The sequence below is a fragment of the Arctopsyche grandis genome, chromosome 11, assembly GCF_051622035.1.
Source record: "Arctopsyche grandis isolate Sample6627 chromosome 11, ASM5162203v2, whole genome shotgun sequence".
NCBI classification, from domain to species: Eukaryota; Metazoa; Arthropoda; class Insecta; order Trichoptera; family Hydropsychidae; genus Arctopsyche; species Arctopsyche grandis.
This window is the reverse complement of record NC_135365.1, coordinates 29,105,498-29,352,261: the sequence shown is the minus strand read 5'-3', so window position 1 is coordinate 29,352,261 and position 246,764 is coordinate 29,105,498. Positions and strand designations below refer to the sequence as shown.

Here is a 246,764-nt window from a genome sequence, read left to right as displayed (position 1 = left end):
TCCATCCACCCCACAGCGCCAAAATCAATACTGCCTGTGTCAGGCCCTTTCAACGTTTCCGATTTCAATATTTTCTACCACTAATCAAAAGAACACTCTTCATCCATCGACTTTAGGAAGTCGCCACCCCACACGAATTATTGAATCCTACTCCACTAGTAGTTCTCCAATTCGGTTATTAAATATAAGCATATTGTTACGTACGCCGCGGATTGAGCGAATTGCACTTAGACCAACGGATATCTGTTATCGGTTAACTAAGTGCATGCACTTACTTCCAAGGATTATATCTGGACTATAAGTGCATTTAGGCTAAACAATGACCGTTATTAGTTATTTCTCAGAATCGGTACGGGGAGACCCAATGTCGTGGAAATACATATCCGAATACGTGACTATACAACAGGTAAACAGATTAGGCGTCCTGAGAGATCTACCCTTTATAAGGCGGTACGTAGGCGATATCATGTCATTCTGGGCTGAGCAGGGACAGTGCGTGTAACTCCTTAATCATCAATAAATGCTGTGAGACGACTTTTGTCCTTTTATTTGGATCCTCCACCCACCCGTACGCAACAATATCTATCAATTTCACTGATTGTGAATGCATTTATTTGCAAATGTGATAAACAAATGATTTATATGTACTACTTGTACAGTAAGGTTGTGTGTAAATTATGTGTATTTATTTATTTTTGGAAAATTTACAGTTTAATTTTAATAAAAACAAATTTTATGTTAAAAAATAACAACAAAAAAAGAAGAGATAATAATAATATTGACAAATATAGTACTGTTGCGTAGGGGTGGGTGGAGGATCCAAGTAAAAGGCCAACAGTCGTTTCACAGCATTTATTGATGATTAAGGAGATACACGCACTGGCAGTGCTCAGTCCAGAATGACATGATATCGCCTACGTACCGCCTTATAAGGGGTAGATCTCTCAGGACGTCTAATCTGTTTACCTACTGTATAGTCACGTATTCGGATATGTATTCCCACGGTATGAGATGTGCAATCATTGTTTAGCTTACTTGCACTTAGCCTGTCGCTAATCCTTGAAACCACTTATACCGGTCGCAAGGTATGCACTTAGTTAATCCGTTAACAGATAATCCTTGAACGGTCACACCGTCTCTGGGATTCTATTCGCTTAATCCGCGGCGTACGTAACAGTACCAATGATAGTAGTAAAAAATAATAATAACCTAGATTACAATTAGAATAATAAACTAATAATAATAATTATAATTCAAATTAAGTAAATTAATAGTAAATTAAGTAAAATAATTAGAAAAAAACACCATGAATTTCAATGTTTTTTTATTCTCAATAATTGTATTATGTACTTATAATTGTATAATTGTAAATGTACTTACATACAGAGGTGTCATCCCAATTTTGGAAAAACGGGTTTCCAAATTTTTTTATAATAAAATTAGTTTGAAAATATTTTATATACGGGTCTACCTCACGGCACCGAAAGTGAAAAGGTCGAAAAAGCAAATATCGGAAGGCAAAGATCGAAAATCGAAAGATCTTAAGTCGAAACAGTATATAAAATTGTATATATAATATATATGAGTGGCATGCGGTGAAATTATCTCTATTTTTGTCATACAGCCTTGTTTAATGTGCGCGTGGAGGATACGGGAGGAAAAGCCTGTTCCCTTTGTTCCTGTTGTATCATGCTCGCGCAAATTAAGTGAGGATGTACATACGACGGGGGGAGATAGACTTTTACCGCACGCCACTGATATATATCCTAACCGTTTTTCATATGTATGCATGGTAAACGAACATTTTCGACTTTTTCACTGTCAACTTTTATACATTTTTTTTCGTCCAAGGCACTTTTATATGAAAGTTCATTAAATTTAATCTAAAAATTCATGTAGACAAAAACTACATGAATTTTTAGATTAAATAACGGGTTTCGGGAAACCATTAGGGTGACACCACTGCATACATGTATAATGTTTGTATGTTTATGGATGTATGTAATGTATGTGTATGTGTATATGTATGTGTATGTGTGTATGTATGTATATGTGAATATATATATATATATATATATATATATATATATATATATATATATATATATATATGTATATATATATATATATATATATATATATATATATATATATATATATATATATATATATATATATATATATATATATATATGTGTAGGTGTGTATGTATGTATATGTATATATGTGTATTTTTATATTTATGAATGTATGTATGTGTATTTGTGTATACGTGTAAGAATTTGTGTATATATGGATGATGTACATATATGTTTATATAATTGTCTTTGGCCAGGAAGGTGCATTGGGTTTACCTGTTAGGCCTTCTTGGTGTAAATTAAATAAAAAAATAAAAAAAATAAAAAAATAAAATGTAATTTGCAAGGAACCATGTTAGTTAACTCATAAAAAAACTTGCTGGAATCTCCCTTGCGATTTTGCAAAATGATATTATCGTAAACAAATATTTCAGCCGTTATTTCCTCGTCTAATGAAACTACATAGTTCCATACACATCGTACATATGTAGTTCCACACAAACACAACCTCCATGGCTTTGACCTTAGAAAACTATAATGTGTAAACTTCAACCTGAAGCATTTTCGATTTCTTTGAATAAATTGGAGTGAGTTTAAATTAGAATTCAAATTACATATACACAAGTGGATAGTTTAGCTAGTAAGTAAAGAAAGGAGACGTGGATTGGAGATCCCTGGTGGGCCAATAGCCGCGGCGGTCTCCTAACCTCCATAGCGCAAAAGGAACTGTTACGTGTATTTCGGAGCGAGACGCGATCATGCTGTGTCTCGCTCCCTCACACACATTTCCCATATCTGACAGACAGAGACAGAAACATACTGTATATTCGGTAACTATTATATACTTCATAACTAATTAAGTAACACTCTTTCTCCGCCTAAACTAGCATCATTCCAAATTCCATCATCGCTATGACTGAACCACGATGTGATCAACATTTATTTTGGATTGATCTCCATTCGAGTGGAAAGTATAATAGTAAAGAAAAGCCCGCGCAATTTTCACACTTCCGTCGCCATTTTCGGTTACGGATGTCGTAATACCACAATTTGTGTCCAACAACTCAAACGCCCTTAAATTCAATTCTTTCTATTAATTGATTTTAAAATCATTTTATTTATGCACTAGTATTATGTAGACATCACCATATCTTTAAAAGTAGTGTTTTTCGTTATACATGCATAAATTTATATGAACATAATGCAGTTATAACAAAGAAAAAAGGTTTGTTCCAATTTTTGATTTGAAGAATAATAAAAACACGCATGTCAATAAAACTTTTTTATTAATATATTCATATAATATATAAGGAAAGTACAAATATTTTAAACCAAACATGTCAATCATATAATAATATACAAGAACAGTACTACAAAAGAATAAATAAAAATATACACAGATAGTTATATAAGTATACAATAATTAGAAAGGTATTACATGGAAAAGTTGGCATTTTGGAGACGTTAAAAATGTATTAAATTGATAAAGTTTGTATAAAAAAGTCAAGATATTTGGTCATTGCAATTATTATACAAACGTTAATTTTTAGTTCATATACATATGTATATATTTATTTAGTGGAAATATTATATATGATTGAATTATAATAATATTTTGCCAATGTTTTTTTTTTAAATATTGTATATAATCAAATACAGCAAAGCATAGTAATTCATGCATTCGTAACAATCATAATATTAATACGGACTTTGTAAACAATATTTATTATTTTATATATTTATTATTTTCTTATTTGAATTATTTAATATTTTAACGAGTTTTTTTTTTAATAAAATTTCACTAATTAAAGATTTTTTTAGAAATTGCAATCAAATTCTTGGAAGGAATATAAATAAGGATAATCATTTTTGATTTTTCCATATTTGTGTAGGAAGACAACATAAAAAAATGCCGCAAAAATAATACATATAATTAGATTACGTTTTAGATTAAAACATTTCAATATGAATTTAAGAGAGAGACACGATAAATATTAAATACACACATGTTCGTTTAAATTTAGAAAACAAAAATAGTACAGTTTTATGTCTGTTTATAATTGATGGTGGTGTAGAATTAATATATGATACATATATGTATGTATTCCATACGAAAAAAAATACATATATTGTGGTTACATTATTAAAGGAAGAAGTATAAATGAAATCAGGATTATTGTATTTTAATACTAGATTTTGTGATGAATTTAATTTGTGCTTGAAAATGAATAATCATTCAACAAATATTAGACAAAACCAAGTCTCAAAATCATCTCAATTACACATTTTTCAATAATTCTGTATGAATTGAACGATGCACATGCTAAGTGTTTTCTTCTTCTAAATTTATAATAAGGATTTTTATTACATAAAGCCACAATTATAAAATTACCCTGATTTTGTTTTATTATATTTAGGATTTTTTAATAAGAAATATTTGAAAGTTCATGTAGATAAATTTATCGGTATGTTAGAATTATTTTACTATATGTATGTATGTATGTATGTATGTAGGTATATTTGAATGCATTTTAGAATCAAATTCATTGTCAAAATTGCTCTGAGGAAACCTTCAAAAATTGTATTACATAATATGTACAACGTAACAAAATTAATTGATTTTTCGTAATTCATCATATAATATATATATATAGATCAAATTAGGTAAATTAATTTTCGACACAAGTGTGTGTAAGTTTTTACAAGTGATCTACTTGTTTTAATGTAATACAGTGGTTTTTTAATTAATTTATCCGTGAATACAAGAAATGAAGGCACCTAAATTTTACACCACGTTTAATAATTTTATAATACACACTTACTAACTATAAAAGGCGGAATTTAAAACTGAAGGTATGAATCGTCATCCAATTTACAACGTGAACATTCAAATTATTTCATGAAAAATATTGAAATATGAATCAGGTAGATCATTTTAGACAATACTGATTAAATTTTAATACGCATTCAAATGCATTGTTGTGCCCTATCAGAATCATACAATGTAGTATACATATATTAATGAAATGTTAAGATTTTTCTATTTGATTTTATTCTAGGCGTGCATTTTAAAAGTCTAAGTTTATATAAATTATTTTCTTGTACGATGATTTTGTTTGAAATTCAATTGAATACTTAGCATGGATGTTGTGGAAACCTAAAATTAACTTTTATTTTATGCTGAAACCACGATTTTAGAATAATTTCATATAAAACAGTTCAGTTCAGTCTCAATAAAAAAAATTTGGCAGGTTTTAAAAAATCTCAATTAGATTTACTACATATTTACTACAATGAGAAATTTAGAAATGTGTGGCATTAATTTCAGTGTGATTATTGTTCGTCTTTATTAAATTCATATTTGCACTAAAAATCAATTAATCCGTTTAACATAAAAACGATAATGCGAATATGTAATACACTCTACATATACAAATAATATATCATTTTGCAATATAATAGATGTTTTGACTTTAAGACAGCTGGCAATATTGCGACAGAATAAATACAAAAAAAAATGAGATGTGTCCCATATAATGGTTATGTAAAATATACAAATTCTACAAATGCATTATTTTCATTATTTAGTCTTGTTTGTGAACATTGGTCAAAACAACTATAATATCACATTGATTAATCATAACAATTAAACAATTTCAATATAATATATCAATTACTATAAAAAAAATACATTTTCTCACAATGCTCGGCTCACCTTCCCCGTATAATACGATCACTAAAATGTTCAAATACATTTTCCAAACAACACCAATTTCATGGACGAAAAGTAGTAAAAACGTTATTTTATACACCTTAAATTGCAAATTACAATTGATTTATACATATCATATTATTTTTAAATTATCCAAATGTACAAAGAATTAATTACTTATATATTAATAATAACTTTTTTTTAAAACAAAACGTATAAAATAAATTGTAATAACGAGAGTCACTGTTTTTTTTTCCTTTTTTTTGTGAAAATGAGCAGACATATATTATTCGTATAATATATCGAATTATGCTTCACACATTGAATGGATTTTTGAAAACAAGAAATTAAAAACCTGAAATAATCATAAATCGTTTTGATTGTCTCGAAGTAAATAGATTGGATCTTTGCGGGGCCCGCTATAAATCTCCTCTGGGAGCTCCCGGAGACCACGTTGGACTTCCAGTGTATTGAGATTGTAAATCTTGCTGTCCATAACCCTGAAACATTCGTTGCAACTCATTTGAATATGTATATATATATATGTACTTGTGCAAAATTAAAAAAAAATTGGCTGGTTGGAATCGGGTACAATTGATTACAAGATTTAACCTAGACAAATAAAAATATCAACCTGAAACCACCGCATGAAAATCAATTGAATATAATGTACAAACCGCATTCATATGCTGTGAAACCATGTTTTGTTGTATTTGTTGTAGTTGGTTTTGCTTTCTCTGTCTCTCTTGTAATAAAAGTTGATGGGCTGCCCTGTAATATTATTATATTACATACAATTAGCACACATTTGTCAACGTTTATTGCAAGTATGTAAATATATTTGAAAGTCGACATACTTATCCATCTCTTCTTGCGTCATATCTAACGCTTCTTGCATTTCCCTCGAAGTAGTTTTGATGAATTCTGGATCGCAATATTTACCAAGGCCTTGCTCAACTAAAACCTGTGAAAAATCATTTTCGTGTAAATAATATAATTTAATAATATGTTACATAATCTAAAGAACATCATATACTTACTCTACCGACTAAACTCTCCGCAGAACCCACCACACCGAGAGAATTGATCCTTTTATCAGCTGGGCTGCCGGGTAGGGATTGAGCCAATCTGGCCCCCTGTCCAGCTCCAGCTAAATTCAAAGTCAAAATAAAGCGATGACATATCGATTCGATGAAATGTGCATATATTGCCAAATTTGTAAAATTATAAATATGTATACGTATACAGTATTATGTATATTATTATTATTAAATTTAAATTATTATCAGTTATTTATTAAAATAAAATAAGCGAAAGTAATAAGATTTTAATTCTAGGAAACATGCACTCAATTACTTAAGTGAAATTCATAATAAGAATAACTATTAAAAATATAATATGTACTTATTTGCATACTGTGTACTGTAATGTCTAAGAAGGAAATAAATAAAATTATTATCAAATGAAATACTATTTCACTATAAATTGACTTTGTTCCGAGTAAAAAGATATTTTTAGAATGGGAGTTCTTAATCTCAAATTCTTTGAGAATTATAAAAATTCCAATGGAGATGAGAAACAATACTTTTTATAGAAACTAAAATTTCGATTGTACTTAAAATTGAAAATATGATATTTTGATGGTAAAATTTCGCTTCATTAAAATATTTTACCATTAAGCATACATGCTTTTCACCTTATATGAATGTTTTGTTTCTTTTAAAGAAAACATTTTTTGTGTTATATATTATATATATGTAATATATCATTATATGTATATTTAAGTTTAACCAGCAGCACAACAGAAATACTGGGAAAAATATTGTTACGTACACTCGGATTAGGCCGAGTAGCAAAGAATGTGTGACCGTTATAATTGGTTTCGAGGATTATCTCCCCCGAATGCACTTAGCGGTGATAGCGGTACTCGGTCGCATTCCCGTGGAGTTCTTAGAACTAACGGCGGTAGCGTGGGACCCACTTCCATAACAATAGCTAAACCAACCGGACGTTAAAGATGCCCTGAGAGACCTGCCCCTTATAAGGCGGTACTTAGGCGATATCAAGACATTCTGGACGGAGCACTGGCGGTGTGTGTATCTCCTTAATCACCAATAAATGCTGTGACACGACTTTGGCCTTTTAAAAAGTTCTAGTCTACAGTTTTCTGCTGATTTTAACAGAGTTCCGTGAATTAAAAAAGGGTTAGAAATCACTGTTCTACTTCTAAACGATAGGATTTACAATAGATTTAGAATGTTATGAAATACTTAAAATACATTTTTACTCGGAACAACGTAACATTTTTAGTTAGCTATAGCCTATAATAAAAGGTACAAGATGCAAGACTAATAAAAATATTTTTGTCACTTTTTACGAATCGTTTATCCTAATCACCATTTTAAAGTTGATGATAATGTGTATATTTGTGCTGCACCTCCTGGAGGTGGAAAATCACAGCTAGACATTTAAATGACATATTTTTATTGAATGTGAGGATTAAAAAACAATTGATTTATGTGTTTAAAAATTGAAAACACTCCTTGGAGAAAAGGTAAGTGAAAAAGTTTTGGTGAAATGTTTAATAAAAAGCAATTGTGAAAAGCATGCAGGGGTGAGATGGCGCGCACCTGTGGATGGGCCAGGGTCAGAGAGACCAGCATTATTGGTGCAAGCGACCTCGCCACCTGCGCCCCGGCAGCCGCTAAACGCATGCGAAAAACTACAAGATTGGCACTCGCACACCAACCACTCCCTGGATTCATCGCCATCATCATCATCATCATCATCATCATCAGCTAAAGCTAGGTGCTTCATGCAAATCGCACTACGCCTGTCGCACTTGTCGGATACGCTCTTAGGGATTCCCCGAGACTGACCTTTCATCCTCCACGACGACTTTCTCAAATTATCGGCACTCAGAAGTTCAATAGCATCTTTCACTTTCACCCTCAAATTACAAGACGGTGGACTAGGTGATTGTTGTTGTCTCAAGACAAAATTCTTGTTGTGTTGTTGTTGAAACTGAGCTCTCTTTCTCATACTGCTAGTATTCACTTCGTGCTGCAACCCAGACAGGTTCCTATCAGCACTGGTCGATTTTCTAGGTCTGCACATGGACCCTAATGAGGGTTTTCTTTGTTGATTGGGCGAGATCTGGTGCGAGAATGCGTAAGGTATGTTCGCTGCAGCATTGTATCCGTACGAATTGAATTTGGTTTCGTTCTGAATTTCAAACTTCACATTGAGCAACGGTGAAATTTTGTGAAGGTGATGACTCGGAGTCAAAGAGTCGCCGTTCGGTATCGGTGATTTATTCGGCGATCTGGCTGTGATGACTATTTTTTCATTGGATGAAGTGAGACTCTCGCCTCCTTCGGGATGGATCTGTTTCCGGGATCCGCCGGAGACGGGAGTCGGAGGAAGGTACAAGGTGAAGTCTGTCGTTTGATTTTGCTCTGGCTGCTTGGCCATGTTTTGTTGTTGTTGTGAACCTGTTAAGTAATTCATGCAGCCGAATGCCAGACCTATCTGTCCTAGCATTTCGGGATAGTTTGACTTTTGAGAACTATATGTTGTGGGAAATTAATAAATTTGGATTTTCAAACCAAACGTTTCATGCAGTGTGCGCCAAACAAATCCAATCCACACAGGTCAAGTGACAGCATCAAAGAACAAAAACAAGGTTAAATTAGTAAATTTTGATAGGATATTTATCTATTATGGATCTTTGCATGAGGACGAGTCAGTTTGTATGTAATATTCTATTGAAATAAGTTTTTCATCATTTCGCACTCACTAAATTTTTAAAGTTGGTCAGGCAACTACAAATACAATTATGAAAAAGTATATATAATGTGCTTTTTTTTCTATATATTAAAATTTACTGGAAAAATCAACCCAATACTTTTGATGATTCGTTTTACAAAAGGATGTCTAAAAGAATATTTATGTATGTATAGTCATATGAGTTAAGGGTGAAATATTACAATTGACTCATCCTCGTTAGGGTACATGATAATAATAACACTCTTAAAGGTTTTTGGGGATACCTATTACATTTACGTATAGTAAAACACACATATCAACTAAAATAATGTAATGCGTGTGTTAATTTGGGGTAAATCGGAATGGGCATAGACACACACACACACCATTGATGTAATTTGCACACTTACTATTATTAGAGTAAACATTGAGAAAATCTGCTGTTGTTTTTCTGAAAAGCAACCACATAAATAATACGTAAAAAGCGTGACACATTTCATATCACTGCATTTTGGAAACCTACTCATTATACACAACACTCATTCCTAAATGCCTATGTAAATTTGTATTAGAAAATTTTCGGACATCAGTAATACCAGTTCAAAATAATATGGTTGTATTAATTTTATATGTATTGTATTTATATTCACCCTATTTTGAACTTGTAGTACTCATTTCAGTTATTTAATGTTGACTATTGACTAAACTGAATATTCACTCACTCTAGAACTTGATATATTTTCTCTGAGTCTCCGTTGAGGATAAGCGGCCTCATAGGTATTTGTTCTTGGTTATTCTGGGTGAAATGTTGGTTGTTGGCGTTTTGGTTATTGGGAGCTATTGCTCCGTAGAATCCATCCACATTTTGTCCTGGATATCTATACAGCAAATTAAATTAAAGTTATTAATTATTTAAAGTGGGTCTTTGATATTGAAAATTAGTTGCCATTGATAAGTATTTGAATGTATATAAGTGTGTTTTTGAAATAATGTACATGTTATTTGGTGTGGTAGGTAAATGTCCTATTCCCAACTCCCTTTGCATCATACTGCTCAAGTGATTGCGAGCTCCATCTGAAATAAAAAAGCACGTTTAAACAAAATTGAACTGGATTTCACATTTTTCAATAAATTAACCATCTTGATAACCTCCCAGGGGACTTTGTCCTGGACCTCCTCTCTTTTGACGATTGCCTCCACGTGTAGCTGCGCCTCGTTTCCTCATAGAAGACCAGACACCACCAAAGAGCGAATGATTCCTCTAGAATACACAAGTATTTTTGTTATAATTGAACTACAGCCATGTTCGATCTCAATGTACATACATACATAGGTAATATATAAAATCAACTTAAAAACATTAAAACATTCCCAATACTAATTGGACTTTATTTATAAACATCGTGAATTATCTATGAATTGTCACTGTAAAGCCGTATTTGAATATTTTAGCATTTTGAATAAAAAATAATGTTAAAAATGGAATGGTATCTATGAAATATGAGAATTGGAGAGATATTGATAGATGATGGAAATGATGATGATAGACATACCCTATGCATGGGTTCTGGACAATCGTCAACTGTGTCGTCCAGAGTTCCGGATATGGCTCTCTTGAGCTCCGGTCCGGCCTCGTGCAGGGTGCGGAGACCAGCCTGAAGAGTGACCGCTGCAGCGGCAACTCCCATCTCACCTTCTCTTGCCTCCTGCTCTTTCCGCTTCTTGAACCTGCGCCACACCGATACCACATGCCACCGTACAACATCATCATCGCCACATTGGAATAATAATCGAGTGTTGAGCTCGCTCCCGGACACCGTCACCGAGCGAGCACAGCACCGATATAAGCAAACAACACATCTCACAAGCGAACAATACATTTCTTTCTTATAAGAATATCATTGGCAAGCAACACAGGGACAACACGTCAACCTTATCGTCTTTCTACACACACTAATCCACGTGTGTACAAATGTGGCCATCTTCATATAAATAAACTTTCATCTTTTTACATTCATTACTTACCTATTTACTGTTCCTGTTTTTTTTTTTTATCTACTGCATTAATAATTTCTACGTTCAAAATCAATTGAGCGTGTATTATGTAAATAATTTTTAAAACAAGATTTGAGTAAAAAATAATATAAAAAGATGAAAGCTCTGATATTTTTTTAGGCCAATAATTAAATCAAAAAATCTTCGAAAAAATGAAAATGATGAAATAATGGCAACTTTTTATGATTATATACTTTTTTTCTTGGAAATTGGCAAATAAACTGAAAAATTATATTTGACAATGAAAATTGAAAAAAATTAAACAAAAGCAAATTTATATACACATTAGTCGGTATATAAATTTGTAGAAATTGACAAAATCACATGAGCATTATCATAATTACTGTAAATAGATATATAAATTTATATTGTAAGAAATATATATTTTGTGAATTCTCACAGAAATATTATTTTTATATAATATTTTGTCAGTTTCTAGCTATGTATTCTAGCGATATTAAAAGATTGATATTGTTAAAATAACATCACTGTGAAATATATATATATGTATATACAATAATTGTGTGTATTCACATTTTGTAAACAACACAGTAAAACTGATATTTCACCCATTATTGAAAAATATCCAATAATGTCGGTGTAGATGTATTTTTTTGACATTTATGTTTATTTCTTAGTATTATACATAAGCACAAACCAATAAAATGCACTTCCATTCAAAGAATGCAAACACCGTATGAGATGGGTATGTAATTCAAATAGAATTAAATTCGGAATATTAATTATGCGAGAAGACACAATTTAATAAAGTCTTATTTAAATTTGATGAAAGTATGTGTGTTTGAATGAAGCTGGACAAGTTTGAACACGTTTAGTGTGAATCAAAAATTCAAATAAATCAAATGTGCAATGTTATTGGTTGATATATGTGTGTGTGTGTGTGTGTGTGTGTGTGTGGTTGTAAAACAAATCAAAGTTGAAAATAAAGCACGTGTTATTTGTGTATTGTATAAATTTAGACAAATTTACAATTGCAGCAAACAAATCGAATCGTTTCAAAACTCTCAAACTCTCAAAAGGAAAACATGTAGTAAAAAATAAGTTGGCTATGATGAGCTTTTCCACACTCACACGTGCACGATGATCGTGCCCGTGTGAACGTATGCTTTGGATGTGGGTGGAAGTAAAATTAACAATGATAATTTACAGAAAATTTCAATGGTTTCAGCTATTGTAATATTACCAAGTGATTAGGGGTATAATAGACACATCGGGCATAGACTAAGCGACGTGGCACTTCTACTTACGCGTGATTCCTATGAAAAGAAAACAGACAGAAACGAAAAAAGAAGCAACGCAAAATAATAATAATATTTTCAATGAAAAATGTGCAAAAATAGTATTAAGTATAATTCGCATACAGATACTTGTGTGTAGAGCAAAAGGTTTTATTTTTATTTGAGCTTTCAAGATACCTATCAATATATGTATTTTATTATTAAAAGCTAATCCTCCCATAGTGAATAATAATATTAAATGTATATGTGATGTTAAAATTTAGCTACACGAATACCTGTATATTAAATAAAATACAATAATTGCTACAAAACAACACCAAAACTACGAATACTTTAAAATACTCCGATTTGTTAGATACAAAATTGTTTTCAATAAAAGACTCGAAAGAATCAAATAAAAATATAACAGCAAAAATATCTCTACCTTCAATGACGCTTCTTTTAAATTTATTAACAACACTTACAGAAAGCTATAGTAAAATTCGGTCATTTGTTTCAGAAATATAATCAAAACGGATCACAAATGGCAAAATTTTACTTTTATATGTATGTACCTACTTGTCAAATATGTATTATTATAAAATTCACAACTACAAACAAATTTACGAAATGTCTATTTAGGATGTACATACATATATAATGTATTAAAAATATGTGATGTAAAATGATTTCTGTGTTAAAATCGTTATACATCAATTTCAGACGAATAGAATCAATTTTCAACTTTCTAATTACTTATTTTTAATGTAAACAATTAATACAATCTATTTCTACACACCAATTTCAAAAAAGTGCATACACAAATATCAATTACAAATAACTATTACATTTAAAAATAAATGTGGTGGTAATACAATTCTAAAAATAAATATTTAAAAAGGTAAATTAAATATTTTCAACATACAAATTGTTTGTATGTATGATATGCATATGCATATAATATAATTTAGAAAGTATATGTAAAGTATTATAACGGTCTTCATTTTGTCGAAAAATTTGTGCTATTTACTTTTTATTTTCTAAGTAAAAGTCTCTTGACAAATGTCTCACTGTCTAATTTTTCTCCTTTGAGGATGTACAGTAAGTTTTGTTTCAATTCTACATAAATCAGCTCAATTATTTATGACAAAATTTTACAGTTATTTCTGTTTATTCTACATCCTTAAAATAAAACGTGATCAGTGAATTAGTCAAAATCTCGAGTTCGAATTTTCGGATGATCACAAAACTTCATATATTGTTACGACGTACATAGATAAATTAAAAATATATATATACTAGACGATTACCAAGAAGCTGAATGGAAAAAAAAATCAAAACTTTTCGACAAAGTGAGAATACAACCACTCTAATCAGGGCTCGAAATGGATGGAAGCGCTGCTCCCTTTCGTGAAATCGAAAAACGTAGCGCTCCCTTGTGAAAAATCCCATATTTCCATACCCTTTCGTAAATTTAAAAATCACCCAGTCTTACATGTCTCTCTGATGAAAAAACTTGAATGTAGCGGACGGATCAAATAAATCAGTAGTGATTAATTAAAAAAACCCTGACTCATCACTCACCAAGATCTATTATGAATACATATTATATATGTATGTATATACATATGAAAACTTTTGAAGATGCTCTTCTTCGAACAGTGGCCCATTAAGCTCATATTCCACACCAGGCATTCTCAAACATTGGAAAAAAAATTTCAAGATTTTTTTTTAATTCAACATATGTGTGTATTGCATAAGGATAATTATTTATTTCTGATTAAGATTTAAATTTATTGGAAATAAAAAATCTAAATCATGTTTTGAAAATTATCGAGCACTCCCATTCGTGAAAATTTCCATTTCGAGCCCCGACTCTAATGTAAAATAGAATTGCATACCGTTTAATACTGACATTTTATTAAAAAGAGATACTTTAAAATTGAATTGATTGATCACTAGGACTATAATAAAGGAAAATGAATTTATACCTCCTGAAGTAGTCTTGGATGAGGAAAGTCGCATAAAACTTTCCAACGGTGACCTCGTCGTCGATCCCCGGCGGCGGAACAACTTGATCGAGTAATTTTGGAGACGTTCTTTTCCATATCTTTCTTATCACAGCTCTAAGCTGCGTGTTACAGTCGTCAATATTACCTAGTTAATTGAATATTATATTTTAAAACTTTGAAATGACCTTCATGCTATTATTTTGTAGTATACCTTCGGTTTTTATTTTCAACGAAGTACGAACTACAGCAAAAAGAGTAGCATTGAATAGCACAGTTCCATCACTATTCAACGGCATATTCATCGATACGAGACGTTTACATGCAACTCTATGTGGACACAATTTACCGAACCCTAAAAAACAATTATTTATATAAAAAATTATAGTGTTTGTAATGAAATTATAATAATAAGTAGGCATTTTTTACCTAAGGGTGGACTAATTTTACGTAGGAGTGTTACTACATCCAAATGCTTGATTCTTCCTTTTGCGTCTGGATCATATTCGCTCCAAAGTCTGAGCAAAGAAGATAAATACAATGTGTATTGAAGCAACAGAGACTATATTCAAAAATATATACATAAATGGTATACCTTATAAATTCGTCTAAATGATGAGGTCCCAGTATAGACCAATCTCTAGTTAGATAGTCAAAATTGTCCATAATAACAGCCACGAACAAATTTATAATCTATTGGACACAGAAGTTGATGACTGAATAAAAGCTAGTCAAAAATATACATATACATATACATATATTACCAAAATGAAATTTACCAAAAATGAACATAGTACGTAGAATGAGATGAAATATGGAAATGCTATACTGCTTCCACAGCCTTCTGTTGAATTCTTATCATCAGAATTCGGATCGCACAGCACTTCACCAGGACGAGACGTACAATCAAGCATAATATCTTGCCATGCCTCACCTATTTATGATCGTTATAATTAGCTAGAGATATCAGTTATGTGATAGGATAGATATACATAGAAAATCTTTTACCTGTAGCTGATCTAAACAAAACTAGTACAGCTTGTGGGAATGTTTGGAAATTGTTATTTCTAGTAATTGCCGTATCTGGGTTCAAATCAATCCTTCCAAATACCTGAGGTAAATGAATAATGTTGATCAAAGTGAGCATTTATTAATAGAACTGACTGACACATTGTAACGCTCTCTACATTTTTTATTTTATTATTATAACAAAGATATGTTCGTATAAAGTCTCAGTGGGTATCTACCGTCAAATTCCATTGAAGATTCTATTATTTTACACTATCATATAATTAGAATCATAAATGGAGATCATTTATAAAGGCTTACAAGCCCGATCATAAGCTACACTATTAATTATCTAAGTATTAGAGTGTATTACGTTTGAAGTGGAGAGCGTTCTGTAGCTTGTCAGTCGGTTTTGCTCTGCATAAAAATTGGTTAGCTAAGTTACCTGCATTCCGATAACTGCATATATGAAGAACAACATAACAATCAGAAGGGCTACATAAGGAAGAGCCTGAAATGATTTGATGAACGTCCACAGCAGTGTTCGAATACCCTCACCTTTGGAAAGAAGTTTCACAAGTCGCATAACACGAAACAGTCGGAAAAAATTGATAGATATTATCGATGAACCTGGCTGAAAAATACAACGTCAAACTCAATACAAATGGATTTCAAAATATGAAGTTTCACTTGATTATTTCAACTTTTCATGCAGTTTTAGATCAATTATCTTTTGTGTTGAATGTATGAATTTAATAATCTGAAGGATTATTTGTATTCTAAGTAATAAATATAATATATTTCATTTTATACAAATACAATTAGAAACAAAAAACAAAACATTCTTATGGCGACAACAGCAATCAGTTAAATATGTAATTCCGTAGTGGAATCAGCTGTAAACAGTGTGAATGTTGAAAGCATGGACACTACAATAAAGAAAATTAATTTTGCATAGGTTAGTAGGATTATAGTATTAGTTGGTTAGGTAGCTGTACAAAAATCATAAATAATAATATGTATATATATATATTTATATATTTATATATATAGGTATAATCAGTGGAATGATATTTGTTAGGCATATCTTTAGGATTTATTCGTTAGTTATATGAAGACATAAAAAAATATCAAGCTTAAACATACAAACATGTACCACTTTGGCAAATGCTTTCATGTACTCTTTGTGATGTTAGTTTTGCATGCACTTTATACTGAGTACCTTATTTCCCTATATATTATGAACAATAAAGCTTACTATTTGCATCAGACGTATGGATATGTAATGTGAGTATACAGATATATATGTACATATATATAGATAATAGAATTGATGTAATGAGAGAATAAAATCAAGAAGAAACATTTCAAAGCACATGCTAATTAGTTCGAAAATAATACAACATGTTCAGTTTTAATTTACATTGTATAGTTTATGAATGTATGTATGTAGTATATGTCTTACATTGAAGCGCAAACATTCACTATTACATATTTCTTTATATACAATATACAAGAAATAGCAAAATAAAGTATACACAACAAATATATGTATAAATGTAATCAAATAAGCAAATATCGTATGTGTATTTGTTGAAATTTTGATTTTGATGAATGTACAGCCAATTTTATGAAGTCATTGATTTTTTTTTTATTATTTTTTTTTTTTATTAACATGTGTCAGTTAGTAGGTATACAAAATAATAGTAGAGTTATAAAACATACAGTTAATTAGCAACACCGTACATATATCACACCACGTGCTTTTTGCAACATAACCAACTCTCAATGAGACTATAATCCGATACCGACCTTTATGCCTTTGCTTACGTTCAAATCAGAGTAAACAATATCGATGAAACTTCCCAAAACTATTATAAAATCGAATACATTCCATGCATCTCCAAAATAGTTCTGAAATCAATGAAAGTTATCTTTAAATATTTTACAATGAGTATTTTCAATTTCACATACATATTTGTTTGTTTTAATTCACCTTAAATCTGAAAGCTGCCAGTTTGAATACAAATTCTAAGGCGAACACAGCCGTGAATACCATATTCAGAACATCCAAAGTATCTGTGTACAGTTCAGGTTGTCTGTAAAACTTCATAGCCAAAGTTATTGTGTTTATCATGATCAGTATAAATATAGTGTATTCAAATGGCTGTGACGTGACAAACCACCACATTTTGTACTGTATTCTATGTTTGGGTATATATCTGAAACGATTTTACTGTTTTAGTTTTGAATAATGAATTTTTATCAGTCGTAAATCATATCTCATAGTATATAACTTACCTTCTAACGGGTTTAGCTTTTAGAGCAAACTCTATACAGTTTCTTTGATTCTTATCGAGTTCACAATTTTTGTATTCCTGTTCACCTTCGTTTTGAAATGTCACGATGACAAAACCTACGAATATATTTACCTTAAAATGAAGACGATTTGATTAGAATGTTGTTCAGTTTCAAGTAACACATCTCGAATTATTGCAAATATTCAGAAACCATAAAGAAAGCAATGATGATGATGTAAACTATGTAATAGGCAGCTACAATTGGACGGAAATTGTGTATTGGACCATTATCTTCATTATTTGAATCAATCGATACGTGCAGGAGGCTGAAATAAATCAATAATCAATCGATGCCACTTCAAAAACAACTCACACGTTTGATATGTTTGAAAATAAATACTTGGGCCATCCTTCAAAAGTAGATACGGTAAAAAGCGTCAACATTCCTTTCAATACATCGTCGAAATGAAATCTGTTCCTCAACCATTTTCTATCTTCTATTCCTGGCTTTGAGAGATCACCTTTTTCAAATACTATATAGTTTCCTCTGAAAATATTGTTGCGTCATTTTAATTATTAATTACTTTATTGTGATTATTCGAATTGATAAAATAAACTTACTGGCATTCTAATTTTGTCATTTTCGAGCCGTCTGAACAGGAGAAAAATTTCCCCTAAAATATGAAAGCACTTTTCTGATAAGCCGTATTTTTTATTATTTATTTTAAGTAAATATAATGCGACTGCTAAATCGAAAAAAAAAAGTTATTGAAATTCTTAGAACAATTAAAAATTTGTTGTTATTTGAATGCATATGGTTGTACACTGTTTAGAAATACATACAACAAGAAGTCGTATCATAAATGCACCATGAGCGTGATTTGGTGACTTTTGATTTTATAAATAAAGTTATTTGGTGGATCAGTATGTTCTTTCCAAAGTTTTGCGTCTGTGATTTTTGTTAGGAATGATAAGAAGTTTCAAACATCATGTAAGACATGCAAACTATGAACTTGTTGTGAACCAAAACCCTAAATTTATTTCTATCAATATAATAACAAAACTGAAAATGTAAAGCATCATTTAAATTGTGAAAGTTTGGTTTGCATCTCTGATCTGTTTATCATGTACTGATGATGAGTGTGTAATTTTATAAACTGCTGATGATTTATGTATGTATGTAGTTATTTTATTTGTTCTAAGATAGGGTAAAACTCACAAATGAATAAAACAATAAAGCAAACATACATATGTATGCGTATAAATACCTTAAAGAGTTGAACGCCAATGACGGCAAACATGAACTGAAGAAGGTAAGTCACTAGCATAATGTTACCAATGGTTTTGATAGCGACAATCACACATTTTACTACATACTATTTAAGTCAAAAATAAAAATATCACAAACACATGATTTTTTTTTTTGTAGGTATAGGTAATAAAAATGAAAAATACAAGACAACCATTGTATTCGATTAAAATGGTAAGGGCGTGATAATAAATACAAACCAAACGATGGAAGGCCACATGTTATAATTGAAAGTCACACACAGTGGTTATGAATTGGATTGAATTGAATGGCACACTCGGAGGACAACATAATACACAAGCCGGAAAGCGGTGAAGTAGTCAGAGTCAGAGTCACACAGGGGAAGGGATTGGTGTCGCACAGATCCAATAATCCAATGGTAATGTCCGGCAAAAACAGAACAAGAAAAACAAAGCACCAATACGTTATTTTGTTCAAAAACTAATAACAAATTACAGTCTTCTGAAAATTATCTTAATTTTTTTTACATAGAACTAATCAAAAGTGCAAGTAATATCCAAAACAATAAGTTAATATATGTATGATTTAAAAATATACTCAATAATAGAAATATGTAATAATATATAGCATTTTTTAGTTAGATATTACTCGCTTGATATATGTACATACTTTGTATATTTATATCAACCTATGTATATTTTTGAAAGCATTTATTTATTGAAACAACCATAAATCTATGGAAACAACTCTTCACAGTACTTATTATACATATATAATCGCAAGTTGGTTTTGCATTCAATACTGTTTTCAAAGTAACGCGTATTATTTCACAGAAAAGAGATTAATCAATTGAGTACATTAGTGTTCTATGTATGTTATACATATGTACAAGGTCTAAAAATACATATATGTATGTGTATATTAATGTATTGTTAATATGTTCAATAAGATAAGGGGCACACTGCTAATATAATAAAGAAAAATTTATGCATTGAAACCAAAAAAAAAAAAACAACTCGAAAAATTATATTATAGTAAGAAACAAAAACAAAACAAATTACCACACAAATTGTTGAAAAATAATTTTGGATACCCTGATGTGTAAAAATTGCATATTTTTTATTCACTTACATAGTAATGGAGTCTTATGGCACCTTTGGGTAATAAGACATAGATTAATTACAATTTTGTTAGTCACTTTACACATATTCATAAATAGTATGTAGATATCATATACATACATATAGATATGCATGTAAGTATGTATATTAAATGTATTATTTTTGAAGTGAAATATAGTTCCAAAATTTTTTTTCAAATTCACTTTAAATACTAAAAAGTAAAGTTTAGCTCGTAAACTTTCTACATTTGGACTTCAAGATAATAAAAATCTACAAATTAAATATCAATACAGATGATTTCATGCATGGAGATTTTTTTTGAAAAAAAAAGAAAATTATAGTACCTCCTTGGTGTAACTCAAATTATTTCAAAACTTTTTTGTTGTTAAAAAACTCTATTTTATTAAGGTACTATAATTTCACAATGAATTGAGTTTATGATGAATTGCGAAACCATAATAATGAATTTTACATACCTTGAACACAACAATATCTCAGTAAGATGATTTAATATGTAATAAATACATAGTCAGAATACAGGGCATAGTATGTAATTATCGGTAAATAAAAAAAATGAAAAAATCAAAACAAAACAAACAAAAAAAAAGCACAGTTTTTAAAATTTTACTACATATGTATGTATGTATTTTGGGATTTGAGAAAGTGTCTGTTATAATAAATGTCGATAAACATGATATGAATATATGTATATATATGTATGTAATTGTGAAATAAACAATACAGCGCGTGCTCAAAACCCAAAGGTGCATTTATGATAAAAATCGAAACGAAAACATGGTGATGTAAAGTAGAAATTTTGTAAACAAGAGATTTTTAGATGAGAGATGATGGTAAAGGAAAGATAAAATAAAAAATTCGAATGTGGGTGCCCCCCTTACCTTGAACATTTGCACGCCCATTACGGCAAACATAAACTGGAGTAAGCATGTGACCAAGACTATGTTGCCAATGGTTTTAACAGCAACTATCACACATTGTACTACATGCTATACCAACAAACATAAATTTAAATCATAGTAAATAACTTGACTACCATAAAATCTTCCAATGCATATTCCCCTATACACACATACATACATATGCATGTACCTATATATATGTATGTATAGGTACGTATGTACTATTCGGCTAATTTCAAACATATTGTATTTTCCCATAATAGTTTATAATATTTAAAAAAATATATTAAAATTTAAACACAATTATAATATAATATAACATAGCTGCCAGATATTAACTTTTCTATAGTAGACGTATGATATATACGGTTCGGTGATTACTGGTCACAAAGCACTGGTCACAAAGTCAATAACGGAACATCTGGCAGCCGAAAAGTGCATCATACTAACGAGAAATTGAGTGCCAAATATTGCGTATTCGCGATTTTAATGGCAAAAATTGTATTTGTGACCACTGCAATGTGACTAATAATCCAATTACCGATATATACATGTAAAAAGACTATCAAAAGAAACGTAATATATGTACATATATATATATATCATATATCATGTATTGAGAAAAATTGTTCATTTATAGAATTAATTGTTTTAAATAATTAAAAAAAAACACAGACCTTAAGACCTTTTGCTCTGTTTATTGCTCTCAATGGCCTGAGAACTCTCAATACTCTTAAAATTTTAACAACTGAAATGGCACCAGAGCTAAAATGACATAAATATAATTAAACATAAATGTTAGTAAGACTATGGATTTCATTATAAAAATATGAATCATGTACCTCCAAAACATTGATATCAATGACACACAGACGACTAGTAAATCTAGCAAATTGAACGCCGATCTGCAAAATGCGCCGTTGTGAAATATAAAACCGTACGATATCAACTTTAGCATCAGTTCAACGGTGAAAATGGTTGTGAAAAAATAATCGAAATAGTTGAGTATCTGAAAAACAACAGCAATATGATTGTAAAAATCTGCATAGGCTACAATAATGTACGATTATGAAGTACCCACCCCATTTCTATATGATGTTGAATTAAGTGGATCTTCTGCAGCTAACATAGCTGATGAAAACATAATGCAAACCAAAATAATGTTTCCAAACACTGAATGGTTGCATAGCCAGTGACAGAAAACGCGAAATCTGAAAATCATTAGTAATTTAGTCGGTATTGCAAATTCACACTCGAAAATCACGATTCAATTTTATTCGTATATGTAATAATATTGTAAACGTAAAAGAAAATAGACATGACAGTTTTTACAAAAAAATACACATACATTTGATTCATGTTAGGTGTTAAATAAAGCGATATATTCAATAAAAGTTCATCAACAATTCAATAAGGACAATGTTTGTAGTACAAATTTGGTTTTTTCCACTAATGATATTACGATAATAACTGTATGTTTGCAAAAATTGTTTTTGTAGTGATTATTTGATGACTCTTCTTCATAGTCGTGTTGCATAAACTCTATATAGTCTTAATAGAACAGAAAATGTGATTTTTTTTTATTTGCTATAAATAATCGAATTATAAAATAGTTCTGTTTTATGTGTGGAAATGTGTTATTGATAAAATAGATTGAGTAACGGGTTTCACCTGTTTGTATTCGAAAATATGAAGAAACTACTCGCCGGAGGTATAGGTTGCTTCTGATTGGTCATATTGACCTCCGATACTCTTCTCGGTCGAGCCGATACAGCTTCCCCACCCCCAGCATCTTCAGTTTCTGTTTCCATCGTCGAATATAGGGGTTAGATGAAAACAACATTTATAGAATGACAATAAGCGGTTGTTAATGCAAATCAATGTTAAAAACATCTTCATACACTTTTAATTATGTTTGTGTATGGATTTTAAAATAATAATAAATTGTATTGCATATGAGTAGAAAAATAGCATAATAAATTCTTTCATAATTTGATTATAAAATCTTTATCGACGTTATCAAAAATACACGACACATTCTGCAATAGAAAAAAAACAACATTCATATTTAAAAAACTTCTTGGACGATAGTTATACAATACATATATTGAGAAACACTGTTAAAACATAAAAAAAAATGTTATTTTCATTGACGATTTCGAGGCACATGTTAGATCTTTGCTTAACTGTCCGCTTTTATAACCATTGTACCTGTTAGTATTTGAGAAGATAAAGAATGCACTTCCATCGGGAATTGGCTTTTTCTGATTTGCAATATCTACGTCCGATAGCCTTCTAGGTCTTGCCGAAGATTTAGGTAAGTTTTCTTTAAAAAATTTACATATGTAGGCACAAAAACAAAAATAACACCTTTCAATTAACTATATAAATAATAATGCCAACATATGTACATATGTAGTTGTTTAAAAATGTGTTTAATGTAATGTAATGTAAATGTCTCACTTTGTAAATATTCGAAATATGTCAACAATTGTTTATACCTTCGTCGTTTTGTTCTTGATCTTCCATATCTTCTTCCAAAGGCTCCTCATCTTCGTCGAGACGAACCATCGTTTCGGATCCTGTCTCATCATAATCTTCACGCTCCGAACTAATAAATAAAACAACACATTAAAAGAAGCACAGCGTATTAAAAGTATTTTCAATAAAACTTTTCCTCACTTTTCTGTATCATACATATCTTCATTGGCATATTCTTCGTCGGTATCACCTCTTATTGTATCACCAGCATCTCCACCGGCTCCGATAGGCGTCGGACTGTGAGATTTCTTTTCTTCATCCTTATAAAAGACAATAAATGTCGTGCACAATTTATAATTTATACTTTTTAGCGATAAAGGTTACATATACTTACTCCATTATCCTCCTCTGCTTCTTTTTCAATAGCTGTTAATGATTCAGCGTCAGCTAAATTGTCTACGGCAATAGCCAAGAAGACGTTCAATAGAATATCTAATACACTTTTTGTCAAGGGAAATGTGATTATTTTATTTTTATCAGCTGCCTACTTACACAAACATTTATTAAAATTATTACAAAAAGGATACAGTTACCACATATGAAAAGTATAATGAAATAAATGCTGGCTAATATTCCCAATGAAGCGACTCCTCCGTAGGCTTGAATTCCTTCATACATCACGGCGTTCCAATCTTCACCTGTCAATATCTGAAATTGGGCAGGTTTTGGTATTTTTAGTTTGAATTTCATTTTTGTATCAATAATAATTAATCCATTGTAATTAAATAGCATTAATATACCTGAAATACTGTAAGTAGAGCTTGCCAAAAGCTGTCAAAGTTAGATCGAGATTTATCTTTCGAATTATCAAAGTTGAACTTCCCTCCGAAAACTTGCATTCCAAGCAGTGCAAAAATAACAATGAAAAGAAACAGCAGTAGCAAAAGTGATGCAATAGATTGTATCGAGTTTAAAAGAGATGCTACCAAATTCGAGAGTGATCTCCAATATCTAGAAGAAAGAAATGCCAGTGATAAGATATTGCACGAATAGTGTATGAAATAAAAATAAAAACGACTAACTTTGTGACTTTGAACACTCTGAGCAATCTGACACAACGAAGCACGGAGACACCGAGTGGAGGCATGACTTCGGTTTTAGTGAGCACCATTTCAGCGATGGATCCGATTACAACAAAACAATCGAAACGGTTAAAGAGCGACACAAAATACCCCTGAAACATTAAACATGTTTGTGAAATTGATAATCAAAGACTTTATAATATAATATTTGAAAAGATACATACTTGAAAACCTAAACTATACATTTTCAATAACATTTCCAATGTGAAGAGTGCTACAAAAAATGTGTTTGTATATTCTTGAAAATCATCCAGCCATGGCGGTTGCCTGTAATTAATTAATGTTGAAATTCCATAATTCAAGATTTGCATAGCAATAATACATACCAAATTTATTTGTTGTATTTGTACCTATAATGTTCACTGGCAAGTACGCCGGTGTTCAGAAACACCAAAAGGATAATCAACCAATAAAATGCTTGAGATTTAACAGCCTTGCGACAGGCTCGTCTCACCCTCCTGTTCATTTTATCCATGTCCTTCTTCCACATGTTGAAACAGGACTCTTGGATCACCTCTCCGTCAGGTCCAAGACCCTCAGTTGAGTCGCCCAAATTCGGTGTTTTGCCTTTATAGAAAAAACCCAGCCCATTATAAATATCCTAAAATTTTGTAATGGTCATGAAAATTTTAATTATTTTTGTTTATTACCATCTTGAGTATTTTGCCTGTCGTCTTTATCAGGCTCTATATCTTCAGCTTGCGTTATCCAGTCAAGATAGCCCCGAAGATCCTCTTCTATTTGTTGTTTTTCTCGCAGCTTTTGAAAATCACCGCGTGCTTTTGCTTTCTCTCTCTCTTTAGAAAATTCTCTAAAAATTGAATTCGAACATTAATAGATCGTTTTTAAGTCGAGTAATGTACAAATGTACCATGTATTGCAATAGAACGTATAAACACATATACTAACCCAGATAACACACCGAGAATTAGATTCATTACAAAAAAGGCACCAAGGATTACCATGGAGATAAAATATAACCATTGCCAACTGCTTCCCATTGCATCTTGAATCTAGTAAAATACATAAAGCTGTAAAAGAAAACATTTACCACAACAGATAGTTATGTTTTTAAAAGCTCTAACTTACTGAGTACAAAACATCTGTCCAACCCTCAAGAGTGATACATTGAAAGACAGTGAGCATACTGAGACCAAAGTTGTCGAAATTCGTTATTCCATAGTTAGGCCCTTGCCAGAATAGTCGACACTCCATATCGTCTTCACAAGCTAATCCGTTTTCTCCGCAAGGTCTGGGATCATCCATTATTGTATCTGATATACAACTTATACATTAGAATTTGTCTTGAAAAGTGTAGTACATAGATTGATTTGAAATTCGATGTATGTACCTGTTACGTTATTGAAACACGTTTTGTGTAATTTGCCGGAGAACAGTTCCAATCCGATAATGGCATATATAATGATGACAAATAGCACAAGCAAAGCGATGTGGAATAAAGGCACCATAGCTCGTAATATAGAATTAAGGACTACTTGCAAACCTGAAAAATAATTTAGTTCAAAATTAGCACCGTATTGAGATGGATATTCATGTGAGTTTTGAAATATGTATATATTGTTACTTGGCACTCCGGACACGAGTCGAAGAGGTCTCAATACCCTGAAAGCCCTCAGGGCTTTGACGTCGAACCCTTCCTTCATTATATTCGATAGTACTGTACTTATCATGCTGAAATAACGAAAGATATGTACATATTAGCATAGGTAAAGTATAGTACATAAGTAGTTTAAGCTGTAAATGAACTTACCCTATGACGACTATAGTGAAATCTAACATATTCCACCCGTTTCTTAAATAGGCACCTGCATGCATTACAAAACCATACGCTATAATTTTCATGACGCACTCTGCAGTGAATATTACTAAGAAAATGTATTCAATCTTTTCCTGCAAATTAAAATTACATGATTAATAAGTTTTGTAATTACTATTAATTATCACAGTAAAAATAAATCTCTTACTAAATACGAATTGGTAACGTTGGAATCACTGTTTGGGTACGGAGTGTAGACAGCAAGCGCCACACAATTTGCAAAAATTGTTGTCAAAATCATCCATTCGAAAGGTCTGTTACTTTTTGTAAGGAAATTATTTGAAATTTGCAAAAAAATTATACAAATCTAAATTCACCAATTTGAACTAAAAAGATTTCATCATCCAAGGTAGAATAGAACTCACCCATCTAACCGTACTTCGTTATCCCGACACTCTCTATTAGACATTCTAAGCATGCGTCTTTCTATACTTTCTTGTGTACACTTGACTATCTGTAGATGATAAGTCTAACGACTATTAATATAAGATAACAACAACTTCGAATCATCAGACAGTGAATGTATTACTAATTATTGAAATTTCTTTTGCATTTTGTATTTGTATTTTTTTTTTTTTTATATTTTGAATTTTTATTTGTATATATTCATTTTGTATTTATAAAATGCATTAAATCTAAAAATTAAAAATGACTTGTTTCATTTTCGAGAAAAACAAAGTATGCGTAAAGCATACTTTGCAGTCAACCAGTAGTTTCCAACATTATTTTATTAGTCGCTCTTTCGTTGAACGAACTCTATTCGATTATACTATGCGCTCCTTTAAGTAGAGTGGGAGTGAGCCTTGATAATTGGAACAACATAGCATATTTACGAAGGGCTTTTTTTCCGATGTAACGCGGTGGAACGGCGTTCCGGCATCTTTTTGTCTTGGATTTTTTTATGTTTTAAACGAATATAATATATAATTTCGAAAGAGACTTTGTATGTTTGTTTGGTTCGTAAAAAGAGCAAATGCATATTCAAATAAATTTAAATAAAATAAAAGTATTCAAATAAAAACAAAATGTTTACTATTAGAATGGCTATGTTTAAGCAGTTTATATTACAAATACCGAGCGAAGCTGGGTAAAAACTTTAGTATTCTATATTATATAATCTTATCCAATAAAAAACTTTCGTCTACCCATCTTCCCTGCGGTCTTCCTTTTACCCGTTCGAATTTTCTCGGGTACCGTTCAAGCACTTCTTTTGTCCACCTTTTGTCCACCTTTTGTCCATTCTCCTAGCCACGTGGCCCGCCCATTGCCATTTCAATCTCTTTACTCTATCCACTTGTCATACTTCTCACCCACGTGTTCCACTTCCTGTCTTTCCTCGTTATGCCGAGCATACAGCGTTCCACACTTCTTTGAGTGTTCAGTGTCCAAGTTTCACATCCACACGTCATCACTGGCAAAACGCATTGATCGAAGATCTTGTTCTTCAGACAAGGGGCATTTTTGATTTAAAAACAGCATTCATTCGTCCAATTGCACTCCATCCTAATTTCATACGTCTCTTTATTTCTTCATCTTTACTACCGGACATATCAATTATTTGACCTAAATATAAATAATGTTTTACTACTTCTACTGGTTTGTCATCTAATGAGATGCCAACAGGCATGCAATAACTATTAAACATTAATTTTGCCTTATCTACGTTAATTTTTAATCCTACTTTCATACTTTCTCTGTCCAGCTGTGTTAGTCTGTTAAGTAGATCAGCTAGGTCGCGAGCTATTAAAACTATATCGTCTGCGAACCGAAGATGATACAAGAAGCGACCGTTAACTTTTACTCCTGCTGTGTCCCATTCCAAATTCCTGAAAACACCCTCAAGTACCGCATTGAATAACTTGGGTGAGATGGTATCTCCTTGTCTTACTCCTTTTCCTATGCTAAATTTATCAGTACCTGAAAAAAGTTTAACTGAAGTTGTGGCGTTCTTATATTTCTTGTATATTGCAGCTAACAGCCCCACATAGGGTTCCGACACTCCCTGTGTTAGTTGTATGTTATTGTAAATACATATTACACTTTATAAAACATTGAAATATTATTGTACAGAGAAATGTTATATTAATAGAAGTGGCTTTAGGCGTCATATTGTTGTCAAGTGACGATTGTCCACAGACAATCCTAAATAATTTTAGCATCATCAGTTGTATTTGACGCTTGGTGCTCGACGTATGTCCTATAAAAACTTCTCTGTTTGTTTATACTACTCGCAATATGGGCAAGCATCGGTAAACATTGCACAATGCATTCAAAAATACAGAATAAACAACATGGGATACATTTTTATAAGTAAACTGATCCGATTGTATTCCGTGCGTTGTAGCGTATGTATAGAGAAGTACCGCGTAATATTGACAACAATTATTTATTCGTGAAGGCCCTTCTATTATTATTACATTTCTCTGGTATTGTATGTAGATACACTGTAGTTTAAAGTTTACAGTTAGAAAAAAAAGGATACTTCCATTCGACGATGTCTATGCAGAGTTTCCTGAGAGGGTTTTTGAGCCCTAGACAGAAGAGGGCTCGTTGGGGGCGCTCGGGCTGCGGCTTGCCCCCCCGACGGGCCGGCTTGCGAGCCGCGGGCGAAGGCTTGGCCGCAGCCGCAGCCCCTGGAGCCCCCCCCGCAGCCACCGTCCCCTCTCCCCCCACCGTCGACGCCGCCCCCACCTCGCCGCCCCCATCCGCCCCCTCACCCGCCACCGTACTCATCGCCTACACCTGTCATGAGAACACAAAACATCCGCATTCAAAAAATTAAAATCTTACAAAAGTACATAAATACACATATCTAATAATATATCATTTAAATGCTTCATTTTACTACTAAACACCTCCTAAATACTATACACTGAAATGTGCTACCATAATTCATGTGAATTTATTAACCCTCCCTCACCGAAGTGGGGTATGCAAGTGCCCCAATTTTTAAGTTTTTCGTAATAACTACATATGTGGTTTTCAAAGCTATACACCCTATATTTCTTGTATTCCTAGAATGAACTACAACAAATTTATTTAAATATATTTTGTATGATTTAGAAAAGGGGTACATGGTAAAAAAATACATTTATACATTTCTACGTTCCAAAGTACAAATACATTTCTACGTACATGGTAAAAAAATACATTTATACTTTGGAACGTAGAATGTTTAACTAAGTCATGTTTTTGACTGTTCGCTTGCATATTCTTTTTGATCGATGAATCAATGCGAGAAAAAGAGACAGCTATATATCTTCGTAAGCTATTGTTTTTGTCTCTTTTGGCACGTGGCTATTGAGCAATGCAGTCGCCTGTTGGCCTTACCGATGTTGCTTTTGCATGTCGATGGTTATTTTTTAATACAAAAATAGTCAAAAACATGCTATAGGACTAAAACTTTTTTTATTTTGATGTATAAAATGATTAATAAGATATATATTGAACCCATTTGTATTAAGAAAAGATGAATTTTGATTAAAAAATACTGGGGTCTTACTCGACCCCGGTTTTGGACACTCGTTTGATCTCGACGCTCCGTCCTTTAAAGGTTAATGAAAACATCTTCAAAATGGATTGAAATTATATGAAGCTTTTTTCCCCAGTTGTACTATATTTAATTTAGTTATTGTATCATTTGGTGGAGTTTTAACAGATGGCATTTGCCGTAACTGGCGTATTTTTAAATGCGAATGTTACTCACCTATTTCCAGAAATGTTATTTCTGTAAATTTCTGCACTGCGACTTGTATTTTCAACCTTGTTCACTTCCATGCGAATTGCATTCGTGTCAATTTCTCTTTTTTTACTATTTACTTTTAACTAAACGTATCAAATAGCTGTATAAATGTAATCAAACGTATTTTGGTCTCACAGTTGTAGGATGTGTGCTATTTTTCAAAATCAAATTTGCTATTTTATAAGTTATCTCGTCGTTTCGAGGGTCCACACTTTGTAGAAATTTACGTTATATTTGTATATTTCTTTTACTACATATATACGTGTAAATAATCCACTATATATAGACGAAATCGGTATTTGTTTCCACCGATTCTCTAATTTTCTACTGCGACTTATGTTTATATATATTTAATATATTGTTTTTTTTTTCAAATGTAAATATATGTATAAGTTTTAGGATTCGTAGACTGTATGAATAATTTTAAATATGTATCTCGTTACATCAGCTTTGGAAGTGGATAGCGTTTATCTATTCAGATAAATAATACATAAGATATTCCCTCGTATTGTATTGGCTCTTTTTTTCCTCTAAAAGTGGTCCCTGAAAAGAAAAAAAACAGATTTACTCACATATTGCGTAAATAAATAATTTGGGTTCAGTATAGATATAATGTATAATATGATGTTCGAGAGGGGTTTAAGATCGTAACTGACAACGACAACAACAACAACAATAACTATATAAATTAAACGATGGTCATGAATTATTCTGCACGCGATAGCATGGTACGTGAATTTTAACACATTCTGTGCGGGAAGCGCATATTGCAGTCTCAGCGTGTCACAAACTGAATGCGGGAGACTTAATTTTAAAATCCCGTTTTTCGTGCAATATATATATACAAAAAGTCATTAAATTTTATTTCATTATTAAATTTGAAATAAAATATACTACATATACTGCAGTGAGAAATAACTCTCAGCCATACACGAAATAAAACGCGTCAAAAATGGGCTATAAATTTTAACAGAATGTTAAAATACATTAGTAAAAAGGGCTAAATTAGTTTGTTTCACTTTAAATCAACTCTTCATTTCTCAGAAAATGTATTAATTGAAATATTCTTGGGCGCCTTTTACTTCAATAACGTTACGAGAGTGGTAACGAAAATTTTGCACTCATTGTACTCTACTAATAGTAAAATTGTTTCAAATTTCTGTTTGATTATAACAATAACATTGAAGCTGTCATCATATGAATTGACTTTTGTGAAACACATCAGTATGTATTGATTTTTAATTAGGGCGTATCATCGGAAAGCAAACAACTTATTATTACACGATAATTCCGATTAAGTGATTCGTTTATTTTTTCATTTTGTAATAGTTTCACTAATGCTGATTTTATTTACGTCCTTCTTGATGCGAAGAGAGATACTACAAATTAAGTACTTTCATCACAATGTACTTCGTGTCATGACACTTTATTTTCTAATGTTTTAGTCATGTCGTATTGTTATTGCGCAAATATGATTCTAGTTTAAGAATTAGGGACGAGTTCGTACTATTAATAATGGATACCTAGTATGTACAAATGTATATATTTCACAAAATATAAAAAAAAACGAAAATCTTTCTCATTAATTAAAAAATGAAGGTCTGAATCTTATGGTCTATTTACATATATGTGTGTAGGTATATACATATATATGTATATACATTCATCAAAAACCTCAAAACCAATTTATAGAAAAACCTGTTTATTTAATAAATATTATTTAAATATCGCAGTTATGTACTATAAGTGTATTATCGAGGCGTTTCAAATATATATTGTGCAAGTAGACAGGAGAATATTTAACGGTTATTTAGGTTTTTCATTCCAAATTGACCCTTTTTCATTTCAAATTAAACCTTTTTATTTAAAATAAATTTTTTTTAATTTCAATTTGACATTGAAAAGGGGTCAATTTGAAATTCGTTTTTTTTAAATGCTTTTTATTATTACTAAATTTTGTTCACAATACATCTTATATATATTTTAATAGCTACTGATCTATTGATTATTTTATATTTTTAATTTTAATTTAATTTTGTTAGTAATCATAGTATTATATTATTCTAATTTTAATGTACAGCATAATAGGAAAAAGAGCTCAAAAACCTATTTACAATTATTATAAATGCTCATAATACATCTAATACATAATATTAATTTAAGACTCTCTAAAGTCGACGATCTAAAGCAGATTGCGTTTAGGTAATCTTTGGTCAATTTGGAATGAAAAACCTGTATACTATGCACTTACCAAAAGCATTATCAAATATTTAATGGTTGGCTATTTGCAGGTACTATATCTGCGAATTATTGGCTATTTGCAGGTACTATATCGGCGACAGGCGCAAAGCCTTCTGCGCTTGCGCGTGAACTGTCACTGTTACGATAAAGTACCTGCAAATAGCCACAACCTTATTTAATATTATGATTATTACTAACAAAATTAAATTAAAATTGTAAAATAGAAAATGATCAATAGATCAGTAGCTATTAAAATAAATATAAGATGTATTGTGAACACAATTTAGTAATAATAAAAAGCATTTAAAAAATTATTACTATTAAAAGTAAATTTTGACATTACCTCGCATGCTTATGCAAGTAACTGGCATGCGTATTCGTAGCTTAAGTGAATCTTGATAAAAATTAAATAGGGTTCGGTTCGGGTTAGGGTTGTTTGAAATAATTTACTCGACGGTTATATATGCACAATGAGCTGTATTTGAGCACGAGGAATAATAGCAAACAAACATTTTACGGGGTGGAGAAAGTAGAGTTTGTGAAGCGAAAGTGGGGTTTGTGTCCCTAAGGAGATGGTCCATCAAACATGAAACCTGTGTAACCCACGACCCGGTTAAACAGTGCCTCTTTTTGCATCATTAATGAGGACCACACGTTTCAGAACGAAGGTCGCGCAACCATATTATACTTTCATTATTTTCATTATATTCTGTGCGTCATCGCATAAGATGCCTAATCATATTATTTTTCCTCGCGTATGCGTCATACTAATTCATCCGTGCGTGAGTTCAGTTTTCCCACACCGGAAAATGCAATATTTAATTAAAAAAGCCACGCCGTTCATAACCAAATACAAAATAAACAACAACGCATGAACACATAAAGCGCACATGCGATAGGAAGTGATACCTGAAATGTGCCGTGCAATGTACGCACACCTCAAGTAAACATATGCGTATTTTTTCTTGAGTAAACTCAAGTTACTCAAGTAAACATACACACACAAACGTATTGGGACTTTAAGCCGTCCCGAAAGGTTTGCTCGGGACAACGGGATACGAAACCTAAAAATGGTGACGATCCCGTTTAATCGGGACGTCTGACAAACCTATCATTGATATGTCATTTCAATTGTGAAGGCGCACCCCTACTTCAGAGAAGAAAAGTGCATACTGGGATTAACGTTTTTCTCTATTTATAAACTAAATCTATGAACTGTCACGGAGTGGCATCGATAACACTGTTCGACAAATGACGACTTTTTTTTTGGTTCAGAGATGAGATATGACTTTTCTTATAGATCTATGCCCAGTGAACACGAATCTGGTAATAAAAATGTTGATTGGCTTGAAATTCGGAGATATATGTGTTTTTTAAATCGGGGGATTTTTTTATATCTTGGTGTTGTTCGGTCGATGTCTCAAAATCTGTCAATTTCCTGTTCAAAATGAATATTGAAACCTATAATCGGGTATTTTATATTTCATTTGTAGTACTTTTCAGCTTTCAAATCTCTCTAAGTAGTCGTCCAGTTCAAATCAAAAGTCAAAAGTACGTATTTTCATTTGGGATTTTTTTCTCACTGTTAATACTATTTTATATTAAGTATTTTCTATTGAAACATATTTATTGGGATATTGTTCTGGCCACACTATTTTTTGTTTCCGTTTAAAAGGGTTAGTTGGAAGTGTGCTGAATTTTAAATCGGTAAAATTGCGAGCTAAAAACTCGTACTAGTGGAGCATGGTTTTGTGTTATGTGCGTTGTACGCAAGATGACTCACTACGCTTGCGTTCAAGCAGTTAGTACCTATAGTTAGTACTACTGTTGCCAAAATATAAAAAAAATCTAGTCAACCAGCCAGACAAAGCATTGAAGTTGTCTACTGATCCTAATTTGTCATGGAAAAACTTGGCTGTTTCCATACACATTTGACCGCTAGCACTGTTCGACACGAAAAATGGTTCAGAGACGAGATATGAGATATGAGATATGAGAATTAAATAAAATTCCACTTCGAACAGGTATATAAATCTGAGTTAATAGCAAAGGAAATAATTTCACACACAAAGTATTATAATTGAATATAATTAAACAAACATATGTTCGAAAAAATCTGCTCTGAATACGCGCACTTGTTACTTCTTCGATGATCAAAAGCGACTGAAAGAATTGACGCAATAGTAAAATACATTTAAAAAGGGAACGAAAAAAATTTCTGTGTGACATAATTTGTTTCAAATAACACGCATGTTTACGGTCGCAATCAATCGGTGCGTTTCATTATCATATATGTAAGAACAAAATTTAATTAATTTAAAAAAAATAATTAATATTTTTCAAGCACGGATAATCCGCACCCGGATAATCGAGAGTACAGTGTATTAAATATATTTGAATGTTAGCTATTACAGCCTGATTTAGATGGAAAATCCGTTAAGAATTTTGCGTGAACATTGGGGTGGTTTTACTGTGACGATATTTTATAGGTATATTGAAAAACAACGTAAATTTTTATAAACCAAAATACATACATATAATACAGTCCAGCTAAAATATGTATGTTTATGCATAATGAAACATTGATTTTTACCATTTTATACACATTTTAACCAAATCAAATTTACGTTTACTCATAATGACGCATTGGAGAAAACTGTTATATGAAAGATTGTATATATAATAGTAATAAAGCAGATGACAAGTAAGTGACAGTTATTATTTCATTTTCACATAAACATACATACGTATGTATGTATGCAATACTGAAGGTACAATTGAACATATGTTCGGGAATCAATCGAAGCTATGACGGATAATAACCTCTAAAATTCGGCCGTTTCACATAATATTGGAGCTAATGTATTATATCTTATAAGATTTATATCAATGGTTCATCAAACTGAATGAGAGATGTAAAGGAAATGTCGCTTTTAGAAGTGCAATTTTACAATATATGTATAAACGAACGCGCTGACGTATTTGCCAAGCATATTTCATGTACTACATATGAATTTTGACGTAAATTCAAAGGTGTCAGATTTATTGTAAAAATATTCAACTACGTGTTATGATATAGTGCATGGTTTGCAAATTGTACATATGTATATGTATTAAATTGACCCAGTTCTAGAAAAATCTGACTGGTATCCCGTCATAATACAATAATTATTATAATGCGTATGTGTATTTAAAGAAATAATTGTATTATACTAGAAATATAAGTGAAATGAAAGTTCTTACCGATTTTTGCGTATATTGTAGTGTGAAAAATAAGTACAAACGTCACTTTGTACAAGATGGTAGCACGTCCAGCTTCCCAGAAAGTGGAGATACAACAATGTAATGAAAAACAAACATTCAATCGGGTATAATTTTCCACGACGGTATAATGTCACACACGGTTAATTTATATGTAATATTCATATCACGATAGAGAGTATATTATTTAAGAGAGCGTTATTTAGAATAATAACTTTGGGTAGGTGCAGGGGACGAATATTTGAACGACACACTTTTTTTTTTATTATTATTTATATGTATGTATATAGTTCGAGTAAAAATCGCAATTAATAACTAAGCGTATTACAATATATCGCACGCGCGCGTGTGTGTGTGTGTATATAATTATATTAATAATTGAGAAATGGAGATTGTGTGTGTGAAATGTGTGAGATGTGGATGAAGGGCCAGTGAAGTGTCAGTGACGTGTCCGCTGGTGTTGGTGACGTGTGCGTCATGCGGGGGCTGCGCCCTCTCGTCGGGGCGCAGCGCCTCGTCGAGGGCCCCCCGTGTTTATCATCGCGACAGCCGCACCACTGACCCACACACACACACACACACACGATGTCAGAGCTTTCCGAAAGCTTCACACACAGAAGCTCTCCGGTCAGTGGTCGTCCATCTTGAATTTTCCGGAATTTTCTTTCAAATTCTTCATTTATTTATTTATTTATTTATTGTTTGCATATTTCATTTCTGATTTCATGTCTCATTTTTATTTTTTTGTATATGTATTTTGCAATGCTACAATAACGCATGCATTTCCCGTTCTCAATTCCATTTGTCGGAAAAACGCAGGCAGCAAACACATTTTAAATTATCCAATTATTTGTTTATTTTACCTTAACAACGCATGTCACGAGGCGAAAACAATGAAATTATTGCGTTGCAATGCCACTCATTCCCGTTTTTCCCGTTTCCGTTCCTGTTTTTGGCCGATCTTCCCGGACATGCATAAAATAAATCCTGAAAGTTTCATCGTACAAACAAACGCATGCAATTCCCGTTTCTCGATGCGTTTCGATAAGTGAATGTTTCAGTTTCAAATTAATACTTAATAATCAAATTTAATTATAAAGTATAGCATACGTGACAGACAGACAAACTTGATTTTTATATATTTAGATTATATTCATGTATATGTATGGATGCTTACTATTAGGGTTGCCACCTCAGTCCCATGTTTCACCTGGAGATAATGAGAAAAAAATATATTTATATTTTATTCATATTATATATTTGTATTATCAATATTTTTGTATATGTCTATGTCATGGTTTTGTCACATAAATTGTCCTGGTAAAAACATATAAAGTGATCACCTTAATCTAAAGTCTAGTGGAAATATAAGAAAACAACGTTTTTTTTATTTTTCTATCAATGCTCAGCTCAGCACATGTCCATTGATTTGGTACTAATTGAAATAATGTTCTCTACTTGTTTTAAAAACAAATTTAAAATTTATAAAATACTAGCTGAACCCGGCATGCGTTCCCGTTCCTGCTGTGTTCCCGTTCCCGTTCCCGTTTCAAGTTATGGTTGGAGCTCTACTGAGGTCTCTTGAACGCCGTGCCGTCATAAATCAACTGGTACATGGTTACCAACGAACACATTTCCTTGACTATACAATGGCGCTTCAAACTTTCGCGTCGGTAAAATCATAATTATGAATATTATTATTAGGAGGTTTTTTTCCCCGTTTGCTTTTCACAGTAAGCTTCCCGGATATGCATACAACAAATCCTGAAAGTTCCATCGTAGTCGTGGCTTAGGAGCCTATACGAGACAGATATACAGACAAATAGACATTCAATTTTATATACATACATATATAGATAGAAAATAATTCTTTGAAAAATTGAAAGTAAAATCCCATTTTTCTTTTGGTTTCTTTTTTGTGAACATTGCACCAATGGGTAGCTGACCTCTAGCCAATGTCAGTGTGGCGAAATAGTAATAAATATATAGCGGGAAATGAATTTAGATCGTACATAAAATGGTTAGAGATCGCTGAAAGTGAGGCCACGCCCCGTGGTGTTTGGTGGCGCGTCCGCTAGGTAGCGCTTTGCACGTGCGCGCGCACATGCTCGTCTGACGGCCGCTCATGGCCAAACGCCACCAACCTGGCGTTCACTTCATTCTTTTTTCGAACTTACAATTTTCCCATCGAGCATAGCCAACTTATCCAAAATATTATTTTAAATACAAAAATACGAACATTACATTTTTGTGTCTACATACAGTGCCCGACAGAATTAAGTGGACACTTTTTATGTGTACACAAGAACGCGGTTTTCTCAAAAAGTATTTAACATAGAGCATTCTAGTTTTCAAAAATTAAAAGGGTGTTATTTGATGATCCTAATTTGGACATTTCGTTTTTTTCGCTTTATAGCTGTTTCGTTGACATTGCCGCATTCGTCACAATTCAAAAATTGGGTCGTGCGTTCATGCGGAACGAATGTGTTTGGGACCCTGTATTTCAGTTATTACAAATACGATTTCTTCAATTTTTTTTGTGTTTTATCATTCTATCTTTTGAATTGGTAGGAGATAGTTGTTTCGTTAATATTGTTCCCGTCTAGTGTTGTAAAAATAAAATGTCGAAAAAAAATCTGAAATTCATGTTTAAGTTCGAAAATTTGTGGTAGAAGATGATAAAATTGGTGTGAGTTTTTGTGATTTTGCGAGTAAATATCGTATTTCAAAGTGCTGCCGAAAAGATTTGGAATAAATTCAAAAACCATGACACTGTTGAGAATTTACCGGGAAGAGGAAGAAAAAAATGAACAAATCGACGGGGTGATCGTCTGATTTTTAAGAAAGTAAAGCAAACACCGACGAAAACTTGTCGGGAAATTAAAGAAGGCCTGTCGTTGAATATCTTAGAGAAGACAGTGTCGCGTAGACACTTGAAAAAAAACGAGATGCAAATATGTCGAACAATGAGAGAGGTAGAGTATTTTGAGTGATTGAACGTGTCAAACCGTACGAGTACGGTCGTACTCTGGCGGGGCCATTTTACTTTGCACGTACCCGTACGGCCGTACTCCTCAAAGGGTTAACAGAAGCTGGCTTAAAAAAATATAGAATGCGGCGCAAACCTTTAACCAGCAAGGTGAACCAAGCGAAGAGATTAAAATTCGCCAAAAAATATATTGCAATGCCTTTATCGTTTTGGAAACGAATTGTGTGGAGTGACGAACGTAAATTTGAGCTGTTCGGCACAAAAAGTAAAAGAAAAGTATGGAAAAAATTCAGTGAAGCCCTCAAAAACAAGTGTGTTGAGAAAACGGTAAAATATGGTGGTGGCTCAATTATGATATGGGGCTGTTTTTCCTGGAAGGGCGTCGAAGTCCAGCCAAAATAGAAGGAATAATGGACTCCGATATATACATCGATATAATCAAAGACAATTTGGAAGAATCAGTCGAAAAAAATGGGTCTGGGGAGTACTTTAATCTTTCAACAGGACAACGACCTAAAATACAAATCGAAGAAAACAATGAAATTTTTCGAAGAAGATACAATTTAATTAATTGAGTGGCCTCCCCAATCATTTAACCCCATAGAAAATTAGTGGTCTATAATGGACCAAAAAATTTTAAAAATAAAATAAATAAATAAAAAATGTTTTTTGATGAATTTTCCACTATTTGAAAAAATTTAGATGCTGACACACCAAAAATTAGTTGAAAGCACACCCAATAGACTGCAGGCTGTAATTAATTCCAAATAATCTCATACAAGTTTTAAAAAAAATATATATCTCAATTTCTCTCTGTCCACTTAATTTTGTCTTTACTGCTCATTTTTCCGTATTTTGCTCATTTTTTTTTTTTTAATAAACGGTAATGTTTTTTCAAAATATTTTTGTATAATTTTTTAAACCTAAGTATCATGAATATTACTGATTTATTTCTCTTGTGTAAAATGTATCATAACAAAAATATTCTGTCTTAAAGTTTTTTTTCTGAAGTGTCCACTTAATTCTGTCGGGCACTGTATGTACATACATACATATATTTTAAGCTCTTATTAACTATCAATTTTAATTTTCATAAAATCAGTGAACTTATGTATGTATTTAGGGTATGGATTTAAAATAAAAACACTACTAATTTGTTAATGTGCAGAAAACAATGAATGGACATGTAAAGAAAGATATGCTTCTCTGGCGTTGAATACCATTTTGAATTGAATACCATTGATTTTCATTTGAATACCATTTGGAGTACTCAAAAGTATATTATTAAATACACAAACGTACATGTATATGTAGGCAGGGCCGCCGAGAGGAATCTTGGGCCCTGGATAAATTGTATTTTGTCATACCATATGACAAACCAAAAAAATAATCTTATAGATATATATATACATACATATATACATAAGGGCTTTTTTGAAAATAAGGGTGCAGGAACTCACTTCTTGTCAAGTTTTTTATTAGAAAAAATTATATTCAAATTATATATTACTAGTTGTTTTATCCGGCTTCGTTCAGTATTTGTACTACTAAGAAAAAATATGCCGGAACGCCGTTCCACCGCGTTACTTGGGAAAAAATTAGATATTGAACCGTACAAACACATTCACACACACCGGCAGCATTATGAAATACTACTAGCTATAGCTATGACAGCATTTTCGATACAAATTGAGCGCAAATTGTATGTAAACTTGCACAAGACAAAAGTTCTACTTCCGATTGTCGGATTTTGTCCAAATTTTTTTAATTAACTAAAATCACTATCAGTATTATACATAATAAATATCAAGAAGATTAAAATAATTTAAAAGGTCAAAGTAAAATAATGAAATATTGTTTTTAAAAAAAATACTACTTCCGGATTACAAATCCTCACCAAAACCTTATCAGCTCTAAGTTAGTACTTAAAAAAGATAAATATAAATTTTCAGCTTGATACTTTCAGGGGTGTGGACAGAGAAGTGGCGACAACATTTTTGACCTTTCTAAGGGGAAAAAGTCCCACTTCCGGCATATAAAATTTAATGATTTTTTTTTATTTTCATCAAATTGATACTAAAGTTATACTTAATTTTTTTCGTGACGAGCACAGATGTTTAAGGGGTCGAAAAAAATAATGGAAGAAAAATCGAAATAAAGCCCTGCATACATATATACCAAGAAGGCCTAACAGGTAAACCCCAATGCGCCTTCCTGGCCAATTACAAACAATGCAACATTTTTATTACACAAGTCGCCGAATTGGGAGGCACTGAAAAACTCGAAATTAACGAGACATCTATGAATTTAAAACCTGTATATAAATTTTATTGTACATAGATCATATGTACTTCAATTAGTGGTAACATAATAGGTAGGATGGTTTTTAGCCAATTTAAAAGGAGGAACCGTTGGAAAAATTGGCAAACTCTGGTAGGACTTGTAGTCACAAATAACTAAATCTGACCATTTAGATATTTGTGACTACAGCATTACAGATAATATATGTATACTCAGAATAAATTATTTTCAATCGATGTCAAGGGATCGAACCCGGATATCCATCAGTCGAACGTCTCAAAACGGGGCCCCTCAAATAGTCCGGGCCCTGGAACTTTACCACCGGTTTATAGTGGAAAACTCATATTTCTTTCTCTTTTTTTACTTCTTTAAATCCTTTTACCAAATATTTTATTTGCAGATTATATGTATTTGAATAATGTTTTGTAAAATAATTCGATTAATCAAAACAAAAATTGAGTTTTCCATTACCGAAAAAACATCAGGCTTTTAATATATGTAGGTACATACATACATACCTATGTACTTCTAATAAAATAATTGGAACTAAATTATTTAAAATTTTAATATTCTAAAAGAATGTGTTATTGAATCAATGAAAAATCGTATAATTATTCGTACATAAAATACAGAGACATGTTCGTTTATTTTTACATATACCAATATAATCAATACAAGTTGAATGACGTACAAAACAATTGTAATTTGACACTGGGGTAAAATTCACCACAAAACAATGTAACCCAAGAAATACACACTCTGCTTCCAAATTTTTGAACTTATTCATGCCAATAATTCACACGAAAAATAGCGTCACACACATACAAGTATACTAGAATAGATACATTTATAACATTGCAGCTCAAATAAAATACAAATGATAAAAAACATTTATTTATTCGTGAAAGAATCTTGACTTTACTTACTTCCTCTAATTACTTCCTCTAATTCTATCGTACGAGAAAACGTATATTTTATTTTCCATTAAGACATCCATGGATTATTAATCTTCTAATTAATGTCTAATTAATCCATTGAGACATCTATGGATTTAGATTTTGTACATAATTTTTACAAATTATCCACAAAATAAATACAGAAGATTTGTGACAACAGGAAAGATGATTTTTTGTCAATTTTGAGGAACCGTTTCAACAATGATCAGATAAATTTGGCAAACTCTGATAAGAAACTATCAATTTGGAATCACAAAAACACCCAAATCTAAAATGGCGGATCGAACCCACTGATCACTTGGTGCTAAACATACACGCAACCATTAAGCCATACTGCTGGCTTATATAGGGATCGGATGTAGATTAGGGCAATGACAATTCACAATACACGTTCCAACAGTGCTGAATGCAATAGAGTAGTGGAGAGGGTATGCAGGTAGTTTTTTTTTAATTTGTTTCAACAATGAAGTCAGATGAAGTCGGCAAATTTTGACAGGAGACGATCGATTTGGATTTGATAGAATATTCTTTTCAATTATGGACAGGTCTTAAAAATAAATTATGGAAAATCGTACAAAACTTATGTACAAAATCTAAATCTATAGATGTCTCAATGGATTAACTCTGTAATTATTTAATTAATTAATTGTTATTTCGTGTTCTTCAGCTTCTGGAAATACAGTGATTTATGTTATAATAAAATGTTGTATTGCTTTAATTGTCCAGGAAGACGCATTGGGGTCTTCCTGTCAAGTCTTCCTGGTATAAGTTGGTCAAGCCAGCAGCATAGCTCGGTCGTTAAGCTTCTGCTTAGTGTCGAGAGGCGCCGGGTTCGATCCCATGAGCTGACCCCGATTGTAAAGAAAAAGAGTATATATCTGTAGTGTTGCTGGTCAGACCTGGATATTTGTGACTCCTGGTCAATCGTTTCCTATCAGAGTTTGCCAATTTTCTCTGATTTCATTATTGAAACGGTAAAATTGGCTAAATATCCTTCCTACCTACTATGTCACCACTATTTGAGATTGATTAATGTACAATAAAATTTATGTAAAATTCATAGATGTCTCGTTAATTTGCGAGTTTTTCAGTGTCTCGTAATTCAGCGACTTGTATATATAATAAAAAAAATGCTGCAATGTTTATTATTGGCCAGGAAGGCGCATTGAGGTTACCTGTAAGGCCTTCCTGGTATATATGTAAAAAAATAAAATAAACAACTTATGCTTACTTCAAATAATGTAATCATGTATACCATTTGATAGCTTAACAAAGTATTTCAATTTGAGACTGTTTACATATGTGTATGTTTATGTATACCAAATATTATACACTTTGCATTAAAAGTATATCGTGTCCGAATAGCAACAAAGAAATACATACAATAAAATTCGAAGCACGGTTCGCGCGCAGACTTTGAACTATTTAAAATGTGAATTATTATGGTTTCGCTATTGTGATATATATTTTTAGAGTATAATTAGCACATTCTGATAACCCTGGTTCAGCTTAGCTGAGATGTTGTTGGCCTCGTCCAACAACCACAATATAATTGAGTCACGACGCTATCTATATCGGTCCGGTTGGCCACACCTGACATTTTCGTCATCTCACTTCAGGAAAACTCTAAAATATTATATCACATCCTCCAAATGTGCATTATTTCTTATTTCGGTCTCTAAGTCTTCTCCCGGTAAAATTAGTCACTGATATGGAATGCGGATTCGGTTGAATGCCGATTTTACGACCGTGGAAACGCAATTTTAAAATGCATTTTCGACTTATTTCGTTTATGTACAAGATGATCCAACGGAAGTTTATCGTGCTGTGCATATTTAAATGTTTGATTTATGCTGATTAAATAAAATGGCTTTAAATCACGTGATCTTGAAGATCAATAAACTTCGCCCGTTTCAGGAAATAGTACGATCGTAGAACTTGGAGCGCAGTAAAGTGAATACTTGAATACTGTGGCATATTATTGAAATGAGGCTGATTTACATCCATTTTTTTACAAAATTTATTTTTTACGAATACTTGGTAGAGGCGGCATAGCCGATAGACCATAGTTTATAAATGTATGAAAAAGTAGTGAAAGATTGAATGATTTCTTTGCAACATACTCAATGTTGGACGAGAGTCTTAAAACCGTATTTAATATATTAAATAGTATTAAAACCGTGCACCCTGGTCGCACACACGCTTACAACTTACATCCTGCTTTAGCATCATACTTTGCAGAGGATGTGTAAATGACATAATATACGAAAGTAATTTAAATACCCAGAGTTTACCCAAAGTCGACACCCATTCCATTAAGTGTTTTGGGCCAGAAATAGGGGAACACAAAGTTTCAGCATTATTTTTAGTGTAGTGTTTTTTTTACATACATATGTATATACATATGTATGTTTATAAATGTATACATACATACTAGCAGATAAAATAAATGTAAACATACTGAAGCAGACCAGAAAAAAAATATATATGGGCGACATAGACAAGGGGCGCTGTGAGGCGCCCTCATTTTTCTTTTTATTTTGATTATTAAATTTAAAAAATAAATAAATAATAATTTGGCTTTCTTTGAATTTATATTCAACTTAATTTTTCTACTCGAAGTAACAATACAGATTGAAAAAAATAATTTACGAGGAACGCAGGAAGTTGACTGTCAAATATCAACGACTCGAGGATAAAATTTGTAAAACAACAAACTGGAATTGTATTTTATATAAAATACCACTAAAACATATTATGTGTGTATATATATTAGGGTGGGATTTGCTTCACGAAATTAAATATCTTAACCAATCATATTCGAAAGAAGAATGTCACTCTATAAAATTCTTCAATTCATCGTTGAATATAAATTAATGTCTTCATTACCGAATTTATTCATAGTTATCCGTATTTTATTCATTTTTATGCATATTTATATATTTTGAATAAAAAATTTTAATTTAATTTTTTGTTTTTGTCTTAATATATTGTTATTTAAAAATTAAAGGGGGAGGGGTCGCTGAAACAAATCTGCCTAGGGGCGCCATATACCCTCGAGGCGGGCCTCCCTACGAGATTAGCTCGTTTAAAAGTGTAGGATTATATTCTATAAGTCAAACTCTCAATATTTTCAAAAATCATAAAATATATATGCAGTTATTTTATTTGAGAAATTTTATTTATAAAATAGTGAGCGATGGATTTAAACCACATCCGACGTTTGGATTCTTTCCGAAAATAATTAGACGAATTAGCTGTTGATCTTTTAATTTAACTCGGTGTGTTTACGCGACGTTGAAGTGTTTGTACAACGGTTTGAAACATTATTTAGAATGTGTGCATGTGCAAATCGCCATCAATTTAAAATCGTTATTTTTGGAGCGTGTTTCATGTTGTTCACGGAACGTTGCACTTTTGCACGTCAGCTTTTCGACGGTTTGTTTTGGTCGATTGGTTGACGAAAAATGCACAATTTTTCATCCAAGAATGTACTTTTTAACCGTTTCTACATTTCAAGTTGTGAAAATTTATTAATAAACAAGTTTAAAGAAATTATTTTTATACGTATACATGTAAATTGCACCAATCGAATAATACTTCAACAACTGATTTGTTTTGAATAATAGGCACTAATTTTTCATACGAGAAACTATGTAGCAGAGCTTTTCAAAATTTACAATAGCTTATGTGTGCTTTTTAACTCGTTTAATATTTTTTTATATTTGTATTTTACACATACTATGTAAGATTCCTCATTGACTGTCATTGATAATTTTTATGATAGTTTTGAATTGTATGTATTTTATAAACTGTATAAAAAAATTCGCTTAAATGAAATATAGAAATGCCAATATTGAAAAAAACACATGCTAAAAATATGGTTCTCTACTCTAAATCTAAATAAATCTTTTAGTTGAAATTGCATAAATTCAGATCAGACACATGGCCGTGCGTGATTCATTTACTAAAGTTTTTTCGATTTTTCTTATTTTTGGTGCCGTTTATTTCCTATCCGAAATACTAATTTTGATAGTCTCTTTACTTGATAGCTTTTTTTTCTCTGAGTGTGTTAATTTAACTCGACGAAATCAAAATACATATTTATATACAGGGCTTTCATTCCAAATTGTCCCTTTTTCATTTAAAATTGACCACTTTTTCAATGCCAATTTGTCAAACGACATAAACACGAATACGCATACCAGTTACTTGCATTACATACGAGGCAATTTCAAAAGCCCCATACACTCTCTTATGCTATAGTATTTGAAAATGCTTTCGGTAAGTACATTGTATACAGGTTTTTCATTTCAAAATGACCACTTTTTCAATGCCAATTTGTCAAACGACATAAGCGCGAATATGCATTCCAGTTACTTGCATTACATACGAGGTAATTTCAAAAGCCCCATACACTCTCTATTGCTATATTTGAATATGCTTTCGATAGGTGCATAGTATACATAGTATACATCCTTACAAATTGACCCCTCTTCATTTCAAATTGACCCATTTTCATTTCAAAATAAACCTTTTTCATTTCAAATTGACCACTTTTCAATGTCAATTTGAATTGGAAAAGGTTTAATTTGAAATGAAATCAATTCGGAATGAAAAACCTATATAGATATGTACATATGTATTTTCCAACTAAAAATTTCAAGATTTTCGCATACCATTTTCACCGTTACAAGATTTAAGGTTTCAGTTAAAAGGGTAGGATATGTTATTAAAATAAAATAAATGGACACCAAAATTACCTTTTATCGTTCGTTCGTTGGGTGTTTTGATGACGCTGAAGTATTTTCACACACACACACACACACATACGAAAACGAATGAACTTTTCACTGGAGTGATTCACAGCACATAGGGTATATTTTATACACAAATACCCAAACACTGGGCTAGAAAGTATTGAATTATACTATCGAGCAGGGGCCAAAGCGTGAGCCAAGTTGGAGGAAAGGGGTCATCGTTGAGAGGAAAACAGGTGTCGGTGAAAAGCGAGACGAGACGAGCACGCGTTCGGATAACCAAAAATATGGTTCGGCGATAAAAGTGGAAGCAACTCCACTTGGAAGCGTCCGACGGAAGGAGCCGACGGATGGGCCACTGATGATGGAGCAGGAAGTGCTTCCACCACCACCACCACAAACATCTTCGGCGCTTCGCGCGGAACTTGAGGATTCTCCTCAGAATGCGGGTTCCGTTTCAGAATCGCCGTCTTACGTGAACGTGCCCTAGTAATTATAGCATACTTATGCCGCACACTCGCACCTTCCCAAACTGTGGCTCGGGACTCTAATTTCGACACATTACCTCTACCTCTACCTGTCACGTTGTCTAGGTCAGTACATGTACATTTTACCCTCAAAGATTGGACGAATCTGTTTTGGCAACACTTTGTGACTTACTGGTACTGGTAATAAATAATCGGATTGGTTTTCTATCTCAATATATATTTTTTTTTATCTAGACGTACTAAAAAGACTCGTTCAGTTCCCGTGAGCGTACTCAAGATAGCGTTGGTGCAAGCGAGATGGTAAGCGAGAGTCCGCCACTTAAGCGGGTAAGTCGCGGACTTGCCATCTCGCTTGCACCAACGCTATGTGCTGTACGCTCACGGGAACTGAACGAAAGTCTTTCTAACGCAATTACCGCTTGACCCTTTGACTGCTACAACAACGATAAATCGTTGTTTTGAAATCGGAATGAAAAGCTCTTCAATTTCGGGTTCATCATCAAAGTCAATTTCGGGTTCATTATCAATGTCAATTTCGGGTTCGTTGTCAAAGTCATATAAGGAGTTATTACTTGGGAATTGATTATTGTCGATAAATTCATTTTCAGAATCAGTAGAGCTGCTGATTTGTCGAGTTCCTCGGCGAGGAGCTATTATTTCGCTTTCGTCACTTTCACTGTCCGTTATCATTTTGCAGAGTTAAAATAAATGGAATAGTAACAAAAAACAATAGAAATCCGCTTTCAATTATATAAGTCACGAGACGTCACGAATTCGTGCAATCAATCAAATACAACTGAAATGCATACAAAATGTTTATGATACATGTTGAAAAATTATTTGATTATTTGAAACTTCGCATCCTTGTGTGTCTCGCTCACACGTACACAATTAAAACCAAGAAAGAAAGAGAGAAAGACAGCTACCTGTTTCAAATGTATCGCATGTTGTAACAACGACAAATAAATCGATGTGTAAAAATAGATTATTGAAAAAAATAATGCGTCGGAAAACAATCGTCAAAACTTATTTAGTGTATATATGTAGGTATCTCTTTCGCACGCACGCATGTAAAAGCAAGACAGAAAGAGAGAGCGCGAGTCCACAACTGCTTCTTAAACATGTATATAAAGTATTACAAAAATTACGCGCGTTCGGCGAAGTAAGTATGTAAAAAAAAATATTATATTTATTTTTTTATAAAGTAATTACAAATGTTAGCATTTTTCGCTTGGACATTGAAAAACCTCGTAGCAGCCAAAGGGTTGAATTAGTACGTTTTGATAAAAAAAAAATATTGAGATAGAAAACTAATCCTTATAAACGTGGTGAAATAAAAAACTGGTCAAATAAACGAAAAATAGCACGTATAAAAAATTTGACTTTTTGACTTTTAAAAGTCGCTAGACAATTAATTATATGTAAGTATTTTAAATCAATAGAAAAAACATCTGGATAATCATTTTAATACTCACTGTGAGCACATCAATGCTATATTTTGAGTTAAAGACCACAAAAGCCAAAAAACTATAAAAATTGCGCGTTTTTTAAACGCTCATATCTCGTAAGCCATCACTAACCAACAAAAATCATTATCATATTCGAACTCAGTGGGTCAAAATTAGTAATGATTGGTTAGTAAATAGATGAATAAAATAAATAAAAATAATTTACTATCTTAAGACGTCACGGGCTTCATAAACAAACGTTTAACATTGAAATGAACAGTATAATATGAAATCGCTGCGCTGTTGAGAATGTTGAGAAGCAGTGCAGAGCAAGCATAATGGGGCACGATCGGTTCCCGGCCGCCAGTTAAAAATACACACGCGGACCCTGCTTCATACTCATCAACATCGCCATCACACACTATTGTCTCTTACACTCTTTTTTCTATTTTCATAAACGCAACCACAACCACAACCAATCAAACTGTACGTCAAATATTTATAAATATTATTCAATATTTCACCATCTTCATCGTCATCTACAGCCACTCACCGTCCACTGCTTCCACTCGTCTCTGTCTTAGGCAATTCTCATCCATCTCACTGCACACATTTTCCTAATTTAGTCTACCCATCTTCCCTGCGGTCTTCCTGTTACCCTTTTGCATTCTCTCGGGTACCATTTTGGCACTTATTTCGTCCACCTTTCGTCCATTCTTCTAGCCACGTGGCCCACCCATTGCTATTTCAATATCTTTACTCTATCCACTATGTCCACTATCCTTGACATACTTCTCACCCACATATTCCGCATCCTGTCTTTCCTCGTAATGCCAATCATACAGCGTTCCATACTTCTTTGAGTGCATTGGACTTTTTGTAGCATCTTCACGTTCAGTGTCCAAGTTCCACATCCATATGTCATCACTGGCAAAACGCATTGATCGAAGATCTTTTTCTTCAGACAAAGTGGCATTTATTTGATTTAAAAACAACATTCATCCGTCCAAATGCACTCCATTCTAATTTCAGACGTCTCTCTATCTCTTCATTTTGACTAGCGGACTTGTCTATTATTTGACCTAAATATAAATAATTATTTACTAATTCTACTATTTTAGCATCTAATGACCATAAGGTTCAATGCAACAACCATTAAACATTAAGTTGGTCTTATTTAAGTCATTTTTTATCCTATTTTTCCTGTCCAGCTGTATTGGTATGTTAAGTAGGTCAGCTGGATCGCGAGCTATTAAAACTTTATCGTCTGCGAACCAAAGATGACTCAAGAAGTGACTGTTGATGCTTACTCTTGCTGTTTCCCATTCCAGGTTCCTGAAAATGCCCTTAAGCACCGCATTTAATAGTTTAGGAGAGATGGTGTCACCTTGCCGTGCTCCTTTTCCCATGCAAAAACTATCTGTATCTGAAAAAGGTTTAACCGAAGCTGTGGCGTTCTTATATATAATATATTGCAGCCCCACATAGGGTTTCGGAATTCCCTATGTTTGTAGAGTATTAAATACTGCATTATATTACTAGCCCGCTGCATGAATGGGTGGTTGGGCTTTTGCCTAGCATCGAGAGGCGCCGGGTTCGATCCCGTGAGTTGACCCTGATTGAAAAGAATTTATTCCGAGTATATATGCAATGCTGCTGGCCAGATTTGGATATTTGTGACTCCAGGTCGATCGTTTCCTATCAGAGTTTGCCATTTTTGCTGATTTCATTGTTGAAACGGTTCCCCGGTTTCGGTTTAAAATCGAAACCAATGGATGGATGTTCACGATTCAGTATGAGGACATGTACATACATACATATGTACTTTCAGTTTTAAACATAATAAAATACGATCATAATTTTGCTAATTCACACTCACTTGCGAAACTTTCAAATGTACAATTATAAGTTTCTTGAATTTTTAAATCTGTGGAATCTCATACTTGATAAATATAATACGGTTTACATTGCACTTCAGCAGATAGAACGGGATATTTAGAGATCATCGTTATTAATGAAGGGGCTCGATAATGATTTTAGGAATTTTCGAGAAAATAGTTACTGAACATTGTCCTAAATTGAATTATAAAAAAACATCTAAGTATAATATTATAACAAATATATAAGAGAAATTGAATTAGCAAGTAATATCAATTTTGATAAACAGACATTGCTAACGCCAAATTCATGGAAAATTTGTCTTTAATTTTTTGTATCTGTAATAATTAATGGTTAAGTTGTTAAAAATGTTATTGGTTACCGGTCAAGACAGCTATGTGGTTTTAGATAAAGAAAAATTTATTTGAAACAACCATTTACAATAATTTTATTTTACTATCGCCATCTATGTTTAAAACTAAGAACTGGATAGACGTCAGGCACATTTCAAAAATCCAAATTTCAAACGCGTCTTATTTTTGCACCATCGTAATGGCGGAGGATCCATTTACTTATATTGATGACCAAAAAGGGCAATATAGCAAAGTATGAAAACGATCGGATAAGAGGCAAACTTTTTCCTGAATTGTAATCGTAAGTGAAACGTAAAGGAGGTATGTAAAAATTAAAATAAATGATAAACAAACGACAAAAAAATAAAAATCACGAAATTTTATTGTGTTTTAAGTGCACTGATTCCTTTTATAATATGATATTTATTGCGAAATTGTCATGTGGGACATTAATAATATAAATAATAATTGTTTTTTTTTTTGTAATTTTATTTTAAAATGTTTAATTTAAATATTTAAATAAATGTGTATTTTTTAAATTAAATAAATTATTTAAATGTAATGAAAAAATATTAAAGGGTCGCCAAATTTTATACTTGCCAAGGGCGCCAAAAACATCGCTACGGATCTGCACACCATACATAGTTCTACTAAGATTTCCGAGGACTATATACATATGTAGGTAAGATAAGACTTTTCATATTGATACACAGAATATTAAATTAACTGCGAGTTGACGTGAACTTAGGCATACGCATAAATTTGCCGACAAGCCATTGCCGAATTTTCGTAGGTGTGATTCTGCACAGAGTGTGATAGAATGCGTAACGCCATGGTTGATGAAGATACGAGGGATCGGGTTCTTGATCCAAAATGGCTGCCATCATCTTCTCCATGAGCACGTTGTCTTTCACCGAATCGGCAGGCTTTGAAAACGATAACGTGCTTAGGTGATTACTTATTTTTTCGAAATATTCGCCGTAGACTGACCAACGTTCACTGTTCATGCTCCCTTTCATTTCTTCAAAATGTTGCTTTTGCTTTTCAGCTATGGCAGTTGAAGCAACTAGAGATCCTGGAACATAAAGTGTCCAATGTACATACATATAAATATATGAATTAAAGCTGTAATATGTTGTTATGTGGTAGGATCTTACGACCTATGTATATACTTATGTATAATACCCTTTAACCTTAAGTTTGAACATCTGTTTCATTTTTAACTACTTATGATCAACTCTATCTACTTAACTTCTTATCTATTATAATTTATGCGAGTTTCTAACACGATTGCTATATAAGACGACACAGTTAATGACCTGTTGAAATACAAAGTATTACTTTTAATAATCTTTATTGCTATAGCTGCATTTTGTCCCACGATACGTGTAAACCCTAAAATATTATTATCACAATTATTATCTCTATGATAAACTGTGTTTCTACTCAATAATGTCTCGATACTCTCAAAGGATACATAAATCAAATATTAAAACTGTCTTACACACGGATGTTGCTCTGTATCTTAATCACTTTGTTATTTACCAAAATTCTGTGATTGGTTAAAGCTTATCATTCTTTTGTGTATAAATGCTCATGTTAGATCTATTGAACCTCACTTGCGATTAAACTGCCTTACTAGTAACTTGTGATTACTACATACATAGTCACTTGCGATTAAACTGCCTTACTAGTAACTTGTGATTACTACATACATACATAGTTACTTGCGATCGAACCGTCTCTTACTAATCACTGACTTACAATTGAACCGTCTAACTAGTGACTCGCGATTAGACGACTTAACTAGTAACCACTAACTAGTAACGTGTAATACAAACTTATCTCGTGTATACTTACTACTATTAAAGAAGATCTTATAAAAAAACTGTGACTATAATATTTCTACACCATCTCCTACTTGTCCCCGTAACATAAAAATTGGTGGCAGCGGGTGCGGATATAGCTGAACAACTGGACATCACTACTAAACGAAGGAACAACCGTTGTATAGACAACTTCGAAGTGGACCAGGTGGATTTTCATCCTTAAAATCTAGCGAAAAATCCAACTACCAGAATCTTCTAAGCGGAGACTTCTAACTTCTAACGGGACAACTGACAAGAAAGCAGACAGTGTGCAGAGCCAATTCACAGTATGCAGAGAAAGCAGATCTACCATATAATCTTCAAAGGAAACGGTGCAACCTCTGAGGACATCGCAAGTCCGTGACGCAGAACTAGCAGCACGTACGAGTACAACTCGAGATCCAAGCAGATCCAGCACTATGTGTATATCATCATCCAGTTTCATCAACAAAAATTCAGATAAGAGACTATTTCTTTTCTCCTAATCCTAAACCTTTTCTCCTTTACTATACCCTTATTGCATTATTTTAATGTGTTGATTTAAATATTTTATTTTGTAAAATGGCATACAACAATTATTATTCACGACAATATTCGGATCAATATTCGCGACGATGTTATAGAAAACCCAAATCAAATTTTAAAAAATCGACATATATCGATGAACCTGTTTATTCAAACTTATCATTTATAGAAAATCCAGAAAAAATTAACGAAGTAATAATTAATTCTAATTATGACTATTATATAGAAATAGACGCAGTAGAAGCAAATAATAAAAAACTTAAATTTTTATTTAACCCTTTTCATTCTTTTTCATTCATATCAATTGAAAATTTAAATATATCACAAAATAAATATTCCCGTGATATCGTTCATTTAATTTTAGAAAATAATAATATTTTACCATTCTCTTTCCAATTAATTAATAACAACTTTAACAAAGATTTTAACGGCGTTCTTGGCGCTGATTTCATTTTTCAAGGTAATGGCTTTGATATCGAGAAAAAAATATTAAGAATTCAAAATACGTTTATTTCATATGATCATGGAAGTCCGAAAAAAGAAAACCCCATTATTAAAAGTAGACGTCATGTCACATATTTACATAATGCTCATAAAGCGGTTATAGAAAAATTCAATTTACCTTTTGACGGAATATTACCTAACGAATTTTTAATAGCAAGTGGAGCAATACTTGATTATACCAAAAATACTCTTACCGTCTTCGATACAGTTTTTCCAATAGAAGATGATAATGTTGACGATATTTCAATCGAACATAAAACCGAATCGTCATCAGTTAATTTAAATTCGAATACGATATCTCATTTAAAAAAATTACATTCGCCTGCTATTGATTCATATTCAGAGTCTATCGAAAATGAATTATTACCCAATTTACCTATTTGTAACGATGATAAAAACATTATTGAAAATTTACGTGAATCTTTTCTTGATTCTAATGAATCAAAATCTTTTCCTGATTCTAACGAATCACAATCGTTAGTAAACGATAAGTTAATAGATGTTACTATGATAGCTGATACGATGATAGATGATACATATCGCCTAAATAAAAATGAAACAATTAATAAAGAATCTATTAATGAAAGAATATTGCCAGATGTGAATCTGTGCAATCATATAAATAAAAACGCGAAAATAAAAATAATTAATAATGAATCTATTGATGAATTAAAATTACTAAAAGATAAAAATAAAATAACTAATCATATTATTAATGAAGGATCCATTGAAGAAATTACATTGCCAGATGATAAAATCCTGTGCAATCGTTTAAATGAAAATAAAAAGGCGAAAATAAAAGGTAAAAATAAAATAATTAATCATATTATTAATGAAGGATCCATTGAAGAAATTACATTGCCAGATGATAAAATCCTGTGCAATCGTTTAAATGAAAATAAAAAGATGAAAATTAAAAAGAAAATTATTAATCGTAATATAAAAGAAGAATTCATTAAAGAAGTCAAATTGCCAGAAGATATGTTCCTGAGCAATGATAAAAATTTTAAACTGAAGATTAAAAATAAAATAAAAATAATTGAACGTTATGTTAAAAATGAATTCGTTAATTTGTCAGAAGATATGGTCTTCAACAAATTAATTATAAAAATGAATAAAACTATTAAAATGAAGATAAATAAGAAAATGAAAATAAGCGAACATAATAAACATAAATTTATAAATGAACTTCGATTCACTAACAAAACGTTATGCAAACCTACGGTAAAAATAAAAATAAAAATAAATTCACTTCGAAGAAGTATAAAAATTAAAAATCATGTCACTTTCGTTCAAGTACATCGCAATAATCGATATTGTAACGGAAATTTAAATAACATGAATGCGAACATGTTATCAAGAATAAAAAAATAAATAATTTTTATTGAATGCATTTAACTGACAATTTAACTATCTGTATGTATCGACAATATATCAAACCAACTCGTTTTAACTATTTCATAGAAAATGTGTTATTGAGTTCGGTAATTCCGAAATAAGAAATTGATAATCAAAGTAAAACCGTAAATCCCGTAGACGAATACTAATCTGGGAAGTATCTAAAAAAAAAAAAAAATAACAAAACTGATAATGGAAACACCCAAAGGAAGAATCGTAAATTAGATAATATCACGATTTATGACTAGTGTTCTCTTTTTAAAATCACTTATGACATATGTATGTACATTCTACATGTATGTATACTAAATTTTAAATCATCAACATAAATACATAGATTCAAATTAGTTTATTGTTTTGATCTATTATTTTATTTTTAATAAAAAAAAACATGTTGTTTTTTAAGAAACTCAAGCAGAAAGTTGTCAGATAAAGTTAAAAATTTCAATTATGAATTAAATTATATCACAGACAGTGATGTATGCTATTATTAACATTTCATAAGAGCAATTAATTAGTTATAAAAAAAAAAAGGATTTAAATATTATACTATGCTAAATATTATTTAAGCATACATATATCGAATCAATTAATAATAAACGAAGGATATATTATATATGTAATATCGATGCACATATCGACAAGCAACTTATTTGCATTTATCGACGATTATTTTGAAGCAATTAATAATTTATCGTATAAATAGGGTTATACGATCCCTCTCATCTATACAATACTATTAATATGTATATGTATACTAAATGCATATATGAAAAAAAAAAAAATTTGAAAATTGATTTGAAGTTATAAATAATAAATATACTATAAATAAAAATTATTTCTATTAGATACTTAAAATTATTATATTAGATAAGATAGAAGTATCAATTGACTTACTGATACTTAGGAATAAATATGTATCAACTTGATAATCATTTTTGGATTTCATTTTGAAAAATAAAATGAAAGGAATAAAATATAATTCGACCAATTCGAATTCTCCAAAATAAAATACAAATACGCGAAAGATGCTTATTATAATATCTCTAGGATTATTTACTTATTATTATTATCTTAAATCCAAAGTTTTGATGAGGAACATTTAAACCCTCACATCTCTATTAAATAAATAAAAATCTATTGAAGTGATCAGATCAACAAAATTAATACTAATTTCGTACTTTATAACTCCTTATTTTTCTGAACTCTTTTCTTTTCACTAACAAAGCTAGTAATATTAAATATTACAAAGTAAGATATCTAAATATCTACTTTTCACATAAATGTATACTTTCAAAAAAAAAAAAAAAAAATTAAATTAGAATGATGGAATTATTCAACTTTAGAACATACTTCATCTGTTGAAAGTTCACATTTGTTATAAATCACTTGTCAATAGCTATTTTAAATCAAAGATCTTGAATCTAGGTCCATCAAACAGAAATCATTATTAGAAGAATACGATTATAATATCGTTCATAAATCTGTTAAAATTAACTTCAACACTACTGTTTTGACTACGTACATATAACGTATGTCCATATAATGGAATTAGAATCAGATATAATATAATGGTATAATGGAATCAGAACTACATAGATTAAATTATTACGAATTTTAAAATTTCATTACCAAACTTATGAACTAATGAAATTATCTTATTAAGATTGACGAATCTCTTTGGATCATAAGGATCATATATTATGCAGCACATTGCATTATATTGTTGAAGAAATAAAATGTATTATTTCAAATTATAAATAATTAAAATTATCACTATCTATGAAAAAAAAAATTATATCAAATGAAAAGTCAAATATATTTTAAAATACTATAAAGGAATTATTATCGAATTATTATACTCGAATCATATATTATCGAATATAAAGAAATTATTATCGTCTTGAGATTAATAATGAAAGGTCAGTGTAAAATCTTTCATCATAAAAGAATAAAAGATTATGGAAAATCTTACTTATCAAATATATATATTTAAAAATCTTAAGTTTATAAAATTTATAAACAACCTATACATATTTAAAAATATAGAATTCAGTTTCACTATTACAACTTAGACGTGAGTTGAATAATTTGATTATGAATAATTAAAACTACTATTATAAATATTATTTAATTGAGAATTAAAAAATATATTACTAATTGCTTTTGAAATATTAAAAAAAAAAATAATAATAATAAAAAAAAATTCAATTACTTAAATCGAAAACGTAAACTATTCCAATTGATGATAGTTAATACTCATAAACTCATTCTTTTAAGAATCATTATAATCAATAATAAATTGTTGCAACAGACAATTTGAAATTTCTTTATTTTTACTAACCTCTTTTACGTTTCACTTATTAAAGTTATATAATAATTTATGTATTAGATTAATCGAAAAATAGATTTCACATCTAATTTTGACAGTAGTTGTAAAACTTTTCAATGTATTCAAACTACTTATTGTCAATTAAAAAATAAATTATTCTTTTGAACGAACATACATTTGCAGTCGAACTATTTCAAATGACTATATAACACCGTCGTAACACGGATTATAAACAAACTGATTAGAATAGAATTACATATACATATAAATTACGTAATTGATATGTTCTTATACACTACATACACATACATATGTATGTATACGCAAGTGTAAATCGTAAAATAAATTAATTTCTGATTTTAAATAATATAGAATAAAAAATAAATAAAATAAAAAACCATGTGAAATTTCGAGAAGAAGATTGTAAGTAATCGACAACCATTTACATTCGCAATCTACATACAACTAATATAAATCGTAAACCAACATAGTTATAAAAACCTAAATAAACCGAAATCTAAAGCTAAAAGTAAATTTCTTAGAAACAAATATAAATCTTATTATAACAGTGAATCCCATGAAATATTTTATATTTTATAAATAAATATGACTTGAAAATTAATTAAATTGTTTAAATTTAATTAAATCAGTTTATCCTGATACCCAAAAGTTTAATATCGACATGTTAGTTTCAACGTTAAAATTTATATTTTATTAATATTTTATAAATGTCGATAACCAGCAAAATACATAAAGAAATTTAAAAATAACAATTAATTTAGTTCTATTACAGAACTATGAACATAATATTTAAAAATAAATATGTATAACATTATTGAACTCTCATGTATACATCAATAATATAAAAATAAAGAAGACAAAGTTGTTGATAAATAAAAGATTTTTGAATTATTTTAATGCAATGACAATTTATTCATATACGTATATTGTCATCACATATTGACGATATCAAAAATAAAATATACCATACATCATAGAATAATGTAATGGAATATTATATTCGAAAAGTTAACGCTATATACAACACGTTAAATAAAAAAACTATTCGAATTCCTCTTCGAAAGTAGCAATTCTTTATCTACTTTATCTACTTAATTCAGCGATTTCCAACCATCGTATTAATTATTGTTGTTGTCATTATTTCTCAATTATCTTATTAATTATTGTTAATGTTTATAACTATTATTCTTGTATTTTTAATTTGTGTAATTTAAAAAAAAAAAAAAAAAAAAAAAAACTTAAAACAATTTAAGGTTATACTTAAAAAATTTATATTCTATAATTCAGAAACATTATTTTATCATTTTAATGAATTATTATTGTGCCTGTTGAAATTCAATGGATGTTTTAGAAAAAAAATTGATTGAACAATTATATTATAGACGTTGATTTGATTGAACAATTATATTATATTATAGACACATTTAAAATGAAATTATCATTTGAAACTAATTATAAAATTTGATTTCATATGTGGAAATCAATACTTTAACTTTTATCAATCCAATCTCTTATTGAAAGGTTACAAATACCTTACTAAGAAAAGTAAATAAACTTTTAATCTTAATAATTATAATGTTTTATATAACAAAATACTTTTACTGAAACTTTATATTTGAAAATTATATAATATAATTTAATCTTTAATTCTTAAACTTTTTAATTTTTATCTGTATTTCGCAGTTCAACAAACATATATTATTCTAATTTATAGTATAGTTATAGATTTCAAGTAAACCAATGTATTACTATTACTTGAAGAAAAATATTATTGAATTCTTACTAACTTAATACATTTATACCAATTGTAAAAGTCCTACACGATTATTATATTCTATTAATTCGTATATTATATTTTCATTTCATTAAGTTTTGTAAACAAATACAAAATCATTATTATTCTTTCAACTTTACTATTTCAATTGATTTATACAATTTTATTGTTATAGGTTTAAACATGTAATTACTTTTACTATTTCTGATATAGTATAGTTATTAATCTTGTGATTAATTTATATATTTTTGTGATTTTTCCTATAATCAATATTTTTATAATTTTTTGTATATTAAAAAAAAAAAAAGAGGTTTCAATAACATGTACATTTACAATTACTATTTTTGTAACATCTTATATTAGAGTCTTTTGAAAAACTTAACTTTTATAATAATTATAGTAAGTGATTATATAATACTTTATTACTTTACATGTTAGATCACATGGAATTCTTATAACGATGTTTGTAATTCTTAAAACTTTATACAAAATACTTTAATTTTATTGTTAAATCACATGGCACTCCCGCCATATGTTTAATCTAACGATGGGGATGTTATGTGGTAGGATCTTACGACCTATGTATATACTTATGTATAATACCCTTTAACCTTAAGTTTGAACATCTGTTTCATTTTTAACTACTTATGATCAACTCTATCTACTTAACTTCTTATCTATTATAATTTATGCGAGTTTCTAACACGATTGCTATATAAGACGACACAGTTAATGACCTGTTGAAATACAAAGTATTACTTTTAATAATCTTTATTGCTATAGCTGCATTTTGTCCCACGATACGTGTAAACCCTAAAATATTATTATCACAATTATTATCTCTATGATAAACTGTGTTTCTACTCAATAATGTCTCGATACTCTCAAAGGATACATAAATCAAATATTAAAACTGTCTTACACACGGATGTTGCTCTGTATCTTAATCACTTTGTTATTTACCAAAATTCTGTGATTGGTTAAAGCTTATCATTCTTTTGTGTATAAATGCTCATGTTAGATCTATTGAACCTCACTTGCGATTAAACTGCCTTACTAGTAACTTGTGATTACTACATACATAGTCACTTGCGATTAAACTGCCTTACTAGTAACTTGTGATTACTACATACATACATAGTTACTTGCGATCGAACCGTCTCTTACTAATCACTGACTTACAATTGAACCGTCTAACTAGTGACTCGCGATTAGACGACTTAACTAGTAACCACTAACTAGTAACGTGTAATACAAACTTATCTCGTGTATACTTACTACTATTAAAGAAGATCTTATAAAAAAACTGTGACTATAATATTTCTACACCATCTCCTACTTGTCCCCGTAACAATGTCTATTTTTTAAACCTAACCCATCATCTGGACAGATCGGTTGTATCTCGGCAAAATGACTTTTTGAGAGTAGGTAAACAAGTAACAAGAGAGAAACAGATGATCTCAAACTTTGGAAGGTGAAAGCTCAAGTACATATGAGTAGATTTCAATAGCAGCACTAGATATGTACCAATGTATGTATGTAGGCTTTCTTGAAATAACCTAACCTGGACATTTGGACCATACGTCCATAGGAATTGTTATATTGTTATATACCGGTCTCCGTGACGAGCCAGAATGTTAAATTACAGAAAACGCAAATATCGGAAGGCAAAGATCGAAAATCGAAAGATCTTAAGTCGAAAGATCAAAAAATAAAGGTGCATGGTAAACGGTACATACTCACTTAATTTGCGCGAGCAGGATACAACAGTTACAAGAAGAACAGGCTTTTCCTCCAGTATTAATGTGCGCGCGCGGAATATGTTTGAGATAATGTTTCAAATGTATGTATGTATGCTATGTATGTATATTATTTTTTTGATTATTATTACTAACTTTATTTTAATTTTTTTTCTTTCTCCTTTTCTTCATGTAAAATGGTCATGTTTTTTGACCGTATAAATAAAAAAATAAAAAAATACACCATTTTGCGTTGAAAGTACATAATTATTTTTTTTTACTCAGGTTTCGACAAAATGTGGCTAGTTCACATTCATAAAATGCTTTGTTATTGGTAATATATATGTACATATGTAATATAAGGTAGCTACATAATAATGTAATTTGTATTATTAATTGATTTAGTTGTTATTTATTTAAGAGATTCAATACCTTTTTGCTATGTCACATACTATGTCAAATATGCAATAGTAAGAATTTTATCAACTTTCAATGACTCTGCACATATCGAAAATACCTGATATGTACATACATATGTATGTGAGAGCATATATGAAAAACATAATATCAAATTTTACATGTTGCAATTATGCAAAATACATAGCTGAATAACGATTTTAAATAACAAAATAAATATGAAATTAAATGATGAGAGGATTTAATAAGTATGCATACATATATGCAGGGCTTTTTTTTTTAAAAAAAGGTGCCGGAACTCACTCATTGTCAAGTTTTTTTATTGGAAAAAATTATATTACATAGAATATTCGTTTGAAACATAAAAAATGCTCAAACAAAAAGGTGCCGGAACGCCGTTCCACCGCGTTACATGGGAAAAAAAGCCCTACATATATGTATACATGCTTATTATTTGAATGTATGTTTGAAGAAGATCTTCAAAAGTCAAGCTCAGAATAAGAAGAAGATATTATGTTTCGTTATGTTGCTTCTGGAGGAACCTGACCTGAACCAGGACCTAATTAATCTTTGACAATTAAGAAGAAGAAGAAGAAGATAATCCCTGTCCCTGAATGTGATATTTTCCACCTTGGGGAGCGTAGATTATCAGATGTTATTTTAACATATTTATCTGGTAACCTGCGCTCATAATTACTTAATTAATTTGAATGTGATGAATGAGTGGAATCTTAATCTACTCTCTTCCATTTGGGCCTCGCTGTGATTTTATTTTTTATTCATATTTTGTTTGATTTATTTTACTTTTTCTTTCTCCTTTGTACATTTTTATGTACTATTTTAATTGTATTATTATTTTCCTTTTGTTACTTTTTTATTATTATCTTATTTTACCATGTTTTCTGCTTTCTAATTTTTCTGTCTTTTACTTGTATTATCTTTGATAAATGTAGGCCATTGTGGCGCATTAGGTTCTTCCTGTAATGCCACAATGGTCCAAAACTATTAATAAATAAAATAATAAAATAAAAGATAATATATATTTTTTTAAGTTGTAATAGTGGAAGTAAATAATCACATGGAAGAGCATGATAAAGACTTTATAATCAAAACCCAATTTTGTATAAAGGAAAACAGAATATCTTATACGAAGTCCCCAACCACTGTATTCTCATTAGATAAAGTAGATTTTTAAAATTTAGAAATTTACCTGGTATGAAATTGACTACTTCTACTCCAAGAGGTTTCAGCTCCATCCTAATAGCTTCGCACCAGCCTTTGATAGCGCATTTGGTAGCTGCATAAACGGAGAGTGTGGGCAGTGGCTGAATTCCACAATGACTGCCCACAGTTATCAGTCTGGGCTTGATGTTTTTCTTCGCGTTTATCCTGGAGCTCCTTCTAAGCAGAGGCAGAGTTTCCCGAGATAGACGCAAAGTGCCCAAAAGATTTACACCCACTTGCGTGTCGATTTGTCGCTGAGTCTGCCATTCCAAGTTTCCAAACACCATCACTCCAGCATTGTTGATCACAGCGTGGAGATCTGAAAAGTCGTTACATGAACATTCTAAATTCAATACTTCACACTTGTGGGTGATTTTTGATTTAATTTAAATATTTTTGAATATTCATACATATGTATATATTCATTATTATTATTTATTTTTAATTTTTTATACCAGGGAGCCTAACAGGTAACATGCACCCTCCTAGACAGAAAAATTGTACATTTGATACAAATTATGGTCAAATTTGTAAATTAGCAGCATTTTATACAATTCAGTGAAATTCGAGATTGCTGAATACTCGAATTTTGCGAGAAAATGGGCAAGGTTGTCAATTTGTTGGAACCGTTTCAATGAAACTCAGATAAATTGGCCAACTCTGATAGGAAAAAATCTACCTTGAGTTACAAATTCAAGGTCTGGCCAGCAGAAACCAGTGGAATTTGAACTCGTGACCACTTTGTTCGAAGCATTATATGCTAACCACTAGTCTATTCTGCTGGTTTTATTTTACACACATACATAATATATGTGTGTAGAAGTGAATTATATTTGTATAATCAGTGACTTAGAACTTGACAATATGTAAGTATACAATTTTATATCTTCTATGTTTTATGAAGGGTGATTCTAAGGCCGTTACAATAAAGTGAATTATTTTCTTATTCTACTAATTATTAAAACTGAGTTAATATTCAATTGTAGATTTCAATACATTATTGTAGAACAGCTCTGAGATTGTCAATGTAAATTTACCCCGGCAGCCTATGTTACACACATATGTATATTGAGTTTGATTTCCAATCTGCCTATCATTGAGACAGCTTTTCGCTTTATTAAAATGTCTTACAATAATTTGAATTTGATTCGATGATGTCGGAGACGTATTTGACAGCGTTGGTGACGCTTGCATCATCGGTGATATCCAGGTGCAGCAGATGAGGCTGATGCTGGGAAGGGCAGAGTCTCTTGAGGTCTGCGGCTGCTTCGGTTGTTGGTCCCTCAAACATCCCAGCTACCACAGTGAGTCCTGCTTTGCTTGCAGTCAAAGCTGTTTGGAAGCCAAGACCACTGTCACATCCACTCACCAATACGACCATTTCTTTGGATGGAAATAAACTTTTGGGACGCAGCATCAGCCATTTCTGAAGCGTCCACCACATGCTGTGGATCATAAATGGGAGACGTTTTAAACTGGAGTTACATATGTACCATATCTTTTAAATTTATATTTCGTATGTACTAGTGATGTACCCGATGAAATATCATCGCATGGTTGTTGGTATATTAAGTTATTAAATAAAAAAAAATTAAAAGGAATGTGTCGGTCCTGTGTTCGATCCACACGCGGTCGAATTTTTTTAAAATATCTTTTAAATATATTTATATTTAATTGTTTAATATAAAACACCAATAGAAAAATTAATTAATTAAATAATTCGTTAAGTAAATTTTAAATGGAGCTAAATGCTCAGAGATTTATTTACCTACAGGACACATTGGTAGCAAAAAGTATATGTAGAAGTTTTTTTCTTTCGTTATTATATTCTTACATCACTTAGTCACTCATTTTGGAGCTATTTTATTTCACTCCTCATATAAAATTTATATTAATTAAAATAAATTTAATGTATAATGTATAAATTAATGATGACAATGTCATGTCATAAAAAATGTCATATCTTTGTATGTATTTTTTTTTTAAAATTGGTGGAATACAGTTTCAACCCACAATTTTTGATATGCACCATTTTATATTTTCATTTTATGTTTAATATATTAATGTTTTGATATGTTTTTGTTACTGAACTATTAACGATATGTCATTAAAGCAAATAAAAATAAAAAGTATTAAAAAAAGTACGTGTTTTGATTTATGGATTTGAACAAAGCTTAAAATTGATTTATCTCAGAACTACCAAAGTGAGGGTTGGCACTATCTTGCCCCGAGGCCTTCATTTTGTTGGCATATGTATGTATGTCGAATCGAAACAGCTGTTATAGTACGGCGAGCGTTATCGCAGATACACACAGAGACACACATTCAGAATAGTGATATTATTTATAAATATATATGATATGATGTCCTTTCTGAAAAGTTATATTTATTGAAAGCAACTTGCTTAGTTTGAAAATGTTACTGAAAACATTTTATAGAAACAAAAATGATAATACAAATATTTTTTAAATAAATTTATATAAAAAAATCATTATTTGAACAAGAAACGTGTCACTTTCCGTGAACTATTTTTCTTTTTTTAGTGCATAAAAGAATAGCAAAAATTTCTCACTAAGAACAAGTTAGATAATATTTTTTGAAACACTGATTTCATAACGTAGGTATATTTTATGTCATAAATAAATCATTCGATTAAAAAAATATATGTACATTTATCTTTATAATAAACGGGAAGCAGCTAATAACAAATAGTAAACTATGCAAAAACATGATGATGTGCAACTGAATATAAAATCTAAACCAGTAATTTGGATCTCAGTGAAACATCATACATATATACAATGTATTACCTTGCCTATGAGCTGATAACAAATAAAGTGTTGACTTGACGCTATACCACATGCAACTGAGATTGTGCTATTCGGAACGATACTTTTCACATCAAAACTAATGGGTGTTTCAAAGGTATATTTTGTTTATATCGTCAATATTGTACGTATTCAATATTATATGTGGATTTTATATACATAGCTATAGTATAGTGCATAATAGAAAACATGTAATATTTTGATATTGCCAATTTATCGGCTCACATTGGTTTCAAACAAATAAATATTTATAATATAGGATCAAATTTATCAAATTTATCATAAGAAGCCAGCAAAAAATTGTTTTGAGGAGCATATTAAATTTTTATTGGCAAATGTATCCAACAAATCGAATTGATGCATTTAAAAGTATCGCATACTTGTTAAACATCCTGTTACGAGTTGGAATGATTTGTATGCGCATATATTGCATTATATATTATAATCAAGTCCAGTGACTATTAAATACTTGTCTAGATCTTTTTATAGCATTTTGAATGTGGTGAACAAGGAGAAGTGTGCAGATAAGCTACTAAACCAGATTACTGTCAACTTTATATTGTTCAATATATTATACAAAATGCTGATTTGTTTTAGGGTTGATTGTTCAATTTGAAATTGTAAATGTGTTCTCACATTCATGGTATTGTTCATATTTTATTATATTTTTGTTCTTTACTTTCATGCTTTATTTTTGTATCTTTTAATTGTTTTTTCACGTACATATGTATGCTTAGCTATAGTGACGCCTTGGAGTATACCTGTAATGTCACTATGGCTTAACTGTAGTAAATAAATAAACAAAACGAGATGAGAAAATACTTTTGTGGTGTTTAAATAAATAACAAGGAAACTTTGTGTTTTGCTGCATGTACTCAATTTACTTACACAGTATGATAAATAAATTTATTTTATTCTCTTATTTAATGATCAATATTACTTAAATATTATAATATATTATATAAATCATTTTATTAATTCAACTTTACTTACAATACTTATATCTGAATAAAAAATTATAAGTTATTATGCGGAGCAATGTCTAAACACATGTATATAATATTAACTACAAGAATAAATGTCAAATTCAGATACACATTTCAATATTTAAATATTTGATTAATTAACCATCTATGTTCATTTTCTAATTTTTCTACATTTTTTTTTTTGTTTAAAACATGCAATAAAAAAAGTAAAATTAAATTGGACTGATTACATTGCTTATATATTAAATTCAATGTTGTTTGGTCAGTTAAATTTATTATACACGCATAGCATTGAATTGTATACGTATACACAAATATTCTTTAACAAAATAATATTGAAAAAAGATTAATAAGGTATTTATAGAGCGTCTTATGTGATCATGTGGCTGGTTGAGATCACATAAGCCACAATATAAATACTCGATTGAATCAATTATTAAATTTCTTCGTATATAACTTTTGTCGATAAACATTTTTAGATTGCAACGTGTGTGGACTTCAATATCCGATACTTTTTTTTTTTATACAAGACCACTCAACAACAAAAACATGCAGTAAAAATATAATTTTTGTAAGATATAAAAACGTATTTAAGTCCTTAAGCCAATTGATTTTTTGACTCACATACACATACTTTTATTTATTTATTTTTCATGATTAAGATAGAAATGTGCGAAGGTGTATCATCATAGTTGTCATCAAATGTCTCATGCATGAGCTCTACAAATGTGTGTACATCTAGACATATTTATGTAAAAGTATTATGTACTTGTAAAGTAGGAGCTTCCAACTTTATAACATAATTGTCATATTACACATATGTAAACTACATAATATACAGCAATAAAAAAATAATAAATATGATGTGACATTAAAAAATTGATTGTACGCTAAAAAAATCACAAAAACAATTGGAAACCCCTACCTTTGTTGGATACGTTAAGTTTTCTCTTGTCGAGGCTATGAAAGCAAGTACATCTTAGATAAAAATATATACATATATGTATATGTATATATATATTTTTTTAATACAAAGTTGAAGAAGCAAATCAACAGTCTTAGGCAGAATTTTATAAAAGCCTTATCGGTAACAACAAGGCTCTGCAATATCAATTTTACATAATCGCATTATCCCCATTTTAATTTCTTTAGCTTATAATTTTCAAGTATTAGATGCTATTAGATTTTTTTGTAGCATTTGTCAACAAATTCATATCACATTTCGTGCCGTTGTATTGAAATTGCCTAATGATAGACGAAAATAAAGCTTAAAATCTTTCAATAATTTCATCTACGTACATAAATACATACATACACAGATAAAAAAAATAACGATGCTATAGTATAGTACAATTATAACAAAAATGAAAGATTTATTTAATTAAAACATAACCAATGGTAGTTTGAATAAATACATACACATATGTATATGTATTTATAGTTAAAAACTTTGTTATTATATAAATATATAAATAAAATACTTTATATATAGCCTGTATATACAAATAAAATATAAAGATAGTTCTTAATAGATCATTATTTCTATTATACAAAAATCAAAATTTAATCAAGTATTCCGATAAATAATCTTATAAATTGCAACATTTTAAAGAAAAAATACGATTGTACAATTATTTAATCTTTATTTCTTGACAATAAGCATTAAATAAAATAAAAAAGAAAAATATTATATTATAATATTATAAATATAAATATTTTGATTGAATTAGATATTATTATCATTATTATAGCTGTTGAATTAAAATTTGTATCATCGGAAGTATTAAAGTGAGTCAATATTGGTGTTTGGTTTAGTAATATCATTAAAAACATGGTTCATTGATCAATATTTAATATGAAATTAATAAACTTTTTGGTCCATATTATTTCTTGCGTACGTTTGTAAAGTAAGCGTACGCTTTGATTTTGATATTCGTCGATATTTTTTATATAATGCAGAGTAAAATGCAATCCATATAAAAATGGAATTTAAACAGATTAAATTCAACACAAAAAAAATCAATAATTGCAATTTTAAAGACAACAGTAAGTCAAAAACAAAATCAAATAGATATGGAAGATTTTTCTATCTCTTAAAGGGAGGCTCGTTCTTCGTGTGCTTTCTTCACAATAGCTAGTTTTGAGTGCGGATCAGCTGCTCTCAAACCTTCGTAAGGCGCTTCTCGAGTCCCATGAAGTACCAAAGACCACTCCCGTAACCAACCGCGCTGTGGTGTTTTCGAATTAAAGCTCGCCTGAAAATTTCAATATCAGAATCAAGACATTGGAAACCAACAATTTCAGAATCAAAGATAACATTTAAATTAATAATACTTCTAATAGCCAAGTTCCTTGTGGATATTCGCCCCAGGTATGAGTAGTCATAAATGGCCATTTTGTGAATCCATCTCTGCTGTCGTCGTCGTTTGCCCGCCTACTTAAAATCATTGATCTGGAATAAATAATTAAATACAAATTTAATAAACATACAGACAGAGATTGTGTTATATATTGTTTCAGTGACAATAAGATACCTGGTTCCCATTGGACTGGTAAGGAATAGTTCGAGATCACCGCGTCGGGTAGCGTTAGCTGTTACGACTGCTTGCACATGTTCCAAATAACTAACAGCGGTATCCTTGCCGAAGCAAGCTTCAGTTTTGATTTTCAAAAGCAACGATCGTCCCGATGGTATTTCACTGAAATTAAATTTACAATCATTTCAATTGCACTATGAAATATAGTATGTTAAATTTTAGTCGGCGGACTCACTGTGATCCTAAGAGTACTCCTGCTTCACAGTGATATCTAGCCGGAACAGTTCTCCAAGGTTTTGCCAATGCAACCATGGCACCAGCATCCAAGACACCAAATCCAAACAAGTGATTGAACTCCAAACCCACACCGTTCATAGTCCAATGAAACCGACCCTAAAATGATCAAATACAAAAATAAAATATTTTACACTTAAAAGAAGTATTTTCAACATTGACTAAAGGTACTTTTGCATCAAATAGCGAATTTCTTTTCGAAGTCAGAACAGTCAGATGTTGAATATCCCTCCAGGTAAGACTTGGACTGTTGAAAAAATTTTGATAATATAAATAAATAAAAATTACCTATAGATAAAAATAAATAAAAATTATACTTTGCTTCAAGTGCCAGAGCAAAGACTCCAGCGGCCTCAGGAGCAGCAGCACTAGTTCCGGAATGAGTAGTCGTACATTTTCCGTACAGATCTGTCGTAGCTACACCAGTTGCAGGGTCTTTAGCACCGTTGCTGAAAGTGCTTGCCAGTGTACTTGAACAGGATTCATCATAATGAGCATTTTGACCATCATTTATTGCGCTGAAATTAATGAAACACATTAGTGATTAGTTATAAAAATTATTACTTTTTCAATAAAAAATTGTAAAAAGTACATATGTATGTAGTATCAGTTTTTGGTACATTTATTATATGTATGAACAAATATAGTATCATATTATTATGATGACGAAGTACCTGTTTATAGAGACCGTCCACATAGAAGCTGCATAACCGTCACAATTGCAATCATCATCTTCTCCGCCGTCGCCACTTGCCCAGACATAAATGTTTCCTAACCCGTTTCGACCCTGAAAAGTTTTAAATTTATATTGAATGTTGAAAAATGGCAATCCTGTCATTTCTCCACTAATTTTATTAAAAACTAAACGTTGCTCCGGTGTCTATATTCTAAATTACACATATAATATATGTAATACCGTGAGACAGTATACTAAGTTTGATACTAGGCTGATATGTACAACCATACATATTTATGTGTGACAGATACATAGTTCAATATTTAATTCTCAATAGCTTTAAAATAGTTTCAAACCCCACATGCACTGATTCTAGCGCGCACTCTCAAATCAACAAAAAAATTATACAAAAAATAAATATATCCATGGCAGCTTTAAGGTAAGGCCTATCCCCGATAACCGATAAGAAAGTCTTTTTTTCTATAGTGAGAGAGATAAAAAAAAATTATGTCGAAAATGACAAAAAATTCAAAAAATGGACTGATGGAGCTTTTGTAATGTTGGGTTACTAATAGTTATGTTTGGATATACTATTGCACAAAGCAAGTAAAAGGATATAATAACCCAATTAATAAATACTGTTTGAAATACCAAAAATATTCATAATATCAATTTGCCTTATAAATCTTTTTGTTGTACTAGTTGAAATTTCAACGGGTGGTTTTGGATTTTTTTTTGAAAATTTCAGGGTGTATTATAAGTAAAAACTTCCCTCCATATTTTTCTTGATTCCATATTATATTCGCACATTTTGCTGGCAGTGTTTTAACTGTGACGTACATATGTCGAATCGAAACGACAATTATACTACGGTGAGCGTTATCGCATACACACAGACACACAGAATTGCGCTATTATACATGTATATGATTATATTTATGGAATTAGCAGCGTTAAACAAAAATTTGCAAAAAAAACAAATTTAACATCTATAAAGACACACTAATTTGCAAGGGTTTTTCAAATGATTTTTGGGAAAAAAATTCCGCACATTTGTTGATTTGATCTGCTTGGTTTTCCACGCTACGAACTAATTGTCGTTGGTTATATTGCATACAAACAGGGGTGGCTCGTGATTTTAAAAACAGGTGGAGCACTAGGAAACTAAAGCCCCCCCCCCCCCACCTACATATTTATTTTTTTCCAAAAAATTGAACTTAATATATTTTTAGTAACATTTTATGCAAGGAAGGTGATTTTTTTTACAAATTATCGACTTCGTTCATTGTGTTCTAAAAAAGCAAAAATATGATAGCAGGTAAACTGACACTGGCGACCACGGGACCGTGGCAGGTAGGCGACTGCCCCAAGCTTCATTACGAACCGGTTCTGTTCACTCCATATTGTTCGTATATGATGAATGCGACACAATAGTGAACAGTATAAATAAAAGATTGTATCTTGTATCTTGACTATCGATCAATTTAATTGAATCATCGAAAATGTTACTTCTTTTTTGATTGGCTTTTAGCAAAAATTAATAAGTCTGCTCGGTAGCTTTCATGCGTGTAGAAGTTTACCTGCTTGTGAAGCAGAATGTATTCATAATCAAAAATTTCAAAATGAAAATAGTCTTTTGGGAATAAAATGTAAGCAACCCATTTATTGGACGTGTCTATGGGGAGGGGTTTGGCACAATGGGACCGTATCTACCTATATTTACCCTTCACGCTTCTGCGCTACTAATAGGTTGTTATCTTTGCGATTTTCTTGGTTTTGGACACCATAATTACGAAGTAGACCCTTTTTAATATAACGTGCTTCATTATTACACCATACAAAAGGAATATCATGTTTGTTCAAATCCTATCTTCTACGTGTTTTCATCTGATATTCAATATGTATGTATCGGATGAAAAATAAGCTTACCTATATATATATGTATATATGTAGGTATAAAAACTCGATGAACCATTTTGTCCTTGAATAATAATTTTCAAACACGTTGCTCACAAACTGTCGCCTTAGTGGTTTATTAATAGACCTGTCTCACTGGGTTACTTCTTATCTGTTGAAGATTGAAACCACCCTGTACGGGTATTTGGGATGATAATAAAAATATGCGGTTATTTAAATGCCCAACACGTCCCCTGTTTTCAATCACGTCACCTTTTGGGGGTTGCCGCCTCTCATGAATTTTAATAAAGGTTAAAACGAATAGCATTAATGTCAGAGGTGACACAATATTACTGCCATAAAAATACACCAACTCTTTTATGGAATAAAAAACATGATTCATTTGGCCATTCGAATATGCACCAGCAGAATAAACTAGTGGTTAGAATATAATGCTTTGAACAGAGTGGTCACGGGTTCAAATCCCACTGGTTTCTGCTGGCCAGACCTCGGATTTGTGACTCCAGGTCGATCGTTTCCTATCTGAGTTTGCCAATTTATCTGATTTTCATTGAAACGGTTCTAACAAATTGGCAAACTTACTCGCAAATCTCAAGTTTCCAGCAATCTTGAATTTCGCTGAATTGTTTAAAAGTTTAAATTTGCTGTGTGTGTTGATTGATATGTATTTACTTTGTATAATACTTGTATCAAATGTACAATGTTCCTGGCCAGGAAGGCGCATTGGGGTTACCTGTTAGGCCTTCCTGGTATAGATTAAAAATAAATAAATGTACTGACCTCGTTGACTCCTCGGACAATGGCTCTCATGGTGGCGTTTCTGGGTCCGTCGACTGTTTTGCCATCGTCTGTAGGACCCCACGAAGCACTGTAGATGTCGATCTTGTGAGGCTCGTGTCCCATCGAATTGGCTTCTATCAAATCGGTCATATAAGGCTGATCGAGCATTCTTATGCCTGTACAAAAAAATCATATGTCCACTACGATGTCTATTTATCTACATATGTATACCGAATGTATATATGTACCAGTGGCGTGCTGTGGAAATCTCTCTATTTCGATCGCACTGCCTTACTTACGTGTGCGCGAGCGGTGACGTCATAGCGAGTCCCCTTGTATCAAAGTCGCGCACACGTACATAAAGTTGTGCGATAAAACAGGGAGATTTCTACGGCACGCCACTGTTATATGTGTACATATGTATGTATATTCGGAACAATGACGGATGAATAAATTGTATGAAACCCTAATAAATTTTATGTAACCCTAATTGGTTTCAGAGTAGAGATAGTTTAGATTAAACTGGATGTGAAATTATCATATGGAAGAAAACCATGAGGTAATTTCCGCAGTATGATTATAAAATTGCCACCCCCTTTCACTTGTATTTTCGTTTCCTTCATTGAAGAATATTGTCAAGAAATAAAAATATAGAAGAGGCTTGTAAAATTAGTTGATTGTGATTTTTTTTAATTACTGTGCCATTTTATTCAAAACAATCTGTATAATAAAACTCATTAAAACATATTGAATAGTTGATTGTGATTTTTTTAAATTGCTGTGCTATTTTATTCAAAACAATCTGTATAATAAATCTCATTAAAACATATTGAATAGTTGATTGTGATTTTTTTTAATTACCGTGCCATTTATTCGAAACATTCTGTATAATAAAACTCATTAAAACATATTGAATATTTAAAATGCCAAAAAGCTTTTGCAAAATTCCCGAAACTCATCGAATCTCATTAAGTGAATTCTTAATTATTATTTTATAAATTTTACTTTATAATTCAACGAAACAGCACTGTTGAAAGTACCCCATGAAATGCTTTTAATTATAGAGATTAATGTTCTGCTTCGAGCTTTCCAAGTAATGTTTCGATAAATTACTTTCAGTTGGCAGTCAAATGTTTACAGTTAATATAATTGAATTTATTACGAGGACGTTTTTGAACAACTCAACGTCTTTTTAATAATGGTTAGCCCATTAGATTTTTCTTCAAACTCTAACCTTGACATTTCAAAGACTTTTTTTATGATTGTGGTTAGATTTCAACATCTAATAAGGCAGTTGGGGAAATTGTTACCCAACAAGTAATGGAGTTAAAATCAGAAATACCTGCAATTTTCGAATCGTATGCTACTCCAACTCCACAGACTCCGTTGTCTCTAGCAGCTGCCACCTCGCCAGCACATCGTGTTCCATGACTAAAAATACACATCATTATTAATCCATTTATATTATAAAATTTACTTGAATTTTGATTTAAAAATTACATGCGAATGTATAAATGTATGTATATTAGAATAAATATTAAATAAAGTAAATAAATTAGAGTAGAATATAGTTATCAATACTTTGGGCTATGATATTGTAGCATTGCTAAAAGGAGCCGCCGTTATAATTAGTTTTCGAGGATTATCTCCAGACTTAAAGTGCTGTCGGCTAACAATGGAGACCCCCCCCCCCCCCCCGAATGGACTTAGTGGTCGGTAACGGCATTCGGTCACTTCCCGCTAGAGTTCTCAGAACTGACAGCGCGAATGCGCGGGACTGCATATTTGGTACGTGACTATAACAATTGGTAAACAAACGCTTAGAGGAAGATGCAGTGAGCGACCTGTCGTTTATAAGCAGGTACTTAGGCTATATGACGGCATTCTGGACGGAGCACTGGCAGTGTGTGGATCTCTTTAATCACCCAATAAATGCTGTGAAGTGACTTTCGCCTTTTATTTGGATCCTCCACCCACCCCTACGCAACAATATTAATGTGACTAAAGTTTGAATACTAATATATGTCAATTGGAGGCTTTAGTCTAATTTTCCACATGTTTTTTAAACTGAATTCAACTTTCAATGTTGAGATTAGATTCATAATCTCGAAAAAAATTAATCCATTCAGAGGTGATAATCACCTTTAAAAAAAACACAATAGAATCTATTGTATGTGTATTTTTTTCTAAATAAAAAATGCTTTAATTTTTTTGTAAAATTCTTTTGTTAAGATATTATACAAAAATTGAATACATTTTTGTAAGTAAAGACTTCTAAATAGATTTATTTGTTTGTTTATCAAATTTGTTTCCCTATAGAAAAAAAAATAATTGAATGAAGTAAATTATTTTAAGAATTACGATATGTATATATTGTATGTTTATCTTAAAACACTTTTGTAAATGTACATTTGTATTTATTTTTTACAACTGGCATATCATATTTCGAAAAAGTCCAATGTCACCACTCCTAAGGTATAGCGTAGGTATTCCCAGTTGATTTTAATCGCTCCTAATTCCCTACTGCTTGTTACAGAACAATATTAGAACGTGTAATAACCATATTATACCTATATATATATATATATATATATATATATATATATATATATATATATATATATATATATATATATATATATATATATATATATATATATATATATATATATATATATATATATATATATATGTATATATATATATATATTCATATTATCAGCCTGAAACCCGAAGTTGCAAATGAAAAATAAATAAAAAAGCTCATAAAAGGGTGAGTTACTCAACCGAAATTCAGTCTATTCGATTAACGCGAGCCTGTTTGCCTCTCTTTTTCATCTCATCTCTTTTAAATTAAAAAAAAAGCACCATCAATCTGAAATTCGCATCTGGGTTGGTTCACTTTTACCATTCTGGTTCTATTTCCCTCATTTTTCCAATAATCAATTCATCTATTTGATTCGACGAGGCAATGCTTTACATTTGAAAGGCTCTCCCGTGCCTGAAGCGTGTTTTCCATCACGAGATAGCATACGTATGTATGTATACATGTATGTATGTATACATGTATGTATGTATACATATGTATTATAATATATTAAAAGGGAGCGAAAAACGCAAATTTTGATTTTCCTACAATTTACCTAGTGAAAAACTTTCATCATATCAAGAGAATATTGATTTTGCCTCCACTCAATCGTCATACATATTTTTCAGAATAGTTTCGGTTTTTAAAGGCTTTTATTTATTACTTAAGAAAAAAAAGAATTCAAAAATCAATTTCAAAGTTTCAATAAAAAGAGAGATTACGTTCAACAGTCACCTATTGCAATTTAATTGGATAGATTATGATTAGTTTTGACTGATTGTCGCCGTTTAGCCAGAAAATGCCACGTTTCCCCACGCATAAATAAGTACATATGTTTCAAAAATGTCATTCATATATTCGCATCTTTTGATAATATATGATAACTAATGCTGTGCCAGTTGATTTCCACTGGTGGTTTCGGAAAGGAATTGATACACGAATTAAAATAAAGTTATATGATATATATGTAAATATAATGTATGGTAAGTTGAGAGCGCGCATTACACGCTCACCAATCTAGCCCGTTCACCAGTTCGAAATGATGAATGTGAATGATGATTCGTGGATGTGTGTGTATATATATATATATATATATATATATATGTGTACAGATGTCGCTCGGCTTGACGTCTCTCGGCGCTCAATATCAGGAGCACATATCAGAAGCTCAGGTCCCCACTTTCCGCCACCCCGCGTCTCCTCGTCACACCACATCCCTATAGCAGATGCTTAAAATGTACTCATTGATCTGAATTTATAGTCGTTGCTCTTATTGGTCAAATGTTTTAGTCCAAGTGGACTACTACTTCGAACAATACAAATACCTAGGAGCAATGATCAATACGGACGACAGTTCCGAAATGGAGATAAGAAAAAGGATTGAAATAGCGATAAATGCCTTCGGCAGCATGAAAAATGTTTTGTATTGTCGAAGTTAGTCTATGAAATTGCGCTTAAAAGTCCTGCACTCCTATGTTTGGTCGGTGTTGCTGTACGGATTCAAAACGTGGACGCTGCTAGTGGCATCCATGAACAGGATAGAGTCCTTTGAAATGTGGTGTTACCGGAGGATGCTAAAGATCTCGTGGAAGGAGCATGTAAGAAACGAAACAGTCCTCCAGCTTCTTCATAATAAAAAGAGAGAGCTTCTTGACACGGTGAAGCGCCGTTAGATGGAATACTTTGGCCAAATTATTCGCGGACCCAAATATCGCCTTATACAAACAATCATAGAAGGGAAAATAGAAGGCAAACGGTGGCTTGGGAGAAAGAAGCTCTCTTGGCTCCAGAACATCAGGTCATGGATGGGACTCGGTCTCGAAAAGTTATTTCGGCTTGCCCATGATAGGGAAGAATTCGCCATAAACGATGTCTGCGCAAGGTAGTCGCCTACGTCCGAATACGGATTCGGCATTAGAAGAAGAAGAAGAAGAAGTACTACTTCACGCTGATTGGTTGTGCGCCTCGTTCGCGCGTATTCTATTAAATATCTTTAGGCACAACATACATATATGTTATGTACCATATCCTGGTATTCTAAAGTTTGTCTTTTTGAAATCTCCATACTGGTTGATGCACTCGCACATACATACATACAAATATCGCGTCCGTACTTATATATAATAATAGTTTTTAAACTAACCTGTTGAACCAATCGTCTGTATATCGCGGATATGGGAAAGGGTCGTTGCTGCTGAAATCATATGACGCTTCAGCATTCTGAAAAATGTATTGAAATATAAAATATTTGGATTGAAATACTGAAAAAGACCTTAAATATTGCACACGTGAAGTATAATCTCACAATAATAGATTGGATACGACTGGATTATATAAAATGTTAAAATAATTTCTCTACGCAGATCCAAGACAATGTTTATACCTAATAAGAACTTTATCTCAACGTAAGTAAATAGATTAAATAATACATTCGGCCAGTAAAGGTTAAATAAATAGATCAATGAATAGGTCTCATTATATATTTAATAGTGTACTCTTTGACCTTAATGCTAGACTGAAATAAAAACACGTAAAATACTAGTGCATTCTAGATATACATATGTATATTATATATATCGGGCAAAGGCAACACTTTATTTTCCTTTCAATTAGCCTCTTCACATTAGTATTTCTGAGAAGCTATCGATCTTTGATGTTGGTTTTTTTTTTTTGTGAAATTGTATAATATGTTATGAAAGTAATAATGATGAATTTCGAGAAAAACAATCAAATAAAGCTTCAGTTGTGTAGCCGCAGGGTGAAATTGTTAATTTGTTTAATCAATTGTACATATTTCGGTTGCCATTTATTATACAGAGCCTCCGGTCTCTGAAGAGATTCTTAAAATAATACTCGCCCAAAACGAAAACAAACAAAATACGAGCAAACAAACCGCCTCCGGTGACGACAACACAAAAGAAAATAAATGAAATTTGCCATCCGGAAAATTTTCTTTCTGTTTTCCGACTGATTTGTTTCGGGCGACGACAATAAAAACCGTTTTAACCATTCAAACGAGACACTGAATAATGGAAAATGGTAATTACGCGCCGCTTTACTTCTTATTTGTTTATTTATTATTATGCGCAGAAGGAAAATCGAACCGGATACGCGCCTTTCACTAATGAAAATTAATTAAAAACCAATTAAAATAAGACTTATTTGGAAAAACAGCAGATGGAATCGTCAGTTTGTAGTAAAAGTGGGAAAATAAATGTATACTCACATAGTTGTATTTCAAATCTGGATGCATGTAGTCAACGCCTGTAATGGAAAATCATTTTTATTACAAAAAATATTTACACATGTGTACATTGATACGTGTGATGTGCGTGTGTTTTTATTTATTTTTGCAAAATGTGGCTCGTAAGGCGATATCATCAATTATCAGGAAAAACAGCACGCTTCACGCAACACCCAGATAAGTGGAAAACTTATGACGGTAAATAGAGAGTAAAACCACCACAAAACATTCGACGCATTACAAGATTAGCTTTCCTCATGTGTTTATAGATACGTACAATATATTTATATAATATCGTACAATATGATATAAAAATAAATTACTATTATGCCGGTGAGTGTGATCTATTATATTTTCACGGTGAGTCATTTTATCGGGAAAATTAGGCAATTATTATTTATTATATCGAGAAGGCTATCGAGTATTTTCCAAAAGCCAATATTGGGTATTTATAAACAGAGATGAGGTTATTCTGAGTAAAATAATTACGGTATATATATACTACAAACGACGTACATTCTTAGAAACCTCTGCTCAGAATAATGAATACGGGCAATGCCTTGCTAATTTCAACATTCAAAATAAATTAAAAAAAAAACAAATGAATTTTCTTTTTAATGTACTGACAACACTACTTGGTGATTTGAACTGCAAAAAGTTTGTAAGTGTACATATGTAATGCATAACTTTAAGCCATATCTAATATCTTATATCTTATTAATTGTAAGAGGCACAGGATCTGTATCTATGTACATACATATGTGGCCTAATGTAATCAAATAGCGAGCGAAGCCGGGTAAAACCACTAGTAATAAATAATTGCTAAATGATATTAAATTAGAATGAGATAGCACACATGTCGTATACATATAGATAAAGTATTTGCCAAATGGGATTTAAATTGTTTTGAATAATCGAAATTGATCGTATTCTGGAAAAGTTCTCCGATTTAATCTGACAACTGCTAAAACAGTTCCTCACGAAAATCAGCCTCATTATTGTAACAAGACCAGTGGTGTCACCAGAAAAATGTTATAATAATAGAAGAATAAATAAATAGTTTCAATATTACGCGGTACATCTCCATAACTACGCTAAAATGCACGGAATACAATCAGGGTCATTAGATATTCACTACAGAAATTAAAGTTGTATTTTGATATAGATTTATTTACAATTTGAGTATATAGTGGTGTTGGGCGTTGGTGGCCAATCTGTTTCTTTTCTCAGTTGGCGGATTGTATTTATCCACTTTTTTTTATTTGTCTGTCCTTGGGAACTCTTAAATTAGCGTGTAATGTATGTATATGTAGTTTCAACAAAAATGTGTATAATATAAAATGGACGATTTTTATATTAAATAATTAGTTATTAATATAATTGAGTATTCGTCGCCACCGAGAGAAATGTTTTTACATTTATTTAATTTTAAATTTCTCTGATGCCACCCCTGAAATGTTATGTAGAATGCGAGCGATCGCCGTGACACTTTTAAAAACTGTCAAACTACGATATTAATTGAATAATATGTTACTGAAATGATCAATTTACTTATAAAAATGTATCCCATGTTGTTTATTGTGTGTTTTTGAATGCATTGTGCAATTTTTAACGATGCCATTGCCCAGAGAACGATGCCCTTTTATCGGATATATGTACGTCGAGCACCAAGAATCAAATACGACTGATGCTTAAATTATTTAGGAATGTCTGTGGACAATCGTCACTTGACAACAATATAATAAACAATATAATAATACCTAAAGCCACTTTTATTATAATTTGGAACAACGGGTTTCCAAATTTGTTTTCAATAAAAATATTTTGAAAAAATATGTACATACATACATATATACATATGTTTGCTTACTTTTTTTTCATCCAAGGTACTAATAGGTGACAGTTCATTAAACTTTCAAGGTTAATATAATTTTTGACAAAAATGATATGAATTTTTAGATTAAATGACGGGTTTCCGGAAACCCTTGGAAACCATTAGGGTGACACCATTGCTGAAAAGACGGCTAGTTTCAATTTGCTGATGTGACGATGGCATAAGTGTACAAGACATAAATAAATATGTGTACTTTCGAAGGGGTGAGTAGGTGTACATGTGTGTTGTAAAATGGAGCGGAGTAAATATTTGGTTTAGGTCGAAACAATTGGGTGTTTGGCCGTAACCCAGGCGAGGCCTCGTCGCGGTGTTTGCACAACGGACAAACAAACACCCATATTGTGGTGTGAACTGACCGTCATCCATGATGGCCGTGGTGACGTTCTTGCCGGTGACTCCTTGCGCCCACGCAGCTTCCACGTTGAGATCCAGCCGAGCTTTCCCTCCATTTTGCCCCGTGTTCTTCAGATACCACTGGAGGGGGAAGTAAGGATCTGAAGGAGGTGGAAGGGCCCCGACAGCTGCCCCGCTGTCTTCCCTCGCACCCAAGGGTCGATATCCTCGCTTGACCCTCGCAAATCCTGCCTGCTGTACGGCCGAGTGAACCTAAACAAATACGTACGCGTTTTATGGCCGTATCGTAATCACTTTGGGCGTTAGACGCTCAGCTGGTAGATCCAGGAAATGTACCCGCCCAGCTGATCATGTGAAATACTTGTCTTGTGACCAATCATTGATCAAAACATACATAATTTCATAAATGATAATCAATGGGGCCTTCGACACAGTCAATATTACTTACAATATCACCCGTATGATACGGGTAGGATAATTAAAGATTTAACTGACTGCACACTTAGTCTATTCCTCTCTTTGCTCCACTGAGTATTAATCAGTGAAACAACTCTTTACACGTTTGCGTTATGTGCGCTTATACAAAAATAAAACTCGCAGATCTTGAGCAGTTCTGAAAAACATTCAATGTTTTTAATACTTTTCAAGTAGATTGTCCACTGCTCGTGCAACTTCAAATCATAATATGCTTCATCTTCATCTTATTGTGATTTAAGAAATGAAATCAAGTTACAAAATTGATCGTGTAGCTTAACATCGTCAATCTGATGCTCAAGAACTCAATGCATGAAACTAAATCATCATATTTTAGGTTTTCGTTCTCTTTCAGCAATGTCATCCACTCAAAACATTTGAAATCTTCCAAGTGTATCATCCATTCCATCAAGTTATCTTCACAAGCCTTGTAAACACTGAAAAATTCGTTGGAAATGGACTCGGCTTCGTCATTATCACGAAGCTGTTCTCTTACGCTTAGTGGCAAAAAATTGTTGTTTCTTCGATTACGAAGCATATGAAGTACGGATTGAAGTATCTTTGAAATTTCCAGAACGGAATTATGTTCCGCCAATCCCGCCCGATGTTTAGCAAAAAGGAGGACTTACAGTAGGTAAGGGAGGACGGGAGGACAAAACATGGAAAAGGAGGACATGTCCTCCTTTTGGATACCATCTGGCAACCCTACCCGTATCCAGCTCTCATATCTGGATACGGGTAATATTGTAAGTAATATTGACTGTGTCAAAAGCCCCAATGGCTCAGTGCCTCAGTACATAACATATCAATCGAAATAGTATTACTATTCACCGTCATTATCCAATACTCCGTAGCTGTGTCACCAAAATGAGAGAAAAAGTATTTGTGTTTCATTTTTATTTAACATTATTTCAAATATCGCTGTAAATTTAGATCATCATTACGGTTTGGTGATTATTCCGCAAAAAGCGATCTCGCGGACGTCACTAAAATCTCGATCACGGAACATCTGGCACCCAAAAACTCTATCAATCGAAAGCTATCCACGCGAAATATTGTACTAACGAGAACTCGAGTACCAGATATTCCGTATTCGAGATTTTTGTGGCAACGATTGTCGTGCGCACGATCACAATTTGCGCAATAATCCGTTTACCCATTATTAAGCATGTACATATGTATGTATATACATAACAATATATAACCCCTGTGATTTATCGCAAAAAACAATTCCGTCAAAGTGCTATATACTTTGCCTTATTGATTGCTGATTTTATCGGAGCTACATATGAAGTAAAGAAAGTTATGTATGTACATACGTATATATGAAAGCAAGGAATTAAAGCTATGATATTTGAAATAAACGTTGCAAACAAATACTTTCAAAAATTGCGTTATGACGATAATTGATGTTTATGTAAGACTTATATCATTTATCTACATATATTTTATAATTGAACTACAAATCTTTGAACTATGTAAGTTTTGAGAGTTTTAAATTCTACGAATTCTGAGAGTTTTAAATTTTGAGCTATAAAGGCGCACAAACACAATCGTACGACACGGCATGTCCAGGTAGACTGAATGGACGTGTCTTATGTAATTACTTATTATTTCGACAAGTTTCTTCTATATTTCTTTAAATATGGGAATCAGCGTTATCAATCACTATTAAACCTATGTCAATACAAAGAAAATATATCACCGAAATACCTAGCATAGATCAGACATGCTAGCGTTTTGTAAAACTATCTAAAAAAATGTGTGTTTGCGCCCTATGGATCTTTTGTAGGACAAAAATTATTTTGTTGAATGAATTTTTGGAGCTACATACAAATGATATGTACATATTGACTAAAAATTTGAATTTTTTAATTATTTTAATTATAATGTTGAGACTATAATGTACTATCCATCATTTGAAAGTAGTTTGAATCCTCGAAACGGACAGTGACGGATACAACTGGGATCACCAGGCCTATTGCATTGTGTTGTGAACAAAAAGCCTCATCTGTTGACAGACACGCTATTGTCCGCGTATCAAAAAAGGTTTAAAAACATCCAAGGGGAGTTAGTAATGATATAAATAAAATAAATAAAGAAAAAACAGTACCTCTGGATCCTTTTTCAATAATCTCATATGAGGCACACTCCTCCGCGAGCGTGCGTGCGGTAGAGCTCGATGGGCAAAGTGAAACTCAGACTCGGAGCTGAGAACCTGTCGTAAATACAAAAAACAAGTTTAAATTTGATGAAAATTGAAATGAAACAATTACAGCGACTCCACCGTGTCATCACACTCAAAACGAAACGAGGGACGCGGGATACATATTCCTCGCCATTAAATTTAACGAGCCCTTTGATCCCCTAATGCCGGCTTAACGTCTGCCACTTCGATGGAATATGCGCACCTGTTTCCTCCCTTCACACGTGTAGCGCTAATTCTCCTAGCTAAACGTACATATTATGTTTACTCCTGGAGCGAGAACAAGGATGGGATGACAGATTACCTACTCTCGATCGAACAGCTTCAAAGTAAATAAAGACATATTTATGTATCTACAATGTACATATGTAAGAGTAATCATTTGCCAACGATATGGCGTCAATAAATATTATCGGGGTGATTGACTACAAATTTAAGTACAATACAAAAAGATTTTCACCCAAGCATCGCCGGGCAATTTTCTTTGTCTTCTAATGCCGAATCCGTATTCGGATTGTCATTGTCAAATAATTTTCCGAAACAAAGAGTTCGAGTCCCATCCATGACCTGATATCCCGGAGCTAAGAGAGCATCTTTCTCCCAAGCCTCTGTTTATCTCCTATTTCCCCTCTATGATTGTTTGTTGAAGGCGATATTTGGGGCCGTGAATAACGTGGCCAAAATATTATATTGTAACGTAAAAATTAAGAGAGGCGCTCGTGGTTCACTAGCGCCGATCGCCTGATCTCGCATTGGCATCGAAATGGCGTCAACGTATAGAGTGGTCGGGTACAACGGCCAATAGGATCGCGCGACTCATCGACCAATAGGATCTCGCGAGTATCTGTATACGGAATAAATATTGGGCGCTCTTGAACTGTGATTCATTCAGAACCTGGCTGCCACCAGAGGAGCATCAGTAAAGATCTGAAACTTACCTGATTGTTTTATTGTACCTCGACTTGATTCCCCTTACCTCTGGATACTCTTCACCATCTTACGGCGCTTTACCGTGTCAAGAAGCTCTCTTTTTACTAACCTCTTCTTACGTTTTATGAAGAAGCTGGAGGACCGTTTCTTTCCTCACATGCTCCTTCCATGAGATATTTAACATCCTCTGGTTACATTACAATTCAAAGGACTCTGTCCTGTTCAGGCTTGCCACTAACAGCGTCCACGCTTCACATCCATACAGCAACACAGACCACACACATTATAACATAAAGATTAGGTGAGTGGCGCTCGTGGACCGATGGTTTACGAGCGCTGATCACCTGATCTCGTGTTCGCGCCAAAATAGCCTCGGCGTATAGAGGAGTCGTGTATAACAGCCAATAGGGTCTCGCGACCCATTGACCAATAATATCTGTGTGCGGAGAGTATAAATATTGGGCGCTTTTGGACCGTAGAGCATTCGATGCTGGAGAGCCGACGGGTGCAGACCAATAAATAACCTCTACTACACTAGCTGTCTTTCTCTCCAATCCTGGATTTTTAAGCGCAATTTCATAGACAACACAAAACATTTTTCATGCTGACGATGGCATTTCTTGCTATTTCGATCTGTTTTATTATCTCCATTTCAGAAGTGACATCCGTATTGATCATTGCTCATTGTATTTGTAGTGTTCAACCTGTTCAATTTTTTGTCCGCGCACACTCAGGTTTAATGGATCCGTCTTTTCTTTGCATATAATCATTGATTTTGTCTTTTTAATATTAATGGACAGACCCCACTTTTGAAATGATTAGTTTATTGCGATCAGTAACGATTGCAGGTCTTCGGCACTCTCTGTCAGTTGCCGTATCATCAGGGAAACGGATATTATTAATTATTTCGCCGCCTATTCACACTCCTATTCTCCTATAGACTGCCTGGTTGAATACCATTTCCGAATACAGATTGAACAGCGTAGGCGACAATACACATCCCCTCGGCGGATTTCTACGTTTCCGGTTTCCAAGTCTTCGACCTTCACGACAGCAGATTGATTCCAGTATAAGTACTTCAAAAAGACGATATACTTTGCATCTATTCCAGTTTGGTTAAGTGCATGCATTAATCTATCATGTTCCACTCTATCGATTGCCTTTTAGAAGTCGATGAAACAGACGTATGTATATCCTCTTTTTAAATTCCCTACACTTTTGCAGGAGCATGTTCATGCAGAACAACGCTTCTCTTGTTCCCAATCTCCCTCTAAATGCAAATTGTGAATTCGAACGTATTCTTTCTAGAATAAGTTTGAGAAGTACTTGGCTCAATAAACGAAAGTGTGTGAAGTGTGAGAAGTGTGTGGCTCAATAAACGAAAACGTTGGCTTATTTTTCCTCGGTAAGGGAATAAATGTCGACTGCAACCATTCTCGAGGAATTTTACCACTTTAATATATATGTAGGGGGGTATACCCGCAATATTTAATCGCCATAGTTCTTTATCAACTCAAAATAAAATAAAATAATATCGCGTGCTCATATTACCATTATTAACCTATGCTTCACCTGTATGGAATAACGCCTCGAATACTAACCTTTCCAAGTTCCAAATAATACAAAATAAATCCCTAAAAATAATTTATAATACACCCATATATGCTAAATTGAAAAAACTGCATGCCATAAATAATATTCCGTTTGTTACAGACATTACTAACACACTAACCAGGAGATTCTATGACAGAATCACTAATAACCATACTAACACACTTGTGAAGATTCTCGGTGATTACAACAAAATGTCTATACCCTTCAGGTATAACACACAGATTACCTAAACACAATCTGCTTTAGGTCATCGACTTTAGAGAGTCTTTAATTAATATTATGTATTAGATGTATTATGAGCATTTATAAGAATTGTAAATAGGTTTTTGAGCTCTTTTTCCTATTACGCTGTATATTAACATTAGAATAATATAATACTATGATTACTAACAAAATTAAATTAAAATTGTAAAATAGAAAATGATCAGTAGATCAATAGCTATTAAAATAGATATAAAATGTATTGTGAACATAATTTAGTAATACATAATAAAAAGCATTTAAAAATCAAATATATATGTAGGTATATGATTGAAAAGTATCGTCAATATTTGAACGCCTTCTTAATCTATCAATTTTAATAATTCTACAGGAATAAATATAGCTGGTTATATATGTATGTAGCTAATAATAGGATTGTAACTAATAGGAATGTAGCTAGTTGTAAAAGTGTGACGAGATGGATTTTTTATTTTTATTTTATTGTCACGTAAGTACAAAAGACCCTGGTTGAATACAGGATATTTACAGAGCGTAAAGTACACACTATAGTGGTGCCAAAGTGGTGCACTTGATATCAAGCATTGCCTCATTGTCAAAAGACGTTTCAGAAGATTCTAGAATATATTCAAATCGAACTGAAAATGGAGGGTAAATTAGTCGATACATTTGTGGAAAATAGCACAATTTTATTTGAATTAATCTCCCAAAATAGAAACATTTTGCGTCAGAGAACGTACGGAAACGCAATTTTGATTATATGATGAAATTTTTAATCAGGCATAAGTACTGTATAAGTATGTACGGTGCCTTGAAGCGTACCTAAAGCTTTTAAGTTGCCTCTTCTCAAGCAATTCTGAAATGTTTATCATTCGACGATGATAATGAAAAGAGCAATTAGCCCAACGATCGTCAGCTCTTAATTGTATTAAATTCTACAATTACATTATACGATATTCGCACTCATGGTCGTGGATGTTTTACAATTTTGTAGCGGAATGGCATTGCGATCATAAAAGATAAATAAGCGAAGTCTTATTAAATCCGTGCTAGGTCATAAAATGAGTGCTAACTGCTCAGCACCCCGCTGAGATCGGTGATCCGTTTTCAGCATCCCTGAACAATGTCTCCTTTTAAATGGAAATATGTGTGATTTTCTTTTACGTTTATTGAACCTATATTAGTCCGCAATAGAGTGATTCGTTTCGTTAATTAATTTTGAATTGTTCGATGTTTCTCAGATAAATAAAGATTTATAGTTGAACATGGGTAATACAAAACTCTAGGGACAGATTACCTCATAAAATCATTAATCTACCGTTATTTTTTAAAACATTGCACACCCGCATTAATGTAATTGGAAACAGACGGGTATGGAAATTGAAGTTTGACGAATATGGACATCCAGCAGTGGCGGCTCGTCCATATGGGCTGCGGGGCTGCAGTACCCCAAGTACAGTACAATGCTATTTTTGTTTTCATTCGTTCACCGGTTTGGTTAACTAGCTACTATAGCCTGATTTATCTCGACAGCCCCACCACTATGAATTTTCACGAGCCGCTACTGACATCCAGTTACGTAGATGATGTTCGTCCATGAGCGCCTTTGGGTGTCGATGTTTTCTCACGCGTGTTATGTCATAAATTGAACAAATTATTGAGTAAAGGTTACTGATTCTAAAAATTATATTAATCCGAAACAAAACTTTAAAATCAACTTTCAAACTAAACTTTCGGAAAAAAGTTATTCAACCAGCTAAAGAGACCGGCTTGTATGTGAGTCTTTTTAAAGTTTTGATTAAATTTTTCATACGTGACATGTATGTATAATACAATATTTAGTAATAGTAGTTGGAAAATATTTGAACTTATTATATTATATTATACATTTTATAAATTGAATAATGAAGAAAACCTATTTTATATATGTATCACTGTTTGCTTTTAGATAAATTATAGACATTTGAAGATTGCAATCAGACTATTGTGCATCTTATTAATCTCTTGATTATATCTACTTTGTAACTTTATTACATATGTATATGAGCCGCTGTATTTGAAATCGGCGTAAGTCCACTTTCCTTCATTTCGAGAAATATCTCGCAAAACATTAAATATATTTAAAAGTACTGATGGTCTGTAATACGTTTATTCTACTTTTCTGAGATTCTGGACATATCGAATTAAAATAAGTGATAACAATTTGTGAATTAAGTCCAACATAAATAGTGTTTTTGGAACTGAAAAATGAAACTTTCAAATATAACGTTTCATGTATAAATATTATATAAAGTACATATGCATATGCATGTATGTACAGATAATATATTGAGTAAAAAAATCAGCTAAAAATAAATTCAGATTATATCAATAATAACCACTTATTCGCAACGCGTTTTTAGAAACCGAATTGATTATTTTATGTTTGTGTTTTGTGCCAACCCTTGACACTAACTCTTGAATATATAACAAACTAAGGAAAAATAATGACATTTTTTTAATTTCATTATTATCACAGGATATTTTTAGATGTCACTGTGTAGCAGCCAAAATTAATTTGGAATCATAGTCTTAAACACGAAAAATTGGTTAAATATTATATATACATAGGTAAATATGTACATAGAATGTACCAGAAGAAATTTCTGTACTAAAACTTAAAAGTGAACACAAATTTTCAAATATTTTTTAAATTTATGTACTTATTGATATTAAATTAAATTGATACATTTTTTATAATAGATAATAATTCCATTTATAGAAATGGTTTGAAAGCTACATACATAAATACGTATGTATATTTTAACGAAATAATTAATCTCGTACAACTGATACCTACATTGTTGTCGAAAAATAATATGAAGAGAGTTTTTGTATTCGACACATCAATTAGGGCTAGTTAATAATAGAAAATTCGATAAGTAGACGTATCAAGATTCATTCCTCGCTGAAAGCCTCTAAGTAGTCTATTCTAAAATACAATGAATAATATGTACGTATAATATTATATATTATTATATATGTAAGATCAAGGTTAGGTAAATATAGAATTTGTATTATACTTTCTATACCCATTATTCGAAAACGGGTATCAATAGACCCCCCGTTATCGGAGTATGTCTGGCTCAGAATCACCTCATATATGTATTATATGTACCCTTGAAGATTTCTTTGTCAAGTTGAAATCTCTTATAGAGGAGTTTCCAAGTTCAGTTTTTTGTTAACAAATGAAAAAAATAGAACATTTCCTGTTTTTAAATATGCATATCTACAAGTATACACACATACACATGTGTGTAAAATGTTTTTATACCTTTTGAATTTCAATTTAAAAAATTTAGTGATTGAAATTTTTAAAATTCATGTGAAATTCTCATCTCACACTCATTTTTATCTGTGAAATACTATGAAAATTTAGCTCTGACATTATTATCTGACGTCTATTTTATACATAAAATAATAATAGTAGGGTGCTACTTTAGTACGCGGTCTACCATATAATGCGATCTACCTTTGAATCGCAGTCGACTATCGTAGCAACGATCTGTTTATTATAATTTTTGTTTTTTCTTGTCGAAGCATTTCTATCAAAATATCGTCAGCAGCGAAGAAAATACCTACCCTAACAACCTAATCTTAAATGAATAGGACCAAACCTAACTTAACCTAACCTAACCTGACCCTAAAAAATAGGTGTTGGCTGCTAAGATATGGTTTTTTTGTGAAAATATTGAAAAACATATCTTACCGGCCAACACCTATTTATTTAAGGGTCAGGTTAGGTTAGGTTAAGTTAGGGTTGGCCTTATTCATTTAAGATTAGGTTGTTAGGGTCAGTATTTTCTTCGCTGCTGACGATATTTTGATAGGAATGCTTAGTGAAGGTAGACCGCATACTAAAGTGGCACCAATAGTAGAGTGAAAATTTCACTAAAATCGCACTAGAGTTATCTCACAAAGCATTATTTACCTGCTAGAGCAGTAACAATCAGGCCGTGAGACATTTTGCAAGGAAAGTTTCAAACAAACCCCATCCCTACATGGACGTAACTTTTATAATGGGTAGTTAAGAGAACTTTAGTTGGTTCATTCTAACTCTGGTACATGTAATGCTTCCAGTTTCATTGTATTGATTTTAACAAATTCGGCCTCGCTCTTCTCGCCTATTTCTCACAATAAACTGTCACTCCATATATGTACGCTTATCGCTCAAGTCTAGTGGGGATTAGAGTAGGATAACAACGCTCTAAGACCCTTCTTATACTAGAGTAGTAATTGACAGGAACTAGTACTGCGAAAAAAAGAAAAGCATATTACATATATAAATATGTAACACGTCTAAATGATGAAAATTCAGTATTCGTGTGTTTGAACGGAGATACAGTGAGCTGAATATAATCACAGCTCAGTTGTCATAATACGAATTTGATATTGGAGATAGATGATGTAGGTTTGTGTAGCAATCTCCACTGTTTCGTCAATCGATTTTAACCCTTGACCTATTGAAAGTTTTCTTCGGCTCAAAATCGAAGCAAGCTACGCAGGATTTGTGTCAGTGCTTGAGATGGGGAACAAATTCCGGATATAAATCTGACTGTCAATCCGATTTCCACTCTACTGTGTTGATATGTAAATATATATTTTTCGTAAGTCTTTAGATTACACTGTTCGACAAATGACGACTTTTTTTTTGGTTCAGAGACGAGATATGACTTTTCTTATAGATATATGCCCGGTGAACACGAATCTGGTAATAAAAAATGTTGATTGGCTCGAGATTCGGAGATATACATATGTGATTTTTAAATCGCGCGATTTTTCTATAACTTGGTGTTGTTCGGTCGCTGTCTCAAAATCTGTCAATTTCCTGTTCAAATTGAATATTGGAATCTACATATAGTCGGGTATTTTATCTGTTTTCTGTTGAAAGCTCGCTATGCTGAAAAGTTTACCAACATTTCCAACTAGAATTATTTAGAAATCCAATAGAAAACAGGTATGAAAATTGTAGCTCATCCAAACAAACCCTAGATCACTACCACCGAGTATTTCGAGTTTTGTAAAGGTTTGTTTAGACTCTCTTATATATCTTGCAACAATATAAAATAAACAAAAGTAGTCTATTTTCCAAAACTAGTTCCATCTTCTTCATTCCTGTTAAAATGTAATGCTCACAATCTAAATTCCAAGCCACAATCTAAAGGATTTCTATCGATAAATTCTGCTATGTTTATAAATTCAAAAATTCCAGTGTAAACCAGTCTTTATAAACGTTGACACGAATTACACGACCCATGTTCAATGCATTTTTTAATGGTACCTTGAAAGGCTTAGCGGATAGTATTCTTGTTTATTCTTTACGTGCTCAAAATACAACGCCTATCGCCGTATTTCAGGCTCATGGCGTTGGTCAGCATTCAAAGGGTTGAGCTCATCCGTCAAGCCTTATAAATTTTCATAACTCCAATCTAACTTGTGGCTAAGTATACTCTCTTGGATACCATTCGAGAACTTTTTTAGTCCACATTGACAACATTGGCATTTCAATCCCATCACTCGTTACTTCTTTACTTGTACACACTGTCATTACAATCAAAATATATATTTTTCAAACAGCATTTTATTTGAAAACGGCATTCATTCGTTCATCTGCACTCATACAAAATACAAAAAAGTTATAAATTAACTTAAGAGGGCTGGACACCAGCGCCTTGTCCATATTAAACTTCTCCCTTCCTCAATTATGGCACTAGAGAAATTATTTTTTAATATGCTTTGGATATTTAATATTTTTGATATGCTATAGGCATGTTTTTATGTTTTAATTTTTTTGATTAGTAATTTTTTATAGGAGCTAGGAGCAACCAAACATCTAAAAAACCGCCTCGTTTTTACACCCACAAAAAGAGTCCTGCGTGCTAATTTAACGGTTGATTTTTTAAAAAATACAAAAACACAAACATAGAAAATATTTTTCTCATACCGATGATGATTTTTTTTTTAAATTGGTCCAGTTTTGGAGGAGAAAACTGGAGAATACGAAACCTCGACTTTGTTGATTTAAAATAGGTATTATCTGGTCGAAGTGCAACTGTCGCATTCATTCAATATATATGTATTTGATATACATATATTGTCGCATTCACTCAATAAATATATATCGAAGAAAGGAACGGCAACAAAATTAAGGTTTCGGGTATCCGTTTACTAAGTTATAATATAAATTAAGTTATAGAACAACGCCGATCGGCGTTGGTCAGCATTCATAGGGTTAACTCGCCATATTTGCATATTATGTATGTATGTCCATATGAGCCTAGTTGTGTCACGTAATCATTACCCCGTTCCAATCCTATTTCGAGCTGATGGAGTTGAAGCGAATGCAATTATGGCACAATCAGCCGTGATATTCACAGCTGTGATATTCGATAGTGAAACGATCATGTTTAAATTGGAAATTGAGAAGTCACCGAGCGGGAGATTAGGAGAGAAGTGGGGTATCGATTGGCACAAAACGCAATTTGCGGATACAGTTTCATTCTTAATTAACACAGCCAGACGACAATTTGATTTACGTGTCGACGAGGCCTGTTATTTATGGGGCATTTGCATATCAGACACCCTCCATCCATAAACTCACTCCCACATACACACACTCTCCGATGAATATTTATGAATATCTGACAGCTTTCATAAGCTCAAAATTGTTATTGAAAAACATCACCAGATTAACATTATCTATTTGCCAAAGCCGATTTAAAGGAGGGTTTTTTTTATTGGAACGTACCTACGTATGTAATATGCGCATCGTGCCAGTACGGCTTCATTCAAGATAACAACGATTGCGCAGGTATATAAGGTCACTTGTTGGCGCCTCAACAATCGGGAATATCTATGAAATTGTAAAAAAAGTTCCATTTTTATTTGGTTGTTGATTATTTTGTTAGTCACTTTATACATAAACCAGCAGCGTAGTCTAGTGGTGAGTATTTAATTATTTCTTGTTTGATGTCACGGGTTCGATTCCCACTAAGAGTCTCGTTGTTGGCCGGACCTTGGTTTGTCGAGGTCGATCGTTTATTATCAGAGTTTGTCAATTTTTCTGATTTTCATTGAAACAGTTCCTGTAAAATTGGCTTTTCATTCCCAATTTTCTGTTGTTAACCTTAAGTTATTGTTATATCTCAGGTTTCACCAGATGTTTGTAATATCTGACCATAGATTTTGTGTATTGTTTCGATTTACATATACATATATGTATGTAATAATTATGTATTATGAATTTTCAATGTCTTGTAATAAATTAGCCATAATAACGACCTGCAGATAATTTGTAATGTCACGATGATGAAATTGTAAAATAAATAAATAAATAAAATATCACTAAATCGCGAAACTTCTCATGTTTCCAATATTCAATGGACGAGATTGTTCGGAATCGAGTGTATATACTTTTTGACAGTAATTTGACATTTAAAAACCATATTTTAAATGTTGTCAATAAGTGTAATAATTCATATTAATAAAAAAAAATTAAGTGCATGCGAGTAGTGCAAAAACCTTAACCAGAAAAACAGATAGGAAACCAAAACATTTAGTTCTGAACAGAGTCAGACGATAAGAGAGACTGAACGATTTCAAGTTCATTCATAAAAATATGGTGTTTTTTACCTCTAATCCCACACCTAGAACATTGTTCTTTCGATGACCAACCAATACCCAAAATCCTTGCTGATTCATATACATATGGCAGTTGCAAAGATAATTGAACATATAATTATATGCGGACCGAAGCTATACCTGCTATCCCACTATTTTCCTGAATTATATAATAGTTCGGGTGTGTTAGAAGTTGTAACTTGCAAAAACAATCCACAAGTATACAACAAAACAACCTAAATGCATTTTAAAAAGTACGATATCTTGTTTCGTATATTTTAAGGAATTTAATTTTTTTGACTTTCATTTCTCTCAGCCGCCTTTATATTTCGGCCGCCCGTGTGTGTTACTCACATTTGTACATATGGTAGGCGCGGCCCTGGTAATACCCCCCACCCCCCGCCCCCTATAATAAAGAAGATACGCAGAGACGTTCCGGCCATATGGCCTGAAGTGAGCTTCGAATGTACAAAAAATATACGAAGACGCCATTTTGAATAGTCGAAGCGAGCACGAAATGGTGGTAAATCAGCAAACTGCGACACTCGGTGTTGAATAATGCGATCTGCCGTTACATTATTCAGTTGTAGAGTGCTTGCGCTCAAATACCATAATTAATTAGCATTTATAGCATGCGAACACCGTATCGTTCAATAACACCACGTGTGTAATGCACGAGTAACATTACACACACATAAAACGCCGATATTAAGTATGTGCGTAAAAACCCGAGAGGGTGCTCTATTTGTTCGCAAATTAATATATAAATATAAAGGTCAAGTCAGAACGCGTACAAACATTTCGGACTCGTTTACGATTCTGCACGAAATGCCTTTTCAGACCATCAAAATGAAAGTACATACATACGTATATAATAAAAAATACAGATTATTCTCGATAATATGGGCTAATGATGGATAGGGGGCATGGGTAATTAGAAATGTTTATTTTTATTTGTTTTTAAAATATGATATTGTTGCGTAGGGGTGAGTGGAGGATCCAAATAAAAGTCGCTTCACAGCATTTATTGTGTGCTCCGTATATTATAGTACTGTTTATAAAGGGCATTAGGTACCTGCTTATAAACGGCAGGTCGCTAACTGCATCTTCCTCGACGCGTTTGCTTACCTATTGTTATAGCCACGTACTAGACATGCAGTTCCACGGTCTCGGCATGCAGTCCCACTCTTTCGCGCTGTCAGTTCTCAGAACTGACAGTGGGAAGTGACTGGGTGCCGTTACCGACCACTAAGTCCATTCGGGGGTCTCCATTGTTAGCCGACAGCACTTAAGCCTGGAGATAATCCTCGAAACCCAATTATAACGGCGGCTCCTTTTAGCATATGCTACAATATCAATGCAGACAACTGGCTTTATTAAGAGGGCTGAACACCAGCGCCTTTACATACAAACGTATTACACTTCTCCTTTCCTGAATTATGGTACTAGAGAAATTATTTTTTAATATGCTATGGATATCCACCATAGGCATTATTTTTTATATGAGCTAAGAGCCACCCAAAATCTATAAAATCGCCTCGTTTTTACACCCACGAAAAGAGTCCAGCGTGCTAATTTAAAGGTTGATTTTTAAAAAAATACGAAGACACAAACATATAAAATATCTTTCTCATACTGATGATGAATTTTTTTTAAATTGGTCCAGTTTCGGAGGAGAAAACTGGAGAATACGAAACCTCGATTTTGTCGATTTAAAATAGGTATTATCTGGTCGAGGCGCAACTGTCGCATTCACTCAATATATATATATATATATATATATATATATATATATATATATATATATATATATATATATATATATATATATATATATATATATATATATATATATATATATATATATATATATATATATATATATATATATATATATATATATAATATATATCAAAGAAAGAAACGGCAACAAAATTAAGGTTTCGGATATCCAGCCCTCTTAAGAAGATCTATTACGTTTTTGAGTGTCTTTTCTTCAACGGAATTTCAAACTGATACAATTTTTTTTCTAGTTTTCTAGTTAACGATACTATCAAAACGTTGCAAATTTACCGTTTCGAGTTCACTTACGAGACTTCTTTCCATGATGATTGTTGCTGGTTACATATATGAACACACCTATGCATCTTAAATATGTATAATTTCGAAAGAGACTTTGTAAGTATGTAAATATGTAAGAAACTATGAAATGTTGGTTGGGAACGACACTTCAATTGGTTGAATATTATATTTCTTTCGATTCAAATAAATTTAATAAAAAAGCAAATGAATATTTATAATACTATTAGATTCGCCATGTACTTTACTTTGTAAAGAGATTGTACAGCAGCTGACCGTATGCCAATCAGTGTAATTATTTTCGTTAGCAAGGGTTTAATAAAATTAGTTGCGTCGTTTCAGTTAAGAAATAACTCCTTGATTCATGGTTTTTCATTATAAAATTCGCTAACATAAGTCAGTTTTTCGTTTTGAAAACGGTTCGTTTTCAAAATCCGCACCCGTATAATCGAGGATACACTGTATGTACATGTATGTACATAAATAAATGGAGTGTTCGAGATGAACTTGTCCCAGATTAAGAATCCCCGTTGGTTTGCTCGTGTTTTGTCCCCCTTAACGTACTCGTAGTCGATGACCCAAATGTTGCTTACACGTTATATAAAATTTTATATTAAATATACATATATATATGTATGTATGTATGTATATAGTACATACTTTACTCGTGCAGGGTGTCCCAAGTATTATCTAACTGGAGAATTTGACGTAAGATAGCCGAGAACTTTCGTAATAACGGAGTTATTTCTGGACGTTTCTAAGATATGAGAGGGATAAACTTAGACATTTTTATATTGAGAGTATTACATATGTAATGAAATCCCTGGAAATTATTTCACTAATCCTATGTACATATTGAGCACATACTGTGAAAAGCAGTCGTTATGTTGGGATACTAGTGGAATTTTCCTAGAGGCACTTTATTACAATGTGATATCGTTCTAATTTGTGATATTAATGATATGAAATTTGCCTAAAATCTTTACTAATTTAATCCCACTGATTACGAATGCTAATAAATTATGAACAGATTGGTAAGTGCAAAATTATGTATTCATGAGTAGAATGAATATTTTGTAGTATAAATTTATATTGTACGAAAATATTTCTTAATATTGAGTGAAATAAAATATATTTTGTTCATCTCCTGCAAAATAAAAAGAGTGTTTTCCCATTGACAGAATTACATATAAAAAGCTCAGAAAATACATATAAAAAGCTCAAACATTAGAATGATTCGATAATATCTCGTCAATAAAATAAAATCAGCAAATTCTGATAAGATGTATTGAGTACATATATTTCTGCTGTGAACTACTCTTGCCTTCTACGTATTAGTAGATAGAAGGCAATCAAAAGTGGTAAGGAAGAAGGAATGAAACAGTAATTGAATATGACGGGATATGATCATCCTGGATTCATTAACATCCAATACAGCTGCCAATGTAACTACCAATACATATGATGTTATTTTTTAAACTTTTGAAACTAAAATTAGTTGCCAAAAAAACGTTCTACTATCTGAGCTTTCATTTTTTTTTTCATGTCTTATTGTCAATAAGACATGAAAAAAAGTTATTGAACTAAAGTTGAACCAGTTAGATTCATACAGTCGCGTTCACATAAAATGTAGCACGGTTTTTGAGCAATAACAATATTATTCCTTTACGTGTTGGGTATTTAATGATCATATGTTTTAATTACGATTGCTTTTTAAGGTTTGAGTTCAATTTTCTGTAAGTTTTCAACAACCAAAAATTATAATAAATGAACACACCGAGTTATCATTAAAATTGCGAGTTTGGTAAGCTCCGGACTATTATTTTGGTTTATTTACAACTCAAATGGGATGTTTTCCATCGACTGTGTTAAGATTACCGAAAACTTGAAACAAATTTGGAACCATTCCTCGTAATAAGGTGACTGAACTGAAAATGTGTACATCTGAGAGGCAAGATTATCCAAATAACTCAGCTTTTAAAATTTCTGTAGAAAGAAAAAGTATATAAAGGGAATTTTTTTAGATGTATATAAATTTAGAATAAAATGAAACACATAAAAATCATGGTATTAGCTTTGTTGAAAGCTTTATTAGTGTTTAAATATGATGTTGGGAATATGGGCCGCGGCTGGTTCGAATAAAGCTTAATTTAGAAGTCCGATTTTGGACTACTTTTTCGAGTATATCGGCAATAACGCGGCCGATTTTGGCTTCCAAGTCGTCCGTCGTCTCTGGTTTATCAGCGTAGGCTAGCAATTTTAGATATCCCACAGAAAATAATCCAAAAGTATTAAATCACACGATGTTGGAGGCCAAATCACGACCGTAAAATGGACGTAGCAAGCACGGCAAGTTTCACGAACTAAACCACGATTTTAGAAATAAATTTGCACAACTTACAAGCGTTGTTCTGGCGTAAGTCTGTTTGTAATCAAATGGCAAACCAAATTTAGCACAAATCAGTTGTCAAATTGCTTGTCGTTGAAAAAAGTGTTACCAATTCAAAAAGCAAACCACTTAAAAAAAACATCTTTTACTAGATTGTTTATATTTACACTTATAAATCATTGATTCAACAATAAAAAGAAGCAAGAATTTAGTAAAGGCATGAGATTGGCGATGAGTTATATTTTCTGACGAATTCAAATTTAATCCCTTTAGCTTCGATGGTTTTCCGGATTTTCGGCGAAAAGTTGGTGTGAGGTATAACTAAAAATGTATCCAGAAGATAGTACAGCATTTTCCGAGTTATATCATCGATGGAAGACCAACTTTCACACTACATATTGATGTATGTAGATCCGACATTAAAAAATATATTTATATATTTTGAGAGGTAAATTTTCTGTCGCGTATTATTTTAACCTTTCCAGCATGAAACCATGTATTTTTAATACATAAGTACTGACTTAAATAAAAAAAGAAAATAGAATTGGGAAAAAGTTAAGCGAGCTACGCAGCGTCGAAAATAAATTAACATTTTTATAAATTTGCGAGGGTGCGTCATAAATCACAAAATGATTACATCCTTGGGGTAAACTGTGCTGCGAATATTTTCCTCTAAATATATGTATTTATATAACACGTATAAGTGCGTATATATGTATGTATATTGGACGTGTGCGTATACGGCGTGAATATCTAATATGGACGCGAGCTTTTAACACAAAATGGAACCAAGTCCTTTTCGTGCGATTTATTCCTTCGGGTTAGCTCTACACGAAATAAATACTAAATAAAACTTTTAACCGAAAAAATTCAATCTTTGAACGCAAATAGACTTTTCTTTTGCCATACTGAGAACTTGTCTGTTTGCACTTTAGGCTTCTGCGTCCCTAATCCTAATAGAGTTTCTCGGCTTCACTTGTGGACTACAAAACAGACCCATTCACAAAGAGAGAAATGAAATATAGAAGAGCCTTGTAAAAAATGCGCTATATTTATTTCAGATAATCGAATTGATAGCAAAACCGGCCATAGTGGAGCGACCAAACGAGTTATATTCGGTATTCACCGGCACGTAAACGTTTAATATATGTACACAATACGGGCAGAGCATGTTGTTTAATTAAGCGACAATAATTATATTGATGTGTGGGTGCCATTACGCATTTATTTCGCCACATTGCCATTGCGAATAATGCACCACCGCATATTATAATGTATGTATATTATTATTACGCTGACCATATTTAAGAGGACAGTCCTTTATTTCATTGCTCTGTCTTTTATATTTATTTATTAAGAGGGCTGGACAGCAACGCCTTGTCCATACAAACGTACTATACTTCTCCCTTCCTCAATTATGGCACTAGAGAAATTATTTTTTAATATGCTATGGATATCCACCATTGGGGTGCATCTATCGTTTTATTTTTTTGATTAATTATTTTTTATATGAGCTAGGAGCCACCAAACATCTATAAAACCGCCTCTTTTTTACACCCACGAAAAGATTCCAGCGTGCTTATTTAACGGTCGATTTAAAAAAAAATACGCCGATAGATACACAGAAAGTATCTTTCTCATACCGATGATGAAATTTTTTTAAAAATTGGTCCAGTTTTGGAGGAGAAAATAGTAGAATACGAAACCTCGATTTTGTCAATTTAAAATACGTTTTATCTGGTCGAAGCGCAACTGTCGCATTCACTCAATATATATATTAATATATATTGTCGCATTGACTCAATATATATATATATTCGGGTCATTTCTTACTCTCGTTCTCGTTCTCCTATTAAATATCCGTATAAATTTCATGATTCTCTTCTTCAGAGAGAATTATTTATATCTGATCTGGGAATAGTCTTCGAAAATAGTTGGAGTTTCAACATTCACATTGAGAATATCTGTGATAGGGCAACAAAAATCCTTGGATTCGTAATCCGTAATTCGTCCGAACTAGGGCTCACTGCCATTCGTCTCTTATATTGTACATTAGTTCGCAGTGTGCTCGAGTTTGGCTCCATTATATGGTCTCCCTATCTACTTCGTTACTCTCTAATGTTGGAACGAGTCCAAAGGAAATTCCTTAGATTTTTATATCTGAAGACATTTGGATTTTATCCATATCTGTTCCCTAGTGCCTTTGTCTTGGGATCTTTGGGTTTCAACTCCCTGGCAAAGAGAAGAGATTTATTTCTTGGGAAACATTTCGTAAAATTACTTAGAGGAGAGATTCACAATCCCACTATCCTGGAGAAACTAAAATTCTGGGCCCCGGAAAATCGTAGAGTTTTAAGAAAACATGATATATTTTTACCAATTAGGGCTAAATCAAACGTGCTCATGAACTCCCCCCTCTCGAGAGCTGTTCGACTCCTTAACTTACTGGCACATTACTTGGACCTATTCGATGCCAGTTATGTTGAGTTGGTGGAACACATCCTAAATAGCACGATATAAATTTTTCAATCTTATTTCTTTGTTTTTATTTTGTGTACATATTTTTTACTTGATTTTTATTATTTATTTATGATGTTTTTTTTTTTATTTATGATTTTTATTATTTTCTTATGTTTTTTTTATTTATGATTTTTATTATTTGTATTAAAATCACATTGACGCTTTGGGGCAACCTGTCAAGTCTCTGTGGTATTGATTTTTTTTAAAATAAAATAAAATAAAATAAAATATCGAAGAAAGGAACGGTAACAAAATTAAGGTTTCAGGTGTACAGCCCTCTTAAGTACATCCTAAAATTGCCCCTTTGTCCTTTATTTTGTAATAGCGACTATAAAGATGCAATTCAAACATGTATTTGATTACAAAAAAATTACAGAAGCCCAAACTAATCAATAGTTACTAAATTTGACTCGCTGAATTCGAATATGATAATGGTTTTTGTTGTTATTTTTTGTTTATAAGATACTAGCTGAACCCGACATGCGTTGCAATGGCATGGCATGCGTTACAATGGCAATGGCATGCAATTCCCGTTCCCGTTTCAAGTGATGGTTGGAGCTCTACTAACGTCTCTTCAACGCCGTGTCGTCATAAACTAACTGGTAACGTGGTTACCAACGAACACATTTCCTTGACTACACAATGGCGCTTCAAACTTTCACGTCGGTAAAATCGTAATTGCGAATATTATTATTAAGAGGTTTTTTCCCGTTTGTTTTTCACAGTAAGCTTCTCGGATATGCATACAACAAATCCTGAAAGTTCCATCGTAATCGATTGAGTGGCTTAGGAGCCTATAGGAGACAGACAGACATTCAATTTTATATAAATATATATATATAGATAATAGATTTTTTCTCGGTTTGTATCACACTAAGCTTCCCGAACATGCATACAACAAATCCTGAAAGTTACATCGTAATTTATTTAGTGGTTTAGGAGCCTATACGAGACAAACAGACAAACGGACATTCAATTTTATATATTTAGATGAGCATTTAAAAAATGCCAAATTTTTACAGCATACAACGTTCCATACTTCTTCGAGTGCATTGGACATTGTGCAGCAACTTGGCGTTCAATGTCCAAATTTCACATGCATACGACACCATTGGCAAAACACATAGATCGAGGATCTTTTTCTTCGTGCATTTGGCAAATGGCATTTTTGATTTAAAACCCGCATTCATTCGTCCAAATGCATTCCATCCTAAATTGGTTCAGTGATTATTGGTCACAAAGCGCTCGTCAAAACGTCACTAAAATTTCTATAACGGAACATCTGGCAGCCGAAAAGTCCATCATACTAATGCTAACTATCATACAAACGAGAACTCGAGTGCCAAATACTCCGTATTCGCGACTTTCATGGCAAAATTTGTCTTTTGGGCGATCGTGATGTGACTAATAATCCAATTACCCCTAATTTTATACGTCGGTACGAGCGGTCTTTAAACTTTCAATAATGTGTTATAAATATGATTGTTTAAAATTCTAAATTTTGTATGCTAATATTTATTTTATAATAAACTAGTGCTTTTCACCCGCTCAGTATTTGTAATATAAACCACTTAAACATGGTTAATCTAATAGTCAACATTTAATTTAATTTATTTGAATATTCATTTGTTTTTTTTATTGAATTTAACGACACGAATTCTGCCACCCAAAGTTTACAAACAAAATCACTGAAAACGGAACCCCTCAAATTTTACGATTTTCGGATAATAAAACCTATAATCGTTAAATATTAGGATTTTTTTACTACTTAGTTATTTAAATACACACCCTTTCTTCGATTCGAACTCATTTTCTTTTGTGATTTCGGAGTGGAAACAATATACATAATTTGAAGAAACATGCCGCGGAACAGAAAAACTAATTATTTCGAATATGGCGAGTGGTGGAAAATCATTGGGAGAAATTTCCGCAAGAATAGGATGTTCCAACTCCACTGTCTTCAGAATATTGAAGAAAGAACCGGAATTTGGAACGTTACAATGAAAAAAGGGAACTGGATCGAAACGACAGACTTCCAGGAGGGAAGATCGTTTATTGGCACGCGAATCATTACACGACAGGTAATGATTAGCACATATTAATTAACCAACACATTACTCCAATGATATTAACCCTCGTTTTAAATCAATTGGGCGTGACTTTAAATACAAATAAACGCGTAAAATGCTAATTTCGTGTTTTTGTAAGGGGTTCCGCTTTCAGTGACCGGCACTGTATATTAGATGTGACTAAGTTATATATATTTTTTTAAGTTATAAAGCGATTCTTTATTAAAAAATATAGTCACCGTAATTATTATACATATCAGAGAAGATTCAGTTTAATAATATACTATAGAGATAAGTATTGCGGAGTAGATATGCATGTATGTATGTTCATATTTACATAGATGGATGAGTGTGCAGAATTTAACCATCAAAGGGACTGTACAAGTATTCAAATACTTGTATATGTATACCTTTATGTAGGTACGCGTTAGAATTTTGATTACGCGGAGATTTCGCGAATTGTTTGATATATAACCGCAATATTTCACGATAATATACGTACATAAATATGTACATACGACGTTTCGAAACCGCGCGCTTCTCCTAAGCAAACATTTCTCGACGCATACTCTTTCCCAGTCCTCTCACGTGCCTTTCGAAATATATTCTAAATATTTCGTGTAGCGTTTTAAGCTAAATATTGCCTACTCTACATACTACTACTGTTACAAACATGTATATATACTACTAAAGTATATGTAGTTACTATACAACTTACTTTTAAGAGGGCTGGATACCCGAAACCTTAATTTATTGAAACCTTAATATTGAGTGAATGCGACAGTTGCGCTTTGACCAGTTAATACCTATTTTAAATCAACAAAATCGAGGTTTCATATTCTCCAGTTTTCTCCTCCGAAACTGGACCAATTTAAAAAAAAAATCATCATTGGTATGAGAAAGATATATTCTATGTTTGTGTTTTCGTATTTTTTTGAAAATCAACCGTTAAATTAGCACGCTGTACTCTTTTTGTGGGTGTAAAAACGAGGCGATTTTATAGATGTTTGGTGGCGCCTAGCTCCTATAAAAAATAACTAATCAAAAAAAATAAAAAGATAGAAACATGCTTATGGTGGATATCCATAGCATATTAAAAAATAATTTCTCTAGTACCATAATTGGGGAAGGGAGAATTGTAATACGTTTGTATGGACAAAGCGCTGGTGTCCAGCCCTCTTAATGATTCAAGCAAAATTTCAGTCACACTGGGATTTTATTTTACGAACTTATTGATTTGCTTCTTAATATCAAGATTTCACAAAATATATATGAATTTGCATTAAAATGTAAAGCTTTTGTTGTGAACTTGTGACCTACCAGTGCATACATATGTAATTGAACATTTACGGTAACATAAACTATGGTGAAATTTCCATTTAAAAAAGTGGAAAAAGGGAATATTCGATATAAAAATCGGTGATTAGCTCGTCATATGATGATTGATGTTCAAACATTTCACCATCTCTGAACAATTTATCTCCACATGAACTTAAATTTAGTCCATATTAAATTATAATAATTATGAAATTGTACTTATTTTTAGCAAATTATAAAATATAAGTTTATTGAGCCTTCTGTATATGTATAAGGTCCAAGATTATGAACATTTTGTAAAAATATATGTACACTGATTGTTTAATTATTTTTATATTTTTGTCCTCACTAATGAAACCTTCTGTACCTATATCAGGCCCGGACTTAATAAAGTATCATATTTACTTATACATCAACTTATCAGCTATTTCATACATACATATGTATGTATATATATAATATATAGTTCCGTTTGAGTTAAAGTCATACGTAATAAATATGCGCGCCAAACTACTATTTTCGCGCCAAACTATTGTACATTTAAGTTGAATTTGAAAGTCTTAAAGAACAGAGTTTCGGTGATACGGAGTAAGTAATACATGTTCTAATTGATCAAATGATTGTATTAAAATTTGCATTATAAAAATTACGACATTGTAAAAAAAGTGTGGAAATGAATTAAAACGTTTAATATAGAATTCGGTATGTAATATAAAAAAAAGTGTTGAATAAAAATTAAATAAATTTCTCACATTTTCCTTAGCCGTCGCTAATTTGCATTTCGTTCGTGTTTGGTTTTTGTTTCAGTCCGAAAGACTTAAGGCTTAAGCATTAATCTAGCAAGATTAGGTCAAGTACATAGTTCGTTACTCAAGATAATCCATGCTTCTAAAGGAAACGTTTTGAATATTTTATTTAGCACGAAATAAATAAAATGCTTGAAAAATAATTTTATTATAATCACACACGAAAACGTACATATATTTTGTAATACATGTTTCATTTATTTATTATTTTTAAAAATTATTTATTATCAATGGTTGTAAGAGCATTTACGCACCTTATGGTAGAATATTGGAAAGTCAAATTCGGCAAAAAACCACCTTGTCGATTTGTTTGTTTGCATAATAACCAGGGCTGAGGAGTCGGAGCATTTCAAGCGGAGTCGGAGTCATAACAACCAAATCTGTTATTGCGATTGTTTCCATTTTTACTATTTTTTTTTATAAAATGAATGATTTGTTTATGTATGAAATTCATACATACGTAAACTATGAATGTACTTACTTTTTATTTATATCTCTTTTATTACCAATATTTAATTCAATAAATTGGGTTACATTTCAATTTTTAGTGATTTTATTAATTCCTTTATTTTTTTATATTTTGAAAATCACTTCTATTTTTATAACCAATAATTTTATACGTTCGCAAGAAAAGTCGATCTTACTAAAATCGTTCCAGTTGGAGTCGGCGTCGAAGTCGGCAAATTTTGAACCGACTCCACAGTCTTTATAATAACGCAAATGTAGAGTCTTTTGCGTATGTAGATCAAATTAATGTATGTAGATGAATTTTCATGAAATAATTTTATTCCAAATTTATAACATTAGGTGTAGTTTTTATTATTATGATAGATACGATGGTTCCGAGCAAAAATTGACAATTTCTAATATTCTTTGTTTCTACTGTATGATTCGTTTTCTTTTATTTCTTTCCTTCCAGAAGGCAATGGATTGTCATTTTCATTTACATACATATGTACTATCACAAATACACTAAGACTAACAATTAAAAAAATGAAGTACAATGAAGAGATGCTTTCGTAATGCAAAGAGAATTACTATGATAATTTAAATTGTATTATAGCAGTGTAATAAACTATAATAAAATTATTTACATATTTCCAATCACTAATTCATTTTCTTTTCCCTTTTCTTTTTCTTTTTTCTCCAATTAGGAAGCGAGAAACTATTACGTACAGTTATATGCTGGGCAGTAATAAATTCAAATTGACACCTAGTACTCTTCCTATCCACTAATTCCGTATTTCTTATCTTTTTCTTTTCCTTCCAGAAGGCAATAAAAACTATTGGAGCTATAAAGAGACCGTAATAAATTTAAATTGACACAACCTTATATTTTTTCACCAATTCGACGTCTTCTCCTGTCTTTTTTCTTCAGAGAGCGAAAATACATATCTGTGATGGACAACATAATACTAAAAATTCAAAAAATTAACTTAGCTCATTTACTACAAGCTCGTCTTTTCCAGAAGTCAAAGGAAAGACACGATTTTTAAAATGAAGAAAATATTCTCTGTAAAAAGAGATTTTCTTCTTATCCAAAACGATAAAGAAATATTGGAATTTTTATTTGATTTCTTTCTTTCTAGAAGGCAACGGGAAGGTAATCTGCATTTAGACATACCACTAAGCCAGACTTAAATATTTGTAATTAAAATGAAGAGTAGATTCTTAACTAAAGTAAAAAACAAAATGTTCTTTCAATCCGGAAGGCAGATGCGGAATCTTTAGTAGGTTTGGGAAATCATTGGAGAGCATATTGTACATATGTACATATACGACGAAATATTACAATTGGAATATTTTAAATAGTGTTATTTCCTTTCAGAAGTCAACAGCAGAACTATTGCTAAGCATATTGTATACTGTATTTTTATTTTATACGATAACATATTTTGACAAAATTATTCTAATTTTACATAATTACATACACATATTCTCGTTAATAACAGCAGATAAGGCATAATCTTTCATCGATAGGTTCGAGAAATTATTGAAAACCGTGTAGTATTATGTATACAATAAAATTTTTTGTTTTGAAACGACGACAGAAAAATAAAAAGAAGACATTCTCTCCATCCATCTAGAGAGTAAGTAAGTAAGTAAGTAAGTACTTCCCCCCAGTAAGTAGTGTATCAGTGATGCGTTAAAATAATTTGTCTTGAAGTGAAGAAAACATTCTATAATAAAAACACAAGAAGAAGAGAATGCAGATGCAAACGTATCCCTCGACGAGGTGACACGGTGACGTTTGATCATGATACAACTACATAAAGTGAAGAAGCGGGTGTAATATGTGCATAGATGGTTAGTGTTGATAGATAGTGGGTGAATCTTACCGGTCCTAGATAGTCGAAGCCAGTCCTGGCTGCCACTTGAGTGGCGAGAGGGGCGCCCCCAGCCCTCCTGAGACGCACCAAGAAGGAGTTGGTGAAGAGTGATTGTTTGGCGTGCAGACCCGCGCCAGCGCTCAGCGCCAGCCAAACCACCAGCCGCGGCCACATGCCGCCCCCACCGACTGCCGACTGACTCCAATCTTGTGCACCCCACACATACACTTTCTCACACCCATTCACTCGCTCACGTCACACTCCCGCCGTATTGATCCGACTCGCCTAACCTCCACGCACGCGCACCTCCACCCATCCACCCATCCACCCATCCACCCACCCAACCACCCATTCAACGGACACATCCACCATCTCGACATCAATCGTTACCACCACTCGCTTCGAGGCGCCTTACTTCATCGCCGACGGCTCTCCTCCAAACACATACATCCACCCATCCATCTATCCATCCATACATCCATCCAACCATCTCCCCATGCTTTCATACGCTCGGCGGTATGGTTTTGAAATGGGATGACCTATTCGATTCGATTTTTTTTGAAATGTTAACTCTTATAATAGAAAAGTATTAATGAAAGATCGAACACACAAAGGGAGAGCGTACTTTGGTCAATGCACCCCCATCCCACCCTCTCACTCTCGCCTCGTATACCTTACGCACCACAACTCTCTCCGCCGTTCTGTTTCTTTCGACTCGCAGTGACCTCGTTTTTTCATTGAAAATTTTAACACTTGTACATAGGTAAAAACAAGAAAAATACCACTACCTTTCGCCTGGGTGACCGTCAAATAATCGAAAATTTTCGTTTACCATGCATTCATATGAAAAACCGTTAGTATATATATATCAGTGGCGTGCGGTAAAACTCTCTGTCCCCCCCCCCCCAGTCGTACATCCTCACTAAATTTGCGCGAGCAGGATACAACAGGAACAAGAGGAACAGGCTTTTCCTCCCGTATCCTGCTCGCGCACATTAAACAAGGCTGTATGACAAAAAGAGAGATAATTTCACCGCATGCCACTGATATATATTATAATACATAGTATCGTTTACCATGTACCCTTTTTTTGATCTTTCGACTTAAGATCTTCCGATTTTCGATCTTTTGACTTTCGGTGCCGTGAGGTAGACCCCTTTCGCCTTACCTGTTTTTATTTTTAGCAGTTTTGCTATTTTAACTTTTTGTCTTCATCTTAGCCAGCAGTATGGTTCAGTGGTTGCGTTTATGTTTAGCATCAAAAGATTATTGGGTTTGATCCCGGGCTAATCTTTAATACTGCTGGTTAGACTTGGATATTTGTCGATCCAAGTCGATCGTTTCTTGTCAGAGTTTGCCAATTTTATCTGATCACTGTCATTGTACTTTGACGCGCAGTGTCGCGCCAATCGTAGTGCGTTCTACTATCTCATACAATTCCATAAAAACAACATTGAGTCGCGCTGCGTCGCTGCAGTGTAGTGCGGCTTAGTGCAGTCTAACCTTTAGGCCAGGGGTAGCTAACCTTTTTACGGGAGCGTGCCAAATTTCTGGAATGCTATTCCAAGTTTTTGGTATTTCTTCTTCTGCGATTTTTTTAACTACTTTCGATAATCGATCATTTTCAATTATTTACATGTCATTTCTTAAATCGAAAAAACTTTTGTTTCCAGATAGAACTGGATTAGAGATCAATTAGAGATTCTTTTCTTTTCTTTTCTGTTATATTTTAGACCATTGTGGCGTATTAAGAATTCCTGTGATGCTACAATGGTCCAAACTTTAAATAAATAAATCGATAAGTTGCATTTCTATATTGTCGAAATTCAGCCACTCAAAAATGTCTAAATTGAGAGTTCAACGACACAACGTCTCAATCTAGATAAAATTTTGATAGATACATAAGTATATATGTACATTATATATATCGCGATTATTGCTTTTTTTACGTTATAAATTAAATACCTTGCAACTTTTTATATTCAATTCGTTTAAATAGACATAAATCGAAAAAAAAACAACATTAATTTCGATACCTAATTGATGATAATTTTGAATTTCATTTATTAAAAAATATAGAAGAGCCTTATTTCATCAACATAATCGATAAAACTTTTCCAAAATAAATGTGTAAATTCGTACTTTGAAGAAAGAACGAATTTACCCATTGTGCACCGAGTTTACTTCTTTTAGTAAATCTAAAAATTGTCGTTTCTTTAATTCGTGGGTGGATATAAAATTTACTACTTTTGTTACAAGGATCATAATATCTTGCAATGAAAACTCATAAGTGATTGTCCAACCCAGAAGTGATTAGTAAATAAACCAATAAAACTATTTTCCTACTCCAGTCATAGACTCGTATTGCGAGCAGTTTTGCTAGCTTAAAAATCGAGCTATTAGGTTTCACTAGTTTAGTAATTAGATAAAGACAATTTGGTTTTGTACTCCATTGAATATAAAAAGATAAATATTTCGCGTGCCATCAAAATTTTCAAACGTTCAACCTCTGGCACGCGTGTCATAGGTTTGCCAGCCCTGCTTTTGGCCACTTCTAAAATATGCTTTTGACCGAAAATCCTCTATGCCTGTATCTCATCTTATTAGGAATTCCTCTATTGTTTAATCTTACTTTCTTTTACTCGGATTAAAAAAAATATATACCAAATTGTCGTTTTCTTTTATTTTTTATTTTTATTCAGTGCATATTCTTTTATTAATAAATGCTAAATACGGCAATCAGTGACAGGGACAAAGCTCAGACCAGACAGGTCTCGGTCCAATCGATATTAAGACGATACAATGATCATAAAACTGCCTAAATCTCGTACAAAAAAGCATTTGTTGAGCAATATTTGGGCAGTTTTCTGTACTTCAATTTTCCTGTGCGAGGAATTTTCGTGCGACAGGAACCGTGCGAACGATTTTCGTAGCGGCGGTTATCCTGGTAGCGATTCACATTTGGGATGTAGCCCATTTACCGAATTTTACATAGCGGATTATGTACATTCTGAAGCATGTACATACATAAACAGCTAGTGTTGTGCCCGTTGATATTTTAGCGAGTGGTGGTTTTACTTGATACCAATGAGATTATTATTGGTATTTGGTAGTTGAATGGTGCAAATTGAATACAAACGTACAATTTCATTGCTATTTGGAATGCTCGAGTGATTAGGGAAACTATCATTGACAAAAACGCCTTTTAATTAGTTGCTAGGGATTAGATTTTTTGCATTTTTTTATTAACGCTCAATTCTTTCATCACGAAAAAATATTTTTGTATATTATATATACCCCTACGTAGTTTCATGCTTAACGATTTCCACTGCATATGTAGATGTTACAGTGAAAGCATATTTCAAGTGAAAATGTATTTTCACTAGTGAAAATATATTTTTACCAATTCAAGCAGTGAAAATGTTATCAAACAATGAATTTACAACTTTTAACTCTATAAATTTGACCCTAATAACTAGAGGTCGGAATCTGAAGGGGCCGGAAACGCGCCGCCTATTGTTCCATTGTTGTAAATCCTTTGTAAAAAAGGTTCGGCAAACCTTTAACAATGCATTTACAATCTTTGAACAATAAACAGCCCCTTCAGATTCCGGTCTCTACTAATAACCCAATCTTAAATGAATAGAGCCAGCCCTTACTTAACCTAACCTATCCTAACCCTTAAATAATACCAACTCTAACAATCTAATCATAAATGAACAAAACCAACCCTAAAAAAATGTAACTGGTTACGATTCACTGAAACGTCAGTGAAAATATATATTCACTTGAAGTATACATAATGTCACTGTGACATATATATTATGAACGGACTAGTTAAAAGTTCCATTTTGTGTTGAAAGCTTGTAATCATCACTCACATCAAGTTAAAAAATAAAGAACAAAATATGTTTTATTCATTAAAAACCAAGTGAAATTATTTATTGCATAAAAATAAAAAAAGCCAAATTTTACAAACAGTTTTATTTTAATAAAAATTTATTGTACATACATACATATCTTAATATACATATAATAATAATCTTATTTAACTAAATATAGGACAATTGGATTCACTGTCATCTCATTGAGGACATCATCTCATCAACCAAACATAAACATCAAATGTCAGTTCAACCAACGAGAAATTACTGAGATTCCGAGGCACGCGAACTTAATATTATCCAGTTTAAATTTATGCTTCTACGTAGTCCGGAAGATCACATCTTGAAATCCATTGAAAGGCCAATACACAATATGTAAATATACATCGCATGGAAATATTACATACGCCACCATTAAACAGCTCTTATTTTCAAATGATTTTCGTCTTCCGAGTCTGAATTAGCCGCAGCTTTTACAAATTGCCTTTTAATTTCGAACATTATCACGGCTAAGGCCATGCCAGAGTTAAGACTTTCCACGCCACTTTTCAACGGTATGTTTATACGAGTGCCCCCTTTCAATTTGGTAAACCTGAAAATCCATTAATACATTAGCATCCAGAGTTTACAAACAAACCAAATGACATGACACACTTCAGAATGTTAATTTTACAGTCAAACAATACTGAAATGTGTCAGTCACTATAAAGCAGCATTGTAAATCTTACTTATAGCACTCGTCGCTAATTCCTTCAGTCTCTCCTCCGACTATTAAAGAAATTGATTGCAGCTGACTGAAATCCACATCATAGTACGGCAGCATGGGAATAGCATCCTTGTTTACGACGCTCTCGAGATCGTCAATTAAAGACATTTTTGATTTGATTCGGTCCTTGAATGTAAACGGGTTTCTTAATTTCTGCATCACTCCCTCGTCTTGCTTGCAAAGTTTGTTGTCGGCTAGGAAAATTTTGCTCTTCTCCGATACTAGATCGACAATTTCGCTCCACGTTAATTCGTTTTGTATTTGTAAACGGAAATGGGCACCGGCTGCACTGCGCAAAACCTTCGACTCCCATAAATCGACACAACCTAAAACGTAACATATGTGAAATTCAAATAAACATTCAAAACCAATTTGGATATGGCATTATATCTAGAGAAACGAAGGCCACTTCCTTCAACTTATGGTATTTTTATTTTATTATTTGAAGGGTAGAAGGACCCAAAACAAGCCATGTAACAAATAAACTTATTCATTTTTAATTAATTTATGAGTCTTACCATTTAAGACAATATAGAAGGAAAATGAACAGGTGTATATATATTTATTGGCATATAATGAAATACATATCTAAACCTAACCTAACATACATCTAATATATAATTTCGAAAGAGACTTTGTATGTATGTATCTAAGTTTTTGAAACTGCGATAAAGGCGCTATGTAATATGTGCAACAAGATCTGGGTAAACGGAGTATGGCCGAAAGATTGGGTCAATTCAATATTCATTCCCTTACACAAGAAAGGATCTACAAAAAAATGCGAGAATTACAGGACCTTAGCCTTAATATCGCACTCTAGTAAAGTATTGCTGTATATAATTAAAGATCGTTTGAGCAGTTACCTTGGATGGCAAATACCGAACGAACAAGCAGGGTTTGTAAAAGGCAAAGGGACGAGGGAACAAATACTGAATATACGTCAACTCATTGAAAAATGTCGGGAGTTTCAAACTCCAGCCGTTCTTTGTTTTATAGACTATAAAAAAGCTTTTGACTTTGTGAACTGGGACTATCTGTGGAAAGTTCTACTGGACATGGGAGTCCCCATGCATCTTGTAAAGATAATACATAACTTGTATAATGATAACAATGCAGTAGTTCGAATCAATTCGCTAAACTCGACAAATTTTCGAGTACAACGTGGAGTAAGGCAAGGGTGTATATTATCTCCAGACCTATTTAATATATATGGAGAGTATATAATGCGTAGAGCACTGGATGGTTGGAAGGGTGGAGTGTCCATTGGTGGAAAAAAACTATCCAATCTTCGGTATGCGGATGACACAACGCTCATAGCTAATAATCATGAAGAAATGGCCGAACTGATCCGTCGTGTTGAGACAGAGAGTAATGTGCTTGGCCTCCAGATAAACCGCCCCAAAACAAAAATTATGATAATTGACCGTCACCAACAGCTGCAAAACAACAACTCAGCTTTAAACGGTATAGATGTGGTTGATAATTTTGTCTATCTGGGGTCACTCATATCTAACAACGGCGGCAGCGAATTGGAAATACGGCGCCGGATTACATTAGCAAAATCGGCAATGTCACAACTAACGAAGATTTGGAATAATAGAGCCATTACAACTGCTGTCAAAATCCGTCTCGTGAAGAGTCTCGTTTTTTCTGTCTGCCTTTATGGTGTCGAGACGTGGACCATGAAGGCGGCGGATAGACGGAGAATCGATGCCTTCGAGATGTGGTCCTGGAGACGGCTACTGCGCGTGCCTTGGACCGACAAACGCACGAATGTGTCTATTCTTGAAGAATTGAAAATCAAGGATAGATTGTCAACAATATGCCTGAAACGTATATTGCAGTTCTTCGGCCACATTGCACGAAGAGGTGAGGAGAGCCTGGAGCGGTTGGTTGTGGTTGGTAGCGTCGAAGGCAGAAGAGCCAGAGGCAGATCCCCCGCACGCTGGACTGACCAAGTATCTGCAGCGACGGGCGCTTCCACGGTAGCAAGTCTTCGCCTGGCCGAATTTAGAACTGAATGGAGGCAGCTGGTTGACCGCACATCATAGTCACGATCCTCAGTGATGAGGGAACCGACAGCAATATATCTAAGTTTTGGTTCAAAAAATCCGAGACGCTATCGAAAAAATTTAATTTTCTATGACGACGATATCTATTGGATTCCGGATCCAGATTAATTTTTCAGTTCTGGTTCAGGATTCCTGTTTCAGTTCCGGATCCCGATTCCTGTTTCGGTTCGGGATCCAGGTTCTTTTTTCAGTTCCAGATCAGGATTTCTTTTTCAGTTCTGAATTCGGATTCCTTTTTCAGTTTCGGATTCGGACTACCTTTTCAGTTTCGGATCCGGATACATGTTTCAGTTTCAGATTCAAATAAATTTAATAAAAAACAAATTAATGTTTACAATTAGATTAGCCATGTTTAAGCGGTTTATATTACAAATACCGAGCGAAGCCGGGTAAAACCAGGATTCCTGTTTCAGTTCTGGATCCCGATTCCTGTTTCGGTTCCGGATCCAGGTTCTTTTTTCAGTTCCAGATCAGGATTTCTTCTTCAGTTCTGTATTCGGATTCCTGTTTCAGTTCCAGATTCAAATAAATTTAATAAAAAACAAATTAATGTTTACAATTAGATTAGCCATGTTTAAGCGGTTTATATTACAAATACCGAGCGAAGCCGGGTAAAACCAGGATTCCTGCTTCAGTTCCGGATCCCGATTCCTTTTTCGGTTCCGGATCCAGGTTCTTTTTTCAGTTCCAGATCAGGATTTCTTTTTCAGTTCTGTATTCGGATTCCTTTTTCAGTTCCGGATTCGGATTACCTTTTCAGTTCCGGATCCGGATTCCTGTTTCAGTTCCAGATTCAAATAAATTTAATAAAAAACAAATTAATGTTTACAATTAGATTAGCCATGTTTAAGCGGTTTATATTACAAATACTGAGCGAAGCCGGGTAAAACCACTAGTATGTAATATAAACTAAATTAAAATTAATTTGGAGTTCCATCTTATTATGAGGCAATGTAGAAGAAAGCAAAGTATATAAGCATGTGTACGTTTCTACACACATTCAAAATACAACTATCAATTAAGAAAACATATAAATCATCAACTAGTCATCTACTACTTATGTCAATTGTGCAACTACATATGTATGCCAGATTTAGCTTGGTTTGAATCCAATTTAACAGATTGAAAAACCGCATGTCATTTTACATATACTCTTCATCAGTTGATTAACAACTGTAAGAGTCCATAACCAAATTAAAAGTTACTTTGTGACAAATATTATTTTACCAGTCGTTAAGAGAACATTTCTACATCCGACTCCATCAGCCATCCTCAAAATTGATCCAAGATTTCCAGGTTCCCGGATGTTATCACAAATTATGTTTATCGATAAATCTTCTGACGATATAAGATTCTGAGAAGGCTTGGGCGTTTCGAATACACCTGGAATGAGATGTAAACATGCAGATAAGTCAGGTTTATTATTATTATAATAATTATCGACATGCAAGCATATCATGTGAACATATACCGATGACTCCGGGAGAAGTGTCAAGACTGGACCACATTTGGATTTCTTTGTATGGAATTTTAAGCATACGCACGCCGTGTTGCGGCAGCAACAGCTTTATCTTCTCGAGTTGGCTCTTGTCGGAAAATATAACCGTTCTTAGTTTAGCTTTCGCTTGTAAGCCATCCACTACCATGCGCCAACCTTCGACCATGAAGTAGCCGCATCGAGCGCGATCTTTCTTGGATTTCAATGAAACCATCAAGTTGCTAAAAATACGGTGAAGATTTAATTTACAAATGTATAATTCGGAATGCGTATGTGTAAATTTTTGAGTAAAAACTTGTGTAATGCGTGTTAAAAGTTTGTATTTGTTTTAAATTAATATTATTGACAATATTACAAATTTGAATCTATACTTTGATGAAATGAGCCTTGTGATAACTGAGTTCATTGAAAAATTGTTGAGATGGCTTTCCATAAGGAATAATATTAGACGATGCAATGAGTAAAAACAAAACTTCATCTATTGTTAGTACGCACATAGATAAAGTAAAAATACTTACGAAATATTACTATCCTCGTCCTTGAGTTTGACGTAGATTACATTTCCGTCGGAATCGAATACATTATCCTTTTCGGTTCCTAGTATTTGTGTGCCCCCCCTCGAATTAAATCCAATCCTTTTCTTTCTGTCGTATATGTTTAAGTTATTTCTCGCAGTAGTTTGGGTTTCAGCGACAGAAACGTCATGAAAATCCGAGCCAACGTCTTCGCCTGGTTCGTCGCTAGGTGTGATGACGTCATTGTCTGTTCTACTAGCGAAGTATGGTTTTTTAGTTCTTGTTTCAACATTTTTAGCTACGCGTGGCTTGGGCATTCCGCTTCGATCCAGCTCGATGATCTTTTCTTCTTTGAGACCAATTTTGGCAGTGGGCATTATGATTTTGGTCGGATGGCGAGCGGCGAAACGAGAATAACTCAAAGATTGGGGCAATCGAGAGGATTGTGACTCCAAACCCGCCCCCACCCGCACCAAAACTTGTCTCCACCACATGCCTTTGAGGTTATTTATCAACTAAAATGACAGCACCAATTACAGTGTTGCCAGATATCTTAAATGTTAACAAAAATACATTTGTTTTAGTGGGTATACATTTTATTTTATTTTATTTGCATAGATGTACACAAGGAAAGCCTAACAGGAAAACCCCAATGCATCTTCCTAGCCAATTACAAAGATTGCAGCATTTTTTATTACATGGATGCATTCCTGCGAGGTGCGAAGAGACACCTCTGTGAGGGACAGTACATATAAATTAATTATAAATTTTAGAGTTAAGTATAATAATTAAGATGTATTTTTAAATTAGCTTGATAGCTAAAATATATATAAATAAATAAATAAATCGCTGAATTTCAAAATGCTGAAGACCACGAAATTAACTATTGTAACGAACGGTTTTACGTGCGCTTAGACTGATCTCGTGGTGGGAGATCCAGAGGGCGGATACGTCGCTCTTCCAGGGTCGGGTTATAGGGAAATGTGAACTAACCTTGGGTTACAGTCAGTGGCGGCTCGTGAGAATTCATAGAGGGGGGGCGCTGCAGAGATTAATCAGGCTGTAGTAGCTCGTTGACCATACCGGTGATCAAATGCAGACAAAAATAGCATGCATATGTACTGTGGCGGCTCGCTATATGGCATGGTCGAGTTTGGTCACCTTCCTGCGAGTAGGGACCAACTCGATTATGTTCGGAGCTAGCCACCTCACTCTGCCTTCGGCTGTCATAAATAAAACACGTGCATTAACATGCCAGTCGTCTCATTCGTTCATCCCCCATAGTACTATACTGGGAGGTCTGTAGCCCTGCAGCCCATATGGACGGCAAAAATAGTATGCATTTGTACTATTCTGGGAGGGCTGTAGCCCTGCAGTCCATATAGACGAGCCGCCACTGGTTACAGTTTAAATAGTCGGGGAGGTTCCTCACTGCAAATCGTCTAATTGATAACAGCTTCCTCGTGGTCGGGACCGCTGGCTCTGCAATCCGAGCCGCTCCACTCGCGTCTGATGTTTCTCTGGAAACGGCGTGAGCAATACGAGGACGTTGGCTGGAACTCTTGGGAGGGAGTGATGCTGCACTCGACCTCACAGCGGTTCTTCAGCAAGATGGCGGATCTCTGGGCCCCGTCTCCCCGGGAGACGTGCACAGGAGAGATCCTTCCTCGGTGGTGGTTGGCGGGTAAGAGAGCTAATCTCAAAGCGCTCGAGATGAGCAGGCTCGTTGGCGCGGTAAAGTCACGGGTGCCACCCTAAGTATTACTACCGCTACCAACTGAAGGACAGTCGGGAGAACGTCGCGTTACACTATTAATTATTTAATGAATTTGTAGGAATATAGCACAACTTGTTCTATTGCGAAACTCGGTCGATGATCAACTCGGTCACCTATTTTCGAAGGTACTTCGGTACTTAAGTACCGAAGTACCTTCGTTCGAACTAGGGCAAAGACACCATAAACTCGCTCCAGATACGCAATCACGAGTACACGGGAACCCCCGCGGAACCAACTAACTACGTGCCAAACCCAGCGCACAAAGGAAGACCTCGACCCCGTAGGAATATTCAAGAACGTAATCTCACCAGCCGAGCTACGCGTTGCACAATCAACGACTATATAAACCAGCGCATCGTCCCCAGATGCCAATGGCTCATTCCTCCGAAGCAACTACCTACTTCGTCGTACATACAACACTTGTATTAATCGAGCAATAAATAAAGATCCTCTTTAAAACTCAACTGAGTCGCCATAGGCCGGCAAACGGTCGAAACCCATCACCCGCCCTATAAATTAATCCATAGAGACATCTATAGATTAAATATATACATTTTTACATATTGTACATAAATCAAATTCAGATATCGGTGACATAGTGGGGAAGGATGGTTTTTGCCAATTTTTATGGAGAAACCGTTTCAACAATGAGATCAGGTTGTAGGCGGGGGGTAGTGCATGTTTACCGTATCCCGTCCTAACGAAACACGGTTGTGTTTTGTTGGAATAAATATTTTTTATTATATAGTTCGGGTATACAAGTGTATAAAAGGTTATGTTGATGAAGCGGGTATGTTCTGGAAGTTCTCGAAGCGGTTGAATTTGACTGAGTTCTGGAGTGGTTTTTCCATGTTGGTTGTTGCAGGTTGAGTAAGTCTGGCTCTGTTACTGGTCGGCTGCTTCTAGCTGACTGGTCGTTGATGCAGCATGGTCTGCTGCTGGCAGTATATAGTGGTCCGCTGTATGCGGCTCGTGTGTAAGGAATGCGGTTCGTTCTGTTTGATTTGTTAGGTGGAACATTCTCGAATATGTGGCGTCGTTCCACTTGATTTAGTTTTTACACCCTTTGTATCAGGGAGTCTGGATGTTTGTTCAATGGGTTACAATGTAGCCGTTGTTTGTACAGCTGCACTTAAATGGATGCAGGCGGTCTTCATTCCACTTGATTTGTTAGGGTGGAAGTTTCTTGACTCGAGATGACGTTATGGGGGATGAACGAATGAGACGATTGGCATGTTGATGCACGTGTTTATTATATGACAGCTGAAGGCAGAGTGAGTAGCACTCTCCAAACCCAGCCGAGTTGGTCCCCACTCGCAGGAAGGTAACCAAACTCGACCATGTCGTATAGTGAGCCGCCACAACGTCAATGGTTGAGCGTGGGAAATGTATCCTCCGTTGGAATAGGTGTTTCGATTGGGATTCCTACAAGGTAAATTGGCAAACTCGGATAGGAAACGATTGACTTCCGAGTCACAAATATCTAAGTCTGACTAGCAGCATTAAAGATTAGCACGGGATCGAACCCGGTAACCTCTTAGGGCTTTAATCGCAACCGCCGACCAATACTTCTGGCTAGGGAAAAATGCTTACTGGCTTCTTGAATTTCAATAGAAAAATTAAACCCTCGAGACATTAAGATGTATCTCTTGTGTCCTTCTTTGCACTTATTTTCACAATTGTTTACAATATCAATGGGATAAATATGTCGTCGACTGATTACGATTATTTTAATACAAATGGCTAACGATTGTAATGTTTTCCATGTCTAGTAAATAAATTCATTCGCTGTTTTTAATTCTTAATTCCGAACGGGGAAAGAGAGTTTTAAATTTAAACAGTTGTCAGCATTGGTCGTGTGCAGTCAGACTGGAGACTTGATCTCGTTGCACTCATGGATGACAGATGACAGATGACAGCTGACAGCTCCTCGTCGCCAACATCGCGATGAAGCACGTCAAACTGCACGTGCACACCAAAAGTTTTAGCAGTCAGTATTTCTATAATTTATACATATTTTTACACAATGGACCAAACTCTTAAAATTCCATTCTTGAAAGTCGCAATTTCATGAATATACATACATATATATATATATATATATATATATATATATTGTTTATTGATATTTAATGAATGAGTTTGCATAAAAAAGATTCAATAAAATATATCACAAAAGTGCATTAAAACCATTCAACGTGTTAAATAGAAAGGAAGCAAACATATATTTCTTTTATTTCCAAATATGTCAATATACACCTACCACTAAAAACTACTCAATTTAGTACAAATATTAATATGTATCTTGCAACTTTCAGCCGATGATTTGATCATCAACCCGAAAGATCATCCGAGCATTAAAGAGGGTGATGTTGTCGAAATATATCAGCCAGAAAATGAATTTCCCAGACTCTTATTGCAAGTTCCTCCGTTCAAAGAAGACGGAGTGGGCAGAGGAAAAGGTATAATCACAGATTCAAATTTAGTTGAATAATTGTTATAACAATACATTTATGTTATTCTTTTCACAGATACTATCAGCATCGAGCAAAGCATAGCTACAACTTTCCAACTACGTGCCTACGCTGATGTTTATTTAAATGTCGTAAATCATTGTGACGTAGCTCTCGATTCCATTGAAGTTACGTTCAAAGATCAGTATATGGGTCGTTCCGAAATGTGGAGGTTGAAGAATCATTTGGTATGGCGTTTGATTTGTTGTTTTAAAGTGTATATGTACGAATGGATCGTTTATGTTGAATTTTTTTTAGAATAACACGTGTGTTTATATGAATAAGAAAATTGAACACTGCGGAGGAACGATTCGGTGTCAAGTTTACGAAATGTGGTCCCAAGGTGACAGAGTTGCTTGCGGAGTTATTACCGATGAGACTAAAATAGTGTTCCGATCGTCTACTTCTATGGTGTATCTTTTCATACAAATGTCTTCCGAGATGTGGGATTTCGATATTCACGGTGATCTTTATTTTGAAAAGGCTGTTAATGGCTTTTTAGCGGACCTTTTCGCCAAATGGAAGGTGATTGTTATAATTTTAATGTTAAAATAGTGTATAATACGCATTTCTTATCATCTGCTTTTTTGGTTAATTGTGCTATCTTGTTGTGCTTGGATTTGTGTTTACGTTTTGATTGTTTATTTACAAAGTTTAAAGTCGATAATTGATGTTTATTTTCTTTTTTTAAATACAAGAAATATGGATGCAATCATGAAGTTACGATAGTTTTATTCTCTAGGACGTTTTACAAAGCGAAAACTTTAGATGAATTTCCACAACATATGAGGGAATGCTTACAACAAGATTACCGAGGTCGCTATTATGAAGATTTTTATAGGTAAATTGCGTGATCAAAATCAAAGGTTTCCAACCCTTTAAAATAGAAAAATAATTATTCAAATGGAATATGAATTGAAAATCAAATAGAAATCTTGAAATGTTCTCATTTTAGAGTCGCGGTTCAAAACGAGCGCTACGAAGATTGGTCTAACATTCTATTGCAGTTGCGAAGATTGTTTACAGATTATCAAAAGATAGTGTTGCAATATCACGAAAGGTCAAATATTGACATTCCGTCGGCTGTGAATTCGACCGCAGCCCAAGGAAACTTTCTCGAAGTTCTAAATATGAGTCTCAACGGTTCGTACACGATGTCTATGATAGAAGATAGTTCTGAAGAAGAGTGTAATGTTTCATTGCGTATGTTATTTTGCAGTTTTTGAGAAGCACTATCTCGATAGAAGTTTCGACCGCACCGGTCAGCTCAGTGTGGTGATCACCCCTGGCGTCGGAGTGTTCGAAGTGGATAGAGAGCTCACTAACGTAACAAAACAAAGAATTATAGACAACGGTGTGGGCAGCGATCTGGTATGCGTCGGTGAGCAACCTCTCCATGCTGTACCGCTTCTCAAATTCCATAATAAGGATACCACCATCAGTTCCGTCGACGATTATTCAATGCCGCATTGGATAAACCTTTCGTTCTATTCGACGAATAAAAAAGTCGCATATTCCAATTTCATACCCAGGATAAAATTGCCGCCCAGAAGGACACAAGAGCCGTTGATAAAAGTAAGAAAACTGTTAAATTTGACAAATTTCAGTGTGGTTTTCTATATATGCGTATGATTTTCAGGTTTATGAGTCGGAACAAAAGGGTAAGCTTTTGAAAGAAGAAGAATACATCCACAATTCGCTCTTTGATTACGACGCTTACGATGCTCATGTGTTTCAATTGCCACCAGTTCACGGCACATGGTGTGTATTTTTACTTTATCTATGTACGTAGTAACAATAGATGAAGTTTTGTGATCATGCAAAAATTCGAACTCGAGATTTTGACTGATTCGAACTCAGAATCGATTACTGATCACGTTTTAATGATCTAGAAAAAATGTGTGTGTGTGTGTCTGTGTGTGTGTCTGTGTACTTTTAGGGATTTTTTCAACACCGTTAGTCCTATCGAACCGAAACTTAGTATCAGTTAATGAAATTCTTATAGACACTACGTAAATTTTTTTCAAATTTTTAAGTTGACCGGAAATGGTACCTCCCCTTATAGGTGTCCTCTTTTTTTTAAGTTTTTGAATTCGATTTTCTCCCAAACTACTAACTGAATCGGACTGATTTTTTTTTACATGTACTAGAAATAATAATTTTTATAATTTTATATTTTTTAAATATTTTTATCTGAACCGGAAGTAGTACTTTTACTCTAGAGAATCAAGGTTTTTTATGTTTTTCTCAAAAGCCTTTTGATTTATCGAACTGAAATTTCATATCGATCAGTTTAAGCTCAATACCAAGTTATGTATAAAATTTGGTAAGCGTCCGTCGACCGGAAGTGGCAGTTTACTCTTGTTCGATTTGTCTTCCACTATTTTTTTCGACCCCTTAAACATGTGTGGTCTTCACGAAAAAATTCAAGTATAATTCTTGTATCAATGTGATTAAAATAAAAAAAAATCACTAAATTTAATAAACCGGAAGTGGGATTTTTTCCCTCCGGAAGCATCCGGAAGGAAGGTCAAAAATGTTGTCGCCTGGATCCTGACCACACCCCTGAACGTATTAAGCTGAAAATTTATATTTGTGTTGTTTATGTACTAACTTAGATTTGGTGACGTTTTGGTCAGAATTCGTAAACCGGAAGTAGTATTTTTTTTAAAAACAATATTTCATTATTTTTTCATTATTTTATTTTGACCTTTTAAATTATTTTAAACGTCTTGATATTTATTGTGTACAATAGAGATAGTGATTTTAAGTAAAAATAAAAAATAAAATCAGCAAATTTAATGAACCGGAAGTGGGATTTTCTCCTATTAGAAAAGTCAAAAATGTTGTCGCCTGGATCCTGTCCACACCCCTAAACGTATTAAGCTGAAAATTTATATTTGTGTTGTTTATGTACTAACTTAGATTTGGTGACGTTTTGGTCAGAATTCGTAAACCGGAAGTAGTATTTTTTTTTAAAAACAATATTTCATTATTTTTTCATTTTTTTATTTTGACCTTTTAAATTATTTTAAACGTCTTGATATTTATTGTGTACAATAGAGATAGTGATTTTAAGTAAAAATAAAAAATAAAATCAGCAAATTTAATGAACCGGAAGTGGGATTTTCTCCTATTAGAAAGGTCAAAAATGTTGTCGCCTGGATCCTGTCCACGCCCCTGAACGTATTAAGCTGAAAATTTATATTTGTGTTGTTTATATACTAACTTAGATTTGGTAACGTTTTGGTCAGAATTCGTAAACCGGAAGTAGTATTTTTTTTAAAAACAATATTTCATTATTTTATTTTGACCTTTTAAATTATTTTAAGCCCCTTGATATTTATTGTGTACAATAGAGATAGTGATTTTAAGTAAAAATAAAAAATAAAATCAGCAAATTTAATGAACCGGAAGTGGGATTTTCTCCTATTAGAAAGGTCAAAAATGTTTTCGCCTGGATCCTGTCCACGCCCCTAAACGTATTAAGCTGAAAATTTATATTTGTGTTGTTTATGTACTAACTTAGATTTGGTAACGTTTTGGTCAGAATTCGTAAACCGGAAGTAGTATTTTTTTTAAAAACAATATTTCATTATTTTATTTTGACCTTTTAAATTATTTTAAGCCCCTTGATATTTATTGTGTACAATAGAGATAGTGATTTTAAGTAAAAATAAAAAATAAAATCAGCAAATTTAATGAACCGGAAGTGGAATTTTCTCCTATTAGAAAGGTCAAAAATGTTGTCGCCTGGATCCTGTCCACGCCCCTAAACGTATTAAGCTGAAAATTTATATTTGTGTTGTTTATGTGCTAACTTAGATTTGGTAACGTTTTGGTCAGAATTCGTAAACCGGAAGTAGTATTTTTTTTAAAAACAATATTTCATTATTTTATTTTGACCTTTTAAATTATTTTTATCCTCTTGATATTAAATGTGTATAATAATTATACTGATTTTAAATAATTAAAAAAATTTGAACAAAATCCGCCAACCGGAAGTAGAAATTTTGTCTTGTGCAAGTATTTGCATATATTTGCGCTCAATTTGTATCGCTATCATAGTTATTAGTTCAATATCGAATTTTGTTTTGTAACCTTCTTATATTCCTCAAATACATAGATAAAGTCATGGGTTGGTCACACCCGAATTTTTTATTTACATTCATTTGAAGTTGTATGCATATAGCATCTTATTTGTTTGTAAAACTTGTTTATTTTCATTTTATAATGTTATCTCATCTATCGGACTGTCTCGAGGTCTTTTCGATGACTAATATTTATACGGGTTGAACTGTTTTAATATATAATGAGCTTATAAGACGTAAGTAAAGTTTATGTTAGGTTATTTTAAAGACTGTTTGAACTGTACGAGTATAAATCATTGTCTCAATAGCATAATAATACTCGATGGGTCCAAGTTAAGTCTTAAAAAAACGTTAAGAAATTTTGTCCAGTATATGTTGATTTATATATTTTATTTATTTTTACATATATATATACCAGGAAGACCCCAATGCGTCTTCCTGGAAAATTAATTACAAACAATGCAGCATTTTCATTACATAAATAACTGTATTTCTAGAAGCTGAAGGACACGACATTAACAATTAATTAATTGATTAATCCATTGAGACATCTATGTAAAAATATGAGACATCTATGTAAAAATAAAATCTGGCTAAATCAACATATATATAATATGTTGATTTAGCCAGCAGTACGGATCGGTGGTTGCGTTGATGTTTAGCATGGAGAGGTTACCAGGTTCGATCCCGTGCTTATCTTTAATACTGCTGGTCAGGCTTAGATATTTTTGATTTCAAGTCGATCGTTTCCTATCAGAGATTGCCAATTTATTTGATTTAATTGTTGAAACGGTTCATCCATCAAATTGGCAAAAACTATCTGAATTTGATTTATGTACAATATGTAAAAATTGATGTACAAGTCTAAATCCATAGACGTCTCTATTGATTGATTCATCAATTAATTGATAGTTAATTTCCTGTTCTTGAGCATCTCGAAATTCAGCGATTTATGTAATAAAATATGCTGCAATATTTGTAATAATTGTCTAGGAAAGTGCATTGGGTTTTACCTGTTAGGCCTTCCTGGTATATATCTATGTAAAAATAAATAAATTTATATTTGTATTAAAAGCTTGTAATAATAGAAATCTATTTCAACTACCCCAAATTTTGTTATCATATTGTTGGATCCAAATGAAAGGACAAAATCGCTTCACAGCATTTATTGAGTGATTCAGTAGATCCACGCGCAGCCAGCGTTCCTTCCAGAATGATCTGATATGGCCTAAGTACCTCATTAAAAAGGGAAGGTCGCTCACTACAGCTTCCCCGATCAGTTTTTTTCTACATTGTCTAGGCACGTGCAGTTTTAAGTGAGTCTCACGCTTTCAGGGTTTTAGGACCATTTAGAGTCCCACTACGTCAGTTCGTGGGTCTCCATTGTTAGCCATCGAATGCACTTTAGATGGCTGATAATCCCCACGTTACAATATTTATACTCAGATTTTATCTCAGTTTTAAGAAGTTACAAATGTTTGTCCAGTTTAGAATAGTTCATATTGAAGCAAATTTCATTTAGTGGGTTTGAATTACAATTTACAAATAAATTTTTTATTACTAATAAATGTGTAATACATATGTATTTTTTTTATGAATAACCATCAGCTTACAACGGGTGTGTCGAACGAAGAAGACTTCGGCCGCCGGCTTAGAGATTATAAATCGCGAACGGAGTCCTCCTTACATCATGAACAAAAATAGAAAAATGTCCGATCCTGATATTCATCACAACTTTGCCGACATCCTATCTAGTTCTGGTATGATACAGGTTCTCAAACGGAACACTCGAGCGTGATTCGTGTGCTTTTAACTTTATCTCTCGCATGTCCTACAGTTAACAAACAAAAGGGAAATCCGGACACATTATATAACATTCGAAGCTCGGCGCTAGGTACGGAAGCCCAAGCAGTCATCAGTCCGGAGGGAGTCAGCGCTGCCGTCGTCCGAACCGGCAGAGCCTTAATTAACCCTTTCGATCCTTCTCATGTCACCGTTAAATTGACTAGTAACCGACGTCGTTGGACTCATATTTTTCCCAAAGGTACTTTTCCTTTTAGATAATATATATATTAAATAATGAATATATTTTTCAACTCTTTCCATAATTAATTCAGGTCCGACTGGTGTTTTGATCCAACAACATCATTATCAAGCGCGACCTATGAACGGTGGATCTGCTGCTGATGAAGCTAGCATTGATATTCCATTATACTCCAAGACTCCTCCGCCGCAAGCATGCTCTGTTACTCCACCCGGTCCGCTGTCGCCGACGCCTCCTCTTCATCTTTCTCATCATACGTTTCTGTCTGATGGTAGGTTGTAATCTATTTAATAAGTATAATACTAATATCAGACCTAATACTATACAAAAACATATGTCAAATAGGACTCAAATCATAATTACACATGTTTTGTAATCAGTTGTAAGATTGAGTCTAATTTATCATATGTTTTCTATACTAATATGTAAAACTGGGATGAGGCCTACTCTAGCTGTCGATGTTAATCTATTATATTGATTATTTGCTTAATTGTACGGATTCAGATATTTAAAACTTAATTTATTAATAAGCCGAGGCTCATAACCTCAAAATAAAATAAAATTTAGGTTATATCAAAACAGATTGGTTTTTGGAAGATTATATGAGAAGTATAGTGATGTTTAAAGGTGAACAATTTTTTTTACTAACTACTTCTAACAAGTAGTTATTATTTCGACCGTTTCTCGGCCTATGGAAACTCGGAGATAGTTGCTCGACTTCAGAGGAGTGGGCAGACTGAAGTCAGTTGTGCAAAGCGTAACTTGGCTGGTGAGATCGTGCTCTTGAGGATTCCTACGGGCTCCAGGTTATACTTTGCGTAGCTATGCCTCAAGGTTTGGTCGATGCGTAGTTGTATGATGAAATCGTGCTCTCGAGGGGTTTCTAGAGACTCGAGATTGTTTATCTGAAGCGAGTTGATGTATTTGCCTTTGTGTGAGCAAAGATATTTCGGGCAAGGTTGGCTTTGCATGCACATACAGGAACGCGATGATGCAATCGTACGACTTGCGTTCTATGGAAAAATAGATGAGATCATCGACCTAGATTCAGGATAGTACAAGTTGTGCTATATTCCTACAACTGTAAATTTTATTATACATACATATATATGAAGTTGAGTGATAACACAGATGGATATTTTCTATGTTCAAATTTTTACATATATGAATTTTGCTTTGATATCTGCGATTTAAACACCGAATCGTTAATTATTTCAATATTTTCAGCATCTTCAGTTCGAAAGCGATCACTGATATCACCATCCCACCCGGCAATACACTCAACACCTCCACAAAACATCATGACATTCAACAACGTGAACTCTACCAATAACAACAACAACATAGCCCTCCTGTGGGGAGCTACTGGAGAGCAGGAATGGACTCCGGCTCTAACAACAGGTTTGACGAACAAACCTTTCACGTTTTTCATATCTTAGTACGTGTATATATGTATATATTAAATCCATCATTATTTTGCACAGGAGTCGACTGGAAATCTTTAACGATTCCCGCATGCCTGCCCATCACGACGGACTATTTCCCCGATAAAAGATCGCTGCAGAATGACTATGTTGTATCCGAATATAATTTACTTCCCGACGATGTTAACGCTGACTTTGCACAAAACAGGGCAATCTACAAAGAGCCGCTTACCACTGTGGAAGTCTTCAAAGAGATCATATCTCAACGTCTGGCACAAGTCAGTCCACTTAACCACTCATAATCGACAAAGCTATCATATTTAAAACGCTTACATCAGCTGGTGATTTGAGGCTAGGATTGATTCTAAACTGTAGTTATTCATTTGTAGGGATTCCAGTTGATTGTAGGAATTGGAAACGGAGCTACTTTGGAATGTGAAATTATACCTGTACTTCCACCCGCTGTTCGTCCTCCGCTATCTGCTTGTCACTATTTGTCCATCGGTAGAGTGTTTCATAAATTGTCACTGGCAGGATCAACTATTACCGTTACGAGATACCGACCCAGGTATTAAATATATCATTAAACATGTAAGTATGTTTACAAGTGTACTTGTGTTTTAATCTGGAATTTGTGTTGTTTTAGGCATCCGTATCCTCCGTTTAATATCCATTATCGATATCGGTTTCATGCTCCTCATCATGATACATACGAAGTGTCCTGGGTTTCGTTCACGACGGAAAAGTTAGAAAATTTTAATTGGAATTATATGGACCATTATATTTGCACGAGGGGAGATACAGATTTTGTTTTAGTCGAAGTAAGTATTCCGTAACAAGTGATCGGCAAACCTAATAAAAACCAAATGTGCTATAGGAAAGCAGGGTTGCCAGATATCCAAAATCACAGATCGGAACATTCACTATTTCGACAAAAAAAGTTAACGAATTAAGGAAAAAATACATAATTTTAATGTATTTAGAAAAGTACATATGTATACAGAAAGAGAACGTACAAAAAATAGTCTCATGATAATCCGCAGGAATCACAGCTATCCAAATATATTTATTAGATACAATTATAGGAATCACATATTGATTTAAATGTAAAAATTTATTTGTTTCTGAACTTTTAGCTTGTTTCAAAATACGTTGATAAAGTCATACATTTGCAATCAAAATTTTATTCAGCTTCTACGGTTTTTGATAATAATCTTTTGTTGTCCTTTCTCCAGGCTGCACTAATTAGACTAAATATTCTTTCGTAAATTGCATTGGAACATGGAATTCAGCCACAATTTTATACAAAAAAAATATTATCCATTTTTCATGTATTGTTTTTTTTTCTAGTTTGCTTTATTCATATTCAGTAAATATTTGTTTAACAAACAGACATCTTCATATAGAAGGTCAATATTGCAAGTAATTGTTTTGTTAATTATTCAATTGGAGAAAATTTGTTTTTCATGTTTGGTTTTAAGGACAAGACTTATGATTGAAATTTGTTACTTTTAAAGTCGAATCTTTTCTGTACAACAACTAAACGAGCCTCTTTATACATACATTTTTATTATTACAAACCTCCTTTACGTTTCACTAACGATTACAATTCAGGAAAAGATTTGCCTCTTATCCGATCGTTTTCATACTTTGCCATATTGCTCATTTTAGTCATCAATATAAGTAAATGGATCCTCCGCCATTATGATAGAGGTAAAATATCGTTTAAGACGCGTTTGTAGTTTGCAAATGTTAAATCTGGGTAACGTCAATGTAGTCTTTAGTTTTATACATAGATGGCGGTAGTAAAATAAAATTATTGGTATTTTTATTCAAAATAATAATTTATATATCTTAATATTATATACAAAACTAAAAAAGAGGCTGGTTTTTAAAAAACTTTTTTTATACATATACATTTTTGTTAAGTCGCAATGCAAGACTCGGGACTTGTCCATTGAACTCGGGACAGTCCCGCTCAAATAGTCTGGCAACCCTGTATAGAAGAGAAATGTATATAACGATTTAGTTAGATCTTTACAATTGTGTATTTTATTGTTTTTTTTTTATTTTTATATAATAGGCTTTGAAGTACTGGAGATTCCGTACATTGCTATTGCCGTTGAATAATCCGGCAACGAAAAGAATTTTGGAAGGTGCTCCACACTGTGACATATATCCGGAGCCGACTCGCCAAGATCTGGATAATCTCACGAATGGTTTCTTAAAAATGACAGAAATGCATTTGAATAAAATAAAGCGGCCGATCAGCAACAAGCAAAAGGTAAGTATAGTGGTGCATTCCGTGCGCACTATCGTTGAATTAATAAAATTTATACTGTACATATTATATATATATATATATATATAAAGTAGATGATATTATTCATATGTTGACTGGAGAGAGAGAAGCAATGCAAAATAATCCAATATCTGCACAATTAACAAAATGCAAAGGAAATTTCCACGTTTGTGTCCGTAATGCATACACAATGTGTGGATTTTTAATTTATTTTCCGAAAGCGGGTAGTTTACTTGATTTAACATTAACATTTATTCTATAGATTGCAAAAGAATTTTTCACTGGAATTGTGGTAACTTATTTGGCTTATAATAAAACAATTCATTGAAAGTATTATGCATTTATCAACGCCATATGTTTTAAATACCTATGTATGTTCATTATTATTTTTCAGTGTTTTTTATTATTATTTGATTAAGTTATTATTATTACTCATTACAAAGTGAAAAATTAATTATTATTTTATTTTAAATATGTATGAATAATGTATGAGGTATTTTTTTTTTAATTGTAATTATTAATACACACCTAAGAAATAAATATACAGAAATACATAGATTGGCCAATGTATTTTGTGATCTAATGTATATTATATGGCACCTAAAACTTATATGCATTAGTTTAAATACCGAATACATTTTCCATATAATAGATAGTAAGCTTTGCATGTGATATAATTTAATAGCAGTAGTTAACCCTTTGTCCGCGGCAATAAATATAGTGAACAAGCCTTGTACGCGGCACCTTTTTCGCGAATTTGGCAATCGAGTTTTCGACCTTATTAAATACAGATTTTAATATTTACTCAAGTAACCAGATATGTTAATTAACACATAAAGTATTATTTTAAACAATAAAATACATAATATATGTCGTAGTTATGGATTAATTGTCAAATAATCATTCTTCGTAATTGTATGGGGACGTGACGTCACTTAAACGAGGTTTCAGTATGGTTCCACAAAAAACTAATTTTGACTGGTATGTATGAATTTTAAGCAAATTGAATAGATGGCATTCAACTCTCAGTAGTATATTCAACCAATTTTGAACCTTAAAACAGTTGAAATAGGCGCATATAAGCCTCAAAATCCCATGCAAAGTTCAGAAATTCTATGGAAGACAGCCGCGCTACAGACTTGTCGCCCAAAGCTTCCATAGAAGACGGCCGCGGGCAAACGGTTAAATTATTATAATTATTTTTTGTTAATATTAACTTGTGTATTTGAATTTATTTCATTTATTATTATATACATACATATATAATACACACATATATACTAACATATTGAAAGTGTTGTCGACGTAATGATGTCGGTGCAATACAAAAATAATGATACAAATTAATAATGAACGTAATTGGCAATAATTTTTTCAAAATTTGGGGTGTGTTGGCGCAGGCGCAGGGCTCCAGTGCGCCCCCCTGCGCCCCGCACCTCGCCCGCCGTCGACATTCTACCAGCATCGTCTGTAGACAAACCAACCAGGTACTTTTAACTAACAGCAACCGATTTCACCAATCACATATTCTTGCCTTCATCTTATTAATTGCAACCTTCCAAACATATATATCTTTCATCAGGACGAAGTTTCACCATTCACTACTCCACATTCTTCACTAACGTCATGCCCCACTAAACCCGTCATGCTTTCTTTATGTTCGAAACGTAAATAACATTATATGTAAATATTATATACGCTCAAATTATCCTCGGTAAGTAAGCAATTCAATATTTGAAATTTCATGGCAAAATTAGGGGGGCTTAGTATTAAAAAAACGGTTGACTTCATTTTTTATTATTTAAAAAATTTAATTAAAGGCATCATTCATACATTTTTTGGCTATTTTTATCCTCCCCCCCCCCCTTTTTATCCCTCATCGGCATATTTTGTCGCAAAAATTTTAACTCCCCCCCACTGTCTAAATTACATCACATTTTATATGTCATTAAAGGGAGAGCAATACTAGTTTGACTACTGAAAATGAGAACAATTTCCTTAACCCATAATGATTCAATTCTGGTGGCGTGCGAAATTTCGAAATTCGAATTACATAAAGATATCAGGGCCGCAAACGTAAAGATCTCTATGATGTCAACAGTAAGCTTCAGAAAGTTCTTTGGCTAATGGCAAGTACCTTCAGTGTCTGTAATACGATTTAAAAATTAAATATTCAGTATTATAATTTTCCACGTTTCTGTTACTACACTGATCGAATTGTAGTGTAGTAAACACGCTATTTAATATGGCGGTAAGGAAGTAAAGTGGAATCCACCGACATGGCAACACAGGTTCGACCATATCGTATGGTTCCCACAGAATGATTAAATTTGGACTTGGCCATTTTCAAATTCTATGTCCCCTCAAATAGCGTTTTAAATTGAAAAGTGTACTAAAAACTATTATTTAAAATTTTATTCAACTTAAAATGCCCCTATGGGCAGTTTTCTAATGCGCAAAACATAGTCAATTCAAACGAGCAATTAGTGAGCCAGATTGGTTTTAATACAGCATGTAAAAATGTAAACTCGGATGTATTAATTAAAAATGTAATTTTCTTAGATTGTCAAGTATCTTCGAATTTATTTACACACTGGAATATATAAAGCTGCCCAAATTTATTTAATAATACCTAATAAGGTCGTAATCGCAAACTTGTGTATGTTTTCAGTGGGACTATTTTGAGAGTAGAGTTTTTTCTCTAAAAGCTGGATATTCACGTGGGTTTTATAATATATGTATGTATGTAGATATGTCTAAAAATTAACGGCTGTTGTTTTAATTGTAAGTGTGTGCTGTGTGACATGACATATGTACCTTGTTGGTAATTGTAATTGTTAATAAACGAATGTTGTCATACGATATTAATCATGCTTGTATTAAACATTTTTCTTGTATACGTTCATTTTGGCTTGTTTTACTTTTTTTTTAATATACATATTATTATCTAATATATATATCTTTTTATATACATATATATTATATATTGAATATTGCATGAAACTTACGCAAGCTCGATTGTGTTGCAGGCAGGAGTGGGAAATTCACCGTTCCGGGAACGAGTAGGAAGCACACGTTTGCCGGATAAACCTCGCTTCAGATTCGACACCATGTCAGTTGACCGTGACAATTTATTTTAGTCAAAAGGAAGAAATTGAGCCAAAAATGGCGGCAATTTTAATCTGACCAAAATAAGACATCTGGTACTTGCAATTTTGCTTAGTATGCTAGAATTGATGTTTTTTTTTTTTTGTAATTTAAGGTCTGCTGCTAATAAAGATAGGGTTAGAGTGGCTATTACTAATGAGATCGATCAGCATGACGATTTTGATGATGGGTATACATTTTTTATATAATGTGATATAATATAAAATATGTATACATGGTCAATTGTATGTATGTACCCACAGATTTGCAACGGAGATGAAATTAAAAAGTACTGCTACTCTCATTGAAATCTTGGAAGCGATGAAGAATCCCGTGACGGGTGTGGGTTTCATGATGCAAACTGTTAGCTTGCCTTCTAACACCTTTGTGTCCATCGATGGTATACAATGGTTGATATATCACGTAGACGGAATCACAAACATCGAAAAAGCCAAGGATAAAATGGACGTGGGTGAACTTCTCGTACAAAAATATGTATATATATATATCAAAAAATGTTTATAAAACGAACATATTTTCAATCTTAGGCAATGCATAAAGAAGGACTCATATGCCATGCATCTGGTGACTTTTCGAAAACTTTCATAATCGGATATTACATGTACTTTATGTTACCTCAAAAGAAAGGTATGTATGTTAATGAAAAATAAAAATATTGTAGTCGTTATAATTACTACAATTTATTTAGACAATTAATGTGATGGACAACTAATTGGCACATTTCAGAAAGCTCTTTTGTTAAGTATTCAAATACATATCATTCAAACAATCATGTGATTTCTAAATTGACAATTCTAGAGTCAAGTCTGTTTTAGATGCAATGTCACTTTATTGCATTGGCCACACATACATAGATTCAAATATTTAAGATTTAACGCACACAACTGGACTATACTAGGTTTAGATAGGTTTAATAAAACCCTACTTTTTGCTTTACGAAACATGTGATCTTGAAGATCCATTTGACCATGTTTTCTAAACTGATAGCTCTAGCAGCAGGTCTACTTTAACTGTCAATATATTACTCAAATTCAGTGGCGTCGCTAGGGGTGGTGTCACCTAAACAATATTCTTTATAATTATTAATATTTGTTAATTGTTATGACTTACGAGAGAGATGCGCCAAAAGAGAAGCTAAGTTCACATGTTGTTTCTGGTTTGCGTCTCCGTCTGACTGAATCAGTTAACCTTCTTACCTTTAGATACATACACTGATTTCTCAGGAATTCGAATAAAAGCCAACTATGGCTCATATTTGATGCTATATATAACGGATTTCGCGGTAGCTGTATAAATACAGTAAGCTGTATATATACAAAAAGCTGTATATATACAGAAATTGCAATTAGGCGTGTAGCCGCTCGAGGACCGTTATACAACGAATATGTAAAATTAGCGGTTTTTAATTTGAACAATTTGATGTCACCCCAAAAATAGTGCCACCCGGTGCTGACCGCACTCCCCGCACGGGCCTAGCGACGCTACTGTCAAATGGCATACATTAAATAGTATTGCTGCGTAGGGGTGAGTTCAGAATCCAAATGAAAGGTCAAAGTCGCTTCACAGCATTTATTGAATGATTCAGGAAGTCCACATGTAGCCAGATGTAGTATCTGATATGGCCTAAGTACCTCCTTATAAAGGACAAGCTTCTCACCACAGCTTCCCCGATCCGTTTGTGTCCATTTTCTGGGCACGTACAGTTTTAAGTGAGTCTCATGCTCTTGGTTTCTGAGAATTCTAGCGGCCACTTACTGAGTCCCGTTAGGCCAATTCGGGGGTCTCCATTGTTAACCCCCGAATGTGGTTACTCTCTCTCGTGTTCCCACGTTACGATATTCTAAGTTAATATTTTTGAAATACAATGTTTTTTATAATGATTGCTTTGCTCGGAATCATAAATGGATGGGAGAGCATTCTGATGTGTGCTTTTTTCATTACTTTCAATTATACATTCTGTGTATTTCAAACAGACTCTACAGATTTCATTTCACCATTGGGCGACTTGCAAAGCTTCGAAAACGAATGGATGGAAGTCGAAGTCCTCGGACCGAGGACGCCGCACTGCAACGCCTCGGACGAACCGCACCCCCAAGGAGCGCTGGACATCGGAGACTCTCACGCAATGGAGAACTTGACTGACGAGAGCAAAGTGCCTGCATTTCTCTGCAACCACATCGACCCCAATTACATAAACCAGGACAATTCGGAAGACTCAGATTGTTCGGGCTCTATTATTACCACACATAAGACTTACAGCCTATGCAATTACACTAATGATTTGTGTTGTTCGTTTCAGTGCCGCTTTACAAGAACACTCACCTGGATATTGATGTGAATAGTAAGAGCGATCGCATTGAATGGGGACACGCTCGTTACCAGTCTTCTTGGCGTCCGTACACGGCTTACGAAATGTGCATCCAATGGTTGACGGCCAGCGGCAATATCGTTGCCGACTTGGTGAGTTTCTTCAAGACTCGTTTTTAATGTGTAACGCTGGATTACGAACAGAACATTGCCGTTACAGATCTTCGGCTGGGCCCGAAAAGCACAAGGTTGCAGCCTCCAAATGGTACCAATCCCGGCCGATCCTTTGGCATTGCCCTTCACGCTGAAGTCTGATCCACTCCGAGGTCCCATATATATTCCTTTGAATGAGGAACCGCTTCTAAGGGACAAAGCAGCCCTTTTCGAAGGTAAAATACATTATATTGTTTATCAACTGTGAACTTTTGACAGTAGCTCGCATGCTTCTGGCGAGTATATTGCCGGTGTAGTGCGCGGGACAGGTGTGTTGACCATATCCTGGTCTGAGAAAACTCTGATTGTGTTTGTAAGAGGATCGTTTATTAATGTTATCAGTTGTTACAATAGTAATTGTATGTACGAAGAAGCTAATTCGGAGAAGTGAGCTAGCTGAACTCCAGAAGTTCAGTCTGGCGTCTGGAGCTGGTGCGTCAGTTTATATACATTGAAGTTCAATGCGGCCCGTGTGCAGATGTCTTTGTCTTCAGCTCAAGTGTCATAGTTGCATGATGATATCACGTCTGGATTTCGTTCGTTTTACGATCGAACGATGAACTCTTTCTTCTGGAATAGTCAAAGGGGAAGTTGCCCTCGAGTAGCGAAGGTAATTCCAGGCGAGATTAGTTCGGCTGGGTCATTGCCCTCGAGTAGTAAAGGTAATTCCAGGCGAGATTAGTTCTTCATTTTTGTACAGGAGCGATGATGATTCCATCGTAAGACTTGTGTATTGTAGTGAAATATATGAGATCACTGGTTTTGATTCAGAATAGCATAAGTTGTGCTATATTCCTACACCGGCATAAACTTCTGACGAGGATGTGTGAATAGAACATGATTATTAACTAAATATTCATCATACAATTTATGTTCAAATAGGTTTCCCCGAAGAAACTTGGCCGCATCGTCTGTTTCTTTTTCAAGAAGCTATCGTCGCTCGTTTCGGCTTCATAAAATGCACGGTTGAAAGCACGTCGCATATGGGCGGAGGAGTCGGAGAGCATCTATACGTTCACGTCACTGGGAATATGTTCATTTTGATACCGACTACACCACCACCTCCTAAAACATCACGCATACGTTCTGTCACCAAAAATATAAATCCGACAAGGTGAGCACAGTTACAAATTGTTCGTTATAATCGCAACTCAGATACCATTCAAGCAAGTTATTTCGTCCTACAGGTATCCGGTACATTTAGAAATAGCCCCGAGTCCACACGAGGCCTACATAACCCGGCACGTGAGCGGGAAAAACAAAGACGACTATGATACTAGTCGAAGGGTTAGTTTACAAACCCGCTTTTTACTTCTCACCATTGCCAACAGATTGGTTTAATTGTTTGCAACTTTCAGATGGGATTCTTGTGGTCTTGGAATCATATGGTCTCGAAGAAATGGAGGTCTTCAAACAACACGCCGGCTACGGGCGATGAAAATTTCCAAATAAGATTCTTGCGCGATTTCAAACACTTTTGCGCCAATCAAGAGCAAAGGCTGTCTCTCTTTTGGGAAGGTTGCTGGGAGCTGAAGGAAAAAGCTGAAGAAGCCGATGTCTAGTCGAATCGTCGTTGCATATTATGTATATTTGGTTGTGTAAATAAAAGTCATCTTTATTTGCGTCACATTTGAAGTTTTTCTACTATCACAGGAAACGTGGGTAAAAATAGCACTATGATAAATCAGAAAAATGCTTCTGCTTGTTGCACAGTATCTCACGTCATGAGCTACATATAATATATACACATCAAAAATAAAACATCATGTACGAAAAAAAATTTATTCCGTATAAAATTACAAAATATAAACATATATTTTTGTTTCCTTAACAAAGAAAGTAATAAGAACATTGTATAACATATTAAATTTGTTCCACCAGTCGTCAACTGAACAAAGTAAGCAGTAGTTGTAAAGTACATAGATTGGTTTTAAAAAATTAAAATAAAAAAAACCAATAAACGAATATGCAAACTCGCCAAACGGCACACTTAGTCTAACTATTCAGATTGAAAAAGGCACACGACATGTTCACACGGAATGAACACACTTCTCCGATCCACCTGTATATATATGTACGTTTAACGTTCAACCAGACGATTAAACACGCCCGCCGAGCATCAGACCATTATTTCACTAACCCTATCCTTATCTAAATGTAACCGCACGCGGCGCATAAAAATAAAATCTCACCAAATACTGAGATCGATTACACAAAGTCGTCTCTATTCAAAATACTAATAACTTGGAATGACAAACGGAGACGGGACCTCCCTAAACAATTCTATTCTAAAAACTATGCAAAATTATTCGTATGGCTTTGTGACCAGCACGGACCCATCTCACTATTGTTTTTTTTTTTTTGTTAATTTGACTACTACATATAAGCAAAACGTTCTAGATTCTGTGTTATACTATACAAATGATTCGCTAAATACTTTTGACTGAATAGCGTCCCAATACTAGATAGAAACGTGTCAGACTCGATTCATAATCGGCCTCGTGTCGACTGTCATCGTGACAGTTCACATCGAAAACGGGGCCCAATCCCAAAAGCGAGAATTTGGTAAATCAAATTCAAATTATCAGCCGACTGTGCATGCTTGTGTAATTTGATCGAAAATCAGCTGAAAAATTGAGTACAATTTACAATACTCTATCTGATATGAAAGTTTCGGAAGTGGGCCTGTCTTAGATGTCGTTGTGATCAAAAAAATACGGTTAGATGCATTAAAAGTTAGTCACAACGTTTACAAATTTTAACCGATCCGTCTCGACTGAGAATTAATTTCATCGATCGTCATGTCGGAAGTGTTGTAACTTAATCGGTCAAAAATGAACAGTCGAAGAAGGCTCGGTCATATCAGTTTAATTATTATAATTGTCATTTATAAGTTGCATTCCCGTATTTCTCAGATCACACCTCGGTGCGGAGACAAATTATCGCTAGCTAAGAATAAAATAGGCACCTTAGACAAATTTGAGCACGACTTAATACATTCGCTATATAAAATTGTGCAAAAAGTAGTGACTAGCGCCACAATTGAAATTAGAATAAATCGGCGTAGACTCGTCTACGTTTTATGACCGAAGATGAGCATGCGCGTCAGCATGGAGCTGAAGCAGGAAATTTGCTTCTGCTGGTGCATGACGGGACAGTCGGGCGTGTTGGACTCGTAGTTGAGCGCCACCTTCTGGTTGACGAAAGTCAGCAGAGTGAGGATGTCCCTGGTGGTGCCGTGGGCTTTCAACTCTTCGACGAGGGCCTGGATGAACCACGATCCCCTGGTAGTGTTGCGCCAAGAGAAGTAACCGGGCACGGTGGAGTAGGCTATGAGGAAGTCGGCGTGAACCGGAATCTTGTAATCGGCCGAGTGCTGACCGTCAGTCTCAGTACGGTCACGGAGCTTCACTCCGGGATCCAACTCCTCTCCTTGGCAGGCCTGGAATAGATTTGAGAAACAGTTAAATTTCACACATTCATATTTCGTAATTGTTCATACATATATGTGAAACCAATCCATTTATTTTAAAGGCAAGATAAGAATGCATATTATCCCCAATGATCTTCAATCTATAATTTGAAAAAATATTTGAAACACTGACAGGAGCTGAAGAGGAGATAAGGAGAAGTAACCAGTTCTGTTTAATAACCTGTAAAGACAGAAGCTGAGGAGGAGAAGTAAACATTCTTGTTTAATAAGCTGTAAAGACAGGAGCTGAGGAGGAGAAGTAAACAGTCTTGTTTAATAACCTGCGGTATACAGATGCAAACATCCAGAGACATATAAGCTCACTTTAGAGGTCAACGAAGTCAACCAATAAAGCCCTCTACATGAGGTCACCACTCCCCCAACGAATATTATTAGAAACCAAGAGAACGTTGGAGAACGAGGCGGTTGTCCAGCGGTGCTACTTTAGCATGCGATCTACCTTTGAATCGCAGTCGACTATTTTTTTTTATTTATTTGTATCGTAGCAACAACCTGTTTGTTATAATTTTTGTATTTTCCTGCTGCCCCATAATGTTGTCGAAGCATTTCTATCAAAATATCGTCAGCAGCGAAGAAAATACCGACCCTAACAACCTTATCTTAAATGAATAGGGCCAACCCTAACCTAACCTAACCTAACCTGACCCTTAAATAAATAGATGTTGGCTGCTAAGATATATTTTTTATTAAGTTTTATTTCATCAATATTTTCACAAAAAAAAAAAACATATCTTAACAGCCAACACCTATTTATTTAAGGGGCAGGTTAGGTTAAGTTAGGGTTGTCCCTATTCATTTAAGATTAGGTTGTTAGGGTCGGTATTATTCAGTTTCACTGTCACATGCGAGAACCGAGACCATATACTAAAGTAAAAACGTGAAGGTAAACCGCATACTAAAGTAGATATGTGAAGGTAGACCGCATACTAAAATGGCACCTGTCCAGCAATATAGCATTAGAACACCCTGAGACATACCAACTCTTGGATCTCACTATTCAAGGAAAGATATGTGGAAGGGGAGGCCCCGGAAGAAGGACGCCCTGGCTGAAAAACCCGAGGCAATGGTTCAACCAAAATACTAATGCACTGATCCGGGCTGTGGCCGACAAAGTCATCATTGGAAATATGATCAACAACCGTTGACGGATTTAATATACTACCAATTGTGATTTTGACTTATTTAATATTAACAGTGTTACTACATTGATGTGAAACGTGGACTCTGAAGACCGGAATGATCAGCCGCATCGAAGCTTTTCAGATGTGGGTCTACAGACGTATGCTGAAGATCCCGTAGACCAAAAAAATATCAAATGAATCTGTCCTCGGCACGATAGGGAGAGGCAGAGAACTCGTTTCTGTCATCAAGTGCAGAAAGATGGAGTAGCTCGGATATATAATACGAGGTCCAAAATACGAATTTCTCCGTTTGATAACCGCGGGAAAAATAGAAGGTAAAAAATGGATTGGCAGGAAAAAGTTGTCTAGGCTTCGAAACATGCGCATATGGACCGATTTGAGCGCCGAAGAGCTGTTCCGAGCCGCTGAAGACCGGTGCGGATATCTTCAAATAATCGAAGGAGTAGTCGCCAACGTCCGGATGCGGACAGGGCATTCAGAAGTTAGTGACCGCGAAGTTTCTTATCAAACATTGTAAAATTTCAAACGAAAGAACATATTTTATTCTTTTTTTTTTATTATTAGCTTCCTAATAGTTTTCTTTATACATCTGCGCTAAACTAAACATATGTGATCATCGCTATTTCCCAGAATCTGGACGAGCGTGAGACATCGCGTTCCTGCGACCGTTATAATTGGTTTTGATGATTATCTCCAGGCTAAGTGCAAGTAGGCTAAACAAAGGAGACCACCGAATTGGCTTTGTACCGGCACCCGGTCCCTTCTCAGAACTGACAGCGCATAGCGTGGGACCGAGTGCCTTGAAACGTGAGAATACATATCCTGGTATGTGACTATAACAATAGGTGAAGTAACCGGACGTCGAAGATGCAAGGAGCAGGGACCTGTCTTTAATAAACGGCGATATCAAGAGGCATTCTGGACGGAGCACTAGCTGTGCGTGCATCTCCTTAAACACCAATAAATGCTGTGAAGCGACTTTGGCCTTTTACTTGGATCCTCCACCCACCGCCAGGCGACAGTACTATTTTATTGTGATTTTTTATTTTCAATGTTTAACTGTTTGCCTGCGGCCCTCTTCTATGGAAGTCTGTAGTGCGGCTGTCTTCCATAGAATTTCTGAACTTTGCACGGGATTTTGAGCCTTATATGCGCCTATTTCAATTGTTTTAAGGTTCAAAATTGGTCGAATATACTACTGAGAGTTGAATGGCATCTATTCAATTTGCTTAAATTTCATACATACCAGTCAAAATCAGTTTTTTTATGGAGCCATACTGAAACCTCGTTTATGTGACGTCACGTCTGTTGAACAATGGCGACGATACGTTTCAATTGTATGAAGAATGATTATTTGACAATTAATTCAAAACTACGACATATATTATGTATTTTATTGTTTAAAATAATACGTTATGTGTTAATTAACATATCTGGTCACTTGAGTAAATATTAAAATCTGTATTTAAGATCGAAAACTCGATTGCCAAATTCGCGAAAAATGTGCCGTGTACAGAGCTCGTTCGTTGTATTTATTGCCGTGGGCAAAGGGTTAAATTTTTCTATTTCTCTCACCTATATGCGAAAATTTGTCAAATGGTTCATCAACGGCCCCCTGCATCATGGGGATCTAATAATGAATAAAGCATCGTTTAGAGCTTTCGAAAAGTTCGCGGAATGCTTTGGGAAGCTGTGTTCCACTGGATGCTACTACTCCACTTGATTGCATAAGCATTTATGAGTTCATTTTTATTTATTTATTATTATTGTTTTTATTCTGTGAATGTGTGTGTGTGTGCATGTTTGCACACGTATAAACATGCATACATGTATGTTTACTTGAAGTGTGTGTGCATTCGCATGGCACATTTCAGGTATTGTTTCCTAACGCATGCGCGCTTTATGTGTTCATGCGTTGTTGTTTATTTTGTACTTGGTTATGTACAGTGTGGTTTTTTTTAATAGAACAGTGATGTGCGGTTGTTCTTGTGCGATATTCATGAACAACCGTCTCGTTCTCCGACGAAAGGGTCTCTTGAATATCGCACAAGACTAAATGGTTCATCATCTAATAATTCCTAAATAAAAAAAAATAATATAATGGATTAGTCAGTGAGTTGTGTTATCGGCTACCGATTGCTTATCTAATGGTGCGTACGCACCAAGCCAACGAATGGCCCACAGGCCAACTTTTAAAACCAGTAGCGTACAAAATATCGAAATAAAAATTAAATTTAAAAATTGAAATTAAATATCAAAATTAAAACTATTATTATTATATTAAAATTAAATTCAAGTATAAAAAAATTAAATTATAATCATTATATTAAATTTAAAATAAAATATTGAAAGTTAAAACAGAACATGCACAATTTAAATAAATTTTCGAGATTGACCTAAAATTAGATCATCAACAATCACATACAGGTAATCCTCGACTTTTGTTTGTCGAAGATGTTTTGACTTACGAAGATACGCACTAAGATCGAAAAAAAAAATCAAAGAATTATTATTTTTACTTCCCCGTAATGCGCAGTTACTGAGAATATATCATGTATTAGTATGGGTGATCCAACGATTTTTGCTAACCCCCGGGGTGTTGTTGGTCACATCAAACGGATTTTTTTATTCTTCAATTGTTTCTCTCATCGAAATAAATCATTTCAGAGGTAAATTTTATCGGATAATGTCTTCAATTGTTTCTCTCATCGAAATAAATCAAATAATTAAATCCATCTCAGAGGTAAAATTTATCGGATAATGTGTGATTATTAATTTTATTTCGACGAACGAAAAAAAAAACAACCCTTTGACAAATCACCGACATTTTTTTTGTTAAATATTTCATTCGACGGCGAAACAGTAGTGTATCGTGACGACTTATAAGAAACAATAACAAGGTTTTTTTCGCTCGTAATTATAATATTTCTCTGGTTGTAATGCGTATCGTCGTAATTCAAAACATTAGCTTAATTTTGATATTTAATTTCAATTTTTTTATTTCGATATTTTGTACGCTGCTGGTTTTAAAAGTTGGCCCAAAATCGTCGTTGGTTTGGTGCGTATGGACCTTTAGACTGTATTCGTTGGGGGGGGGGGGGGGGGGGTGGTCTCATGTAGAGGGCTTTAAGGGTAAAATTCCTCGAACTTTAAAGCGGGCTTAGTAAATGGTTCATCATCTAATAATTCCTAAATAAAAAAAAAAAGAATATAATGGATTAGTCAGTGAGTTGTGTTATCGGCTACCAATGATTGCTTATCGAATACACGGGTTTAGTGTTTGAATGTTTGGACGGTAGACAACAAAGCAATCGATAATGAGAGGAATTGTGTATTGTGTATTGGGTCCAATACCTGAATGAAGAAGAGCTTGGGCTTGCCGGCGAGCGTGGGGCACCTGTCGGCTGTGAAGCTATGCCACAGCTGGTCGGGCTTGTAGTGGGTGTCGTAGGCGTGCAGGCGGCCCAGCTCGCCGTGGGAGAGAACCACCACGATCATGCAGTCGAAGGCCGAGTGGTCGGCTGCGGCCATCATGGCGATGTAGTCGCGCACCCCCGAGAAGGGCAGGTCGCGCTTCACGGTGACGGCGAAGCCCAGCGAGCGCAGGGTCTTGTCGAGCGCGTCGCAGTCCACGTTGGTGCCGAGGCGCTGCTTGAGCGCGGGGCTGGCGAACGTCTCGTGGTTGAAGATGAGCGCCATGCCGCGCTTGGGGTGGCGCATGTTGTAGTGCATGGCGCAGCGCATCGCCGGCGACAGCCCCACCCCGCCGCCCCCGCCCCTGCCCATGGCCCCCACGGCCTCCGTACCCCTCGCGTCCACCTCCTCACCCCCCCCACCCGCTCCCTCCACATTCCCGTTCGCGCACGAGCACCCCGCACACTCGGCCCCCGGCGTCATCTTTTCACTCTTCAGGTATCGGTGCTCGTGCTCGTGCTCGTGCTCGTGCTGCTCCGTACCCTGGTCCCCACGGTCCAAAACACAATAGTGACTGATAGACGAATGCGGCACTCACGCCATGCACGCTCGCCACTGTGACGGCGACTGTTGTGCTATTTGCCTACCCACTTGTAGCGCGCTGCCAACCTGCGCGCTCTTTGTTTGATTACACGTCGCCGCCAATGGTAGTGGGACTATTCGTCACATTGCGGTGGTCACAAAGTCAATTTTTGCCACTCGAGTACTCGTCAGTATGATAGTTACGTACGCCGCGGATTGAGCGAATTGCACTTAGACCAACGGATATCTGTTATCGGATTAACTAAATTCATGCACTTACTTCCAAAGATTATATCTGGACTCTGAGTGCATTTAGGCTAAAAAACAATGACCGTTATTAGTTATTTACTAAGCCCGCTTTAAAGGTCACGGAATTTGACCCTTAAAGCCCTCAACATGAGGCCACCCCCCCCCCCCCCGACGAATACAGTCCAAGAGACCCTTTCGTCGGAGAACGAGACGGTTGTTCATGAATATCGCACAAGAACAACCGCACATCACTGTTCTAATAAAAAAAACCACACTGTACATAACCAAGTACAAAATTAACAACAACGCATGAACACATAAAGCGCGCATGCGGTAGGAAACAAAACCTGAGATGTGCCGTGCGAATGCACGCACACCTCAAGTAAACATACATGTACGCATGATTATGCGTGCATAAGCACGCAAGCACACACACACACATATATGTATATACACACACACACACACACACACATAAACCACAAATACATACACTCACCTAAAAAGCAAACGCACACTCACACACACACACATTCACAGAATATAATATAAAAAAAAATAATAATAATAAATCAACACATAATGCTTTTGCAATTAAGTGGAGTAATAGCATCCAGGGGAACACAGCTTCCCAAAGCATTCCGCGAACTTTTCGAAAGCTCTAAACGATGCTTTACTCATTATTAGATCCCCATGATGTAGGGGGCCAATGAGAGAACCCCTGACGCTGTCCAGTTATTTTATTAGTTATTATTATTAGTTATTACTGTTATTAGTTATTTCTCAGAATCGGTACGGGAAGACCCAATGTCGTGGAAATACATATCCGAATACGTGACTATACAACAGGTAGACAGATTAGGCGCCCTGAGAGATCTACCCTTTATAAGGCGGTACGTAGGCGATATCATGTCATTCTGGACTGAGCATTGACAGTACGTATATCTCCTGAATCATCAATAAATGCTGTGAAACGACTGTTGGCCTTTTACTTGGATCCTCCACCCACCGGTACGCAACAGTATGATAGTTATAGTGAGTATGATGGACTTTTCGGCTGCCAGATGTTCCGTTATAGAGATTTTAGTGACTTTGTGACGAGTAATCACCGAACCGTCGCCAATAAACATAAATCAGCAGTAGCGGCTCGTGGAATTCATAATGGGAGGGGGGCTGCAGAGATTAATCAGGCTGTAGTGACTCGTTAACCAAACCGGTGGTCGAATGAAAACAAAAATAGCATGCATATGTACCAGTGGCGGCTCGTGAGAATTCATAGAGGGGGGGCGCTGCAGAGATTTATCAGGCTGTAGTAGCTCGTTGACCATACCGGTGATCAAATGCAGACAAAAATATCGATTATGTTCGGAGCTAGCCACCTCACTCTGCCTTTGGCTGTCATAAATACAACACGTGCATTAACATGCCAGTCGTCTCATTCGTTCATCCCCCATGGTACTATGCTGGGAGGCTGCAGCCCTGCAGCCCATATGGACGGCAAAAATAGTATGCATTTTTACTATTCTGGGAGGGCTGTAGCCCTGCAGCCCATATAGACGAGCCGCCACTGATATGTACTATAATGGGTAATTGGATTTGTGGAAATCCCAATGCACTAACAACTGGAGATTAAAACAATTAATAAATTAACAAGTGCCAACGCACCACGCACTCACTCTACTTGACCACGTGTGCACACAGCTGCAAACCACACCTGTGACCAACTCGCTTACGCCAAAAGCGTATAAACGGGAGTTTTAACAAGAAAACTTCAGTCAACATCCCGCTTCTGACCAGCCACTACTACACTACGCTGACCTGGAGGATCAACCAGCAAATGAGTCAGAGACCTTCTGAACATAGCCGAATGCTGAGCCAGAAACACTCTACAATATCCAGAGACATCTGAACATAGCCGACTGCCGAGCCAGCAACACTCTGCCACATCCAGAGACGCCTGAACATAGCCAAATGCCGAGCCAACCACCCTACAATGGAAGAACGTTTGCAACTCAGCCGGATCCAGAGCAACGACACATTACAAGATCCAGCAGCCAATAGCCGTCTCGAGAAGACTACGATTCCAGCCGCTTCGAGAAACTTCAAAAACATATTTATACACTTGTATATTCAAACAATAAAATACTTTGCCCAAACAAACAGCAGTAATAACTACTAAAAGACAAGACGAACCCGTCTATAAACCCATGGCGGACTGGTGGTGAAGAACACCTTCACAACTAGATCAGTCCCCATAGATCAGTCCACATTGCGATGGTCACTAAGACAATTTTAGCTATGAAAACCGCGAATGCGGAATATTTGGCACTCGAGTTTTCGTTAGTATTGAAGAGTATTCAGAGGTAAGTGGAGTCAGGTCGAGGTACAAGAAAACACGCAGGCAGGTTCCAAGTATTTATTAGCTGCTCGTCAAGTGGAGGCCAGGATCCGAATGCCACCGATTGAGAACATACCATACTTCCATCCAGTGGCGGCTCGTCCATACGTACTGCGGTACTGCAGCACCCCCAAGGAATTTGAGAAAAATTTAATATTATTATATACATAAATGTATGTACATTATATGAAAATATCAATATTATTTAAGCGTGCATTAGGCTCGCCCACACACCGATACACCCAATAATGATTATACATCGTGGTAATAATATCAGAAAGTGAGGCATCGTTTATGATTTTATGCAGTACGGTTTTCGATGGAATATGCCGAGTGGGCGAAGGAGGGGCGCGGGGACAGCTAGAAGCTTGGTCCGTACTGCACTCCCAACAGTATACACATTTCTTGTTGCGTTCGTGTGCGCGCCGCGCGCTCGACACGCTCCTCACTTTTCGTCATTTCTTCTGAACCTTTTGCCTTTCCTTCTACACCTCTTACACTTTCTACGTTTCTACACTTCCTTCCACACGTCACTTTACGTATTTAAGATGGTATCAAAATCAAGAGAAGCTGAGCCAATGTTTTCAAGAACAAATATTCTTCCGAAAATACTGATGAAACAATAACAGATTCTTCCAATTTACTGAATAATTTTTTTTATTTTAGTCAGAACTTTTTCACAAGTTAATGTCGCATGTAGAAATTATTTATAACCAGATGCAATCTAGTAATATCGATGCATTTTCAATTAAAGACTTTAATGACCAGCTCCCTCTATCGCGGAGCATGGAAACCATCACCATCCCCGTCCATAGCGTTTCCTCCCCGATCGTGGCTTTGAGGGCCTCTCTCGGGGCATCCCACGCAGGACAGTGAAGCAATGTATGCTCCGCATCATCGTCAGCTGCCTCACAGTGGTGGCAGCTTGGTGTTGCTTCTTTCCCTATCTTGTGCAGATAGGTTCCGAAGCAACCGTGTCCTGTCAACAACTGGGTGAGGTGATAGCTCAGGTCGCCGTGTGTCCTTCCGCACCATTGCTTCAGGTCACCGACGAGCCTTTGCGTCCACCTCCCCCCAGTAGCTGACTCCCACCGCTGCTGCCACTGTATCATGGTGGCATCCCTCGCTTCGCTTCTTTTCAACCCGCCGTGTGTTTGCTTTCGCTCAACCGCAAGCAGTTCTGCAAGCAAGCACCAGTGCGGCATCTTCCGATACCGTGCGGTACGCCGAAACGACCCTCAGAGCGCTCCGTCTGCACTCCAGCCATTTTCCGCCTAGTGCGCTCCACTTTAAGGGAGTCACACCAGACGGGAGCGCCGTATAAGAGTATGGAGTAGACCACCGAGCTCAGGAGTTTCCTCCTAACACTCCAGGTCCACCCACATTTTTCATGAGGCGGGCTAACTGAGAGGCCGTCACGTCCGCCCTGGCGGATGCCCGCTCCACATGCTCCGTGAACCTGAGCTTTCGGTCGAGCTGGATTCCGAGGTATCGCACCGAATCGCGGAACGGCACCTCAAAACCCTCCAGCTCCAATTTTGCAACAGCCTGTTTTCAACCTAATTGCGAGTATTTTAACTTCAGCGGCTTTTCTTCTATTATCCAGTTTGAAGGCTCAGAGAAGCAAAACACGAATATAATAATAATAATATATATAAAAACTGACGGTCACTAAATATGTATGTATATGTTTGTATGTTTGTGACGGATGATCAACCAGTATGGGGAACCAATCACAGCCGAGTAATCGAGATCCTGACCGTCGGCCGCGCCGAACGTGTCAGGGGCGTGGAGGCGAAGACCCCGGAGAGTTCATCATTTCGAACGGGTTGGATTGCTAAGTGTATAATGTGCTACTTTTATTACGATTAATATTACGTGCGCGTGTGCCTATAAATTACTGTTACGTATACTAAAATAAGAGGTTAGTAAAGAGCCGCCGGTCAAGTGCCATCGGATTAAGCCGAGGCGCATACCTGATACCGTGTGACCGTTATAATTGGTTTTGGGGATTATCGGCAAACTAAGTGCTGTCGGCTAAACAATGAATGCGGCGATAGCGGTGCTCTGTCGCATTCCCATGGAGTTCTCAGAAGTGACCCATACCGGGGGTCTGAGTGTCGTGAGAATGCACATCCGAATACGTGACCATAACAATAGGTAAAAAAATTAGACGTCGAAGATGTCCTGAGAGATCTATCCCTTATAAGGCGATAATTAGGCGATATCAAGACATTCTGGACTGAGCACTTCCAGTGTGTGTATCTTCTTAATCACCAATAAATGCTGTGAGAAGACTTTGGCCTTTTACTTGGATCCTCCACCCACTCCTACGCAACATTACCTTACATTATACTACATATAACTTTATTTTTATTCAATTCCTTTTCGTAACCACCCTTTGAAATTAACGGGCATAACACTAGTCCTCTATAAACTTAAACTGCATACTGACGTCGACAATATTGACAGTTCGAAATCCTCAAAATTGCGGTACTAAGATCAAGGTCCGTATTGGTAGTGTAAATAAAGCAAATTTACACACGCTAACCAACGATGAAAGTGTGAAAAACCGTAAAATAGATCGAAAGCGAGCCTACGTTGTCGAGGTTACGGCCAAGTTCCACATCGGCGATCGCGTGTGGCAACATCGACGTCTGGGATACGTGGCGCTGACAGTTGGGGCCGCAGCCGCTGTCGCCGCTGCTGCCGTTGTCGCCGTCAACGTCGCTCCGGAGTCTCCGCCGTCGCCCCCCGAGCGTACGCCCCTCCTTTGAGACTCCCGTGAGCCCCCGAGCGCGCCCCCTCCCGCCTCCGCCCCCCCCGCGACACCACACGTCACCCGCTCTGATATCACACATCACTCTTTCTTGTGCCCCACATTTCTTACGTTTACATTTGTTTATTCGCTTATCTGGTGGATCGTATCATTGAACCACAAACAGCTGCTTGCGTTCAACCAATCGGCCAAATTCAAACTTTTCAATTAGATTGGGTTTGGTCGTTGAACTTTCAATTGACTTTTAGCTCGTTCAATCGGTGTATATTGATTATGAAACTACTTTACTATACTGATATTTTTCGCATACGAGAACAAGTTTTAGTCGACCCGTTAGTATACATAAGTATAAATTATTAACTTGATATGTCGAAAGAAAAAGATAATCGAAAATTTGTATTACACTTGTACAACGATTACTCTAAACATCGACATTGAAATCGTGTTTTTGTGCTGATAAATACATGCAGAGAGGTGTATTAAATATTTTTTTATTGTACAATATTTTCATCCCCTATATCATTAAATTTCCATACATCTCATCGAAAACACTGAATAGTCCTACATTGACCTTTTTCACTCGCAACTATTTTAGGTTTAATCAATGTAATGGATTATTTTTGCAATCCCGGATATTTTATTGTATGAAAATATACTTAATAAATAAGATAATAACCCAGCGATGAAAAGGGTTCAAATTTAAGGGAATTTAAATTTTTTCGACTATTTCAAAGTTACCAAATTTCAACCACCATTTCTCAACTCTCATGTGTGTAATTGGTTTTGTTATTTTTCCTTCCCATAAAACTATTTTAATTAATTTTTACTACCTATGTATGTACGTCATATATTTTGAATCACTGATTTATTTTATTGTTTTTTCAGGATACTGAAATAAAACTGTCATGAATGCACAGTTTATACCGGGGCAACCGCCCCCAAATAATAATTCAGCGATGGGCCCCTTGCCATATCCCCCCGGTCCGGGCATGATGCCCCCACTCAACAACGGCACCAACAACAACCTGTACATGAATCCGAACATGAACGCGCCTCAGTCGGCCAACTTCCCCCAACAGCCGGGCATGAGCATGAACCAGAAGATGCAATCGTTGAACTTGGGCAACACGCCGCCTGTCCCCCAACCCAACGGCCAATTCTCCAACGGACCAACCCAACCTCAATTCCCACCGGGTCAAATGCCGCCAAAGCAATTCCCCACACCCTCACAATTTCCGCCGAAGCCGCTCACTCCCGGACAGCAACCCCAACAGTACTATGGAAATATGAGCGGGGCCAATCAACCGCCTCTAATGCCCAATTCGCAAAAGCCGAACTCGCCTGATTTCAATTCGCTCGGTGCTCCTCAGAGGCCACCGTCTAACTTCGGCGCTCCACCAACTTCTGCCCCACAGGAAAATTTAGGAATGGCTCCGATTCAAAGCGCAATGCCACCGCACAGTCAACCGAGCTCACTCGGGCCGCCTCCGACTGCTCTAGCGCCTCCTCAACAGCGAGGACCATTCCCACCAGGTCAAATGCCTCAGAGTCAAATGCCTCCGAATCAAATGCCTCCGAATCAAATGCTTCCGAATCAAATGTCTCTGAATCAAATACCGCCTTTTACCAACCAACAAGCGACCTTCCCTAATCAGGTTCCGTCTCCGCCCAAGCCAGGCATGCCTCCATTACCGCCGGCAGCCGGTCAACAGATTCCGCCGATGGTTTCTATGCCTCATCCGGGCATGGTCCCGCCGATGGCGAACGCCCAACAGTATCAGAGCAAAGGGCCGATGCCGCCGCCCGTGTCGGGATATCAGCAGCAGCCGGGTGCGTATCCGCCGCAGATGCAGCAGCAACAGCAGCCTGGACTTCAGCCGCAGACTGGGTTTCAGCCGCAGCCGGGTAACTTCCCGGGACAGCAGATGCCGTATCCTGGGCAGCAGGCGAGCTATGGTGGGCAACAGGCGGGCTATCCCAGCCAGCCGGGATACCCCCCTCAGCAGAATCAGTACGGATATCAACCGCAGACGGCGAAGAAGTTGAACCCTGATCAGATGCCCAGTCCCGTATGTTGCTTCCGTTTTAAGACCTGATAACTTTTTTAGATAGAAAATAACGTAATTATGCCTATGACGTATCCATTAATATGTAACTTGTCCGAACTAAACGGCTTAGTTTTGGTTCAAGAATAAACTAAAATGAAAATCTAAGATTGCGTCACGGAAGACATACAAAGGTAGATCTATATTTGATAGTTATGGCACTTAACAAATTGTATTTTATATGTGCAATATCTGAAAGAGCAAGCTTCGCCCGCTACATGTAGACTGAACGATGGTTCTAATGTAAGATACAAATATTTCATTTATATTCGATAGTAATTTGTTGACTAGTATCTTTTGGTTGTCAAGGTAATGATGCGCTAGTTTATATGGAGGTTGAATGAGGGTAATTTCAACCCCTAAGTGAGTTTTTTCCGAGATCCATTTCATTGGAATTTTTAAGACAAATAGAAGTGTTTAGAAATTTCGTCCAAATCGTTGGTCTATCGGGCAAAAAATGTTTAACTTGCTTAATAATGCCACTTTTTGTATCCATCCCAATGCTAAAATCTATTTTAATGGTCACTTTATAATGCCAAAATATTTTATTCAATGCACAATACGAGATTGTTTAATAACGCGCCGAAAATAATGCACATGCATTTTTTTTAAGATACAACGTATTTTTTCTCAACGTACGTAGTTTGCTTTCATTGCTACTTTCACATTGCAGATCCAAGTCATGACCGAAGATCAGAATTCAAATGGGGGCATGTTTGCGACCAATGCCAAGGGCCGAGTACCACCGTTGGTCACCACGGACTTCACCGTCATGGATCAAGGGAACGCAAGTACGCTCACTCACTTTCCGATCGTCGCGTTCTATGCTGGTTTTCTTTGTTTCAAAAATCTATATGTGGTATTTTCCAGGTCCTCGCTACATCCGCAGCTCAATGTACAATGTTCCCGCCACGCCAGACATGATGAAGCAAACGGCCGTACCGTTCTGCATTGTGGTGAGTGCCGCCATATGGATCAGATGGTTGTTTTCAGGTTGCGTCACTCGGTTTATGCTCGATGTTGCCGTTTCAGTTATCTCCAATGGCGGAGACTGTTGCTGATGAGAGGCCGCCACCGCTCTTGGACTTTTCCGTGTTGACCGGAATGCCAGGCACTGGACCGGTGCGGTGCAGCCGTTGCAAAGCTTACATGTGTCCAGCGATGAGATTTGTCGATGCCGGTCGTCATTTCCAATGTGCCTTCTGTAAAGCCACGACCGAAGGTGGGTAATCCTATGATCACTTCAAAATGATGGAAAGTATTTCTCTATAAAGCTCTGTTCGTGATGCTATTGACTGCGCGTTCCGGGAGTTCGAAGCCCGTAAAATAAAACATACGATATATGATCTAATTGGATCATGCAAGTCATCGCATTTTGTCATGTTTCAGTCCCTATGGAATACACGCAATACCTCAATAACGGACAACATTATGGACAAAGCACTCCTGAAATGTCTCTCGGATGTTATGAAATTGTCGCTACGAAAGAATACTGTCGGGTAATTTCATTTTCGGCGATCATTTTCCCTCTCTAAGTTTAACATTTTATCTGTACGTGCTTTTTGTGTCGTTTGCAGAATAACGTATTGCCGACTCCGCCTGCCTTGATCTTTGTCGTGGACGTCTCTTATAATGCGATTCGCTCCGGATTAGTAAATTTAGTGGTCGGACAGCTGCGTTCGCTCCTAGCAAACCTGCCGATCCCTCCTCGAGTCGGCCTCATCACCTACAGTTCAACAATCCACTTTTACAATATCAACGTAAGCGTCCTCATACATATGTAAGCATCCACGTACATTACATTGAGAATCCGTCGTTCAGATCAGATATGTCGGTATGTTTAGAAAAATCTCGGACAGCCGCAGATGATGGTGGTTGGTGATATTCAAGACGTGTTCGTTCCGCTGTCGCATGGTCTGCTCGCCGAGCCCGGTCAGGCCGATCACTTGCTGGACGCGCTCGCTCAGCAGATACCGATAATGTTCCAGGAGACTAAAGAGACGGAGACCATTCTGCTTCCGGCCGTACAAGTATGAATCGTCTGTTTATATTCTCGGTGTGTGTGTGTGTGTTTGAATGCGGCGATTTATGTTGTTTGATGATGCAGGCTGGCTTGGAAGCGCTCAAAGCGTCCGAATGCTGCGGGAAGCTTCTCGTTTTCCACTCGTCGCTGCCATCGGCGCAAGCTCCTGGACAGCTCATCAATCGAGACGATCGGAAACTTCTCGGCACCGACAAAGAGAAAAGTGTATTGAGTGAGTATTTATCTAAGTATATATGGGTCTTTAGACCTTAATATGTAGGTGAAGATGTCAGCTTAGAAGACAGACGGAAGCTCAGACTCGAACCTGACTGCTGACTACGTATCCTGATCAATTGACGAATCCTTGTATGGTGTATCTGTGTCGCATTAGGGGTTCCAAAAAACCGCCCAAATGAAAAAGCCGGTTGGCCGGCTTTCACCGGTTTCAGTGTGTTACCTCGTAGAAAAACTACAATTGTGAAATCGTGAATAGATATTAAGAACACTGCTGAGATGCGCTCAATGTTGAAATATTTCCATAAGCTATTTTTACTCATCTGTTTTAGCTTAAGAATCCAAAAGCTTGTCAAACCGTTGCAAATTTCGGAAAAGAAACGACACATCACAAACATTTTAAAACCATAATAAAAAGTAGGTATGTGGCCTCAAAATTTAAAGGGCTTCCATTTCCTTCAATAACATTTTATTGGTTTATGACTTGGTCTTCGTCTTGGAAACCGCCAAGTGCTGTACCTTTTTTTTGTTGTTCAAAAAAAAATTTACACCTATTACCCAAGATCGTTTAGATATACACATTTTTTTTTATCTTTCATAGGAATTTGAAATTGATAATTGTTAGTTTTGAAGAAAAAAAAACATTAATTAAAGAAAACCTTAAAAAGCCAGTTGATTTGAGCCAAAAGCCGGCTTTTGGTTTTTTGAAAAATGGTCAAAAAGCCTGTTTTTCGGCTTAAACTGGCTTGGAAGCCCTAGTGTCGCATCTTACGTCGTCAAGCGACTTGTGTATATGTCGAGTACAACCGAGGCTTTGAGTCTGATTTAGCGTATAGAACTGGCCTGACGTGTTGAAACAGAATTATCACTTTAAAACGGTGTCATTCAATTTTGTGCTATTTTTTTTTTGTAAGATCCTCAAACGAAGGCGTACAACGAAGTTGCTCAAGAATGCGTCGGTGCAGGCTGCGGAATTGAAATGTTCCTTTTCAACAGTTCGTACGCTGATGTGGCAACTCTCGGACAATTGTCGCGTCTCACTGGCGGCAGCCTCCACAAATATACATATTTCCAGGTGTTTATCTTTTTTTTCTATATTAAATTTCTGTTATTCAAATGTCTGGCTGATGTTCAAATGGTGCTGTTATTGTTTCCAGGCTGATGTAGACGGTGATAGGTTTATCGACGACTTGTCACGAGTATTGTCGAGGCCGACGGCTTACGACGCCGTAATGAGAGTGCGAACCTCGACTGGAGTGCGAGCTACCGATTTCTACGGTCACTTCTTCATGTCCAACACCACAGATGTCGAGCTCGCCACTTTGGGTAAAAATGTCAAATTCTATAATGTTGGAAATCTAATATAATATGCACCTCTTTTTACTGTATCTATGTTTTAGATTGCGACAAAGCGATAGCCGTCGAAATAAAGCACGACGATAAATTGACTGGTGAAGACGGAGTATACATACAAGTGAGTTTTAACGATACAATCTTTGATTTTAAACGTTTGATTCGTTCTGTATGTTAGCATTGTAATCCTGCTGGTTATATTTACGGGTTAGTAAACCTTTCCAGAGTGCGTCGGTGCTTAAAATTCTTTATGAATCAATAGTACGTAGCATTCTACAATATATGGAGTCCTACCCATATGACTCATTCATCGAAGATTGAGAGAATCCAAACACGGTTTCTCAGATATCTTTATATGAAATTATATCCTTGGCTCTATCCTCGTGCGTTCCTATTAGGGGCGTTAAGCTTCAACTCATTGGAGTCTCGTCGTGTTATATTTCTGGGAAAGCATTTTTTTAACCTATTCAATGGGCTAGTACACAATCCTCAGGTTCTTAATGAATTTTAAGTTTTATGCACCTAGTAAGTTCAGGGACCTGAGGAATCGTGATTTGTTTTCTCCTCCTGTGACTCGCACCTGTTATGGCACTATGTATAGTATAAATTGAATATACAAGTACGGTTCGGTGATTATTCCGCAAAAAGCGATATCGCGCACGTCACTAAAATCTCGATCACGGAACATCTGACACCCAAAAACTCCCTCAATCGAAAGCTACCCACGCGAAATATTGTATTAACGAGAACTCGAGTGCCAGATATCCCATCCATATTCGCGATTTTTGTGGCAACGATTGATCGCAATAATCCGTTTACCAAAAAAAAAAACACCACTTATTTAAAGGCCAGAGAGGGTAGTGAGGGTAGTTTCATCAAAATCGTTAGCCATTTTTTAAAATTTTCAATATACAATAACTGTTTGCTTAAGGGTACAGGCGGACCTCAACTTTCGCACACAATTGGTTCCTGAAAATGTGTGCGAAAGTTAAATGTTCGAAAGTAGAGGGATGTAAAAAAAAAAGCAAAAAATGTATGTATTAAATAAAAATTATTTATATACATTAAAAAGAAAAGTAAACACAAAATAAAAAGCAAAAAAGCAAAAGCAGAAAAACACGATAAAATAAAAAATAAAAACAAAAGAAAAATAATACGTAAATAAAATACTCAAATCCTATTCTTAGTTTTACATTCTGCAAAAGAAAAATAGTAAAAAAAAATCACAGCGAGGCCCAAATGGAAGAGAGTAGATAAAGATTCCACACATACATCACATTCAAATTAAGAGAATAATGATGAGCGCAGGCTGCCAGATACATATGTTAAAATAACATCCGATAATCTACACTCACTTAGGTGGAAAAGATCGCATTCAGGCACGGCAAATTATAATCTCGTAATGAACTTGTCAAGAGTTAGTTGGAATATGACAATTTTTTTTTTCTTCATAGAGAGTTCTGTAACAGACAGTACTCTTATGAATAGCCCTACGTACTTGAGATATTCGTTCTCCATTGGGATCACAGTCTTCCATAATGTTCAAAAACTTTTCGAGATGCGTAAAAGCTTCGTTCATATTTTTTTATAGTTAAGGTATTAATGATTACTTCTGGTTCTTCTTCCTCACTTTCAATATGTATATCATTCTCGTTCTCTTGCCGGTCCATTAGAAATTCATTGGTCATGGGTTCAGAATGAGATTCAATCATCTCATTAATATCTTCAATGTTAACATCTAGGTTAAGTTCGTTCATTAAGTGAACTATTTCAAGTGTGATAGTTTCTGGAGTTTCATCAAAATTTATATCACCCATCATTTGTGGGCATAGTTTTCTCCATGAACCTTTCATTGTTGACTCTTTTATTTCAGCCCACGCGTCTCCAATATTGTTTATTGCGTTCCATATGTTATAATTCCTCCAGAAATCTTTTAATGTGGGCCCACCTTCCATGTCAGTTGTCTTGATGGCCTGATTCATTATCGACCTCATATAATATCGTTTAAACGTAGCTATCACTATTTGGTCCATGGGTTGTATGAGACACGTAGTATTGGGGGGAAGAAACACAACATTGATTTCTGGATATAAATTTTGTAGAGATTTTGGGTGTCCTGTAGCATTATCTAAGATTAATAATATTTGAAATGGTAAATTATTAACTTCACAATATTGCTTTACTGCTGGTACGAAATGTGAAGTGAACCAATCTTTAAATATTAAAGCAGTAACCCAGGCTTTTTTTTTTGATTTCCAAATGACAGGAAACAATTTTTTATCTTTCCCTTTCAATGCTCTAGGATTTGCTGCTTGATAAATTAACATTGGCATCAATTTTAAATCACCAGCTAAATTTCCACCAAGAAGCAATCGGTTTTTAGAAGGTTTATGACCAGGGGCAACTGATTCTTCCTTTGATAAGAATGTACGATTAGGCATCTTCTTCCAAAATAAACCAGTCTCATCTACATTGAATATTTGACTAGAGGAATATTCACCATCTTCAATAATTTTGGACAATGAAGAAATAAAGTCTTTTGCAGCATCTTTATCCGCATCAGCTGATTCTCCAGTGAATTTAATGTTGTGTAAAGAATATCTTGTTTTAAAATTTGAAAACCAGCCGTGACTTGCATGAAACACCGTGTTAGAATCTTCTTTTAGTCTATCCTTCCAATCCTTATGCAAACTAAGAGCTCTAGCTTGAATTATTGAAGTTTTTTGATTTTGGTCACTTATCCAATAAGACAAAGATTTCTCCATTTCATCCATCATTATGCCGTGCAGGATGTAACACTTTTCACAGTACGGGCTCGTTCATACGCATTTCATAGTGCGACAGGGAATGGAGGAGAGGGAAACAATTGAATGCAAACAAACATTTTTGCATTATCACCAAAAAACGATTTTTTAAAAATGTGCGAAATAGCGAATTGTGCGAAAGTCGAATGTGCAAAAGTTGAGGTACGCCTGTATAAGTTTATTTTTATTTTTTATTATATATATATATATATATATATATATATATATATATATTAATATACCAGGAAGGCTTAACAGGTAAACCCAAATGCGCCTTCCTGGCCAATTACAAACAATGCAACATTTTGTTACAAAAGTCGCTGAATTACGAGACACTGAAAACTGAGACATGTATGAATTTTAACTTATACATAAGTTTCATTGTATATTAATCATCCTCAAATAGTGGTGACACAGTAGGTATGAAGGTTTTTAGCCAATTTAATCGAGGAACCGTTTCTGGAACTGAGCTGGAGTCGCAAATATCCAATTCCGACCAGCAGCATTACAGTAATACTCGGAATAAATTCTTTTCAATCGAGGTCAACTCACGGGATTGAACCCATAAGTCCAACCACCAAGTCATGCTGCTGGCTAACTTGACATTGTAAAAATTACTCTTGTGGGTTTAGTTCCATCATGCAAAACTACATGTAAAGATGCATCTTTTGGTTTCAGGTCGCTTTACTATACACACACGCAACGGGACAAAGACGGCTCAGAATTTGCAACTTGGCGCTCGGAATCGCCACTCAAATGGCGGACTTGTATCGCTCGTGCGACTTGGACACCATAATCAACTTCCTCGCCAAGCAAGGTTCGACAACGACCAAGATTGCGCTCAATTGTGTATATGTGTATAAATATATATCGTCCGCTGTTTGCTTTACGTACTGACGTTCTTTCAGCCGTGACGAGACTGAGCGAGCACTCTCCGAAGAGCATCAAGGAGGGTATCATCGCCAGGTGCGCGCAGTCGTTGGCGTGCTATAGGAAACACTGCGCGACTCCGTCCAGCGTCGGCCAATTAGTATTACCGGAGAGCATGAAGCTGCTGCCGCTGTACGCCAACTGTCTGCTCAGGAGCGACGCTCTCAGCGGAGGTTCGATCTTCGACGGTCGCATCGATTCCCACGGAGGGTTCCGCTCACGACGATGATGATGATGATGATGATTGTTTCGTGTTGGTTTTCAGGTCCCGATATGTCGTGCGACGATCGAAGTTGGGCGATGCAGGCCGCCTTGTGCGCCGACGTCTCCACGTCGGTCGTGATGTTGTACCCTCGGTTGTTGTGTCTGAATCCGCTGGCGTCGGGCGCGCTCGCCGAACCCCTGCGGTGCACCAACGAGAAGCTCAGAGACGATTCGATATTTTTGTTCGGTAAATATATACTAATATACACGGCCTCTATTTAACCGATCAGTAAAAAATTCACATTTTGATCGGTATAAAAAAAACGTTTGGTAGGTAAAAATAATGGATTGATCAGTGAATATACATATAATAAATGATCAGTTGCTATGCGATCAGTTATTAAATAGAATGATAAGTATTTAAATTATATGAGCAGTAATTAAACCAAAATGATCAGTGTATAAAACGAAATGATTAAGATTGTGAAATGAATGATCAATTGTTGAAATGAAACGGTCAGTTTTACGCATTCTGACAGATGAAGTGATCACGCGTTGATAAAATCTGACGTTCACTGGTGTTTTGATTTCTCGCTTTTCTCCTGGACTTCGAATTTGTTTTTCAATTGGCTTTCTTTCACTTGCTGACGCTACTGGCTTCCCGAGTTTTGGACTGACTTTTTCTCAGATATGTGTTTGACCCGGCTTTAACAACCTGAACATCGTTCATAAACAAATATTGACGTCCTCGCCCCTCGCTCCAGGTTCATTTCAGTCTCGGTTCTCGTGTGTCTGCTAAATTAATAAATACCGACTCTAACAACCTAATCTTAAATGAATAGGGCCAACCCTAACTTAACCTAACCTAACCTGACCCTTAACCCTTTGCCCGCGGCAATAAATATAGCGAACAAGCCCTGTACGCGGCGGCACCTTTTTCGCCAATTTGGCAATCGAGTTTTCGACCTTAAATACAGATTTTAATATTTATTCAAGTAACCACATATGTTGATTAACACATAAAGTATTATTTTCAACAATAAAATACATAATATATGTCGTAGTTTTGGCTTAATTGTCAAATAATCATTCTTCATACAATTGAGTTCGTCGTATCGTCGCCATTGTTCAACAGACGTGACGTCACATAAACGAGGTTTCAGTATGGTTCCACAAAAAACTAATTTTGACTGGTATATATTCATTTTAAGCAAATTGAATAGATGGCATTCAACTCTCAGTAATATATTCAACCAATTTTGAACCTTAAAACAGTTGAAATAGGCGCATATAAGGCTCAAAATCCCGTGCAACGTTCAGAAATTCTATGGAAGACAGCCGCGCTACAGACTTGTCGCGCAAAGCTTCCATAGAAGACGGCCGCGGGCCAACGGTTAAATAAATCATCCAACTGTCATAAATTATAATTTATTTGGTTTTACTTATCATTTATATTAGCCTATACGAGACAGACATTCAATTTTATATACATACATATATAGATATGATATAACTTTATTTTAATTTGTGTATCAATTCCTTTCCGAAGCCACCCGCTGAAATCAACGAGCACAACACTAGTTATTTAATAAAATGTAAAATTGATAAAAAGAATGATGTATAATATTAGGAAAACAATTATTTATGAAATTAAATTTATTCTTATTTGTTGTTGTTTTTTTTTTACTTTCAGAAAACAGCGTGCACATGATGATGTGGATCGGCTTGCAGACCCCTCCGGATATAATAAAAGATCTTTTCGGTGTGAATTCGGTGGCCGAAGTCAACACGGAAGAGACCCACGTTCCGATCGTAGCCAACGAATTCAACGAAAGAGTGAGAGATTTAATACAATCAATTAGAAAAGAAAGGAGAAGAGCGATGCGGGTAACTATTTTCGTACCATGTATAAGTTTTATAATGTATATGCACGTTAAATTGTTCATAGTGTAAATGATTTTGATTTGCGTCGCAGTTGACGATGGTCAGACAGCACGACAAGCTCGAGATGGTGTTCCGTCACTTTTTGGTGGAAGACGACGGACGCAACGGGGCATCTTCCTACATGGACTTCCTCTGCCACGTGCACAAGGAAATAAGGGGTCTGCTTTAGGGAATCTGACGGTGCATCCTTCGCCGCGCAACGTATTCGCATTTTATATCCGTCATCAAATTGATACCGTGCGGAACTCGACGCTCTTCACTAACTTCGGACGGGTACCAATATGTAGTACCGATACGTTGATTATTGCATTTTAGCAATACTAATTAATGAAAAATTTAATATATATACATATATATCATGCGAATTGCATTTTATTTTTTATTTTTTATTTAATGCCTAACACGATCGTCCCCCCCCCCCCTGTTGGTGAGATCGAGACTCCGACGACAGTTTGTTTTGTATTCATGTAAAATTAACGTTTCAACGAATGTATTATATGTAGCCTCGTATTCGGTGTATCGTTTTACAATCGGATCAAGATGCTACTTCAAAATTTCATTCCAGTATGTAGATAAGTAATTTGATTTCGTGTCTGTGATTGCAATCATGTGGAATGATGTGGCTAAAATTTATGCAAAATAATTCTGAAAATTCTTCTTTGATCTGAATATGTATATATTTCTGAAGCAAAAACTTAAAACTTGATCAGCTATGGTGAACCTTTTGGAGTCGGAGTAACTAAAAATGTTGAATTTAAATCATTACTTATTGCTGGAGACCCATTTTATAAGCATTTTGCCATAAAATTCACAGTGAGTGGCAATTTGGGCGATTTATTTATGTATTTTCTCACATTACTATTTCCTAGTCATTTTCTTTTTATTGTTTGTTACATTGACTTTAAATCGTATGCACATATTTCAGTCATACTTATTTTGAAAATTACATATTGTATGTGGTAGAGATTCCTGACAGATGACGCTGTTCAGGACCACGGTTGGGATGTGGCGGTTTAGGTGAAAATCAAACACGTGCGGAGGTTTAGCGACCGACCGCGCGGAGCACAGGTCCAACTGCGACTAACCGTTACATCTCTACCCCTTTTCATCCCCTTCTCACAATCAGTCGTAACATACCCTTTCTCAACCATAGCCCATACATCAGCGTTTCGTTCAATTCCAACCCTACATATGTATATATTGAAATTTAAAAAAAAATTGATGCTAAAACTTTTTTTTGCAAACAAGAAAGTTTTTTTTAGCAAAACAAAAAAGTTTCTCTCCGTCTACCCCGTCTTCTTCCTTTCCTTATATAAACAAAGCTGTTTTTAAAATTGAAGTATTTTACGCCAGTATTTATAGTGCGCTGCAGGCAATTTTTTTTTTAATAAAACCTGTTATTTTTAAAGTCGCATACCATGGGTTCACCACTGCTGAAGCAGATCGCTATGAAGTGAGATTTAATTACAGGCCTGCTCCTAGATGAAAGCATATGATTATATGATTAGAAAATTACAACTTTAGGAGCTGGTCTGCGTTGCTGTCGTGAAGGTCTCGGCTTGATGCAATTTTGCATTGTTTCCAAATTCATGGTAGAGGTTATTTTAAGCTTAAATTGGCAACCTTTCCTCAAGTCGTGTATTAATAAAATGATATATTTTTAACATTTACTGTAGAAAAATATGTATAATATATATATATATATATATGATAGAAAAATAATTATTTTTTTATGAGTATTGATTTATTTTAAAGCATTTTATTTTATTATAGTTTTCGCACTGGCATTAATTTTTATTGGAAGTTGAAATTCTTAAATTAGACGATATTGAAAAAGTGTAAGTTTTTGAATTGGTCATGTGATGATGATATGATGCAATTGTTGAGAGTATATCGGCCAGATTGATAGTAGACGATCGGGTGATGGAGTTTTTGGGATGGTTTGTCATGTCGTATATTGTTTTTGTTTTGTTTTTCATTACATTATATATCGTACGATTTTATTTTATTACTATTCTCGTTCACACCGCGTCCGCAGTTTTGTACAGTGCACTCGAGTGTGTTTGGAATTGGCAATTTATTTATTTGCAAAGCAATCATACAGTGACAAAAAAAAACAAGTAATCGATGTTTGTAAATAAGACATTTTTATATGAGAAACATGTATGTATTATGATTATGCATTGAAATGATTATTATTATATTTAAATATAAATGAATAAACGATTTTTATGTCCATATTTTGACTCTCACTTGCAATTTACAACATTAAATTAAATGTAGACAATTTTTTTTATCAATACACTCTTCTCCCTTTCCCACACTTCCTCAACACATTTTCTAACTACACTATTGTAGATTTATTCATCGGATTGCAGGTCTTTGGTGAAAAATGAATCTAAGAATTCCATTGTTATCCTGTGGTCATTTTCGGCCGCTTTGACTGATTCTAACGTTTTTGTTCCTTGATTATCAATTTTGATTCGCCTAGCTTTATTCAGGCTGTCATAATTAATGGAAATTGTATTGTTTTGATCATCGTCTTTCTCAACCAAGCTGTCTTCAATCAGAGCCTCCCGACAAAGGATCATCTCGTAGCTGCCCTTGTTATCTTTGCGAGCAGTGCGACCTTTAATTTGGGTTTCTTCTTTAATGTCTAAGGAAAAAAATGTTTGTATGACGTGAACTCCACCATTTTTTTCCACAGTAGTGCTAGTTTTGTAGTCGACACCGCGACCCATGCCTCTCGTTGCCAAAGTTATGGTCTTCGAAATGGCAGCTTCTTCGATCAGTCGCTCCACTTCTGCAGCACCAGTGTTGTTCGTCAATACGTTTAAACGATCGAATTTACTCCCGTGCTCGTTTTTGAATGCATTTATTTCAATCGGTTTCAAACAATATTAAAACCGACCGTTCTTTTCCAATGTGAAAATTTGCCCTAGACTGTATTCTGTCTCGCCACGTTTGTTTTGAATCCAAGACGACAAAATCATCTCCCTTGTCGAATTTCAAATTGCAATCGCCAAAGAATGAAGGCATGCTGAATGTTTTCTTTATGTTGTACATTTCTCGAACAGTTTCTTTTTCAAAGTTATTCATCGATGTCAAAGTTCCACTGACGCCTAAAATGTACGAATACTTTTGAGGTAAATTCGCATAAGAAGTCATGCCACAAAATATGGTCAAATAACCATAATTATTATAACCGTTGGGATTGAATTCCGTTATCTTTAATCGGAAATAATTGAATACATTGTAATAATCACAGATAGTATTTTCAGCGTATATACCGTCATTCCTTCTATAACAAACATTTCCGTTGTCATTCAATTTGTATTGGTTTATATACCAATTTGTATCATTTCCTTTTGCAACCTTTGTCGCACAATCGATCATCTTATCGAGATGTTCACTAAAAAGTGATCGATTTGTATACATTTTCTTCTCAATTACGTTACCGTCAGATTTCACTAAAAGTTCATATTCATCAGGTCTACATCGAAAATCTTCAAACGTTAAATAGTCCTCATTTGGTTTACACACTTCGTTTTTAATATATTCCTCGATCTTTTCTACTATAGTAATCTTTTTATAGTCATTTTCTTTCACCATCTTCCATATTGCACACTGCATATCGGCAATAGCTTTCATTTCAATTCTATTAATCGAACCGTGTGTATTACCATAGAATTCAGATGAAAAGAAAACGTCCACTTCGTCAATCAATAAAATAGTATCGCCAATACTATTTTGTCTATTCAAAGTCGGCAGATTTTTGGTGCCGAGAAGAATTCTCTTTTCGACCAAGTTTCTCAAGTAGTATTTTGTGTTATTGACGAATGGAGCGATCACTTCGTTGGCCATGTCTCTGAAGGTGCCGTAAGTCACTCGAGTCCTAATTTTTAATTCGTCGAAAAATTGAGCGAAATCATTATCATCTCGCTTGGCGAGGTATTCACTGTAGCAAACAACACGCACTTTATTTCCCAAGACAGCCAACAACGACGAGAGCAATCCAAGGATTACAGACTTTCCTTGTCCAGTCAGAACGTGTGCGAGACATTTTCCAGTAGTGGTGTCGATGTTACCGACGTTGAGCATCATCAAAATGCACAATATTTGAATGCAATGCGGCTTTAAATACTTTTGAGTGCACTCGATATCCTTCGACACTTGCACGGACCACAGAGCGGCCAAGTGAGCGAGGATTTGGAGCAGTGTTGATTTTTTGAACTCCAACGTCCACTGGTCGATTTTCAAATCAGTCTTGAAGCCGATTAAAAGATTGACGATATATTTTATTTTATCTTTTTGTTGCTTCGTTGAACATTCTCCCATGCATTTCTCGTACTCTTCCAAGTAGTTTTTGAAGCATGTTTTGATTTTTAAAGAGTCTTCGATCGATAACGAGTTTGAAGATAATTTTTGGAACAGTTTTAGGGCCTCGTCTATATCGATTTCATCTTGCTTTCTTATATACCAAAATGATTGTTTAATTATACCTAATCGTTTCTCAAAATCTTTATAGGAATCGCTTTTTTGTACAACGTTACTAAATGGCTTTGTACTTTCTTCATAAAATGAAGAAAATGAAACATAATCTGGTTGATCTTTAAAATAAAGAAAAGAACTTCTAATAGCTGAAAACAACAATCCGGTAGCCAATAATTTTTCATTGTCACTGAATTCGCTGCCGTTTTCCCATTGTTTTTTATTCAACAGTTCGATCGCATCTTGTATCAACTTTTCGATTATATCAATGATGTAATGAGGATAGTTCCCTGTTTTTACAAAGTCTTTTGGTTTTTTCACTTTATATGATGTATTTTCAGCAGTCAATTTATTCTTCACAAGCTCGATGACATCGCCATTGACACTAGTTGATTTATTTATTTTCACAAACCAATCAAACGCTATGTTGTCAAAGTCGTCTAAAAATTCGTTGTACGATCTAAAATACTGAACAAGTGAATGTGAATTTACAGTTTTATCGAGAGCCATCATTATAACTTGAAGAAGCTTCGAGGAAATTGCTTTCATTCTTGATTTATGTGGTTCGTAATCAAATTTGCTATCAATGCTGCCGATTTTAGTTTCTCTCCTACTCCAGTACTGATTGTATTCTTCTATCATATTTCTGAAACTTTCGAACGCTTTCCTATCGTATTGTAAATCTCCAGTTGCGTTTTTAATATGCTCCATTTGCCTCATCAATATATCCTGGTCTACTTTCAAATTGTTGTTCTTTAAATAGGGATGCGTATTCCCCATAAAATTGATGATGTTGTGTGTGAACACACGGAATGCTTCGAACGTGTCGTCTTTCGACATTCCAACGAAATTCACAAAATCCACCAACAGAGGTAGAAATATTTCAAAATAACTTTCATCATTTTCCCCGGACATAACATTATCGACTATGCATAACCATATCTTTCGTTCTTCCTTCATATTCACCGAGTCGTTATTCTTTGAAAACACACTTTTCATATGATCCCATATTGTTTTCCTTTTGTTGAATTGTAAAAATTTAAAGGTGTATTCGTATTCCTTCTTCCTTGGTCCCGGATTGAAATGCGACATATGTTGATAAATAAAGCTACTTTGCCTCTCAAGAGCTGTATGCAGAAAACACGGCGACTTCCAACATATAGATTTGTTCGTTTGAATTGATTTCAAAACATCTTCTACGGCACAGTTTGTCTTTTCACTGATCGTCACGACGAGTTCGAACAAACTTTTGAAAAGGTAATAATAAATAGGTCTCGTCAACGGTGAAACTTCTTTAACAGAGCTGTTAAAAGTAACAGCTTTTACACTTCGAATAAAAGAATGTTGACAGTTATTCAATATATTCACAAAACATTGTTCGTTCGTTACCGATATGATGTCTGAAAACAGTTTTAAATCAGCTTTCGAGACATAGAGGGACTGTTGGATAGATAAATCTTGGAGATCACGAATCATCGTATACGGACAATCTTTGAATAAAATCTGCTTGTGATGCCCCATGCCCTGAGAGACCATTTCTTTCAATTCCGCAGCTAAATTAAATGTGTGTATTTGAAAAGTGTTTTCAATTTTTGGTAATTTTTTGTTTCTTCCATGAAGCGATTCTTCCGAGTGTAAAAACCTTCTTGCAACATCTCTAACATTTTTCGAAATGTGTTCATTGTCGGAGATACTTTGCAGAACCGAAGTATTCTCTGATGATTGTTTGGTCTCGAGATAAATTTGTAAGCAATCTTCAGCGCAGTTAACGTCATCGCCGATATTATTAGTGACATCTTTAATGCACTTCATGAAGATTTCGTAATTTTTATTTCGCTCGTCCAACAATCCATCTTTTATAATTTCAGTCACTTTAATTCCATTTATGAAAAATTCACGTAAGATAGTGACATCTTTGAAAACATTCAGCATGCGAAACTTTTCCAAGTTGAAAATTTTCACCCTGGCGATAAAATTCTCCTCGTCCATTGTTAATAAATATCCCGGAGTTTGTTTTCGGATATAGAATGTGTTTTCGTTGAATCCAGCAATACTGAATTGGCCGGAAAATATTTCGATCAATTCATTGTTTTTCAACTTTCCCTTAATGTAATGCTTCCCATCTTCGCTTGAAAGCTTCCTCGTTTCCAATGTTTCAGTTTGACGATTGCTTGTATCATTTTTGCTCGTTTTGTTTGTTCTACTATTATCATTTGTCCATACATTTCGTATGAAGCGTTTCGGAGGACTAATCGACTCGAGATCGGACACATAACCTTCGCTGTCCATGATGTTGTTTAACTGAAATCTAAATATACGCACATTGAAAAAGTATACATATTTCTTTAATAAATGACTTAATTTGATTGTTAGTGAAATATTGTGTTAGTCAAGGAATGTTATAAAAATTTAATTAAACAGAATAAACAAATATTACGCCACTTTTTATGGAAAGAAGTGACCAAAAATATAAAATTGGATTGAATGATTACCAATTCTAATTCCAATTTGAAGAAAAGAAGTTGTTTTGAACGGCAACAAGTCGCGGAAAATATGACGCAAAACTGACTGGGTGGGAACAGAAAATTGGCCTACATTTGTATACATTATAATATCTACCAGTGGCGTGCGTTATAAATTTTACGATATTATGGAAGCGAGAATTTTTATTGCATTTGAACGATAGCTTCAGGAGCTGTAATGTGTGTGTGTATGCTGGGTGACCAGTGGCTGTGTGTGTGTGTCGTCGTCTCTGTGTGTTCAGCTCGCTCTGGAGCACGTGCTGGAACAGGGCGGGGTGGGGAATTAGACAAGTCAGCTCGGGTTATCCTCGTTTATTGACGAATAGAATGGCGAGCCGGGGAGTTTGCCGGCGCCTCTCGCCTGTGCCCCTCTATGGCGGGGGCTGTGGATGAGTACGCTGGCTGCAGCTGGTCACTGGTCAGGCAAGGTAGACCAGCTACGCCAGTACCGTCTCGGCCGGCGGATGGCGGGCGTCTCGTCCGGCGGATGGCGGGCGTCTGGTTTGACAGATGAGCGCGCCTCGTAAAAATGAGTGCGCGCCCGTAAGAGCCCAAAACACGGCCATGTGGGTTTGTTGGCTCGGACATACTCCCCGGGGTTGGAATATTCACAATATTTCAAGAAAGTTAACATAATAACAAAGCAGACAACAAACAAACAGAGCAGTGGTAACAAACATCTTCTTTAGGAACTAAAGCCAGCCCCCATGGTTAAAAGTGCAAAAAAAAAGCATTATAGCACATCGACAAAAAAACCAAACCAACTACTACAAGGGTAAAGTGTCATTAGCAACCAAAAGAAAACAAAACAAACTTAATGGATACAGCGTCAATTAGCGCACCACAAGCAAACCACTACTACATTGGCACAAACATTTTTGTTATAAGTTTCACACAGAACAAGAAAAAACACAAAAGACAAAATTATATGGGGGCGGGAGAACAGTGAGTGCACCCAGGCCTAGTCGGCTGGTCAGGGGGCCAACGAGCGTCTCGCCAGCTGCCCTGTCGGTGATGCCCCTCTGAGTGCACAGGGTGATAATTCGTGCGACGCCGTCGTGCCCAGGAAGCACCAACGTGACTCGCCCCATGTTCTGCATGCCGCTCGGTCGGTAGTCGAGCTACTCGTTGGGCTGCCTTCCTGGTGTTGCTGTTGAAGGAGTGTGCCGCACTCCTCCAGTGACCATCTCTGCCCGCTGCTGCAGATGCTGGTGCAGTAGCGCCCGTGCTGCGGGCTGATTGAGCAGATCCTCCCGCTGTTGAGCAACCAGTGGTTCGCCAGCTAGGAATTGACCAGGAGTTTTTGGAGTTGGGTTGGGAAGGTCGGATGAGATGAGGAACAACGGGTGCGGGTTTACCGCGGCTTCTTTTAGAAGCGGGTTCCCTAGGCTTTGGCAACGGAACTTTTCGGTCCGCTGACGGATCACGAGAAGCTTTTTGATGGCAGTTCCCGGAGCGGTTGGTTGTTGGGACTGAGCCCAGTTCCCCACTAACAACCCAGCCGAACGAAGTGTTCAACAGGTGAATGGTAGAGCCCCGTTCGCTGGCGAGTGAGGGCGGAATGGAAATATTCCTCCTACCGTCTTTAAGGGACTGATGGAATGCCAAGCATCCGAGGACCATGTCGACTGCCCCCGGCGAATCAAATGTGGGGTCAGCCAGGTAAATACGCTGGGGCAACCCCAGCCGTAATTCCGACAGGTCTCTGGATGGAACATTGTTCGTGATCTTAGGGATCACTAAAAACTCCATCTCCTTTATTTTGGCATGGCTCCTCGACCCCCGAGGAGCAACGTGCAAGACTACGCCCTGGGAGATTGGCGTTTCCTTACAGCCTACCCCGACCATGCTTGCATTCAATGCATGCGGTTGGATGTTCAACCGCTGACGCAGGTCATTGGAGATGATGTTCATCTCTGACCCACTGTCGAGCAGTGCTCGACACTTATGCCAACGCCCATCGCCTCCACGGGCAGACAACACCACTGTGGATAACAGAATGGTGCGAGGGGTTGTTGCTGCCCTGACGGTTGAATGCAGGGAATGAAGGCTAGGCGCGTGTGGCGCTTCGTTAGCGACGCTTGCAGCCCTTGGGACAGGAGCAGCGTTGAAGTGTTTTGGAGTCCGAGTAAACTCGGCGTGCAAAAGTGTGTGGTGTAGGTTGCGACAGTGGGAGCAACGAGTTTGGCTCTTGCAAGCTGTCGTCTGGTGGCCAGGACGCAGGCAGTTCCTGCAGAGGTTTGCCCTTCGGACCAGGCTGATTCGCTCTGGTGGGGCCAGGTCCCGGAACGAGGAGCATGAGTGGAGCACATGTTCACCCCGACACTTAGGGCAGGAAACTGCCTTGACTCTCTCGTGATGAGCGGAAGTCCCGGTAACCGCCTGTATGCACGGACGCGGCTGGTGCATCCTCTCGAAGGCCTCGCCGTTCATCTGCACTTGGCACTGAAACCGGAGGAACGTGAGAAATTTGTCGAATGTCCAGTCCTCGTACTTGACCGATTGCTTGTCCCATTGCCGGGCAGTGTACCGGTCCAGCTTGGACGACAAGGAAGATACGAGGATGTCGTCCCATGTGACGACGGGGACGCCCATGGACCCGAGGGTGCGGGTATGCATGGTGATGTCATCCAACAGCCGCCGCAACCCTTGACCGACGTCATGGCCCACAGGCTCAGCGTTGAGCAATGCCTGGACGTGTCTCTGGACCAACAACCTCTTGTTATTGTACCGGTCCTCGAGAATGGACCAAGCGGTGGTGAAGGCCCCTTCCGCACAGTCGAGGCCGCGGAGAATGTTGCGGGCCTCACCGGTAAGACTGGCAGTAAGATATTGGAAGCGGACTGAATCCACTTTACTGCCGTCTATTGCGGCTTGGAAGCGTTGGGAGAACTGGGGCCAATCTTCGAGCTTCCCATCGAATGTTGGCAGTTCTAGTGCCGGGAGACGAATGGGTTGGTCCACTGGGGGAGTAGCGAGTTGGTCAACAGTGCGACGGACGGTTTGATCGACCGGGAAAAGGTCGCTTGGGGGGGGAGGTTCCTCCCGACAAGGTGATGCTCTTTGCGGCATCTAGTTTGTCCAGCACTGCATCTGTATATGCCAAATAGGCGTCCTCAAATTCGTCCCATGTCAGCGCGGACTCCTCCGCCTCTTTGAGCTCTAACGCTTCTAACTCGGACTGCGTGTCCAAGAAATCGAGACGCAGCTGGCGCGCCTCCTCGAGCTTATATTCGAGTCGGGTCACGCTCGGCGGTAATTGGTCGACCAGATTCGTGAGCTTCGTCAGCCTTCCCCGACGGGCGCCACGACGACGTCGCAATTGAGTCGTCATGACTTCGAGAAACTGTGAGGGGTGAAATGATATCACGGGGGGGGGAAACCCGCGCCGTGAAACAAAAGGGGGGGAAAAACCCACGCCGTTAAACAAAAAGGGGGGGGGGGGAAAAACCCACGCCGTTAAACAAAAGGGAAGCGGGATTACAAGATGGCGGACAGCCAACACAAAGGAATAACGGGAGAGACAAAATGGCTGACGACCAACCTGGTATGCCGACGACAGAGTCCAGCGCTGTAGATCATCCCGACTCGAAGGACCATGAACGATAGCTTCAGGAGCTGTAATGTGTGTGTGTATGCTGGGTGACCAGTGGCTGTGTGTGTGTGTCGTCGTCTCTATGTGTGTTCAGCTCGCTCTGGAGCACGTGCTGGAACAGGGCGGGGTGGGGAATTAGACAAGTCAGCTCGGGTTATCCTCGTTTATTGACGCATAGAATGGCGAGCCGGGGAGTTTGCCGGCGCCTCTCGCCTGTGCCCCTCTATGGCGGGGGCTGTGGATGAGTACGCTGGCTGCAGCTGGTCAGGCAAGGTAGACCAGCTACGCCAGTACCGTCTCGGCCGGCGGATGGCGGGCGTCTCGTTTGACAGATGAGCGCGCCTCGTAAAAATGAGTGCGCGCCCGTAAGAGCCCAAAACACGGCCATGTGGGTTTGTTGGCTCGGACAAGCATTATGACATAAAATCATTTTTGAAGATATTTTTTGCGGTTCGTTGATTATTCCGCAAAAAGCGATCTCGCACAAATCGCTAAAATCTTGATCACGGAACATCTAGTATTCGAGCTCTCGTCAGTACAATATTTCGCACGGGTACCTTTCGATTTATGGAGTTTTTGGATACCAGATGTTCCGTATTCGAGATTTTAATGACTTGTGCGACATCGATTTTTGCGGAATTATCACCGAACCCTCTATTTCGCATGCTGATGTATCAGGTCAGTCCATAAGTTCGTGCGCATTTTCAGGAAATTTTTAACTAGTGAAATGAACACCTAAAAATAGTCGAATTTTTGGGTGTGACCAGTTTTAGTGTGACGGGTGATCATGTGTGACCGATCTAGAGCGACCAGTTGTCCCGTGACTGGTTCACATATGACTAGTAGTCCGTTTACCATTTCAATGTGGTTTTTGGTTACAATATTATGACATCATTAAATAGTAGTCAACTTTCTTGTTGCATTCGACGATGAAATTCAAATCTTTGATTTGTATTAGTAAAAAAATAGAAAAGAAAACTTTTATTGATGCATCCAATCATTTTCATTTATAAACGTGGCCTGTAATTGTGACGGCTTCAGATCGATACAATTTTATTACACTGGCAACACCGTTCAAATGAAAACTGACAGATGTCATCTCATTGCATAGTCTGACGTGTTATTGTAATTTCTTTAGCCCTTTTTTGAACTAATAATACGTTTTTCTAAAATGACACAATGAAAATATAAAACTTATGGCTTTTCAGCAGAATTTGACGACGATAAATGGTAAGTCGACTTGTAAGTAATATGTGACAAATACTGTTATGTTTATATACTGAATGATCTAATACTTGTGTTTTGTAGATAATTCGCAAATAACACCTGTTATAAAAATGCATACCATCAAAGTGGTCAACATCAGATCGTTGCAACAGTTGCCATCAACGTCGCAAACGTTCAACGAGCCCGAAGCGAATGGTGATAATGAGGATTATCGTGGTGGGAAGGATGTCGTCATTAAAGTTGAGAATCGTGAGAACGAATGTTCAGAATATGAAGAAGACGACAGCGTCAAAGATTCCCAATTCATACCAGAGTGTGTATACGAATGCAGCGATTCAGAATCTGAACCCGTAAACGATGTTTCTGACTCTGAAGAGGGCCTTATTGCTGCTGAATTTAACACCAATGCTAATGCCGAAGAGTCAGAATCTGGACCCGTAAACGGGGTTTCTGACTCTGAAGAGGGCCTTATTGCTGCTGAATTCAACACTAATGCTATTGCCGAAGAGTCGCCTTACAATTTGAACGGCGAGCAGAGTAGCTCCACGGGTTCATTAAACGTCACAATGGAAGTTAGACCACGCAAGGGCAGAAAGAGAAAGTACGAACTGACTAGAGAGGAGATAAGGATACGAAAATACAAAAACTTGCCCCACGTCAACTCGAGAAACAAATTGATCGAATCTAAAGACTTCATCGACTACGACTGCGGCTGCCCGCTCAAATGCAACGACTTGATTTCGGTACAAAAACGACGCTCGGAATTCCAAAAGTTTTACGATTTCGGCTCATACAATAGCCAGTCTATGTTCATTGCCGCTTGCGTAAAAGAAAAGCCCGTCAAACGGAGCTATGTATCTAAAAAGAGTAAAGACAAAGCAACGAGGAGACAGTTCTCTCGGGAATATTACCTATCCGGAGTGAGAGTTTGTAAGAATATGTTTCTTAAAACGTTGCAGACGACCTCAAAGAGGGTCGACACCTCGCTGAAAAAGATCAGGTCCGACGAGGCTATAACTGACAAGAGGGGCAATCACGGTGGGTGGAATAAGATAGCTGAAGAAGATGAGCTCTTCATTGTGAATCACATTAAAAAGATGCCGACGTGTCGTCGCGAAAATTCCGATGCTAGATTTCTCATGCCCGAGATGAAACTGCGGACTATATATGATCTGTATGGAGAGGAAGTGGAGAAGATCCCTCGCAGGAAAGTTTCGTTTTCTAAATTTAAAAATATCTTCTTCACCAAATTCGACCTGAAGACTAAGCCTTTGAAGAGGAATGTACGCAACCAGAACAATAACGCTTTTGTTATGCAAGAGCACCACCCTGCATCGGAAATATGAATTATTGTTATCTAATTAATTTCACATATTCACATTTAATTGATTAATAATATTTTATAAATAAAAGAAAGACAGATCTGCCTCTGCATTCGTCAGAATATCTTAGGGAGAAGAAAGGATAGACTTTCTAGCATGTTTTGCATTTCTTATTTTTATAATTGTTGTACTTAAGAAATGCTTTCTATTCAGCTTGAATCAAAATTGAAATTAATATGATCCGCCATTAATGAAAACCAATATATGAGTGGTTCTTAAAAGTGTAAAAAATTTAAACCTCGAGTCTACATAAATACCACATTAATAAAAGTATTATTAATATATGTAGATATAATAAATATTATCTAAATTAAAAGATAATAAATATGTTGTAATTATTTAAGCATTCGTTTTTATTTTTCTTTACATCCTTTTGATAAAAATATCTGTTGGGTTCCAAAAACCGTAGCTTAAAATGTATTAGTTTTCATCCTGGGCTCTGTGAATAGTTTGTTACTTTGATTTGTAATAACAAGTTTTTATTATATCTTATAATATGTTTATCTCCGGTTTTTATTATATCTTATGCTTATCATATGAAAATTTGGAAAAATGTAGCGATTAAAAAATGCTTTGCGATGATATTGATGGTTAATAATAGTTATTTATAGGATGAAAGTAATAAGGTTTTTTTTTATATAACGTTTAAACGAGTGGGGGACTTTGGATTAAGGTTGTCAAGAGGTCTCTTATTAAGAGAACATGTTATGTTTTTGGACACATACAATCAGTGGCGGATTAAGCGTTTCGGAGGCCACAGGCGTAACGTAATTTAGAGGCCCCCCCCCTCCCCCACTAATCATAAAGTGACTTTTTTTTTCAATTGTGAATTGAGGCTATGTACATTATCAAAAATGTGTGCTATTTTGTATTTACAATTATTTATTAAATAATATAAATCTATTTACAAAATTATACAAATAAAAAATTATATATTATACAATTATATAAACAAACATCTATTTACAAACTTATACAAATAATCAAAAAAAATAGGAAAACATTTGAAATTGATACTTTTCGAGCTTTTGATGTCGCAAAATTATCTATTATGTTATCACTGATAACGGTTTCTATATGTATACTCCACTTTTATTTTTTTACGTCTCCAGTATGGCACGGTTTATTTATTAATAAAAAGAGAATATTTTTTTCATATATATGTATGCTCTGGCCACAATGCCAAATCCATAGGATAATCATTGGGAGCCATTACAGTATCATTTTCACCTTTACTTTCTTCCTCATTTTATTTTTCAGAAAACTGTTCTTCAGTATTTTCAGGAGTCTGTTCTTCAGACGTTATAGGATGCTGCTCATTAATTTTTCCAAAGGGGTCTTCATCAGTTCTTCTGCAGGTTTGCTTTTCGATCCTTTCCAGTGGTTGGTCTTCGTTCATTTCAGAGAGCTGCTCATCAGTTCTTGTACAGGGCTGTTTTTCGGCCCTTTCAAGAGGTTGATATTCATTCCTTTCAGGGAGCTGCTCTTCCGTTCTTCTACAAGAGGTTCGTCTTCGTTCCTTTCAGGGAGCTGTTCTTCAGTTCTTTCAGAAGACTGTTTTTCAAGTTGTTCCGATATTCTGCCATTTTTAATGTAATTAATTAGTGAATTCTTTTATAGCAGGGAAATTTTACTAGAAAGGCCAAACAATCGACGACGGTGAGAGCAAACTCCAATATTTTATGGAAAAATGCATAGGAATTTCCGAATTATAATTTTTCTCTGAACAATTTGGAGGCTCCTTAAATTTAGAGGCCACAGATATGCGCCAATTTTGGCCAACACCTGGCCAAAATGGCAATGTAGAAAGAATATTTTAAATGATTAGTAGAAAGTGGTTCAAATAAAGAAATATGTTAAAAATTTCCACTGTTCCAAAAAATTTCGACAAAAACCTTAGACATTGAACGCCAAGATGCTACACAAAGATTAATGCACTCAAAAGTGTATGGAACGCTGTATGCTCGGCATAACGAGGAAATAGATGCGGAATACGTGGGTGAGACGTAGACAAGGGTAGTGGATAGAGTAAATAGATTGAAATGGCAATGGACGGGCCACGTGGCTAGAAGAATAGACGAAAGGTGGACAAAAGAAAGTGCTAGAATGGTTCCCAAGATAATGCAAAAGGGTAAAAGGAAGACCACATAGAAGATGGTTAGATGAAATTAGAGTTGCGCAAAACAGATGAGTAGAAGTGTGTTAGAGAGGTCTTCATCCAACAGTGGATGGGAAATGAAATGGCTGTAGATGATGATGTTGTTTAAAAATTTAACTTTAAAGTAAGTCCTCGAGTTACGTGAATTCTTCAATGGATCAAAGTATATACATATGTATATGACACATGTAACATACATTTAAAAAGCATTACCTACGAAACAGATTTAGGCAAATCGTCAAAGTAATTCTGGAAAGAGCGAGACATTTATAAAACTGTTAAAAATATTGGTGATGCCTGGACTGAAATTTCAATATCTATCATGAGTAATATATGGAATCATTTGACTCCCCAATAGAATGCAAACTGAAGAAGAAGAAGACGTTATTAGCATGTTAGTCGAAATGACTAAACAGAGAAATATAAATATGTAGTTCTCTGGACCTAAATCTTGAAGAATATAATTTCGTTCATTTAATCGACAATTTTGATGGAACCGCCAGAATCAGCAGAGAAAAGAAGACTCTTTTTCAGTAGAACAGCAAGAAAACGATCAACCAAGAAGATGACTGGCAAAATTTAAATATCATCGAGAGCATACAAGCTCAAATTCCCGGTCCCAAACGATTTTCGAAAATATTAAAAGCAGTGAATTATTAAGAGCTACAGTATTAGATGTTAGAAATTAATATGTGAAGAAAAAATAAAAGCTACAAGGCGAGTAAATCTGGACCAGTACTTTTATAAGTCGTTAGAACTTAATATTTACGCCTTTGAACAATAGATGTATCTGAATAAATAATGTTTTGTATGAATGTACTTGAGTTTTATTTTCGTCAATCCTTTGAAACCAGCATATATTATTTTAAAAAATGGTCAATTTTAGGTTTTCCTTGACTTTTTGACTTTGACCTAGACTTAGACTAGACACGAAAAAATTCGGAAAGAATTAATCTTGGACGTAACGCACGCCACTGATACAATAGATATGTACTTGCACATATACGCACTTATCACTAGTTCCCGTCAATAGTCAGTTCTTTTCAGCAGCAGAGACTTCCACTGAGTTGCTGATGATCACAACTACACACTTCTCTTCATATTAGGATTGGTATTCAACGCCAAGTTATGTCTTAAAATATATATATGTATGTTTAATATTATTATGCTAACTATTATACATTTTTATTTTTTTTCAGTTCCATATCTTAACAGGAGAAACAGCACGCAGACCAAAAAAATCGATTGACAAAATAGAAAATAAATACTATATATAACGTAAGTAACATAATTTAATTTACAAAATTTTAAATTTTATTGTAAGAATACGTGATTGAGTTGGTTCTATAGACATGTGCTTATCTGAGATTATTTTACTATCAATTTTAACTCCAATTCATATCAGTTGTCAATTTTGATTTTTACTTTATCTATATGTGTATTTTAGAGATTATTAAAAAACAAAAAAAAACTTAATATAAGGGGAGTGTTTTTCGAAATGGTTTGCTAAGAGTCTCTGATTAGCTAAATTCCTTTTAATATTTTTTAAAATGATTTAATATTGTATTTATTTAAATGGTGGCATCATATACTTTTTTGTTTTGTTTAGTTAAGTTTGAATAATAATGAAAATTTAATAAGTACATCATTAATTTCATAAAATGATCATTCTTTTTCAATTTGAATTTCAGTAAAAAAACTCAAGTAGCGTCATGGAAAGTGACGGTTACATATCCGACCTTGAACTGATTCGTCCTCCGAAGCACTTTAGGCAAAACGTATGGAAAAATGATAAAGGAAGAACAAATAAAAATACTAAAACCGATAAAGCAAGCGACAGTCAGATTGAAAATGGAGATGCAACACAAACGATGAAGCTTGTGAGTGAAGATAAGAAGCATTATATTAAGGGAATGTGGAAGAACAACTGTTTACTTGAAATATTCTCTTGCCAATTCAGCATTCCTAAATTCAACGAAAACACATTCTATATCCGAAAGCAAACTCCGGGATATTTATTAACAATGGACGAGGAGAATTTTATCGCCAGGGTGAAAATTTTCAACTTGGAAAAGTTTCGCATGCTGAATGTTTTCAAAGATGTCACTATTTTACGTGATTTTTTCATAGATGGAATTAAAGTGACTGAAATTATAAAAGATGGATTGTTGGACGAGCGAAATAAAAATTACGAAATCTTCATGAAGTGCATTAAAGATGTCACTAATAATATCGGCGATGACGTAAACTGCGCTGAAGATTGCTTACAAATTTATCTCGAGACCAAACAATCATCAGAGAATATTTCGGTTCTGCAAAGTATCTCCGACAATGAACACATTTCGAAAAATGTTAGAGATGTTGCAAGAAGGTTTTTACACTCGGAAGAATCGCTTCATGGAAGAAACAAAAAATTACCAAAAATTGAAAACACTTTTCAAATACACACATTTAATTTAGCTGCGGAATTGAAAGAAATGGTCTCTCAGGGCATGGGGCATCACAAGCAGATTTTATTCAAAGATTGTCCGTATACGATGATTCGTGATCTCCGAGATTTATCTATCCAACAGTCCCTCTATGTCTCGAAAGCTGATTTAAAACTGTTTTCAGACATCATATCGGTAACGAACGAACAATGTTTTGTGAATATATTGAATAACTGTCAACATTCTTTTATTCGAAGTGTAAAAACTTTTAACAGCTCTGTTAAAGAAGTTTCACCGTTGACGAGACCTATTTATTATTACCTTTTCAAAAGTTTGTTCGAACTCGTCGTGACGATCAGTGAAAAGACAAACTGTGCCGTAGAAGATGTTTTGAAATCAATTCAAACGAAAAAACCTATATGTTGGAAGTCGCCGTGTTTTCTGCATACAGCTCTTGAGAGGCAAAGTAGCTTTATTTATCAACTTATGTCGCATTTCAATCCGAGACCAAGGAAGAAGGAATACGAATACACCTTTAAATTTTTACAATTCAACAAAAGGAAACCAATATGGGATCATATGAAAAGTGTGTTTTCAAAGAATAACGACTTGGTGAATATGAAGGAAGAACGAAAGATATGGTTATGCATAGTCGATAATGTTATGTCCGGGGAAAATGATAAAAGCTATTTTGAATTATTTCAACCTTTGTTGTTGGATTTTGTGAATTTCGTTGGAATGTCGAAAGACGACACGTTCGAAGCATTCCGTGTGTTCACACACAACATCATCAATTTTATGGGGAATACGCATCCCTATTTAAAGAACAACAATTTGAAAGTAGACCAGGATATATTGATGAGGCAAATGGAGCATATTAAAAACGCAACTGGAGATTTACAATACGATACTATAGCGTTCGAAAATTTCAAAAATATGATAGAAGAATACAATCAGTATTGGAACAGAAGAGAAACGAAAATCGGCAGCATCGATAGCAAACTTGATTACGAGCCACATAAATCAAGAATGAAAGCAATTTCCTCGAAGCTTCTTCAAGTTATATTGATGGCTCTCGATAAAACTGTAAATTCACATTCACTTGTTCAGTATTTTAGATCGTACAACGAATTTTTAGACGACTTTGACAACATAGCGTTTGATTGGTTTGTGAAAATAAATAAATCAACTAGTGTCAATGGCGATGTCATCAAGCATGTGAAGAATAAATTGATTGCTCAAAACATATCAAATCCAGGGGCAATGTTGGGTCTACTTTTTACTGCGGTTGTGACTAATACATTGACTTTAGAAAAGGCATATAAAGCAACCAATGTCAATGACGATGTCATTGAGCTTGTGAAGAATAAATTGACTTTAGAAAAGGCATCATATAAAGTGAAAAAACCAAAAGACTTTGTAAAAACAGGGAACTATCCTCATTACATCATTGATATAATCGAAAAGTTGATACAAGATGCGATCGAACTGTTGAATAAGAAACAATGGGAAAACGGCAGCGAATTCAGTGATAATGAAAATTTATTGGCTACCGGATTGTTGTTTTCAGCTATTAGAAGTTCTTTTCTTTATTTTAAAGATCAACCAGATTATGTTTCATTTTCTTCATTCTATGAAGAAAGTACAAAGCCATTTAGCAACGTTGTACAAAAAAGCGATTCCTATAAAGATTTTGAGAAACGATTAGGTATAATTAAACAATCATTTTGGTATATAAGAAAGCAAGATGAAATCGATATAGACGAGGCCCTAAAACTGTTCCAAAAATTATCTTCAAACTCGTTATCGATCGAAGACTCTTTAAAAATCAAAACATGCTTCAAAAACTACTTGGAAGAGTACGAGAAATGCATGGGAGAATGTTCAACGAAGCAACAAAAAGATAAAATAAAATATATCGTCAATCTTTTAATCGGCTTCAAGACTGATTTGAAAATCGACCAGTGGACGTTGGAGTTCAAAAAATCAACACTGCTCCAAATCCTCGCTCACTTGGCCGCTCTGTGGTCCGTGCAAGTGTCGAAGGATATCGAGTGCACTCAAAAGTATTTAAAGCCGCATTGCATTCAAATATTGTGCATTTTGATGATGCTCAACGTCGGTAACATCGACACCACTACTGGAAAATGTCTCGCACAAGTTCTGACTGGACAAGGAAAGTCTGTAATCCTTGGATTGCTCTCGTCGTTGTTGGCTATCTTGGGAAATAAAGTGCGTGTTGTTTGCTACAGTGAATACCTCGCTAAGCGAGATGATAATGATTTCGCTCAATTTTTCGACGAATTAAAAATTAAGACTCGAGTGACTTATGGCACCTTCGACGACATGGCCAACGAAGTGATCGCTCCATTCGTCAATAACACAAAATACTACTTGAGAAACTTGGTCGAAAAGAGAATTCTTCACGGCACCAAAAATCTGTCGACTTTGAATAGACAAAATAGTATTGGCGATACTATTTTATTGATTGACGAAGTGGACGTTTTCTTTTCATCTGAATTCTATGGTAATACACACGGTTCGTGTATAAACATTGAAATGAAAGCTATTGCCGATATGCAGTGTGCAATATGGAAGATGGTGAAAGAAAATGACTATAAAAAGATTACTATAGTAGAAAAGATCGAGGAATATATTAAAAACGAAGTGTGTAAACCAAATGAGGACTATTTAACGTTTGAAGATTTTCGATGTAGACCTGATGAATATGAACTTTTAGTGGAATCTGACGGTAACGTAATTGAGAAGAAAATGTATACAAATCGATCACTTTTTAGTGAACATCTCGATAAGATGATCGATTGTGCGACAAAGGTTGCAAAAGGAAATGATACAAATTGGTATATAAACCCATACAAATTGAATGACAACGGAAATGTTTGTTATAGAAGGAATGACGGTATATACGCTGAAAATACTATCTGTGATTATTACAATGTATTCAATTATTTCCGATTAAAGATAACGGAATTCAATCCCAACGGTTATAATAATTATGGTTATTTGACCATATTTTGTGGCATGACTTCTTATGCGAATTTACCTCAAAAGTATTCGTACATTTTAGGCGTCAGTGGAACTTTGACATCGATGAATAACTTTGAAAAAGAAACTGTTCGAGAAATGTACAACATAAAGAAAACATTCAGCATGCCTTCATTCTTTGGCGATTGCAATTTGAAATTCGACAAGGGAGATGATTTTGTCGTCTTGGATTCAAAACAAACGTGGCGAGACAGAATACAGTCTAGGGCAAATTTTCACATTGGAAAAGAACGGTCGGTTTTAATATTGTTTGAAACCGACATTGAAATAAATGCATTCAAAAACGAGCACGGGAGTAAATTCGATCGTCTGAACGTATTGACGAACAACACTGATGCTGCAGAAGTGGAGCGGCTGATCGAAGAAGCTGCCATTTCGAAGACCATAACTTTGGCAACGAGAGGCATGGGTCGCGGTGTCGACTACAAAACTAGCACTACTGTGGAGAAAAATGGTGGAGTTCACGTCATACAAACTTTTTTTTCCTTAGACGTTAAAGAAGAAACCCAAATTAAAGGTCGCACTGCTCGCAAAGATAATAAGGGCAGCTACGAGTTAATCCTTTGTCGGGAGGCTCTGATCGAAGACAGTTTGGTTAAGAAAAGCGATGATCAAAACAATACAATTTTCATTAATTATGACAGCCTGAATGAAGCTAGGCGAATCAAAATTGATAATCAAGGAACAAAAACGTTAGAATCAGTCAAAGCGGCCGAAGATAACCACAGAACGACGATGGAGTTCTTAGATTCATTTTTTGGTTGATGCTTAAATTTAAAAAATGTCAATTTGAATTGTTCCCTTTTTGTTCCTACATAGGAATTCTAGATATTACACCACTAATGCAACGAATTGGTTAATTTTTGAATATTTTTGACATACTAATACAGATGTACGTTTTAAAATTTAAATTTATGTATAGGTACATTATTTTTTAATTAAGTTTTCCAGACGTATGCATATAATAAAATATGTAAATGTAATTAAACTGAAAAGCTTTTCATTTAGTATTATATGTAGATATATATTTTTTTAATATTATGAATTATTTGTCATGATTTACAATATATGTATGGATGCATAAAATACATATGTATTTTAACGATTAAATTGTTTTTTTTTTTTTATTTCGATTTTAACATTTTTATCATTGTATTATGTATGTAATATGTACATATGTATATTCATTTTTATTTATTTAAGTTTGGACTATTGGGCAGCACAGGAATCCCTAATGCGCCACAATGATCTAAAATATTGCAGAGAAAAAAAATGTATGTCTGTGTAGTGAAAAAATAATTCGGATGTGACCAGCCCACGACTATCTATGTATTTGAGGAGTAAAATAAGTATAAAATACAAAATAAGATAATTGAACATACATACATACACGTTCACAAATATCGGCTATGAGAGCATTTTCGATATAAATTGAGCGCAGATGTAAGGAAACTTACACAAGTTCTACTTTACCGATTTGGTTCAAATTTTTTTCATTGCTTTACATTACTATATTTACTATAAAAATAAGAGATCTGGAGCGGAGCGTGGAGCAGGAATGCGGAGCAGTGAAGCAACGTTTTTGCGCGGAGCAGGAGCGGAACCGGAGCACGAAAATTTGTAGTGCTCCACTCAGAGAAATGTAATAATAATAGAAGGGCCCTTACGTATAAATAATTGTTGTCAATATTATGCGGTACGTCTCTATAAATACTCTACAACGCACGGAATACAATCGGATCAATTTACTGATAAAAATGTATCCCATGTTGTTTATTGTGTGTTTTTGAATGCATTGTGCAATTTTTACCGATGTTTGCCCATCTTGAGAGTAATATAAACAAACAGAGAAGCTTTTATCGGACATACGTCGAGCACTAAGGGCGGTTTCAGACTAGCGTATTTTTCTGCGCGTATACCGTCGTTTCGGCATACGCGCTTACACGCGCGCTACATTTCGGGCTTAAAAAAACCGGACTCGCGTACACGGGCTTATTCCGGCGTTTTTGCTCGAACCGGTAGTGATGATTTAGTATCAACATGGATAATACGAGCTTATAAGCGCGTCTACGCTCTTACGAGTTGCGCGTATGGAAAACGACGCGCCTATACGCGCCTACATGCACTTCAAAAAACGAGATTATACGCGCGTATAAAACACTAGTCTGAAACTGCCCTAAGCATGAAATACGACTGATGCTAAAATGATTTAGGATTGTCTGTGGACACTTGTCACTTGACAACAATATGACGCCTAAAGCCACTTCTATTAATATTTCTCTGGCTCCACTGCTCCATTATTTTGTTTTAATGTATTAAAATTTCTTTCAGAATTTAAAAATTAAATGAATGCTTTTTTTATTAAATTTTCTTTTCAATATATGATTAATTCAATATTTGATTTTTTTGGTATATTATCCTGGAATCATTTGACATGTGGCGCATCATATAGCTTGCTTATATTATTTGTATTTAATGTGTATGTATTTTTACAATTAAATATTTTGTTTTATATACTTTTTTCACTTATTGTTGTTTTGTACAAATTAATGTATGCGCTTTCTTTTTTTATTTTTCCATCGTGATCAAATTATATTCTTGATTATTTTCTTTTATTCTCTTGTTACTATGGTAGTTTGGGACAACCATGTGCGCACCGTGTAGTATAGTTATAGGTACTATTCATTTAATATTTATCTAAATATTGTTGCGTAGGGGTGGGTGGAGGATCCAAGTAAAAAGGCCAAAGTCGTGTCACAGCATTTATTGCTGATTCAGCAGATACACGCACTTCCAGTGCTCCGTCCAGAATGTCTTGATATGATCTTAGTACCTCCTTATAAAGGGACAGGTTGCTCAGGACACCTTCGACGTCTGGTTACTTCCCCATTGTTTAGGCATGTACCCGGATATGTATTCCCACGACTCTCAGTCCCAGTCTTACTACGCCAATTCTGTGGCCATTGTTTAACCTACTTGCACTAAGTCTGGAGATAATCCTTGAAACCAATTATAACGGTCACACAGTCTCTGGGATGCTACTCGGCCTAATAATCTTGAAAATACATATATATTAAATATTAAATATTTTAATAATAAATAAATTGTCTACAAATAAACTTTTATAATTTTTTATCACATGAATATAAATAAAATTAATAGATTAAATAAATAAAGGTGATGAATAAATGTCGACTGCGATTGAAAGGTAGACCGCATACTAAAGTAGCACCTGATAAATAATATGATTTCTATTAAAACTATTCGGAGCTGGAGCGGAGTTGGAACAAGTACTTACATAGGTGTCGGAGAGGAGCTGGAGTGGAGCAACTGATAAAAGTGGTTGCTCCAGATCTCTAATAAAAATGAAATATCAAAAAGATAAAAATTATTTAAAAGCTCAAAATAAAATAATGAAATATTACTATTTCCGGTTTATGAATTCTACCTTATCTTATCTTGACCTTATCAACTTTAAGTTAGTACATAAAAAATCTGTCGAACAGGTTTTAAATGTATATTGGAACTGTATTAACGACCAATAATGATGTATCTAACATATCCAGTCCTTTATGGAAACTTAATGAGTAGAAAATTCGTCCTTTTTTTACTAGTGCGTATCGTGATATTAAATACGCTTTCATGAAATAAATTAGCACGTATAGTAAGTTTCAGTAGTTTAGGAGAAGAAAGAATTAAAAGGGGAAGGTACCAATTATGACGGTTAGCACTTCAATCACCAATACAAAGTTTTCTATAAACCGTCGATACTCGATACATATGCTAAAATTTCTCTAGAAAAGAAAGAAGACATTTTTTTTATAATTAGAAAACATAAAACTTTATTATCCATCTTAAATAATTAAATAATATAAATAGAGGATTACAACATACTTATGAATAGTTATGTACATTGCACTAACATTTTGTCAGTCCATACGGAGAAGTGACTAACGATTGCTTATACCGCGAAGAAGTTTCCAATATCGCGTTCTTTACACTAAAATTGACTTTTTAGAATGTTTCCGAGATATTGCATATTTCAACTTTAAAATATTTGCAATGAACAGGTGTGCAACGCGTGAGATGAGCCATATCTCCGTAGACCAACTCCAAAATTTGTATGTACATATGTACATACATTAATTTTAATACATATGTACATGTACAATAATACAAACATTGAATTGTTTAAATTTATACAATACACTTTATTGAAATAATATAATATATATCATCAATTTATTACCACTGACTTGGAAAAACACGATTTAAAAATAATTATGTTTTCCCACATATTATATAGTAACAAATTGATTTTTACATAATTTATACATATTTATGAATATTCTACGTTGATTATCTTATTTATATATATGAATAAAATTTTTTGTACTAAATATTTACAATGTTTATTTCAACGATCTATCTATCAGGTTCTTTTTTTTCTTCATAATACATGTATTATAAATATTATATCACAGTGCATTTTTTTTCGACGTTTATATAATTTTCTTTATGCATCATGTATACGTTTTATTGTGAATTAATACAGACATAAAATAGTTGCGTCGTAGAAATAAAACGCTTGACTTAATTACGAAAAATTATCACTGAAACCGCTCTTTGGCTGTCTTCTACATTTACGGATACATATACTAAATAAAACATTATTAAAGCTATATGTATTATACAATTAATTCAGAAAATAATTAGATTTATTAATTTTAATACTGAACATGAATTATCAACACATCAATTATATAATTTATTTAATACTATTATATATTTAACACGTATAAGATTTTCAATTTAAATCACAGAAAATATTCTGAATTGAAATACATAGAATATGAACATGAAATATACATTAGATTGGTTTTTCAGTTTGTTGAATAAATTTATTTTATCTAAACAAAGGTAAGTAACAAATAAAATAAGTTTTCCCAGATATAAATAAATTTGATGTTATTTATTTTATGAAAATTATTTTCAATGTTTTTAATAGCAGGTTTATTGGGATGAGATTTGAAAAGGTTTAGTAACTCATAAAATTGAGTATTACGTAAATTGTACTTAAAAAAAAAATTCCAACGAAGTGAGGTCCACCCTAATGTACATACTTATATGTATGTAATAATAAGATGTACAATTTTTGTTGTACAGAAAATAGAAATCCTTTCAATTCCAAATTAAGAATACAATATATTTCAAAATATATCTATAATGTAAAGAATATTGCATACAAAAATAACGTTATCAACGTGACATTATTTAAACTGTGTTCCATTTCCGTATCAACGATAGAAAAATATTCTTCATTTACTAAAAATTATCAGAAAATACACATAGTATGTGAGTACTATTTTTTTTTTTTAATAAACTTTTGAGGTTTTAAAATTTCAATACTATATCACACATCGGTTTTTCTTTTCATTAAAGCATACATTATTAAAACATATTGCAGGAATTATTACTGTGTTTGTTTTTGGAGTGAGCGTTGACAAAGCCACCACAACACTCTTGATCCTTACTGTCGGTGACATTGCTACGTTTGCCTGTCAGTTTTCTAGACTTGTTCTTGTGAGAGTTTGTGGATGATGGACATTTGGAGCTGTTCTTGGAAGCGGCTCTTGCGGCTAGATTAGAGTCAGAGCAGGATGCTGATGGCAATGACACCAACGTCAAATGGTTCACAGTGTATTCTTCAGATATCTCTTTGTCTGTAAACCGAAAACACCATTTCAGCCATCGAAAGTGATTGTTACATTAAAATTTTAAATGGATTTATATAATACCTATACTGTTTGTTTCTGAAAATGGTATTTCCAAGTATGTCAATCTGTGTTTGCTCAACATTGCTGGTGCAGAATGAGATGGTGTTATAACTCTCGTCTGAAAAACATATATAAAAGCCTTGTAAAAAAATACATATACATATTTGACTGAATACAACATCAAAATGAAACGATGATCTGAAACATGTACATATTTGATTTTATGAGAGAATTATTTTATGTTTACATTATTATTAACTCGCTGTTAAACCCCCTAATATAAAACTAAATCTGCTTTATACTTCATGGTGCAAGAATCTAATAAAGATCGTTCCAATTACACTGAATAGCAGCATCCATCTCAGGATAAGGACTTAGATTTACTCACATCATCTTCATCTGCAAATTTTATACTGTTGTTTTTATGATCATTATTTTTGACAGGAGCTGATGGCAATCTCAGCACATGACCAAGGCTTGACACTTTAGATTCTGGGGTCATCTGACTATGAAGATCGAGGAATTCGTCTGTCTCCGATATTAGTGATCCAAACAACTCCGCTGGGGAATATGCATACATGCCTGCCAAAGAGTTGGATCTGGAACCTGGAATTCAATAGATTGTGTTTAACTGAAAACGAAGAAGTTCTAAACTCATCAATGAAATAAATTGTACCTTTATTTGAAATCTTAATAGGTGAACTACTTGTGCTCTTCTTTGAGGCGACCTCATTAAACGTAACGGGCGAATATGTTGACCGGTCTTCGGATGCCGCAGATTTTTCCCTTGTTTGTACGATGGTGTTGGTTTTTATAACTGGTTCATTCCATACTAGTCTGGGTGTTGATTCCCTCCTGGGTAACAATTTAGGGTCTCTTTCTATCAACCAGTAAGTTTTCATAGCACCTATGTGTAAAGGATATTGATCAGTATGGGATGCAATTTTGTAGAAATGTTTCTAGGTTGACTATGATTACCTTTCCCTTTGACGAGGATCTCTCCACGTTCTTTGACTACGTAACCACTTGATAGTCGTTCTCTCGTCGATTGAGATATGTGAATCTTCATTGCTTCAGAAGTTGACTCCATCCTAGATGCCGTGTTTACCGAGTCTCCGAATAAGCAATAACTATATGTATATTTAAAGAGTGTTGATAATTCGAATAAAAATTTACGTAAATATCTCCAACGAAACAAGATGGATCAAACATTACAAAAAAAAAAATTGAAATTTTATAGCATTGGTGTATGTACAGTGAGCGACAAAAATAGGTACGCAGTAGCAAAATTTCATTTTATTCGTTTATATCGCAATATTTTTGATTTAAAAGTTTCTGAAATCATGACTAGGATCATTAAGATAATAAAACAAGACAAATAATTAATTATATTGATGTATTTATTGAGATATTGGAATTATTTACGAAATGGACAAAGTTGGGAAAAAAGTATTGGCAGTTCTTCGGGCGTTTTTAATTTAATTTAAAGCGGTTTTCACGGTATAAATTTTTTAAATATTTCCTATTAATAATATATACATAAAACAATAATATATAAATAAAATAAAGCTTAATATTTAGTAATTCCCCCTTTGTTTTTCATTACTGCCTCAATTCTTCTGGGCATAGAATAAAACAATTTTTTTATAACATCTGGGGAAATATCCTTTTCCCATGTCTCCGTTATTATGTTTACGAGCTCCTGAAGTGTTTTTGGATTGCGGGCTCTTACTTTCCTCTTCAAAATCGCCCATAAATTTTCGATAATGTTCAGGTCTGGACTGTTCCCGGGCCAGGTAAGGGATTTAATTCCCAAACTTTCATTATAATTGGTTATCTAAAACAAGTCGATGATATTTACCACATAAAAAAACAAATTAAAGATAGAAAAACGGTTAGATAACTTACAGAACGAGCTCGATGACAAGGTAAAGATTCGTCCTGAAATATTGGTTCAGCGACGGATTCTGTGAGTGCTTCGATGGTGGGTAAAACACGTTCCCGTATCGTGTTTTCGTATTGGATGGCATTCATGGACCCTCGGACGAACTCTAGCACCCCCATTCCATATCCTGTAATGCACCCCCATATCATGACATACGGGGAATGCTTCGCGGTCGCGAAACACAACTTGCGTGAAAACATCCTCCACTTCTACGGCGAACTGTGGTCTTCCCATCAGATCCAATAAGATTCCAATTAGATTCATCTGAGAACACCACCCTGTACCAGTCCTCTGATATCCAATTCTTCTTGTCCTTGGCCCATTTCAAGTGCTTTTTCTTCATTGAAACCGCCAGAAGTGGCTTTTTCGCGAATTTTATCGCTCTAAACCCTAATTTATTCAGCTTCCTTTGGATCATACGGGTATGTACTGCTGTGGATGTTGAAGTGTAAACCTCATTCCTGATTTTAGAAGCAGTAATAAATTGATCTTGAAGAGCAGCACGTTTTATGACACGATTTTCACGTTCCATCAATTTTGACATCCTTCCAGATCCTGGAGCCCTTGGTAATAATCCTGTATCACTGTATTTTTTGATGAATTTTCTCACAGAACCTTCACTGGACCCCACCCGACGAGCAATCTCTCGATACGCGATTCGCTCTTTCGTAAGAGCCAAAATTACCGCTTTTTCATCGGTCGACATTTGGCGCGCGGACGACATTTTTCTGATGCGATGTTATTGCAACCAAAGTTAACGCGAAACTAAATAGGGAATTGACCATCAGCTTTGTAAATCTTTGTACCAACGGTACATAGAGTTGTGTAAAAAAAAAAAAAAGGTTGGGGTCTCATTGTTTACGGCAGGTAGAGAGGTTTGTTTCGCGCTGTTTGTCCGAAATCTATGTGCGTACCTATTTTTGTCGCTCACTGTATGTTAAAGTAGATAATTATTCCTAATGGTTTTGCCAGTACAGTATTGGTTTTTTGGATATATGTCCTGGCAGAATCTTTGTGATGGGTCTGTTTATAAATATTGAAATAGATTTGTTTTATTTTCATAAATATGCATCCATGATTTTCTAATATTCATTATTTTTTTTAATAACTCAAGTATTTACACATTATTTTGAAAAAAATAGCCTGGTTTTGTTACAAAACATTAGTGCATGGTCACCTTAGTGTATGTAGATCTTAATATTTTGATATATTTATGAAAATATTGAACTTTTTGACTTTTTTTAATTATTATAATGATACATAATAATTTCACTTACTACATATTTTACCTCAGCAATTAATACTCAAGTCAAAATTTGTTACGAAAATGTTATTACATATACATATATCGAATTTCGAGTTATTCAATCTATATATACAATTTATACTATATGTGTACATACACATCAATTTAAGTCCAACACATTTTAATTGTTTACTTGATTACTTTCATTTTAGTAATTGGCTTTAGTAACATGACATGTTATGTCATAACTAGTCTATCAGCTAGTTTTCTATATAAATCACAAATCCTCTAATACAACCTTGGCTTATAAGCCTAATGACTTACAAGATGATTCTAACGAGACCTGTTTTTGGTTACCACTGAGACTTTCTCGCGTTGAAGTCCCAATCTTTCACATATTGAGCACATCATTATAAGGTCCATTCTTTGTCGTTCCTTTCTTCAGATACTTTAAGAACGTATCCCAGGCAGTTTGATTAATATTTCTCAGTATAAAATAATTGTTGGATTAATTTCTAAGGTTTTCTCGATTTTAGTGTTAATTATTGCTACCCATTTTTTTATATCTACATAAATCATATATACCGTGGCATCTTTAAACCGACTATCCCAGCGACGACTGCACCGGAGTGTATGCCGACACGTATTTGTAAATGAGATCCTGCAAATATAGAAATACTTTTATAATATTTGAATCACAATACAGCGATGTGTACACATGCAGTTTTGTAATCTACCTGTAGATGGGTCTTTTAAGTCAGTTATAGCCTCCACCATATTCATCGCCATGTTGCAAACGTTTTCAGCATGGTTATTATCCTTGTCTGGAGCACCACTCACCACCATGTAAGCATCGCCGATAGTTTCCACCTGGAGACCACATTGTTATCCAATTATTTATTTATTGAATTCTAGATCATTATGGCATTACAGGTTATCTCATTGTGTATACAAATATAGTATACATAATATAAAACTTTAAAGGACTATATTGCATTTACAATCGGTACTAATGTTAGTGGCTGACAGTGCAACAGCAACATAGCCCAATACTATAGTTGATATGCAAAATAGTTTGATGCCATTTCCATTTACCTTGTAAACTTTATTATTTTCTGTCAGCTTATCAAATATGGAATACATAGCGTTCAACATCGAGACAACTTCCATTGGTGAAATTCTGCTACATATCTCAGTGAAGGTGACCACATCCGAGAACAGAACAGACACCGAGTCAAACATCTGAAATTGAATTGGCGTTTTAAAACCTATCAAAATTTATTTGTGTTATTTGCTAACTTACTTCGCAAGTGTCGATTGGATTTTCTCCGGTTCTGAGTCTGTCAGCGACTTGTTTCGGTATCATTTGATATAACAGTTCGTCAGTTCTTCTCATCTCTTCATCCAACTTTCTCATTGACTCTTCAAGCTTTTTACTCTTCTGCTGTTCTTGATCTAGAGCCAGCTTCAGCTCGACGGACTGTTGAGTTCCCGCTAACATGAGATCCCTAAATGACGAAAGTTAAATAATACAGACAATCCCAGATTTTTCGATTATTTCTGTAAATAAATAACATACCTGCTAAAGTCGTGCATTGATAAGTCATTTATATAAAGTCCTGTGGATATTAATGAAGTCAAATCAGGCATCACTGGAGTACCCAAATACATCATCATCTTCCAGTTATCCATGTAAATCATTTGACCTGGAAACATTAAGATGTTTTATTAATGTAGATGTCGTATGAATTATTAATATTTGTGAATTTGTGAATATATTGTCAGTAATATGTAGATCATAGTTTTCTACATATTGTGTATCATAATAACAAAAGCATTGTAAAAACAATATTCAGTGCATATGATTTTTTAAAAGCGTCGTATTTTTTTATTATATTATGTGTGACAGAAATATAATGAGCAGCAGAACATAAAGTTATGGCCCTCCTAGTAAAGATTTACATTATCTTAAAACCTTTTCTAAATTGTGTAACATATGTACATATATAACTGTATACATTTATTATTTACTTTAGTCGATGTGGACATACACTAACAGGTTTAATGAAATTTTTAGAGTGACACATGTTTTACATCTGATTTAATAAAATAATGCACAAAATTATTTTAAATTAATACTTTTAGCAATATTTTTTTGTATAATAACTATATAATCAATAAATTTGATGGTATCAATTAGTTCTTGAAAATTATTTCCAAATAAGCTACAAAAACAGTGATCAATAACTGTTTAAGATATCCAAACATTTTTTGAATTTGCGAGAACTTCTTGAACAAAGAACAAGACGAATTGTCTTTAAAGCCATGATTTTTTGAATTTTAAGTGTAATTCCAATGACATTTTAATTCAATATACCAACTACCAATACATATATTATATATAGTGCTTACTATTGCATATATTCATAGAAATTATTATATATTATACTTGCTAGTGCTTTGTGGTGAAAGCTATACTCATACTAATTCTTTCTACGTGCGCTGTACGTTTATAATAACGCTTTTTTTACCTTTCAAATGTATATGTATATCTCCCGGCTTCTTTTTCCCCTCTTTGGGCTTTTTAACAATGATATTATGGAGATTTTCGTTTTCAAGATTCTTTTTATCTTGCTCAATTTTCATTTCTTCTTCTGCAATAGTATTCAACACAAAATTTACCTCAACGAACTGACTTCAATAAGACGTTCCCAACATTGGAGTGGATACAATACATACATATGTATATTGCAAATGTATTTGAAAGGACAAGTTTCATACTAAAGTTCCGCCAGAACTTATCGTTGCTTGTAGCTATTCCAGTAATCAAGTTTTACTTGATACATATACATAACTTGGCAAACTAATATCACATGATGTATTTACTATATGTACCTATGAATTAACGACAAATACCTTTCAATCTCAAGTGTGTCTCTTCGGCAGTTTCAACTTCATCACTCATTAATATTTTGTTTTTGTTTCTATCTTTCGGCTTGCATCCTAAAGCTGCTTCCACAGTCACCAGTTCAAATATATTATTGGTCCTGTTTAAAATCTAAAATGTGTATTAGATTTAATGTCATTTAATGTCATTGCATCTTATTTAAGATAGTTTTGTGTTGTATCAACTCACTGTTTGAAATTTGAAAGATATCAGAGGTCGTACAAGATCAAACCAATTGGTTATCTTCTTTCCAAGCAAGTCGGGTAATATGACCATGAGTGAGTTACCTATGCTTCGGACTATCATATCAGATCTGAAAATATATGAGAGCGGTGATTATAATTGAACTCATGTTAACTCTTTTAACTTAATCAAAAATTAAAAAAATAAATAAATACATATGTTATGGGATTATAGTGTGCTACTTATCATAATTGACATTATCTAAATTCATTTAAAAAAATACATAACTAGAGAATATTCCCATATGTTGGTAAGAAACATTTTGCAATTTTCATTACCACTTTCGTAACGTTCTCATGACTAACCACGCTCTTAGAAGTTTACACTCAAAAGAATAAATACTTGAATATTTTATTATATTTTTGGAAATTCGATTTTTTAAATACTATTCCTACTTATAAATATGCTGTATTTATGAACTTTTCCAATAACTTCTAATCTTTTTTGAAAGTATTTATGTAAATATGGACATATGTACATTAATAAATACACTTGTACTGTATATTATCCCCTAAATTTATGTAATATCTGTACATATGTATATCATTCCTGTAAAATGTTTATATTTTATGTAATTTAATGTTAGATCGTCGACTTTAGGGAGTCTTTAGCTAATATTATGTATAAAATGTATTATGAGCATTTATAAGAATTGCAAATAGGTTTTTGAGCTCTTTTCCTATTAGGCTGTAGATTAACATTAAAATAATATATCACTATAATTACTAACAAAAATAAAAATTCTAAAATATAAAATGGCCAGTAGATCAGTAGCTATTAGAATATATATAAGATACATATATTGTGAACATAGTTTAGTAATAATAAAATAAAATGTAATTTAATTCATGCGTAAAGACAGAAGTTTACATGCATCAAGTAAATGAAAACCCTGGTTGAAACAGATTCGTGCATACTGTCTTATTCGCATATTTGTGAGAAAGAGATATACTGTTTCTCATCATATCGTAATTCCATATGAATTAAAAACTTCCTATAATAATATCTATTTTAGATTTTATATTATATTATAAAGTATCTAAATATTTTATTAATATCTATGTTAATTTATTTTTAATCATAATTATATGCATATATGTAGTTGTTTAGATGTTTTATTTTGTGGCGATGGAAGTCTTCAAGACATCGCTTCGACTTGGGACATTACTTGCAAGAACACGTTTATCCAAAGACAAGAGCAGAATGGAAAGGGACCCCTACCATACAATTTCAAGCAAGGATAAATACTACCATACAATTTCAACGACATAGGTCGAATGTATCATTTTGAAAGGACTATCCCATGTACGCGTCCCATGAACGTCACATTTTTTTCTGTATGTTTAAAACTATCTAAAAAGAACCACGTCCCACATTCACCGCTGTCTGATTTTACCCTAAGTCTGCTCATCACCATAACGAATTCTATATTAGAAATCATCATCCAATCTTTAAATTGGACTCACAGCCAATTCGACAGTTCTAGCTTTGGGCCTGTAAACTAAAATAAAATTATATAATTTGGCATAACAATACCCAAAGACAATGCAAAACGGGAATATTTCGAAGAGTACTGAAGCACTGATTGGAAGATGCTTTTCTTCCCTGGTCATCGCCAACGAAGCCAGCGTGAAGGCTCTGTTGTCGAAGGTCAGCTGGAAAGTGACGTGGATGGTGTCGAACAGCAACTCTTCCCTCACCAGCTCAATATGCATGTCTTTATGGTAAAAATGTCTAGCAACCTTGAATTAAAAAGAAAAGCATTTCATGTTTTGATTTAAAATGTTGGGTCTATGTGTGGGGCTGGTAAAATATGTCATACCTCTCTTATTTGCCCCATGGTGTAATATACGAATCCCCTGCGCTTGCTCCTGTAGTGTAGGGTAAGTCCTTGCCTGGATTCGTTCTCGCATATGAAACTTGGTGCCCTCATCCTGGGATAGGAGAACTTGAGGTACTCGTGTAGGTTGTCAAGTCCATTTAGAAAGTCGCGCATGTGACGACCCAGCACCGACAGCACTCTGTCGTAGCCATATTGACTGACAAAGTTGACGAAATGTACTCCCATTTGATCCATGAACTCCCTCTCGCTCACACCCAACACCTGAAACACACACACACACACATGCAAGCAAACGCTCATGTACGTCGACCGTTTAATCTTAGATGATATTTGAAGAATATTTGAATACAAAATTAGATCAAATAAATAAAAAAAAATAATTTAAGAATAAATTGTAATAGCTAGAAATTTTACCAAAACATTGCGTATATATACCTATAAATATTGATATTTGAAGAATATTTGAATACAAAATTAGATCAAATAAATAAAAAATAAATAAAAAAAAATAATTTAAGAATAAATGTCCTTGTGCTCCGTTGGGATTTGAGATATGAGAGTCGCGGTGGAATAATTTACGAAACACTCAGAATTGCGAATTGTATATTTAAATGGGATTAATCTTTGCGGCTCAATTCTAAGAGGTCCTATGTCCGGGAGCTCTCAGGAAAGTGATACTCTTCTTCTATAATGTCTAAGTTTGCCTCGTTCGTGACGATATTTAAATGAGCTGGGCCACACCGTGAAACTTTGTCGGCCGACTAGCTGCGCGACATGAAGAAATATATTGAAATGTTAGCGAAAAATAAGTTGACGGGTGTGGCATGTCCCATCTAAGACCTGGGCCACACCGTGTAACTTTGCCGGTCGAGCTGTTGTGCGACCAGAAAAAATGTATGGAAATGTGAGCGACAAAGAAGTTGACGGGTGTGACGGGTGCCCCATCTAACTGCATACATTGGTCTGGTCACCATCAACCAAGTCGCTCGCAAGTCGCACGGTGTGGCCCGGCTCTAACTGCTTGCTCAACCAAATCGCTCGCAAGTCGCACGGTGTGGCCGGGCTCTAAGGAAAGATTCTTGCCTCGAATGCTCGAATTCCGAGAGCGGAAGCCCACCAGTCGCGGGGGTTTATTATATATAGGGATGTGCAGTGATGTGCTGCTAAAATTCTATGAACCGGTTCGTATTTTGCCAAAAACAACCCCCCCCCCCCTATTTTTATGCATTTATTTCAAATAAAAAAGGAAAAATTTCAACTTAAAAAAAAAAATACAGAATTGTTTATCTTTTCGTCTATCATCTGCTGTGTGATGGTGACTTCTGAGCCATAATTTAATGAATGGTGTAGAATCCCATGAAGTCATTGGTAAACCTATCAAATTAATAGTCATTAAGTCTGATATGTGTCTAATACTTAAATTTGCCCTTTTTTTCTGAACAAATAGTATTCATGAGTGAAAAACCTTGTTCCGCCTCTGCAGAACTTATTGCAATTGTATAATATTGTAGGATATTAATATAAAATGATTATAATTATGTATAATGATGTGGCTCATGCCGAACAGTTGGTACTATTCACATATGTATTAATGTTAAGGTTGGTACTCCCGAACCTTGTCCGGGCGACAGTAGCGTCGCGGTGTGACGTTAGACCGGGTGCGTATGCGCATCGAGTACCTATTGTTCTAAATAAACGTATAAGATTGAATTGAGATCGCTTTTACTTGTCTCTCTCTCCTGCAATCCTCCCTACTACCCAGCGGACTTCCTATAATATTAATAATATTTTTAGCTTTTCTGACCGTTTCAGGAAGTTCATCACAATTATCTTTTAAAATATTATCAATATAATCTCTGAAATCATTTACGTTTATTTTGAACTTAATGATTTCCCTTAGAATCCTAATATTCTCTACGTAAACTACTATTACGTGGTTTATGATATCCTCATACTCCGAGGTGCATTCGAATCGTTAAAGCCCTAGCTCCCGACTTTGGCCCTATTGGAACTAAGCCACAAATGTACAATATTAATTGGTGTCAATTGGTGGCAATTGTCACGTCGACGTGCGATAATGGATCGATCGCACACTTATGTAAGTGACGATAATAGATCCAGATTCGGGTCAAAGACTCAAATATGTATTAACCTGTTGAGCCTTCTTCGCTAGCCTGGGTACCAAATTTTCGGGGAAGACTTGATGCACTGAAAACGAAGGTTGGTCCACTCCAGCTTGTCTCCTTATGTCCTCCCACCTGTCCTCGCCGTACACCTGTCGAATGTATTCGGCCATGTTTTCCAGAATTAGGCCGTACATTTTGAGGCCTGAAACAAATTGGTTCCATTGATATAGAAGGGTTGAAAACTTTGTAAGATTAATTGTGTAATATTTCGGTTATTTGTTTGGGACTTGGTTATACATAGGTATATACATATATCGCTTAGAATTTGAGGGAAAAATAGTACAAGGAGAAGCGAAAAACAAGTAGATACAAATTGAGTTTTCCTTGTAATTAAAGACTCCTCTTTTTTCACGTACTCATAGGTACGGAATACGAAATAAATGCTGTAAAATAAATATTTGAGACGGGTTAGAAAATAAGTTCCAAAATTTAATATTCTACTTGTATAGGAAAAACCTGGAGGCGTAGCTTATAAAAAAATTTAATTTTTTCTTAATATTTGTTTTTTCAAAATTAAAAAAAAATGATAAATTAAAGATTTATTTAAGTCTTAGATAAACAGAGGCTTATAGTCTGATGACGATTTTCATTTAACCTTTTTGATGGATTTAAAATTAGTGATAAAGAATTCAGGCAGTGGTGTAGTAAGGCCATAATATAATATTTTTGTTTCAAGATGGAGTGCTTTACAGGGCCATTTCAAACATTCAAAGTTGACTTAAATATTTTTAAGTCAAAAACTTATTATATACATACATACAGCCACAGTTCAGTGTACTGGTAGAGTTATTGTATACCAGTACTAGGTCGTGGATTCAAGTCCCGGCCAAATACGCTGCTGGTGAGATCTTGTGATTATTAAAAGAATACAGATCAACCGCCTCCTGTTAGATTTCCGATTTTTCTGGCTTAACTGTTGACGGATTCAATAAACTAGTATCTTTCCCCTCAGTTTCTCGCAAATTCGAGTTATTAGCATTGGCATCTCAAATTTGTTGAATATTATAAAAATGCTACCTACATTATGTGTTTCTCGCAAAATTGCTCTGTATCAAAAAAAAAATGTTGATTTTACATAGATGTCTCTATTATATTCTATGTACTGTTATATTTGAAAAATTGTTAGTACTTATTTACAAAAATAATCTAGCCATATGTGTTGCCTAGGAGAAATTCCTTTCATCGCTCATCTTATGTATGTAATAAATAAATAAATATATTTTTTCTTTTTCTTAAAGTAACGTAAAGTATTATATGCCGGTATTACGATATTATTCATATGGGTTGGATCCTTTTTGCAGAACTACATATATCTAAATACACAATTATCATAAAGTATTCGGGTAAAATCCATTATTTTCTATTTAAATTCCATCAAACGTAATGTTAACTAGAAAAATATGATCCGTATGCAAATGTTATCAAAGGGTTTCCGCCTTTTTTCAATGAATTAAATAAATTTTAAATGTTCTTCCTAGCCTTTATGTACATAAATTTGAAAATTCTGCAATCACGTATTTTAAAGCCATTTTCTGAACTTCTTCATATTAATTTTGAAAGATCGCCTGAATTTTATTTATAAATATGTAATTTTGACTGTTTTCAGTTAGTGTGAATTGATTTTCCTGTAGTTTTTATTTATTTTAAATATATGTATTATTTGGAGATCCTCCCGAAGGTCATCCTAATCCTAAGGGCTCGCATGCACCGCATACCCCCACGTAATAGTATTTAAAAGTTACCAAAAAAGTCACCTTTGGTTAAAAATTACATTTTGCTGGAAAACTCGGCATTCTTTCAAAGAATTTCTTTAAAAAAAAATCAAATGAATACTTTTTCTAAATTTCTCAAAATTGGCAGATTCGTACCATATTATTAAATATATACATATTTAAGTTCTATATACTATATATACATATTTAGCCAGCAGCATAGCTGGTCGTTAAGCTTCTGCCTAACACCGAGAGGCGTCGGGTTCGATCCCATGAGCTGACCTCGATTGAAAAGAATTTATCTGTAGTGTTGTTGGTCAGACCTGGATATTTATGACTCCAGGTCGATCGTTTCCTATCAGAGTTTGCCAATTTTCTCTGATTTCATTGTTGAAACGGTTCCCGATTAAAAATTGGCTAAAAACCTTCCTACCTACTATGTCACCACTATTTGAGTATGATTAATGTACAATAAAATTTATGGAAAATTCATACATAGATGTCTCGTTAATTTGCGAGTTTTCAGTGTTTCGTAATTCAGCGACTTGTAAAATAAAAATGCTGTATTGTTTGTAATTGGCCAGCAAGGCGCATTGGGGTTTACCTGTAAGGCCTTCCCGGTATAAAATGTAATAAAATAAATATAATATTAAAATAATAAAAATATTTTCGTACATGAATTGTTTGCTGTAAGATTATTTTAATTATAGGATATACATATATAATATACATAAAATAATAAAAAAAATAAATCAAAATTTCCCTAGCTATTTTTTTAAAGTGCGGGGGGTGACTATGGTAGCGGTGCGGGGAGTGCTGGTGGTTAAAGCTAGTGGACATAAACACTCGTTAGAAAGAAGCAGCGTGTACTTTTCGTTACCACATTCGTAACAATCTCACGATGAATTGCATTTAAAGGAAAAATACATACATATAATATATCATTTCATAAACAAAAATCTATATTTTAGAATTTATTTAAAAATAGAATTTTTGGTGGATATTAGATTAAATTGCACTACGATAATGGAAGCCATTTTGAATGCACACACACAAAATAAATTTCAAATGTCCATATCTTATCAGATGCGTCGCTCAAAATTGACGTAAAGCGACCGAAACGTGGCCTCAAACCGCGATCGATAGTTTGACAACCCTTGGTGCATCCACCCACCCACCCACCCACCCACCCACTCGTTCATCTCCTTCGTCGCTTAAAACGACGAGTGGTTAAATGAAAAATCGTGAAAATTTTTTGAAATTAGACAAAATTTATGCACATTGGCCCACACACAAAAAGCTCGTATTTCAGTTTTGTAAAAAAAAAAAACAACGAAAAACCCTTTCAAATCCCGACACAAAGGGTTACGGTAAAGTCGTGCGAATTTTGCAATATTTGCGGCCGTATAGAGGTTATTCGAGATAGTATTTACATGCGAATATCCCGCGTAAAAATGGAGCTTGGTGTTTTATTTTTCTACAAATGTATTCGTATATAAATATATCTATTATTCAAATGTCGGTAACTTGCACTATAAATTTTCCGAAATTTCCCGGCTTGCAGTGTACATATACATATATGTAGTATATACAAATGTACGTGCACTTTTTGTGCTCACTTTTCCAACTGCAATATATTATTACATTATTTGAACATGCGATAAATTTTAGCCTTGATTTTGCGCAACGTAAAAGTATGAGAATAAATCCATTAAACGATAAATTGCTTTTCAAAACTATATTACATTAAAAATAAAGTAATAATACTAACAGAATTGCTCAGATTTTACATAAAATTTTCTATCAATTAGATTACCTTTAGAAAGTATACAAAATTTGCGGTTTCAATTTAAAAAAATGTAGATTTGCACAACGGACAAACAAACAATCGCTCACTTTTATATTTTATTTTATGTTACATATGTAGATATATACCAGGAAGGCCTAACAGGTAAACCCCAATGCACCTTCCTAAACAATTAATTACAAATATTGCAGCATTTTTTATTACATAAATCGTTGTATTTCGAGAGGCTGAAGAGCACTAAATTAACAATTAATTAATTTATGAATTAATCCATAGAGACATCTATGGATTTAGACTTGTACATAATTTTTTTAAATTCAGATGTTAGCGGCAGCGGGTAGGTTGATTTTTGCCAATCTGACGGAGGAACCATTTCAACAATGAAATCAGATAAATTGGCAAACTCTGATAGGAAACGATCGGATTGGATTCACAAATATCCAAAGCTGACCAGCAGTATTAAAGATTAGCAGAGGATCGAACACGGTAAGTTCTCGGTGCAACCACTGAGCTAAACTGCTGGCTAAAGTTTGCTGAATTACCTGGCGTTGCTTGGGTGAAAATATGAAAAAAAATTACACTACGCACATCAGAAGTGATACTTCCTTATGCAAAATCTACATATACCATGTAATAAACAGAATCAAGGTTGTGAGTTCAGCTTGTCATCATCAACACGTAGATAGAGCACATTTCTACGACAGCCCCCCTCCCCCCACGCATTGTAATATGTATAAAAAGTCATCACAGACAGGAGAAAAAGTAAATTAAATAATTATTTGATTGAAAAAAAGCAATTTTCATTATAACAAAATTTATTCAGTCATTTTTTTAAAGCTGGCATAATCAAAAACTTTGAACATTTTCGTTTGGTTCACATTTGGTCCTTCGAGCCGGATGAAAGCTGTAAAAATAGCAACATGACCTTCTTGTTTCCATTTGTCCAAATAAATGCACTAAGTTTCCAAGTTTCCAAGTTTCGCACAAATGCACTAAGTTTTCAAAATAGTGCATTTGTGCGAATCAAATGTAATTCAACAAATCGAATCGAAAGACGGTGTTTTTATTGTGTGTAATAAAATTTTATAAACGCAGTAGTTGAACTTTTTACAAATAAAATAACTGTTATCTGAAAATAATTGCAACAATATTTCTAACATTGCGTAGCATATATACATATATATTGTATATTTTATCAATCATTTATACGCTCGTCAATATTTCAAATAACGATGTAAAAACTGCCATTATGTATGTTACATCTAGTTCTTGAAATTGCTCATTCCATTAAAATGCCAAAAGTGCTCAAATCACAAACAATGCAAGACCGTTGATTATTTTGCGAAATTTGTCATCTACCGATTTTATACAGGAATAGACAGGAATTTATTCCCTAGGTTCAAAATTAATTAATCAATTAATCAAAAAATAGCCTAAAATCGAATACAAAGGTCCGCTATTAACTATTAAACTTATCTTTTTCAATACTTATAATAATACAAATCAATCTGACAAAACTCATTTCTGATCCTATATACAAACTGATTTGTAGAGTTGAAAACAAATTTTAAATAATGGGTTATACGCAAAAAATTTGTTGCAACTACATATATATATGTATATGTACGTATGTATGTTTATTTACATAGAAAATCTTAAGACGAAAAAATGTATGTACGTACTATATGTTTCAGAAACTGCCATTCCAACTCTGGATGTCAAAGTAATAGACGTTGCTTTAAATGTAATGTAATCAGAAACACTATACAAACATTCATATGTATATATGTAGTGTTTTTGATTACATTATGTTATTACATTCAAATTCAATTGAAAATATAACCCACCGAATAAAAAATAAAACGATAACAGTTTATATTGTATTATTACTATCAAATCACGAAAAGACGGATCTACGAACGATAGCACAACTATTTACATACATAATACAATATAATAGTAATAAATATCAAGTGTATAGATTAATTCTGACGGAAAACTCTTTTTTTTTGTATCAAAAGTTTCGCTTCTTTTGAAAATATTCTCGGATTGAATGATTTTTTAACGATTTCATGAATTTTTTTCTTTAACAATATTATTAGCTTTGAATAAAATACAGTTAAAATTAATAAATGGTGAGTTTCATTCGCTTTAAATAACCAACGAACTTCAACAATCGATACGTCGTATATATGTATGTATGTATTTATTGATTTAAAAATAGCAGAAACAAAGAGCATTACAACTTTTATAACATTTACACCAAAATATTTTATTAAGATAATCAACTATGGAAAAAAAACAAGGAAGAAAAGCATTGAATAACAGTAGATATGAGATATATGAACCGTTATATTTGATAATGGCATAAGTCTGTTTGATTTATTCACAAATTGTTATCAGTTCTTTTAAAATGCGATGTACTCAGAATCTTAGAAAAGCAGAATAATCGTATTACAGGCCACTAGTATTTTTACATATTATTAAACGCAAAGCTTTATATTTGATGAAGAAAAGTGGACTTCGGCCTCTTAAAAGAATTCTTCGAATTCTTCTTCTTTAGAAAAAATATAAGTTTAAGGCAAGAAAAGGATCAACAAAAAGGATCAATATGAAAAGATTATCTTTTTAAAAGAAGAGCAGATCTACATATAAAAATATTTAACATGAATAGTTGGTACAACAGGAATTAGTGTGAAATAATGAAGAATTACGGGGGGATTTGATTAGGCTCTTACTTAAAAAATTAGGACTATCAATTATATAATTCAAAAACTTAAATAAAAAACCTATATCATACATTTTCCTCCCAGATTGTGAAGAATTAAAACTATCATTGTGAAGAAATCTGAAATTGCAGTAGGAATGGAGTTTTTTTTTTATTTATTCGTTCTAAATTATTAACATACATATATTCGATAAAAAGAATTCCAAACAGTACTAGCATATTCCAGGTAATTTCTTACAAATTAATTCCAAACCAAGGCAACAGTACTATGGCATTTAAAGGGCTATATGATCCTATATGCCTTGCTTATTATTACATCAATATGAAAACGGATAGATAATTTCTCTCACACGATCAACCCTAAGTAGTTGAATAGTATTGATAAGAAAATTATATAATAAAGGGGATTTTACGTGGAAGCACTTGGTAATATTGTGAAACAACTGGTTATTAAAACAGTGGTTAGTGAAGAAGTCCAAGTTTTATTTTTGTAAGTTTAGACAAGATAATAAAAGTGAAGGAAAATCAAACAAAATGATTGTTTTCTTGTAATTACAATATGTGTGAATTTAATTTAATTTATTAGTACCATTTATATATGTATGTATGTACTACTGAGGTACTCTGAAAACAAGAACTGATCGATCAACATGTAAATCAAGTTATTTATTTTCCGTATGGGGAGGGTTATAATGAAATAAATTAAATTCGATCCTATCAAAGCAGCGTTTCCATATTAATATAAATCGATTAATTAATACGGCACGAACAAATTTCACAAACAAATTAATATCGAAATCGAGGACGCGTCAAAATTACCGCAAAATTTCTCCGTCAGAAAAGTCTCTCGAGGAAAAAATCAAATCGAGATTTTCCGCGGAAAAGCCCTCCCCGCGAAATATTATCTCATTCGACAAACAATTTGATTTTAGCGTTGCCAAGATTTAAAGTTGTGATCTCGTGTCGAAATTTTCAGCAAATATTTCGGAATCGATATTTTTGACTCGTGTATAGTTGGATTAATACGGTTTATTTTGGCGACAAATTCAAAAACGGCGTGCACAACATTTATTCACTGTCCCACGTCGACTCTCGCACTCTGTGTTTGTTCAATAAACAGAGATTTGTATATAATGTGCGATTTAAGCGTGCGAAATTGTTTGAAGTCGCCTCTAAGGTTTTGTTATTTATTCAAATGAAAAACAAACATTATACAGAGCGACTTGAAATACAACCAAATTTTCGGGTCAAAAGTTGACAAAAAATACCATTAGTAATATATATTACTAAACAATAAATTTGGTGGGGATATTTGAAAAATCGGCTACAATTCGTCCATATTTGTCCCTGCTGTTTCTCAGCGACGAAAAACTTATCTGATAAGACCCTGTTTATACTACTCAAAATGTTATAATAAAATAAAATGTTATAAGAATAAAACGATTTTCAATAATAAAAATTGCCTCAAAAACCTAACTTGTAAGTTTCACTTTTGTAGTGTGTAGTGTGAAATCGTTTGATCGTTTTTTTTTTAAATTAAAGCCTTTATGTCACAGTTTAATTATATTTCAAGTGAAAATATATTTTCAATGACGTTTCAGTGAAATCATAACATTTTCAGGGTTGGTTTTTTCATTTAAGATTAGATTATTGTTAGGGTTGTTATTGTTGCGTAGGATTGGGTGGAGGATCCATGTTAAAGGCCAAAGTCGCTTCACAGCATTTATTGGTGATCTAGGAAATACACGCACTGGCAGTGCTCCGTCCAGAATGCCTTGATATCGCCTACGTACCGCCTTATAAAGGGTAGATCTCTCAGGACGTCTAATCTGTTTACCAATTGTATAGTCACGTATTCGGATATGTCTTCCCACGGTATGGGTCAGTCGTTCTGAGAAGTGCGATCATTGTTTAGCTTACTTGCACTTAGCCTGTCCCTAATCCTTGAAACCACTTATACCGGTCGCACGGTATGCACTTAGTTAATCCGCTAACAGATAATCCTTGAACGGTCACACAGTCTCTGGGATTCTATTCGCTTAATCCGTGGTGTACGTAACAATATCACGATACGCACTAGTAAAAAGGACGAATTTTCTTCTCATTAAGTTTCCATTAAGGACTGGATATGTTAGATACATCATTATTGGTCGTTAATACAGTTCCAATATACATTTAAAACCTGTTCGACAGATTTTTTATGTACTAACTTAAAGATGCTAAGGTCAAGATAAGATAAGGTAGAATTCATAAACCGGAAATAGTAATATTTAATTATTTTATTTTGAGCTTTTAAATAATTTTTATCTTTTTGATATTTCATTTTTATTAGAGATCTGGAGCACCCACTTTTATAAGTACCCGTTTATAAAGGACAGGTTGCTCCCTGCATCTTTGACGTCCGGTCCCTTGTTTATGTAGGCATGTACCCGGATATGCATTCCCACGACACTCAGTCCCACGCTATCGCTGTCAGTTCTGAGAAGGGACCGGGTGCCGTTACTAAGCCAATTCGATGGTCATTGTTTAGCCTACTTGCACTTAGGCTGGAGATAATCCTCGAAAACCAATTATAAAGGCGGCTCCTTTTAGCTACAGCATTATTTAAAGGTTAGGATAGGTTAGGTTTTAAGTAAGGGTTGGCCGTATTCATTTAAGATGTGGTTAAATTTATAAAGTTAAAAGTTGTAAATTAATTGCTTGATACATTTTCACTGCTTGAATTGGTGAAAATATATTTTCACTTGAAATATGCTTTCACATATATACCAAAAAGGCTTTAATAGTTGCTCAATACGACACTGTGGCCATAAAAATGTATAAATATTACATACATTTAGACATTCTGAGCGTTTTTAGTATATAATTAGATTAAACCAGCAGAATAGACTAGTGGCTAGCATATAATGCCGTGAACAGAGTGGAATGGAACAGAGTGGTACAAATTCCACTGGTTTCTGCTGGCCAGAGTTTGGATTTGTGACTCCAGGTCGATCGATTCCTATCAATTTATCTGATTTTCACTGAAACGGTTCCAACAAATTGGCAACCCTATCCATTTTCTCGCAAATCTCGAGTTTTCAGTAATCTCAAATTTCGCTCAATAGTATAGAATACTGCAAATTTACATATTTGACCATAAATGTCTCTGTGGATGTTAATTAATATGTATTTACTGAATTTCGCTGAATTGTTTAAAAATGCTGCAAATTTACAAATTTGACGATAAATGTCTCTGTGAGTGTTAATTAATATTTATTTACTTTGTATAATATTAATAATACTTGCATCAAATGTACAATGTTTCTGGCCAAGAAGGCGCATTGGGGCTACCTGTTAGGCCTTCATGGTATAAATAAAAAATAAAAAATAAAATTATGAATAAAATATAATTTTTTAATACTATTCTTCGTGATGACATTCTCACGAATCGTTCGTTACAAAATAGTCAACCTGTGTAGCGAGAAACTTTGTTGAATGTTTATTTTATACATGATTGCATCGATGATTTAAATATATCCAGTTCTAAAAGGTCCTATTTGAGTATCATACACATTATATGTATACAGTGTTGTATCTGGCTTTCATAATGAAGGCAAGATACGTCGATTTAATCCACACGTGTGGATTAGATTATAAATTGGGATTGTCAACGAAGTCGTTGCGCTCTGGAAAAGTGTGACCTTGGAGATTTTCCGGCGTGGAAATCGGAAAAGTTTAAATTGAATTTGAGACCGCAATGTGTCGAGACACATGTGCGTGTAATTAAACCGATTTTGCAACGGTTCATTAATCGCACATCGAACGAATTGACGAGGATTTCGAGATCTTTCAATCAGAATAGTGAACCAAGTCGATACAAAAGTATTTTATTATATGTAAAAATGTATAAAATACTCTTTTGAATGTAAAATCGAATGCGTGTAATCCAATATGTATGAAATTTGCAATGATATTTTGTTATTTTTGCGTCACTGTATTTATTTTAATTAAATATATATTTTTTAAATGAACTAAATTATAAAATGTTGTTATTTTTGTTTTATATTTTATTAATAATATTTAAATTTATTCGAAAAATATGATAATAGTTTTGATTTAAAAATTGCCCTTTATTGTGCCGCGCTTTAATGCGTATAATGGAGTTTAAAATTTACTGGTGAATTAATTATGATGATTTATATAATTAACGACACAGTTCACATTACCCGGTGCTAATCTCCTGAAATACGACCATCCCCTTTGGGGAATCGGGTGAAAAAAGTAGAAAAAAACAGGCAATAAAGAATTTTTTCCTTCACAATTCGCGAATGAAGGAATAAGCACGGTCTCGTATTTTCGCTAATTCGCAATTTTCTTCACAGTTTTTGAGAGGGTAAATCTACTACTAGGAGAGAGCAGGGTGGGGAGGGGGTGAAAAATACGCAGAATAAGTGCTTTGTATAGCGGTTTTATATAGTCTTCCTCTTTAAAACTTTGCTAATAAAAATTCACTTGCAAAATATACAGTTATATATGTATGTTGTAAAAGCGGTTAAACGTTTTGAGTAATATCTTTTAAATTTAAACGCTTCAAGTGCATATTATATATGTACATTAAATATTATTTACGTTACACACGGTAGAAGTCAAACTACTGATACTGCGAGTTGACGCAAATGAAGAGGAAATGAGTCAGGACGACAGTTCAGTGCAATTAAACCGCCCTTAAGGTCTGACCGCACTATACGGCCATCGACTGCTGCAGCACGACACAACACGTCAAAGTTGATACAAAAGGCAACTCTGTCGCGTGACGCGTAGTGCGTTATATCTCATACAATGTCATACAAACAATATTTGTCCGCACGCTGCCGTTCGTGTCGCAGACGCATAGTGCGGTCAGACCTTCAGGCAGATTGGTTGCAGCGCCCCCCTCCCTCCTTTAATTTTTAAGCAATAAATTTTATGAAATTTCTTGAAAGTTTATTTTGAAGAAAAATATATTGAAACAAAAACAAAAAAATAATTTAAAATTTGTATTCAAAATATATCTATAAAAATGTTTTATAATATAGTATATCTATAATAAAGTTTTATCTATAAAAATGAAAAAAATAAAATAAAATATGGATAACTATGAATAATTTCGGTAATGAAGACATTAATTTATATTAAACAATGAATTGCAGAATTTTATAGAGTGACATTTCTTCTTTCAAATATGATTGGTTAAGATATTTAATTTCGTGAAGCAAATCCAACCCAGATATATATGTATAAACACATACATATGTTTTGGCGGTATAATATATATAAAAATGGACGCGATGTGTGTACGTATTTGGGTATGTGCCAGACCGTGGACACACAGCCAATCAGAGTCAAGTGAAAGAGGAGACGCGTGGAAGCGTGGTGGCGGGGAAGTGGAGGGGGGGGGGTATGACACACACACACACACATTATTTCATCATTTCGAACGGGTTGGATTGGTGAGCGTTTAATGCGCGCACTTTTTATTATGATTGATATTACGTGCGCGCGCGTGCATTATATTTATATATAACTATCTGAACCTGGCATGCGTTGCAATGCTAGAATAAGACATGCAATTTCCGTTCCCATTCCCGTTCCCGTTTTAAGTGATGGTTGGAGCCCAACGTCGTGGAGTAACGTCTCTTCAACGCCGTGTCGTCATAAACCAACCTGTTAAAGTGGTTACCAACAAACACATTTCCTTGACTACAAATTGGCGCTTCATACTTTCGCGTCGGTAAAATCGTAATTACGAATATTATTATTAAAAGTTTTTTCACAGTAATCTTCCCGGACATGCATACAACAAATCCTGAAAGTTCCATCGTAATCGTTTGAGTGGTTTAGGAGCCTATAAGAGACAGACAGACAGACAGACAAACAGACATTCAATTTTATATATGTATATAGATATAACATATAACTTTATTTTAATTCGTGTATCAATTCCGAAACCACCCGTTGAAATCACTAGTTTAATATAAAATACAATTCCAAATTACAGTTTGTTGTTCTACAAGTTTTATTAGTGAGTCGTTGATATTTGACAGTCAACTTCCTGCGTTCCTCGTAAATTATATTATACAATCAGTATTGTTACTTCGAGTAGAAAAATTATTTTGAATATAAAATGTTTTATAAGTTCAAATAAAGCCAAACTATTTTTTTTATTTTTTCAATTTAATAATCAAAAAAAGAAAAAAATGGGGGCGCCTCGCAGCGCCCTTTGTCTATGGCGCTCCTAGGCACGTGCTTAGTCTGCTGCACCTTTGAGCCGGCCCTGGGGTGAGGTCAATCTGGTGCAAAGCCGTCTTTCCATCTTTAGTTGGGGGATGGCCTCATATTAAGGGCTTTATTGGTCAAATTTATTGATTAAAAACAGCTTGACGATTGCAGTACCAAAAGAAACAACACAATTTATTACACCATTATAATATATGCAGTAATTGGATTTGCGTTCGTTTTAATCACATTGAGTCTCGATTGTTGTATATGTCGCGATCCTTGGGGTTGTAGACTGCCAACTCCAGTCGACAGCTACACGTGCCGACAAGTATACGATGACAAATGATTGTAATTAATAATAATTGTATTGTCGAGTCCAGACGCTACTATATGTAGTTCCATTTTGTGAATTTATTTGTCATGTACACGCTCCCTGTGCGTGATGGATCGTCTGTCGTGTGCTGTGGAATGCACCCTCATACCGATTTTTGCCGTACTATATAATATTATGTATAATTTAATATAATAAAGCCTTAAAAAAAAAATACTCTAATCTCCATCGTCAATGTAGCACGTGTCCGAAAATTCATATTACACGAGTGAATCTCATACGTGATGTCATTGAAATATTTCCATATACATATACATACATACATACATACATACATACGTATGAAGAATGTGCACATATTATACGATACATATTCCGGTTAATAGGGCCAAAAAGTTAATCGAGATAAACGTTTATTTGGTTCTCGAAGAACTCTTGTTTTTGTATATTAGAAAGGATATTATCATTGATCATTTGGTAAGCATAAGTGGCCGTTTACTCTTGTTCGATTTTTCTTCCACTATTTTTTTCGACCCCTTAAACATGTGTGATCTTCACGAAAAAAATTAAGTATAATTCTTGTATCAATGTGATGAAAATAAAAAAAATATCACTAAATGTAATAAACCGGAAGTGGGATTTTTTCCTCTTAGAAAGGTCAAAAATGTTGTGACCACGATTATTTCACGATCAAGCTGAAAATTTATATTTGTATTTTTCAAGTACTAACTTAGCGTTGATAAAGTTTTGGTCAGAATTCGTAAACCGGAAGTAGTATTATTTTTTAAAACAATATTTCATTATTTTATTTTGAACTTTCAAATTATTTTTACCTAATTGATATTTTATGTGTATATCAATTATAGTGATTTAAGGTAATAAAAAAATTTCGAACAAAATCCGACAACTGGAAGTAGAACTTTTGTCGTGTGTAAATTTCCCAACATTTGAGCTCAATTTGCATCGAAAATGCTCTCATAGCCGGTATGTGTGAACTTGTATGTATCTTTAATTATCGAATTTTGATTTATAACCTTCTTTCAATCCTCAAATACATAGATAAAGATACATGGTTACATCTGAATTTTTTTTAAGTACTTTTGAAGTGAAACTTCGCCTGAAGGCAACTTCGAAATGATGAGGCGTTTATTTGATTTTGCAAAAATTGCAAAACTATTAATAGAAGTTTTGTAAAATATAAGTCTCCTCATCTGATTGACCAGTTTCTTTTAATTTACTGATTAATTAATAGTGCCTGATAGTAACTGTAAATGTGAAAGAATGGAGTGAAACGTGAAAAATAAATACATCAAAATCAAAAACTAATATTGTTCCTTATAAACAGTTAAAATTGGTATTTATACTCATCATTTATAAATCAATCAAATGAAAAATTTTAAAACAGAAAATATTTGTCTTCGCTGAAAGATATGTATAGTCACTAAAATGTGTAATGTAATAACAAGTTTAGTTTATATCATACAAACATATATGTATATAAATACGTATATATATATAAACATATATTATGTTTGAATGCGAATGAAGAAATTGCATTACAACTTTGGCGATGTAGTATTGTATCTAATAATAAAATTTCGGACGAAACTCGATTTAAACTACAAGATACATTTTATTTAAGTAAAAATGAGCACAATTGATGGAAAAGTTACAATTATTGTGCGTACGTATACTCACATGTATACTAGGTAGAATAAACGTAATAAATTCGCTTAAATAACAATCAAATCGAGTCAATATAATTCTATTTTATATAACAATACATTTTCTTGGGAAATATATTCTTTATGATCACATTAAATGGAAAAAAATATCAGAACTTTCCTGCAGATTTCTATATTGAATTATTTTCTCTTTGTCCTTTAAGCCTTCTATACAAATCGTTAATTATAATAATACCTACATACATATGTACATACTGTAGATAAGTAATTTTATTTTTGCCCGATGTTGTATTATATCAATTAATTCCCATTACTTCATTTGCTTTCATTTATTTTCAACGTCTTAATTAATTCATTATTTACAGCTTTGTAAATCTTTTTTGTTAAAGTTGTATTAAAATGATGAAATTATTAATTTTTAAGCCTTATTTAATTCTGTTACTTGACTGGCAGGTTGTACATACATACGTTGAAGCTTTTCTTTGACATTTTCAAACCGTGTTCCACGAAATTAAATAATTAAAATAATTAAAAACACTAAAAATGATCAAAATTAATATGCGAATGAAACTGTGTGTATGAAATGACTAAGGTATTGTGTGAAATGCATTTTTGGACTTAAAGTTTTCAGTCGAAGAAAAATGTTGAGAAACCCTGACCTAAGCAATGGCGCACGAGTTGATAGAATGTATAATTTGGCAATTTAACCTTATAAGGGGTTTTTTTTTTATTTGATATCTGTTTCAATAGATTTTTTAAACCGGAAAACGGTGGTAAAAGTAATTTCATCGAAATCATTCGGCTGGTTTTCAAAATAAAATTGGCATATAAAACATAATAACTAGAGTTTCCAATCCGAATATTCGAATATATTCGGCCTATTTTGAACTATTCGTTATTCGAATATTTTAGCAATTATTCGAATAATATTCGTGAAATTTTTTTAATTCAATTCGAAATGTGTAGCGCAACAGTTTATTGTGTAAAAAACGTATTAGTCGTCGACTCGGAGTCATTTTATCGCCTCAGTGCAATGGATTCGTGGAACTTGACATTGGAATTCCTCGCCTTAGAAATTTAACTTCTATATTTTCCGAAAGATAATTTATTGCAGTGTTTATTTGCATGTGGACCTCACTCATTTTAATTATTTTGAATTAATATTTCACACTGTTTTCTATTGTTTAAAACTATTCGAATATATTGGAAATATTCGAATATTTTAATATTCGATATTCGAATAGTTGATGAAGTCGAATAATTGGAAACTCTAGTAACAACCATTTAGTAAACATATAGAATAAAAATTTGAATCGAAAACATTCTTCAAGATTTTCACGTTTTTAGTTACAGGGAGTTTCCTCGCTGTATCTAAAAATGTGAAAATCTTGAAGAACGTTTTTTTTAATATGATAATTATTTTTGTTGGTTTGCTTTCGTGAGACATGAGCGTTTAAAAAAATGCGCAATTTTTACAGGTTTTTTTGGTTTCTGCGATTTTTATCTCAAAATAGAGTATTGTTGTCATCAAAGTGAGTATTGGAATCAATAGTAAGATGTTTTTTCTTTTGATTGTGATTTTTTATTGGTTTAAAATACTTACGAAAATTATATTAAATTAAATTAAATTAACAAAAAATGAAAGTTTCAAAGTAAAAATATATATTTTTTGACGCATATCTTTCCGTGTTATTATGCATTTATTAAGTTAGTTGTATAATAATTTACATTTATAAGGATTGGTTTTCTATCTCGATATTGATTTTCTATCTAAACGTACTAATTCGAGCGGTAAATGATTTAAGTGTTTCGACGATAACGTTCAACCGGTGTACACATTATAATATAATATAATAGCTATGGTTAAATTTAAATACACTTTAGCGAACATTTTAAGGATATTGTAGATGGGCTATTATTGTTTTACAAACGAGGACGAGCTTGTTAAATTCCCCCGACAGCAGTTTGACCATCACTGGAAAATCGTTAGCATGTTCAGCTTTCGCTGAATCGTCTCGGTTTTAACGAGCTGTTCCAAAGAGCACTACTTTCGATAAGCGAGCTCGAACATATGTATTATATGTATTTAATACATTTCGGATACTAATCAGATTGGCCGTGAAAGGGTTAAATATTAATTGAATTACGTACACATGATATTCGAGCAGCTCTGAATTGGATCGATGAGAGACATGGAGTGTTTCTGCTTATTTGGGGAATTGTTAGTTTACTTAATGGCATATATATAATGTCATTTTGTGTTTACAATTTTATTTATGTTCTTAAAAAAACAACTTAGACCAGCGATTGTCAGGCTTTTTGGCACTTGTTCACTTTTTGCTTCCTGGCAGCCCATATTTAATGATAAACACACATACGCAGATATAGGAAACCATCCCTTGCAAAGCTTGACAAAAGAAATAAAAATATTTTTTTTTTGTCACATAATAATACTTCAATCTTACATTAGGTCGCAAGATTTTATGAAAATAAGTTGTTATTTTAATTTTAATTTTTCAACAACCGCCTGAGCAACGCTGGATAATTCGGCTAAGCATATCTAATATATAATTTGGTAAGAGACTTTGTATATATATATGTATGTATGTATGTATCCTTGGTTCGTTCGTTCGTCGTCCGTAGATCGGTGACGTCATCGAACACGTGATTCGATTTTTTTTTTCAATTCATAGACGTCGATTTGATTTTTTTCGATTCAATGGATTCACCCCCACGGGGACGCAAGGGGTGTAGTCCCATGGGGCCCCGAAGGGGGCTCAGGGGGGCGCAGCCATCATCGAACAAATTATTGGATTAATTTTTTTTTTGATTCATATGCGTCGATTTGATTTTTTTCGATTCAATGGATTTTTTTTTAATTTTTTTTTTTTTATATAAAATGTTTACTATTAGATTAGTCATGTTTAAGCGGTTTATATTATAAATACTGAGCGAAGCCGGGTAATACAGCTAGTATACCTATATATACATACGTGCGTAATATTTATTTATGTATGAATGTGTGCAGTTATATTTTTCCCATTTGTACTTTTTATATTGTATATGACCTGTCTGTGACATTTCTCTCAATATTTATACAAAGAAAGAAAAAGTCGGCTAAATTCAAATAGAAAAACTTTGCAAAACGACAAATAGAAAAGTTCAAAAATAATATAAAATCACAATTTATATGTATGTATTTTAAATTTCAATCTAAATCTTACATATGTACATATGTAGATGTCAAAGCAATGCTTAAGATGATGCGTCATTCATTTTGACCTATAATATTTTAATTTATCTCCACAATAAAAAGTTATACATATAAATACATATATAAAAGACTTAATTTTGAAATGAATTATTAAAATAATAAAAAAAAAATGTGAGCCTTATAGAAAAACAATAATACAATTTGTTACAGCGAGACGATGAAATTATGAAGAAGTTGTCTCAAAAAAAGGGTCTAAATTGGTCAGCGATAAAACAAAAATACAATAAAATTTTACGAGCGCACACTAAGTCATTTTCCGTTATTGAGTTTTCCTTCAAAATTTTTTCCAATTTTGTCCGACGGGAAATTCGACTATTGTAAAGTAAATAAACTGAAACATTTTTCGACATTTCACTTTCATTTTATTTAAATCTTATGTACGTAAGACCGAAACGGCGTCTGTAATTCGTTTCTGATTGGCTGTCGTCAAAGACGCATCTGATTGGCTGGATTGGTCAAAAACGTTTGTGATTGGTCGGTCGTTAAATAATATTATTTTTTTTCGGTTCATAGAAATTTAATAAAAAAACAAATGAATACAACAAATACATTCCAATAATGCGAAAACATATATTCTTGAATCCATTAATGTCGAATAAACGATAATTTACTGTGTTATATACATTTTTTCATCTATCAAAATTTCTTGAGCATTCTCAGAAGCTAAATTGAGAATTCTTATTTCTCGAGAAATGAAAATCATCGAAAAATCAGAATCACTATACATATTAGCCCAAAACGTGTGCCGGCAACGTAAATACGGACAGTATTCTTTGGTACATTCTATATGAACATATTCAAACATTTCATTGGCGCATGCAATCAGCGAAATTCAGATGCTAAAAACTCGAAAATTGCGAGAAATGGGCACATATTGCCAATTTGTTGGAAACGTTTCAATGAAAATCAAATAAATTTGCAAATTCTGATATATAGTAAATAACAAATAAATAAGAATGATAATTATATCGTGCTATGTAGGTTGTGCTCGACCTACTTAACATAGCTAGTATTGAAGAGGTCCAAGGAATGTGCCAGTAAGTTAGTCGAACAGCTCTCGAGAGGGGGGAGTTCATGAGCACGTTTGTTTTAGCCCTAATTACCAACAAAATATCACGCCTTCGTAAAAATGGGTAAAGGTTGCCAATTTGATGGAACCGTTTCAAAGAAAATCAGATAAATTGGCAAACTTTGATAGGAAACAATCGACCTGGAGTCACAAACCAAGGTCTGGCCGGCAGCAACCGGTGGGACTTGAACCCGTGACCACTATGTTCGGAAGCATAGTGGTCACGGGCTCGATTAGTCCACGCTGCTGGTTTTATACATAGATAAATAGATTTCAAACGTGCGGTCATGCGATATTCGATCGTTCAGTATCCGTCACATCTGACGGCTCCGACGCATCGCTCTTCCCAGGCGTATTAAACGAATCGTCGACGTCTCAAGGCGTACCCGTATGTCATGTCAGGGGTAGTAAACCTCGGTCGGTTGTTAAATTTAATTATGCGAACGGGGACCGATGCCGAACAATTTGGCTTAAGTGTGCGATCAAACGGCTGCCGAATTAATTCCGTGTAACCCAAGACGAGCAATGCGATCTTGCAAATAACTACATATGTACGTACACGTACAAGGTGAACCAAAGAAAACGACCACCATGTGTTTTATTCGTGATTTAGGACATAATCTCTAATCATATATGTATACATACACATGCATATATCCATACAATTTGACAGCAGCTTAGCGTTTTTACAACTAAGTGTGACAATCAAATCCGGTCTCTCCCATTCATTATTTATTTATTTACATATATACATATTAGCCAGCAGTTAAGCTTCTGCTTAGCGTCAAGAAGGTGCCGGGGTCAATCCCTGAATGAAAATGAATTTTTCAGAGTATGCTGTTGGTCGGACCTGGATTTGTGACTCCAAGTTGATCGTTTCCTATCAGAGTTTGCCAATTTTCTCTGATTTCATTGTTGAAACGGTTCCCGGAAAAAAAATTGTATAAAAATCCTTCCTACCTACTACAAATGTCACCACTATTTGAGTATGATTTATGTACAATAAAATGTATGTACAATTCATAGATGTCTCGTTAATTTGCGAGTTTTTCAGTGTCTCGCAATTCAACGACTTAAACAACTAATAAAAATGCTGCATTGTAATTGTAATTGAATTGAATTGAATTGAAAAGATCAACCTGGAGTCACAAATATCCAAGTCTGACCAGCAGCACTACAGATGTACTCGGAAAAACTCTTTTCAATCGAGGTCAGCTCATGGGATCGAACCCGGCGCCTCTCGGTGTTAAGCAGAAGCTTAACGACCGACCTGTGCTGTTGGCTTATATATACAAGATATGGAATAGTATTCTGGATGGCCAATAGCTTAAATTGACCAATACATAGTTCAACATCTTTGAATCTCGTAATAACCGATTTGATCGCAATATTAATGTTTGCAAATGTATTACTTTTAATATTACATATTTGGGATACGGTTTTCTAACCTAGAAGAATGCGTCTATGAATGATTAGGCTGGCACGCATGAGTAGAATGAATGATGAGGTTGGTAACATGTGACGCAACGGAAATTTCTTTGTGGCGCTCCACTGAACAAATACTATCTTAAACTGCCCAATGAGATAGTATTTCTTCTGCCCTTTACTTCACCACCTACGTATGTCTCCTAACAGATCCTACATATATAACCAGCAGCGTGGTCTAGTGTTGAGTATTTAATTATTTAATGCTCAGTGTCACAGGTTCGATTCCAACTGAGAGTCTCGTTGTTGGCCAGACCTTGGTTTGTCGAGGTCGATCGTTTCTTATCAGAATTTGGCAATTTTTCTGATTTTCATTGAAATGGTTCCTGTAACATTGGCTTTTCCTTCCCAATTTTTTGTTGAGTTATTGTTATATTTCAGGTTTTGCCAGATTTCTAATCATATATGTCTCTGTGGTTGTTTATTGAATGTAAAAAAATCGTATTGTTACATGAAAAATGTTATTAATCGTATTTATACGATGATTGTAATATCTGACCATAGATGTCAGGTATTGTTTCGATTTACATGTGTGTGTATGTATGTAATAATTATGTATTTAGATGTCTCGTTAATTATGAGTTTTCAATGTATTGTAATAAATTGGCCATAGTAACGACCTGGAGCTAATCTGTAATGTCACTATGGCGAAATTGTAAGAATAAATAAATATATACATATTTTTCTATATGAATAATTAAGATAATTAATTGTTATGTATTATCTATGTATATAGTATAGGCGATGTATTATATACAGTAAATTCAAAAATATCATAAAGAAAATTGTGTGTCGTCTCGTATAAGTTTGAATGTATTATATATTATGTATATAATAATATTTCCAGAAAATGCCAAACGCGACAAAGGAATATTATCACGAATACGCCCGCTCTTGTATGACTAGCAGCGGAAAATTTTCCGTGAAAATTTGCAAACGCAGTTCGAGAATTTTCCGTTGCAACATCCAACGCGCAATAAAACGAGTTGCTTCGAAAATGCAAACCGGAAAATTCAATCGACTGATCGGGAAAACTCTCGACGCGGTTGTATTTACGCTCGAAACGTGGCGCGCCAATTACATTAGTCCGAGCACATTGGAAAATTAGCCATTGTTAATTGAGGAAATTGCGCGAGGAGGCCATTCTTTGTATCGTGTCCGTTTAGAGAACACTCGAAGTCCAAATTTTCAATTCAAACCTAACATTCGATAAAGAATATTTACATTTTTAGATTTAAATTTATTTATGACCCCATATATGTGAGTGTGAATTGCTCAGTGCATACTAATTATTACGAATGATTGCAATTGTATTTTAAAATGCATTATATTTTGTATATTTTCATTGATTTAATATTATTACCATTATGGAACGAGGAAATTTATATCTGAAAAAAATAAATTGGATTGAACTCGAAGGAAATGCGATATACATTGATGGATGCGACTCGTTTTCCCGATCAAATTGCAAAACGCATACTGCATTCGTATTCATGATATATTCAGTATGACGTCAGTCGTTTCCGCGAACTAATGATGTATATGAAATAAAATTTACGAGGTGCAATTTTAATGATTTAATGTACTTAAAAATAAACTGTGAAACTTTCATCAATAGGCTTGTATTCAATCGAAAATTTTCGGAAAATCACATCATATATGTAGGTATAATTTAATGCATGCCTTCATATTCAAAAGACCAACTTGAAATTTTAAGGAAAATTTAATTATACATGTCAAATATGCTTTTGAAAAAGGGTCTACATTGAAATTCAATCATGAATATTTGATCGTATATGTAAAAGTACCCAATTTAACCGTGTAAAAAGTAAATCTAATTTCATTTATACCAAGTGCTACAATTTAACTAAACTTTCATACTGACTTGTGTAACCTTAATTTTTCGATGTTATTACTTTTCGGAAGCAAGTTACGTGCGTAATATAACAAATCTGGATGTGTGTGTGTTTTTCTATTAGCCCCGCAGTCGTAAAACAACCCTTAGATGAAAATAAAGTCTTGTTTTTCCAAGGCGCATCTTTGCCCAACTGTTAAAGTCACCAAACACCCAAAACATATATTTACTTTATACAAATAAAAGCGTGTCTGTATATTTGTCCGGTGTTTTATAAATCATATCTCATTTTTTTATTTTAATAAATCGTGCAAATACATAATTATTACAAAAATTTAAACAAAACCTGACATCTATGGTCAGACAATACAAACAACGTCAAAAATACGATCAATAACACATTTCATGTAAAAATACGATTTTTAAATTCAATTATCATCCACAGAGACATGTATGGAGAGAAATCTGGTGAAACGTGAGATATAACAATAACTCAAGGTTTAGAATCGAAAATTGGATAGGAAAAGCTAATTGCTAAATCAGAAAAATTACGAAAGAGCTATTAAATAAGAGCGCACGAGAATGAAAAGCAAATCAATCAGATCAAGCTGTGATTAAAAAAATGCTCATAGACAATTCATTCGCATATAAATTGCATTAGTTTCATCTTCAAAGAAAAGCGGCTAGTATCCAAAGAACATTACACCACTAATTCAAACGGATTACATATAAATGGGAAAACCACACCGTTGTTCTGAAGCTCGGTTTGTGTGGGTGTGAATTTTCATTCTTTCAAAGCCATATATGTTTGTACGGACGTGTTTATTTTTTCAAACTGATTCAATTACTACGAAGCAGAACCAGACGATTCGATACATCACTTGCATCCCCTGCATTAAAAGTCGAAGGTTTCCCCGTTGGAAAAGAGCGTAACGAAGTCAATCACAGGGCGGGAGAGAGACAGTAATTTAATTAAGTTTTTCCTTGGCGCGGAGTATCGCACTTTTCCCGTCTTGTGAATTTATTCGAGGCTTTTCTCGAATTTTCATTCGATTGCGAAACCTCACAACTTCCTGATGATCTATCACGAGCACACTTCTACTCCCCTACTCATCTACACATATACATACATTGTAAGTTTAGCTCGTATATAAATTAATCAGAAACTGTCTTAAACAGAAAACTGCTTTAAAACTATTCATACATCAAAGTAAGGAGATATCATGTCTGTTTTATATGAATAATAACGAGTAAGTGTGAGTGAAATTTTTTTTTAAATCGATTTTCCTCACAGCATGAAGGAAGTAGTGGTGCAAGGCATGCGAGGCTTTAAGCAAACATACATATATATTTTTTATACATATGCATATACCAGGAAGTTTTGACGGGTAAACGTAATGCAACTTCTGGCCAGTTGAAAAAACATCGATAAATAATTATTACTTTATCTATGTATGTACGTAGTAATAATACATGAAGTTTTATGATCATGTGAAAATTCGAACTCGAAGTATTGACTGATTCTAACTTAGAAACGATCACTGATCACGTTTTTATGATCTAGAAAAAAATTGTGTGTGGGTGTCTGTGTGTGTGTGTTAGTATGTGTGTATTTTATATATAAAATTTAGTAAGCGTCCGTCAACCAGAAGTGGCAGTTTACTCTTGTTCGATTTTTCTTCCACTGTTTTTTTCAACTTTTTATACATGTGTGCTCTTCACGAAAAAAGTCAAGTATGATTATTGTATCAATGAGATGAAAATAAAAAAAAATCACTAAATTAAATAAACCGGAAGTGGGATTTTTTTCCTCTTAGAAAAGTCAAAAATGTTGTGACCAAGATTCTTTCCAAGCCCCTGAACGTATCAAACTGAAAATTTATATTTGTTTTTTTTTTATGTACTAACTTAGAGCTGATAAGGTTTTGGTCAGAATTCGTAGCATTTTTAGTAAACAATATTTCATTATTTTATTTTGACCTTTTAATTTATTTTTATTTTCTTGATATTTAATGTGTATAATAATTATAGTGATTTTAAGTAATAAAAAATTTCGAACAAAATCCGACAACCGGAATTAGAACTTTTATCTTGTCTAAATTTCCCTACATTTGCGCTCAATTTGTATCGAAAACTCTCTCATAACCGGTATGTGTGGACGTGTATGTATGTTTAATTAGTGTCGAAATTTGTTTTGTGACCTTTTTGTATTCCCCAAATACATAGATAAAGTCATGGTTTGGTCACATCCGAATTTTTTTTATACAGTATCATAGAGACATTTATAAATCTAATATATAATTTCGAAAGAGACTTTGTAAGTGAGGTTTGGGTGGTAGAGTCGGGAAAAAACCTGTATATATATTGTTTGCTATCAAAATTTTCTCTTGGAAAATAGTGCCACGAGCATTTAGCGCCATCTACTGAAAATTAATAAATTAATTTTTCCATTGCTGTTTTATATTGTTTATATGTAGGTAGGTACATAGGTAGTTTTTTTTACTTATAATACTAGTTTGCAATAATTTTTACATACATATGTAGCTTGAATTTTCGAGAAACATGATAGGTTGCCGATTATGTGGAACAGCTTTAACAATGAATTCAGATATTTTTCGCAAACTCTCATAGGAAGCAATCGACCTGAAGTCACATATATCCAAGGTCTGGCAAGTAACACCAGGTGGGGGAATGAGCCCATGCCCCTTCAGTTGAAAGCGTTACACGCTAACCATTTTTGGATAATTTCAAAAGAAATTGAACGAATTTTATATACGCATCATGTGAAATCATTTTAAATTTCGGATGGTGAACGAATATGACGTTAAGCGTTGCTCGCACTCCATTTCAAACCGTTCGAGTCGATAAAATCGGATCGGAAAGGAAATGCGAACCGATATATACATATAACCGATATATACGTATATGATATATATTCCGGTAAAGCTCTGTATATAATATATTTAATGTATTTTCAATAATAAGATCAATATTGAATGAAATCTCTCGACAACGACGGGAGCGAGCTTAAAAGCTCGCGCTTCAGAGCTTCTTCGCAAACAACCGTTTCCGTTCCGGTTAAATCCGCTATAAAACCACACATCTCCGCAACGGGATTTCCCGAGACTTCCCGGGAAATCTTGACCCCGTATCTCTGCCCGCATCGAATCCGGCTAAAGTTCCTCTTCCGAGTAATCCAATCTGGGAGGTCGAGTGTAAAAACTGCGTAAGTGACTTAAAAATCAATGTAATATTAAATGATGACCCTTTTAGGGATTGAAAACGTACATACATATACACATACGTACATATTATTTTCCATTATTTATGTGCATATTCAAATTCTTGTCAAGTAGAATATAGGATCAGGGCCTCGAACCGGAACTGAACCGAAAACCGGAATTACCGTTATTTTTTGCCGGAATGAAACCCGGAATCGAACTTTTTATATAAAAATAAATATTTATTTTTTCAGTGCAAACTACGAATCCTTTAAGGTGGGATAGCCCTAGCCCTAGTTGGCAGAAAAACTAATTTGATAAGCACATATTTACATATATACATACATATGAATAAGCACATTTGAAATAGATGTCAAATTCAAGACGCAAAGAAATCTTTCACTGTATTTTTATAAATTTATGGCTGTTTATAAATATCCGTATTTAATTATAGTGAGTTCCTTTAGTTATTTCACATATTAAGAAGCCCCCCAAACTCGAAAAGAGACATTTTCAAAATAAAAATGAAAAATTGTTTCACACATACTTTTTTTAAATGTAAAACTAACAAATGGATAACTTTTAAAATGGCTGCATTTTTTTGATTTAATAATAGTTCAAAATTATGAAAATGGATTTTTCAGGTTTTAATAATCATAATATTTGGATATAAAATTCGGAATCATGGTTAACTTCATTGAGATAAAATCATTTTAAAATTTATCAATTTTAAGGAATGCATTTCCTATGGTTGAATTGGATTTGTAAAGTGTATAATTTAATTTGTAAAATGTATAATTTAATTTGTAAAATGTTGAATTACATTTTAAAAGTATATGACTTGATTTGAAGAAGTTGAATTTAATTTGAAAAGTGTTGCATTTGATTTGTAAAAGTTTTTTCTATTTTTAAAATGTTGAATTTAAGTTTAAATGTGTAGAATTTGATTTATAAAATGTTGAATTTGATTTTTTACATGTTGAATTTGGAGTGTGTCAATAATTACTGCTCAAATTATTATTTTAAATGAACATATATTTTCAAACAGCTCCCACGTAAATCCCAATTACATATATGTATTTAATGAGTCAATTCGCTAAATAAGGTATTTGTGTTTCTTCCAATATTAATTTTATTTTTAAACTTAAGTTACTTCAAAGGTTGTCTAAATTTAAAATACATAGCTCATTATATTTAATAACACTGTTTGACACGAAAAATGGTTCAGAGACGAGATATGACTTTTCTTATAGATCTATGCCCAGTAAACACGAATCTTGTAATAGAAAATGTTGATTGGCTCGAGATTCAGAGATATATGTGTTTTTTAAATCGCGCGATTTTTCTATATCTTGGTGTTGTTCGGTCGATGTCTCAAAATCTGTCAATTTCCTATTCAAAATTAATATTGGAATCTATAGTTGGGTATTTTATCTTCCATTTTTAGTACTTTTCAGCTTTCAAGTATCTCCAGTTCAAATCAAAAGTCAAAAGTACGTATTTTCACTTGGGATTTTTTCCCACTGTTATTACCATTTTATATTGAGTATTTTCTATTGAAACATGTTTATTAAGATAGTGTTCTGACCACACTATTTGTTGTTTTCGTTTAAAAGGGTAAATTGGAAGTGTGCTGAACTTTAAATCGGTAAAATTGCGAGCAAAAAGCTCGTACTAGTGTTTACTCGTATTTACACGAATCTGAATTGAATTAATAGGGATAATATATTAAATTATATTTATATGAGAATTAAATAAAATTCCACTTCGACATCATATTTCGACTATTCTTGTGGATTAATAAAAAAAATTCGTTTATTTTATCGAGGTAAGCCAGTTATCAATAGAATTTTTGTTATGTATGTAATTAATGTGTCTTTCCGTGCATATTAAAATACAGGTAGGCGCGTTTTTTTAAATTTTCAAATTAAGCAAATGTTCGACTCACGTTAGGGCGGTTTCACGTTGGGAAATAAAAAATAATTAATTGAGTCCCAGTGGACGATCCCGATCCCGATCCCAGTCGGGATAATTGCTAGTAAGCTGGTGCCGGTGCACGACATTTGCACCTAAATCTTTATTTTAGTCCTCGACTACGCGAATATTGCGAATCCTCGAAAGCTGCAAGTGCTATTATATATGTACATAGATATATGGGATCTATTATATTAGACACACGTACATACATATGTATATATATCCTCATATATTTTGTGTTCAAACATATGCATATGTACCTATATATGTATAGGTACATCTAATATATAATTTCGAAAGAGACTTAATATTTAAATATGTATGTAAGTATTGTTCGTTGAGAGTCGAAAACAAATCAATTTCGATTCTAATAAATTCGCCCCGGGAGGGGGGGGGGGAGAGGCTCCGGGGCGAATACTATTAGATTCACCATGTTTAAGCAGGTGCCGGATTCTGGTATACATATAATTTAGAAAGAGAATTAGTATATATGTTTGTTTTTATATAAATAAAGTAATTTATATAAAATAAAGCTATTCAAATAAATTTAAGTGGTTAATATTACAAATACCGAGCGAAGCCTTATATAAATACACACAAATCATTACGCCTATATTCATTTGTATACTATTTTTGGATGCAATCCAAATTGATTTGCAAATAATATATATAATTATTACAAATATATATGTGTATATAATTACATTTATTCATATATGTTTATATACATATCGAATATCTTGAAAGGTATCGAAGCCAATTATTTCTTTTAATTTGCTACAATGGAGCGAAAAATCTTTACAAATCCTTTATCAAAGCATTTTTAGCCGTAATGATGTATTATTATGTATGTTATATGTACATACATACATGTAAATATGTACGTAGGATGTAATTATAATATATTATAAGTTATTCATTCATTTAGATTTTAATACTTACAAAATTATGTTGGGAATTCTTAATGATATAAGTGGAATAAAAGTTTGGTTCGGTGATTATTCCGCAAAAATCGATCTCGCACACGTCACTAAATTCTCGATCACCGAACATCTGGCACCCAAAAACTCCATCAATCAAGAAATAGTGTGAGGAGAGCTCGAATGCCTGATAATCCGTATTCGCGATTTTTGTCGCAATTTGCGGAATAATCCGTTTACGAAAAAAAATTTTAATAACATCAAATAAACTTTATTGGAATATTAAATTATTTTTTCCTTACAATATTGTAATCTTCTAATGGATCATTGTTTGAATTTAAATTTATTAATTAATGAATAGATAAATTTAATAAAAACCGAAGATTTATTCAAAATAAAAATAATGGAATTGTAATTTTCCTGTGATTTATTATTCATGAAAGCTAAAGTTACCACAAATTTTATAAAATATTCATATAAAATTTGTACTTATATTTTGAAATTAACTCTTTCAAAACAAAAAGACTTCGTATAAACTTCAAGAACGTACCTTTTTCTTTAAGTTGTTGGATTATTATTGCATGAAAATTTATTATTTACACTGGGGACAAATTTATATCCGAAAAATTGTAAATTATTCGCGAGACACGTTAAACCTTCTTCGTTTACGTTGCAAACGCTTGAAATAATGATCATCATTCGAGAAAAAAAAATTTATCACCAAATCTGGGAATTACTCGATTTCGATTTTTCCGGAAAAATTCTTCGCTTTTAGGCAGGCTCTCTCTGTGGGCGTCTATTCGTATCAAGGAAATGCTTTCATAAGTCATTCTAAGTTATATATACAATAATACTGAGACGTATAGTATAACACGTGAACGTAAACAAAAACCTGTGGAGCTTTTCCGCGGAAATGCTTAGAGCGAAAATGTTGTCATGATTACCACGTACTGATAGTCTTTCGATACGCACGTATAATTAATGTATCTTCAACAGACAATGAACAATCTTATATTTGATCCATAGTAATGTACATACATATACTGATATACATATAACACGACTCAAATTCTTATACAAATGTAATGCGCTTCATGTAAATAAAAGCAGTTCATATAAAAATCTCATTCTCTGAATGAAATGGAGTTCCTCGCGGTTCTATCTAAGGTCCTATATTGGTGTTTATATATATATTATTATTTTATTTAAAAATCCAATTTGTCTTTTGAAATTAGATTTTTTTAGGCGTGCAACCGCAGGGGTAGTAAAAAACTGAAATTTTACCAACAAATTTATATCAAAAAATTCAGTTTTTCAGTTAAAGTTTATATAAAATTGTGAAAAAAGCGTAATTTCTTTCATACAAATGTGAACTTATTTAGATATATTTTTAATGCATTTTTTGATTCCAGATATATCATAATAAAGTATGTGAACACAAAATATATTATAATTCGTCTCTAAAGTTATATTGGGAATAATTAAAAGGCACCGGAGGTGACAAAGGAGCCAGGATTAATAATTTTACAATTGACACAAAAACGAAAGAAAGGAGTTTATTAGTCAAGTCGAGCTTTATACTAAACTCTCTGCGAAGAAACATAATAAATTATTTAATTACACTCTACTGTTGTGCGGAAATTGCTCCGGTATATTGTGGAAAAGTTTCAATAGCAATTTTCTACTTTATAACCAAGGAAAAACTTAAACTTCTCTCACACTATATACGAATCACGTTTGCTCGAATGCTTCACTTTTAAATTTAAAACTATATACATTTATTGTTTTCGAAATATTATATTATATAAGTTATGTGCTTAAAATATGTAGAAGCCAATGGAGTAGTTTATAGTTTTATACATATGTATTTATTTACAGCATTTTTTATGATAAAAGCGTTTTAATTATAATTATATAGAACGGGTGTAAAGCTTGGGAATAAATTGTACAAAAGTCTAATTCACTAACAGAAATATAGATTTTTATCTGAGAGATATAATATAAAGCAAAACTCACGGATGAGAGGATTTAGAAGATATTCAATTCTTATGTAACGCATATACATATGTTCAAAATTAAATATCAGGATTGTATTAAAATTTATTTTTATATTTTAAAAAAATCATGAAAAGCTGAACCTACTATTATTTTATTTTTAACATAAAATTCCCTGAATAGACATTGGATTATTTTGAGAGAATTGTTGTTCTTACGTAACTTGGAACTTAATATTGTTACAAACAACTGGCACCTACACAAAATCTTGTCGAATAGAAAGTCGCCTTTTGTCGAACGGAAGACAATAAAGACGAGATTACAGTCGAAGCTTGGGAAATCGTTTTTGGAAGAAAAGTCTCAAAAAGTCTATATTCTGTGTAGCGGAAATGACGAAAATAACGAGCGTCACACGGAAAAGCCCAACGAAAGCTCGCTCGCACGATCTATTTCAATCTGACGCGAAAATATATATATAAATCCAGACATATCTTATATCTTATAAACAGACATTCTTCTAATCGATCTGGTACTCAGTTTGGCGTAAGTTTCAATTGAATGAACGTGGTGTATTACGAAGTATTGAACGAAATATAAAACTGCCAAAAAGACATTAATTACATATATATATGTAGACACGTATTTTGTACTCATTTGTTCAATTTTTTTTTTAATATCATATAATGCTTTGAATGAAACATTTGAATATAGTTAACTAGCTGTATTACCCGGCTTCGCTCAGTATTTGTAATATAATCCGTTTAAACATGACTAATCTAATAGTAAACATTTTATTAAAGTTATTTGAATAGTTTTATTTTAAATAAATTTATTTGAGTACACATTTGTTTTTTTTATTAAATTCACTGTCACGAACAAACAAACATATATAGTAAGTCTCTTATAAAAAATTATATGTACGCCCCCGGCGTCTGCAACCCCGATGTCTGCGCCCCCCTAGGGCTCCGCCCCCAGCGTCTGCGCCCCCTAGAGCTTCGCCCTCAGCGCCTACGCCCCCGGGAACGGAAAAAAGTGAATTATATTTTGGAATATTGGGTCTTTGCCGCCTCCCCCAAGTATATGAAATAAATAAAATAAATAATATATTCCAACTTACCTGGTACCAACTGCCGTTATAGTTGAAGTGTGTTTTCAGTCGTAATATATTTTGACTAGTAGGAATAAAGAACTACATTCCAACTGGTCAAAATACATTACAACTGAAAACTATACTTCTACTTTAAAGTGGTACCAGATTAGATGGAGAGGTTAGGTTTTCGTGAAACCGTCACTCGACTAAGAATTAAGTTGGAAAGTCATATTTTTTGTTTAACCTATGTAAGTTGATTCATATGGCGAACTATGTATGTACATTCCAACCAGTCAAAATATATTACAACTAAAAATACACTTCCCTATAAGTTGGTACCAGGTTAGATGGAGAGGATAGGTTTTTGTGCTAGCAAAAAGATTTGGGCACATTTTTTTTAATACATTCTTCATATATGAATGACCTAAAATGCCACTTGGAATATATTACAACTTAAAATGCACTTTGACTATTAAGTAGACATAAAAAAGATAAACAGTGAGCAACTTTTGGTGAAAGGATTTTGATCTTAACTAAATAAATGCGGGATCTAATTGAATGGGACACGTAGTAGGAGCTCAAACGAGACTTGTATTAAAGCCCGCTTTAAACATCAAATAATTTGACCCTTAAAACTCTCAACATGAGGCCACCTCCCTCCCCCCAACGAATACAGTCTGTGAGACTCTTTCGTCGAATGAAACTTCGTCGGATTGAGTGTCAATTTGTCATAATTTATTAACTGAAACACCTGTGAAGTTTTCCCAAATCGGAAATAGTTGCATGGAAAACTTGATCTACTATATGTATATTATATAATATAACGGGATCTAAGTAATTTCAATGAAAGCGTGTGTTACGACGCCTTGACAAAATGCATCGTCAAGATGATGAACTTCCAACGGGCAGTCCGCGTCCTTCGCAACGTAAGGTTTTCTCATAAATTTCCACGGTTTGGCATTAATCATACCGAGTTTCCCCCCCCCCCCGTCCGCTTTTCCATCCCGTGAGCCCATTTTTCTTCGCGAGCTTCTTGTTATGGTCCGATTTAAACATGACGCGTTTTTTATCGTGTCATATGCGGAAGGAGAGTGACGATCACGCTTTCGAGGCCGTATTACTGGAAAAAAAGTGAAATCAAAACGGAGGGAGAAATAATTGGCCGGGCTTAAGCGGTCGTAAATATAATACACTGTGTATTTTTATACGTCATAAAAATGTCAAAACGAATGCTTCCGCCACTCGTCCGGGCTGCGGACTTTGAGGGCGAATCTGCGAAAAACATTCGTATTGCTTTTCCACTTAGAAGGAAATAAAGAAAAGATGAAGAGGAGGCGTAAAGGAAGAGGAAACGACGATAAGGGAGAAGCGTAATAAGAGCTAAAAGCGCGCGAAAATTTGACAGCTGATTTTCGAGGACGGATACGTGAAGTAAACGTTTGTGAAGATTGAACTGACTCGGTGAAATTTCATTTACTTTTTTAAGCTATTTCATTAAAAAGGTCAAATATTAATATATATATATTTTTATTTGCACCTTCCTGGCCAGAAACATTGTACAGTTGATACTGTATCGTATGCGAAAATAGAGAATTGGTTTTGAGGATTATCTCCAGGCTTAAGTGCAAGTTGACTAACGATGGAGACCCGCGAATTGATTTAGTGGTCGGTAAGTGGTTCCCGCTAGAGTTCTCAGAATTGACAGCGCGAGACCGTGGGACTGCATATCTGGTACGTGACTATAACAATAGGTAAACAAACGCGTCGAGTAAGATGCACTGAGCGACCTGTACTTTGTAAGCGGGTACTTATGAAGGCATTCTGGATGGAGCACTGGCAGTGCGTGGATCTCCTTAATCACCCAATAAATGCTTTGAAGCGACTTTGGCCTTTTATTTGGATCCTCCACCCACCCCTACGCAATAGTACAAATATTATTATTAATAAAGTAAATACATATGTACATAGCAGCTAACATCCACAGAGACATTTATGGTCAAATTTGTAAATACGCAGCGTTTTATACAATTCAGCAAAATCCGAGATTGCTGAAAATTCGAGATTTGCCAGAAAATGGGTAAATCAGATAAATTGGCAAACTATGATAGGAAACGATTGATCTGGAGTCACAAATCCAAGGCACAAACCATTGGGATTTGAACCCGTAATCACTTTTTCCAAAGCATTATACATATGTTAACCACTAGTCTATTCGGCTGGTTATATTTTATTTATTTTTTATTTATACCAGGAAGGCCTAACAGGTAGCCCCAATGCACTTTCCTGGCCAGAAACGTATTATTATACAAAATAAAAACATATCAATTAACATCTATGGTCAAATTTGTAAATTTGCAGCATTTTTAAACAATTCATCGGAATTCAGTAAATACATATCAATTAGCATACACAGAAACATTTTTGGTTAAATTTATAATTTTTTAGCATTTTATACAATTCAGGGAAATCCAAGATTGCTGAAAATCGAGATTTGAGAGAAAATAGATTCGGTTACGAGCAGAAAAATATAGAAATATGACTAACGGGATGTATCTATGTTTTTTTTTTGGTATTTCTTTTTCTTATATTTTGCAACATTGCAATTATGTATAAAGAGGTCTCATCGTGACCACTGATAAGCACACACACACGATTTTTAAATAAAATATATAATACAACCGCCTACACAACAAAGCTGTATATAAAAACGTTTGCATTTGTTTGAAACGTTACTAGTGTGGCGGTTTTTCTTTTTCTGCAGTCACATTTGAATATATATTGCTTTAACCCTTAGCCTGTTTCAGAGTTATGCGAGCCGGAAACGTGCCGTCTATTCCGGAAACGCTTTTTGCACTAAATCGTGGGAAAAAATCTCACGAAAAGATTTGGCGGAAAAACGCGGTCGCTTTCGTCGCGTTAAATAGACTGCGCCGACGAATGTACGGATAATCGAAGAACACGGATAATCCAAAAAATATATAAGACGATGGAACTTCGAACAACAACATCTGTTTTGAAAACAGGATATTATAAAAGTTTTGCGAGTTGGATGGGGGAAAATGTGACCGAACTATCCATCTCGAAGCGATAGAATCACATTTTAATACTCGGAAAATTCGATTATTTGCAACATTTTTGGGAAATTTTTTACATATGTACATCTACATATACATATATGTACAACATATAGACAAAACTTTAACAATATCAAATATCAAATGAGATAAACTATCGTAGTTGAAAGATGAAGTTTGACGGGAGGAAATGTCAATAATATGAGTTTGAATTTGATTACATATCAAATATTGAGGAAATTCAAAATCTACAAATTGATTAATTATCAAATATACATATATACAGATCATTTAACCTACTAATTGACCCAAAATGGACACATATTTGAATCGATTTTTAGGCCCAAAATTGTTAGCTTGATAAATTCACTAATATCTTATTTCAAATGATATTTCAGGAAATATCATTCAAATGATATTTCAGGAAAATAAGTTTATATATATGAAGTGAAAGCATTGTTTTAGTGTGAGTTTATCAACGAATCAAAAATTCTTCAAAATTGACTGTGAAATTGAATCCTTTTTTGTGGCGTCAAACAAATTCGAGCAGATTTTCCCGAACGCAATTTCCCACGCAATTAATTCAACACAACGGTTCGTCTCAAATATTAATTAGCGAATGTGTGATTTTAATAACGCTTTGTGTTTGATTTTAATAATATCGCGCTTCTGAATACAAATTAACCGTGAAATAATTTGAGGAGGAGCGTCTCTTTTTTTTTTTTTTTTGACAATTTTGATATTTCATTTCCCCGTAAGGCGTATCTTACGCTTTTAGAAAAGTGACACTGTATTTTAACGACGACGTCGTAAATCATCCGAGATCTGCACAGCAACCACGTTGTACATTTATTTTTATATTATATAAAAATAATTTACCTACATGCTCATATAATGTAAAGGGAGACGAATAATTTACCTACATGCTCATATAATGTATATGGATTTTATTTTTTGTTTGATTTATTGTAAATATTTCATATATACTTATTTTATATATACTTACTTTACGATCATTTCGAGTTTTTCCTGTTAAAATTATGTTATTGATAGAGATTTTATAAGAAATTCGCGTTTAAATTATATTATATAAAGAAAGCTTATATATTATATATTTGAATACATCAAATTTTACAAACGAAACCAATATTCACATGCATTAATATATTACATTACACCTTTTTTGTAAAGAAAGTCGAAAATCATTCATTCGATTTATGCTTTTTAAAAAAAGCTATATCTACATATTCTCGAATCACGTTTACTTTTGGATGCACACTTCTTTCGGAAGGAAATTTCAATCAAAAATAAACATTTGGTGTGAAAAGATCACAACTTTTGATACATTTCGCGTCTTGAGACATTTTTAATTAAATCAAGATAAGCATTCAAGATTTCAATTTGATATTTTCACACAGATTATATCCTTGTACGTTCACAGCATTTTTTCCTCAAAACTAACAATTATGAACTTCAAATTTCTGTGAAAGATCAAAATAAATGTGCATATCCAACCTTTCTTCTTGAATAGGAGTATATTTCATTGAACAACAAAAATAGGTACAGCACTTAGCGGTGACTTTGAGATTTAGCTATGGACGAAGACCAGGTCATAAACCAATAAAATATTATTGAAAACCGATAGCCGACTTTTTATTTTGGACGGTTTTTTGGAACCCCTAATATTGTACTATAAATTGATATCTGCATATGTGTAAGTCGGTGAAAGTGGATCAAAAATGATAAAAATATTCCAACTACACCAACGGAGATGTCTAAAGCGATAACAACACTCACGTTATTAATATTCTGATGAAACTACGTGTGTATATCTGGAAAGTATCCTCTCTTGGGAAGGCTTCGACTACGATTGACCGCATCACACTCGAACCACGACTAAATGTTCTGTGACCCACAAAAAAGAAACGAAAACCACTTCGTATACCAAAACAAACACACGGCCGAGACTCAATTAAGACTTTTGTGAAGAAAACTAGTGAAAAGCCGGCACGACATCGTCGAATTTCCACGACGTTTTCACCTTGGCGACATGTGAAAGTTTAATTAAAAGCCAAGTGGATAATCGACCTAGTGAGATATTGCGTGACAAGAGGAGACGTATCTAATTTTTATTTTATTTTTTGCTGTTCGACATTCTTTGAATACACGACGTGTAAATTACATTCCTGTCTCTGTACTATACATAGTATAGTATAAGTATAAACCAGTGGTCCTCACGTAAAATTTACTATAGAAAAGTTTCAGGGCCTTAACGGACGTACATTCTTTAAATTAAAAAAACACGATATAAAAAGGCCAAATCAAAATTAAAAAATTAAATATATTATTTTTAAATCAAGTTATATAAATTTCATTATGGAATATTTTAATTGAATGTATATTTAGCCAGAAGCATAGTCCGGTCGTTAAGCTTCTGCTTAGCGTCGATAGGCGCCGGGTTCGATCCCATGAGCTGACCTCAATTGAAAAGAATTTTTGAGTATATCTGTAGTGCTTCTGGTCAGACCTGGATATTTGTGACTCCAGGTCGATCGTTTCCTATCAGAGTTTGCCAATTTTCTCTGATTTCATTGTTGAAACGGTTCCCGGTAAAATTGGCTAAATATCCTTCCTACCTACTACATATGTCACCACTATTTGAGATTGATTAATGTACAATAAAATGTATGTACAATTCATAGATGTCTCGTTAATTTGCGAGTTTTTCAGCGTCTCGTAATTCAGCGACTTGTATTACCAAGGCCTATTTACATATGTATATACCAAGGCCTTCCTGGTATATACATATGTAAAAAATAAATAAATAAATAGATTTCATTGGGTACCATTTATCGGCCCGGCAAAAGAAATGCCCCTCTCTAAAATAGCTCACACGACAGATTCAGTTTTCACCCGGCAAATCAAACGTTAAATGGTTTGCCAGTAACAAAAAATAAATACCGAACCTAATCTTAAATAAATAGGGCCAACCCTAACTTCTTCTTCTTCTTCTTCTGAATGCCCTGTAAGCATCCGGACGTTGGAGACCACCTCGTCGATTGATTATTTGTAGATATCCGCATCGGTCTTCAGTAGCTCGGAACAGTTCTTCGGCGCTTATATCGGTCCCAATGCTCATGTTTCGAAGCCGAGACAAGTTTTTCCTGCCAATCCATTTTACCTTCTATTTTCCACATGGTTATCAAACGGAGAAATTCGTATTTTGGACTCCGGTATCATGTGTCCAAGGTACTCCATCTTTCTCCGCTTGATGACAGAAACAAGTTCTCTGCCTCTCTCTATCATGCCGAGGACAGCTTCATTTGGTATTTTTTTATCCACGGGATCTTCAGCTTACGCATGTAGACCCACATCTCAAAAGCTTCGATGCGGCTGATCATCCTGGTCTTCAGAGTCCACGTTTCACATCCATGTAGTAACACTGTCCAGACGTAGCTCTTCGCAGATATCAAACGCCCACGAAGATTGAGATGCTTGTTTGTAAGCGCCGACTTCATTTTGATAAATGCTGTTCTAGCCATCTCGATGCGGATTCTTAGCCCTAACTTAACCTAACCTTACCCAACCCTTAAATAAATAAGTGTTGGCTGCTAAGATATTACGAGTACCCAGTGAAAATGTACCTGGTTTTAATTTCACTGAAACGTCAAATTGTATTTTTGTTACTGGCAACGCGTTTGACGTTTGATTTTTGATTCAGTCATGCGAGCTATTTTAGAAATGTTTATTTGATATTAAATGTCGTTTTGACATTTGTTTTGTAATTTATTTTACAGCCGTGCTTAAATATTATCCCTATTTTATTCAGCAGTATATACGCCGTACATGAATTATGAATAAAAATATGCCGATTTTCCCAGCATCGTTCAATTTTCACTCTTATGCCTTTTAGCCGCTTTTTTGGACGCACTTGAGAACCACTGAACTATAGATTTTATACTACATTCACAATGACGGCAAATAGGTAGTAAATGCACATACTAAATAACACGTACGCCAGTTTAATTATAATTGCATTCGCCAAACTGAAACTACTAATGTACATATGCACGTATATAAATAAGGGAAATGTAATTAAAAGCTATCTACATATTTTATTGTACGTGAACAATATCCAGTTGGCTTTTAAAATGGGATGGGAAACTTTTTTTCAAACGTTAAATAAAAATCGGTTTATTTTATATTTGTATGTAATTTAAAACAATTTTCATTGAAATCGATTTAATTAGAACTTGCGTTCTAGTTGGGTTACCACATTTCCCAGAACTTAAAACGGAACGCTCCGCAAAAAATTTTCCTGTATAAAAAAATTCGGATGTGATTTATCTTTGTATTTGAGGAATATAAGAAGGATAAAAACAAAATTCGATAATTAAATATACAAACACGTTCACGCATTCACCTATGAGAGTATTTTCAATATAAATTAAGTGCAAATGTAGTGAAACTAACACAAGACAAAAGTTCTACTTCCGGATGTCGAATTTTCTTCAATTTTTTTTTTATTATTTATAATCACTATAAATATTATACACATAAAATATCATGAAGATAAAAATAATTTAAAAGGTCAAAATAAAATAATGAAATATTGTTTTAACAAAAATTACTACTTCCGACCAAAACTTTATCCGACCAAAACATTATCAACTTTACGTTATTACATTAAAAATACAAATATAAATTTTCAGCTTGATACGGTCAGGGGTGTGGAAAAAAACGTGTGGTCACAACATTATTGACTTTTCTACGAGGAAAAAATCTCATTTCCGGTTTATTAAATTTAATGATTTTTTTTTATTTTCATCACATTGATTATATATGAATTTTCTCGTGAAGAGCACATATGTTTAAGGGGTCGAGAAAAATAGTGGAAGAAAAATCGAACAAGAGTTAACTGCCACTTCCGGTTGACGGGTGCCACCAAATTTTATATATAAAATATACACATACTAACACACACACATGAAAACGTGATTAGTGATCGATTCTGAGTTCGAATCAGTCAAAATCTCAAGTTCGAAAATTGTGTTGCATTTTACAAAAACAACGGGACGAACGAAATATATATAAAAAACGGGACTGTCCCGGCCAAAGTGGGACGTATGGTCAATTTTTACTTTTCTGTGTTTAAAATATTATCTTTTATTTTATTTATTTATTTTGTCTTAATTAAAATATGTGTAAGATTCAATGCAAACTAATAAATTCTATAATACATTTCTTTGTAATAAAAACATTAAAACACAGTTGTACTATTATTTTCATGGTTTATTATAATAAAAGAAGTATATTTAGACCTTTGATAATTATTTATTCTGAAATATCTGCCTTAATTTACGGTTCGAACTTTCATAAAAGGTCAAGTGTTCAAGTTAGAACTTTCATAAAAGCTCGATTCCCAGAATATTTGATTTTTGAAGTTTTGTTTATATAATATTTTTCATTTTTATTTATTTTAAGAAAGACCTGAGAAACCTTTCCTGGACAATTAAAAAGATCGATAAATAATTATATTTATATAAAATCATAGACATCTACGGGATAATTCGATAATATTAATATTTCGAGAAATACATTGAGCAACAAATTTAAGATGCTATATACTTGAATTTGCGAGAGACAAGACGGTTGCCAATTTTGGTGGAACCGTTTCAACAATGAAATCAGATAAATTGGCAAACTCTGATAAGAAACGATCGACCTGGATCAGATATATCCAGAGTTTGGGCAGCAACAGCGGGCCAAGGAAGGAACTCATGACCCCTCATTTGAAAGAACTACCACTAAGCTTCTTTATTTTATTAAATTGAAATTGCTTCGACCCGAAAAATGGTTCGGAGACGAGATATGACTTTTCTTATAGATCTATGCCCAGTAAACACGACTCTGGTAATAAAAGATGTTGATTGGCTCGAGATTTGGAGATATGTGTTTTTTAAATCGCGCGATTTTTCTATATCTGGGTGTTGTTCGGTCAATGTCTTAAAATATATCAATTTCCTGTTCAAAATGAATATTGGAATCCAAAGTTGGGTATTTTATCTTTCATTTGTAGTACTTTTCAGCTTTCAAATTTCTCTAAGTAGCCGTCCAGTTCAAATCAAATGTAAAAATTCCGTATTTTCACATGAAATTTTTTCTCACTGTTATTACTAATTTATATTGCGTATTTTCTATTGAAACATGTTTATTGAGATAGTGCTCTGGCCACACTATTTTTTGTTTTTGTTTAAAAGGGTTAATTGGAAGTGTGCTGAATTTGAAATCGGTAAAATTTCGAGCTAAAAGCTCGTACTAGTATTTACACGAATCTGAATTGAATTAATAGGGATAATATATTAAATTGTCTTTATATGAGAATTAAATAAAATTCCACTATGAAAAACTATTCTTGTGGATTAATAACAAAAATGTGTTTATTTTATCGAGGTAAGCCATTTATCAATATAATTATATATAAAAGAAAAAACTTCTATATATACTATTAGAAACCAATGTTTCCTCTTGGCAGAGAATTTACCGCCATCTATTGAAAATTTATTTAATTAATTAATTTTTCGAATGGTATTTTATATTGTTTACATGTATGTAGGTAGGTAGTTTTTACCTTTTTTCATATTAAAATACATTAAAAAAGGTATTTGAAAAAAATTCGACCAAGTGGGGATCGAACACATGACCAACGACATATTTCTTTTAATTTTTTTTATTTTTATTTAATAACTTCATATGCCAACACCCATGCGATGATATGCCCTCGGGTACAACACTGGTTGTATATTAAATTTAACGTCTATGTATATTTTGAAAATAATGTTTTAAATTTCAATGCTTAAAATTTACTTTGAACTTTGACTGAAGCTCTAGTGTTGTTCAGTTCCCTTTACTTTTATTTACCTATACATATGTGTGTATAATATAACAGCAATAACACACCAAGGTGATAAAATTTCACAGCGAATACCTCATTAAGGTTCATAAACTCGAACGAAACATCCGAAGAAAATTCTAGATTCAACACAACGCTATCGCAGACAATATCAAAAGTACGAAATCAATTAAGCATGCGATCGAGCGATTACTAGTACTCATTGTTTCGTACAATGTTTTTCATACGAGACCGTATCATAGTGTCATTTTTGTGACAAAGAATCACCCTTTCTTTATATTCCACGTTCAAAGTCGAGAGGAATATGAAAAATGGTGACTCTGACAGTGCATTCGCCCCAAAGCTCTTAGTCTCCCTTTTCACCACAATTCGTCAAAATGAAAGAACCCTACCGTTTATATTACATATATGTATGTATACATATATCTTGTCGGAAAATCTGGTCGCACGTTGATTACCAAATACATATCAAACTAGAATAGGCAAGTTTGCAAAAGTTTTGATTGCTTATATTGCTATCGGATTAAACTTGTCGTTTGAAATAGCAAAGAGGAAATGTCAAAGTCAAAATGGCGCCGATGTAAACAAAAGCGTTATCTAGTACAGTGGACTATCCATAAATTGTATTCATCGTATTAGATTTGATACCTATTTGAATATTTGATACAAATTTTGATTTAAATACTTGTAAAGAGTCTCAATGATTACAACACCATGTCTATACGCATCAGGTATTTGTTTATTTATTTTAAGTTCAAGTTTGGGACATTGTGGCTTTACAGAAGTTCCTAATACGCCACAACGATCAAAGAAATACAGAGATGATAAAAAAAATATATATATATATATATATATATATATATATATATATATATATATATATATATATGACGGCACGATATATCGTCCATGAGCTAAAATTCAATTCCATACAATACTATAGTAAATTATCGAATTTATTTTGTATAATCGGCGATTTGTTTCGCATTGATTCACCACAGTGAAATTGATAAATTATTATAAAGAATTTCCGTGAAAAAACATGTTAAAAATATATGATGAAAATCAACGGTCCTAGATTTGATCTTTGTGGTACACCAGATTTTTTGTAATTGGATCAAAATATTAAAAAGTGTAAAATACTGATTTGAGTTTATGTACATATTTTATTTATTTAAGTTTAGACCATTGTGACATTACAGGAATCCCTAATGCACCGCAATGGTTGAAAAAAAATACACAGAAATGAGAAATTAAAAATATATAAACATACACAAACAAAAATACATTTATACATAATCTTAAAAAAACAATAGCATTATAATAATAGCAGATAATAGCCAGCACCAATATTTAAGAATCAGCTGCAAATACAAATCATCCCTATGAGGCCCAAATGGAAGAGTCAAAATCAAAAAATCAAAATTTCACTCATACATGAAAATAATGATGAAAATAATATAGGATAAACACAATATGCATTAAATCATCGACTTTAAAGAGAATTTATTTACAATCAAATACAGTCTCAATCTGCAGCAGTTTTTGGAATTAGGTATTGTGATGGATTTTAAATACGAGCCACAAATAATGAATAAATGGTCACATAACGTTTTCATATGTTCATACTATGGGCGACAGTTTGTCAAAATTTCCATTTTGAATACTTTTCTTAGTGTCATGCTACTTTATTCACCAGTTTTTTGTTTGTTTCTAATCATTTAGCTCGCTTTTTTGGTTTAGCATAAGAATATTATGGATTTAAAAAACCGTTCCATGCATTATTTGACAAAATGCATAGATGAATATAATCAATGAAAGGTTGGTAATTCCCGGTTGGGAATCGCTGTTGTAATGAGAGGGGACGTAAATAATATGGCTCGAATGGGTTTTTCGGATGAGCGAAAGTGCCAGGCGCTGCCCGCAATCGGTGGCTGTTATGAACTGAAAATTTGTGGTCGTGCGGAAAACGACGCGGGGAAAATATCTAAACAAACAAAAGAAACTGATGTGGAAGAGGGGAAAAGGAGTAAGATTTTTCCTGTTGGAAAATCCCTTTTTCCTTTTATTTCACGGGCTGAAAATGAGCTGGGAAAATTTTGTACATCTCTAGGGGATTTCGGTTACACACGGCATGCGATTATGAAGGTTTGTACGTAACAAAAATGCTTTTTTTTTTTGACAAAAAAATTTAAGGTGAAGTAAAAGTGATACGCATCGGTGTGATTTTTTATTTGAAATATGTAGATATACGTACATATGTACATAAATGTAGAAACATTTCAGTTCGATAAATTTTATTTATGATGGAAATCAAATATGTAAACTGACTTCTCAATAAATAAATGATTCCAATTTTTAATTTATATTCACACAAAATAAAGTTTTATTTTATTGAGTAACCTTGGAAAAATATTGTTTTTCCAATTATGAAAAAAAGATGGTTCATTATAGCATATTTTAAAAATTAACAAGTTTTTGTGAGACCAGATTATATATACATACATATAATAAATTATAAAACATAATGAATACATCCATTTATATGTACATATATATAATATGTATGCATATAATTATTAGTTTTTCATATCAAAACTTACCCTCTATTGTTTTAAGTTTTAAGGCGCAAAACACACTGAATCGTACGGCATGCACGGGCTCGTGGTTTCTAGTTGTTAGAAGGGCGTTTGCTATTTCGAACCATCTTATTATTTTGACAAGTTTCTACTACATTTCTTCAAATATTGGAATCACCATTTTCAATGACAATAAAATAATAAAATAAACTTTTTTATTCCGGATGATAGGGAGAATAGTGCAATATAATATAATATAAATATTATATAATAAATGTACTTATAATAACATTAATTTTCAATATCACCGAAAACGGGGTGAATTTTGGGAAGATCGCCACGGCACAGCGTTTTTTGTCAGCATATGCAAAACTATCTTAAAAAAAACACGTACCGTGTACAATTATGTGTGTCTGAAGGTTTATATAAATTTAAACATACGAATATTAGAAGTCTAGGCTGAATTATAGGCTGAAACTAAAGGATATTGAAATTGAATTGTATACATATGTATTAATGTCTATTCATATACATATGTATATCCAGCACGAACCGGCAACTGCACCAAACGTGCAAGTACGGACAGTTTTCTTTGGTACATTCTATATGGACATATTCATACTCCATTCGCGCATGCGCATTCACGCATTCAAATACAGGATATGCGCATCACAAACAACATTCAAATCAGGATATTCGGGTACAAAACAGTAAAGTAGGTACGTCCCAGGTATAAAGGATTATAATGTTTCGTAGAAATATTTTTTTTTGTGTGATTTTTAGCTTTTTTTACAACCGAAAGTATTGCCGAACATTGTATGTATTTAACGATATGTATCGGAAAAGAGTAAAAATTTAAACAATTTTAATTTATAAAATAATAACTCGGTTAATATATGCAAAATATATACGCATCTGTCGTTTTCGTAGATTTTAGCCATGCAGAATTTGTAAAAAGTACGAATTTGAAAAAAGTCGATAATATCGGTATTTCTTTTTTTAATATCGGTATTACTAAAAGCTCATTTTTGGTCAAATAACGATATTGCCGGTATCGGTACTTCCGGTTGAATTATATAATTAGGATAATTGCAATCCCTAGTGCATATAGGATGTACCAAACTATACAGTCCGTGCTTGCAGATTTGTATTCTTTGAATAGACCTTTATATGTGTAGCGTATGATAAAAGGAGCCACCGTTATAATTGGTTTCGAGGATTATCTCCAGGCTTAAGTGCAAGTCGGCTAACAATGAAAGACCCCCGAATGCATTTAGTGGGGGTAACGGCACTTGGTCGCTTTCGCGTAGAGTTCTTAGAACTAACAACGCGATAGCATGGGACTGCATATCTGAGTACGTGACTAAACAATAGAGAAGTAACCGGACGTCGAAGATGCTCTGAACGACCTGTTCTTTATAAGGAGGTACTTAGACCATATCAAGGCATTCTGGACGGAGCACTGGCGGTGCGTGTATCTCCTTTATCATCAATAAATGTTGTGACACGACTTTGGCCTTTTACTTAGATCCCACCTCTACGCAACATATGTATGTATAAAGATGAATATTTGTATGTCTAATTGGTCCATAAAAATCTTCGAAAATTATTATATTGGTCCACCAAATTTGATTTACTAGCTCATGATACGTTTTTGTTCAAAAGTTATATTTATTTTCAACTTTCAAACTCCCAATTCGGGGTAAATAATATAATAGTCTAGTATTATATAATAATCTAGATTAATATATGTGAGTATAAGAAAATCAGGAAAAAATGTCTTTATAATAAATATAAAAGGCCGTTTGATAACAGGCGCGGGATGGGAGATCGTCGATTACATAATATCGAAACCGGCTGTTTTTCCACGAATTTTCCCTATTTTCTGTCGACATTCATTTCCGAAAATTCGACCATGGCAAAAAGCAACGACAAAGTTGACTTTTATGACGGCAACTTATCTTTACGTTTCAGCAACAGATGCTACGAACAATCGATACAGGGATTGTTCGCCACAAAGGCTTTTGTTAAGATATGTTCCATACACACATACAGACCCACACATCCTTCATAATTTTCACAATTGTGTATATGTGTGTGCATGTAATATAACGGTTTTATGTAACGTAGAATACTAAAAAATATCGTTAGACCTAAACGAAATATCATTTTTGTAATAAAAGGTTGGATTTCTCGCACAATTAAAATTACCATTTTATATTGGTAAGCAAGAGAGATTCTAAATAAAGCGGGTGAAAATTTTATTTACCTGTTATATTTCTTAATTGAACAAAAAGGATGACATGAAAAAAAAATGTGTTTTATACATTCAATATTGTGAGTAAAAATTGTTTTCAATTTAAATTTTCAAAGAAATGTAATAAAAATTTCTTATTATATTTTCCTTTTATTCAAATTTTATTTTATATCATGTACGAAAAGAAACATATTAAAATTTAACCAATGCGAAATTAAAAATACTTTTATTAATTTAATCATTAATATTACATATACGTAGATATATTTGAAATTAAACTCTCCAAGGTAATACAAGTATTTTAATTGAAAATAAATTTGTTTCGCAACGAAATAAATTTGAAATATTCAATGTAGCATAAATTATGAAACTTTTCAAGTAATTAATAATATCTACATCACAACTTGATGTTGAAATTAATTAACGATAATATTATAAGTATGTTTATACATACTTTCATCGAGGCTAGGTATAGTATAATTTGATATTTTAATACTGACCGTATTTTAAAAATTCGCTTTAAATAATTTGCTTACCCTTAATGAAAATCATTTTTCATACTCTAATAGTGATGACATTGTAGGTAGGAAGAATTTTTAGCCAATTTTCAAACGGAAACCATTTCAACAATGAAATCAGAGAAAATTGGCAAACTCTGATAGGAAGCTATTGACCTGGAGTCACAAATATCCAAGTATGACCAGCAGCACTACATATGTATTCAGAAAAATTCTTTTCAATTGAGGTCAGCTCATGGGATCGAACCCGGAGCCTCTCTATGCTGCTGGCTAATGTATGTATAGGTAATGTATGTATATGTAAGCCGATTTTTCCTTCGGCCAAAACTTGTCTGAATGTACATACACTCGTTTCTGCATAGTATGAATATTTTCCGGGCACTGCTGTGCTTGGCTTCTGCCTTACAAAGCTGGCTAGTATGAATAGACCTTTACTCTTCAATAAGATCTACAAATTTTAGAGGCGGTATTAATTGACTTGTAATTTAATAAATGATCATGTAGATACTTGAAATTTACGCTAATCCTGTTTTGACCTAAATGTGACTCTTGAGGTCACCCGGCATACAATATATACATAAGTATAATATAATATTCGTATATTTTAAACTTTGTAATCAAGATATCAATAAACAGTACATTATGAAAATGTATAGCTTATAAATACACTTCAAAAACAGATGTATAATCTATCATAATATAATCAATATCAATTAAAAAGTTAATAGGCCCGATTTCACTCAATTAGGGATAAATCGTTCAGCATTTTGAACAATAATGTCTTCCGCAAAATTTCACAATGAAAAAGAATCCAGCGATCGTTAAACGTTTCGACCGTAATCACGAGATTAGTTTAATCACTTTGGGACGGCTCGATATACA

General features: G+C 34.1%; 11 protein-coding genes across 13 annotated transcripts; 4 read left to right on the top strand and 7 right to left on the bottom strand.

Annotated features, from left to right (window-relative positions):
* Positions 1 to 6,055: 6,055 nt before the first annotated feature.
* Ca-alpha1D (Ca[2+]-channel protein alpha[[1]] subunit D) lies at positions 6,056 to 29,610 on the bottom strand. Its single transcript, XM_077440835.1, has 43 exons — positions 29,422 to 29,610; positions 27,088 to 27,193; positions 26,874 to 27,013; positions 26,688 to 26,794; positions 26,454 to 26,606; positions 26,192 to 26,376; positions 26,012 to 26,115; positions 25,753 to 25,913; positions 25,453 to 25,669; positions 25,267 to 25,369; positions 25,043 to 25,194; positions 24,761 to 24,971; positions 24,548 to 24,668; positions 24,355 to 24,452; positions 24,162 to 24,280; positions 23,981 to 24,090; positions 23,151 to 23,280; positions 22,561 to 22,690; positions 22,322 to 22,488; positions 22,157 to 22,244; positions 21,459 to 21,566; positions 18,790 to 18,842; positions 18,569 to 18,715; positions 18,380 to 18,494; positions 18,170 to 18,300; positions 17,865 to 18,090; positions 17,681 to 17,782; positions 16,314 to 16,502; positions 15,869 to 15,971; positions 15,640 to 15,794; positions 15,456 to 15,553; positions 15,290 to 15,378; positions 15,075 to 15,215; positions 14,843 to 15,008; positions 11,112 to 11,286; positions 10,708 to 10,819; positions 10,554 to 10,632; positions 10,281 to 10,436; positions 9,969 to 10,009; positions 6,831 to 6,940; positions 6,648 to 6,754; positions 6,468 to 6,561; positions 6,056 to 6,290 (listed from the first exon to the last, which is right to left on the bottom strand). The coding sequence occupies exons 2-43, from the start codon at positions 27,178 to 27,180 to the stop codon at positions 6,210 to 6,212; spliced, it is 5,367 nt and encodes a 1,788-aa protein (XP_077296961.1). The 5' UTR covers positions 27,181 to 27,193; positions 29,422 to 29,610; the 3' UTR covers positions 6,056 to 6,209.
* A 19,966-nt stretch (positions 29,611 to 49,576) lies between these two features.
* Positions 49,577 to 64,600, bottom strand: sro (SDR family oxidoreductase shroud). The gene is made up of 6 exons (XM_077440583.1): positions 64,290 to 64,600; positions 63,145 to 63,477; positions 52,084 to 52,431; positions 50,258 to 50,551; positions 50,140 to 50,207; positions 49,577 to 49,609 (listed from the first exon to the last, which is right to left on the bottom strand). Exons 1-6 carry the CDS (start codon positions 64,573 to 64,575, stop codon positions 49,577 to 49,579), a joined length of 1,362 nt encoding a protein of 453 aa, XP_077296709.1. The 5' UTR covers positions 64,576 to 64,600.
* Positions 64,601 to 69,058: 4,458 nt separating this feature from the next.
* On the bottom strand, positions 69,059 to 108,109 carry amon (prohormone processing protease amontillado). The gene is made up of 14 exons (XM_077441029.1): positions 107,877 to 108,109; positions 83,843 to 83,947; positions 81,258 to 81,507; positions 78,990 to 79,027; positions 77,907 to 77,983; positions 74,519 to 74,607; positions 73,177 to 73,352; positions 70,478 to 70,590; positions 70,121 to 70,321; positions 69,975 to 70,050; positions 69,745 to 69,902; positions 69,507 to 69,671; positions 69,307 to 69,424; positions 69,059 to 69,227 (listed from the first exon to the last, which is right to left on the bottom strand). The coding sequence occupies exons 1-14, from the start codon at positions 108,039 to 108,041 to the stop codon at positions 69,066 to 69,068; spliced, it is 1,893 nt and encodes a 630-aa protein (XP_077297155.1). The 5' UTR covers positions 108,042 to 108,109; the 3' UTR covers positions 69,059 to 69,065.
* Positions 108,110 to 111,779: 3,670 nt separating this feature from the next.
* Positions 111,780 to 117,161, bottom strand: LOC143918922 (rRNA methyltransferase 3, mitochondrial). The gene is made up of 5 exons (XM_077441032.1): positions 116,606 to 117,161; positions 116,061 to 116,308; positions 115,817 to 115,972; positions 112,480 to 112,843; positions 111,780 to 112,343 (listed from the first exon to the last, which is right to left on the bottom strand). The coding sequence occupies exons 1-5, from the start codon at positions 117,094 to 117,096 to the stop codon at positions 112,166 to 112,168; spliced, it is 1,437 nt and encodes a 478-aa protein (XP_077297158.1). The 5' UTR covers positions 117,097 to 117,161; the 3' UTR covers positions 111,780 to 112,165.
* A 3,020-nt stretch (positions 117,162 to 120,181) lies between these two features.
* On the top strand, positions 120,182 to 138,213 carry Iml1 (GATOR complex protein Iml1). Of its 2 annotated transcripts, XM_077440837.1 has the most exons (27): positions 120,182 to 120,369; positions 120,698 to 120,841; positions 120,911 to 121,080; positions 121,151 to 121,417; positions 121,591 to 121,733; positions 121,848 to 122,035; positions 122,112 to 122,467; positions 122,532 to 122,653; positions 126,592 to 126,743; positions 126,821 to 127,027; positions 127,101 to 127,298; positions 128,255 to 128,428; positions 128,512 to 128,729; positions 128,841 to 129,019; positions 129,098 to 129,272; positions 130,535 to 130,735; positions 132,154 to 132,240; positions 133,783 to 133,865; positions 134,016 to 134,090; positions 134,164 to 134,368; positions 134,449 to 134,548; positions 135,895 to 136,143; positions 136,221 to 136,381; positions 136,449 to 136,617; positions 137,324 to 137,555; positions 137,629 to 137,728; positions 137,800 to 138,213. In XM_077440837.1, the coding sequence occupies exons 1-27, from the start codon at positions 120,327 to 120,329 to the stop codon at positions 138,001 to 138,003; spliced, it is 4,602 nt and encodes a 1,533-aa protein (XP_077296963.1). In that variant the 5' UTR covers positions 120,182 to 120,326; the 3' UTR covers positions 138,004 to 138,213. The 2 variants fall into 2 exon arrangements, with proteins under 2 accessions (XP_077296963.1, XP_077296964.1); XM_077440838.1 differs by lacking the exon at positions 132,154 to 132,240 and having other exon boundaries at positions 120,203 to 120,369; positions 137,800 to 138,071.
* Positions 138,214 to 139,394: 1,181 nt separating this feature from the next.
* On the bottom strand, positions 139,395 to 144,967 carry Drice (Death related ICE-like caspase). The gene is made up of 2 exons (XM_077440847.1): positions 144,431 to 144,967; positions 139,395 to 139,883 (listed from the first exon to the last, which is right to left on the bottom strand). The coding sequence occupies exons 1-2, from the start codon at positions 144,860 to 144,862 to the stop codon at positions 139,515 to 139,517; spliced, it is 801 nt and encodes a 266-aa protein (XP_077296973.1). The 5' UTR covers positions 144,863 to 144,967; the 3' UTR covers positions 139,395 to 139,514.
* Positions 144,968 to 150,346: 5,379 nt separating this feature from the next.
* Sec24CD (COPII coat complex component secretory 24CD) lies at positions 150,347 to 164,331 on the top strand. 2 transcript variants are annotated; one of them, XM_077440841.1, is made up of 17 exons: positions 150,347 to 150,503; positions 151,384 to 152,567; positions 153,277 to 153,394; positions 153,474 to 153,559; positions 153,636 to 153,825; positions 153,993 to 154,102; positions 154,181 to 154,363; positions 154,448 to 154,633; positions 154,711 to 154,858; positions 155,775 to 155,935; positions 156,018 to 156,186; positions 156,261 to 156,334; positions 159,696 to 159,834; positions 159,926 to 160,120; positions 160,213 to 160,398; positions 161,845 to 162,038; positions 162,127 to 164,331. In XM_077440841.1, exons 2-17 carry the CDS (start codon positions 151,404 to 151,406, stop codon positions 162,262 to 162,264), a joined length of 3,441 nt encoding a protein of 1,146 aa, XP_077296967.1. In that variant the 5' UTR covers positions 150,347 to 150,503; positions 151,384 to 151,403; the 3' UTR covers positions 162,265 to 164,331. The 2 variants fall into 2 exon arrangements, with proteins under 2 accessions (XP_077296967.1, XP_077296968.1); XM_077440842.1 differs by having other exon boundaries at positions 150,357 to 150,479; positions 162,127 to 163,846.
* Positions 164,248 to 173,070, bottom strand: LOC143918782 (uncharacterized). Its single transcript, XM_077440840.1, has 2 exons — positions 172,653 to 173,070; positions 164,248 to 168,894 (listed from the first exon to the last, which is right to left on the bottom strand). Exons 1-2 carry the CDS (start codon positions 172,706 to 172,708, stop codon positions 164,976 to 164,978), a joined length of 3,975 nt encoding a protein of 1,324 aa, XP_077296966.1. The 5' UTR covers positions 172,709 to 173,070; the 3' UTR covers positions 164,248 to 164,975.
* Positions 173,071 to 173,763: 693 nt separating this feature from the next.
* Positions 173,764 to 175,537, top strand: LOC143918786 (uncharacterized). Its single transcript, XM_077440846.1, has 2 exons — positions 173,764 to 173,933; positions 174,012 to 175,537. The coding sequence occupies exons 1-2, from the start codon at positions 173,900 to 173,902 to the stop codon at positions 175,274 to 175,276; spliced, it is 1,299 nt and encodes a 432-aa protein (XP_077296972.1). The 5' UTR covers positions 173,764 to 173,899; the 3' UTR covers positions 175,277 to 175,537.
* Positions 175,538 to 178,443: 2,906 nt separating this feature from the next.
* LOC143918641 (uncharacterized) lies at positions 178,444 to 183,730 on the top strand. Its single transcript, XM_077440582.1, has 3 exons — positions 178,444 to 178,581; positions 178,670 to 178,748; positions 179,162 to 183,730. The coding sequence occupies exon 3, from the start codon at positions 179,183 to 179,185 to the stop codon at positions 183,728 to 183,730; it is 4,548 nt and encodes a 1,515-aa protein (XP_077296708.1). The 5' UTR covers positions 178,444 to 178,581; positions 178,670 to 178,748; positions 179,162 to 179,182.
* A 4,612-nt stretch (positions 183,731 to 188,342) lies between these two features.
* Positions 188,343 to 199,286, bottom strand: Gyc88E (Guanylyl cyclase at 88E). Its single transcript, XM_077441031.1, has 15 exons — positions 199,119 to 199,286; positions 196,946 to 197,227; positions 196,660 to 196,865; positions 195,070 to 195,193; positions 194,850 to 194,991; positions 193,513 to 193,639; positions 193,237 to 193,441; positions 193,029 to 193,175; positions 192,671 to 192,803; positions 192,519 to 192,594; positions 189,721 to 189,872; positions 189,419 to 189,649; positions 189,131 to 189,348; positions 188,764 to 188,860; positions 188,343 to 188,688 (listed from the first exon to the last, which is right to left on the bottom strand). Exons 1-15 carry the CDS (start codon positions 199,284 to 199,286, stop codon positions 188,417 to 188,419), a joined length of 2,580 nt encoding a protein of 859 aa, XP_077297157.1. The 3' UTR covers positions 188,343 to 188,416.
* Between the last annotated feature and the right edge of the window lie 47,478 nt (positions 199,287 to 246,764).

Excerpts from the sequence above, each read along its gene's own strand:
- Ca-alpha1D (XM_077440835.1), bottom strand. The coding sequence starts at position 27,180 with ATGATTTTGACAACAATTTTTGCAAATTGTGTGGCGCTTGCTGTCTAC. Across the intron at positions 10,820-11,111 it reads GTCCAGAACCCATGCATAGG|AGGAATCATTCGCTCTTTGG; the intron begins GTATGTCTATCA and ends TGTGTATTCTAG. Across the intron at positions 10,633-10,707 it reads AGGACAAAGTCCCCTGGGAG|ATGGAGCTCGCAATCACTTG; the intron begins GTTATCAAGATG and ends TTTTTATTTCAG.
- sro (XM_077440583.1), bottom strand. The coding sequence starts at position 64,575 with ATGCTGCGTCCCAAAAGTTTATTTCCATCCAAAGAAATGGTCGTATTG. Across the intron at positions 50,208-50,257 it reads TTGTTGCATTGAACCTTATG|GTCAAATAATAGACAAGTCC; the intron begins GTCATTAGATGC and ends ATTTATATTTAG. Across the intron at positions 49,610-50,139 it reads GTCTGAAATTAGAATGGAGT|TTTGATTGGTTGTGGTTGTG; the intron begins GCATTTGGACGG and ends TTTGACGTACAG.
- amon (XM_077441029.1), bottom strand. The coding sequence starts at position 108,041 with ATGTGGCCGCGGCTGGTGGTTTGGCTGGCGCTGAGCGCTGGCGCGGGT. Across the intron at positions 74,608-77,906 it reads ACAGACGATTGGTTCAACAG|TCATGGAACACGATGTGCTG; the intron begins GTTAGTTTAAAA and ends GTGTATTTTTAG. Across the intron at positions 70,591-73,176 it reads TTGTCCGAGGAGTCAACGAG|GGTCGAAACGGGTTAGGAAA; the intron begins GTCAGTACATTT and ends AAAACTTTTCAG.
- LOC143918922 (XM_077441032.1), bottom strand. The coding sequence starts at position 117,096 with ATGTGGTGGAGACAAGTTTTGGTGCGGGTGGGGGCGGGTTTGGAGTCA. Across the intron at positions 116,309-116,605 it reads GACGAGGATAGTAATATTTC|CAACTTGATGGTTTCATTGA; the intron begins GTAAGTATTTTT and ends CCGTATTTTTAG. Across the intron at positions 112,844-115,816 it reads AAATGTTCTCTTAACGACTG|GTTGTGTCGATTTATGGGAG; the intron begins GTAAAATAATAT and ends GTTACGTTTTAG.
- Iml1 (XM_077440837.1), top strand. The coding sequence starts at position 120,327 with ATGAAGCACGTCAAACTGCACGTGCACACCAAAAGTTTTAGCA. Across the intron at positions 134,549-135,894 it reads TATGTTACCTCAAAAGAAAG|ACTCTACAGATTTCATTTCA; the intron begins GTATGTATGTTA and ends TATTTCAAACAG. Across the intron at positions 136,144-136,220 it reads CAATTCGGAAGACTCAGATT|TGCCGCTTTACAAGAACACT; the intron begins GTTCGGGCTCTA and ends TGTTCGTTTCAG.
- Drice (XM_077440847.1), bottom strand. The coding sequence starts at position 144,862 with ATGGGCAGGGGCGGGGGCGGCGGGGTGGGGCTGTCGCCGGCGATGCGC. Across the intron at positions 139,884-144,430 it reads CCAAGCTCTTCTTCATTCAG|GCCTGCCAAGGAGAGGAGTT; the intron begins GTATTGGACCCA and ends AATCTATTCCAG.
- Sec24CD (XM_077440841.1), top strand. The coding sequence starts at position 151,404 with ATGAATGCACAGTTTATACCGGGGCAACCGCCCCCAAATAATAATTCA. Across the intron at positions 153,826-153,992 it reads CTGTAAAGCCACGACCGAAG|TCCCTATGGAATACACGCAA; the intron begins GTGGGTAATCCT and ends GTCATGTTTCAG. Across the intron at positions 160,399-161,844 it reads CGATTCGATATTTTTGTTCG|AAAACAGCGTGCACATGATG; the intron begins GTAAATATATAC and ends TTTTACTTTCAG.
- LOC143918782 (XM_077440840.1), bottom strand. The coding sequence starts at position 172,708 with ATGGTCCTTCGAGTCGGGATGATCTACAGCGCTGGACTCTGTCGTCGG. Across the intron at positions 168,895-172,652 it reads CTCTGTCGTCGGCATACCAG|ATTTCAGTTAAACAACATCA; the intron begins GTTGGTCGTCAG and ends GCGTATATTTAG.
- LOC143918786 (XM_077440846.1), top strand. The coding sequence starts at position 173,900 with ATGGCTTTTCAGCAGAATTTGACGACGATAAATG. Across the intron at positions 173,934-174,011 it reads GAATTTGACGACGATAAATG|ATAATTCGCAAATAACACCT; the intron begins GTAAGTCGACTT and ends TGTGTTTTGTAG.
- LOC143918641 (XM_077440582.1), top strand. The coding sequence starts at position 179,183 with ATGGAAAGTGACGGTTACATATCCGACCTTGAACTGATTCGTCCTCCG.
- Gyc88E (XM_077441031.1), bottom strand. The coding sequence starts at position 199,286 with ATGTACGGCCTAATTCTGGAAAACATGGCCGAATACATTCGACAGGTG. Across the intron at positions 194,992-195,069 it reads TATCTTTCAAATTTCAAACA|ATTTTAAACAGGACCAATAA; the intron begins GTGAGTTGATAC and ends TACACATTTTAG. Across the intron at positions 192,804-193,028 it reads AAAATAATAAAGTTTACAAG|GTGGAAACTATCGGCGATGC; the intron begins GTAAATGGAAAT and ends TGTGGTCTCCAG.